The 248,680-nt window shown below is 43.6% G+C and overlaps 5 protein-coding genes and 2 long non-coding RNA genes across 13 annotated transcripts; 4 read left to right on the forward strand and 3 right to left on the reverse strand.

The window, feature by feature from the left end:
* Positions 1–29,484: 29,484 nt before the first annotated feature.
* RASSF7 (Ras association domain family member 7) lies at positions 29,485–100,100 on the forward strand. Of its 3 annotated transcripts, XM_044425655.1 has the most exons (6): positions 29,485–29,667; positions 81,536–81,689; positions 85,662–86,569; positions 91,969–92,137; positions 94,967–95,074; positions 97,116–100,100. In XM_044425655.1, the coding sequence occupies exons 2-6, from the start codon at positions 81,587–81,589 to the stop codon at positions 97,145–97,147; spliced, it is 1,320 nt and encodes a 439-aa protein (XP_044281590.1). In that variant the 5' UTR covers positions 29,485–29,667; positions 81,536–81,586; the 3' UTR covers positions 97,148–100,100. The 3 variants fall into 3 exon arrangements, with proteins under 3 accessions (XP_044281590.1, XP_044281593.1, XP_044281591.1); XM_044425658.1 differs by lacking the exon at positions 91,969–92,137; XM_044425656.1 differs by lacking the exon at positions 29,485–29,667 and having other exon boundaries at positions 57,400–81,689.
* Positions 100,101–115,099: 14,999 nt separating this feature from the next.
* Positions 115,100–119,511, reverse strand: LOC123021333. Its single transcript, XR_006414301.1, has 2 exons — positions 118,330–119,511; positions 115,100–118,197 (listed from the first exon to the last, which is right to left on the reverse strand). It is a non-coding gene; the product is annotated as an uncharacterized LOC123021333 (long non-coding RNA).
* Positions 119,512–134,475: 14,964 nt separating this feature from the next.
* On the forward strand, positions 134,476–169,889 carry PHRF1 (PHD and ring finger domains 1). Of its 2 annotated transcripts, none has more exons than XM_044425651.1 (18): positions 134,476–134,650; positions 142,186–142,300; positions 143,848–143,961; positions 144,653–144,906; positions 145,648–145,731; positions 146,918–147,039; positions 148,046–148,143; positions 148,672–148,844; positions 150,763–150,892; positions 152,287–152,411; positions 152,613–152,800; positions 153,612–153,734; positions 160,806–160,960; positions 162,816–165,515; positions 166,411–166,487; positions 167,050–167,310; positions 168,292–168,420; positions 168,899–169,889. In XM_044425651.1, the coding sequence occupies exons 2-18, from the start codon at positions 142,210–142,212 to the stop codon at positions 169,034–169,036; spliced, it is 4,962 nt and encodes a 1,653-aa protein (XP_044281586.1). In that variant the 5' UTR covers positions 134,476–134,650; positions 142,186–142,209; the 3' UTR covers positions 169,037–169,889. The 2 variants fall into 2 exon arrangements, with proteins under 2 accessions (XP_044281586.1, XP_044281587.1); XM_044425652.1 differs by having other exon boundaries at positions 148,678–148,844.
* A 3,674-nt stretch (positions 169,890–173,563) lies between these two features.
* Positions 173,564–180,168, forward strand: LOC123021361 (malignant fibrous histiocytoma-amplified sequence 1 homolog). The gene is made up of 4 exons (XM_044426073.1): positions 173,564–173,588; positions 175,198–176,077; positions 178,533–178,824; positions 179,971–180,168. The coding sequence occupies exons 1-4, from the start codon at positions 173,564–173,566 to the stop codon at positions 180,166–180,168; spliced, it is 1,395 nt and encodes a 464-aa protein (XP_044282008.1).
* Positions 180,169–181,311: 1,143 nt separating this feature from the next.
* LOC123021262 lies at positions 181,312–190,257 on the forward strand. Its single transcript, XM_044425896.1, has 7 exons — positions 181,312–181,608; positions 183,528–184,009; positions 185,108–185,265; positions 187,150–187,309; positions 188,324–188,394; positions 188,989–189,089; positions 190,104–190,257. Exons 1-7 carry the CDS (start codon positions 181,420–181,422, stop codon positions 190,119–190,121), a joined length of 1,179 nt encoding a protein of 392 aa, XP_044281831.1. The 5' UTR covers positions 181,312–181,419; the 3' UTR covers positions 190,122–190,257.
* Positions 190,055–213,686, reverse strand: IRF7 (interferon regulatory factor 7). 4 transcript variants are annotated; one of them, XM_044425895.1, is made up of 12 exons: positions 213,614–213,686; positions 209,586–209,687; positions 206,263–206,425; positions 205,161–205,356; positions 204,057–204,145; positions 202,473–202,524; positions 200,701–200,826; positions 200,340–200,567; positions 199,473–199,667; positions 197,313–197,696; positions 195,359–195,477; positions 190,055–194,600 (listed from the first exon to the last, which is right to left on the reverse strand). In XM_044425895.1, exons 2-12 carry the CDS (start codon positions 209,600–209,602, stop codon positions 194,442–194,444), a joined length of 1,728 nt encoding a protein of 575 aa, XP_044281830.1. In that variant the 5' UTR covers positions 209,603–209,687; positions 213,614–213,686; the 3' UTR covers positions 190,055–194,441. The 4 variants fall into 4 exon arrangements, with proteins under 4 accessions (XP_044281830.1, XP_044281826.1, XP_044281829.1 ...); XM_044425891.1 differs by having other exon boundaries at positions 197,313–197,699; XM_044425894.1 differs by lacking the exon at positions 213,614–213,686 and adding an exon at positions 213,494–213,512 and having other exon boundaries at positions 197,313–197,699.
* Positions 213,687–219,682: 5,996 nt separating this feature from the next.
* On the reverse strand, positions 219,683–225,490 carry LOC123021290. Its single transcript, XR_006414297.1, has 2 exons — positions 225,420–225,490; positions 219,683–219,947 (listed from the first exon to the last, which is right to left on the reverse strand). It is a non-coding gene; the product is annotated as an uncharacterized LOC123021290 (long non-coding RNA).
* Between the last annotated feature and the right edge of the window lie 23,190 nt (positions 225,491–248,680).

Below are 248,680 nucleotides of genomic sequence, written 5' to 3' on the forward strand. Positions count from 1 at the left end.
AGATATGAAGGGAACGTTTCATGCAAAGATGGGCATGATAAAGGACCAAAATGGCAGGGACCTAACAGAGGCAGAAGAGATTAAGAAGAGGTGGCAAGATTACACAGAAGAACTATACAAGAAAGAGCTTAACGTCCCTGATAACCACGATGGGGTGGTCACTGACCTCGAGCCAGACATCCTGGAATGTGAAGTCAAATGGGCCTTAGGAAGTCTGAGCAAGAACAAAGCTAGTGGAGGTTGACAGTATTCCAGCTGAGCTATTCAAAATCTTAAAAGACAATGCAGTAAAAGTGCTACACTCAATATGCCAGCAAATTTGGAAAACTCAGCAGTGGCCACAGGATTGGAAAAGGTCAGTTTACATTCCAATCCCAAAGAAGGGCAATGCCAAAGAATGTTTAAACTACCCCACCATTGCACTCATTTCACATGCTAGCAAAGTTATGCTCAAAACCCTACAAGCTAGACTCCAGCAGTATGTGGACCGAGAACTGCCAGTAGTACAGGCAGGATTTCGAAGAGGGAGAGGAACTAGAGATCAAATTCCCAACATATGCTGGATCATGGAGAAAGTTAGGGAGTTCCAGAAAAACATCTACTTCTGCTTCATTGACTATGCTAAAGCCTTTGATTGTGTGGATCACAAAAAATTGTGGCAAATTCTTAAAGAGATGGGAGTACCAGACCATCTTATTTGTCTCTTGAGAAAGCTATATGCAGGTCAAGAAGCAACAGTGAGAACTGGACACAGAACCACTGATTAGTTTAAAACTGAGAATGGAGTTTGGCAAGGCTGTATACTGTTGCCCTGCCTATTTAACTTATATGCAGAGCACATCATGAGAAAGGTGAGGCTAGATGAATCACCAGTTGGAATTAAGATTGCTGGGAGAAATATCAACAACCTCAGATATGCAGATGATACCACTCTAATGGCAGAAAGTGAAGAGGAACTAAAGAGCCTCTTGATGCGAGTGAAGGAGAGCACAAAAGTTGGCTTGAAACCCAACATTAAGAAAACTAAGATCATGGCATCTGGTCCTCTCACTTCCTGGCATATAGATGGGGAAGAAATGGAGGTAGTGACAGATTTTATCTTCCTGGGCTCCAAGATCACCGCAGTCGGTGACTGCATCCAAGAAATTAAAAGACGCTTGCTCCTGGGGAGGAAAGCTATGGCAAATCTAGACAGCATATTAAAAAGCAGAGACATCACCCTGCCAACAAAAGTGCGTATAGTCAAGGCTATGGTTTTCCCAGTGGCAATGTATGGCTGTGAGAATTGCACCATAAGAAAGGCTGAATGCCAAAGAACTGAGACCTTTGAATTGTGGTGCTGGAGAAGACTCCTGCGAGTCCCTTGGACTGCAAGGCGATCAAACCAGTCAGTTCTAGAGAAGATCAACCCTGACTGCTCTTTAGAAGGCCAGATATTGAAGATGAAACTCAAATACTTTGGCCACCTAATGAGAAGGAAGGACTCACTGGAGAAGAGCCTAATGCTGGGAACAATTGATGGCAAAAGAAGAAGGGGACGGCAGAGAACGAGGTAGCTAGATGGAGTCACTGAAGCAGTCGGCATGAGCTTAAGTGGATTCCGGGGATGGTGAAGGACAGGAAGGCCTGGAGGAATGTTGTCCATGGGGTCGCGATGGGTCGGACACGACTTCGCGACTAACAACAACAACATATTGTCTTAATCCTTTATCGTTTAAGTTAAAGTACAGCATCTTGTACAACACAACTACATTCTATATTCCAAGACAAAGCCAATCATGTTTACTAACAATCAAAAGGTATTGTACAACTATTCAGTCTTTAATTCATTCATGATTTTCACTTGGTAAGAAAAAAAGATGGAAGAAGGAGATAAGAAAGGACTGAAGGGCTAGATTGACAATCACATCTGGATTCTCTGTAAATTCCATGAACAAGACAATATGACTACATAATAAAATCTCCCTCACCCACCACCACCAATTTTAGAAGGGATAAACAACAAAGGCCTATGTATGTATTGTTATCCTCAGGTGGCGTGCACCAAACATATACAAAGGGAGAAAAATGTAAACTAAGAGGGCAAACAAGTACAGATGAATAAAGTACTATCTATAACAATTTTATGCATACCTTAAGTAAGTATTCTTAGCAACCCTAACAACCGTTCTAGTATTGCTAAGTTAATTGACTGACAGGAGACATCAAAGATCCCTTCAGAATTAGTTTCTCATCGGTAGACCAAATATTATCCTTATGACATTAATCTACACCTAATAATTACTAGAAGAAATCCGCTTAATACAAATATGCTTGATAGCTAGCAGACATCAGGCAAGGATGAGAACCTGACTGCTTTGGCCAGCACAGGCATGGCTGTTAGGGCTAAAATTATGATGGTTCTGACCCCCATAATTAAGCAATATATACACCTGCTACACTGTTCAGAGAACTTGCATCATCATGCATGCCCATGCTTGTGTGCCTGTGTGCGAGTGTGTGTGCACGCGTTTCAAACAGGCTTAGTCTTTTGCAGGCATGTCAAGAGCAGTTTTTATCGCACTGGCTGGGATGGGAGAATAGGGGCTACAGTTGCTCAGAGAACCACTTAGTATGTGTGGCAGAAGGCCTTGGATAAACCCAACAAGCCTTCCAATTGTTGCTGTAGTGTTTCAGCCACCCTATTTTTCTGATTATACATGCACAAATGATGCTGATAATATGATTAAAAGAAAGAAGTAATGGCATCTTGTGGGTGTTCCTTCTCTCTTAATTGCTCATCCAAATGTGACAGGGAGACAAACGCCAGCTCTTTATGAGCAGAACATTGTCCTATGCCCTGGGGAATTGCTCATGAATGCTCTGTATTTATTGCATCCTTTCTGTCATATTATGCATTCAGCAAGGCTAAGAAATAATTGTCCCAAGCCACTCTGCCTGTCAAACAGATGCTTAAGTCAGTGATAGATTGAGCTGTTTTTGGATGAGAATGCTGTTAAAATGGATTCCAAGCAGCTCCACCTCCACTTTTTTCCAGTTCTTTAAATCTTATCTCCTTCCCTTCTCTCCAACCTCTGGTTTAGCTAGTTTTTGCTTGTCTGTAGAGCTGCAAATTTGTTTTCCAAAGCACCACTGCTTTATTGACTTATGCTATGTGCCCCAAAGGGAGATTCTATCAGTGACAGGGGAAGAAACCGGGTCCATAGGGAAGTGGTTTGAACACTCTTATTTATTCTTTCTGAATGAACAAGCACCCCTTGAAGACTGTGAAGGGAACCATATTTTCAGTGCTGCTCTTGTTTGGCCGGGTATTCTCAGACAATGCCTGCAAGTGTTGATGCAATAAGGCCTAGTGAAGCCAGTAGGATTTAATTCTGAGTAAACATGCTTAAATCAGGCTGCACAACTGGAGGATCAAGTCACTTTGGAACATACAAAAGTCATGTGAGGGCATTCTAATTGAGTCCTTTCCCATACTGGGTGCTGGGACAAATAGGACCCATCCACTTGTATGACATTATTAATTTATTTTATAGCTATTTTTTTCTGTTCACAAGAGCTGAACTTCTGTGTTGCTATGTGGATCTGTGCATGCCCACTCTTCTGCTTTACAGGGATGATCTCAAAGTTAACTGTTTCCCTTTTCTGTAGAATGAGTTGCTGCTGTGGATAACCCTTTGGGTCTACTCAGTGTTACTGACCGGTTTTTTACCCCACCAATCTCAGTGAGCATCAGGTACTACTGATATGGCCCTTGGGGTCAAAAAAAACGTTGCGCATGTCCATCACAAAGTCATGCATAATGAATTTGTTATGAGAACTGCTCCAGGAATACAGAAGCTGTCTCATACGTCACACTATCTTAAACTTGGGTTTTCTGCTGAAACCCAAATGCCATATGATGGCAGACCCACATCTTTAAATGCACATGTTCACTGTTCATACTCAAAGCAGGTAGCTGGGTATGACTTAAATGGTCAAAGGGACATGCAGGTGGAAGGTTTTGAACTGTGATCTGCCCCTGAGATCCTTTTTTCCACCAGTGGAAAAGCACCTGGGTGGGGGACCTATGCCAGGAAAAGCCATGAGAAGCCAGTCCACCTGTGTACACTTTAACTTGCACCCTGACTCTAATTTTCACATAAAAGGGCACACTCACCTTTGAAAGGAAAGGTCTGCTGCTGTCTCTTGTGCAATTTAGTCCTGCGTTGACAGGGCACCATGGCCAGTTATGGATCTCTGACATGCCCCTGGATAATAGGTTTGCGAACACATGTTAGTTGCCTTTACTTCTTACATGTTTTACGAGTAGACAAAGAACATTCCATATCTACCCCCCCCCCACCAAATGCAGGTGGCATTTTACAGTGGTTTCATAGAGCAAGACAGCTTTATTAGATTTAGGAGAATTACAGTACTGAACCGGTGCAGTTCTATCACAGAAAGGTCAAGCCTACCTAATGGCTTTGCTTCTTCCTTTGCTTCTTCCACTCATAAGGAGGTACATCCCTTGAGCAAAGTATACAAATTATATGGGATCATTAAAAGGATACACCTTTTTATTGCTTTTAGCATCTTCAGTTAACTCACTCTCAGAAATAAGGATTATTTTATGTTGTTGAAGGGCGCTATAGAAGGATACCCATTGTCAGAAAGGGTTTGCCCCTGTGGTTCCAGAGAAATGGAAACAATAGAGCATATCATGCTTTATTGCTATCTTTACCAGGAAGTCTGTGGCAAGTTCATCCTCTCTTTGATTAGAAAATTTACTGGTCACTTGGATGTAGAGGAGGGCAACATTTTTCTTATTTATTTATTTATTTAAAATATTTATATGCCGTCCTGTCGCGAAAGCCTCAGGATGGCTTACATAAATGAAATCACATAAAATATAACATGAATAAATTATCGACCCACACTGGCTGCAGTTAAAAACATATAGGAGACAATATTAAAACTTATTAAAATATTGCTGAAATAAAAAGGTCTTAACCTGGCACCGAAAAACAAATAACGATGGCGCCAGGCGGACCTCTCTTGGGGAGTGCATTCCATAGGCGGGGCGCCACCGCAGAGAAGGCCCGCCTCTGGGTACTTTGCTTCCTAATATCTTTCACGGAAGGTTCCCAGAGGAGGGCCTCGGCTGCTGATCTCAGGGGACAGGAGGGCAAATACGGAAGAAGGCGTTCCTTTAGGTACCCAGGTCCCAAGCCGTTAAGGGCTTTATAGGTAATAACCAGCACCTTGAATTGAGCCCGGACTTCGATGGGAAGCTGATAGAGGACTGGGGTTATATGAGAATAACGCCCAGTCCCTGTCAGCAACCTGGCTGCTCTATTTTGCACCATCTGAAGTATCCAGACTGTCTTCAAGGGCAGCCCCACATAGAGCGCGTTGCAGAAATCCAACCGGGAAGTAACCAATGCACGTGTCACTGTCGCGAGGCAATCTTCCTCCAGGTAGGGACACAGCTGATGGATTAGCCGAAGCTGAAGGAAAATGCTCCTCGCCACTGCAGTCACTTGAGCTTCCAAGGACAGCTCTGGGTCGAGGAGCAACTCCCAAGCTGCGGACCCTGTCCTTTAGAGGGAGTGCAACCCCATCCAGAGCAAGGTCCAAGTCACCTACCCAGGAGCTCGGTCTACCCACCAACAGGACCTCCGTCTTTCTGGATTAAGTTTCAGTTTATTGGCCCTCATCCAGCTGATTACCTCGGCCAGGCACCGGTTCAGTACAACCACTTATGGAATTAACCCACAGATCACAGTCCAGAGTGCAAGTTTTTTGGTAGCCAGTTGTGAAATTTGACAGGGTATTGCCTGCAATGAGTATTAATTATAATGCCTTCCCTCCCTCCCTCTCCCTCTCTCAATATGATGCGTATTATTATCTGTTCAGAGTTTGGATTTTAAACTTAAATGTGCAGTACTCAGATTCTGTTTATCTGTTTTTCTTTCTTTGATTATGCTGGTCTTTGACTGTTTTAATAAACTGACTGAAGACTAACTATATATCAAGCTGTCTTGATATCAAGAAGTCCTAGTATACAGTCTCCTTCCTCACTGCACCCTCTCTGACCTTATCAATGCCCAGCAGGGATGGGCAGAATTGCCACACTGTGCTCAGACTTTGGCAGAATCTGATTTTAAAATTCTGATTCTAGAGACGCTCCCACATTTGATTGTGAGTCTAGCAAGGTTCTAGAATGACTGTTTCAGATTCTGAAATGACTGCTAGGCCTCAGTACAGATTATGGAGGCTTTTCTGATGAGAAGTCAATGATGATACCAACCAATGGTGCCATATGATGCATCTGTCAGATTCTACATATGCATGGTGAGCCTGAAGATGACCCAGGTGATGTCTAGATTGGCACCTGTACCATAAAGCAGGGAAGGAAGTCTTTTTCAACCAGATAGCCAAAATCCATTATAGAGAAGCTCTTGGGCGCTGCGCTCCAGTGCTGCGCTCAAAGGCAAAAGATGCAGGACCAAAACTCTGACAATGTGGAGGTATGTTCACATAAATCTAATGACTAAGCCTTAGGATTGGCATTTCAACCTTTTGGAATGGTGTGTGTGGTAGGAGGGAAGCATGCTGAAGCTGGCAAACCATCAAGTGACTAGTGGTCAGGGTAAAGGGATGTGGTCACCTGAGCAACCCCCAGTGGGATGGACTGAAACCTCGGAGTGGCCAGATTTGTCCTGTGACCTAAGGTTCTTCACCTGTGCTGTACAAAAACCTCCCTGTACCCTTGTAGCAATATCTAGCATGGTGTGGAACTCTTTTGAACTGTGATGGAGCAGCACTGAATTGCGGTAAGTTCCAGTTTGTTTGTTTTTGCCATTACTCCATGAATAGAACTGTTGTTTTACTGCCAAATTCCATCTGGAGCAGAATTCAGTATCAACTCAATGACAAATATTTGTCATCAGTTTCTCTCCTCATCTCTGGAGTAGCTGTTCATTTGTTTAAAACACTCTTATGATTCATCTCAAATTTCAGGGCACCACAGAGCATAAATTAGGAGGAAAGCTTACAATATTTGGGGGTTTTAGCTTAGAAAAAAGGCAAGTAAGGGGGAGGCTTGACAGAGGTATTTATAATTATGCATAGCATAGAGAAAGTTGATACAGAGACACTTTTCTTCCTTGCTCATAATACTAAACCCAGAGTTACCCAGTAAAAGCTGAATAGTGGAGCAATCGCATAACCAAGCCAATTCTGAAATTTCAAAGGACTTACAAGGTATGTTGTCATTTTAAAACGCAAGCACTCTTGAGCAGATCCTGGGCCCACAGCAAGGACCTCCAGTACTGATTCCCCTTTGGATCCTGCACAGCAGGCATCCTAATTTGCAAGTTGTCCCACAATGCCTTGGCATAGAGTTGTTCCAGCAGGCAAGTGCAGACATTTATGATGATGGCTTGTGGCTATGTGCAGCTGGGGCCCCACTACCATCAAAGGGGCCCCACAGGTGCATACCTCCCCAAGGAAGCCTTCAAACTGGGAGTCTGCCCTAAACCAGGCTGTTGCATTATAACACCATATTATTTCTTTTATTGCTAACCGGGAGAAAATGAAACAGATTTCAAACTAGCATTTTGGAGGATCTTTCAATTATAAAGCAGTTGTGCAAAATCAATTCCCATGCAAATAACTTTATTATTGAAATATTTTTATTTGTGATGATTTGATGATAAATACTTACCATTATTAGGGACTGCAGGTGGCGCAGTGGTTTAAACTGCTGTGCTGCTGGGCTGGTCGATCGAAAGGTCTCCGGTTCGAATCTGCACAACGAGGTGAATTCCCGTTGCTCCGTCCCAGCTCCTGCCAACCTTGCAGTTTGAAAGCATGCAAATGCAAGTAGATGAAAAGGTACCACTTCGGTGGGCAGGTAACAGCGTTCCGTGCACTTCGGTGTTTAGTCAGGCCGGCCACATGACCACGGAGACTGTCTGCGGACAAACGCTGGCTCCCTTGGCTAGGAAACGGAGATGAGCACCGCCCCCTAGAGTCAGGCATGACTGGACTTAATGTCAAGGGGAAACCTTTACCTTTTATCTTTATTTACCATTACAATCAATTTAAAGTACATATACTATTCCTTAAAAATGATCATAATTTGGGGTACAAAAGGCTTTTAAGAATTTTTACTGCTTTTAGCATTCTGTTGCTGGTTTTAATTTGCTTTTATGATGTTGTAGTGGCTTATTTTTTCCTGGTGGTTTTATTTCAGTTTAAAATGCATTGTTTTTCTTATTGTTGTTGTTTTATTCTTTGTACTGTATGCTTTTAATGTATTGCATGCTGTCCAGAGAGCATTCATTATTGGCAGTTTTAAAAGTACAGTAAATTTTAAAAAGTTAAAATAATCCTAAAAATGTTCTGTTTCTATATAGCTGTTACCACAAAGTTGTAAAATTGCTAATATCAGGTACATGATATTCCTTTTCACATTGTAGGGGGATCTTTAATTTTAAACAACAGTGCACAATTTGAGATGTCTCTTATTAAACAATTTGTTTTCAAATAGCAGGATGACTGTTTCTTATTAGTGTCCTTCAAAGCTCTCCAAGAGAGAGCTGCAGAGACGTTGGCATCTCACAGCAGCCTATTCCCAGTTCTCACTGTAAAACTGAGCTTGTGCTCTGTTGAATCGTCCCCGGCCCTTGCCTGCTCCCTTTGTGCCCCTGTTACCTTTCCTGGGTCTGTTCTCTGCCTGTAGAAACATCTGGATTCTGTCCACAGTGTATGCTGGAACTGCAGAAAGGCCTTGCTAAGCTTGGCACATGAGAAGAAGAGATCAGAATGAGAATGTGTCATCTTGTGATTAACTTCAGTAAATTAGCAGCCAGTCTGAAATGGACAGATTTCCCAATGACACTGAAGACCACTCCCTTTTCCACACTCCTATCTGTAATACTGCTAAGTTCAATCAAGTATTTCCTATTCTTCAGCTAGATCTCTTCTTGCTGGATAGTGTGGGATGTTACCAGTTGTAATCAAGCCAGTCATGCTTGTTTAAAAAACAAGGGGTACTTCATAATCACCCTCCTCAAGGAGTGATAGTGGGTTGGTGTAGAATTCACCTTTCTTAGAGAAAGAGGAAGAATGGGAAGAGGTAGTTAATAAATAGAGGATTAGAAATCAGATACACTGAAATAATTATTGGACTGTTTTGCAATGTAATAACAAGAAGAAGCCTTTCCCTTTGCCTCATAACTCTTCACTGTTACACTGCACCTTTAATTAAAGAACAGTAATCTGTGCAATAAACACTGGCTCTCTATAAACTTCCAAGCAAGTAAGATTAATATCATATCAATTTTATAGATAAGGAAACTGACCTCACATATCCATATAATCTTTGAGATGAACCTGTTTCACACTACCTATCTTTTGTGAGAGAACACCCTCCAACTCAGAAAGTTTGCACCCCATCCAGAAAGAAAACTAGATCTTGCAGAACTCCATAGGTTTCCAGTGATCTTCCAAAGTAAATCACATCTATGTAAGTACAGCACACCAGAATTTCTCACTAGGAGAAATAGGATGACCATATAAATATTATGAATCATCTCCTAGTAGACATCACAGTTTTTCTTAATCTAGCATCAGAGGATGAGAATTTAAATATTAAGGAAGGTGAGCAAGCTCAGGAGTTGCACAGAATTCAGCAATAGCCAGCCACGGTGTCCCAGAAGTTCCCCATATCTCACCTAAGTACCTTGTCTAGTACATAAATGCTTAGCCTTTTCAGATACCAAAGATCATAGCAACAAACCATCCAGACCTTAAAGAGGTCTACCTAAAGAGAGTGTAGCAGCTTCCTCATCAGAACTGCTATGTTCAGCATGCCTATTTAGAGGCCTCACAAAGATACCAAAGTACTCAACTGCTGTTTGGCATTGGTACTTGAAGAGAATCCAGCAAAGAAAAGGGTGGGTACAAGAATGCTTACTTCTGCTTGCTAATATTATTTGCTTTTGTCAGCCTTGCACAGAGCTGACAAGATCGCCGCTGTGGTTAGAGCCCACATTTGGCCCTTTCCTGCCTATGAGGAGCTCACTGATGTGGTGTCCAGACAGATTTTCAGCCTTGGGCTTTGCCTGCTGGTGCCTGGTGGCGGACTGGCTTCCAGCTCCCAGAGCATTAATGAGTACCTGTTGGTCTTTCCTGCTGTGGCACGACAGTACTGCCACTGCCCAAACCTGAGCCTTGTGTGGCCCAGTGGAAGACAGACAGATCTGAAACAGGACAGCTGTGCAGGGGATCTCCCTGTGCCAGCTGCTTCTGCTTCTTTGTCATTGCAATTCATGGAAGAGTACGCACAGTTTACAGTTTTGTGAATCAGTAGGCAAGAATGGTCTTTCTGAGGGCAGGCATGCTGGCAATTCCAGTGCTGCTGAGATCTTCTAATGTGACTCAGTCTGCTGTCAAGTTTTCTAAAAAATATACCGCTGGAATTGAAAAAATGCAACCTTAGGGGCGTATATTATGTCCTCTAGGCTTTGGTTGTGCAATAAAAGTTATAACCTTTGGATTTATTTATTTATTAGTTTTTACTCCATGGGCAGCCTTTCAGAGAAATGCTCTGACAGCAGTTTCAAGATAAGCCCTTTCCAGGGGCCCGACCCAGCTCTGAGAGGGAAATGAGCTTATCTCTGATCAGTTGCAGATTGGAGATAACTCCTTTCCCCTCTCTCAGTGCTGGGGCAGGGGAAAGGTGAAGGGCCTAAAGAATAATTGTGCCCTCCCGGTAATGCTTGGGAACCATATTTGGCCTGTGGTTGGAAGGTTCCCCATGGCTCTGCTGGGTGGAGGAAGGCACAGAGAACAAAGGGTTAAAAGCAGCTTTCACAGGCAGCTCTTCTGTGGGACAACACTGGCAAGCAAAGTGCTCCAACAACTCCACACTTAACGGGGCAATAAACCATTGCTGGATTGTTTAGCCCTTAAACAATGCAGCATTCTGAGTTATGCTGAATACTTATGACCGACTGATCTTGTGATTAAAAGCAGAAGTGAGGAACATGCAGGAGGCAGTGCACTCTCTCATTTCGACTTATGCAAGGCAAATCATGGTTAATTAACCTATGATTTGCTATAACCTCAGAATTGGGACATTTTGTTAATATGTTATTCCTAAAGCAGAGCTAGTCCAGATGTGGATACAGGAATTGAACACCAATGCACTAAGCTAAGTAGTTCAATAGACTAATAAACCACTAACCTAGCTAATAACCTAGCTAATATTACTATTTACTGGAACAGAAAATGCAACTCTTCCTTAGTTTTAAAGTAAGTTTGAATTGGCTATTTAGAAGGCAAGACTCCTTAGAGAAGACAATTGTGCTAGGAATAGTTGAAAGGAGAAGAGGAAAAGAAAGACCAAGTAAGAGATGAATTGACTCCATAAAGGAAGCCACAGCCTCAAAACTAGAGCAGATAAGCAGGGATGTCATGGATAGGACATTTTGGAGAGCTTTCAGTCATAGGGTTGCCATAAGTTGGAGATGATGGCACAGAACAACAACAAACTAAAGTAGCTTTGGGGTTCTACATCAGAGTAGCCAGTAAAGACCCTGCTGAGAAGATAAGAGATACTAGTGAAGAGGAGGAAAGGATGGTAAAGGTTTTCCCACATGTGCATGCTCACAGCTACTGGCTCTTCTTGCTGCTGCTGCTGCTGCTAACAGTGAAAAACTAGTCCATCTTTAATGTAAATTGCCAAGTTCAATTGATCAGAGACAGGCTGCATTTTCATGAAATGCCCAGCGTTTGAAAAAAGTGCAAACTGGATAACTAAAAGGCATGCAAATATGTCTCACTGTGTAGGTCAGCTTAGATTTGAGAATAAAAACTGTTGTAGATTTTGTGGGGGACTTTAGGCAACTTGTTTACCTTCCCCTTCTGTTTCCTCATGAAAAATAATGATACTCTCCTTCATGCAATAATTGGAAAGGTTGAATCAAACATAAATACAGGGTGTAGGCTGCCATTCCACATATTATTAAATTGACCAGTAAGACTCTGTAAAGTATGACATCACTATTGCATCCAAAGCACAGACAAAAGTTAAACAAATGCCATGAGGAAAAAAAAAAAAACAGAAAACGCTAGTAAGGTGTAGCTAGCTTCAGAGAAATCAACAGAGCTGAGTATTTGGAAACTCTCTTTTTATAATTTACCATACTGCCATCGGATATCTGTTTTCATCCCCTCAATCTGGAATTATTTTTTCCACCTGTATTTCATGCCAAATTTTACAGAGGATGCTGTCTGCAAGTTTCATTTCTATATTCTCCCATCAAAGTTGTTGTTTCATTTAATTTTCATAAAATTATGGATGCTTTTGGAGTTACCAATATCATTTATTTAACCATTTGTATTCCATGCTTTGGTTTGAAAAGAGGTGTGCCCAAATGAAAATACAGTGAACTAATAAGAGACCACAACAGAAAAATGTTAATTCAGCTTCAAGATACAACCGATAGAAACAGCAAACCTCCCTCATAGTTGACCTCCCTCCTCTTCTCCCTTCAACTTTCCCTAGCATTATTGTCTTCTTCAGTGAGTCTTGCCTTCTCATGATGTGCTTGAAGTATGAGAGCTTCAGTTTTGTCATGTTTGCTTCTAGGGAAAGTTCTGCCTTGCTTTGCCCTAGGACTGACTTGTTCATCTTTCTGTCCGTCCAGGGTATTCACAAAGCTGCCCTCCAGAATCATGTTTCAAATGCATCAATTTTATGCCTGTCATCTTTCTTCATTGTCTTGCTTTCACAGCCATATACAATGATTGGGAATGCAATAGTATGAATGATTGTGACCTTAATCCACAATGAAACATCCTCACACTTGATGATATTTTCTAGTTCCTTCGTTGCTGCCCAAGTCTCAGTATTTTAATTTCTTGGCTACAATATCCCTCTGAATTGATGACCTAGCCAAGAGTCTTCCATATACCATTTCTGCCTTCTCTTTATTTTATCCCAGTCAGATAGTGTGTTCCCCCATCCCATTAGGGGAACATTAAGTTTTTCCCCATTAAGGTCTTTCAGTATTCCTAATCTATGTTTTAATTTCCCTTTGATTTCTTGGTTCTTCTTGGAAAAGTTCTCTTGTTCTTGTTCTTTTTTGTTTTATTTCCCTGTTTCTTGGCATATTCTTGCAGGGATTTGGACCAATTCAGTCTCTGCAGCCTGGAATAGTTCTTTTGAAATAGTTCAGTTTGAAATATTTCAAACTACAGAGACTGAAACAGTCTAAATCCTACCAGAAATAGAGAGCCAAGGAATGGGGAAAATAAACCAATGGCCTACAGACTAGAAACATTCAATATACATTCCAGTCCTTAAGACAGGAGGTGTTAAGGAGTGCAACAGCTGTAAGCAAAGTGATGCTCAAGGTGTTATAAGAAAGATTTTGGCCCTATAGAGGGTGAAAGATCCAAGCTGGATTCCAAAAAGGAAAAGGCACTTGAGAGCATATTGCAAATCTACACTGGCTACTGGAGTGTACCAAAGAATTTCAGAAGAAAGATGGCACTGTTGGCACCATGTGGGCCTCAGTGGGGAGATCATTCCATAAGTGGGGAGCAACCACTGAGAAAGCCCTACTCCTTACTTCCTTATGCTATATGCATTATATCTTTCCCACTGCAGCATATTGCTGACATCCCCTTCCATCCACAGTCTAATCCGATGGCACAGACGGGGTCTGGGAAGACAGCTCCCATGTTAATCTCCCATAGTATCTGACAATGACACTATTTGGGGTGTTGTGGAACATTGTGGGACATGAAACTTGGCAGGCAGCTTTCCAACCACAGTCACCTGATAGAATATACAGCTGTGGGGGCAAAAACAAGTATCAGCACCATTTAGGGCAAAGTAGGGCGGCGTGAGAAATTCATTTCAGTTCATTTTTTAAACAGGATTTTTTCCAATTTGCACCTTTTGGACCAGACACAGACTCAAATACAATCTGTGCTTTAAGTCTATACATTGCTGAGCATGTATACATTTGAAAAATGTGTGCTCAAATCTACTTTAATCAATGGGAACTCACACTCTGATAAAGAGTCAAGTTGGAACAAGCTTCCAAATAGAATTTGGAGAACCTGGTGAGCTGAAGGTTTGTTGAGGCCAGCATCAGCTCTGATCAGCCTTGCCGAGATGCTTGAGCATTAGCAACTTTCCAAGCATGCTGCCACCAGGACCAGCCCTACTTACTCCAACCCTGAAAGCAAAGTCAGTATATACCTCTTAGTTACAAATGGGGTTGGACTTAATCTGCGAGAGAGGTTTAACTAAGACCCCCTAGTGAGTTCATGGCAGAGGTGAGACTCCCTGGGTCACCACTTGCTTCTTACCCCTTAACACTTGCTGCTTACTTAACTCTTAGGAGCAAGATGCTAGCTATCCAGTTTTGTCAGCCCAGGATAGGAGACAAACAAAGTTGGATGGTGAGTGATGCCAGATCTGTGGAGTCATTTTGTCTTCAAAGTGGACAGCTTTTTCTCCTGCTCCTGACCCAACCTCTAGGATATACTTAGGATCTGAGTCTCTGGGTTCTGTCTTCAAGCAGGGCCTGAGACTGAAATAACAGCAAATGTTTGATGACTGGGGAAGGCGAGTGCCAAGGCAGAAGCGTTTGCTGCACCATAGTGAAGCAGCATCTTCATGTTTAGAGAAGAGAGGTCAGTGCTAGATAAACAGTTATGCTGTTCCAGTAGCTTCAGTGCTCCCAGAACATTGTCATTGGAGATGGAAGAAAAACGCTTAACAGCTGCACTTTTTGCTTTTGAACCTAACCATAAAGGAAAGGGTCAGCAGGTCACCACTGTCAGTGCCCCTGGGAAGAAGGAAGCTTCTCCCGGAAAGTCTTTAAAAATCTTAACTAAATTAGTGTGACTGCATTGCTCACTACTTGAGAGATCCAGATGGCTAAGGTCAGCAGCTTTCTTACAATCAGAGGCATTAAAAGCTGTTTGCATTCCCATACAGAGTAACAATAAATTTTGTTATATCCTAGAAAGGGAGGGGGGAGCTATTATGCTAGCTTGTACCTGTGGGAAAAAAAAACACATGTTGGTAGGCTTGGAAGAGGAGGAATAATACTAGCTGTGTTGCTTCGTCTTTGTTTTTCTTCATAATCTGGCTTTATGACATAGCTTGCAATCCTAAAGCCATCTAAGTAGAAACAAGCATCCCTAAACACAGTGGGCTTTGCATCCATTACTTATAATAACCAAAGCGCTTCCTGACAGTTCAAAACTACCCATGCTATCTCAGAAGTAAAACCCTCTATCTAATGCCACTTGTTCCCTGGCAGATTGTTTAGGATCTGCAGCCTTGGCATTCAGGTAGGAACTGGGTGGCTCTTCAGAAATAAGTAGACTACAACTCCCATCAATTCCAAACAGCATGGCCAATAGGGACCATGGAGCTTGTAGTCCAATACCACCTGGAAGGAGACAAGTTTTTTCTTCCCATGCAGAGAATGCTGCATTGTATTAGGTATGCAAACTTTCTGTAGCCTCTTGATCTGCAAATAGGCTTCCAGGGTAGGTTTTTAATGCTCGACCAAATCTCTCTCTCTTGCTCTTTCTCACACACATGCACAGACACACATGTTGCTGAAAACAACCAAACAATAGTAGGATTACCTTTTCATACTTGATGTTTTGCTACTTAGGTACCAAACCTCATGTTACAAAATGCATGTGCAACATTTGGGAAAGGCACTTTTTTGGATTATCAGGCTATATCCCTTTAAAATCTTCTGATATGGAGGACTGTGGGTTCCTGTATAATGGAGAATGTTCAGTAAAATTCATTCTTTTTAAAAGTCTCACAAACGTCACAAACCCTGTAATTGTATATCAAATTGTATATCAGTAGTAAGACCCATTCACTTCAGTGGGGCTTACTTCCAGGATATTTATAGGATTGAAGTCCTATACTTTCTTTCAACATATTATTTTTTCCTTATAGGTTAATTTTTAAAATTACTCCCATGAATCTTATTTATTATCCCTATTTTCCCCATAACCCTTTTTAACAATCAAACTACATAAACAGGAGTGAACAAAAAAAAAAAAAATCTTCGGGTCCTATTACAGTTTCTATACAGCATCTTGTTGTTTCAATACTGAGATCAAACCACCAAACAAATATGTGATCTGAAAATGTCCACAGCATGGCTTTATTGGGACTGCTGCTGTGAAGTTCACACAGTACTGGTTGTGAAATAGCATAAGAAGAACTTTAAATAGTCCACACATTCCAAGAATGAGTGAGTGAAATAAAAAAAGGTATAATGCTATGTATGTTTTGACAGAAGAGATGGCCTACAGCTCCCACCATGCCCAAGTTATAGGCCTCTGTTCTATGTAAACATCCAAGGGATTTTGTTGTTATTGTTCACATAGCATCATCTATTTCTATGGTGCTTTACAGAGTTCAGCAAGAAACCACCCCTGAGTGGAGATTGGATTAAAGAAAATCTCTGTGACATTGTGTTTATCTAGTTTTTACTTCCAGGATTTCATCTATTTGACGGTCACAAAGTGAGTGCATGGTGCATAGTTCATTTATTGTGAGACTCAAGGTCACGATTCTCACTCCTGGCATTGGGCATTGGGCTACTCATGGGGCTTCTGCTGGTAGGAAAAAGTAAATCCTAGCATGCTACATAAATTTTGACAACTGTCCATTCGTGCAAACCTTATCCAGAGATGGGAACCTCCTCTTGAGAATGTATCCTCTTAAGTACTCAGCCAGAGTTGAATATGCAAGGTAATGTATGTGCTATACATGAAGTGTACCTGCTGGATCAGGAAAATACTGTAGTGGCTTGCTCACAACACCCCAAAGCTTAAACAAGCCAAGCACCATATTTTCAATCTCAAGACTGCTTCCATACTTTTAGGGACATTGTTAAAAATCTGAATATTTCCCCATTGCCTGCTGCCCACCCATGAAATCTGCACACACACACACCCTTGTTCTTCTACTGCAAAAAATTGCAAATTTCCCAGGGAATTAAAAAAAAAAAAAAACCTCTTAGAGGAAGGCAAAATAGTATGAATAACATGGCATATTCCATCTCAATGTGACTCTATTCACTTTTCAGTTTGTTTGGTTCTTTATTTGGACAGCTTTTAGGGAACCACAGTAACAGGTCCCAAAAGAAGCTATGAAAAAGGGGGTGGCCTTATGATCCCCCACTTTCTGGACTAGCTGGAAACTGAAGAAAGTGTTGAAAAAGTGGAGGGTGCTGAGAAGTGTCCATTCAACACCAGAAATTAAGAGGCTTACATTGCAAAGGGGGAAATCTTAAGGCTACCCCATGTTGGTGTTCCTATGCTTCTGCTTTTTACCCTTTTGACTGTGCATTCCAGTTGACAGCTAGGCAACTGACAGCTGTCAGCTGTTTACAATTTAGCGCATAGGCAATCTAACCTCCTCAAACTGTTGCTGCTTGACAGCAGAGACTGACAAGGATATTGACCAGGTGAGACTCTATTTTTGACAGTCCCACCACCCATACATGCACCCACCCACAGAGAGTGAGAGAGAGATTTGCACAGATTTCTGAGGCCATTTTTTCCCAATCAAGGTGGTAAACCAATGACAGTTACTCCCAAATGCAACTTGGGAATCAGAGGAGGGGCTGTCACTGGCAGCAGCAACACAGGTGAGATCACAAAGATGGCAAAGAACTTGTGTCACTCTTGCCAAGTGGATCACTAATTCCTGTAACCCACGATGAAATCTGTTCTGCTGGGTTCAGACAGTATAGCAACCCATTGTAGGTCAAACAACCCCCAGAACAAGCCAAGAGTTATTTCCCAAAAGAAGACACAATCTGGAAAGTGGTTAAACTTCAGACAACGCAAAATCCTACTATGGCTTTTTCCCCGCAATTAGGAAAGGAAAAGACACCATGGTGGCTTCTTTTTTCTATCCTGAGAATGCAGGTCATCGATGACTTCATTTCAGTAATTAGTTGTGACATGCATGGGTTGCTGTGATATTTACTCCCAGCCAAAGCAAACAAGGGAAGTTTTACAGGGTACTTTGGAAACAACCCCTACCGCCCATCTTGCTGGATTCAGCAACCCATGCAGGGCAAGGGTAATTACAGAAATATGACAGTGCACAACCAGAATGTGCAAAGCAGGGAAAATAAGTAATTGTGGCTTCTATTCCTACTGCCATTGTGCAAATCCAGTCTTGTGTTGTCTGAACCCATTTTGATTGCAGGTGTAAAGTAATCGACTTTTCGCAAGTGCTGAGTAAACACTTCTCTGCTGAATTCAATGGGAGCTGCAATTTCTTCCTATCTCTGAAAAGTATATATGGTTTTCTGAACTGCACTTTTAACTGTTACAATTCCTGCACTAGGCAAGGCCTACTTTGCTAAGATGATTTGTTTACTCAGTTATCAGGTCAAGGAGGTGTAAAGGAAGGCCAAGTGGGTGTGGAACCAAGGTGATCCATCAGGTCATGAGAGTCATGGAATAAGAGAAAAATGTGATGTGTGACGGGGAATCACACAACATTCAAAAAAAGTCCTGAGAGGTTTTGAGGTTTGTAGACATCTGAGCAGGCCATTCACAGGGCTGTTTTGACAGATCAGATTCAGCAAGGCTTAATTTAAAGCAGGACTCAAATCTGTTTTGAATCCTTTGACTCAATGCTGAAATGTGTACTGCTTTTCAGCCTGGGCAGTACATGAATGTGAGTGAGAGAATTTCTGCATTGTTTCCCATTTACAAAACCACCATTCCTGAGTTGCTTGTTGCAACTTCTGTACCAATGCTCAGCATTCTTGAAGGGAAAACAACACTGAGTTTGAACCCATGATTCACTATTAGGTCAAAACTCCAGGTTGTTTCTCCTTCAACAATCCAGAGTTCCAGGTTTGCACAGCATGGAGCATAATGCAAAACAGGTTTGTAAACCAGAAACAAAGCAGTGAGTGCTTGGGAGGGAGCAGATTTGGTTGTTCCTGTGCAGCCCAGCTAACCATGCACTGAACGATCCATACCTGGTTGTCATATACAAATTGGGTTGCTTTTATTCTAGAAAGGAAATTGTTTCCTGTTTTGTAGCATTCTTTGAATTTGTACCAAATTAGTAAAAACAAACAAACAAAAAAGCTTGTTGAGTGTCATTGTAGGCAAGTTCCTACATCATGGTAAATCTACCTAGGCAGTAAGCCATGGTGGATTGGTTGTCATACAAACAACCCGCAGTGAGCCCAACAGATGATAGGACTCACTGTGGGTTTGGTCCCTGCCTCCCTTCTCTACACTCGCTACTTGTCGCTACTTTCTCCTCATTTTGGGCTCAGTGTGGATTTCCCCCCCTTTAAACTATCTTTTGACAGCTATGGGCAGGCCCTTCAAATTGTCCTAGCAAAGAGGGGTACTTGAAGGGACTGTCTGTAGCTGTTAAGATGGGAATAGTGAAGGGTGGCTTGATCCAAGATCCAGGAGGGGAAAAAATAAAGGGAAATACTTGCAGTGAGCTAAAAATGGCTCACAATTGCAGCAGTGTATGTGGGAAGCCAGTGGCAGCTGCCTCAAAGTGCCACTTGGGTACTTTTGGCTTGGCTGACACTGTCAGTCACCATGGAGCTGCTTGACCAGAGCAGCAATGTGATTTTTTGACACTCTTGCCACTCTTGTGATTTCCCAGTACTTATGATAGGATTAGTCATCTTGGTTCAGATGATATGACAATCCATTGTGAGTACAATAACCTCACAGCCCATGGGATGTTGAGATAGCCTCTCGCCCACAAACAAAAAATGCTGGGGCAATCAAGCCTAGATTTATACAACGTGGCTACCCACTATGAGTAACAACTTGCAATGATTTGTCATGTCATGCAAACCAAGTCTGTATATACACTTTGCAATGCAAGCATTTAAAATAACAAAAGAAACTTTCTAAAACATAGTTTAAACCTAGCAGTCTCCATACACCAAGTGCATTTATTTTAATAAAATGTAAACGCCGCATTACTTCACTAGGGTGCCAAACTAGGGTGCATGGTGAAGGGGTTTAAGAGTGTCAAAGAAGCCAAAAGCAATGCCACCGGGAGACCATACTCTTGCTAGTCTGGTCTTCTAGCAGGATAACCCAAGTGGAATGGTCAAAGGTGAGACACCCAACTGTGATGCATCCCCCTTTTTCAGAAGTAATGGTCACATTAGCACAAGATCATAGTTATCTCTAATGGAGATCAGGCAGAGAAACTCCTAAATGGCAACTGCTGGGCAACAGCAGTAGTTAAAGGTGACAATGGCAGAGGTTCTTTCACAGACAATGGCAGTGAAGCTCAGGCTAACTCTGGGTATTGTGCAGAAGAAGGCAATGGTAAACCACATCTGAATTTCCTTACCTTGAAAACCCTATGATAAAATTATCCAAAATGGAAGAGGAGATAGTAACAAAAGATGAAACTCCCAAGTCAGAAGGCACTCAACTTACTACTGGGTAAGAGCAAAGGTCAAGTATGAATAGTGCTGTCGCTAGAGATGCAGTTAGATCAAAGCAGAAAGGAAGTCAAGTGGCTGACATGCAGAGGTGAAAGGAAAGTCCAGTGCTGCACAACACATACCGTTGGAACATGGAACGTGAGAAGTATGACTCAAGGCAAACTGGAAGCCATGGAGCAAGAAATTGCACGGTTACACATCACAGCACTTGGTGTGAGTGAACTAAAGTGGACTGGAATGGGACATTTTCAGTCAGACAGACACACTGTTATACTCTGGAAATGACAATCTCAAAAGAAAGAGAGTGGCTCTGATGCGGAGGCAAGTTGTAGCATAGGCAGTCAGGAGCTTTAATGCAAAGTTCAATGGAGCATCACTCAGCATTTATGAAAAAATTATCAACATGACTACCATTAGTCTATGCCCCAACGAAAGATCCTGAACAAAGAGAACTCAGTTAGTAGATGATGGAAAAATTACTCACATTTGCTAAGGACAGGAAGTAACAGAAATAAGGTCAGAATCTTGATTGCAACTTTTCAGTAACTATAACATAAGGGACAAAAAACACCCACTATTACATTCAAAGAGATAGAAGATAACAACAAAAAAGGAAAACAAGTTATCTCTTTCAGAAGATTCAAGAAATCCAAAGAAAATTCAAACCTAGATGATGAATGCTGTAAGACCAATAGGGGAACAGACTGTCTGACAAGAATAAAGAGGAAGTAGAAAAATTAACTGAAGATCCATGGCTCAGTCCCCATTTCAAATGGAGACTATAGTCATGAAATTAGAAAACTGAGACTTGGAAGGGCAGCAATTAAGGAACTAGAAAAGGCAAACATATTTTATTCCCAATCACTATGTATGACTATGAAACAGGACAGTGAAGAAAGGTGACTGGAAGAAAATTAATGCATTTGAAAAATGGTTCTGGAGAAGAACAAAAAGGTGAACAAGTGGCTCTTAAATCAAGCCAGAAAATTTCCTGGAAACAAAAATGATGAAACTGACGCTGGTGTACTTTGGGTACAGCACAAGTAGGCAAGACTCACTGGAGGAGAAAATAATGCTAGGAAAATCTGATGGCAGGAGAAGAGGAGGAAGGCCAGATATGAGATGCATCCACTCCATAAAGGAAGCCACAGCCTGGAGTTTAACAAGAGATGAGCAGGGCTGTCAAGGACGGCATTTTGCGGGGGATTCATTCATAGGGTTACCATAAATCTGAGACTGCAATCCAAAACATCTGGAGGGTGTGGAAGGCTGGAGCAGATGGCAGTACTACTTTTGGTCCATTTCCCCAAACTGTGAGGGTTCTTTCCGTATCTTGATAGCCCAAGAGTCCAGTGCCAACCGACTTTCACCCAATCCGTGATCCAGCCAATGTAATGATTACCTGTACTGGGGATCAGTGGGCCAGTCCTCAACTTTTCACACCCTTTAAAGTTTTCTAGAGTCACTCTTCCCAGACACAGTAAGGCATGGATTATCAAGACCTGCACCTCCCACTTTTCTGTGGAGGGCATAAGGTAGAAACACACGATTAAGTACGTCATTTTTCCTTTCACCTTATAGCTTCATCCTTTCAACCTGGCTCAGTATCTCATAAGAGAGAGATGGGCAACTTGTACCCTTCATATGTTTCAACCTACATCTAACATGAACTCCAGCCAGCACAGCAAACAGTCAAAAATGGTGGCAGATAAAGCATAATGCTCTCAAATAAGGACCTATTTGATGTGGTGGTGCTGGGACAAAGCCTTCCCCTGATTCCACCATTGCCACCCAGGTCCAGCCCTACCATTAGACAGAGCAAGGTTGCCAGCTTCAGTTGGCAGATTTTGGGGTAACACTAAAAGGCAGCAACTCGTCAGTTTATTTGATTTACCATAGTATTTTTACCACAGTGGGTACAATTTTGATTTTCTGCCTCAGGCATCAACATATCCTGGGCATAAGGAGTGGATCCACTATCTGAACTCCTAGTGATTCGGGAGATTTCTAACACATAGTGCAGTCATCTTTTTGCTATGACGGGGAAGCTGTTTTGGTCCTTTGCTATAATGGGTGAGTCTGCTTTGTCCTGAAACCTGTGCATCTGCTTTTTTTTGGTTCTGATTTTCATTAGTGTACAGGATTGGATTCTAGAGTACCTGAAATTAAGGACCAGCCGCCCCCCCCCCTTTTTGAGTCAGAACTCAGCTGCTTTAACATCCTAATCCTTAAAGACTTTAGCAAGTAACTGGAGTTTAGAAAATATTAAGTAGACACATTTCATTCCTGGCAGTTCTCTAAATAGAGATTATTTTTTCAAGCCCCCATGTTGATTCCTGCCAAGAAAGGTGACAGTTTTATGGCATGGCCTTATCGTCAGAGGAACACAGGCTTTTAATTATTTTTATGAAGCAGGTTTATCTTGCTGTGTTGAACAGAAAGTCTCTGTTGACTTTTCCTTTCGATTATAATCCAAATCAATGTACAGCAGGGATTTTCCCTTTTAAAAAGAAAAGGTTATGACTTGTAATTAAGCAATCTACAATTGTATAAGCTAAAATGATTTAATCATTCAGACATTTTCTTGTTTAAATGGCTTTTTCTGAACCATGTTGGTAAAACCGTCTTATATTTCACCTCCATAAAAGTAAATGACATGGTTTTAAAAACCCCAACAACTCTTGGCCCAGAGCTAACAAGCACATATGTGCTTATAATGCTTTATAGTATTAGCATCGTAGTTGTAGAAGTTGCTGAACTAAGCTAAGTACTAAGCTAAATAGTACTAAGCTAACAGTGTTTATTTATTTAGATGACCTAAGGATTGCATTTCCTCAATGTGTGCTCTCTCACATGATAACCTGTGAATTCTAAAATTCTGGGAATTTTAGGAAAAAGTACACATATTATACACAAGCTCAAATGTGAGGGTGCACATAGAAGAAACCAGTAATTGATGAGTGCTTCCATATTTCCAAGTTTCTAGACACAGTGTAGGAGATCCATGAACAGAATCTCCTGAAACCTGTTTTTTTTTTTTTTTTAAATTCTAAGATCAAAGCAGGTGGGAAGAGGAATGAATCAGAGTGGAGTTTTAGATTTCTACTGAATCAGGATTTCACCATAAAATAAAAGTAATATTAGTGTAATACAAAGAAGTTTAAAACTAACAATGAAACAACAACTTGTTGTGTGGCTCTTCTTCCTTCCTCTAACCTGCCAATTTGCTGCATGAGGGAAATATGCATGTATCATTGATGTTCCTGCACACCCTGCCCCCTCCCCCCCCCCCGCAAAGACAGGAAGCTCTAAAATGTTCAACAATCAAACAGTATGGCCATAATTCGATTCTTCCCAACTCCCTCAAGGCCTTGGTTAGACAGAGATGATTCGGCTACAGCCATGGTTGGTCCCAATCATGCATTTTCTGTGCTACATCTAGGTTCTCCCTAAGAGTGGCAGGGAATCGTGATATTGCCCATGACACCTTTCCTGATACCTACAATACCAGTGTAATAATTTGCCAGAGAATGGTTTTGGAAAAGCCATCTGATTGGAGACATCCAGTCACTTACTGTGTTTTGCTGCTAGGTTAGATAGAAATAGGATCAACCTCAACCAGTGTACCTGTGCCTTGAGTGAACATAAAGATGCTGTTTCATCTAGCACAACATTCAGTTTCTTTGCAAATGCTGCTTGGATAAGGGCAGATCAAATCCAGCTTTAGTATCATCTAGTTGCCAGGGGAATCCTTAGCTATACTTGTATGTGGAGCTTAACATTATTCTACAGCTGCTCTGTTTAATGCAAAGTTAAGGAATCAAGGGTTGCCATCTTTTTTTTTAATGAACAGGGGCTCCATGTTCTAAAATTGTGGCAAGACAGGCAGAAATCAGCAGAGACAGCTTTCCTGATTACTGCATGCATCTCCTTGCTGAGCAAAGAAAGCTACACTTGTTAATTAATTTTTGCATGCAACTGTTAAGGCACAGAACATCTGTTAGGAAAACTACTTTATCCACAGTCAGAGTGCTTCAGCAACTGGGCAGTATAGAAAATAAATAAATATAGAAGGCAAAATAATCTTACCTGGACCAGGTACACATCATCTGAATCATTCTGAACCCGTGTACCTTTCTTTGAAGAGTATGCCAAGCAATTTCAATAATGTAAGCTTTTGTGATACTCAAGGGCCTGTGCACTTGCTTTTGTTCTTAGTAATATTAGTAATATTAAGCAAAACTGAAAAAGCTCTTAGTAATATTAAGCAAAACTGAAAACAAGCAATATTTGTGCCATTAAAAAAAGACACAGGCAAGTGTTTACCCCAAGAAGAAAAAAAACAAGAAGGAAATTCTTTACACTGAACTACTAACAGGTTACATCCAAAACTTGCCACATCATAGATGCTAATATGAACATGGTTTAAGATAAAAGAGGAAGATAAAACCTGCAATTATAAGCAGTTGTACTTATAACTGAGGCTGCTTCAATCCCATTGGAGTGAGATGGGTTTAAGCCATCTAGTTATGTGTAGAATAAAAGTTGGAATGATTATGTTTGTTCTAACAAAATACCTGTGAAATAAGTGAGCATGAAAATGTTGCTGGGAAGGGAGAGGAGGACATGAATGTGGGTCATGCCTTGACATTAATTCTTGAACCCTGGGTCCAGTTCAAAAGTAACAGCAAAATACCATTTGGCATAATGTGCACACAACTTGGGCTAGCACACTCCTCCTCCCTTCCTCCTGTTGCACAGCTGTGAGGAAGAGACTGCAAGCATCCAGTTCCACTTGTAAACTAACCAGAGCTCTCCATCATCTCTGAATGTTATACAAGCACAAAGGGATCATAAGCCATGGTTTCATTCCATCTTGTTTCAATTAACCTGGATCAAATGATCCAGGCTTCCCTTGAGTTTAGATATAATAGGGAATTTGTAAATTTCAACATGGAAGCAAATGAAAGTTTTCCACCCACTCTTTGTGGTCATTCTGGAGGTGATGGGGATGCATAATTCAGAAGCTTCTATAAATAATATTTAATCATAGTTAAATACTCTGTCTGAAAAGGCCATAGTACCAGGGTCCACAATATAGAGCAATTGCCTTTCATTTGCTAGGCGTGCATGTATGTGCAAGATGAGAATGGGGTTTGATATGCCAACTGCTAATATCAGAAGGACGTTTATGTCTCCCTGAAGCAGTGATATCCCCATTAACCAAGGCCAGGCAAACTATTTGGGCCTCTGGGCACATTTGATAACTTGAGAAACTGTCCTGGGCACCACCACAAAATGGCTGTCATGAGAGGTGTGATTAGTCACAACTTTAACAGTGCTTAAAACTGAGTACAAAGTGTGGGTGGGGGGTGGGCCAAGCCTTGATGCATTAAATAAATCATTTGAATCCAGTTTTCAGCACCAACAGAAAGCAAGTTTTTTTCCCCTTTGCCCACTTCTCTGCCAGTCAACCAATTCCACACTATGGCATTTTGTCTCTAACGCTACATCATCATGCATAGACAGTCTCTCTCTCTCTCCCCCTCTCTCTCAACACACACATGCCCACGCAAGCACCCAGGTATTCAATATGGTAGGTTCCAAGAAGGTGCATTGGTGCCCAGGGGCACCAGGTCTCCTGTCTCCTCCCACATGCAGTTTTAAGAGTGAGAGTGTCTGCGATCTCGTTCCAGTTGAAAGGACTGAGGTTTCCTAAACACAGTCTACTATAATCCCATCCCCTTCAGTTTTCCAGAGGTTCTTCTAACAAACCAAGAGACTCAGAAGGAGAAGGTGGAGACAGGCAAGAACATCACATTATTTTGTTCTTGCCTGTATACTGCACAGAGTCAGTGAGGTATAGTGGTTCGAGGGAGAGACTGGGACCTAGGAGATCTGATTTCTAGTTCCCAATCAGTCATGAAACTCACTGGGTGACTTTGGGCCAGTCACTGCCTCTCAGCCTAACCTACCTTGCAGGGTTCTTGTGAAGATAATATGAAGAGGAAGAGGAGGAGGACCATGTAAGTTGTCCTGGGCTCCTTGCAAGGAAAAAAAAGCAGGGCATAAACATAATAATAAATAACTATTGATGGATAAAAAGCCTATCTTGAAATGCATATTTGCTTGGACAATATGTCCCATACCGATGAAAAAAAACCCTATTTTGTAAGACTGTAATTGTATATACACACACTATGAAGAAAACCTGATTGACATCTAGGTGATTTTCTTCAGAGAAAGGATACACAGGATTACATTATACACCTGTCAGGAGATACGCAACAGTACTTCTAGATATGCTGTTGTTATTATCATATAAGATCATGACTTCATAGATTAGTCAGTGTGTGTTTGCAGTTCTGCACTAGACATTTATCACTAACCAGAACTAAATTAATCAATTAATTAATTTTGTCTCATTTTTCTAAACAAATGTGAATTTGCCCTAGTTTTGTAAAGCTGTGATCTATTTATTTATGCATGCATGCATGCATGCCTTTTTTATACTGTCCACTACCAAGGTCTCAGGACAGTAAATGATAAATGTACTACTTCTGTTTTGTCTAGCAATAAGAAAAGGGTGAAAAATGGGCTTGACCCAACTCTAAACTGATGCAAATGAAAAGATTTACAATGTATTCTGGGTGACAAGCTAAATCTGATGCTTCTTTCTGAGATGGAGAGAAAACATGCGTCCTGGAAATAAAGTCCAATGGATTTTAGTGGAACATCCTGTCAGAGGTGTTTAGATTGTAGACCTCTTGTTGCCATTAGTTGTGGGCTAAGCTTGCACAGCATAATAAGATGAATTAGCTTTAAAGTGCTCAAAAACATTATCTTGAGGTTGGTTCTCATGTCGGTTTCTCTATGATGGCATTTTTTTAGCAGTGAGAAAGGAAGCAGTCAGAACGAAATGGTCACCTTTGTAACCCATGGGTAATCAAGCTGTTGCTTCCCACATTGTATTCAAGGAAAACTCTTAGAAGTTGTCTCTTCAAACAGTTTTGTGAGACTTTCTGTCTGCTTGGAGGCTACTAGACATGCATGCTTTGAGTGCATTTCCCCCACAACTGTATTTAGACCATGTCTAGCAAAAAGTAGTATGAGATGTGGCTTCAGACAGACTGGATGTCCTGTTTTTATGCAGATCCTACTATTGCCCACCACTGCTACCAATACCACTACCACACTAGATCTCTGCATGAACCCAGTGGGAGACAGTCCATGTCAAATTGTAGCCCTCATGGAGCAGATGGGTCATGCTACATTTATTGAGACAGTTTCAAATCTGATCATTGATCCCCACATCAATTCTCTCCCAAAAAAAAACCCTTGAGAACTGTAAGGGTTGTACCATCCTTCTCTGTGGATGAACTGGTGCAAGACATGGGTAGCAGGACAGTGCCTGCTTCAGCAGCAACAGCTGAAAAAGGCAGATGATCCAGGGGATCATACTACTAAAGCTGATGCCATGATAAACTAGTCCATCTCTAAGGGCTTCTCCAGATATAGTCACAAACTGGAAGCGAAACAGGAAGAACCTTGATGGACCTGATATCATCAGAGATTGCTGCTACACTGGTCCTTTCTGCAAGAGGTGCTAACCCTCGCTGTACGGATCCGCCTAACATTGCACTAGCTGTGATCTTCACAGGGACTGGCACAGTGGACACTTGGCTTGCAGGTATCTGGGACACAAGTCAACAGGCCCTTGCAAATACACACAAAGCACTAGAAAAGTTGACACGAATACTATACGGTATGATGGAAGTGGTGCTTTTTCGTTTTGGCTTGTTGCTACAGACTAACAGTAGTTACCATTCGTCAACTTTCTGCTGACTCAGTTATTAAAATAATTGTCAAACCTCCGAATGTAGCTGGGCCACCCAACCCTGGCCAGTGCTGTAGTTGGGATTTCTGCTGTGTTTACTACAGAAAACCTTTGGTCTTCCACTGACATACCAGGCTCTGAGGTTTCACTCCTAACACACTGCTGGTGGATTAGCTAACTACCAGCTTGGTGTGTGTTTGGCTTCAAAGGCTGAGGCAAAAGAACAAGGAAAACCTGTCAACGCTCTGACATAAATGTCATCAGAGAAATGGTATTGTCTTATTATTGCTGCCTTAAAAACAAAACAAACAAGCAAACCAAAACCCTTTTGAAGACACATTTTTTCCAACCTGTGCTTGTTTGAATTTGTGGCGTACTTGTAAAACTCTGTAGCAGCTGCTGAGGCTGTTTAAAAAATATTGTGGTTTACGTGTTGCAGTTGCGAGTTGCATCCAGTGTTAGTCTTAGTTAGGGTAGACCTGTAGAAATGAATGGAACGTAAATTAAAGGAAGGTTGGCTACAATTTTGTTAACTTTTGCGTGCTGCAGAGTCTAGTAAGAGAGCGACTGAGTCCAGAAAGGTGGCTAAAAACCCTTTACAGTCGAATAGGAGGGGTGGAAGGAATTCTTCAAAGAAATAATTAAAATGCGATGGGCTGGAGTGGAACACTCCTAAACCGCGCCTTCCGCTCCTGATCTCCATTTCGGAAGCAAGCCGAAGATCCCTTCCTCCAAACTTTGGGAATCCGCTGGTTGGCGGAGCGGCGGGAGCAAACGGTGGTTGGCCGATCCGGCAGCCGGTCTGCCGGCGCTCCTCCTCGTTGGAGCTTCGCTCTGCCCCATTACCTGCTGGCACAGCCCGGCTCGGGGCGGAGCCTGGCGCGGGGCGGAGAGGCGGGGCTGGCCAATGGGAGCCGAGGGCTGCGCGCTCGGGGCCGGTGTGCCGAGGCGAGGCTGCAGGTTGCACACAGGCTCAGCGGCCGCGGGAGAGGAAGGGCGGGACGGGGCGAGTTGCTTCCAGGAGCGCACAGCCCAGCCCAGCGCGAGCGAGCACAGCCAGCAACTTGCTGCTGCGGCCGGCTGGAGGGAAGAGCCAGGCACCCGGGGCGAAGTACTGGCTCGCCCGCCGGCGGGGAGCGGTGACCTTGGGCAGCGGCGGGCGGCCACAGTTCTGCGATCGCGGACGGAAGGCGGCGAAGAAACCCGCGCGGGAGCTGCAGGAGGGGCCGGGCTGGGCTGGGCGCGCTCCGCAGAGAGGATTTCTTTTCCTGTTTCTGCCTCGGCTTATGGGAGTGGAGACTGAGCCAGGTGAGGAAGTGCGCGCAGTAGACTCCGCGGTGGCTTTCCTTCCTCGCCCCCCCCCTCCCCCGCGTCTCCTGTGGGTCACGCGTCCTCTGGCTTTGCAGTCCCAGTTCTAAGAAACTGGTCTTCTCTGCCCTCTTACTTCCGAGGAGACATGCGCAGGACGGTGCCGCTGTTACTCGCTTCTGCTTCTCTCTGGTTCCAGCACCGCTTAACCCAGGCTCTCGCCCGCCCCACCCCACCCCAGCGTTTCCCTCAGGTGACCCGCCAAGTGCCGCCTGAACTCCCCGTTGTCGTCTTCGCTGCCGCTTTTTTCCTTGCTCCACAGTGCGCAGGGTGCGTCGCACGGGGTTGTCGCTAACGGTACCGGCGCCTCGGATCGCCTCCTGCGACGGGCTCGCCGGCGACTCTCCCACTTCGCAGACGAGGGCTCGGGCAGGTGGGTGGGACCGCTCGGTGTTCCTCCTGCTGCTTGCCCTTCCTTGGGGAAAATTCGCTCGCTCCACTGAGCCTCTGTGGAGTGGCTTAGCCTGTTCTCCTTGACTGTGTCCCTCCCTTTAGCCCTTCCGAGAGTCGCATTTTATGGCGACTCTTTTGAACCGAGCTCCTTAATCTGTCTGCTGGATATCGGCTGCCGAGTCCCCAGATGATGCCCAGCCCGTTATAAAATCTGGAGCTCCTGGGGTTTGGTTTGTGTGTTTTAGCTGGGGGGGTGTGGGTCAGCTGTCTTCTCCAGAGTTGAAGCTATTTAGGAAGAGAGAGAGAGAGAGAAGAACCCCGAGAAGATCCTAGCATAGTGCTGAAAGTGAAGCTTTAATTGCAAGCACCCACCCACATTCTCTGTAATGAATCCTGATTTCTGTGTGGCCCTGTCACCTGAGACTTGGATATGCATACATGTTCCTTGTTGCATTTGATTTATGTACATGTAGCCCCATTCTTGAACTCTTCCATTTAACTGTTTGACCCACCCTATTCCTGAAGGCTCAGAGCATGGGATCAACAACTATGAAACAGTTCTTTAAAACATGTATTAGAAACATACTTAGCGGTATTTAACATTTAGCATTGTACCTAATTATAAGACTGCAATCCTGTGTATTTATTTGGAAGTAAAGTGTTTAGAACTAGGCTGTAAGAATTTCTTCTCATTTTGAAAATGTCAGTGGGATAATTTTACAGGCAGAAAATGAACTTTTTGCATAAGAAAACTTTTGGTGTTGGCACACAGTATCCACAGTTATCAAGAGGAATGGTGGTTGGTGTCAGTGAGTAGGTGCAGGTGGCATTAACAGTACACCGGGCTTAGTTTTCATTGCACATGTTGTATTTGCACTCAGTCTGGCAATGGGATTTCAGTCCTCCCACGGCTCCATCTAAAGTTAAGGAGATGAAATAAACAGGCTTTTTATTATGTAACTTCATACACTTCTCTGCATTATCAAATCCCCTTCCAGCCAGTGCAGAAGTACCAGTTGTTTTCTCTTTGTTCTGATTCTTTGGCATGATAAACTCTCGGTAGGAAGAATGCCTCTTATATGACTAGGCTGGTGCTAAAAGATTTGACTGTTCAGTCAGGGGCCAGCTGACATGTGATTTCCCCTGCACTTTTCCTGAGGTAGCAGTCATCAGCTTTCCACTGAGTCTGAAAGGCTGAATAAGTACACAGGCTTCAGTTCAGAAGTGGCTGTTCTGTACAGTACTTACAAAGAAGTTATCTGCATGACGAAACCTCTGTAAAGCAGCTACATTACTATTCTACCTGTTGCGCAAATCGAACTGCTCCCCTGCGTTTCAGTCTTGTGCTCACCCTCTTCCCCTGTGACTTCCTGTATTCACTGACATTGTTGGAGCATATGACTGAGGGCTGGAGCCCTCTAGATTCCTGTTCGCAGACCTGTAATTGGCATGGGTTGTGACCTTAGGCAAGTTGCTCTTCTTGTGTTGACAAAGGCAAGGTAAAGTACATCAAAAGGATTAGTGTGAGTTACTCATACACTTTATTGGGTTCTAATTATAATCATCCAGGAGGAAGAAGCAATAGCTGTTGCTATGGAAGGTTCAGTTAGCGAAAGCATCCATAGAACTTGCAGTAGACATTAAAAAAAAAAAAAGAGGAGGAAAAAAATAAAAATCTTGCAGGTACTTTTTTTGATACTGTGGACATGAGAAAGGTGAGAGCTGCCAGATGGCTAATGCACTGGAATGTTTTCCAGACAATAACTCTGTGCTGAATTTCACATTCAAGGCTACCAGACAACTTCCTGTTACCTTGGCTGCAAATGAGTACTGAATTTATTTGGATATAGAAATCAAAGAGGCTCAGTTGTAGGGGTCTCAGTATTTATTTATTTATTTAGGAGACTTCTATGCAATAATATCACAATAGTATCACAATAATCTACCATAGTTGCAGAAACAGGTACATTAATACTTCCTTAGTTCCATATATGTTGTGAAGTACAGTAGTTAAAATCAGTGGTACCACACCAGTTTACTAGTCAGATTTCTGGTTCCAGTAAGAATTCTGGTCTCAGCTTTTAGATAATAACAGGGTTGAAATACATACTACAACTGGAGTAAAATGCATAGAGTAAAATGCAGCTCCAGAATTTTAACTTTCTAGCATGTAGGAGACATCCAATGCAAAAAGTTAAATTAGGGATTTAAAATACTTTACTGTTTTTGTCTAATGATAATAGCAGTTCTAACGCAGTAGAGCAACTATGTAATTGCCATACCTGATAAAGGAGTTAACCTTTAGGAGGTTATACTAGAAATCTAAACTGTATTTATGTACAGAGTGATTACACGGCATGCTGCTGCTTCTTAGTTCTGATTAAGGTACCAAGCCACAACATGTATCCAAATGTGTAAGTGCAATGTAATTTATATGACATTAAAGATCATCTCATATGGAATTGCTACTTATATTATAAATCTTTAAGCTGATGAATTAATTGTTAATTGTTGAAGTAAATGAATTAAACTGTTAATTGTTTTAGATATGACACCCAAATGCTCAGAAAGCTAAGAAAAACATACCAATCAGAATATAACAATATTAAACCATTTTTTAAAAATTTCACCAGATTTGTCCAAACATCTTTTGAAATCTGTTGACTGATTTTCCTCACCTGCCATAAACTAACCTACATTTTCAGACTATAAACCAACAAAGCAACTCATTTATTGTATTCTACAAAGATAAATATTGTGTCACCTACCTGTGTTGTTTAACATCAGTGTGTAGCTGTTGTGTGTGAGTGTAGTCTAAAGGCCTGAGCAATGTCATTTAATGTGTTGATGACATCCTGTTCTGCTTCTTCATCTAAGCATCCATTGGCATGTCTTGCAACACCATGTTGAGTTTGTGGTTGAATTGTTGAGGGTGAATGGGCTGAAACTGAATCCTGACAAAATGGAGCTATGGGCCAGTTCAACTGCACTTGCTCTCTTGCAGTTGCCATTGGAAAGCCCTTACTCTCTGTTTATGATCCATATACAGGGAATAAAGTTTACATACGTCTTTCCTGTTTGTTGGTTAGAGTTATCATGCTGGTGCATGAAATGGACTCATGCATGTGAAAATTTTTACAAGGGAGCAACAGAATGGCGTAAAAGCTTTTCAATAACCATAAAGAGGAGTATATTTGGCATAACCTGGCTTTGTCTGGGTGGATCCTCAGATTTAAGTAGCAGCAAAGCTGTACAGAGCATGAAGAGTCTTGAATGCTAATGTTCATGCCTATTTTGTTAGAAGTGTTCTGCCTTTTTTATTTTTTGGTCTTGGTTACTTGTGTATGCCCACTTTTTTATTATTACTGTTTCTGAATAGCATGTTTAGTGGGACTCCAAATGGAATAAGTGTTCATTTTTCCAGAATAAGTCCATGTGGTGGTCTTATCATACCAGGTACTCTGCAAGAATTACCAGAATACTTAGTATTTAAAGACCAGTTCCTTGCTGTTGTAGAATATAGACAACAAGGAAAAGGCAGTATTGTAGAAGATCTGAATTTCCTTACATCATTGAGTAAGAAAGTTGTTGTTGCTATAATGTGGTGTTGCGTCCTCTCTGACTTATGATGACTGTATGAATGAAAGCCCTCCAAAAAGTCCTGTCCCTGACAGCTCTGCTCAGCTTGTATACGCTCAAGGCTGTGGCTTCCTGTATGGATTCCAGCCATCTCATATTTGGTGGTTATGGCCTTCTTCTGCCTTCACCTTGCCCCAGCATCACTATCAGTATTAACACATCTGGGGATGCTGAGGCTTCCCGTCTCATTGAACTGTTTAGACTGTTACTTTTCTGAGTTATGGAGTGCCTTACTGTATTACTGCCTGCTTATTGTTGGGATCTTTATGTTTCTATAGTAACAGTCAGATCCTGTGCATGTTTGCTTGGGAAAAAAATCCATGGAATTTAGTAGGACAGTCCCAAGTAAGTGTGCATAAAACTGCTGCTGAAGCCATGTCTATTATTGGACCCTAGCTGAAAGTTTTATGTTATGAAGTCAGGCTGTTTTGCCCACCTGTTCTTCATATTAAGTAGCTTAATTGGTTATACATCTCCACAGAGCTATTTTTACAGGCATCCTGTGCAGCCACAGTGGCATAAGCAAGAATTCGCTTTGTGCCGGACACTGTACAAATCTACAGACTAGCCTCCCTGTATGACAGAGCTTTTAGTATAATATCATACAGATCTGGCTAACTTGTACAAGTGAATCAGGTAAAGGAATTTTGCTACCTTTGGGCAGGTGTAAGTCTGTTTGGGCACAGCTGTGACATGATTAGGGCATCATTATTGGTTGCTCCCCAGTTCAGTAAACAAGAGACAAAAGCATGTAAAAGTCAAGACTATGCATGCTGTCAACTTTGCTTTTGGCGTGCTTATCAAAAGGATCAACTTGTTTGACTGACAGTGCCATCCTATACATGTTCAAACAGAAAAAAATATCCCAGTCAGCTTTGTTTCTTTTTTCTGTCTAAGCATGTGTAGGATGGCATCCGAGGATGATAAATGGATGAGATGTTATTCAAGCTGTATTGAACAGAAAGGAGAGAGAATTGCTAGCATTTACTCAAAGCACTTAGAAATACACTGGGGTAAGTTAATGCACTCCAGTTGAGCTCTGCTTAACTGTAGCAAACAAGTATACATTATACACGCTTGAAGCCCAATATCTTAATTTTCTGAAGGAGACAGAACTATTAATTATTCTGACCGCATCAACCCTTGAAAGACCCTGACTTGTTGCTTGTTTTCAAGAACAATGAAGTTGTTCTGATACAAAATTACACTTAAATTAAAAATCATAAAATTTATTTGAGTGGCTTTTGCTAGTTCAAAGATGTCCGAGTTGTTCTAGTCAATGGACTATCAATACTATCCAAGTCTATCTATTAAATAAATGGCAGCAACAAAAGCTGACACTGACGTGCTTAATGGTGATGGTTTTCTTGAGAAAGGTGTGTCACTATAATGCATGGAAAAAGTAAAACATTGAATGGTAATTGGGTAGATTTTAAACTCTGTAGAATGACGGTCCAGTCCAGGACAGTCCAGTCTATGGAGACTCCACTATGGCTGCTCACACAATAAGCAACCCTGCATGGTTATCATGGCTTATGGTTTGCTTTTTAAAAAAACAGCAATGAGCTACCTGACAGACAATCAAGTGGTTTCTATGTTATCATGGTTTCAATTCTCTCTGCTCAGTTCTCTCACTGTTGGCATGTATCCCATCAACCACTGTGCCTGAAATTCAATGCAAAGGCACATCACTCCCTCCCTACATTGCCTGTCTCTTTCTCATTGGTCCACACATAAAGTCCAGATGGCTGGAGCAGCTCCTGCAGTTGCCACTCTTTTCTAGGGTGAAGTGTGGTAGTTAGTTGCATATTGGGATTGTGGAAACTATGACCCTGGATTCAGACATCACAACAAGCCATGGCAGTATGGCTATACCATAGAATAAACCATTGTTTCTTACTGTCCAAACTTACCATGGTGAAATACCAGAAGTAGGTTGAAACGATAGATCATCAGTGGTAGAAAGCCACCATGGATTGTTGTGTTGTTTGAATGTGTGTGTGTCACTCAGACTTTTTGGAATTTGCAGGACTTAAGTGCAATGAAATAGTTTAGTTCAGACTATCCATGTCTAATTTTCATTGGACCAAACAATGCCTCTGCAATATTGCATGTCATTTTCAAAGTATTGCTGGATTTTTCATGTTAAATGGGATTTAATTATCATTGAAACTGTCACTGGATGTGTGTTTCTAGAAAGTTGTAAGAGCACTTTCATGATTACTTCTGGCAGTACAGTGATTTGGGGAAAGCAGTTTGAGAGCTAAGTTTCCACTGAAATCAAATTGGACCAGACCAGTTATTCTTGCCATGTTCTATTTCATTCCATACATTGTTAGAATGTACCTTGAGAAAGGTTACTTTATTTGTTTTTCCTCTTAAGCAAAACAGAAATCCAAATAAAGTCACTTGACTCAAGGCAAGTAGACAGAACTGCTTTCTGTCAGCCTTCTTCTAAAGTGAAACTCTGCATGACCTGGCAAAACCAAAGCAAATAATGAAGGGAAGCAGTTGTAGCCTGAGACAGTTAGAATGATAGAATGGAGGCACCTATCTACTCTAAATAGGAGCAGATGAATTGCATCTTAGGAACTAAAATAACTTTCATATGAAATTCCAGAACTACTTATAGTTTTGCAAGAATGAATAAGGTTCCAGAAAACTGAAGGTGGGTAATGTTCCCATCCTCAGAAAAGAGAAATAAGAGGATCCAGGCAATTATTAACTAGGTAGCTTGATATCAATGCCAGGTTAACTGAATAAAATTTGTGGAAGAGGTAACTAAAGCAGTTTTCTTATGAGCACTTAGAAAATAATGTGATTACAAGAATGCCAGCATCAACTTCAGAAGAACAAATCATGCTAGACTAATGTTTTTTTGATAAGAGAATTGCATCATAGATCAGGGAGTGCTGTGGATGCAGCATGTCTTGATTTCAGCAAGGCTTTTGACAATACTCTCCCCCACACACACACAACATTCTTGCGGATAAGCTCTCAAAATGTGATCTAAAATTAAATGGATTCGTAACTGGATGATGGACCATGCCCAAAGAGCCATGCGTGTCTCTTCAAGAACCTAGGGAGAAAAGAAGTGACGTACTGCTGGGTTCTTTCTTGGGTCTGTTTGTTTGTTTAATTTATATCCCACCTTCCCATCAAAATGCTTCTAAAGGTAACATTGCTTAACATGTTTTATAAATAATATACATAAAGGAAGGATTGCTCATAAAATATGTAGGTTGCACCAAAGTAAGTGGGATGGCTCATAACTAAGGCAGAACAGAGGATTCATAATGATTTTGACAGGATGATGATCTGAGCCAAAATGAATAAAATTTAAGCACAGATAAATATAAATGTAGATTAATCAGATTGGGAATGCTATACGTGAAGATTTCCATTGGCAGGAGGTTGGGACTAGGTGTCCCTTTGTAATCCCTGCCAGGTTTATGCTTCTATAAATCTCAATAGCCTATCTTATTCCTCTACCTCAGCTAAATTTCTTCAGTGCCAACTTATACCTAACTATTAAATGCATGTTCATAGAAAAAGCCTTTTGGGCATAATTTCAAAAATATTCAGAAGATTCCAGCTGAACAAATTAGAATCGTGGGCAGAAGAAAATAACATTTTCCTTGATGATCAAGAAATGTTGACCAGTGTTTAGGGCTATCTGAACTAATTCATAAAAATCTGAGCAGCCCTAGAAGCCTGTATGTGGCCTCTGTGGATTTTACTTCTGCATTTGATTGAATAAACTGAAACCATTTATGGGAACAACTGTCATTGATAAGTCTTTTTGGTTCAAAGAATCCACTCTCATAAAAACTTGAAGGTACACACCAGTTTATCTGGAGTGCTTTCTGGTAGGGCCAACACCAGAAGAGGCATTAGACAGGGTGGCATACTGCCTCGTCTTTTGTTTAACTTTTATGTGAGTAGTTTAGTGTCAGATTAGAGTTCCTTGAATTATGTTCCTCCATCCTTGGTGCAGATGTTATTATATATAAATGGTATAAACCTCCTTTCAACCACTCTAGTAGGCTGAAGGATACTCTTAAACAAACATAGCTTGGTTTGCAGACAGGAGAAGCTGGTTAAAAATTACTCCAAAATGAAGGCTGTGTTTTGTTTTTCCTAAAAAGAACCACCTACATAAATGGCATCTGGATGAGCATACAGTTGAGCAAAAGGTCAGGCTTCAATTATTTGAGGGAAACATTGTCCTCAAATACTGTTTTCCTCAAATTGCACTTGGAAATACCTCAAAGTGGCAGTAAAAAGATTGCTGCCTGAAAGACTGCCAAAGTGATCATATCTTCTGGGTAGAACAACGGTGATTGCCTGGAAGGTCCAACTTTGGAAATCTGTTTAGCTGAAGTGCTTCGTCCACGTCTGTACGATGAAATTATGGGGTAAGGGTCATGCACCAGCAGCTGAGACCTCTCAAAATTAATTTCTGAGAGAGCTACTGGCACTTATCTTCTCTGCTAAGACTGGAAGTTAGAGTCTAGTGTCTGAATCTAATAAATCAAGTATAAACAAAGCTTTCGTCCTTTATGACAGAAGACTGTTGAGCTCTGGTGACTGGAATTTGGCACAACAAAGGTTTCTTGGGCAAATTGATAAGGGGAATTGGGCTTAGCATTTGCTAGTGCTCTCTCAGGTTTATTTTGATGATGCCTGCAATTCTCTAACTAACTTGGATAAGCAAAACATTTTTCACAGTAGATTGTTATGAATCTATGCTTGTTACCTAAGGTCACCATGGTATGGTTTGTTGAAGAGAGAACAATATTTACTATAATACTTCTAGGTTTTACTTTTGTGGCTCTCGGTTTCCAAACTATGCTGACAGCTTATTTGGGTGGGAGGTACAATGGCTCTCTCTGGCTTAGTGGATCTGCCTATGCAGCTTTGGAGCAGTTGAAGACATAGTACCCTGCCTTCTTCATTGTCCCAGGCCTCCTGCAGAAATTATTTGTGATTTATTGGCAAACCATAGTAATGCATTACAATGATGATTACATCTTTTGCAGTAGCAGCTCAAATAATTTGCTGAAACTTTTTATTGACATCTGCTGTGAATTACCAAGGAGATCATTTACTATAACAGAAAGTTGCATGAGCTTGTCCAGCTTGCTTGGTATATTTCTGTTACATGATAGTACTTCTCAGTGTTAGTTTTTAATTAATGAATTAATCTCAACATTTGTGTGGTTATTATGTCCTATTGATGTTTGGCCTTTGCAAGCTTTTTTTACAGCCTGCCAGATTCTGTTTTAGGTTTTTGTTGTCTTTGTTTTGGTTTGATGCTACATAGTGCTATATTGTAACTTGCATTTGTGCTATGGAAAAATAAATAAGCAAACAGAAAAATGTTATGTCTTTTGGTATCTGGAAACCTTTTGTTGAGCACTGGAAAATAATTGTGGTGCAGAAAGTCATATAAATATTTGTTTTCTTAGCAAATTATTGGTTTGATGATATAGAAAACTGGATGTTTTGTGTTGGAGGGCATGGTTTGGATGAGTACCTAATATAGAGAAATGTGTATATTATATAGAAAATGGTCATTTGAGTTACATTTTTAAGTGTTTGGCACCTGATATCAAAGCCTAATAAGCTAAAATTGTATTGATGAGCTAAATTTTTTATCTATTTTTGAAAGATCATTGTGGCCTAAACTAGTGCAGTTTTCTCATCTCAGAAACAGCCTGATAAGTAATATTAAAATAGGATTCAAGATAATGAACAGATGCTTCATATGGTTCTCACTATGGAGCTCTCCATAAAGTAAAGCTATGCAAAGTTATTCTGTTTCTGAAAGGAAAATGAATTCTGAAGCAGAGTAAGGCCTGTACTACTCTTTTTGGGAAGTGAGCAAGTGTTGAAAGATTTACTGGTAGTGTATTAATTCTTCCTTGTTAACCTGGCAAATATTTCTTAGTAATTAAATAAAACGTGTATGGTTCTCCCATGAGGTATGGGCTAGACTGAGGCAATATGGTACCAGCAGAATGCAAGGATGAAATTTTACATGGGGAAGTCTTCTGACTGCTGGAATTCTAGGAATTCTGTTCTGCTGTGCTGCCCTGCTGTGATCTATGTCTTAAAATTATCCTCCTTTTTCATGATAATGTTGACGTTTTGTTGACTTTTCAAATCAGGTTTTGCAGAACTTTCTCATTCTGAACACACTGGAACTGCCTTAGTGACTAATTCTGAAGTCATATGAATATGGCATAAATATGCAACAGGGTGGATTTAAATCTAGACAGTAAGACTAGATTTAAATCATGGTTTTCTATATAATTTGCATGCATGCATGCCTTACCTGTAAGTAAAGGAATTTCATTAAAATATTCCCAAACTGGGTCTCTTTTACAGCCTGCTTACCATCATAGGTTTTTTCCTCCAGGGAAAAATAATATGCTGATCTTCAGGCTACACACAAAAAGATTCAAAGACTTGTGCCTTCTCACACTTAGCTTCTTCTGCAGCTCTATTCCACTCCCAACAATTTTCATCTATTCATTTAATTGATTCTGTCTACATAGATTTACAAAGGAACCATGGGATTAAGGTCTCAAATCTGTATGTTTATTTTATAACATTTTTGGCTTGAAGAAGAGGCATGTAATCTCTGTTGACACAAATTTATAGTTTTGAGAACTGTAAAACCAAGCATTTGTCATAATATCTTCTAGATGGGAAATTTGCCCAATAATCTTACATAAACTTCTGGAAGAGCATGGCATTGTGAATGTATGAATGGAGTTCATTTACCAAAAAAATTAAACATTGTATGACTATACAGCCTCATGCTACATAATTAAAAACGAACCCTTATTTCATGATGAATAACCTTTGGACTATAATGTATCTTAAACAGGACACTATCTTTAGATAGATTTTTCCTCAAAAACATTTTATTTTTAAAAATCCAATTTAAATAAAAAATCCAGTTTTTAATTAAAAATCATTGATTTTTATCTGCCCTGATAAGAAGCTCTACATGTAAATGCAACAAAAATACACTTTTGTGCCCTCATAGGAGTTGTATTCCCATATAGTAGCAAGTATTGACTGGCTCTGTAAAATCATCACTGGGTCTCTTTTCCTGGCATGACAGGCCACCATGGGTTAATTTATCTGTGGGGCTTGTCTTTGCAACGGTTTAACATGGGTTGTAGGTGTTTGTTAACCATTCAACTATCCATCCTGGCCAGGTTCACACAACACAACAGGTTGCAGTGCCCTCTCTGTGAAGACTTGCATATTTAAAATGACAGCTAATATGCAGGGAGAAGCCCTGTGGGTAAAATCCAGATGCACTCCAGTGCACTGTGCAGCCTTGCTGCATTACAGCATTATTTGGAATGCACAAAGGTGTGGGATAGAATTGCATGGCCCTTCTGTTTCTGTACTGAACACTGTTATACATGTTCTTATATAGGAAAAGATTGAAGACTGACATACATTCCTGAAATGACTACCAAATTGCTTTTGGGGTCTCTGGGAAACAGTTGTTAATGTTTTTCCTCAGCAGAACATGCATGCTGATAGTTCAGTCAGATTCATTCATTTTGAGCACAAACACATTTGAGCTAAATTATCTAAGCAGTAACCTTTGCTATGTTTAATTGGGATGGAATCTATAAAAAGCTGGTGATCATTACCTGTCCTTTCTCAGTGTATCTAGTTTTGTCACCATTTTTTGACTGCAGGTTTGTCAAGAATGAAGCAGAACCTACAAAGGAAAGAGACTCGTACACACTGGGGGGAGAGAGTAACTCGGTTCACCATGGCTACTAAGTCACAGTGACATAGTGTGTTGTCTGAACCCAGTGTGCTGCCTTTCTGTGGCTTGTAGGGTTTCCTTAGCCCAACATGGCTGGTTGTGACATCCAACCTCAAGCAGCAAAAGAAACCATGGCCAGCCCCCTGCAGAGCCACTTGGCCAGAGTGCCAGAAAACATTGCTGCTTTGGTTAAATGACTAATGGGCAACCTCTGTTGCTGGCCACTCCAAAGCACTTGGTGAGATCTGGCAAAAGCATTCCCCTCTTCCCTTCTGTTCTCATGAGCAATTTTCTGCTTGCTGTAGCTTTACTTATTTAGAGTATTTCTTTTAAATTGTGGAAGTGGGCTGCCATGCCCTCTTTTGTGGACTCAATGGGTGCATTCATGAAGTGCTTCTCCGAGGACCTCTGAGAATACTTAGTGTGCGCTGGGGGGGGGTTGCCGTTCATAGTTCTATATTATTTATTTGTTTCATTTATATACCACCCCAATAGCCTAGAGGGCTCTCTTAGTGGTTAACAAACATTAAAACCCCACCAATCCTAAACAAATAAATAAATTGGCTACACCACGACTGAGTATAAAATAACATGGTTAAAATGAATTAAATGTACCGTTAAAATTAATTAACTTTAAAATATTGGTTAAATAAAAAGTTCTTGACCTGGCGCCGAAAAGCATATAATGATGGCGCCATATATATATGCATGCTCAGAAATGGTTATCCGATAGTTTTCTGCTGAAATGCCCATTTGTACAAAGGGTTAAAAACAGAGGAGTCTGGGATAGACATTGTCAGGGGGGTGCCTGTTACCCAAATCTAACAGTCCTCTGCTCTCAACAATACCTAGCACAGGCCAAAGGTTAATATTCCCCCACCTCCCCATGTTTTGCCAGGACCTGTCAAATTTTACTTTTTGGGTCTGTGAGATTTCTTACAAACCAGATCACTTTTGTGGGATGGGGTTCCTTCTGTCCCGTTGACTTTGCAATCTCCTGGTCTTGTGGAATGGGGTGTGGGGAGAGATTGGGGTTTCTAGTTTCTTCCCAGTTTTACAAGTTTTCCCCTGCTACTAGCATGGGGAAAACCTGAAAAACTGGGAGGTAATCCCAGTGACAGGAAGAAGGGCCTCCTTGACATGTGTCAAAGTGCTCATACCCCCACTGGGATTCTCTCCAAGTTTTGCCCCTTCCCAAGGTTCTAGGAACTCAAGGCCTATGGCAAAATGGGGAGGGGGGACACTTGGGACATGATATGTGCCCCCAAAGCCCTGGAGAGCCCTTTGGAAAGGGGATAATTAAGGGGGTATCTCCTTGCACACCCTTTTTTGCAGGATCTCTGTTTAAGGAGTGCCACTGTGCCTGTAGGTTGTCCACACTTGAAAAGTGTAGGGGCACAAAACACCCCCAAATCCCCCTGAAGTTTCCTTTGCTAAGGGTACTTTCCACCCCCATCTTGATCAAACTCTCCCCAAAGTGGGTTTTGCAAGGTGCTATAGTTTGCTTTTTGGCACATACAGTGGTAGCTCAGCTCACAGATGCCTCAGTTAAATACAAAATTGGGTCGCAAATGGAAATTTCATAAAAATTTTGCCGCAGGTCGTGAACTCTGCATTGGGTGACGATTGCGAGTGCGCCCACCTTCCCTGCACAGGCATGTGTGTGTGTGGGGGGAAATAGCTGCAATCATGCTGGGGGCGGAGAGGGCCGCAATTGCGCCTGTGTTCCCTGCCCAAACGCGCATGCCTCCCCCCAGCGCGCCTGTGCCCCTCTGCCCCCTGAGTATGCCTGTGATTGTGCCCGCCTCCCCCCCCCCCGTGCACCTGCGCCCGCCTCCTGCCACCCCTGTGCACGATCAGTGGGGGGGATGCTCGCAATTTGGGTCACAAGCAGAGTCCTGGAACAGATTAAATTTGTGAGCCAAGGTACCACTGTATACAGTACTTGCTGGGAAAAAAATGTGGATATGACCAAGTACCTTTCATTTACTACAAAGTAACTGCAGCCAGCAAGCTGCTAGAGGAAGGGATCACAAGTCATGTGTTCTGTTGAGAAAAGAATTCCCAGCATGCAGCTCTTAATACAATGGCAATAAGCACAACCCTGGACCTTTGCATCATCTAATAGAATTTCGCCCCCTTGTTGAATAGCTAGTTGCAGTATTGCCATTGGAGAAATGTGTCACAGAACTTTTATTGTGTGGAGAAGTCTAAGCTGTCTAAGCCTGTCTAAGAGGTCTAAGCCTGTCCAAGAAATACATTTTTTTTCAAGAAGTTACTGAGAACAGTTAGGGATCCCTGGCTTCCTTTCCCACTTGACAGTGGATAGCTATTTCTGCCTCTAAGGGGAAATCAATAGTTTCATTCGGTTCCAGAATTAAGTCACCATTTTCTCTGAGCATCCTATATTAGTTTTGAAGAGTGTTCTTGCTCTCAAGTTAGCACCATACTAGCTGAGGGAAATATTGATAAGTTTTCATAGTTGGATGAGGTAGCTATGTAAAGAGTAAAAGCGGAAATGGAGGCAGTGAGGAAAACATTGTCTTAAAGGTCACAAAACAGGTGAATGGAAAGAGTACTGAAAATTAGTTCAGTACTGAATAAAGATACTATTGTTCTTTATCAAAGACTGTATAAGGAAGTAAACTTCCTTTATTAATTCAACTGTAGCAACAGACAAGCAAACAAATACCATCTTAGATCATATCTCTAAGTTTTTATTTTTAAATGGCAACAGATTGTTTTCCACCAAGTTCACCTTTGGCTCTTTTCTAGGATTTTTAAAAATGTTTATATTGCATTGTAACCTGGAAACCAAATAGTGTCTCTCTCCTGCAGTTGGTTCTAATAACCTTTCTGAAGAGGAAAGCATCCCTAATAAATTATTATGAATATTGTATCTATTCAGTTGACTGCCTTCAGCAGCATATTAAAAGTATGCATGATTGGCTAGTATTCTGACAGGATGCAGGATTCTGGTTTAACATCCTTCGTTTTTACACCTGCAAAGGAATTACTTTTGATACACACTGTATACTTTCAGCATTCAAATATATGCTATATTGTGACATCAAGAGGCTTGAATATCAATATACATCAACCTTCTGCCTGATCCTTAACTTATTTATGATCCTTTCCTAGGACATTGTTGCACTAGAAAATATTTGGATTGAGTGAATCATTGCAGCGTCCTTATGTAAAGCTGGTTAATCAGGCGTGGGTAGATGAAGTCATGTAGACATCTTTGAATTGGAATGCCAGGGGGCGGTTCACTGGCTGATTACTATGCTGTGAAAGTGGTCAGCCAACCTCTTTCAGATTTTAATATCTGCAGTGTCAATTTTTATGTGCATAGCCATTTAAGTCTCTGGCGGTCATGATTTTTCCTCATCTGGCAAGCTGAGCTGGTCATCTTATCCCTGCTGACTATCATACACTAATGAAGTCTGGATTGGCCTTTGACGCCTGATGGCAACTGCTGCCTCTCCTCAGCGTGCCCTGGACAGTTGTGGTAGGGTGTCAAAAGCAAATTCTGCATGTGAGAGTCCATATTTATGGAGCTATGTTTGTGCTAGTGTAGCTGGAAGACATTATGGCCTGATGAAAAACATACCTGCTCAAAGGATGTTGTGAACAGTCCCTCTGTAGTGAGGACATGTTTGTGCCTATCATCTCTTCAAATTAAACTATTTAAATTTGATCTGTGTATAAGCTCCCACTGTGTTGCAGGGCAATGATGCAGTCACAGTTGAGAATCTATCCCTGACCACTTAATGTGATAGACACTGACCAGAACTGGGCTGTTTGTTTCTGGAAAGGGAGCTGCTAAAGATAAAACATGTACTCACAAATCTTTGGAGATGGGAGACATGAAATGCACTCTACTTGATGCTTTTTCTTTCTCTGTTGCTGTTGTGCGTAATTCTGAAGCGCAAGAATGAAAATGTGCCTGATAAGGCATTGACACATAAGAGCTATTCTGTGATACCTTTTCCCTCTGTTCAATTTAAAAAGACCACCCTGCTGTGAAGCAGTGATTTGTACTTTGCCCGTTGGATGCTGGCTTGTTAGCTGAGATGCTGATTCTTTTGTAGAGGGTGAGATAAAGCTGTGAGTTTTTCTAAAAGATAAGAGGCTGGATTGTTTAACTACAAGGGTGGTTGAGTTTGAGCTGTAGAAAAGACCCATTATGTGTCTGTGTTTTTGTGGACAGGATTTATAGTGCTCTTGACTAATTAATAACATGTGAGGCTCCTCAATGTGGGTACTAGCAAAACGTGCCATTCTTATCAAATGTTTCAGCCTGAGCTGATAATTGGCTGCATGTTCAATTGATTGGTATAGGCATGAGGTCAATTTCAGGTTTCAGTAAGGTGGGCTGGATGTTTTGTGTGGGTGAGTGGGGAGATTTACCACTGCTTTTAAGGTCAGTTATATATATCAAAGTTGTTAATAAGCCAGTGGTTTTGTTGGGTTGATGGGAGGTCTGAAATAAAACTGATTTCCCTTAATATTGACTCAGTGAGGCACTTGCTGTGCACACTTCTGCCTGCCATCTGTATTTACACACACACAAAAACCCCAGCAATGCCTTAGTGCTTCGTCTCAGGAAGAAGTTCAGCAGCAGTCGATAGACCTGTCTGCGGCCAGTTGCTCAGATAGCCATGCTTCCATGGGCAGAAAATGCTTGAAAGTGATGTTTCTTCCTACATTTCACCCCATCCCGACCTCTGTGTAGTGTCTTACAGCAATAAATCATCAGTCACCACTTGTTTATGGTCATTGGACCAGAAATAAACACACAAAACAGCCATCAGTGAAGTAACTAATGGATGCTGGTGCAGCACAAATGCTCGCTGTTGTGATTTGAGTCCTGGACTGCGCCATGGGTGGCCCTGAGTGGACATAGTTTGCACTGCCCCTAGAGAGAGTATGCCATGGCACCCCGTGGCATTAGTCACTCTGCAAAACTGCTAATGTTACCTTACTGTAGAGTCAACCATGAGTGTGTGTTTGAGAAATACTTGGTAGGAGGAAAGCCCTTCAGCATTAAGTTGATTTATTTGCTTCTAGCAACAACATTGCTGATACTGAGCCCTAATCAAATCAGTAACTCTGCTTGGGGATATACTGCAGACTGTACTTGCTTGCCCAAGAGTTATTCCACAGTGCCTCTAGTGCAGACATGTCTGTGACATTGTCTTCTGCTTTTCTGCAATCTTTGGGGAGGTTGGAGAAAAGCACTATTGCTCATTAATGGGGTTCTTAGGGGTTTCCCTGCAACTTCCCAAACAACTTCACTGCTGCCTGTAATATTTATCTATTTATTACATTCTATACCACTCAGTCTCTAAGCAAAGCTTAGATCAGCTTATGCAGATCTAGGAAGGCATCCATTCAAATTTAGTACATGCTTATTTGCCCTTTAACTCTTGGGAACTGTATGATCCATGTAAAAATTCCATGTGAAAAATCCATGGAAAAATTCCAGCAGTTACTAAGAGATGGGTGGCCTATAAAGGTAAAAAGGTGGTTAATCATTTCCTTTCTGTGTATGGGCACATAAGACTGCTTATTTGGTTGTAGGTCCTCTTAAAACTTCTTAAAATGTGGGTGAGGATAAGCATGCTCCTCCACCCCCCCCCCCGCAATAGCTATATATGGCTACTAATATAGATAAGGAGTCCTCACTTAATTTTAAGAAGTCCCTGTAAAAGCTAGAATTGCCTGCTGTTAATCCAGTGTGGTCAGTCTGGTAAGGCACAAGTGCATTGCTGTTTTTTTCAGGCAGCAGGGCATGCCTGCTGATTCTGTAGTAATACATTATTGGATATCCTCCCCCTCCCACTCTGAGTCCCAAGCTACATTTAATGAGAATCAAATCATCAGAGTGTTATAAATAAGATTTGGGACTCCTATTTTCTTTGCTTATCCCTGGTTTAATAGCAACAGTGAATCAAATATTGAGAAGTTTTTGCAAAAGGATGGTGGTGGTAGGGGAAGTGCTGAATGGAATATTTAATTTCTCTTGGTTTTTTTCTGGTGTCATAAATCACTGTAAAAAGAAAAATGTGGACTAACTGTTGGATCCGAGAAGCATTCATTTGTAGAGGCAGGAGTATTCCTTAGTGAGTTGTAACTTTCAGAGTCCTCAAATGTGAAATCTTAAACTTCATTGAAACCTTAACAGAGTTTTTATCTTTAACCAAGCAGGAAACAGCTAATCATTTATTTGCCCAATGCTTAAAATGACAAGGGCATCATGATTCGTAGAATTGCTTCAAGCATTAGTCATACACAGAAGGATAAAACTACTTTCTTGACTTCTCAACTTCGCCAGGGAAGTTGTGATTCATGGTATTGATATGCCCTTCTTACAAAATATAATGGGATCTTTTCTTTCTGCCCATAATGCACATTTGTTTGAAGCTGAAAATAAGAGAGAATCAAGGGTGATACAGAGTGAGGTAGAGGTGTTTTGTTCCCTCTGCAAGACTTCATGTCAACGGAACCTGCCTTGCACAGCACCATGGAGATGGAGGGAATGGAATTGGAGCGTGCAGTGCAGCTTCCATTCGTATCACTGACCACACCCCATGCATCTTTGGGGGAAGCTGGAGCCCCTGCCTTTGGCACACACAGACTTGGTTGCATGTCATGCTAAATCATGGTGGATTGTTACCATGGTTGGTTGCAAGGTCATTTGGTGTGGCATCAAAACCAGGCACAGCGTTTCCATTATGGATTTTTGTTTGTTTTATTTTGGCAAGCAAGCCACCCTGAGAACCCATGGCTTGTAATAGGGTTGTTTAGGGTGGCTTGTTCTCAGGGTATGTTCTTACCACATCCAGACCAATCATCATTACATCAAGGTGCATTGTTTAAAATGGTTAGAGAGCCACCTGGCAATAGTAGTTTGCAATCACCTTGAAATGTACTCCACTTTGTCACCACCCTAGACACTAACATCTTCAGTAACTTTTTTTTTTTTTTTTTTTGTCTTTGGAGATTTGAACATATTTAGCTTACCTTTTTCCATCTCCAGGGAGATTTGTGGAAATTTAACTTTATTTAAATGTTCTGTGAGATTTGTGCAAATCTGTGAGGCACAAAAATGAAATCCTCTTACTGTGCTAAAGCAAAGTAGTTACTGAGCATTAACAGATTTCTTCACAGATCTCGTGAGAAAGTTTAAAGAAATAAATGAAATGAAATTAGCTCAAATCTCCCTGCAGGTGAAAAAATAATGCTTCAAAACCTCATGTACTCTGCTAATGAGCACAGATACACTTGTTAGTGAAGTAAGATGATGAGGTTGTGTTGCAGGGGCCCATGGGATATATTAGGGATGTGTGAGGAATCTGCCCAGTAGGTGGGATCCATTGTATACCCTGAACTTGGTTCCTTCCATTTTTCTTCAGGAGCATTTGCAAGGAGTTGAGCTCCACCTGCAGCAGAAGCAGCACCATTCTTGCATGTGAGGAGAGGTTTCTGAAATGGTGGCAGCTGCTGATGCCAAAGAAGGTGGGTCATGGAGTGCTCGGTCATGAGGGGCTCACTAGGGAAGCAGCCACCCGGCACATGCAGAGTCCCCTTTCTGCACCATCTGCAGCTTCTTTGGGCTGATGCCAAAGAAGGTTGCTGGTTGTGCAGCCAGGGATCCACAAGCATTCACAGATGTCCTCTCTGCTCTGCTCACTTTGGAAGACCAGGCTGAACACAAGAGGAAACCCATGAAAGCCTGGAGGGAGGGATCCTGGCAGGGTTTGTCCCAACCCTAGGATGTATGTGGGGAGCAAGAGAGAAACCTAAGGGGAGAACAAGGCACAGCAAACCACAGATCATTTGTTGGGAGTAACATGGTTTGGCAAGCAAACAACCGAGCCACCATGACTTATTTCCAGGATGACTTGTCATGACCTGCAAACCAGCCTATAGTGAAAGAGCGGCGATGGATGCCAGCAAAGCTTGTCCTTCAAACTGGATAAGGGGGAGGAGGGGCATTATTATATAATGTAGAAAGCATCTGCAATGAGGTACTGGACATTGATCTCGCTGCACAGTGAGCAAAGTTCTTTTGCCTCTGGCTGTTGTTCTTTTAGATTTGAAGAGGTGGACTGAATTGATATTATCAGACAAGATAACTGACAGGAAGAGACTTGCATGACTGGTATATAACCATCAATTTAAAGGAAACATTGAAAGGCCTTTACTTTTGTTAACAATGTTAATGGATTTATTTGCAATGCAAGAGGTCAATCCAGTGTATACCTGCCTATAAATTGGTCATATGAATCATCTGGATAATTTAGCATTGTTTTTCTAGAATCATCTGGAAAATTTAAATTGCCTTTTTATATTATTTGATGAATTATCCCCCAGATTCTTATTTGAACTGAGATAAAAGAAGCCATCCTTGAATTTTATGGTTATCTATTGATTAAATATAGATGAGTGGTTTTTTTAAAAAAGGTAACTGTTCACTTTTTGTACGCCATTCCAAGACGTCTGTTGTGGATAGGTTAGAAAAGCTTTTAATAAATAGATAGATAGATAGGGATTTACACTGACAGGATATTTGGGTAATAATTCATTCATGAATTGTTCTTGCTAATTGTCCAATTTGACAGTGATTATGAAAATTATATTGATTTAAAACATAATACCTATTGATGGATAGAGAATGACTGATTGAATGACTGATATAATAACTTAAGTGTTTCATGCCTGAATGCCTTATAAATGTTTCAGACTTTTAATGCAAGAAAAGAATTTTCTTTTCTGTTTGAGCAAGGCATACACTTAAAATGTGTGCGTGGAATACTCACTAGGTTTTATTAATTGAATTTGGATTTATTTAATTACATAAGAAGAGCATGGAAACTGAAATCACAGTGAGGGGAAGCACAGAATGAAAATAAAAACATAACCTTAAATTCACATTTATAGCAGCAAAATGATTTTTCAAAATTAATTTATCATATGGATCAAGCTCTTGAAATTATTAGTTTAAAGATACAAGGATGATAAGAGTGGAAGCTACATGGAAGAAATTGATGACAGAGACGAGATCCTGATACTGAAAGATTTATATCTCAAACTTTAGTCAAATTTTAAATGTCACTAGCCTGTTAAGAATTTAATTCTTAAGAATATCCTTAAGAATGTTAAGGATAATTACAACAGGAAAGAATAGATATACTTGAGGCATTCCATTTGAAAAGAATGTTTTTAGAAAGGCAGAGTGGATAATAATTAAGATAGTCCAGGAAGCAAAGGCAGGAGCCACCATTGTTTTGTCCATAGTAAAGGACATTAAATGAGCTAGAAAGTTGTTTTCTTTCTACGTTACCTGATAATGTAAAATCTTTCAACAGTGTCAAAGGATGTACAAAGCATCTAAATCAACTTTCCCTGTCATAGTGGAGTCCAAGTATTTTGGACTACAGATCCTATCACACATGACAACTGCTCATACTGATTGTGATGACTCTGATCTAAATGGAAGAATGAAAATACCTTCACTCTGCCTGAATGTATTAGTAAAATTTGCATAGTTGCTTATTTATGTAAAGTAGCTTACAATAAATTCAAGTACCATGATACGCAGTTTTGTAAAATAAAAATGACTTCCTCAACTACTGGAATATTAAGACAGTATATGCAATATTCTTTATTTTTATTCATTTCCAATTGTATAGATAATGCATGGTGAATCCTTAAATGAGTTAATTTTTCCTTTTATTATTATGAAATTGCATTTCTCTATGTTCAATATTTTTAAAAAGCAATAATTACATAATGTGCTTAAAAATTACTGTTCAAATGCTATCAAACTCTTCTGTATGTTGGAAGCAAAATTGTGCCATTCCTCACTTACAAAAAACGGGGAGAGTGGGAGAAGCATGGCTTCCTATACAGTAACTTTTGTTCCATGGATCTTGTTTTTGGTTTGAATTTAATTATGATTAAACTTAGTTTTCATAAGTCAAGAAACGAGGGCAAAACTGTTTAAGATAAGTTATAAAAAAAATAAGCTTTCAGTTTGATAGAATATCTAATGTTAGTGTCCCATTCCCCTACTCCTGGCCCTGCCCCCCAAACCTGGAAGGAGCAAAACAAAATGCAAATTCAAACTCAAAGTAGGCTTACTCGTGTGCCTGCAATTGTACTTTCTCACATAAGGCCAGTTTCAATTGAATGAAATTTCTAACCCCTGTTTCTCCTTCCCAGCATGGAGTTACTAGACTTGCCTTGGTTCAAAGGATTCTTCTTGTTTGTAGAGCAATAGGATCCCATAGGCATCCCTTACACTCAGTAGCATATTTAGTGGCAACTTTGCACAAGCATAGAGGAATAATCTTCCCAAGATCACCAACAGTCTGCACTCTATTTTTAAATATATATTTTATTGATCCTAAACTTTCATGAACGTACAAACATACCCAGTATCTGATCAGATGGAAGGCTCCGAGAAGGCTAAGAAATGGAAAGCTAATGGAAATGGTCTTGGGTTTCACTCTCTACTTTGTTGTCGTCATCATCATAATCATCATCATAATTATTAGTATTACATAATTGCCATCTAAGAGCAGCTTCTATTATCTGAGGCATAGTTTCCAGCTTGTAAGAGCATGGGAAGGTGCCTTTGCAGAATTATGCCTCAAATCATGGAAACTGTTGTGGCCGATGACTGTGTGGTTATCCTGTTCATGTTCTTTGCTTACGCACGGCTTGCAAACACTCAGGCATAGGCAGGAGCATGTGGGCAAGTAGAAATAAGTATAATTTGAGTTAGTCCTGTGAGTTTTCCACCGCTAAAATAAGCTTGCTTCCTGCCTGAAGAGCGAAAACTGGCGAAGCTCTCATAGCTGCTGTCATTCAGGGGGAGAGGCCACTGCTCAGTGTGCGTGCGCTCGCTTTGCATGAAGAAGGCCCCAGTTCATTCCTCAGCATGTCCAGGTTGGGCTGGGAAACTTTCCTGCCTGAAACCCTGGAGAATGCCTGTTGTTCGTTTCTGAGCTAAATGGACCTATGGGCTGACTCTGATCTGGTTCATAGGATCAAGCCAAGCCAAGGCTGACATGGCCACAACTTGTCAGGTTGCCTTGAACAACTCGAACTATTGTGGAATTATTTCAAGGTTGTTTAACTTGGCTTTCGGTGACATAGTAAGCTGCAGCTGGCCCATGGTTATGCAAATCATGCCTGGCAAGTGTCAGTGCTCACAACAGGCCACTGACTAGGTTTGCATGGCAACCCATTGTGGGTGAAAAGTCTCAAGGCACTCTTGTGTTTTGGACTTACTCCTGCAGGGAGGCTTGTTAATGGGCAACAAGCCACCCCAACAAAAATGGCTTGTTGTGTTGTTTGAACCTGGATGAATGACCCCATCATGGATTCTGAAAAGTGGCTGGCTACTGAACCGCTTGGCAAGACAGGCAGAAACCTCTTGCTGAGTTAGCATGGCCCACAGCCAGTGATGGCCACCAAGCAATGCCCAAGCAGCACAGTGGAGTAACTGGCCCCGCCTGGTGTCCCCTCTTGCAATTATGAGCCCTTTTGTGCTCACATGGCTTCTTCCCGCTTCTCCGTCTCTTTTTTTTTTAAATATGCACTGTTTGTGATCTCCAGTTTGACAGCTGATGACAACGTCAAGCTTCCCAAGTGGTACATTGGAAAGGCTGCTACTGGATCATCCTGTGTATTGGTTTGCTTGTTTTGCTTAACATTATTTTAAGTTGGAAAAGTAATGAGAAGGTTTGTGGAGTCTCAGACACCAGCTAATCAGTTCTGTGCACAGTTGATTTCTGGCAGAACTGGAGCACAGACTGTACATATGAATCAAATGTGGAAAGTGCATATCCACATCAGCCCTACTATTGTACGAATTGTGTACGTAGCCACAGAGGCTTTTATATAAGGGCTTGTGAAGGTGTTAAGTAACTCCCATGTGCATCACTACAAAGAGATGAAATCAGACTTACGAGTCATAATCTTGTCCATGCACATCAGGGATTTTGTTACATGGGCTTTCTTGTGTTCAGCGCATGTTCTCTGTTTTTCATTATTGTATGAAGACCATCTGACAGTATCAAAGCTTCAAAGTGTCACGGAATGCTCTGTGCCTCTGAATCTTATCTTTGTCATCTCATTGACTCCGCTGATTCTGTCAAAATAATATGAGAGATACCTAGTAGATTGTTTTTGTCTCAGTGGGTTCTTCTATTATGATTGCCATAAAACTCCCTAGAGTAATAGCTATGGCCAGAATTACTTGCCTTCTGGCAAGTTATTTCCTAGTTATGGCAAAGCTTATTTCTCTTTTTCTCCTGCTATCTTTTTCCGTTATGATAGAGGCAAAGAAGAAATGTTGAGCATTTTGGCTGATTTTGGCATCTGTTGCTATTAGCATGTGGTTGGGAACATATAATACAAGCCAGTATTGTTAGTATCTTTTACCTGAATAGATGATGGTTATATTTATTCTATCCCTTTTCATTGATGTATATTTTGTCATGCCTTATATTTTGTTATAGCTTGTTGTACCTGTTCTCACATAGTCCTTCAAAGGTCTTTCTGCAGAAATGGGGCTTATTAAACTGGAATGCTAGTACCTACTTAGGATTCTAAAGTTATTTATTGTATATAACATGCATGTTTGGCTTTTTGCCTAATTCGCACCAAAAATATTATCTTGTTAATGTTCAGAATATTAACATAGCTGTTGAGTGGTTAGGCTCAAAAAATTGTCAACATTGCTGCAAAAAGTTATGTCTAAACCAGCCTTCCCCTACCTGCTGCTCTTCAGATGGGTTAGATAGCAATTCCCATAATCCTCCATGGGTTTCTCCACTGTGGCTGTGTTAACTTTCATTGTGCAGTTGAATGAAATGGTACTTTAGTATGTTAACTTCTTATAGGAACTGTAGCACAGCCATAACATAACCAGCTAGTTAAAGAGGGGTCAGGAAGGCATCTTGGCAAACTGTCAGGACTGAAAGAATATGGTTTTCTCCTCTCCCAGTCAAAACCTGTCTCAGAAGACAACTATATAAGCTTTGAACTTTCCCAGAATCTGTTGCTGAAGAACTCTTTTGTGTTCACAGAAAAAGGCACTGTGTGGGGAAGAGAATGGCCAGATAGAATAACCTTCACTAGATAAACTGGAAAGTGAATATGAGCTGGATCAGTGACCACCTTATATCTGAAAGGGGAACATGCTGACCTCCCAGCAAAACTATGCATGCAAACAAACAAACAAACAAACAAACAGGGTATTTAGAAACATTTTGCTGCCCACTTTGTTTTCTGTGCATGTAACATTGCTACAGCAGATCTAGAATTTGTGAGAACCTATTCACACCTCTTCCTGAGTTGTCTTTTGTTTTAAAACGTAGCCAATTTGATCGGGTAATATAAGTTAAACATATTTTGGATGAGGAAGTTGGTCTACTCAGTCACTACTGTGCCTCATTGGACATTGCCTAGTGTTACAGCCTATGCATTTGCTGTCTCGACTTTAAAAGGCAAGGGCTGCTTTAAAATGGGACCCACGCATGAGAAAGAATGTAGATGTAAGTCCTGGCACACTTATGCACTGGAATGTCTCTGCTTATGTCGCTGCTACCATCGAGGGTGAAATGGCACCTTGGATTTTAATTTTCTCTTTTAGCTTTGATCACTCATGCCCAAAGAAGATGTCCCATATAACATAACAACCACTCATTTTGCAGAACTTTCAGCTTGATTTGGTTCGATGAAAGCTATAGACCCTTGCTGTGAAAGCACAAGAAGGAAAACTATTTTGGCATTATGTTAACATAGTCTTATCCATGAGACACACTCTAAATAACTGCTTCTGGTGCCACTTCATATTACAAATGTGTTTCCATCCTTAAGTAGATATAATTGGTAACTTAGATTGTTCTCATGTTTACCCTTGCCTCGGCCACTCTTCCCTTTCCGTTTTCTTCTGTGTTGAATTTTAGATTGTAAGACCCTGTAGGCAGAGACCTGTTCTTTCATACTCTGAAAAGTGCCGTCAACCGAGTTGTACTATGTATATAATAATGCACTGTGTGAATAGTAATTATAACCGTGACCAATGTTTTTATTATCATGAAATAAAATCAATATTGCTTTAATGACATTGAAACAAACTACACTGAAATTATACATTTTAGGCTAATAAAATAAGTAAAAACTCAGATTTGTGTTATGTAAAAAATTGTGACAGTATGTCATACTTGTATAAAGCACAACAAATAATTAAGAAATTTTACATTTGCTTACTTTTGTTTGGCATGTTTTGCACCTGCATGTAATTATTAGTTCCTCTGGTAAGGCATACAGCACGTAGGTGGCTGTACAACACCAACCCCTCCCTCTTGGTTGCAGGCCAGCAGATTCAACATTGAGCCTGTTTGCAAGTAATGATAAAGTTACCATGGGTGAATTTTTCCATGGAGCTTCTTGCCATGGCTTGTTGTTATGTGCGGAGCTGGTGAGGATTGGCTTGATGGTTCACAAGCTGCCTGCAGCCCTGAAACAGGCCATGGGTTCTGGGTGGCTTGTTAGCTACCTCAGCAACCCACCCTAAGCAAGTTTGCATGGGATAAGCCAAGCCCCCATCCCCTCACAGCTTGAATTGTCAACAATGCCAAGCAGCAAGCCCCACAAGAAAATCCACCAGTCATGACTTGTATTATGTGCAAGCCAGATGATAATATAGTAATCATGATCCAAGAGGGTTAATGACTCTGAGAGCATGGAAAGCTTTGGGATGCATTTTGTGATGGAACTGGGGGTTGGTGGCATATCAGCAAGAGACTTAGCCAACTTTCTGCACAGATCAGTCTTCAGCTCTTAACAATGTTTCCTTTTGCAGATACTGCCCACATTCTGAATAGATACTTTTCAACATTTCTAATGTCTTTTTATGACTGGGCATCTGTCTCCTGATTACACCATATTTTAAAAAGTTTATCAGTTTTAGTTATAATTTCATTGCTATATTTGAGGTTATATTAACATGGCATCACCAAACTTCTAATTCACATCTTTGTTCCATGTTAAACAAAATTAAACTCCACCCCCACACACACACTTAGATGGCCATGTGTATTACTTCAGCTGTGAAGCACATGACTAATATTTCTCTCTCCCCATTCCACCATCATATTGCTTCATAACTGCTTTTACATTCCTGATCTGTTAGAGGAAAAAAGGTTGGTCAAGACTGATAACAAAAAAACAGCAACTCTGAACATGCGCAGTTCTGCATTTTAAAGCCAAATCATAGCACCATCATGCTGCACTGATGGAAAGCACATAGACTGTAGTTGGTGTTGTGCGAATCCACTCAAGGTTCCCAACAATTGGGTCTTATTGTGGTTGGCAACCACAGTGACAGCAATGCTCTCTTGCAGGGTTTCTTTCACCCATGATGTGTTACTGTGTTGTCTGAACCTGGACAACCTGATCCATCCCAAGTGAAGCCCAACTCTGCACAAGCAAGCTATTTGGCAAGAGGAGTAACCCCCCCCCCTTTCCTCACTGCTGTTGCTACACGGGGATGCTGTTGCCGGCAGCAGGGGTGCCCAAGTGGTACTTGGGGGCAGCTGACAAAGGCTTCCCCTCCTCCCTGCTGGGAAAGCAAGGCATTTTTTGTTTGTTGCAGGTACTTGTACCTTTTTGGTGGGGGAGAGGGAATCATGACAGCCAGCTGTCCAACCACCTTTCATAATCTCCATCTGAGCACCTGTCAGCTGCATCCTAAGGCACCCCAGCAATACCTCATGCCTGCAGCCACATTCCTTTTTTTGTGGGGGCGGGGGAGGGGAGAAAAAGATCTGTGCAAATAATTGCACTCATTTCCCCTTTCACAAATGGATCATACAGTCTTTTGGGGGGAATGAATTCAGAGGACCTTAGGAACAACTGCATCCACCCCCCAAAAATGGATAATCCATTTGCAAACAGGGAGCATTTTTCCCAATTGCCCCCAGCTTTGCTAGTGTCTGGGGGACATTGAAAACTGAAGGGGTTTCCCACTTAAAAGATGGACCTCTCAACTTAACAGCCAGAAGCTCCAGAGCTCTGTTTTTGACCTGTGCTTCTAAAAGGGTTAAAATTGGGGGAGGGGTCAAGAAAGGGTACAAATATACACAAGTCAATGTGACTGTGCACTTTCCCTCCAGACAAAAATCATTAACCCTTTTCAAAGCAACCTTGAATTTTGACAGCTGAGGAGTACCTACTGTCATAATCCTGGGAAAGGGAATCCCTGTGACTTTTGCAACACCCAAATTGCTATCATTTTGAGATTAATTGAAAAATCAAGGGGACCCTTGGGACATGTGGCTGCCAGAGAATCACACACCATGTGCCCAATCACATTTTGGGATCATCATGGGCATTTCATGGAAGAACCAACCCCCTGTGGGCTATCACTACAATGGGCTGTTGTGATGTACAAATTCTCCCATAGGAATATGCACCATTTTGCTGTAGAAAAGAATAATTTTTGAAAGTTAAAATAATAAAATGTGCTTCTATCACCATGCACACGCTTGGACACCTACCCCAAATATAAATCACAATATAAATAAAAATAAAATAAAATAAGATGTTGTTAAGGATAAGAAGAAACGATGCTGTGGTGATCCCAGGTGAAGACTGCAGGTGTGGTGTACCTGCCACTGTCCCCATCCCTCTCACTTTCTTGGGTTGCAGGACCCTGAACTTCAGTTTTGAGCTGCAGACCTAGCTGTGCCACTGATGTTTGTTTCTCTCACACTCTTCGTATGTGCTCTGCATATGCATGCATTCCCTTTCCCACCAGTCAAAAAATTCTTAGTCCAAGGATATGATATGCTATGATATGATCACCCCAGCTGTCCTAGCCTTCCTTATCTTCGGCATCTGTACCTGAGATTTTTTTTAAATGTGTTGCATTTCTCTTAAAACAACATGCTTTTTGGTACAGTTGGCTTCCAAAAACCAAGTGCAGCCAAAACCAATATTCACTACTTTACTTCTGGAACCAGAATCGAATAGAGATATTTTGGGCAAGGTTTGATTTTGCTTGGAATCTGAATGCACATGCATTAATGCCTTCAGGTGTACACACTTTCCTCATATACTAGAAGGCTCCACTGTGAACCTCAAAGAATTCTTAATTTAAAATGCAACCACAAGCAAAATGGAACTTGCTTTGTCCTATTATTCACAGACTTGACTACCTTCCACTGCCAGGCACTGCACTTCAGCAGAATGAAATCAAGCAGCTAAAGCCTCTCCCTCCATTTTTATCCCACACGTCAACAAGTTGGAATGTTGCTTGTATGGGAAACTGAGCCAAAATTAGCTGTTTCTGACTAAGTTAAGTGCACCCTGTTTCAAAGTAGTTTTACTTGACACCAAATGATTGTAGCCTAAGCCTCACGGCTCTTAATCTTGGGTCCCCATTTTCATGCCCTTTGTCCTGAGTCTGGAGTCTCAAGAAAGTGCAAGTGTGCGACTGCTTTTTTTCTTGGGAACATGAATTTTCATGGCTAGCTGGCAAAACGCTGGGTCCTTTTAAAATGGGGTTCTGACTAGGCAGTGCAGGCTTCTTGACCGTGAAAACATAGCTATGTGTCATAGTCACAACTTCCCATTTTTCTCTCAACATCCTTTTTAAAGTGATCAAGTGACCAAAATCGAGTGTGCACATTTGCACTTTCCTGAGCACCTAGAGGCTTGGGACAAACTGCAAAGTGTGCTGCAGGAAGAGGACTAACTGAAGAGCAAGGAGTCTTTGTACAAAAGAAGTGTAAATTCCTTCAACTCTTGTTTGTTTTTGGTGCAATGATCCCTCATGCTTTTGGTGTATCTTGACAGCTCATCTTTTGACAGGTGTCCAAAGAAACCGGCAGAGGGGGGAAAACAATTTGAAGCCCTTTCTGGGCAGTGCATTTGGGCAACAGACAATCCCCTGGAGATCACCTCAGTCACACAACTGTGCCTACAATTTAAAAAATGCTATGTTTCTGCACATTTTTGAGCAAATAAAATAAAAGATTTGGCTACCACAGGCAGCCCCTGGAAGGTGCTACTGGGACTTTTTGAAGGGATGGCCTACAGCTGTCAAAATGGGATCACAAAAGCTGGCTTGACAGTTGGCTTTCATGACCTACACCCCCAGAAAAAAAGTTTAAAGAGAGAAAGGGCTTTGGCAAACTTGAAATCATCCATAGTCATGGTGGGAAGAGGGGGAAAGAACCCATTCCTCTTCCAGGGTCTTCTGGGAAACCTGCAGGAAATTTGAGGGCAGAAAGGAGAACCAGCAACCCACTGTGAGCCCCATCATCTGTCAGGATCACTGTGGGTTGTTTCACATATGTCCAGCCCACTGCAGCTTATTTGTATTTTTTTGTATTTTTATATTTAATGGTAATTTATTATGTACTATTGTATTTCAATGTATTTTATCATGTTGTAAGCCGCTCCGAGGTTTCGGCAAGGGGCGGCATAGAAATGTTATAATAATAATAACAATAACAACAATAATAATAATAATTATTATTATTATTTCCAGGGTGGATTATTGTGATGTCCACCCTCCCTGACGGTCAACTTTCTCCCAGTGTAGAGGAAGATTTCCTTTGCTTGAGGTGAACAAGTTAGGCTTTTAGATTATATCTTTGGATTTCTGTGTGGACCGTTACCCTGAAATTTCCTAGAGAGTCACAGATGCAGAATTGGGACTAAATGATGACTTTCATGGGAGACAGTTCAAATCTCAGGTGACCATCATGATTAAGTTCTTCTCACTCGACATTTCACTTCTGAGACTCAATCAGGAGGTCGCCCCACTGTTCTCTCATAAATCTGCAGTGCCCAGACAACTCTTTGTTGTATATGTTAAACATGGGATATGTAATAATTAACTGGGACCACCATGGAGAATGAAATAGGAACGGGGAAAAGAATTCATCACTATGAGAAGACAAATCACCAGCTTCCATTTACTTTTAAGTGTGCCTTTTTATAGAGGGTGCGGGAGAGAGCATGAGTACCTTGTATAATGAAAAGCTCTTTGGGGATTTGGGATTACGCAAGAAGAAAGCTGGGTGAGATAAAGAGGTCTGCATTGCTTGCGATCTGGTCTTTTTGAAAAGGGAGCCGCTATCTGAGACAACTTGATCTTTCCCAGCAACCTGAAATACCTGTTCTCTGAAGCAGGGGTTGCTGCCTTTTATCTGTTTAAGAACCTGCTTAAATGTAAACACACTAGCTCATCTGGTTTCAGTAATACCACCCCATATCCAGCTGTTGATGTGACCTGCTCCTAAGAATCACAACACAGTGTACATGTGGGGAATGTTGGCATGGCTTTCCTTGCCTTTTGGGACTCTTTTAATTAAGCCCCTGTGATAGAAACATTGAAATAAGCCCTGCGCATGCCTGGAAAGGGATTATTGGGCCTTGTATTCTAATTGTTCTGCTGATTTTGGTTCCAAGGGGAAAAAACTCTCATGCAATAGCTTGTAGAAGATGTTTGAAAACAACCAGATCAACCAGACAAGGCAAAAAGGAAGAGTGCCATTTTGTGGTCTGTGGTGGAATAGGTTAGTTTCCTGTAATTTCCTTCATGGTTTAACACTTAAAGATAGATATCATGTTAGGCTTTTATAACTTTAACAGTTTCCTGGGTAGGGGAAAGATAAGGTGAAATAGAAGTCATAGGTACTGATCATTAGCTTTACCTTACAGGATCTAGCTGTAAGTACTGCACATTGATGGAAGACAAAAAGTAAGCTATTGTTACTCACTGTATTTAGTTAGCAATATCAGCTTTAGTCACTGTGTATATGTGAGGTATTCACATTTGTCACTACAAACTTATTCCAATCTGCAATTCAAAGAAAACAGTTAATTTAATGTTTAATTCTCCTTAATTGCAACTTTTGTGCCCTTCCTCACTCACTAGGGCCTCTGTAATTTTAAGAACTGTATGTCAGACAGAAATAAAACAAGAACAACTTGTTCCAAGGATGATCAGTCAATTATAAAAAGCATCTGTCCAAAAAAGCAGCAATTTTAATGAAAGCTATAGTTTAGGAAATCATGTCCCAGGGCTTGCTTGCTTTTAAATATTCTGTTACCACATGTGTATTCTTAAAGCCAATATAGCTACGATTGTCCTTAAGGGGAAACATTCACAGTTCGGTAAGACCTTTATTTGGACTAACCAGCATTCCAAATGCAGTTGCGATTACATACCTGCTGCACCTATCACTGACTGCTTCATGGAGGAAATAATCCTCTGGATCCTGCAGTGTTTGGCAGGGCCACAGGATAATTCAGATTCCCAGAGCTGAGGTCAGAGACCATGCTGTAACCTTGAGCAGGGAACTGGAACTTGGATTCCCCTCCCTTTTGCAGCTGGCACAAACAGAACTGCTTTGCCAGCTGCTGTTTGAGGTCAGGCAAGCAATCTTGCAGAGGGGGGAAGGGTGGATGGGGGCAGGGAGGGGATTGAAGATGCTAGGATCTGATTTATCCTGATGCCTCTCCAGCTTCTTTCCTTTCCAAGATGCTCCAGCTGGAGAGAAAAACAGTCTGTCTAGTGGAGCATGCAGGGCGGAAGGATGAAGTTTCCCTCTACCACTCTTCCCAGTCTGCATTGGATGCCTGTAAGCCTCTGAGCTGAAGGGGTTATGGTCATCAGCATAGGATTGCACACCATCTGCAGTATCTGTTTTGAGACTGGGGCTCTCTTAACTATAGATTTAAAAGCCATTACATGCAGCCACAGTTTTGGACTTTCTAGTTTCTCCCTGCACACTCTTGCTTTTAGTACCATCTAGCATGATTAAGAGTTCTGGAGAGTTCATAATAGAATTGTGGCTGGATCTAATCAAGATATTAACCAACATTGTATTCTTAAATGCACACTGCTTCATCACATGGTTATTCTTCTTAGTTCTTAATTTCTTCAGGCATTGTTCTCCTGACACAAGTCATAGGGGACATGACTCATTCAGCCTTCTTGCCATTCATTTGGAGACACAGGAAAAGATGGAAGACTGAAACTGCTGGAGAAAATTCTGAGCTACAAGCTTTTCTGAGCTTAGCAAGAATGGCTCCCCCTTTGGAAACACAAACAAGGGAAACACTCTCTTGAAAGAGAAAATTAAAATTCCTATATTACAAAAGATAAATGATTAGGCCAAAAGAATCCAGTCAGTGACAAACTTGTAGTTGGGGCATTCAGTTTCTTGACATAAGTGCTACTGGTATTTCTGTTAGAACATTTTCACCTGCTAACTTGCAGAGGTGCACAAAATGCACCTTGCGAAACAGCATACCGAGTCATATTTGGAATTTTTTTCTACTCTGTTACTGTACGGACAGCACTGCTTTTGCAGCATCCTTTCAGCCAATGTTTTAAAATGCTTTGTTTTACAGCAAACTGAGAACTAAACTAGATCCATGATTGGATTTTCCCAAGTTGTTTTTGTAAGCTTGAAAGCAGTCTTGGGGGATGGGGTTGAAGGTTGGATTAGGAAAGCAACACTGGAGAAAGTTAACCCTTCTCCCACAGCATTTTAGCAGTTTCAGATAAGAGTGATTGTTTTTAGATCTAGTTCATTCTGTTTTTAAACATAGCTGTGGGATAAAACTAGCTTTGGATGAAAGTAGCATATGCAGAAGAAACACCCTAGTGGGAGACTTACATTAAAGGGTGGATTGGAGGGGAGGCAACCCTGTTGGTTCACCTGGACCTTTCAGTGGTTCTTGGTACCTTCAACTCTGGTATCCATTTGGAGTACTTACCTGGTCTGGGCATAGGAGGCAGTTTTCTGGTGCTTCAGTCCTTCCTGGATAAGCAGTCTCCGAGGATGGTGCTGAGGGGCTTCTGCCCCTCACCATGTCCTGGTCCTCACCATGCCCATTGGCCTATGCTTTTTGACATCTGCATGAAACCACTAAGGGACATCTTTCAGAGATTTGGACTTATATATCATTAGGATGTCCCAGAGAGGCTGTGGAACATTTGAACTAGATCTGGAGGTGGTTTTGGGATGCATGTTGGGGGTGCTGTGGTTTGGGAAACCAGCTATTCTGGATGGAGGGCCATCACTGAACTTTGATTCAAACTTCCACACACAGCCATGCACACACATTTTTGGTCTGTAGGAGAAAACACACACACACACACACACACACGTGTGTGTGTGTGTATGTGTTACCTCTCTTCTCAGCATTTGCTTCAGCTCCCAACTCTTCAAAATCTGAAAAACCAACACTGCCTATGAACTGTTGTGCAGTCTGAGAAGGATGTTGTTATACAAGATTATGTGCAGCTCTAAGTTTTCCTTGAAAATACAGCTAGCTGGTAAAAAAAAGAGAGAGAGAATTAGAAGCAGGGCCACTGCCCAGTAATGGACAATCTGTGATTAGGAAGACGCAACATGGTCACTAAGAGGCAGTTAAAATTATCATTAATACTTTTCAGAAAACAGTTTCATCTATTGAGATGGGAAGGAGAACTGCATGTGGTCTATTTCATTTTTATTCTTACGGCCACACAGTGAGGAAGTTAGGCTGGAAGATGGTGATTGGCCAAAGTTATCCTCCAAACACCAGTGGGGATTTCTCTAGTGCAAGGCAGACATTCTGTCCACTTCTCTACACTGACCTTGATGATTTAAATGTAAGGGCAAATTTTACAAATGATCAAAGAAGTTCCATTCCAAGTACACTGTAATAAATGCCCAGAGACTTCTGGTTGTTGGATGGTATAGAAATCAATTAATATAATATAATATAATATAAATAAGGAAAAGGGTCCTTGTCTGAATACATTGTTCTTGCTTTGGTTTACACAGTATCATTTGGTTCAAAGTAATATGCATGGAAGGGAGAGGCAAATATTTTATTTGAATTCCCACCCTTCCTCCAATAAACTCAGAGTAGTATTGTAATATTATAATCCTGGGAGGCTGATTAGGCCAAGAGATAGTGACTTGGCCAAGGCTGCTAAGTGCAGATTTGAACTTTGGTTTTCCCACACCCAAAGCTAATGCTTAAAAAATTAAAAACCTGTACTCCTCAGCTTGACAGTTTGCAGTTGATGTGGCCAGGTCCCCAAAACATTTGTACATCTCCAGCTAAAAGTTAAAAAATATTGAACAATTGAGAACAATACAGAGGACAATGTTACACCTTTCTATAAATAAGAAGTCAGCTGAAGTACAAGTGTTTACATTTAAGAATGTAAAGTCTGCTGAATCAGACCAGAGGCCTATCTAGTCAAAGAGTTTGTGCCTACAATGGCCAACGAGAAGCAGAAAAACCACAAGTGGGACTTGAATGCACTACTACCGTCTCACTCATATTCCTTAGCAGTTGGCATACACAGGGATACTACTGCTCATATAGGTGATAACATAGCTGTCTCAACTGGTAGCCATTTATGACTTTATTCCCCATGAATTATTCCCCAGGTTTGCCTGGCACCATCACTTTATTCTTTTCAGCTCCAGGCTAAAACCTTTTTATTTCCCCAATGTTTTAAGGTCTGAACTGTTTTTAATATGGGTTTTAGTGTTGATTTGTTAAGAATTTGATTAGGATGCTGTGTTTTATTCTGTTTTGTCCTATTGTTAAACCGTCCTGAGATTACGGTAAGGGATGGTCTAAAAAAGTTTAAATAAATATGAATTTTTCTGAGCCGCTTTTAAGCCCATTTAAGTTGGCAGCCTTCATGCCATGTTAGGTTGTGGTAGTTGTAACATGAACTGGCCTAACACCCAATCTGCAGGGGAAAGGTAATTGACACCTTTCAAGGAAAGGTACAAGGAAAGGCTGCAAGGAAACCCAGGCTCCCAGGCCACGGGAGGGCTGGATAGGGCTTGGGAATGAATGCACAATGAAAATTATAGCCAAGGACGGGGGAATTTGCACCCCCCCCATGAGGGCAGGAGATTGGGGGCAACAGGAGCAAATGATCCTCACCTGGAATATGTCATACGGACAAAGAGAGATAAAAGAAGGGAGCTGGGAAGGCTTGGGGTTCCCCTTCAGGAGGTTCCCTTCTTGCTGCCAGAGGCTTTGCCGAAGATCTCTGTGCTATCTTGCCTTGAGAAGACTATGTCTGATACTGTATTCTGTGTTTAGAGCTAGGCTAGGGAAGCTTGGTTATTTTGTGTCTGAGGAGGCCAACAGAGCCTGGTGTCTTGGGGGCTTTGATCGGTTGCAAATTGTGTCCGTGCTGCTTTCCAATTCCAATTCCCCTTTCCTTTCCCATCCTTCCTTGTGTGTGATTGCGCCTTGTGAGTCTTAGTGGTTGTAGACCCTCCACTCCTACTTTGTTAGCCTTTCAAATAGAATCCTTTCCCCACAACACATGTGTCGCTGTGTGCTGAATCCAGTGTCTGGTCTGGGATCAGGGACCGAGGAGTCTCTGGGCGGAGGTTACAGCCCGCTGGGCTGCAGGGAGGTGGGAATTCCAAGGCATCTGGGCAGTGAATTCCATAGTTTAATTATGAATGGTGTTCAACGCTTTTATCTGTCTGAATATTCCACTCTTCAGTTGTGTTGGATGATCTTGGGATCTCAGTATTATGAGAGAGTTTCTCCAAACCATGGATAATTATATACTGTACTTCTATAATTCATGGTCTCCTCCTCATTCACCTTTTTTCCGAACTAATGAGCACAAAATGTTGCAACTTTTCTTCACAGTGGACCTGCTTCAACCCCTTGATCATTTTCTGCACCTTTTTCAGCTGTACAATATTGTTTTTGATGTATAGTGACTAGAACTCTGCCCAGCATTCCAAGTAGAGTCACACAATAGATTTGTATAAAAACACCATGATATTATCAGTTTTATTTTTTATTTCTTTTGTAAAGATCCCTAAATGGAACATGCCTTTTTCACAGCAGCTGCACTCTGGGTCAACCTTTTCACTGCACTGTCTGCTACATCCCTAGAATCCTTTTCCTGGTCAGTCAGTGACAGCTTGTTCGTGTATCTCTGAAGTTAGGATTCTTCTTTCACTTACTTAAATTGAACTGGCTTTGCCATTTTAATGTTCATATCCTCATCTTGGAGCTCTTTGCTGTCTCTCTTTTTGTTCTAACTGCCCTAAATAATTTGGTGGTATTGCTGGCAAGCTTGGCCACCTCACTGCTCACATCCAGCTCAAGTTCATTTATGAACAAGCCGAGAAGCACCAGCCCCAGTACAGAGCCTTTCAACAGTTGTACAGAAGGTGTACCTTGAACAGATATCTGTAAGGCAAAAAATTATCAGACGCATGGGATGCTTTCCTTATGTGGACATACCAAAAGCAGAGAGATTGTTTTTACAAAGGAGTCCTGTCAAAATTACTGGTAATTTTAAGGGAACCCTGTCGTTCACAATGATAGAGTACATGCCTTGCATTCAAAAGCTCTGGGGAACAGTCCCTAACATATCCTGGTAAGGCTGGGAAAGACTGAAACCCTGAACAGCTGTAAATACAAACAGTACACAGCCAGACCAGTCTTCCCCAGTCTGTACCCCCATCCCCAGTTCTCCCAGCAGCCAGAACATGGTCAATGGTAGGAATGCTAGGAGTTGTAGTCCAAAAATTCTGAGGCACACCAGGTTGATGAAGACTGGGCTGGGTGAAGCAATGGACTGACATAGTATGGATCAGTGTCCTGTAGTCTAATTGGACTCACAGTATGGCCGTCTGTGGCCTATTCTCTGCTAAGGAAGCCAGGACAAGAGAAGCCTTGGAAAACCACAGCACAGGGGGCTTTGCAAAAAGAGGACAATTCACTGGTATGTGGCTTCCAACTCCTGAATCCTAGACTGATATCTCTTTAGGTGTAGCAGGACTCTAGTTCTGGCTCTCCTGTGAGGTTTCTGCATAAACTGAAGCTACACTGATTTCTTAGTTGGTTCTGTTCTCTCCTCACTTTGGACTTGTTTCAGAAGAAGGGCTGATCAACTGCCCAAGCCTCTTGCTGTTGTCCACTTGCTGAGTAGGGAGTCCAGCAAGTCAGGATGAGTGAATTGAAAACATAAAAAGGGGAAATACTTTTCAACACTGTAAAACTTGCTGCTGAGGTGCCCCAAGAGAAGAATGTGCAAGATGGGTTTTTCTTCTTCTTTCAACAAATAATGCTGATTTTTTACCAGTAAAAGAAAGCTTCTGATTACTAAGAATATTGCACAAGAAAGCTGTTAATGTTGTATAATAACGGCCAGCAACCAAGGAGACATCGGGGTACCTGCTTGCTTTTCTCACTCTTCTACCTTTCTCGATTGGGTCTTACTTGTAGTCTTTGTGCAGTTTCAAATGTGGGTTCTGCACCTGCCCAGAGCCTATTGCAAGAAATATATCTATAAGGTAGAGTTTCAGCAGGCAGCTGGCCTTCACCGTCCAAGTGCATACTCAGGGGACATGGCTCTCATTTTCCTGACAAGCGCCAAGGGCACATCTAGGAAATGCTGGTCAGGGTAGAAAAAACAATCAAAACTTTGTTTTATTGCCTTTCCCAGTCTTTCAGTTTTAGTGTTCATTCTTTTACAACCCACAATTGGTTTTCTTCTCAGTTTTCTTGTCAGCACCCAGGGTGCTTATTATCTTTGGCATCTTCATTGGGACACCTGTGGCCCAGAAGGTTGCATTCCTCCTCAAGAGCTTGTCTTGCAGTAATAAATTGCTGCCAATGGACAGCCACTCCCTTTGCCTTCTGTGCTTGGAAGAGAATCACCTTGTCAAGTAATGCAGCCACTCTCCGGCTCTTATACCTCAGGAGAGGAAAAAAGGCTTTCCCTCCACTGTCCCACCACCTTCCATATTGGTTAGTTGGATCAGCAGGACCACAGGCGCTCTTATGCAGGCACAGTGATCGGAATCCTACTTGCTCTCTGCATCACTATTGCTTTCCATCCTGTTTTCTCAAGGTGTCTTGGGGGCTGCACATCCCAGAAATGGACGCAGGAGCAGTATCCATCTTTGGCATGGTTCTTAGACGCTCATTGGTACTCGAGTAGGTCACCTTCACCTCACTATCAAGGGCACTGCTGTCCTGCCTCAGCTACTGTCTCCAAGTCTCCCTTTAAACCATCGGAATGCACAGGCTTGAGAAATCCTGTTCACGCGGCTTCTGCGGTAGCTTCGTCATAGGCAGTACTGGGCAAATGGTCATCTCTGTAGTTGCACAGTGCCTTGCCACCTCACTGCTCGGGCCATTCTGTATCGATTGCTGCTTGGTTACAATTTCATAGTACTGTGTTGGGTGGAAGTTTGAGCTGGACAGGGGGACGGAAGCTGGTGCAAGCGATGGGAGGTTGGGATGCAGCAGAGCTTGGAACCTGCCAGCTATCCAGTTTCACCCTGGAAGCTTCCTGAGAGATTCAGTGCTAGCGCAGAACTCACAGTTGTACAGATGGCCACTGAAAGAGCTGCAGGTGCAGGTAGGCAACCTATCTTTATTGCTTCATCTGAAAACATCTCTTGCACTGTGCATGTGCAGAGGGCAAGGAGCTAATTGTGAAGCAAGAGGCTTCATTAGTACCTATAAACAAAACAACTTCTAGCCACTGAAGTTGCAGGGTTGTTTCTTCTGCTACTCATTAGTAGTGAAAGCATTGTGTTGCATGCACACTGCTTAAAGCAGCTATAGTTCAATCCTCTTCCAAAATCGTGCTTGGGGAAAGTACTAGAGAGGAATGTTGGTTAATGATTGTTAAGGGTGCATGACTGGCTGGGGCAAAGCACTGGAAAACAGCAGTCAAGTGAATTTCTCCCCCTTCAAAGTGCTCAAAACAAACTTTGCAATCTAAATACACAAAAATGTTGAGTTGTGAAGCCCAGTTGTACTTTGCAACAGTGTTGTTTCCTGTTTAATGGAGGCTTTCCTAAGCCATTTACACCATTGACTTTCTTCTCCCTTAAAAACAGGAAAAGGTGATAGCTCATTTTTAAATTCTAAACGATCTCTTACATTTACTATTTTGCTTTGAGGAAATGCAGGTGTTCTTGACTTGGGTGTGCCACAAATTGTGTAAAAACATGATGTGCATCTTAGATTAGATCGATTAAAAGCTGGATTAGTTGGTGACAGACTGGAGGAAACAAAAATCTGTCTGGCTGCATTGTTCTCTGCAAGTTGCATTTAGTTTGAGGAATTACATCATCCTCAGAATATGAAATCCTCTGACACTGACCAAAATTTCTCTTTTCCTCTTATTATGGGACAATAATGCCTGGTCTATTTAAGAAAGTGACAAGGAATAGGAATAATAATTCTTTTTAAATGTTTTAGCTAACCATGTTATATCACGACCACAAAGAACAGGACAGCATGCCTCTTAATGGCAGTGGTGGTTTCTGTGGATTTAATAGCAAGCTTGTTGAGCCTTGCGAGCATTAGTTTCATGGGATCCACAAATAAATTATAAGGACTTTGCGATGTGTTGCATTTAAGAGTACATATTGTCCTTACGTGCTAAGTTGCTGTGGTTCAATTTGTATAAACTTGTGACTAACATATTAACAAGCCCTCTGAAAAGCAGCATGGTGTAGGTGAGAAAAGGATAGGAAAGGACAGTGTTTTCACACTTGGAAATCACACTGTGCCTTATATAGGAGCTCAGTAAGAATGTGAGGAGTTCTATTTCTCTACACTGCAAACATTAAAATGTTACCCTCCTTTCTCCTACTGGTCTTGCTGATATCTGGTTATACATTTCTTGGAATTCATGCATTCATAGACTCCCTTCTCATGATATTTTTCTCCAGCATGCCTATAAATCACCTGGTGTAGGATTTGGCTTTATGAAAGAGTCTAGCAGGAAAAATTACCACTTAGCAGGAGAGAGCAGTGATCACGTGACTCAACTCTGGTGTGCTCACTAGGTGTCCCCAATCAAGTAACTATTTCTCATCTTCAGTCCTCTGTCTGGAACACAGAGGTGTTAATGACAGCTTGCCTTGCAAGGTGGTTGCAAATAATGCTAGGAAAATGTGTGTGAAGTTCTTTGTACAACTCAGGAAGCACGGTATTAAAATGCGAAGCATCACTACTCTAGATGTGTGCTCAGATCCACTTCTTGCCATGGCTATGTTGTTAAGCTCTTTTCAGACTCAACTGAAGTGCATATAATAAGTTAATGCAGAGAAGCAGGATCGTTTCTGCTCTCCCTGCCTCCAGGCTCCATGCATAGAGCATCTTTTCATTTCAGGGCCTTTGGATGTGCAACCTTCAAAAGGCAGATTCCCCAAAGGCATGAAAAGAAGGATTTGTTGAAGAGAAGTAGCTGAGCATTCAGAGGATGAGAGTTAGGATGATGGGTGCAATTCCACTCCACCGGATATAAATGTTTGTAAAAGGACTTCAGCTTCAAGCAATCCTGATTCAGTTTTAGGTCCCATTCAGAAACTTCTTTCTCAGAGCCTGATTTGGAGCTTAGGGTCATGTAATGAGCTCGTACACTGCTTCCCCTTTCCTTCCAGTATTTGCTGCAACCATAGGACATTGTGTTTGGTCCAAATTGGGGTGAACTGTGGTTAGAGCTAACTGGGATTGCCATGGAACCATACTTTCAACCACACATAGTGTTATAAATATGAGCCATGGCAAACCATGGAAAGGAAGGAAAACTTGCAGGAGATAATAGGCAAGGCTGTCATACAGAGGGAATGCTGCTTCTGAACTGGACCAAAAATTTTTGAAAATGGCTTTTTGTGCTTTCCAGCTAACTGCACAACTCTGTAGCATGGATAGCACAGCAGAATGTCCAGCAACAAAAATGAGAGCTAGGTTGCTAATGCTGAGCTGGAGGAAACTGCCAGATCTTAGGATGAGGTGAATACTATGTATTTTTAAACTTTATTTGGCTTGTAGTGATGTGCTAGGGGCCTGGGTTCCTGGCTGGCATCCTTGTGTGCTTACGTGTTGCTTTTCCGAAAAGTCTGCATTCTTTTTAAAAGCCCCATGAAAATGAAGGAACATAGTCTAAACACAGTGCAGCTTCATTTGTCTGAGTAGCCCCACAGAATTACAACTGCACAAAAGTGCTATATCTCTAGGTCTGTGTGCCGGCATGGGATTACTTCAAGTCCTGTTTACTTCCAGTCCTGTTAACCTAAGAGCATACAGCGTTTAGATTGACTCTTGCTGCAGGTTCTGTTTCTGGGTGAAGAAACAACTGGCTATACAGTTTTTCAATTCATGCTCACACGGTTGCAATTAAGTCTGCCTAGCATGAATTGGACTGTTTAAATTTGTGGTCCCAGAGCAGAGTGCCATTATGGATGTCAAAGGCTGCTGTGTCTGACAACTGCCGTTCACCGTCTGGACATAGTGCCCAGCCTGAGGGCTGGTCTGGAATGCGGCTGCATCAGCTTTATGGAGAAGCAGGTGATATACACACAGTTCATGAAATTCTCTCCCACTGTGGAGGGGGAAAACCCCCACACGTCTTTGTGTTGTGGCAAAAGGAGTCTTGGTGCCTACTGCCAGGCTGTGGAGTTGAAGACCATTCTGTATTTTGACTGTGGGCCCCCAAAAGAGAGCTGCCCTTACTCACACCTACATGCTTCTTCAGCTGGTGCCTTATAAAAGCTGGGCGTTTAACAAGTGTACAAGTGGATGTTTTCTTGGCATCCTTGATGCAAGATATTCTGCCTTGCAACATGAAGGAAACCATGGTAATTGTGCTGACCTGAACACATTAGATTATTCATACCTGTGTATCTGAAAATATCACATCCTTGGGAGATCTCGATTACCCAGGCAAAGAAAGAATTAGTACCATTGGCTTTGTAACTGGCTATTTTTCAGTGGGTGCTCCCGTTTTGAATTAGCAGGGAACATATATCTCCATGCCTTCCTTTGGATGCTAGACCTGAATCTTGTTGCCTGTGGGTAGTTTTCTCCTCCTCCTCCTCTTCTTGCTCTTTCTTCTTCTTGAAATAGGACTAATTTCATTTGAGATGGATTCAACTTTTTACTTTGAGATGGAATTGCAATTTTCTTTACCCGACAAGTTTCTCCTTATTTCTGGAGCATCATGTGCAGCTTTTAAAAGCTTTTTGTATGCTTTACTTCGATCATAAAGTAAGGCAGATAGGATTGGCGCATAGTATAAAATTCATCAAAAAGGTCTGTTTTGACAGTGAAACAGAAGATAGAGATTATTATTGCTTACTAGTTGATGCCCACCTCCTCCTTTCTACCCACTGTGGAGGTGGGCTGGATGCAGACTTGGGGAGATCCACCAAGTGGTTGTGTGGTCTCCTAGATAAGGCTGGATTTTGCCTGCTCCAGGCTAAGCTGGGGGTTCATGGAAGGGGATATAAGACATTGGTGTATGGAATGAGAAAGTACCATCAGGTATTTGAGGGGCATGGAAGCAAAAGGAGCTCTTAATAGCATTTTATGCATTTGTTTAATGATATCACTCAAGTGGGAAACCTGTTTTTGTTGGACTCCAACTCTCATCAGTCTCAGTCAGTGGTCAGGTATGATGGGAGTTATAGTCCAACATCATCTGAAAGGCCACAGGTTTCCTTCCCAGCCCTTATAAATGAAAGCTAGGTTTCTTTAAAATATCTGAAGCAAGGGTGCAGCAAAATCTCATGCCTTGCCAATCATGTTTCATTGTGTTCCCTTTGCTTGTCAAACATTTTGAAGTTACTGTGAAGAATGGCTCTGCTCCTACTATGGAATCCATAACAATATGTTGTTAGAGCACCAGTGCGTTGCTCTAATGCTGTACTTTCACATTTAAAAAAGCAGGAAATAATTGGTTGGAGAGTACCACATTATGTAGTTTGACACACATTATATTTCAGGGGGACCCTTAATTTGGATTCTTCTTCACTATTACCTTCAGAGAGAAAGGACCCTTTCTGGAGAATGGCATGGCTGGTTTGCAACTAGGAGAAAAAGTATTTACTTTTTACCTGCTGTCATTTCTCTCCTCCCTTCCCATCTATGGAGGTAGAGCTATACATTGAGTTACTACAGTGCCTGAATCCTGATACGAAGCAGGGCCAAAAAGGGGACAGTGTACAAAGAAATTGGAGACTGTAGCTGATGAGTGTGGTTAAAGACTGAAAGTTTCCTCTGCTTGTGTGATGTTCATACAGTGAAATGACAACCACTCCCTCCAACACACGCTTTCTAGTGACTGCAGTTTAGAAACTAATAGGTAGGAAAATGCAAAATGGCTTAATTGAATTGCAGTATTTATTACTGACACTTAGTTGAGCTACTGCCAATACCACTTTCCTCTTCATATTTATTAATGTACGGTTGGATCCTGAAAACTTTTGCAGAATCTTGGTACATGTTTGTCCACTCCTCCAGTTGCCTATTAATTTATTTCTCTAAGGAAGTGGCTCTTTTCATCTATGCATTTAGACCTCATCTGCAAACAAAAATAAGCAGAATCACCAAGTTAGGCATGTCAGGATTTACAGCCAAATCTAAATTACAGCACCTGAAAGCCTCCACTTAGTATAATGTCACCCTTATAACAACTGGCGCCAGTGATGCCAATCCCTAATGCAACAAGAGGCAGCTTTTAAGTCTCCTTCAGGAAGTCTTAAACTTTGAGTGGTGTGATTTTGGCACATTCCTCATTCTTCCTATAGGAATAGGTTTTAGGCTGGGCCATTTTGCTAACAATGCTAGCTTTTCTCAACAATCACAAGTTGTCTATCTTGCTTAGGAAGTCTGCAAGTGAATAAGTTGGGTGCCTTTTCCTCTAATTTCACATGTTGTTTGCTAATTCCCATGAATTAAAGAGTATGCAAAGCCAACATTTTCAAGGATCTAGCAGTTTTTTCTACACAGCCTTCTGGAGGGCCTTACCTGTGCTTTGGGATAATCAAGAGTTAGTTTTCTACCTGTGAAGCAGGAGCCATCTAGTCCAGTCCAATGAGAACTGGTGCACTTCCACCATAAATCCTAAAACTCATTCTGGAAAGGGTACGGAAAATGGCAACCTGATTATCAATGACCTAAAACTCCTTCAGTATTGGAGGAGCCTAAAAACAAAAATCAGAAACAAAAAATAAGAGTAGGACTTGAGTTTTACAAAAAGCAAACTGCCATGACACATGCTGATTCAAACGTGAATCACCAATTTTTGTAGCACATTGGTTAATACAATAACTAGACATCACAACTGAAAAACTTTTAAGACTGTAGGAAAAAAATCATCTCTATCCACCATAATCTATCTCCTTCTCATCTTTGCCAAGGGAAAAAGCAGTTGCAAATATTATATTTTTAAACAACTAGGCTAGTTTTTTAAAAGTTTGTTGACTGGGATTCTTTACCAGGCTGTCTCTCACCAGCCTTTGGGAGGTGTGAAAAGTCCCCTTCAGTCTCCTCCATCCATGCTGAATCAGTTGTGTGTATCCCACCCACACACACAGGACAAGCTTTTGACACACCATCATGAATGATGCAGTACGTGAATGTACTGTACATATACTTTCACTTTATCAGTTTGATATTTGATTCTAGAATGCAAGCACTTAATATTAGCTGAATTTACTTCCAATGGGTTGGGTCCAGATTTAAGCAGAATGGACTGCATTGGCATTAGGCTTTCCTGTCTCTGTCTGCACAGCAGCCCCTCCAGAGCCCTCTGAATAGGCTACATGGAAAATTAGAAGGAAAAGAGATCCCCAAAATTTTGCAGAGGGACCTTCCATGAGAGCAGCCTATCCTCTCACAGGAGGACTTTTCCTCTGACAGAAATTGGGCCCTGTGTTCAACCCAATATTTAAAGCAGAGCATATAGCAAGACCGGACAATATCTATTCAGTATAACTAACTGAAATCTTTCTCAGTTAACATCTGTTTGTGGAACAGACTCAATTGTAACAGCATTTGTATTGCTTCCTAGTTTCAATTTCAAGGAAGAAATTGTCTTCTTCCAAAATACAAATGTAGATTGCTTGCCCTTCCTAAAGTTCAATTCAGTTGGATAGAAATTTCCTTTAGTGGCTAAAATGTTCTTGTTGAAAAAATATAATTAATCTCTCCACTTCCTTTTTGAAGTTCTCATGGATGCAAGTGAATAAAGAGGTTTAGAATATAACGTTAAATGCAAATGTCAATCCATCTTTCCTTCCAAAATCAGAGTGCTAAATGCAATAGGATGTACATTGTTATTTACTAGTACTTTATGCTTCCCCTGGCCTACTGAGACTGGGAAATGTGGACACATAGAAGAGGTGAGAGTATAGGAGACAGTATTGAAAGTTAAATGACAGAGAAGTAGTTAGAACAGGCTCTGAAGTTTCCAGGGATGGACTGTGGGGGGTGATGGGGAAGGCAGGAAGGGTTTGGCCAAAAATATGGCTCAGCCCTCCACCCCATTCCCTTAATCTATTGGGAGATCCCACTTCAGCTCAAAAGGTTAAGTTTAACTATGTCAACATGTAATAAAAAGTAGATAAACTGGATCTTTCAAGGATTAGCATTAAACAATGAAACAGTGTCCTCTTCACCTCTGCTGGTAAAGTCTTGGTTGATTTGGCTTTAAAGAGATTTATTTTGTGAATTGGACTGCTAGAATTATGGAAATTGGAAGGGATGGGGGAACACAAGACACTGGGATCGCATGCATGCATGCACACACGCATGCACATGGAAAGGACTCCATTCAGTCCTCCTGCTGAAAACCTTTGCAAAATTGCTTGACATCAACCCATTTTTGTGTTCTTAGTGTTTAGGGGGAGGGGAGGGAAAGCTCTCAGTGGATGCTCAGAGACTCTTCCCTTCCCATATTCTAGGACTAAGCCCTGGAATCAAAAGCACTCCTTTCCTGAGTCCGGTGGAAGCGAAGCACAAATTAAGGGAGGTTGGAAAGTTTTCCATAATGATAAGCAATGGTACAGAGGGTGTGGAAGAGGCTACAGCTGCTCCGATGAAGGCATCCCCACTGGCGTTGCTTCTCTCGCTGCTTACTGGGCCGAGGAACACTCTGCCATGGAGTCAGTGACTGATCTTCAGGGAGTCACTTGCTCATCTCAGCTAAAATGGGCCATGAAGTGGCATGTAAGCAGCAGAGTGCATCTTGATGCATGATTGGTGTTTTTCCTTGTCTTGCATGCTTGCCTCACCCATCTTGTCACCCAGAGCGCCTTGCCTGTGTCACATCGGCATCTTGCTTATAGGGTCTGCTCCCACCATTTGCCTGCCGGGCTGCTGGACTTTGCTCGTAGGCCTGCCCTCTACTATACAGGTGTGTCCCTGTTCTTATCTAAAAAATGCTAGGAGGTGTGGTGCTATGTGCCCTACGTTACACTGGACAAGCCTCTTATATGAAGGGTTATTCAAGCCAAGTCTGGTTTGAAGAATCATGAGAAGGGGGAGGGCCTTGAAGTGGCCATGGAAAGTTAACCGAATGAACGGGCCTGCAGACTCGTACCCCTTGCTATGGTGAGATGTAACTGTATTTGTCTTTACATTGTAAGAACTATTTCCTAAATGTATAGCTAGACATATGAATTAGTATTTGCAAATCTGTCTGCTTTTGTCCTCTATTTGGCGATGCTTGAGAGATTGCTGTAATTGAAAGAGATTGGTTTACCAAGGAGATTCTTTCAATAACATTATATTTTAACAGTACTGCAGCTTTTTCTGTCCATAGCTACTTAGTCTAAGCAGTACATCCTCCCTCCCTCTCCCTCTCCCTCACACACACACACGTGTACATGTGCCTGAAATATTTAGCTGACATATCTGTAGAAAATGCACTGAGGCATGTCTGCCTTGCTTCATGCATTGCTTGAAATTCTTAAGCAATGTTTTTGCCAATTTGAATGTGGGCAAATTTAAGTTTTCATTCTTTTTTGAGAAGCCATAACTTTCACTCACTGCATTAAACTGTTGCTGAAGGAAAACAAATCTGGTTCTCTTCCTTCCCAACAGGTGGCTGTAACAGTGGCAAATTACCAGCACTTAAGCAAGTAATCTTGGCATTTGTTTGTTTGTTTACAATGTTTATATCCTGCCCTATATCCAATCAGGATCTCTATATGGCATTACATACATACCGTTGCAACATTTTTTCAACTCTGTGAGTACCATAAGACATTTGCTCTACTTACTATGGGTTGAGAATTGTCCAGACTAGTAGGATTTACATGGTATTAAACTGAGTTATTAAAAGTGCTTAGAGAGTCATTCTGAACTAGATGAAGTTCAATTCTAAATCCAGTTGAGTGAGGGACTGTCTGGTTCATAAGGTAGTTTTCTGCTAGTCTTACTCATTTTTACTGGACAGTCAAAATAATGATTTTGAAAGTAGACCTTTAGTTGATTAAGGATGCAATCCTATCAGTTGTTCCCAGATGATCAAAAGCCCCCAAATTCTCAGGCTTCTGACCATCCAGAATGGGGAGGAAGTGGTAGCAGCTCCTTGTCCTCCCACCCTGCATTTTGCTAGGTGGGTTTTTTGTCCATCTAGCAGCAGCCCTTCAAAAAAGGATTATGAGGCCTCAGGATTGCTCATCCCTTGGCCTCTGATTTTCCAACCTCAGAGATCTGCCCTCTTAGAAGTCTTACTAGAGCCTGTTTACCCCCTTCCTTCTGAAGATGGATCACTGTTTCCAACCTTGAAAGGCTGTTGCAAGCAATCCTGTTGTCCCTGGAATGCTCTCTCGGGGACCATATGATTGCCCCCTAAATGAGCATGGAATCTTCTAAAATGGGCAGACAAAGGATGTGTTAGCAGCTTAAAACATTTCCTCAATTGTCATTTAGTAGTAATTCTTAGCCAGATGTGTTTCTGGCATGGGGAAGGGGAATTTTGATAATTTCCCATACACTAAGTATCACATGCTTCCTTGGTACCTAGAGTCCAGATCAGAAATCTCCAAACTTTTGGCCAGGGGACATGTGTGAAATGTTGAGAATATGTCATAGGTACTCATAAAATGCCTTGGTTGGTGTGGCCAGTCATAGGTACCATGTGCCTGAAAGCAGCTCTATTTCAATGAAAGCAAACAGATAAAGCTCAGAGACAAGTCTCTTGGCTGAGAAAATTAATATAAGGAAGGGACCACATCTGCACCCCAAATGTGAATTCACTCTTTTGCCCCCATGAAGCACAACAAAATAGTCATTTCATGTACGGAGCCTAGAGAAGTGTTTTGTGCTTTGGGGCTCATTCTGCCTTGTATTACCTTGTATTTTTTGGGAAAGTTTCTTATTCGTTTAGTTCTTGGAAATGAAGATAGCACTGAGAGCTGTAATTTCCTTTGCCTTTCAGTTATTTTTATTATAATGCTTTTTCTTTTTTAGATCAGGAGGAGCAGTTAGCCTGGCAAACGATTGGAGGAACTAAGCTGAGGGACTTCAGGTCAAAGAAACTTCTTGCTTCCTAAGTCAGTACAAACAAGTTTCTGCTTGTCTGTTTCTGGGAATCAGGACTCTGACCTCAGCTCTTCTGGGCTGCAGGCAAGTCCTCTGCAACCTTCTCAGTCAGGTCTTAATGCCCTGGGCAATTGCACCAGTGGTACATTTCAAATCCAGATCCTTTAGAAACAGGGTGCTTCCTCTGAGCTGATCCACCTCCCACTCAATACTCATGCAACACTTGTGCTCCTCAGAACAAATCCAGGCATACACTTGTTCAGATGGAATGTGGAATAAGAGTTTTTCCTCTTCAGTGTCTCTTTATTTGACTTCTGTGGTGGCTAGCTGCCATAGTGGAGCGTCGACATGGCACCAGCAACCATACGGGGCTAGATGGCCCAAGGGGCTGACTCAGGCTAAGGTTGTTTCCTCTGTTCCCGCATTTCCTAGCTTAATCTTCTTGGTCTTTGTACAGTATAGGAAATGAAACCTTCTTGGAGGAACAAGGATACCTAGGAAACAGCCTGTATTATTACTATGATGTATTACTATTAAGTAGTGCTGTATTGACTATCAAACCAGTGCAGAACAATGTAAAACAATACAAGAAAGTGAGAACCTTAGAAACCGTAAAAACATGAACTGCATAAATTAAAAGGCTAAGTTTTTGAATGTATGCATCCCGCATGTGCCCTTTCACACATGTTCAACAAATAACCCTCTACAACTAATGACTCCCTCAAAAGAACTTCCTGCAAATTCTAATACCTGGGCAGGTTCATAATGAGTCTGGGTTTTTTCTCTCTTCTAACAAATTAGAAAAGTGTATGTACTTAATTGGTCTTGTCAGGATCTTACCATGTTCCTGAAAAAAATTGATGGAAAAATTATTTCAGTACATTGCTTCTTTTATCACAGCAGAAAGCAGTCTGTTGTATACATACACCAGTGTTTTCTTAGTACATATTTCTAACTATGCTTGTGCTCTTCTATTTTCTTGTGCAACAGCTTTAAGTGGTTAATGTTTGTCTGTTTACATTATATAGAGACCAGAGACCAGAGCCCAAATCTTGGGTGTGGAAGTAAAAATCTGGAATGCACAACAAACAATGTCAAAGCCAACATACTCTTTGGCATGATAAAGCTTGTGTGTGTTGTACATTCATTTTCCTTTTTTGGGGGGTGATGTTCTTTTGCACTTTACTCTGGCTGGAAGGAAAGAACATTTTTCAGGTGTGGCATGGTCTGTCAAAGGGGGGTGTGATTCCAACAGTCTGAAATCCAGGCAGGAAGTCTCAACATGGTTTTGATAGGTGGCTGATTCACACCAGATTAACATTATTCAATATTTGACCTTCAGAATTCTTGAACTGTTGAAGTATTGCCAGTGGTGTTCTTAAAGCTGGTAGTGTGCAATTAAGCATCGGGAGAAAGAGACCAGGGAGACTTGGAGATACATTTCCACCCACCAATAATTTTTAAATCAAGTCTGAAAAGGAATGTGCTATTGTTGACCATGTAATGTAGGAAAAAAGCAAAAGCTGTTTATCGTGTCTGTAGCATACCATTTCAATCAGACAACTTTTGGAAGAAAACTGAAAAGAGCCCAACAATTTTCACTAATCACTTAGCTAGTTAATCATTCAGCCTCTGCCCAGGAACCTGTTTTTAACCATGTGTGGCATGTAGCCTAATGCAAATATTTATTTATTGTCTGTATGATTCACTTCCTATGACATCAGTGTTTTATATGCTGCACATTTGATGACTTGCCATCACTGGGCCGCAGCATTTGCCATGCGATTGCAAACTTTGTCGACCTGCATATCCACCAACAGCAAATAGAAATTAAATTTGCTAGATGCATTTTTGGTTCTTTGCAAGTTCTCAGACAGGTCCACCTTTTTTCTGGCCAGTAGAGTCTCTTAAATAAAGCACCGTCTCTGATCTCATTGGAGCTCTCTCATGCTGGTTGGCTATACTGCACCAGTGCATTGTGCTCATTACCGCAGTGGGTGAGTGGTTATGAAACAGAACTATGCCTTAAAACTCCCGTGACTCTTATTTGATTTATGCTACCCAGTTCAATCTGTCTTTCAGAAATAAAGCGAAAACAGAGACAGGATCATTATATTTGGTTGCATCCAGTAAATACACTGGTAGGCATGCCATAAGCAGAGCCGGCTGGAGCCAGGGGTCAGACTTGATGACTCGGGGGACCCCTTCTGACTTGCTCTGTTTCTATGTTTTTGAAATTCCTGGCCAGTGGGACACAATTACAAGCCATTTCAGAGTAGTGAACTGTTCTGTGTACATTCTATAATTTATGAAACTGAAGGGGCAAAGGGGATATATGATGTTCATTCCCATTTGAGCATGATGCTTCAGCTAAAAGTAAACCTTGAACTCCATGTTGGAGCAAATGGAGTGGAAATTGGAGGGGTAGGAAGAGGAAGGTAGAAGTTCCCTCAATTTTAGTCCATTGACATTTTTCCCCTTGTCATAGTCGGAGGCAAGAAAACCTATGTGAGAATGAAATCAGCACACTTCAATGTATGTTTCTTTAAAACACCTCTGCAGGCAAGACTCCCGGCGATGATCTGGAGAGCCTAATCTGCTGCTGCTTTGGTGATGGAGCTGAAGGTCTGGGTGGATGGTGTTCAGCGGGTTGTATGTGGCGTCTCGGATCAGACCACCTGCCAGGAGGTTGTCATAGCATTGGCACGTGCCATTGGTAAGGAATCAATCACTACGCAATTTATCAGCATTTGCCAGGTGTTCAGTATAGAAATTTAATGAATGAAATGAAATGAATATTTCTTCAGAAGCAAGCTTCACTGAGGTAAATGTGATTTTTTCCCAAGTAAGCATATGGTATATTGCAGGGAAATTGCCCATATTTCAGACTTAAAAATGTATTGTCGGGGTGGTGCTTGATTCACAGTTGTGAATTTTATATCCCTGTTCCGTGTAAGCAAGGAGGGATCGAGGTTGTATTTGTGGGGTGAACTAAATGAGAAGGGAAGATGCCACTGTTCGCCTACTGAGCCTTCCCTTCCAATCCTTCCTAAACAGCTTAAGGGGAAAACAGCCAAACAGGGCCCAGTTGGCACTTGCAGGAGGGCATGACGCAGGGATTCTTCTGTGCAGATGCTTTCCCTGCCCCAAACATGCTGTAAATGGGAAACAAGGGGTTGGAAAGCTAGTGCTTTTTTGTAACAAGCAGTCTAATCCGAACTCAAAATGTTCAGTCTACAATTCTCTCCCCTACTCTGTACTGCCTCTCCTCCACACACAACATTGCCTTCTGCTGCATGTAAATAATAAATTATGAAATTTAATTCTTCACTGTGAGACAGGCCCAGCCGGTAACCAAAGGCAGATTCAGAGGTTACAGGTAAGTGCAAACAAAAATCTTGTTTGCCAGGTACAAGTGCCACCAGTGATAAACACCCCAACAGTAGCTCTCTTTTGCTGCGGTTTGGAGAAGGTGAGGAACAACATCAGAAATCTACTCTTTCTTATCTTCTCCATACTGCAATCCATTGCCAGCTCCAGGTTTTTCAGGGTCAGTCAGCAAGACATCCTGCATGCCCCCATCCAGGAGTCTGCCTGCCCACTGCCCTGATCACCAGCTGCTGTTGCCCCTCATCCGCTTACTCATCATTGCTATTGCTGCTTGCTTGGCAGAGAGCCAAGTAAGTTGTTGGGAGCTAGGTTTCTGTCTTCTCGCTTTCAAAATGACAGGCCATTCTTTGGCAAAACCTCTTTATTTCCAGTGGACATCCAGCAAACTGTAGTCAGCAAAGAAAGAGTCTCTGAGCATGCACAGAGCAGTTCATTGAGCCCCTACTAGAAACTACTTCCGAGAACCCTCCCTTTGAGTAATCCTGAGCTCCCTGGGAACATCCCTCTGGAGACAGGCAAGCCTCCAGGCTGTACACAGCCCTTCTAGTTGCCTAGCCCTTTTTTCTGGTGCCACATCATGTGGTCAAGGTTCATACCAGGCTCACCTGGCTCCTGCGGCTCCTCTCCCAGCAATTGCAGACTGGCAGTTCTCAGGAGACAGTGGCCTGGAAATAAGCTCTTCTGCCTCTTCCATCTCTCTGTCAGGAGGCCTCCTTTTCCAGGCCTCATCCTCCTCACCTGATGGCACCCTGGCCCTGAAATACATGCCAAGAACAGCTGCCTCTTTCCTTCCCAACATAGGCAGTGTTATGAGCCCATCTCTCCCTTTTTCCTTTTCCAGCAAATCAAAGCAAAAGCCTTCTAAAATACAGACCTCTGTTGCTTTAGATAGTCAGTTGGTATGGCTTTGTGTTACATATCAAGTAATAATAAAGTTATTAATAAGTAGCCTCTATCAAAGTAGTGGTGGAGTTAGCTTGTGCTCATGTCAGAAGTTGCCTCCAAACCAAATCCTCCCCCTCCCTTCTCTTCCACAAAGGACTGATTCCTCCCTCAGGGAGGTCCATGCTGCTTGTCGGCCACCCAGTGGACTTTACGTAATTGTTCCTCTGATTTGGCTTGATGTTGAATCACTGAGTTGATGAACTCCCTGACCTTCCTTGTTCTACAATGTCTCCCTCTGAACCAGAGAAAGACTGATTCTCACCCACTGCTTGGCTATCTTGCTGCTTAACCTCACCATTTCAGTAATGCATTCCAACCCCTCCTCCTCTTCTTCTAGCTTACCTTCAAAATCTGAGCTTTCTAGTGTGGAATGCTATATTTTGGGGGAAGTAGGCCCAATCCCTACAGGAGCTTCCTGCTCCTTCTTTTCACCGCCACCTTGTCTGGGCCAGAGTGAGAGGCAGGTGAATAAGCAGGTTCCCATGTTGAAGAGAACTCCGGGGGGCTCTTGCCAGTGTGCCCCTGCTGGGTGTAGACCTGTGGTGGGTTCCCAGCCACACATATCCTCGACAGCGTGCAAACGAGAGAAATTTCCATCTTTTCCTGAAGTTTTCTGCACATGCAGAAGCGGAGGTGGGGAGCATAGTGCCTCCAGCAAGAAGACATATTGGCTAGCTAATAAGATAGGCTAGAAGTTGTGGTCCTCTGTCCTATTCCCTGCCTTCCTCATTATTGATGGCTTTCTCCTTGTGAAAAGGAGAATATTCTCTTTTATCTTCTTTGAGGTCCCCTACGGTCTAGGGGGAAAGAAGCAGCTTAAAATACACATAACCTGCTGGCCTGAGTTGAACACAAGTAATGCACTAATATGGTTGTTCGGCGGATTTGCTATTTGCTCATTAAGCCCAAGTACACTGTTCTGCACAACAGCCTTGAGTATTGCTCGCCACCTCCCTGTTGCAAAGAGCATGCTGCTTTCCTGTGCTCAGAGCCCCACATCTGCAGCAAACAAGCATGAGTCATAAATTCTATGTGCGTGCGCTTTTCTGCATTTAACTATTATATGGCACATCAGTGCCAATCGCGTCGCTTGAGGCTAACAGAGAAGGGTTATTCTGTCTTGTGATTCAGAAATACTCTGTGATGGCAAGCAAACCTTGCTTTAACATCTGCTTCTGCCCTCTAACTGGATTTAGGGGTACTTCTGTCCTGACTGAGCAAGAAAGGGCTTCTGTTACTGCTTACATGAATACTCTGAGTTGGTAAGGGATCATCGGGACTTCTAAGGCAAAAAGCCTTGTGGGCTGGAAGCTTACTGACTCACTGCTAGAAGTTATTGGGGCTGCTAGCTCACACAAATCTTGCTAATGATAATTTTGCCTAAAAGGGTTTGGGTTCCTACATCAAAATGGTCCTGATAACTGCAGGCAGAAAATACATTAATGAAATCTGAAATGTGTTTTTGTTAGACATTCTTGATACTGTGTTTTGTGTGTATTTGTGTAGCGTTGGAAATGTTTTAGTTGGGAATTTTGTTGTGAAGTGGAGAGGGGTGCAATATTCCAGTGTACAAAGATGAGTATTTCTAGTTTGGGGTTTTTTAAGCAGATGTGACTGCCCCTCGGTGGTGGATTCCCATCCCACAAAAAGAGAGGATTAATGAAGTTCCTCATGTTCCACTAGATCTTTGGCCACAGGAACAGTTTGCACATGTTGTGGTACATGGCTGTGTCTGTCGACATTTCCACCATGTCCAAAAGGATCTGTTGTTTCAGCAACCCAATGCTTGCACAAGCACACTGATAGCCTGTGTCATGTGCAAATTCTAGCTTAGGATACAAGTGAAAATGAGAATCTTCAGTTGCGTTTGCATGGAAATGCTTCCCATGTACTTTCCTGGCAGTAGTAATTGAGGCATATGTGTAAGAAGGAACCATGGAAGGTCACATTCAGGCTTGAGATAAGTAGAGATGCTGCCACAAATGCCCAAGCACACCTTCCAAATTGCACCTGCTTCTGAGGGTCAGCGTTTCCAGCCTAAATCCTGGTTCTCCGTGAGGGTGATGGCCACGTTGCTCAATGCAGCATAGAAGTCTGTGTCCCAAGTAAGGAAGGAACTGGGGTTACGTGGAGGGTCATTGGCCAGACTGCCTTGTCCTTAACTGTTGACAGGCTGATCTGTTTCTTTTCAGGAGTGACTCATAGCTCCAAAAAGTGTTCTGTTTTAAATGTAATTGCTTGTGCGTGTGAGAGGGATATTGCTGTGTGGTAGAACTTAGGTGCAGCCTGCAGGGGGAATTAGGTAGAGATGGAATCCTTTCTGCACTAATGTCTGTCTGCTCCTCCTTTTCAGGTCAAACAGGTCGGTATGTTCTCATCCAAAGACTCCGTGAGAAGGAGAGGCAGCTTCTCCCACATGAATGCCCTGTGGAGTCACTGGCCAAGTGTGGACAGTACGCCAACGATGTGCAGTTTATATTGCAGCGCACGGGCCCCAGCCTCACAGAGAGGCCTTCCTCGGATAATGCCCTGCAGGTGCCTGAGAGGACGTTTGTCAGGGCTAGCCTGCCCATCAAGCCTCGGCCAGTCAGCACGGAAGTGCCCAGACCGAGGCAGCCCAAAAAATCCTTAACCTTCAACTTGGGTGCTACGGGCTCCAAGGAGCTGCTTGCAAAGAACAAGCTGAGGCAACACAGAAAGGATGCTGTGGGCTTGTGGGACGGGGCTAGTGGGGGGTTGCTTTCCAAAGAGGATTTATTCAAGACTGTCCTGCACCAACAGGAGCATCTGCACTCCCTGGAGATGCAGGGGGATGCCTTGGAAATGGACATCAGGCACTGGGAATATGGCAGAGGTGTCTGCCAGGAGGATGAGGTCCTGTATCTGGAACAGCTGATCCGGCAAAATGAGAATGAGCTGAGTGAGGAAGAGTTTTGGCAGAATGAGCTGCGCTTGGAAAAGGAGTATGAAAAGGAGCGGCAGGAAAAGGTGTGCAGTCTGCGGGCCACCATGGAGGAGTACACACACAAAATCCATGAGCTTGCAGCAAAAACGGAGGCCTTGGAGAGAGAGATCCAGTGGGAAATTTCTGAGAGGGCCAAGAGGGCAAAGGAAGCCCCTGCCCAGAGCCCTGCTGAACTAGAGGAGATGGCAGTGAAAATGAGAAGAGATCTAGAAATAAAGGCCAAGCAGAGTGTCCAGCTGGAGAGCAGTCTGGAGACTGTGGGGAAGGCCTTGGAGGAAGCAGAGCAAAGCCTTCAGGTGTGTCCTGCTTAGGCCTAAATCCTCCTTTCTGAGGAGATCCATTGGGTCAGTTTCTGTTTAATCCACGTGGTTAGGGTTCTAAATGTTTTCAAATACAGTGAGTTTAACCCATCCAGGAAGGTGCATGTTTGTTTGTCTTTATTTCACCATTTGAAAGAGAATGCTTAGGCACAGAATGAAGGTTCAGGCATGCCTTTCTGTATAGGACTAGGTGCCCAAACAACCCATGCCAAACTCACAGCGTATTCCTGAAGGAAGGCTTTCCCTGACGTAGAACTGGAAGCGTTGGGATCACCTTTGAAGCCTGTTGCTTTCCCTCACACTTGGCAATAAATGAGGCAAGCTCTGGGAGCTTCTGGGCTAGAAACCTGGAAGGGCACTGCAGAATGTATAGCTGTTGCAACAGATGGAGCCGATCTTGTGTAATGCTGAATGGCCAGCCTGGCACATTCTTGGCACCAAGCTCTTGGTTGTTTCTGTTCAACTTCCTTGAGGGCACTGTCCATGAGGATTACACTGAGCTTTAGTGGAGCGAAGCTCAAGGAACCAAGGTTCAGTTTAAATGCCAGGAAGCACTTCCTGACAGTTAGGACCCTGAGGGTATGGAATGGGCTTCCATGGGAGGTGGCTGAGGCCCCATCAGTGACGGTGTTCAAGGATAAGCTAGACATGCACATGGTGTGCCTATCGTGTGCAGAGCCAGCTGGAGCCGGGGGTCAGACTAGATGGCCCAGGAGACCCCTTCTGACTCACTCTGTTTCTATGGATAGAACCAGGCTGATCAGCATCTTTCTGGGTTATTCCACCTAAAGCTGTTGATAGAATAGAACTAATAGACTAACCGTGTATCTCTTTGGAGTGATATGAAAATCGAATAATTAAAGGGTGGTAAATGCTACTTGTTTGCTAATGTCAGAGTGCACCTAATACCACCATGTTAGAAGAATATTTCCAAATATGCTAAAAGATGTAACTGAGTTCCATGAATTCAGAGCTATATCTCTGCATGATTCACTGCTCTGATTTTTGCCTCTTTCTAGTAAGACTCCATGGGGGGGCGGCGGGGGAGTGATTCTGTGGCTGGGCTTGTACAGCATGACACGTCATGTGTCAAATCATGTGAATTGGTACTGATTCCTGCAGGATGGCTATTCATGGACAACAAACTATGTCAAGAACCTTTTACTGCCCTTGCCAAGTAGCTCCAGGGAAAGTGCCAGTGCCACCTGCCCTAGGAGTGCCAAAACTCCAAAATGAAGTTCCGTTTTTAAAGTGGGATTTAGAAGGGGTTATTTTTTTTTTTTGTAGGAAACAAACTATACAGGTATATAGACTGGCTATACCTGTATCTGTTACTGCTAAGAATAGAAATGTTAAACTTTTAAAAACCCCACTAAAAACAGAGTTCTGATTTATTACTTATATTTATATCCTGTCTTTTTTCCTTCCAAGGAACTCAGGGTGGCTTACATGATTCTTCTCTCAAGCTCATCCTCACAACAACCCAGTGAGGTACGCTGGGCTGAGAGACTGTGGCTGAGCCAAAGCTACCCAGTGAGTTCCATGCCTGTGGGGGGGACTAGAATCCAGATTGCCGTATCCCCAGTCTTGCAGTCTTAGCCACTGCACCACACCAGCTTTCACACTGACAGCTGTCAAAAGTAACTATTCCCATAAATGCAGTCATTCACACTTTTGCATGTTCCTGAGCACAGAGAATCCACCACACTCATAGGACGCCAAAGTGGTTCCCAGTAGAAAAGAATAAGAATCGTGCTGCCAAGGGGATGAACAAGGCACCGCTCCCTGTTTGTCAACTAATATCCCTTGCACCTTGTGTACATTCGATAGCTCACCTTTAGACATCTGTCAGGTGGAATCAAAACGGGAAAATAAACTTACCTGTGGCCTCTCTGGGACAATGCCCAGGGTGGCTACCTGCTGCCATGTGGTAGTAGGGGATTGCCAAAAGGTAACCCCCTGCACATGGCCCACATGAGGTTTCCCATTCCTGCACCCTTGCAAATGCAGCTGTCCACATTTGTGCAAGTGGGCCAAAAAATGTATTAGCATTTGTAAATATTTGTGAACCTTGTGGGGTGCAAAAACATTTTTTTAGTAGTTGAGTAACTACTGACAGCCCTTCAAGGTGTCACTTACACACTTTAAAGGGAATGTCAGGATCTGTCAAAACAGGGATTGCAAAAGCTGGTTGTCATAATCTTCCAGAAAAGAAAAGATAAAGTGAAAAATGGCTGTGGTGAGCCCCAAATGGCTTGTGATAATGGCAGGGGGTGGGAAGCCACTTGGTCTTCCCATGGTCTCCTCACACAGAACACCGAGGTGATGGACTCACTCTAAAATATCCTTTTGTAGGACTGTGTGCTTCCAGTTTTAATTCAGCCCTAGCAGCAAAGGCAGCATTCTGCTTCCGTGTGTGTGTGTGTGTGTGTGTGTGTGTGTGTGTGTGTGTGTGTGTGTGTGAGAGAGAGAGAGAGAGAGAGAGAGAGAGAGAGAGAGAGAGAGAGAGAGAGAGAGAGAATGAGTGTGAATCTGCTCTGCTGCCAACTTAGGCCTTGCTTACTGTTTATTTGATGGTTTACTAGACACTGGTGCCCTCTTATGGTTTTGGAGAGGAAATGCCATATTCTTTTTTTATCTGTCCAACTCTGTTTATGAGGACAAGATTCCAAACTGCAAGCAACAGTGGCACTGTTTGGGCAAAATCGTTATCTTTGGTGGCAGTTTATGAGCTCATCAATGCTTGAGTTGTTGGGATGTTTACAAGCTGTTTTGATTTCTATCAGCAGTCCATGCACAGTGTATATGTAGGCTGTTTCCATAATACCTGAAATAGGCCAATTGGGGTTGTTGGTGGGTTAAACAACCCCAAGTTAACCCAGGAAAAAAATGTGGTTTAACTTGAGATAGTTTTGCCTGTGAATGATCCTAAAACCCTGGTTTTGGACTTCAAAGAAGCAACCTATGGATGCTGAGTTTGCAAGTTGTTGCTGGAAATGGCTTGTGTGAAGTCTCACAGTTCATGGTTTAATTAACCCATAATTGCCACTCAGTGTTGCCATTTCATCCAGACATGGTTAATTTTACCATGCAAAACCATTACCATTCAACTGATTTAAGGGAAATCCACACAGAAGTGTTCTCCAAATTTCACTTATAATTTAAGCTAGATATATCATAGAATCATATAGTTGGAATGGGCCTAACAGGTCGTCAGGTTCAACTGCCTGCTGAATGCAGGACTGCACCCATTCAGATTTTCACCAGGCTGGACCCTGTTTAGCTTCCAAGATTAGGCAGAATCAATCACTTCAGGCTATATGGAAGCAGACTTTTTTGTTTGTTTGTTTCCCCCCTCTTTCTACCATTTGTCTTAATCAAACTATTTCATTGTGAAATGTTTAATGCAGAATTTTAAAATACAAAGCTCAATTGCCTTACAAGAAGTGTTGTGAGGTTTGGAACTCCAGGCAGTGGTAAGGTAGACTATGTCAAATGGTGGAGCTCTTATCCTCAAACTGGCCTTACCTGCACCTTTTCTGTAAACATAACTTACTGGTAATTTATTGGAACATGAGGCATGCAAATGCAAGTATGCTAGGGTTGTAAGAAGTTAACACACCAATGCTAATGCATTTCATTTTCTTAGATTTTCTTTCAAATAACTGTTTTGGTTATATATATTCTGAATTGGTTAAGGTCTTGGTTATATATATATTCTGAATTGGCTAAGGGGTTGAGTTTGCAATTCTGTGATTAAAAAACCCCCTTGTCTCAATAGAAACTGCTTCTCTGTAAATAGCATTCAACAGACTTTATGAGACTTGAGGTGGTTTTCCCCCTCCAGATCTCTTTTTGATCAGTACAACTTATCCACAGTGTGGTCAGATGATATGTGATTTCTTCCAAGAAAACAGATTTTTTCTGAGTGGGACTTGGCTAATAACCCTGTACTTCCTATGCATATGTGCATGCACTTTTGATAGTACTGCTTTCCCATTCAATTTGACCAAGAAGGCTCATCAGAATGTGAAATTTGTATTAATTCACTGAGTTCATTTTCTGTATCTTAAATTTCACATGGCTGTTGGCCAAATGAAACAATTTTAAGACAACTGTAAGTAAAAACTGAAGTTATCTCAGCCTACAGCTCGACTTCTCCACTGGAAAGCTTGTTTTTCATGTCATTTACTCTGCATTATTAAGGGGAATACTGTGAGGTATGTGTAAGTGCTCACAGCCCATTGCATATAGAGATGTGAAATGGAGCAAGAGTGTTTGTGACCAGATGGCTCATTTATTTTTTCTGGGTCCTGGCCTAGTCCTACTGAGAAGCTGCTGGTTCTCACATGCCTTGGTTATTTTTTAACATTGTAATTGGAAGTGCAGAAGTATCCTTCTGTAAGGCATACCTTTATGTACTGGTTGGTGGCAGTGGTGGGAGTCGTGCAGCAACTGATCTTAGTAATGGGAAGCTTGCCCTTGGATCAACTCTCACAAGAAGATCCATGCTGGATCAAACCAAAGGCTTTATCCAGTCGGCGCAGTGTATCTGTATGGCCAGCCAGATGTCCATGGGAAGCCCAGAACAAGTCCAGGTGGGCAAATTGACACCTAGCCTTCCTCCCCATGGCAGAAAAAGCAAGCCTGGCCTGGTGGGTTAAGGGCTCAGTCTCTACTCCCAGCCATTTTTGAAAGGAAGTGGGCATTTCCACATTCCACCAGCAAGAAGGAAATTTATGAGTGTGTGACCAGGGGAGCTTGAGCTTGAGCAAGGGCTTTGGTAATTTGCATACTTGGGATCAAGGGATCCGGGGGGGTGCACTGGTGAGAGTGCTAAACTGGGGACCAGGTGATACATCCCTTATGAAGTCCACTGGGTGGCTTTGGGCCAGTCACTCACTCTCATCCTAACCTATCTCAAAGGGTTGTTGTTGTGAAGTCGAAATGGAGCTATGTAGCCACCTTGGGCTCCTCACCAGAGGAAAACAGGCAGGATATAAATGCAGTGCAACAATAATGATAGTGTTGGATGGCTCTTTAGTTCCATCTATAGTAGACATGCACAAAGACACGCAAAATTGTTGGACTGCCAGCAGATACTGATGCCATGATAAACTGAGGAGAGATACTCTTCCCCTTAGCTTCTGGAATGTTTAAATGCCCAAAAATGAATATGGAGCTACCATGTTAATCCTGCTGTTCTTTTACACTGTGATCACATATATTTTCTGGTAGATCTGTACTCAACAAAGGAATTAGTGGAACTTTGGGAGGAAGCTAGGTGGGAGCAGAAGTCTTTCTTCTGTAGCTTCTTCTCTTGCATGAAGATAAGATTTGGCGTTCACGCTGCCTATTCCCCCTCTGTCTTGCAGGCCCAGAACCAAGAGCTGGAGGAGCTAAATAAGGAGCTGAGGCAGTGTAACTTGCAGCAGTTCATCCAGCAGACGGGAGCCATGGTGACTGCTTCGCAGCCCAGATCAGAGGCGGAACCCCAGCTGGATCAAACTAATTATGAGCTGCCAGCTTACCAGAGAAACGGAGGTTGGAACACGAATCAAAGGATGGGCATGGGAGTGGGTGAGGGGACAGGAAACCCTCACTTAAGCATCTCTCCTACTGTGCTGTAATGCTGCCTTCCATTTAAGCTGATAGGAAATTGTACTAATGGCTATTAGCTCTTCCATCGGGATCCCAGAGCTATGAGGTGGTGGCCAAATAGTTGATTGTGCGTGACTTTCTCTGAAGCCTGGCTCGACAGGGTCCAGTGGGAGAGGAAAGTTGTGCAAAAGCAGGTGGCAGAACCATTTGGTGGACTACTGTTTGAATTTGTTGGGGTGGATTTGGAATGTAAGCAGTACTGATTAGAGCTGCCCACTGGGAAGCTGCCACTGGGAAGCTGCCACACTAAACATGAGATGAGAAGCAAAGCTGAAGGTTCTAAGTTGTTGAACGTACTGCTTAAGTATTTGAAAAATTAAAGTTCATTCTCCATTGTTACCTTGCGTTCAGATTGCTCCATGTTAAGTTTAGGATTCTCATCCATGTTGTGTTACAGTTCTGGCAAAAAGCGTAGCAGAAACATTTAAAAGCATCCATACAGGTTTTGAATTTGCCTTACATTCCAGGGGTGAGCTATTAAGCATCATGGAGGTGGATGGTCATAGCAATGACGGGGGCATTTGACATGTGATCATCTTCCCCTGCAAACAAGCGCTTTTCTTTTCCTTGCAGCTGTGCATGCAGTCTCTAGCGAACAGACTAGAGATTTGGCCTGCCAAATGCCCATCTCTGCTTTAGAAGAAACAAAAAAAGAGTCTTCTTGCAGCTTAAAGACTAACAGACTTGTTGTAACAAATGCAGCAAATGTAACCTTATTGTGACAAATGCAATATCCAGTGTTACTGAACACCTAGCATTGCCTGGTAGAATAGTTTGCCTGTGTCAGAGTTATTATTTTGGGGTGTGGGTAGTCCATGGAACCATGGCAAGCTCTCTTCCTTGGGTTTTTTTCTCAGAGGAATCTATCCAGTACAGCATATACGTAGCTCTGAGTTTTCTTCTAACTCTGAAAGAAATCTAAAAGCTGAGTACAGACATTTATGGCATGGGCTTGGTTTTTATCTTTTTTCATGTCTGCAAAGGATGTGTGGCCGGGGGAGAATGTCTCTGAACTAAAGGTCCAAGTGTGGCGTTATTATTTTTCTTCACACTGATGCTGCGTTGATATGAAAGCATGGCCTTCTGCAGAATCTGCCAAGTGCTGGTGTGACAGGCTGGGGCATGGAAGTGTATCCTCTGCTGCTCCACAGTTCAGGGATTATGAAGCTGGGGAGATAACTCTGCAATTTAGATGAAATTAGCTGCGCCTCTGAGTTAGGAGTGGCAGCAAAGGGCACACTCAGAAAGGTGCGTTAGAGAAATTCTATGCAGCTTCAAATGAATCTGGATTTCCATGAATCCCACCTGCAGGTTCTGCAGTAGACTGGCTTTTTCCAATTCATGAAAAGTCTGTGGACTGTTTTTTCACTGGGGGGGGGGTGGGGGGGGTCTGGCAATTCATATTAGTGCAAGTGCACAGTACTACCAATGTTCACTTGCACAAATGTTAGCATTAGTGTGGGAATATTAGTATTCCTTTGGATTAACTAATACAGACAAGTGCATTTGCACAAGTGAGCATTACTTCTAATGCATTAGCACAAGTAGAATGAATGATGGAGCAAAACATACTGGGCAGTCTTTGAAACACACATGGAGAAGATGTAACAAAATCCCTACACCCAGGAGAAGACTGTGCTGAAATGTTTGGGCACCTAAGCAGGAGGGTGGTAGCATACAAAATACTATCTTCACTGCTTACCAAATGGTGGCTCTGACTATGGAGTTAATGATTTGCCCCTTACAGCTGTTGGGCTGAAAGCCCCACCAGCTGTTATCATTGGCTATGCCAGCTAGGACTCAGTCCTGCATCTGGAGGGCCACATTGTTGGCATGCTTAATTTAAAGGGATAAAACAGGTATCTTCCCAAAGGAGTCTGTGATCTAAAATTCTGCTAGGGGACAGAGGAGAGGAAGTACAGAGAAAAGTTAAGCAGGAGGGCAGTATATGATTTTATATGTATGCAGAATCCATAACCGTTGAAAATCATGTGAAAAGTCCTGTTAACGGTCAGCATTAACTACAGCTAGTGGCCAGTGGAGGAATTTGGGCAGGAGAGGGAATAAACAAGCATGTGGCTAGATTATGACCCCCTTAACTGGGGTTGGGAGCGTTACATGGGCAGCTATTACCCTACTTTGTCGTCATGTGCTACAATGGGCAAAGGGCAGCAGCAAAACCAAAAGTGCCTGACCAATGAACTAAGTAAAATCCAATCATGGAAATACCACTTTGTATCCAGTCCGTGTGTCATCCCCACCCCCATCCACCCCAAATGGGAATGTTCTTTGATCCAGCAGAAGCTTCCTTTACAGAAATGATGGAGGAGGTGAATTTCAGTGATTTTTCCTCTCCTCAGGCCCTTGTGCAACACCCCATGCTGTTCTGAAAGTTTCGGAACACAAGCAAGTTTTGGAGGGTGCCGTGCAGAGGAGCTACAGGAAGCGTTGCTTAAAATGGTCACAAGAGCCAACTGTCAGTGGAGGAACACGAATTGCATACAACCCATCTGACAAGAGCCCTTTACTCACAGAAATCCCCAAATGCATGCTGAGGTGGTGCATCTTTCTTGGATGCAGAAAGGAACCCCAGAGTTCCTGATAAGCTGAGCTTAAACATGTATTGAGGTGCTGCTCCTGAAAATGCAGGCCACTGGGATCAAACAAATGGGCTTTCCGTGAACTGAACTGAAATGTGATTCTCTTTCCTAGATCCATCCAGTGGCAGTACAGATTCCCCTCCAAGAGCCACAGCCAAGCAGTTCCTCGGCAATCCACGGAACCTTCAGAACCCCCTGGTGTCCAGCTTGAACCCTGAGGGTGTGTATGTTTGAACAGGCCTAAGCTTCTTGTGTGCTTCAGTCATGCCTGATCTTGCCAAGCCGTCCTTCAAAAGTTCATATCTTGCTCTGGTAGGGGCAGCTTCTACCTGCAAAGAATCACAGGCCCTGCAACTTCCCAGGCTCTCTCTCCACCTATCCTCCCTCTTTTTTCTCCTTCCTTAGAACAGCAGTGGTTGGGTTGCCTTGGAATTTTTACTATAAGTTGCCAGACCCAGTAGTAACAAATGGCGCATGAAAGGAGGCTGAAGGCAGGGATAAGCAGAATCACTTGTAAGTGGCTTCTGGAGTTTGGAACAGCAGGCCAGGCCTTGCTGTGTGGTGGTGGCAGCAGCTGGTCTATTCATAGATGCTCAGCAGCGACATCCTGGTTACTTGCTGAATAGCATCTTTATTTTGGAACCTTTGCTTTACCTACTAGGTGCACAATTGCTTATTCAGCTGAGGGTGTTTGTTAGTATGACCCTGTGTAAAGCTTCACTAACGAAAGTGTTGTATTGCATGTAAACCTCAGCTTTTTCTGCCACATTCTTGAATCTATCACATTTGGGTTAACAGCTTGGACTCTCAAAATGTAGATGGCAATGGAATATTTTCTCTCTCTTGCTTTATAGTCAATATACAGAATGTGCTGGATATTTCTTAGAAACTTAATAGGTGTGCTTTCTTCATTCACTATTCTTCATTTGAAGCTTGTAAGTGTTGATCCAATCTGTACAAGCTCTGAAGTAACTTCAGAGCATACAAGAGTTGATCAGTAGAATGTTAAGGTGTAGTTCTATCTTTTTCAACTCTTCTGGAATAAAATTGGGTGTTAAGAAGCAGAGAGTTTTTACACCAGAGGAACAGATCCATGGTCCCTAGTAAACTGCCTGATTGGCTAAGGAATAGCATTCTCTTTATTTCAAAACAGGCTGTTCTAGCTCAGCCAAAAGGAGATGGTGGCAGCTTCACAGAGAGAAATCTCCTAGGTGCTGTACTGGGTCAGTCAAAGCAGTCACCCGTGCTCCTCCTCTATGGGATAAAGCATGCCATGCAATAAGTAGGGCTGTGTTATCTTTGCAGGTATTTTTTTCCAAAATCCTATTATGGTGAATCTGGTGTAATAATGCTATGCAGTTGAGTACAATGACCTCAAAAGAAATGGTTGGGCTTAGGATAAAACTCCAGTCTAATTGGTCCCAGTGGAGGAACCAGCCAGTGGTGATGGGCCAAACGTTCTGCTTTGAACAGAATGTACCTATACAAAGAAGGCATATCTCCAGGAATTTTTCCTGGGTACGTCCCATGCATTTAGCATTCCTGTGCAAATAGGAAAAGTTCCACCAGTATGTGGCCCTCCTCCCAACAACCTTCGCTGAAGCTCCTTTTGTATTCCCTTTTGACCTCCTTCATAGAAAAGATACCAAAAAGCTGTATTTGAAGATATTTTGGAGATAGTCCAGGTTTCATGTTTTAAGCATCAAATCTTGAGCACTTTAGTAAGTGACCTCAGACTGTGTTCATGAATATTCTGATAGATGTGGAATATCCAGCTTAAATCATCAGAACCAATTAGGAATTATTTAGTATACAGACACAGTACAGAATTATTTAGTATACAAATACAGTCCTCTCCCTCTGTTGTGTAGCTCCACTTTGTCAAATCCCGTTAGTTTCCTCAAGATGTATTTCCTTTGCTGGACTGGAATGTATTTAATTTTGAAGATCACGTCTGAGAATTTTCAACTGATACCTAAATTTCAGATACAGGAGCATGTGATGATGAAATATTGCCTTGACTTGGATTAGAGTCTTGTGCTTGTGGAAGAAGTCAAGTGGGGCTTTCAATGTTATACCTTCTGTATTCACATACACAAAATTTATGAGAGAGCTTTCCAGAATCTTGAGTCTGCTCATTTCAACTAGATCACTTGCATGGAATAGCATCTTTCCTTCCACTCTCTGTCATCACCTTCTCATTTGTCAAATGCTAATCCATCATAATGGGATCACTTCATTTATTTTTATGTGTCTTGCAGTCATCTCAACAAAGCAGAGCATCTGGAGGTAAAAAAGACAGCCAAGGAGGACTGATTGCCTTGCGAGTATAACTATATAGAAATAAAACACTATTTCATGTATGTATTTGACTTCTTTTTATCGCAGATGGATGGATGTAGTTGCTCGTGTAAAATATTTTTACAGGCTTTTTAAAAAATGAAAAAAGAAAACATCTGTTTGGAGGAAACAGACTGGCTGTATTTTTTTAAATCTCTACTGTTGTAATTTAAAGTGAAGATGCAGTTTGTGGGTTCTCTGAAATTGTATATAGCCATTCTATTTTTAAAATTCATCACGTAATCATGCTTCAGAATAAATAACAACTGCCTCGGAGGGCTGTGAAACTTGCTTGGGAAGAACTGTTCAAAGCATATAGTAGCAGGTCACCTCTCTCCATTCTGAAGATTATACTACAAGCTGCTGCCGTACAATGAAGGGGTAAATTATCAGCCAGACCTTTTTACTGGGCTGCATCAATGCACTGTAGTGCTCATTTGTGTGGATGTGTGTGTGTGTACATACACATTCATACATATACGTATATTTGTTGAACAGCAATTATTGTCTTACATGTTAGATATTTTGTGGAAATACACAGCTTTTTGTTAGTTGAAGTGGGAGAAATTTACTCTGTTCCTTTCCCGGTAAGAATATGAACACCAAGAAATGCTGCTTTGGGACAGAGTGTGTTCATGGCTATCGATGCATCCCATTCATGTTGCTGATCCTGAATGCCCTTTCAGGAAGGGACCTTTCAGATCTGGTAAAATGGGATTTAGGTGCTAGCACTGTCTTGCCACTTGTGCCTCGCGCCAAATATTATATCATTCAGTTTTATACGAAGAGAATGAAATTGCTTCAGCCTATAGAAATATTTATTCTCCGTATAGTTTTTAGGTGGAGTATGTAATAGTTATGAATGATAGACTGTTCCAAAGCTGAGATTGTAAAAGTAACTTTTCCAAGTAGATGGTGACTGATACGTAAGGGGCAGCCTTGCGTGTATGACGGGGGCGCTGGCTGCAAAAAGGACTGGCTTGGGTTTGCTCTTTTTCCTTGGCCAGAGTAGTTTCTACAGGGCTGCCTGTAATCACCTACAGTATGGCAAAGGCCTAAATGCTTGCTCGACAGGAACCAGCCCAGTAGAAGCCCTTGGTCTCCACCTTTTCCACCCAGCCCATTCCAGTCGACACCATCTTGAAGTGTGCCTAGTTAGGCGTGGAATCCAGGTCAAGCGGGAAAGTAGTGGAAGCAAACCATCTCTCTCATGTTCCCCATTCAGAACCAGAGGTTCTCTGCATAGTCGCGCTCCATGGTCCCATTCAGGCTGCTGTCGTACGTGATACGGGGAAAGGGTGTGCATGCGGGTATGTGTGCTTGGCATGCTGCCGTCCCCAGTGCAAAGCCGGTAATGTGGTTCCTGAGAGAGGAAACGTTCTTCCCACCCTTCCCTTCCATGCTTTTAGTCAGTAGCTTCTTGCATTATTCGTTATGATGCAACTTTGTAGCCAAGCCTGCAAGTAGACTGTGAAACTGAATGTGCCATTCCCAGTTTAATATGAATGTCAATAGAGGCATGCTGCATGTCGCTGCCATTTCCCTATTATCTTGGACAAAGCTGTCTTATCCCAGCTCGCTGTTCTCCCTTGAAGGCATGTCACCTGGTGGCAATAATGGGTACCATCCTCTGGGAAATGTCACTTACGAAGTGGTATATTCTGACCTGAGCACTGCAAAGTTGATGCTGCGTATTCACCAGCCTAAGGAAAAGCAGCGTTTAGTAGAACTGTTCTTCTGAAGTATCTGGATCTCATACCATGCATGAGACTGATGGTGCTTCTATGGATATATATTAGCAGGATGGTATGAAAGGTGTATGCCAGGAAAAGTGCTTTGTTAAATATCCTGTGTAGTAGCAGAACCACAGAAGCACTAATTATTATGCCAGGAAGTACAGAACTTCCAAGAATGTAATCAGCTCCTCTCTTTGGGCAAGCTGGCCTTCTATCTCAGACATTAATGGAGTGCCATCACCTCTCCTTTTTTTGAAACATGCTGCACTCAAAGCATTCTGTTATTCAGAAGTTCAAAGTTAAGAAGAAAAAAATGGTGAGACTTCCCCTGGGTTAAATGGCTGTTCTTTATTACAAATTAGTTATAACACATTTTCATTGTATTTTCCCCTTTTTAAATCCTTGGCTGCAGTTGTGTTTTTGGGGCCCATGTTTTAAAAAGAGAGCTCTTCTTCATTTTACCAGGTCTGAATAAACCCCACACATGATCCATTATTGGAAAAGGAATTGACAGTCAAAAAATGACTCTGATGCACTTGATTCAGTACAGTCACCATTACTTGCAAACCCAGCTTACTTTCAGATATGAAGCAGCGTGCTCCACTTCACTTAGGGCAGGCGTCCTGGAGTCTAATCCCTGGGGGGGGGGCAGCAGGGGGGGGGGGCTGACTGGGACCAGACTGAATCCTTTTCTGTTTTGCAAATGTGATTCTATTTAACCTGTATGAATTTGATCTACAATAATAGACGAGGATAAATTGTAACTCCACTTCTGTGGTAGAAGCTGCTTTTTAACAGCTGCATGTGGTTGGATTATGATAGGGGAATGAACAAAGTATTACTGGTGGCATTGCTTGCTGAAGCCTGGCCAGTAAAGTTTCATTTTTTGTGTATTTATATTGTTCAAAGCTGATGTTTGTTCTCATTGTGAAACCAAGAGAAGCAAATCTAGGCATGGGGAGGTTGAATGCATGTTTGAGTGGGAGTCGATGAATAGCATTGGAAGCCCTGACTTTGTTTTTATATGTTCTTTTGTGTATCATGTATATGAAATGAGACTCCTGTTGTTCTTTGATTAGGGGAAAAAGCATATTCCATGTATGAATGTATATATCTCATGCACTGGTGGCATTTTCTGGTTTCAAATTGTAATAAAACTCCTGAAAATAATTTGCATAAAGAGGTCTCCTAATTTATGACTAAACTTGCAGTATTCAAAGACATTACTGCCACCCTCTGGCATTCCTTTTCAATTGTATTGAACAATTCCTGATGGTGAAATATCACCTTCCGGGTTGGGAGAGCTTTCTTTTGGCCACCTTGAGTGGGAGCAGTGGAAATCGCAGACTGGGGCAGTAATACAGCAAACCTTGTTATGCATATGAGTCATAATGCTCTTCAAAAAGCATATCGTCACAAGGAGGTTTGCACTTCTGTAGCATCTGTCACCTCAGCCAGTCAAACACCATCATTCTGGCAATGAATGAAGAACTCAAGGAGCTGTATGACTGCCTGTTAATGGAGAGATCCATCTTTTCCATGTTTAAGGAAGATAGAATGACATGCCATGTAAGTTTTTGGGGAAGGCAGCAAGACGTTGTAGTCTGCTAGAAACATTGTTTGATTTTATAATATGGTATAACTCAAACAGAGCTTTCAGTACAAGTCACACTTCACACACAGGTATGTGTCTTTTCCATGCATATCTAACCCTTTACAGAATAAGGGAACAAGTGGGTTGACATAGGCACTGTTCAGCTAAAATGGATGCTCATTTTACCACTTCATGAAAGCTTTACCTGTAGTGTTTTGATTTCTAAAATATTGGGCATTTGCATTCTTGCACCTTAACTCTGAGGAATAGCTAAAGCTTTTCTGGGTGAGAAGACAAACATTATGTATCCTTAAAATTACTCATATTTCACACATTCCAGGCCTTCAGTTCTGTTCTAAAACCTACAACCCCATGAACTGTGGGGTTCTATCTTATTTCTAGTCTAGAAAGCTGGATCGAGAGGGCAAAGAGCTCTTGCCACAGATCTTTCTAGAATTCGAAATGTCAGTTGGCCTTCGAAAACAATACTGGTTCACCTGCTCAGACAGAGATGGTATTTTTAAGTGCATTAACATCACACTAATTCACTAGAACTGCCCTCCTCCTCCTCTATGTGCATTGTTAAAAGCAGAACTAATAAACCTCTGCATGCTGTTTTACAGTAATCTAATCAACTTGGCCTGTTTCTGCAAAAAGACCAACCATCATTTATGGGTTAAAGCATGTTTCTCTTCCTAAAGAGATTATACCCTCTGTCTCAACCCTGTCAATCAACAACAAAATGAGATCTGCTGCTAAAACTCCCGACAACACAGGGCTGATGAAGCAGATGACAAGAGCAAGGTCTCCACTCTTTCCTGCTGACCAGTTGCAGCACTTTGCGTCTTAATCACTGAAGAAACAATCGCCCTGATTTTGGGGTGTGTGGGGGGGGGGTGAAGGAGAGCTGATGCAGAAGCAGAATTTGCAACAAAATGTGACCACATATCCTCCCCCACAATGGAAGTGATCCCCCTCAGGGTTCCAGCCATGCCTTTCTGCATTATATTGTACGTTGTTAGAAGTCACTCCTGACTGATACTGCATGGCTGTTAGTGAGGATAGCTTATTGGGCTTTTCTGGGAAGACACCCTTTGGGTGTGTTTAACAGAATTAATTGCACTTCTGCAAGGTAGTTCCTCTGAATATGTGGATGCTTCCCTTAGTCAAGTTTTGGCTCCACTTTTGTCAGCATAGGAGCACTGAATTAGAGAAAGGGAATGACAGAGAGATGGGTACCACTTGCAAGCAAAAACTAACAAACTGCAGTGGTATCTCCCAAGGCTCAGGCACTATACATTATGTTGGTTAAGTGTTGAGAACAACCGACTGGATGTTTTATTTATTCTTTTATAGCCTGTACTTCCTCAAGGCATCTCAGCACATCATAGCGTTTGACAGGTGGTCTTCCATGGAAGAACTACTTGGGGTTATCTCCTCTCAACTTCCAGCAGAGAAACCTTATGTGCTTTCTGGTAATTTCTTGGAAGGGAGCACCTGAATCTGTGAAGAACTGCTTATAAAGCAAATAATCCATATCTTTCCAGAACTTGTTTTCTTATCAGATGTCTGTGCTGTCCACATAAATATATTCTGTAAATCAGTTATTATTCCACTTAATAGGTCACTGAGAACCAAATCACACAGTTGTGTGTTTTAGTTAACATTGCTGGATTTGTTTATAAAGTGGGAATGAGGAACTAATTTTTAACATTAAATGAGTGTATGGCATGGGCCAGGGAATATTTTTGGCTTGCACGCATTTTTGGCCATTTGGAAACTGTCCTGGGCGCCACCACAAAATGGCTGCCATGAAAGGTATGGCAAAGAACAAGCAACTTGCCCCAAACCCTAAATATAAAGCAGAGGTGGGGTCAGTCTGGGCCCCAACCCACTAAACAACTATGAAGCCACAGCTTTCAGCATCCACAAGAATGTATTTCACAGCAATCTTAACTCCCAGAAGCAAATGTGTTAATTTAAAAAACTAAGTTGGCTGGTACCAAGAAAGATACTGAGGTGGTGGGTGTACTGGTGCCTCTGATGTGGCGGATGGAACCCTGTCCCACACCAGGCTGTGCCACGCTCTGCTCTAATACATTTCCCCCATCCCAGTTTACTTCTGGTATCAGGGTTAGGCTAAGGCAGTGGTGGCAAACCTATGGTGCAGGTGCTGCAGCAGGCACACAGAGCCCTCTCTCGGCATGCAAGTCCAGTCACCCCAGCATCACCCCAGCAGCCGAGCATCAGATAACAGTGCACATAGGGGTCATGCGCATGCTCGGAAAGGAGCAGTGGCACCAGGCGATGATGTCATGAGCCGCAACTCATTTGCCATGACTCATCTGAGCTTTCACATGGCCAGTCAGTGCGCTGCCAAGGAGAGAATGAGAGGGAGAGGGGAAGAGAGAGGGAGAGATTGAGATTGAGATTTGCTTGGACTGGCTGTGAATTGTTTTTTCTAAACTAAAACCTCAGTATTCAGGTTTTATTACAGTGTTGGCCCTTTGTGTTTTGGATTGCAGCTTGGGCACTTGGTCTCTAAAAGGTTCGCCATCACTGGGCTAGGGGAACATAGGCTGAGCAAAGCACAGGGTTGTGAGGCAGGGGAGGGGTGGGTTTGCTTCCCTTCACACTACTCTTCTTACAAAAAGAAACTTCCTCTGTTTCTGGTAAAACCAGCCCGTAGATGCACAGATGAACAGTTTGGCTTTCTGAGGCTGGGAAGAAGGCTGCAGTTTCCCACCCAGCATATTGTGCATTGCTGGGGATAACAGAGGAGAATGCCCTCAAACAGCCTCCACATCCTGGTGTCCTCCAATGTTTTGGACTATCACTTCTCCCTGGACTCCTGACCATTGGGAATGCTGGTTGGGACTGGCAGGAGGTGGGATCCAGAGCATGGAAGGCGGATAAGCTGCCCTGGAAGAACTGCATCACAGCTCTGCATCAGCGCAAATTCTGCAATGAAAAGTGAACTCCAGGCAGGATTTTTTGCCATTCCTCATTGGGTAATTTAACAGAAGTTAAATTACATTGTTCAAAGTAAGAGACTGGACTCACATGACATGACAAGCCACTCTTGTTTGCTTTGTGTTGTCCAGTTGTGGTCTTTCACCAAGGTTTGTTTTGCCTATGAAGGCTGCAGTAAGCATAAGGGCAGTGGTAATACAAGAGACAGACGGGAAGGCTCCTCAGCACCTTTCATTCCTCTGGGCTGCAGCAAAGAAAGCACAGCAGCCTGCTCCAAAGTTAGGCAGCAGCTGCTCAGAGGCACAAACTTTCATCCACTTGCGTGCAAAGAGTGTTTCAACACCTGGGGCTAGAAACCAGGCAGATAGGAAAGCAGCCTTGCCAGTCAGACCGAAACAGGCTCCTATCCCATTTTGCACCCCTGAGTTTTGCTATATTTAATAGCAGTAGGAGCTGGCTCAGAAGGCCCAGTTCTCTTGAAGGTCTAATTAGAAAGAGGCTCCTGATGCGTGAAAACAACACACCTACTTTAGCCTTCCGATTTCATTCAGTCCAAGCAGAGCAGAGCAAGAGCAGAGCAGAGCAGAGCAGAGCTTCCTTTGGTAGCTCCCTGACCTGGATGTTCATATTGGTCTGAATAAAAATGTTCAGTACAAGCCTAGTCTCGAATTAACGATGGGTCTTCCAAATTCCTCCTTTGCACAGAGCTTGAATTTAGCCGGTAGTGTGGCCTGGCCAGCAGACGGTGTGCCATCTGGACCATGTTCAAAACCCTACTAGATGAGCCGTGTTGCTCTGAGTAAACCTGCAGTCTTGTGCTTTGAAAGTCTGAAAACTTACCTCTGAGCAGACATGCCCAAAACTGAGCTGTGCTTTGTATGCCTGGTGGGAAAATGTCCAAATGGGTCAGAATTATGTGCGCATGTGTTCGTGTATGGCCATGGGTGCCCCCCCCCCGCAGCATTTTCCAAACATGACTCATGAGGCTGAAAATGTTGTGCACTTCCTGACATGCACACTTACCTTCAAGTAAGCTCCATTTATCTTCTTGTGATGTACTTCCAAGTAAACACGCATAAGACAGCATCATAAATCTCTTCCAGCCTCTGAGATTTACAGCACAACCCCATTTGTAAAGAGAAAATAATGCTGTTTACTGGCAAGATGGCGTGTATCTTTAACACATTTAGGCACACAATGTGAATAATGAATTGAGTTCTGTCCCGTCCCCGCCACCCATCTCACTGGCTTGTATGCAGCCTTGAAGCAAAAAGCAAAGGGACCATAACTTGTTGGCAAAAGACAATGCTAATGAAAAAGTTTCTAGGTTGCATCCCTAACTTTACCAGATTTAATTATATTTTTAAAGAGTTGTCCCTAATCAAGGTTACAAGTATTATAACAAGTGGGGATTGAGGATGGCTGTGCACTTGTAGACACCCTGGCAGCCATGTCTGGGGTGACTAAGAAGAAAAAGACTTGGCTCTTTTCAGCAATTCCAGGTTGAACCTGATAAAACTGTGGAATTTAATGGGCCCTACTGAGAGTTCCGCACCTGCTAACTGCCCAGTCTACCCACTTCATTTGCCTATCTCGTTCCTGGACTCTTTCCAGACAAGGACAAGCTACTCAGACTCCACAGTGTCCTGCCATGTGCCTTTGAGCATCTCTCTGTGGTCTACATTGGGTTTCCAGTTTTAAACATGACTCAGGAATAGATTCTTTTGTGAGCACATCAGTGGATAGGATGCGCTGGAAGAACTGGACCACTGAGTCACCCCACTCTCAGTGGCATCAACTGAGGGGCATTGTTTGGCTTTTGAACACAAGACAGTTAAAATGCTTGAAATTCCCGAGTGACTATTGACTCAGCCCTTCAAACTGTTCTAGCAGTGAAAACCATCTTCTTTTACACGTCCCATTTTGCAGCTCATTTGCTGATGCAGTGAGAAACAAAGCTCAGTTCTTTGTACGGAGTGTCACAAATTCTTGAAAGTATATAAACACATACCTATATAAACACGCACGCACACACAGAGGCTTGTGTGGGGATCAATTTGCATGATACTTGGCATCTTCTTTGCTCTGTCTGCCAGAATGCATTCATTATATTTCCTCTGAATTGCTTTGATGATTGCATTTTTGTTGTTTTTAAACATATTTTGTGTTTATCTGATTATTTATAGCCATACTTATAGAACATCTTCCCCCATGCACACCCTGTATCCACAAGGATGAAGGGCAGGCTGTACATTCTTTTTGTTACAAGTGAATTATCTGTCCTCCATGGCACAACTGTTGGCTGTGCAGGTTTCCTGAGCCTCCCTGTAAAATATGGAACGCTCCATTTCCTTTGCCATGCATGTTTTGAAACGGCTATGGAGGGAATCATTTCTGTCAGAAAGTATTCTGCTAACCTGAGTTCATTCATGTGTCCACAATCCAGTCTTGATTATATTTATGTATCTTTTCATCCAAGGAACCCAGGATGGATCACTTCCTCTAGAAGGTTTTGGGTTGGTAGCTGTAATACATAGTCGGTAGTTGCAAAAAGAGTCCAGTTTAATATGCTAACAGAAGTCTTGGATTAATGGCTGCTGGTGCCCTAAGACCTGTGGGGCCAGAAATACAAGAGCAGGGCCAAGCAAGATATGTCCATTTTGGCTCTGTGGAAGCAATGTTTCCTTTAGGTTCTGAAAGCCAGTTGACCTCTAATACATCAAAAAAGTCAAAATGCCACTGCTTCGAATATACAACATGTTCATTATAGGCTTATATATTTCTTTGAGTGTATTCGTTAAATCTAGACTCAACGTTTCCACCAAATGGTGCTGAAGGCTACAGTTTTTAATTGCAGTATGGTACTGGAAGATTTCAACTACATGCTGTCAGGATTGTGAGGCCTGGTTTTCTATGCCATCCTCAGCAAAAGATACGTATTGAGGTAAACTCCTGGCCCAAGACTTTTAAGGACAACCTGTCAGCTTTCTGAAGTACAAGTTATAGGAAACCTGTTTGACCAGAACAATCTGGAAAAAAACTCTGTACAACTCAAAAGCTTACATTCTTACAGAACCCCCCCCCCCCAATTTATTTAGGGCATGACTGGTTCTTTTTATGGATCCTGCTAATCAATATCACCAGTGAGTATTTTCAAGACTTTTAATGTATACACTGACACAATATATGTAAAAATTCCTGTTTAATGGTGTCTTAAGTAAGCTAATTCTGTGGCCTTTTAAGCAGTTAATGTGGCCATATCCCAATTGTATCTGCATTGCAGGATCAGATATTCCATGAATGTAACAGTAGGAAAACTGAGTGAGTTCAATCCTGGTGTTCTGTAAGGGCTTACCAGAATTTAAAATATGGGTGGGACAGAATGGGTGAATTTAAGTGTAGAAGATTAATAATTAGTTTTGGGGGTGGTTTCAAAACCATCATGTCCTCCAAGCAACAACTTCCAGCCCAAAAGTTTCCTTCCTTATGTTTTTAGTGGTCAAGCTGGCTGTATTCTGCTTGCCTCAGGAAAATGCAGGCCCTCTTAGCATGTGAACTGTGGCAGTCGGGCCTGTGAGGAAGGAACAGGTCAAAGTCCCTGAAATGACAGAACTGTGTCCAGATATCTATGACATTTGGTAATCTTCCTTTTTATTATTTTTATTGTTATTTTTAAAGGATCCATCCTCTTTTATTCTGTAGTAACAAGTACAGGAACAACCTGGTAATGCGAATCATTTCTTAAATGCAGAATAGTTGTGCAGGTGTATAAAAGCAAGACACACACTTTATTCATGAAAAGTAAATAATAGAGAATTTTAGCTCCTGTCCTTCACCCACCTTTTAATTATTAGTTACATTAGATTAACAAAGGATACATCCATTAATAAAGGATACATATGGGACATAAACTGGTTAGGAGAAGATGCCAAATTTTAATCTGGTTCATTTTAGCAAAAATACTTGGGGCAAAATCCAAAATTGTGTGACTAGACAGCAAGCTTGTTGTGTCAGAGAGCCAGCATGGTGTGGTGGTTGGCCTGGGAGATCAAGGTTCTAGTCCCCACTAGGCAACAAAACATACAGGGTGACTGAGCCAGTCACTCTCTCTCAGCCCAACCTACCTCACAGGGTTGTTGTGAGGATAAAATGCAGCTATGCAAGCTACCTTGGATTTCTCACAAGAGGCAGACAGGATATAAATGCAATGTCATCTTCATAATAGCTTGTAGAGTGGATTCCTCACCCCCCGTATTCCTCAAGCCTCCTCAGGGGTTCAAGGAACCTAGAGAACCTTGTGAACTGTTTGTACAGGGCTGTAACAGGAGAGAGAATCACCAAAGTTGTGGGAATGGGGCAAAAATCCTCCAGCAACTTCAAGTGACCCCCCCCCATCCCACCACAGCCTAGTAAGACCCTGTCCCCCGTTCTGTCACTCCCCACCACCCCTTGGAGGGACTTTCATTTGGGGGTGGGGTACTGCATGCGACTACACTGGGGAGGAATGGGAGGGAATGGTCCCGCTTGCTTTCCCTGAGTGCATGGTCAGAGTTCATGCTTCATGCAGAACAGACTGTTGTCATTTGCCCAGCAAATGTAGCATTTAGGATGCAATCCTACACCTTGTGGCCTTGATGACTCTAAGCCAACAAACTGGGAGTTTGCATGCATCCAAGCCCAGAATAAGGCAGGAGGAACAAATACCTTGTTCCAGCTGATTTGGGCTATCTAGATGCAGCACCAGGAAGGGGAAAGGAAGGCTGCTGGGAGCTCAGCTAAGTGTCTGGCCCCAGCCTCCTTCCCTCTCTGTCCCTTCCACAGACACATCTTTGCCCTTCCTGCAGCCAGTTGCAACTGGGAGGAGGGACGGCTGGTGTGCCTCTTTCTATGCTGGGTGCCTTCAGAGTCCCACCTGCAAGATTGCAGGACCTCAGAGCTGGGGCTCCAAAGCACCTGTAAGCCTCCCAGAGGATGTCAGGGGGCCATTGGATTGCACCCTAAGAGTGCCAAAAGAAGGCTCACAGAAGAACCCACGTCGCTTCGCCTCCTAAAGTGGCATAGCACATTGCCCTGCGTGGCCACCTAAAGTCGAGGTGTCTAGTCATCGAATTGCTGTGGCACTCAAGCAAGAAAATCTCACAAGCACCTCTCCCCGTTCCTGACAGTAAAAATACAATCACAATAGATGAAATAACTATTTCTTGTCCTTTCATAACACTCCGATATGTTTCCTGACACGGTTGTCTCTTCCTGCCTAATGGCAGAACCTAAGAATACTGCTGAGATGTATTTTCTCTCTCTCACACACAAAACACGTCCACACTCATACGCACTAGCAATGGGAAAGACTAGGCTGACAGTGTGTGGTTGTTGCTGATTTCCCTTCTGCATGTTAATCCTCCAACCCTTTCCATGAAGGAAGCAAGCAGGCCTGGACAAATAAGCCTTTTCAAAAATTCTTTCCAGAACTGAGAATATTATCTTGCTTCTGATACTGTTTAGAAACATGAAGCTTCCTGCCTCTCAGAGAGAAATCACTGAGAGGGCCATGATTTTAGCCCAAGCAACCTGAAGCCACTGAGCAGAGCTGCTTATACAGCTATAAGCAACCTCCATCTTTCTTCTGACTTCTGGCTCAGGCTTGTTTATTTATCAAATTTGTTTGCCACACCCAATAGTCCCACACTAGACTCCTTGGACAGTGTACAACAACAAAAACAACTTATATAAATTATACAAAAATAATATTTAAAAGTCTAAAATAGATTAAAGAATACAGCTATGACTGCTACACAGTGCCTTAAAAGTTACTGCTCTGGGGAGCTGATTCCAACGATTGGGTGCAGCCACCAAGAAGGACCTCCTTCTATTTGCCATCCCCTTCACCTCGCCTGGGAAAGTTTCTTCAAGAAGAGCCTATCGACCAGATCTTAACACATGGGTGGGTATGCGCAAGAGGAGACAGTCCTTCAAATATCCTGGGCCCAAGCCATTTAGGGCTTTGTATGTTAAAGCAAGCACTTTAAATTGGGCTTGGACTTCAACCGGTAGCCAGTGAAAATTAAATTAAGATTATACTACATCCTACCTTTGTTCCTTTCAAGAACTGACAATGGCGTACACACTTCCCCTCCTCAAAATCTTATCCTCACAGCAACAACCCTGTGAGGTAAGTTGGTCTGAGAGCCCGTGACTGGGCCAGTCACCCAGTGAGCCCCGTGGCCGAGCAGGGAATGGAACCCAGATCGCCTGAGTCCCAGTCCTGCACTCCTAACCACTACACCACACTGTTATACTCCAAGAGCTGACAGTGCTAGTCTTGGCTGGTGGGCCTTACTAATGCGAAGCCCTTACAGTCACCACTGCCAGTAGTGCTGGACTAGAGGAACGGCCTCTTTGCCTGAATGCCCGTGTTGGTCATATACGTCTATTTAACAGCTTCTGTGGATCTATGACCAAACAGAGAGACTGCATCTCTGTCTGTATCTTTGGGCCATTTCAGAGCTAAATGCAGAGGCTGTGTCAGAAATGCACTCCTGTCATTGAATATTTTATTGATGATTTGTCTTCTGCTGCTCACTGTTCCCATTTGGAGGCTGCCTGATTGTTTCTGATTAAAATTGTATGTCCTGGAAGAACGCACTCACGACTGGGGAGCTGCTGCGGCGGTGGCGGCTATCCTTTTCTAGACCACTACAGAGCCCCAGGAAGGCTTTTCTGGCCACGGAACAACAATCTATTACTTAAGCATAGTGTGGAAAATGAAGAGGGGATCATGAGAGAGCAGGGTTGGAGAAAGATGCTGTGCTTGTCAGGGCCTCCACGGGCTCTCCCCACAAGCGGAGCAGTGGCAGCAAGCCCAGTTGCTCCATGTCCCGGCTTCTCCGCATGAGGAGAGCATTGCAGCTGCAGAAAGGCACTCTAGCGCAATTTGCTCATCCCAGAAGGGTTTTCCTTGCAGAGAGTCACGTACTAATCAATTACCAATTAATTATCAGAATCTTAGTCTGACTGCTTCCTTTGCAGCCATTCCTAACATGTATTGGAGTTGTCAGCTAGTCAGGAATTTTCTTGGCAAGGCCCTGGGCCAGCTCTTCTCTGGAATTCACAACTGTTCCAGGACCCCTGGATACAAAGAGGGCCCTAGCAGCTCCACACTGTCATAACAGTGAGCACCACTTTGTGAAATCAGCACCAGCCAAAGTCGTGCCAGTTTACAAAGCAGTCAGGACTGATAGGTGGTGCAGCAGAACCAGCCACTGTTGGTCCATTTGCTAGGGTGGCCACTTAGGCATCACCAAAAAGAGGATACCAATATGTGTAACATTTGCATATGGTGATTTATTTGTATAGATGCAAATTTTGAAGTGATACTTTCAATAGAAATGCATGTGGTTGGGCTGGGACTCCAGAGATCCCCCATTACCATTCAGCCATGAAGCTCACAGGGTGATTTTGGGCCAGGCACAGGCTCTCAGCCCAACCTAAATCACAGGGGTATTGCGAGGATAAAAATGGAGAGGAGAAAGATTATGTAAGCTGCATTGTGTTCCTTGCAAGAAATTGGTTGGAGATTTTTTCACGCATACACACAGAGCAAAGCTCACCGGATGATCATACGAGCCTGCAGGGTGCAGCTAGCGGACTTGCCTCTTGGCTGACAGGATTCAGGACTTGATCTTTTGGGCTTCCGTTAGTGGAAGGTAGTTTTGGGTTGAAGTTTTTGATGGTAAGCACCATTCATCAACGGGATTGATTATCCAGAGAGTTGTTGGACCTTCCCTCGCTAGAAGGGACAGAGCACTTAACTGATGGTGCTGTCCCTTGGATTTCCTGTATCAAACATGGGGTTGGAATCTCGGTCCTAAAAGACCTCCTCCAACTCTAGGATCCTATTGGCCTTTGCCTGTGGTGGGCAAGGCAAGAATTTTGCAGTGAGGTAGACTGTTCATTCTTGGTTCTGGGCTACACTAGGTGTTGGGTGTTTCTGAACAAGGCTTTTATTGTGTGATCCCTCTGCTGAATTCATAGTTTTATGGGGGCCAAAAATGACAGTGCCTTCTGATTTTAATTCTCCTGTGTCTTCCCACTGCTTCTTCTGTCTTTTTGTTCACCACAAATAACCCACAACATTCTCCACCCGCAAAAAAAAAAAAAAAAACTAAGGAAGGAAAGATTAAGCAAATTCGCAGTCCCTTTTGACTGGTAGCACCAGGAATCCTCCATCTGGAAGCCCTCTTACTTGGTCTGTTGGATGAAGAGTCATAGTCAGACTGTTACATTTTTCGTTCTTATATTCTTTAGAGAATATCAAGTGTTTGAAAAAAAGTGTTGACTGCTTAATTCTGAGTTATGTAATAACTGAATTGTTATGTACCTTCTGAACATTTAATAGAAGAAAATAGCCTGCTCTTCCTCCTTTTGAAAAATAGCCTTCCTTTCTTTTAAACATTAAGGAACTCATTTAGACAGGATTCATGGGTTTGATTACGGATTGTCGAGAGATTTGATTCATAGCGCTATATTGTGTGGGCATCCACACTAAAGTCTTGCCTAATGGGCGGCAGCAAAGTTTCAAGGCTTGTTGTAGAAGCGTATCTCAGTCTTAACTTTTGGTTTTCTACAGCTGTTCTTGTTCTGCGGATTCATAAAATTGCCACTATCTTACAGTCGTGTAATTAATGGGACCAGACCCTCACCCTGCCAAAGATTGCGTGGTTGGCCTTGAAAGTGAGGCCAACATAAACAGACTCAGGATTTAATGAATAGCATGAAAAGTGTGGTGAAATTTTCCTGAATGTTACCCACCCCCACTCAGTTCACAGTCCTGCCTGTTTTGGCCCAATCAAAAATGAAAACCACCAAAGAATCTGTCTTCTTTCCCTAAAAGTTTGAACTTGAAAACTGGGAGAGAAGCAGCACACTGTTTTAACTGGTATGGAGGCCCAAAGATCCCAAGGAGCATAATGCTGAAGGAAAGGACACAATTCTGCACACATGTGAAGAAGGGCGCCAGGTGCAGGAGTAAGAGATGAGGCATCAATGGCTGCAAGTCTTGAGGGATATTGTTTCTATCCAGTACTGGAGGCGGTAGACCTCTGAATAGTAGTTACCGGGGAACCAGAAGGAGGTGCTGTTGTACTCGTTTCCTGCACTGACATCTGGTCGGCCCTGGTGCCACAGGCTGCAGCTGTTGCTAGGCCACGGATCAGATCCAGCATGGCTTTTATGTTCTTGGCACATGGGAAACAGGAGCATCTTTTCCCTGACAGCCATCCTTTAACAATCAAGAAAAATGCCTAAGGAGCAACTTAAGTCTGCGCTTCTTTTGCAGGCATACCCAGGTAGAACTCAGCGCTCACTCCAGGATTAGAATCGCTCATTTCCTGGGCAGACATTGTCAGAGAACATCACTGCATGTGCCTTATCTGGCTAGATGGAGAACAGCAGCATTTGCTGGAGAAGCATGGATTGCACTGCAGTAGTCAGTAAAGACATTCCAAAAGGGGTAAGGCCACTGGGTGATATTTTGTGGGGTGTGTTGTGTTATAAATACTGCAAAATTTATTCCCTAGCAATAGCAGCAAGCTAAGCCCAGATATCATCAGGTTGGAGTCATGTCTTGTTGCATGTGCCACCAAGTAATAAAGTGGGCTGCACATTCACTGCCACAGCAAGTGGCCCATGGTGTCAGTATTACCTAACATAATGCAACTCTCCCCACACGAACACAATTCAAAGGAAATCTAGCAAGTGGGAAAGAAGCAGCTTGACAGAGAATCAAGATGCTGTAGAAGTTTCTTCACATGAGGGAAGAAACCAAGACTATAAGCATTCTCAATACTTTATCAGAAACCTAAAGTAAGTCTGGTTGCAAAAGCTAGAAATTCTTGAAAATGAAAGTTTGCCGCCGCCACCACCAAAGCTCGTTTTCCAGCCTGTCCAGCTTTACTGACCCTCTCCAACAAAGCAGACTTTGATGAATTATATCCTTTTCACATTGCTTTTATTTACACCTCAAAGAGAATCATCTGAAATTAGTAACACACTCATAACAGCTAAGCCAAGAATCATAGCCCCTGGGCTTTTGCTTTGCATATTCTGCCATCCCGTAACAGCAGTTGCTACAGAACTTGTGTCAATTCCTGTATGCTAGGTTCTTTTTTCCAAGCCTACTTCCTTTAGGAATTGCCCATTATATAAACATAAGGTGCTAAAGCACAGGAAGAGGCCTGCTGCTTTTAATGCTTTTCCAGATGATCTCTGAACAGTCTTTCTCATACATTCGAGGGCAACAAAGTGAGCTGCTTTAGCTAGCAAGAGAACTCATCTCAGGGCAGCTAACTTGCAGAGAAGTAAAGCAGAAATACTTCAATCTGGCAGGTAGACTCCACAATACAACTTAGTCCTATCTTCCCCTCCCTCGTGTCAACAGAATCTTACACATACCAGTCCACTAGAGCATCCAGAAAAGAGAAGCTTCTCTTAAGTATTTTCATGCTTGGTGTACTGTAAACGAGTTTAAATAGAATATTTTAAAAGCAAAATTTAATGTATTAAAGACACTCATCCCAATGCAGCAGCCACTTAATGGTAGGGAGACAGAGTGTAAAACTTGCCTTATCATTTTTTCAGTGGCTCTTGTTCTGTACCAGAAGATTCTAGCTGTTTCTGGATGAGTGAGTTCTCTGTCCCAGTGGAATTTCCTGCCAACTGATTTTAAGAAGGATTATATAAGCCTCTGCTTACATTTATGTGAAAGTAACATGTGCTTCTTTGGTACTGGAGAAAGATACTGCTCTCAGCCCAAAAAAGCTATTTAAATTCTTCAGGTTCTCATTGGCGTGCTCACCAGCTCTGGGGATCAGGAGAAGCAAGGTAGGATGTTTCTGTCATCCCTAGACAGATCTGCCCTGCCTTCCTCATAGGGATAAAAGGACTGCTATTGGAGTACTTACTTAAAAGCATCCATAAGAAGCTGAATAACCTTCATTGCCATTTTCTCCAATATCAATGCATCATTGTATCTGTTTTGCAGGTTTCATAACTCCATTCCCAACTCTTTGGCATTTGGTTAAGCAGCTTAATCCTGAATGCTTTGTTCTCATATCTACATATGCTGCTAGGAGTATCATATTTTACAAGGCATAACTATTGATAATCTCAGTTCTACATGCAAGAGATCATGTACAAAATCAAGGTTTATTGGGCTTTTAGTCTTTGATATTCTTGCCAATATGGAAATACCTGATCAGTCCCCCCGAGATTCAAGTCTAATGTTGTAAAACTTTAACATTCACAATGAATAGTGGATCTATTTTTCTCAGCAGAAACTTACACTCTTTAGAGCAACAAGGACCATTGCTTAGCATTAGAGAGCCTTCCAGAGAAGTCCACATTGCAGTTTGGATGAAGCTGTAACTGCAAACATTTCTTAATGTTCTAGTCTAACTGGTAAAGAAATACCCAAAAACTGCACATTCAACTAAGAAGAGAAAAGGTAAAATTAGGTATCCCTGTGACTGAGGATTAGCCGATAGCGCACGGACAAAGCGTACTAAGATCTGTTGATCTTGTATCTACAGAAGGAATATGTACACAGTTATGTTGCAAAAATATTTATTGGTTTAAGAATGTAACAAAACTGAAGTAACAACCCATTAAATTTATCTCTTCACAATTTTAAACACAATAGGAAAAATAAGACTGGTTTTCTTAGCTTTTCCAGATGCATCACGTAAGACTGCTGTATCTTTTGTTTAGTTCTGTAAGTTGTTTGAAACCAAGTTCAGCCAGTTCCTCACCACCTTCCAGAGGCCTTTTAGGAAGCATGCCTTACATCATGCCAGGTTTACACCTTCATTCAGCAAACCTGCATCAGTCATTTGGCACAAAAGCATGTAAGTCAATGAACCCCCAAAATGGGAAATGTACCAATGGAAGGTACTCTCAAAATGAGGATTTATTCACAGTAACTGTGATGCTGCACAAGGGCATTCTCCTTTCAAAAAACATCATTGAGTTAACTTGAACACAGATGATGCTAATCACAGTCACAGGCTACAGATCTGCTAGGCTGGACCACCAACACTCAATTTCTCTATCGCATTTGTTCAGAGAACTCACCCACCACTTCTGTCTCCAGAGTCACTGATTTCAAAATTAAACCTTTTCTACACAGCTAACCTACTTTGTTGGTTCAGACATTTGCATACATCACTTGGTTACTTGCAGCTGAATGTGGGCTAGCTCCTCTGGAAAACATGACTTCTGAGGCAGCATGAGAAGTCCTGTGTGCTCATTCACACCTTTGTGCTGCTCTTTGATCCTGAAGTAATCAAGTGATGACCCTGCATGAATGAGCCAGGCCTTGATACAGTAACATGGGAGCAGTTAAGGCACGCAGCTATCAGTAATAAATAACTCAAGTTGGGGAACATGAGCCTCAAAAGAAATGTCAACCAGATAGTTGGTACAGCACAAGACATCCCACGGTCTAGGAAGTTCCCCTTTGCGTGCTCAGCTCTTTGCTTCTTGGGAAAATGAGAAAACCACCCAGATGGACCGCAGGGATGTTTACAGATATTTTAAGGTGCACTAGAACACTGCTGGAGGGCTAAGGCATAAACACACACAGAAGACGACTCAAGACGAGTCATCTTCCAGCAGCTGTCAGCATTGCTTTCCTTTCTCAGCAGGCTTCTGCAGTAAACTAAAACAGCTGTGCTGATGACTTAGCCAACCAAGGCCAGACAGAGTGATGGCAGGATCAAAAGTTGGAAGACACATGTCAGAAAATTAGATGTAGACAGCATGCATCCTACAATGTTTTGAGAAGCTTAGTGCTACATACCTGCTCAGGCAAGTATACATTTCTATTCTTCTGCATGTATATAGCTGGGGGAGGCATATATGTAAAGAAATCTTCCATGTTTATATACTACTTTTCTTTGTCACTGTCTGCACTTTTAGCAGAATCTTCCCAAGTGTTCTTGAATTGTTAGCATTGCTGTGGAAATAAAGGTATTTAAACAATGAGCCAATGCAGTCCACTGGATGGAGCCACTACCTTGGGAAATTTCAAACTGAAGGTTAGCTAGGGATTCATTAAGTGTCTTGGGGTACCTCCCTGTCAGATTTGGTTGCCCATGTGTAAAGCAGAAATTTGCTACTACTTCACAAAGACAAACAGAATAATGGCTGTATGGCACAGTGCTCAACAGAACAAATGGATGTGATACAAAGCTATAAGAATCTCTTTTTTTTACTTCATGTATAACAATGAGCTAAAAGAAAAATTTCCTGGATCCCAGGATAAACCTATTTTAGTGCCAGAAAAAAACAATAAATTTTGAAAGTCAGCAAGGCATTATTTAAAACAATTGTTTCATCATCCCAGATTTCTGTTCCTTGGGTACAACCATGGAGTCATTTGTAGATCTTTTAAGACCAGGGCCAGGAATGTCTTTCAAAACACAAATTATCACTCAGGCATCTTTTCTTGCTTCAGTTAATGCACATGACCATTGCTCACAAGTTATGCTTTCCCACTTAAATAGTAGCATTCTTGCTGCAGCTACAGTGGGAGAGGGCCTTCCTGTGCCTACCTAATGTAGATGCCGACATACTCTGCTTTGTGTTAGGACCTGGAGGCACTCGCGAAGGTATACTTCTGATCTCCACCACCACTATGTCCTTCACTCTCCCGTTCTCTGCATTCTGGTGAAACTGACAAGATTGGGGAAAGCCTCATCCAATTCATTAAAGCATTACTGTGTGCAGATCCATGCCCTTGGAAAAGGAAAGGGCCCCTACTCCTTCCTGAAGCAGCAGCAATTGGGAAAAGAATGGATGACGTTTTCCCAGTGTTGGTGAAACTTTCTAGGTGCTTCCTCTTCAAAGCAACACAAGATTATAAGAAGAATAAATGTAGGTACAATCCTGTCTGGACATGTCAGTTTAAAAACTTGACCATGCATTACAAACTTTATTTCTCTCTTTTAGACATGTGTATCATGAGCACATGTGAAATCTGCCAAAGATCACAGGCCATTTCCCCCTTTAGCAGACCACTGCCCTGCTACAGGGAAGATTTGCTGAAGAAAGAGACCCCACAAACAGCTTAGATAAAGAAAAAAGAATGGTGATGATTGATACTCAAAAGACTAAAGACTATGGAATTCCCCTTCTCACTTGTAGTTTTTCCTGTTAACATACAGTATCTACTTTGTTCGCTCACTCACTGTGTAACAAGACAGGAGGCATGCTTGGATTCAGTACAATCTCAACTATGGACATTTTCAGAAATACTTCTTTTTCTTTTGGCAATGGCTGTCAGTTCCTCCTATCTACTGCTATATGTTTATGATCATCCCACACAAACCTTGGTCTTGTCATCATTCCATATCACTGAATTATTCTGCCAGAAGAACGTGAGATCCAAGCATGTCTTGCTAATTACATCCCCTTCCCTAGCGTAGATATCCCGGTGAAAACATAACGTACTTAAAACTGAAGCCAATGTGTTTTGTTTCAAGTCTTTCATACATCCTTGAGGGAAAGAGCAACTGAGATGTCAAGTCTGCTTTTCGGCAGTAGTCACAGACGTGCATGATTGTTAGTAGCTGATGTTCCGGTCTTATGGGAGTTCCTCCTCCTCCTACGGCACTTACACTGGAAGAGCGGTCTGCTGCGTCGCTGCTTCTTGGGGGGCAGTGACGGGGGGAGAGGGGTAACAGGACGAGACACAGTGATGTCCGAAAAGCAGGTTAGCCGCTGTCACACGCACAGTGGGGACACTAGCAGCACAATGTGCGTTAGTCAGTGGCTCACCTGCTTCTGGAGAGTAAACCCAACACAAACAGGCTTGAGCTTCTAAGATGCAAAAGACAGACAGCCCACCCCACCCCCAAGGACCTGAAACACATAAGAAAGAGATCAACAGTAGAGTCACAACTATCATTCATGGAGCTCCAAGACTTGTTTGTTCGTATCTTATTTCTCATATTTAGACCAACATGCTCCACTTTCAGCCCTCTTGAGCCATCACAACTTGGGCAACTCAGAGGTACAGCAATGCTTTCAGTGTTCATCAGATCTGGTAGCAGTGTGTGTAAAAATATTCAAATTATTTCCTCTCCACTCTGATACTGAAATTATCCCTAGGCCATCTTGCACTTAAGTTCTACAGCAACCGCCTCCCCAGTGCAAAAGAGCAGGCTAATTTGGGAGAAAGGCTCACGTAGAAGCTGCACCAGACCAATTCCATGATGTTCATACCACTGTTTCACAGAAAAATGGATGATGCGATAGGAATACTTGCAATAAGTCCTGTTCCCACCTGGAGCACGATCGCTATTTCCCCTCGAGACACTGAAAAATTCCTGCTCAATCGAGATGAGGGCACCCTTGGCCACCCACAGATTTCTTCCGTGTATGTTGCCCTCGAGGTATTTCGTTGCCCCCACGCACACCGTGCCGGACGTTTAAACCAGCGCTCATCACTACTTCAAAGGTGTAGCTTTTAATGGGCACCTTTTCCACACCACCAAGAGCATTAAAAGTACAAAACGCTCCATTCCTTGCCTTGAAGTTGAGAGAGCGTCCACAACACAACTCCGCGAACTGAGCAACTTTCCTAGTAACAAAAGTGAAACTATTCGGTGCTCTTCCATTTATCGGAAGCGGTTTTATTATGCAACAGATATTTTTTTAAAAAGTTAAATGGAAGAGCAGGGATTTTTCCAGTGGGGTCAATTGAGGACTGTCATTGACCTTGCACGAACTTCCTTCTGCTTCTCGGAGAACATCCTCGCCTTTTGCTTTACTTTTTGGGGGCTGGGGGGCCCGCGACTTTCGAATGAAGTTCTTTTCTTTGACACGGACGCGCTGTGCGGGCAGTCGCACTCACACGCCCGTATCTTTTTCAAAGATGCACTTTCCCAGAATTGCACCCTTGGGAAAGCGGGACCCGGGAGGAGACCCGACGCGTCCTCCGTCCCTCCCTCTGGAGGGATGACTACTCACCTGAACTTCGGCGGGGCTCAGCAGGCACCGCTTCCTCGGGCGGCTCCGGGACTTTTCTCCCTCTTCCTTCCTCGGGACATTCCGGCGCGCTTCCGAGGCTACAAGCCGGCGCTGAGCGCCTTCCGCAGGCCGGGACCCTTCCAGCCGCAGTCGCTCCGCGTCCTGCTTGCGCTGTGCCGCGCTGCCCAACCCATGCCGCGGCCACTGCCGCCGTGCAACCTGCCTTCTCTCTCGCATCCCCCCGCCCGCCCTGACCATGCAAATAGGGGCTTGTGACGCGCCGCGCCACGCCGCCCAATGGGAGATGCGCCCGGCTGCTCGGCCGCCACGCCCCCCGCCGCGCTCGCCAATCAACGGGAATCCCCTCCTCGCGGAGGGCCCGGCAACTCCCTCCTTTCCCTTCCCCGGGAGTTACAGTGCGGGGTGCGGCGCGTTCGGTTCTGCACGTCCTTACTTTAGGGAGGAACCAACTGTACTTGTCCAAGCGTCAGCGTCGCTCCCCCCTCCCTTTCCCGCAATGGTTGCCGCCAGCCCGGCTCCTTTCCAGGGACCCAGCTATTGGGGAAAGGAATTCACGCCAGGGCGAGCCTCGGGTCGAGTTCGTAGTCTTTGATTTGCGCGGCCTCTTCCTCTCCCCTTCCCGGGGGTACTCAGTGGTACAGCCCAGCTTGGGCTTTGCCATGAGGACAGTGTCAATGTGCACGTAGCAAGCGCAGAAGCAACAGCAGGACGGGTCCCAAGCGGCGCGCGGGACCGGCAGGGCGGGCGCGTGCCACTAGATGTCCCCCGCACGGCCGCCGATGCAGCTGTTGTTCGCAGCTGCCGCGCGCTGGGTGTCCTTAAAGGCTCCCTGAGGCCCGGCGCGGCACAGGCCCGCCCGACGCTCCCCGCCCCGCAAGGTAGCAGCAGAGCAAGGGATCGCGCCTTACTCTGTTACCTCATTTACTTCTGTCTGTATATCCGTGCCTGTACGTGTGCACGTGCCTGTGTGCGTGCAAAAACCCCGGGGGATCTGGTTATCTTTAGCTCTGGAACAGTACATCCGAGATTGCGCGGCAAAACCCTACGAATCTTGCATGCTGCCTGGTATAGTCCAAAACAGAGGCACCCGTGTGCACCTGAGCTTCATATTCCTTGTTGGTCGCTTCCTGGTCCACGAATTGCAAGAGACCTTCCGGACATAATTTTCAATTTGCAATTTGCAATTACATAATTGTAACAAAGTTATAGGAGAACGATCATGAAAGAGGTGAACTCGAAAACACCAGAGAAAAGTGAAACACAAAACAAAATCGAATGATTTTTCTTACCTGGTGATTGTTGCCTAGTGCAGGAACTTTTAAGTGCGATCTTTTGCAGGAATTATTGGAGTCTAATGTGCACTTTTAATTTAGTATGCAATTTAGGTTTTTTGCAGTTAGCTTGAGCAAAAAGTTACAATGAAGATTTCAGCTAATCCTCACATCTAAACTATTTGTTGAATTATCAACTGCCTTCCAGTTGCACTCTGCCACACAGCTGGTTGCATGGCAGGAAGAGTGCAGGTGGTTTGCATGTGTGTGCAGTTCGGGTTACACATGTTTTCATGTAATAGTGACCTATCATTTTATGCATATTAGCTGCTTCTCCCATGTGGTTCGCAGCACCTATCTTATGGTATCAAGCATAGGTGAATTGAATATGAGTGGAGAGGATAAAGTGCAGGGATCTCAATTTACAATCTACTGTAGCAGCCTTTCCAAACAATTTGTAACACCTCTGGGTATTTCTCCCCTCCCATTTTATGACGAGATTCTTAGAATCGGGGTCAACAAAGATCTATTGCATTTGTACTGCCTGTCCGTGCAGAAATGCAAAACCCTTGGGAGGAGTGTGGCGAGTGCCTGCAGCGCTTCCTCTCTCCGCTCATCCTCAAATGAACAGCGTGGCAAGCGCATTACATAAAAGCAGGCTTTCGGCACATCGTGGTGACAGTGGCGGCGGCTGCATTCCAGAGGACAGGACGCCTGGCAGGGAGCTTTCGGGCTAAAAGACCAATCATGCGTAAGGGATCTGTGTACAACACACAGGCATGGTATATAATGGCTACAGACTAGTGGCCCTTACCTCACTTCATAGGAATGGGGTGGGATAGCAGCACTTGAATAGGGCCTTGGGGAAATGCCAGCTTTAAATGGGCTACTTCTGCGTCCACTTCTGCTCTCTTCCCTTCACCATTCCATGCTCAATTGTCCCTGTCCTTTCTCCCCGTTTCACCTAATTTCGTTCTGCCTCTTCCTCACCTTCTATCCCCTCCACATTCTCCTTCTGCCATCTCTTCTGCCACCTCATCTTGCCATGCTGTGTTCCTTTTTGGATATTGGGCAGGGTAAAAATTTAATCAATACTCTGTTTTTGCAAACCCAAGAAGTCTGGTCCTACTTGCTAAAGATCAGCATTGGTGATGCAGTGGGATTAATGTTCTTTTGACAAGCAACCCAAATCCAGTTTTGGACATCATCGTGTCAGTCACGTAGCTTTTCAGGCTAAGTCATCTTATTACTACAGCTCTCCCCATCACTAGGAGGTAGCAGGCATGACTATTGCAGGAGGACCCCACCCTGCATTTGGCTGGAGGATTTACAAAGGGGGCAACAGGAAAATAGGAGTCAACAGAGACCAAACCTTTTCACACGAGTAGGAGATTTGCACCCCAGTAGATTTGGGCTGATTTCCCTGATATAACTATTGAGCTGAGCTAAACGGGAGATTGCTGAAGCAAGAGAAGCCCATGACTTCTTTGTTTGTTCCTATACAGAAAGATTACATTAGAGTTTTCTCTATGGCTTTGCCTTTGAAATGGATTTGATACAAACAAACAGGCCCAGGACTTGTTGGGGCTGCTGTAAAATTTCAGAGTGGCCCCATTACACTAGCTTCAGTTTCTGATTTCATGCTAGCAACAGTGGTGGGAAACGCCTTCTAAGCAACAGAAAGATACAGGATATTTTGGAGCTGGCAATTCTTACTTCGCTCACTTCACAAAATGAAGGGTGTGCTAAACTGTTTCTGTTTGCATTGTCTGTGCTCTCACTCTCTCCAGATTATTTAATTATTTCCTCCCTTGGTCACTGTAGACTTGTCCGTCTGATCCAGTTAATTAGCTGCTTCAAACATGTATCCTTTTCTCTTTCTACCGGCACATCTCCTTTAGATGCCATATGCTTGAGTGATTCTCATACACATGTGTTATAAACACTTTCCTTTCCGTCGGAAGAGAAAAATATTCCAGGCTTGCAGAGAGTTCTTTTTAAAACTTTATTGCAATGAAGGGAACAGAAAAGAATGGTTTCTTTCCCATTTTTCTGTTCACCTGAGCACATGTTCACACACCCCTTTTGAACACTGCTCCTGGCCGCTTGTTCCCTCCTCCTTTCCCCTAATTGGCTAATAGGGTACTGAGAGGTTACACTCTCTCCGACTGCCTACTCCTCGCTGCCCCAACACCAGCCCTTCTTCCCAATCCAGCTCTGCCCCCATGGGCTACAATAGGCTCATTGTTTATTGACAAGCTGGGCAGAACAAAATCAGGAAGTATTTGGCCCTCCTACCTACGCCTGTTTCCCCATACCTTGTGCTATCTGATTTTGGCCCCTCCCCTCCTTTGGGCTAAGTAATTTTCTTTGTTATCTTTTAAAATCTCTTTTACTCCCTTGTTTCAAACCATCCTTTCACACCTATCACATGCCAAGCAAAAGAAAGTGCTTCTGCAATCAGGATATGTTATGTACATTAATTTATCCTGCTTCCAAGAGGAAGTGTTTCAAAGAATTAAGATGCATTTATCTGTTAGCCCCTACCCTCTCTCTATATATAGCAATAAGAGTCATGCCCAAAAAAAAAAAAAAAAGTTGGCAACCCCAGATACTCACTTCATTTCTATTTTAAACCCTTTTGGGAAGGAATTTCCACCACTTCCCTGAGACATGTATTCTCTGTTGCCTATTTATTCTTGCAATTCAGACATGTTTCTTGATCTCCCATCTAAATTGGCTTTGTAAACACTGAAGCTACTATTCTTCCTATCCCATCACAACACTAGCTTCCTCTTACTTTCAGCATCTTGCTCACTTGTACATCTTCATGCAGCACTTTCACTGCAAGAAAACACTAGTGGGTCTTGGAATCTGAAAGTGGGGTGGAGGGCACAGGCCAATATTTTTGTACAGCACAACTACACCCCTTTGCAGGAGTGTAGTAAGCTTATTGGTTAATCCAGGGCTGCTGGCATACATGCTGAGTAATACCACTGAAGTCATGGAATTACAGTGCTTTAAAACCACTGTAAATGAGATTAGACTCGGGCTAATTGTCTTTTGCAAGGATTTTGCAATGACCAAGCCAAAAGTCTTAGATCTCTTGACATGCATTAAGAATACGCATACATTCAGCCCTTCCCTTGCATACCAGCAAAGAAGAGAACTCAGTTTTGACCATGAGCAATGGGGTAAACATTTGTCTGGTGGCCACTGCAGCTGTATTTCACTGCAGTGTGATAGGCAGATCTAGCAAGGAATGGCGTTCATCCAGGGAAAAGACTGCTGGCTTTGGGGAATCAAAACCTTGCTCAAGGTTGGAACACAAGCCATGCTGATGCCGTCCTGGACAGTTTATCTGTGTCTGCCTCTGCCTACTAATGGATATGAGAACAATGACGCACTTCCACCTGTGCTGAACCTACAACTATGTTGGGATATGGCATTGTTCACTGGTGTGAAGCTAATCTTGATACATCTGTAAGAAAGTGTATCTTGGTCATGGGACAGGCATCCCGACAGAGCAAATCCCCTCTCCTCCTGCAGACCGCCAGGTGTCCCCCAAATCTGTTCTGGAGGAGTAGGGATGTGTGTGTGCTGGAAGGGCTCTACAGGAGCAGGAGGGGAAGGGAAACCCCTCTATGCACTTGGAAGTCTTGACACATAATAATTGGAAATACTCATAGATCACTGAAGACTTTATCTCAGTTACAAAGAGCAAGAACCGTGGTATTTTTAGTTTTAATTGATGGGGTAGTCAGTGTCCATGTGGAAAGGAAGCACCTTGAAAAGAATGGAAGGGAGCTAACACCCATTTCATTCCACTAGGGTGCTGTCCTGGACATTGGTATCATAAAACCAGAATCTCACAAAGTGAAGTCTGTTGCCCCCTTCTCAAAGACAATCAAAAATAGTCCAATCTTGAAGCTTAGGATTTATATAAAAGATGCAGTGCTGGTAGCACTACTCAGTAAAATCATAGTCTTTTGCTCATTCAGCTTGACCCACAGCTTGAGAATAAACTGAACACACAAATCTAACTTAAAATGGACTACCATGACTGGGAGCAGCTCTCCAAATTGCAAGGCAGCAGGTGGGACTGGTTAAAATCCAAGACTAAAACTGGATTTCAACAAGCTGCCACTAGGAAAGTTGAAATGATTATATTTTCTCATTTGCCACAATCTTTTCATGGACTCTCCTGATACAAAATCTCGTGATCTTACACTGAGATTTTACTTTCTTGAAGCAAAAGTATTTCCTAACTAACCGTCTGGCATAATCATCACTCTCATGGTTTATGGGATTCCTCCCCTCGCCGCCTTTCTCCGCATTTACCCATGCAATGACCAACAGCAAGGTAGGTTAAAGGCTGAAGGATAGCAGGATGCACAGGACCACCCAGAGAGCTTTGTGGCCGAGCAAGGACTGACTCAGAAGGACAGCAGCCTGAGAGAGCAATGATGGGTTTCTAATGTTGCACCTTTTGCATTTGAAACAGACCTAATAGTGAGATCATGATTACAGTTTTAACTGGTGAAGCTTTTATTTGCATTTTTGAGACTCACAGAGAAATTTTGAAGCACAGAAATACAAATGAAAGGTCTATGACAGTTTACGTGGGAAATGTGTCTGTAGTTCTAATTATCCCAGTGTTTAGCTGTGCGTGACATATTCTGGGGAACACATTGGAGTTTGGAATTGATTCAGTTCTTCTGATTGAAGACAATGGGTTGGTTTTTAGTCAAAGCCAAAGTATATTTTGCAGTCCAGGATGACAAGACATCAATTGCTGTAATGTGCAGTAAATAAATTTCCACAATTCTCAGCAAAAGGTGCAAATACTATTACTGGTAGATTATGATATTTAATTGTTTCACAGTACAATCCTATATGTGTCTACTCAGAAGTAAGCTTATTTGAGTTCAATTGGATTTACTCCCTGGTAACAGGGTACAGGATTGTAGCCTTAACTAACAAAATCATATATTAATAAATTTATTTAGTGAGATATTCATGAACAGTTTCCTTATTTCAGTCATGTTTCCATCATTGCCCTTTAATCATAAAACAGATTTTTTCCTGGTCTAGAGGGCAACTGCAGAAAATGAACATGGGCATCTTGTTGGAAATATTTAGTAATGTATTTATAGCTAACTCAGTCATGTCTTATCTTTCAATGCCATTAACCTATTCTTATTTTTCCAGTTCGTAACACTATGCTTTGTAGCCTGTAGCTCCCTGTATTTCTTAATAGTGGAGTTTAGTCCACGTACAGTGCAATCCTATATATGTCTACTCAGAAGTAAACCCTGTTAAGTTCAATGGGATTTACTTTGTGATTGTCCTGAGTGAAGCCATGCCTGCTGGTACCCTGCCTTGGTGCACTCCCTATAGCCCTGGTGTTTGTCTATACCATTCTCCTGGGGGGCACCCCACAGCAGTAGAAAAGGGGAAACCATGTAACCCTGTCCTTCAACACCCCCTTAGTTTCACACTGTTGACTGCAAAGCTATATGCTAGTTAAGGAAGCCTGACATGACTAAAGATGGTGTTGTTGTTGTTATGTGCCATTAAGTCCTCCCCAGGTTATGCTGACTCTGTGAATGGATGCCTTCCAGGATCTCCTGTCCTGGATAGCCCTGCTAAGCTCTACTAAACTCAAGGATAGGGCTTCCTTTATGGAATTGATCCATGTCATAGTTGGTTTTCCTCTTCTTGGACCTTTGACTTTCCCTCGCAGTCTTGCCTTCTCCAATGAGTCTTTCTTTCTCATGATGTGTCTGAACTATGATAGCCTCAGTTTTGTGATTTTGCTTCCAGGGCAAGTTCTGGCTTGATTTGATCTAGGACCCACTTGCTTTTCTTTCTGTCAGTCCAGGGTATTTGCAAAGCTTTCCTATAGCACCATGCTTCTAATGCTTCAGTTTTCTTCCTGACAACTTTCACACCCACGCATAGTGATCAGGAATACAATAGTGTGCATCATTTTGACCTTGGTCTCCAGCGAAAGGTCCTTATACTTGATTATCTTTTCCACTTTCTTCATTGCTGCTTTTCCAAGTCCCAGTCTTTTTTGAATTTTTGGCTGCTGTCTCCATTTGAGTTGATTATTGAGCCAAGGTATGCAAAATATTTCACCATGTCAATTTCTTCACTGTGGATATTGAAGTTTCATAATGCTTCTGTAGCTGTGATTTTTTGATTTTTTATGTTCGGCTGCAGTCCTGCTTTTGCACTTCCTTCTTTCACTTTCATTAGGAGTCATTTCAAATCATTGCTGCTTTCTGCCAGTAATATGGTATCACCTACATATCTTAAATTATTGATGTACCTTCTCCCAATTTTCACTCCATCTGATCCTAATCAGTATTCCTTATGATATGTTATGTGTACAGACTGAACAAATATGGAGATAAAACATACCCTTGTGTGATGCCTATAGGAAACCCTTTTCTCCATATTCTGTCCTTATGGTAGCTTCTTGGCCATGATACAGGTTATGCAGCAGGCTTCAAAAACCATGGACATTTTAAAATTATCTAAAATTAATTAATGTGTTAGAAAAATAAATAACACACCCTAATATGCATGACAAGTTGCAGGTGTCTAGGTTTTAGAGAGCTAGTGCTAAGGTGCTGACATACCTTATTTTATTATTATGGAATTTTAAAATTTGTTATTCAGATTTATATTCTGCTCTTCGAATAGATTATCAGAATGGCTTACAATGGATTCTTAAAAACATGATAAAATAAGTCACAAAGACAACTCATCAACAGCAGCAACTATAAAACAGCGTAATATAAACATAATCTGAGTGAAATAGAACAAGCAACTTCTCAACAATTTGGGGTTTTTTTCAGTTCAGGAGGGGCTGTGAAGTATACATCAGACAAATATTTATACATTAGCTATTAGCACAAGGGCTACACATATGCAATACTTCAAAAGTGCTGTTTCACAATCTGCATATGGACATTTGTGTAGGAATCCCATAGAAGTGAATGGAAACTGAACAGTTGAACTACCTTAGGGATTACACCCTGCTGATTCTCTCTCACCTCTTTAGCTTCCAATAGTATTGATTAGCCTGCCTGGAAGGACACCGTAAGTTGGATGTTCTGGATACTGTGCTGTACTGGTTCTGCTCCTACCTGACAGGCTAATTCCAGTAAATGGGCTTCTATGGGACTCTCTTTTATTATGATGTGGTTCAACAACTGCATGAAACTACTGGGAGAGATAGTCTGGGGATGTGGGGTGAAGTGCAGAGGATGTACTCCATTTTTCAGATCAAGTGAGGCACTGGGTATTCTGAATCAGTGCAGGGACATGGTATTGGACTTGACAAGGACCAGTAAACTGGAACTCAATCCAGACAAATTCAAAGTACCATTAGTGGGCAGTTCAACTGCCTGGCTGAGCGGTGTTCAGCTTATTTTATAATGTGAGTTTTAATTAAGATTATTTTATATGGATTTTAACTTGTTTTATCTATGTTGTAAGCCGCCCCGAGGCTTCGGCGAATGGGGCGGCATAAAAATGTTTTAATAAATAATAAATAAATAAATAAATAAACTTGTTCTGGAGGGGTCTATAGCTTCATCAGAAGCTACAAAAAAATCAGGCTTGTAATCTGGGGGCTCTTGGGTCTGTCATTGTCACTGGTGATAATAAGGTGGCCTCAGCGGCATGGAGCATCTGTGGACCATATAGGTTGATAGGTCAACCTGGAGCCTATCTGGACAGAGATTGCCCAGCTACAATTATCCATGCTCTGGTAACCTCATCTGAATTGCGGCAATCCCCTTTGCAAATGGTCTGCAAATTTCAGCTAGTCCAAAACAGGGCATGAGATCATATTACACTGGTGCTCTGTGATCTGCTGCACTGGATTCTGCTCTGATTCCAGACTCAATCCAAAGTGTCAACCTCAAAAGTTGTCAAGGCTTGGCACAAGATTTCTGGAAGTATGGCCTTCTCCCATATAGACCTGCCTGGGCCCTGTGGCCATTTTCATGAGCCCTTCTCTGAACACCCCCACAGAGAGGGCCTTCATCAGTAATTATGTCCACTTGTGGAATTCCCTTCCTAGAAAAGCTCATCCAGTATCTTCATTGTGATCTTTTGGCTGCCAGGTGAAGACTCTCTTATCTCCTAGGATGTTTAGTCCTTGAAGTAAAAAAAATTAAGAAATCATCCAACACACACCTGTGTATTCTATTTCTTTGTAGTGCTGTTATCCACTGCTGCTGGTGCTCCTTTGCTCTTATTCTATATCAGTTTTATTTTACACACACACCTTTGTAACATTTTAGTATGCGCTTATATTTAACGGTTTGACCTCTGTTATTTTATTTATTTAAAGTATTTCTATACAGTTCCTATTTAGTCAATGACTCTCAGGATGATTTACAATGGATTAAAATCTAAAACACAATAAGCACTATCATACACAATTAAATAATCACATATAAAACCTGTAAGAATAAGAAATATATTTTAATAAGAAAAATATAAAAGCAGAGAAATGATCTAATAGAAATAATTACACAATTAATGGAATCAAAGCAGATTTAACAAAACAAATAACCTCAGTATCATAAAATAAGCTAACAATGTAAAAATTCAACAGTTTGAATATGGTGAAAATAAAAAGGTTTTGGCCTGGTGCCAAAAGGTGCATAGTGTTGGCACTGGGCACACCTCTCTGACAAGCTGGTTTCACAGCCAGGGTGCCATGGCCAAAAAGGCTCTTCTCTGGGCAGCCACCTTCCTTATATCCTTCACAGCAGGCACCCAGAGTAGGAACTCTATTAATGACTTTACAGTTTGGGCAGATATATATGGGAGGAGATGTTCCATTAGATATCCAGATCATAAATAACATAGGGCCTTATCGTTAGTACCTTAAAGCAGACCCAGGCTTCAACTGACAGCCAGTAAAGGTAGTATAACCCCGGCGTAATGTGCTCGTGCCTTGATGTCCTCTCGTTAGGAGGTAAATGATCTGTTCTGAACCAATTGCAATTTCCGGACCGTTTTTAAGGGCAGGCCCATGTAGAGTGTGTTGCAATAGTCCAAAGGAGAGGTTACCAGGGCATGAGTCATGGTTGCCAGGATGTGCCTGTCTAAATAGGCGTGTTGTTGGAAAATCAGCCAAAGCTGATGAAGGGCGGTCCTAGCCACAGAACTCACCTGATGTTCCAAGGTCAGCTCTGAGTCAAGAACTGGTCAAAAATGTCATCACCTGTCCAGAGAGCTTTGGCTATTGAGCAGAACTGTAATAATTAATTAATGTGGTCCAAATTGGGATTTCAATTCCATTCCAAAGTACTATATAGTATTTCAAAGGTGAAGCCTTTGGATTTCAACTGTTTTAGCAGAGATAGGCTATCTGTTGCTTCCAGATGTTTTGGACTATAACTTTTACCATTCCCAGCCACCATGGCTAACGATCAGGGATAATCGGATTTGTAGTCTCTTGGGGAGCACCAGGTTGCCCATCCTTTTAGAATTGGAGTGCCAGATGTTTATGATGCTTTTCATTTGCCTTTGATATTACTTCAGCAAGCTAGTTTTGAATTTTCCCACCCATAGAACTTTCTGTTCAGACTTCAGCAGTGTCACTTGGACAGTTTTTCATCAGACCTACTCCTGTGTTTTTAACGTCAGTCTCCCAGGCTGACATTTCACAGGTGGAGCTTTCTCGTCTCCCTGCCAGGAAAAGCAGCATATGCTCTATTTCTGCATTTCAAGATGCTATTGTACTTTTAAGAAGTGAGGATCTTAGAACAATCATGCAGGAGTTCTGTAGCGGTGAAGGCATGGTACTAGGGCCTTTTGATCTTCTTTTTCCCAGCCCTGGGCCCCTCTTCCTACAATTCCCTAATGAACTGTCTTCTTTACCAAGAACAACATCCTCAAAGTGCAACAAATACTGCTTTGTTTCAAAATGGGAGTGCTTAAAATTGCATAGCAGTAATTCACAGGGAGAGGGACCTTGTTTTTGTCTTAAACATTCAACCTCTCATGAATTATAGTTAGAAAGGCAGTTTCTTCTTTCCTCCTTTTGCTTTGATTCATTCTCAGAGATGCCAGAAAGGGAGAGCCGACACTGCTGTAGTTCATGCCTAGCTGTGTTTAGTATCTGGTAACAGCCTCCCTTTTTCTGAGTTTTATGACAAGGAACCATACTGAGGCAGGCAAGAACCATTCATGATTTATGAGCATGTGGATGTCAAAGGGAGAAAGTGCTCTGTATGTTTTCCAGATTTCTTCTGTGCCTGTTTTTAATCTTTGCTTTAGAAAATGAGCTTGTCTTACAAATAATTTCTAGGCAATGTGAAACACACAATCCATTTGAAAACTGATCCATTGTATGTTTTCTCAGATGGAATGCAATTCCCATCAGCCCTAGCCAGCATAATGCATGGCAAGGTATGATAGGAATTGCAGTCCAACAACACATTCCCCAATCCTGACATATAACATATAGCATTATATTACTAATGAGACACCAGAGGACATGTGACCCTTTAGAGGGACCACACTACAAATGTTTTGAAGAATGTGGCTTAATTATAGGTCAGAATATATCCTGGCCACTAGAGGGGTGGGCAGAAAGCGGAGCAGTGCCTACTATTAGATCTCTCAGCAGGTCTGTAAGGGGTTCCACCCTTTAACAACAGCACTAACAAAAAGTGCCCCCCCCCCAAATTAGGCTATAGAAGTGAAGAAAGCTGAGAGAAAAAGAAAGCCAGGAGTGGATTTGTGCATGAGCAGCTTGATTCTGATGCAACAATAAATTGCTTGGCGAGATGTGTGTTCTGAGACAGCCTGTTCCCTAATTCTAAGAACAGCTGAGAACAAATACCCTCTCAAAAGTCACCCTGTTTGTGGGCAGAGAAATTGCAGGGGTGGATCTTCTCAGCAAATTTCTCCAGGGGGTGGATAAATTATCCAGCAGTATCTCACAGGTAGGCCTCATCATTGGCAAGGATTGCAGCGAGACTTCCTCCCCCCCCCCCCGCACCCCAAGACTTAGGTGTACGTGCTTTGCTCTGTCCCTGCAAGAGGCAATCTGACCCCCATTTTGTACGCTTTGCAATGTCCCACACTTCCTGGTTTATTCTGACTGTGCAAATCTGCACTAACTGCAGATTTGCATTTCTGGAAAGGTTGTGATGTCCCTCTCTAAGCCACCTTTAGTAGCAATGGGTTAAGAGGACACCTTTAGGTGTCAGTGTGTAAGGAATAAGAGACATTTTAGAGTAAACAAACAGGCACAACAGAGAGAAGTTTAGAACCCAGGCTGCAAGAATCCTATACCTACTTAACTGGAAGTAAAGCTCACTGAACTCAATGGGACTTACTTCTGAATAACTTAGGTTATGATAGCCAATTAATGTTTTATTTATAACCTGCCTTTCTGCCAAAATTAACACTCAAGACTGCTAGCTATAATAAAATACACATTCAAAACAAGACATTCATGAAAGCATGACAGATCTATTAAAACACAGTTAAAAAGGCTTGTAAAATTCTGCAGTGGCTTGAGTGCCATTTTTGGGCAGAAAGGCAGGATGTAAGTTATCTAAACAACCCAGCGGAAAGGCTGGTACCCCTCATATTAATCGAACTACCCAATGAAATCGATTGGCAAGTCATTCAGTCGGTCCAAAAAATACAAAAACTTCATGCAGCACGCAGTCAATGTATGGAATAGGTTGTCACAAGATTAGGTGCGATGGACACACCATACAACATGATTCAGGGCGCAATCCTATGCATGTTTAGAAAGACAGTCCTGCAACTCCCAGGATGTCCCACCTAGGCTGGCTGGGGAATGCTGGGAGTTGTAGAGCTTTCCGCTGTTATGCATGGGTTTTTACCCTAAGGCCGATACCTTATACACACCTGCCCGTTAGTAAATGCCATTGAACGCAATGCAGCTTACTTCAGCGAAGACACGTGCAAATTGCACTGTAAAAAACATTTTTTCATTGCATCTCTATGTGGCGGATTCGTTGCTTTCCATTCTCCGTTAGCCTAACACCATGCAGCGAAAATGAGAGCATAACCTTCCCCATCAGTTCGGTTCTTGCTCGAACGTGTTTCGCTTTGGTCCACTGAGTGACTTGGGGCCGTAATAACCTGAGGCGCCCCGCTTGCGCTAGCAATAATCCTTCTAATCCCGAACTCCTTAGCAAGAGAGCAGCACTGGCATGCACCGCTGTCCCTCCGTTCCGCGGGGTTTAACACGCACGACTCGCTCTCGCTCGACTGCAGGGCGTGGTGTGGCGGGTGGGCAGTGCAGAGACTCCTGGTGGTGGAGCGAGGGCACGGCCGGCCGCTCGAAGAGGAAGGGCAGAAACCGGTCCGGAGAGGAAGGAACTGCACGATCCCCCCGCCGGCGGCCTTTGGCTTTACTCAAGGGATAGGATACTGGCTGCGCGGTCAAGCTTATCTAGAAAGGTTCCACTTAGTTTGCATGATTTGGTCCCTAGTGAGCGTGTAGAGGGTTGTAGCCTTAATTAATGTGCATAGTGCTTTCACTTTCGACAACGTGCAAGTCTGAATTCTTCTCTAAAGGAGCCCATTAGGTTAGCTTCGGGGCAGGAAAAACGGAGTTTGTGAAGTTTTGTAGGAGCTTAAACGTTCTCTCATGACTTAATTCTGCCAACTTAAAATGATGAGGATTTTGGAAAGAAAACAAGCCCGCAGATTTGTATTTTTTGTTTTCATAAAATACAAGTTGAAAAACTGGGCATAGCCCCATCATCTGTCAAACTCAGTGTACCTTTTCTCACCCCTGCACGAAAAGTTGGACTTGTCCAAACAAAATCCTTTCTTTGAACTCCTGTGCATAGTTACCTAGGAGTAAGTTTCATTTTAAGTCCGTCTCTAAATAAACTCACACAGGATCCCATGTACATGAACTGTTTGCCTTTGAACCTGGTCAGACCAGAAGCATATATAAATAAAATGTTCCTGAGCATGTGCAAAGTTCCTTCCGCTTATAGCCTCTCCTCCCACCCTATTCAATAGCTGAACATTAATTTATTAGATTTATATGCCACCTTTTTTCCTACAATGAACTCAGAGCAGCTTACATTATTTTCCTGCTGCTCTCATTCATATCCCCTCAACAACAACCCTGTAAGGTAGGTTGGGCTGAAAGTCTGTGACTGGTCCAGAGTCACCCAGTTCCCAAGGGCCCGCCCCGGCCCTAAAGGGTTTCAGATCCCATTTGAGAGCTTTCCTGTCAAAGCAGGCCGTTGCGGGCAGCTTCATAAATGTCACAGACCGCAATCTTATATGCTATCGTTTAAACATGCTTTAGGATGGTTTCCTTACTACCAATACTTATCGGAGCCCAAGCATGTCTTCTAGAGACAGTTGGGCTGGGAGTTTCGGTCCGGGCTAATCAATTCCATTTTAATGCACCTTTGCTTGAGAACTGGTATGACCGAAGCATGACCCACACGAGCAACATTCCCACTTTCGCATGCCCCACACATGGATTCGTTTGGAATTCTCGACGTCTCTTCTCCCCCTCTGTTGCGCAGAAATGGAACAGTCCAATACGTCTTCTCTCTTGTCAGCCGCCCATCCTGGCAAGCTAACCGGAAGGGGTGTCCGTTCTCTTCCGGGGTGGCTCCGGAGGCGGTTTCGGCCTGCTCTGGGGCTCGCGCTTGTCGGTGCGGCGTTGTCCAGTTTTCTTCCGCCCGCTCTGGTCGCCCGGCTTAGCAGGAAGCAGCTGTCGGAGCGCGTCCGGCTTCTTCGCCTGCTTTTTCGCGTCGGCTCGTGGGGTCTCCCCCTGGCAGGTGAGTGGAGGTCGCGGGAGCGGTTGCTCGGGAGCCTCTCGACGCGACCAACCAACCGGGACGGGGGAGGGGAGGGGACGACGGCGTGGGAGGCACTTGCTTGAAGGAGGCTGCGGCGGCGATGGCGTATATCGCCGAAGTAGCCCTAACCGATGCCCTGTTGCTGGGCGTCGAGGTTCTGGGGTGCAGAACGTTCCAACTCTAACTTGGGTTTCTCGTAGCAGAGTGTGAAGCGGCCCCGATCGCTCTGCTCTGTGCGCGCGGTGTGGTGCTGCGCTTGATTACTTGACTTCGTAGCTCTTCTGTTAGGAAGCCCGTCCCTGCGGGTGGTGTGCGTCTGTCCTAGCATTCAGAGCGAGCTGCCCATTTCTGTCAGGACTCCTTCTCCGGTGCATGCTCATGTTGCACGTCCGGGCCAGGGGCTGTTTTCTGTATGGGTTTTGCTTTATTGGTGTGGACTTGCATGCTGCTCCTGGAATGAAAATAATAACGTGGGAAGAATTGATGCTACTGCCAACTTACTAGTTAGGCATGTGAGATTTGTCGTTGATGATGTTTTATTTCAGAAAACGTTTCAGTGGTACGAAGGCTGCTTTCATGAATATTAATACAATAACACATCAGATCGGTAAAAAACCAAAAAGAAAAAAAGGTAGCAACAGTTGAACTAAAATGAAACTGCACACAATCTGGGGTTTTTTTTTTTTGGTGGGGGTAACCTTAGGTTAACATGACATTGTCTGATACTGAAGACACCAGCATGAGGCAAGTCTCCTTAAGGAGTGCATATCATAAATAGAGGCCACAACAGAAAGGGCCCTGAAGATGACCACAACTCAAAAGGACCTTACCAGATGACTTCAAACAGTCATAATCATGTGAGAATAGTTGGCCCTTTAGATACTTATGACTTATAGGGCATTAAAGGTAACCAGATTTGACCAAAAGTGCATCAGAGCATTCCTGGAGTTGAGTATACTTGTGCTTAACTGGTGAAGAGACTTCAGCATGTGTCCTGTTAGTCCTTTTTTGTTAACAAAAAGTGCTCTGCTTCTCATAAGAACAAAATAGATATTTGTTCTTGGTGACAAGAACCAGCAACAGTAGTTAATGCAGCATATATATACTCTCAGGAAGGCTTTGAAAGCTTTACCAAAAAGAACAATTTGGGAGTAAGATTTGGTATCATAATCCAAAGTTGGCAGAAGATAGTGCTCCAAATGATTTGGATTTGATTTCCAGAAGCACAAGTCAGCATGGCCAGCAGTCAGGTATGCTGGGAATTGGATGTCCAAAATCTCTGGAGATCTTATTTTGTGTTCACCCTTGTTTTACTCTAATCCATATACACACACTCAATGGATTTTGTGAGGTGCTTATGTTTTCTTTTTGGAATTTTTTTGTGTCTTCTTGACAGACATGTTTCATATTTAAAAGTCAACAAATGTTAGTGAGTTGCAGCCCCCCTCCCAAGTGCCATCTTTAAGCTAAATATATATCTGACAAAAGTTTTTGTGGACACTGTTCACCTCATTAGAGTCAAGGGATAATTTTCTCATGCTTTAAGACCACAATCTTATATTTACTTTTTGAAAGTAAGCCCCATTGAAATAACTCCTGAGTGGATATATAGTACTGAGCTATAAACATTCCTTATTGTAGGAAATACATAGTCATCTATAGGCCAGCTAGTCCATTCTCTTACTGATAAACTGTAGATGAATTATATAACCATACTGGGGACCTTACTTTAATATAGTATTATTCCATTCTCCTCTTTCTGATAGCTTCAGTATTATGAGTTCAAATATTTTTTTTCTTTTCCCTGCCCTACTCCAAATGTAGGGCAGGGACGAAGAGCCCTTTGTAGGGTAGGGCTCCTTTGCCATCTATTCATGTGACTTGTTTTCAAAGACTCTATAACCTCCATGCATGCCCCAGTTTGGCACCTTCTGGAACCATGGTACCCTGAAGTAGGAATCAAGGCCAAATAAGGCCTATCTTGCCCTGAGTAATTAACATTACTCCCAAAATTCTACTGTTGTGTTACTGTAGAAATGTTACCCTCAGGACAATTGTTTTTTTCATATCAGTAAGAAGCCACCAGGGAGTGGCACTCAAATAAAAGAAGCTATGCTTTACTAGTCACAAATGGTGTAAACTTAATATATTTAAGTGCCTAAACAAAAACATTTACTCCTTTTAAAATACTGAGCATCCATTTGTGCTGAGGGCCAACCTAGCTGCAGCACAATGTCAGTTAAGGACCAGATGTTTCCATATTATATCAGACTGGCTCAAAACATTACCATATAGCTGTTTTGAGTTTTGTTTTCAATATTTGAAGGCCTTAACAATTTCAACACAATGTTTTCTTTGTGCCATGACAGATGAGAACTCCCTCAACCTTCTAATGTGGCAGGAAGGGAACCTCATATGAGAAGAGGATGTTCAACTTACTGTTTAATTAAGAAAAGATGTTACAAATATTCAAATAAAAATGCAAGAGTACTACATGTTTTCATTGCACCATTTAATCACAGAAGCAAATTTCTAATACTTGTTAAGACGAGACAGTAGAATAAGTGAAGTTTAGCTAATTTCATGTAAAGCAAAATTTGCAAGTCTTTATATAACTTGTTGTCCTTCATTGGCATAAAGTCTGGGGAGAATGCTTGGCAAATGCATTCTTAATGTATTATCCTTCTGGAAGCCTCATATATATATAGAACAGAATAGTGTGTAATGGTAAACATTTTTAGTTGATTATATAACCAAATGAAATTTTCCTCTGAAGGCTCTTCTGGAAGTAAAGGCTATTCCTGATATTGGGAAAGTGACTCTTGCCAACACCCCCCCCTCAACCTGAAAAAAACAGTTTAATCTAATAGCTGTTATGGGGAAATACGTTAAATTTCTTATGCTGGGATGTATAAATATTGCTTCCTGGTTGGGACCTAAACAGCCATAACTAGACAATTGACATGTTGGGTGTGGCTGCGAGGAATTGTAGGTCAAAACATCTGAAATGCACTGGCTTGCCTATACTGTTGTAAGTGTTATCATAGCATTTCTGTGTCCTTTTGGGATTTTTCTTAACTCAACAAATACAGGCCTAACAATATAATCTAGTAATCTCTCTTTAGATACAAACTCATTGAATCTAGTGGGACTTACTCCTATGGGTCTGTAGTCTTAAAGATCCATTCTTAGTCTCATGGACTTTATCAATATACATTTATTTTGAAATCCAAGAAAATCTCCCCTTCAGGATTGACCATCAAACTGGGAAATACTCTTATTGCCTGACTTATTTTCCAGATCTCTACACGAAGTATGGCTTTCTTGCTACTTGTTCATAGCTGGCAAAAATACCCATTTTTTTAAAGTGTGGTTTATTATGCTCATTAAAATGATACCTGAATACATAGATGAGAGTGAGAATAAAATGCAGCATCTTAAGAAAATGTATATCTTTTTCCTAGCTCATTAATGTTGTTTATATAGGCTTATCAGATGGATGTTTTTAATAAAAGGCACTAAAGCTTCTACCAGAAACTAATGCCTTACACCTGTCAGATCATAATTTCTCAAAGCCTCAAAGATCCCTGCCACAAGGATAAAAAGGTATCATAACTTTCCATTGGCTATATTTTCTTTCAACAACCAGAGAATATGCAAAACTGCTTTATTTTTAGCTGGATCATTCACTGAGCATGAGATGTCCTGTGGACATGGTTTTTACAATAAAATATTGGAATGCAGACTTGAGAATTTCCCAGAGTGTAATTCTGGCTTGTAAGTTCTAAGAAAAGTAAACAAAAAGGCAAATTTGCTGCAGCACCAAATCATAATATTACATATAGTTTCTCCCAAGTATTTTCCTAAAATGCAATCAGACATTTACCCCTCAACATTGTGAAATTCAGGGAGATTACAGAAGCTGAGTTTGATAAGTAGAATAGTGTGATTTATGATGGAACCTCTCCTTGCAACTCATTTTAACTAAAAGGATGCTCCCATGCCCCTTTGGTATATGCACTAATCTAGCCCTCCACAACCTGGTTCCTCCAGAAGTTTGGATTTCAACTTGCAAAATTATTGACAATTGGCCATACTGGCTGGGGCTGATGGGAGGTGAAGTCTAAAACATCTGAAGGGTATCAGGTTGGGGAAAGTACCAAGTATTTATTATTAAATGGTTCTTAATATTTATTCTGGTCCCAAGAAAAAAGAAGCTATTAAATTTGATTATATGCCAGTCTTTGTAAATTAGCACTTGTGAATGCTTTTAGAATTCTTTAGTCTGCTACTTCCATTGTATAATCTCTGTTGGAGTGATTTTCCTCCCACTGTATTGTTTTTCTCAGTACATATAATAAATTAGTTTTATTATAATGTATGAAGTTTTTAAAATAACATCCAGCAGCCCTAATAAAAAACAGCAAATAAATATTTCGATTACAGAAGCAGAGTGAAGTTATCCCAATCAAAATGTCTGGGCAAATAGTTATGTCTGAAGTTTGCGCAAAGATGATGGTAAAGTAGATGTACCTCCGTAAGGAGGGCATTCCAGTGGTTTGCTGCTACTGCAAAGAAACCTTTTGCATTGTAATTCCATAGCAAACTTTTGATAAGGAAAAGTTGTTCTGAGTGGTTCAGGGGCTTTTACAAACTGGCCTGGGGAAAGAAACAGTGGAACCTTCAGTGACCTGCTGTTAGGAAATTGTGCAGCACTTTGACGTTAAAATCGTTCAGATCTGTCACTAGTTGGACTCCATGGTTTTTGAAGTTCCTTTGGCTGAGGTATCTAGCGCTTCAAGTTTATTAGATGAGTTTCAGTTCTTGACGCCTAAGGATGTGGACAAGGTGCTTCAATTGATCTTGTCCACTATCTGTTTGCTTGATCCTTGCCCATCTTGGCTGACCACGCAAGGTAAGAGGGGTGCACCTCTGGAGGCTCTGAACACCTTGTCAAGAGAGGGAGTTGTCCCAGCCCCATTAAAAGAGACTGTAATTGGACCACTCCTGAAGAACGCTAACTTGGACCTGAGGGACGTTAACAACTATAGAGCAGTTGCTAATATCCCCTTCTTGGTGGCTGGCCAGCTGCAGGCTCTCTTGGATGAAATGGACCATCTTGATTCATTTCAGTTGGAATTCAGACGTGGATTTGGACTGAAACTGCCTTGGTCATCCTGTTAGGAGGACAGGGAAGTGCGACCCTGTTGGTTGTCTTGGACCTCTCTACAGCTTTTGATGCCATTCACCATGGTATTGTTATGGACAGGTTGTTAGAGTTGGGAGTACTCTGCAGTGGCTCTGCTTCCACTTGACCAGCCACATCCAGAAGGTGGTACTGAGGGACTGCTGCTCTGAGACATGGCATTTATGCCGTGGGGTCCCACAGGGCTCTATTTACATAAAACTGCTGGGAGAGGTCATCAGAAGGTGTGGGCTGAGATGTCATCAGCATACATTCAGCTTCACCTTTCTTTTTCATCTGATGCAGGTGTGGCAGATGTTTTGAACTGGGGTCTGGCTTCAGTAATGGATTGGATGAGGGCCAGTAAACTGAACCTTAATCCAGACAAAACAGAGATACTGTTGGTGAGGGAATTGTCTGTTCAGATGTGTGACATCTTACCTGTCCTGGATGGGGTCGCAGTCCTTTTAAAGGGCAGAATTTATAGGTTGGGGTGTGCCTGGACCCTGAATTATTGTTAGAATTCAGCATGTATTTGTTGGCCAGAGGCACCATCTATCAACTTAGGCTTATATATCAGCTGCAATACTGTGTTTCTAAAGTTTTATGTTTTACATGCTAATATTGTCTGTTATTACAATAACAGACCCACCCAGCGATGGATCAATCGCTTTGACCCACCCAGTGATTAATTTTTAACCTGCTAATACAGCAGGCTAAAAATCAATCAATAAACTTGGAGTGGGGAAAAGTGGCACTTCTTCAAGTGTTTAGGTCCCAAGTAGATGAGCACTTTAAAGTACCAGCTCCTTGATTCTGACCCAGAAGCAGATAGGTTACCGATGTAGTTCTTTTAACATTGAAATGATGTGACATGCATGACTGTATCGGTTTAGATTCTGCTATTTGAATAACCTTCCAAATTATCTTTGAAGACATATAATGCTTTACAGTAATCCAACTGGGAGGTTATAAGCCTACCTTCAACAAAATTCATTTGCTAACAGACCAGGAGCAAGAAACTTTTGGATCTTGGTCAGCAAGAATGCTCAGCCAGGAAATTGCATCATAGTAGCTGCATTATGCTGCCAGAAAGCCAGAGGGAACAATTTTGGGAAGAAGTTTGTTATCTGATTCTGAAGGGCATTGGGAATAGTTTCTCTGCTTTCCCTTCTCTTTCCTTCCTGGGAATGCTACAGATCTGATGGGGGGGGGGGGCAGCATTCTGGCCATGTAATTTTCAATATCTGGTGGCACTCAGCATTGCCTGTGCAGTCTCCTTGCTTCCCAGAAGTATCAGCAGCTTCCAGAGTTGTTGCAGCCTCACCTGTCTCTCCCTATGCTCAGGTTGTATCCCTTTCAGCTATTTCCTAATCAGCAGACTCCTGTGACTTCTTTCTTTCTGCTGGTAGATCTTGTTTGTTGGTTCATTCAAGAACAGGAACTTACCTTTGTAAATTGGTCAAGGGACCAGGTGAAAGTTGGCCATGGGTGAGTTCAGATAGTGCTCTCCCTTTTTTAGAAAACTTTTGCTTCTTTTCCATTGTGTTTCCACCTCTGCAGCCTTTCCTTGTTCACTAGCACTGCTTGTAGCTGCCTTCTCTCTCTCCCTCACTCACCTTTTTCATGATCAAGGAAAAAAAAGACCCATCTATTTTGGCCTCTTGAGGCTGATTAAATATAAGAAATGAAACATAGCATCATGCTGTAAAGGAGATCAGCTGCAGAGAAGGAAGAGAAACATGAAATGGATTTTGTTGGCAGAGAAGGGAAGACTGTTCTAGCCTAGTCTTTTAAACTCTGATTTTGAGGACAGATGCTTGCTGTGGGATCAGGTAAGTGGAGGCAATATCTTATTTTCAGAAAGATACCTGCAGATAACTCATGCTTTTGAGAAACAAAACCATCTGCATTACTAGCCCATCTTAATACTGTGGCAGGCTACCATTTACTTGGTAGGGAGGGAAAGGTATTTGCATGTATACATAGGCATTTTCAGTATAGTCTTGGTGGCTGCTTAAAAAAAAAGACTACAAAATCCAAATGTTATTTGTGGATCTCCATTTTCAGACCATGGATCACTGCAGTCAAACCAATTCCTATCTAGAATGGTTGCAGCTGGCCAGCCACCTGAAGTTGCATGTCACTGGGACTTGCTGGGTGGTCAAAGCTGTACCTTAGTGTTTCCATTTTCAGTTTTTTGAAAGAAAACCTTGGCCAAATTGTTTGTATACTTGTCCAGGTTGAATCTATGGGGTAAAAAAACAATGTATTTGGAGGTAGATATTTTTGCAAATGTTTGTTTTCAGCTGAGACTTGTTTCTTCCAGGGAGCCAGTTCCAAATGCCCCGGAATGGATGATGACAGTCAGGATGAACTCATAAACAAGAATGCTGCAATAGGTAAAGCCAAAAGAGCAAACACACTGCTTATTAGTGATGCAGGTAAATAAAACTAGTTGAAAGCTCTTCTAAAAACTGCCAGTTCTTTGTAACTCTAAAGAAGCATTACAGTTTAAAAAATCTCCTTAAGAGTTTGAGCCTGGAAATGTCTCACTGGCTTCATAAGGGCTACCTCTAAATGCAAGCATAGTTTTAATTTGTGGTTTAATTCTTGTATGTGTGAGCTTGATCATTTTATGCCAAACAAAACTAAGGGTTAAATCCAGTGTCAGTCAGTATGACAGCACTTCGTTCCTCTCTCCTCCTCACCACTGTAAGTCCCTCATCCTTCAGCTCCCCAGCAGTCCTCTGTAAAATCTGCTTTGGGTGGTTTCTGAGCGCTCCAGAGCTGATTTTGAGTGAACGTGAGGTGGCAAATGGGGGAGGCTGACTTGCACGCCTCCCAGTTTCTGCTGGTGATGCTTCCACCAGCAGAGCAGCAGCATTGGCTGCAATCCTGACAATTCCCACAGGAAGAACCTCAGTGGGCTGTCTTTGCATCACGTGCAGACAGCTTGTGGCCTTGGTTCAATTTCATGGGTATTCTGTTATAGATATGAAAAGAATCATATGCAAGAGCAGGTTGTCCCTATCTTTGTAGCTTCCTGTGCCGGGATGGGGATTGAGGAGAGAGAGAAGGGGAATGTCAAACTTCTAGCTGTGGTCCTTCCCTACTGCTGGCAAGAGGCCTTAACACCTTTGTAGAAGTCCGGCCTTCGACAGAAAAGAGGTCCCCAATCTTTTCTTTAAATCATAATATTTCATGCATTTAGCCATCTGAGGGCTTCATATATGTAATGATTTTAATAGCTAACACTGGTAGCAGACAGTTTTCCTATCTGCAGTCATTAGCAGTTGCTCAAACACCTCTTTTGTAGAAGAGTATTATATTACTGGAAAGAGCCTAACACATAATGTCACAATTCCTTTCTTCTTCATTTTGACAAAAATAAATAAAGAAGTAGTCATTGGTTTTTTGTGCTAGAGAAAGCAAACTACTGTTACAGGAATAGCTATGTAAATTTGTCAACATCCCAAGTTTTTGCTTGTTTTATCTACTTCTGGCTAGTGAGCGGAGCCGGCTAGAGCCGAGTACAGACTAGATGGCCTGGGAGGTCCCTTCTAATTCACTCGGTTTCTATGTTTTATGTTTCAATGTTCCTAATTTATTTTTGCTTCTACTTTTCATAGAGGAGAACAAGAAGCAATTTATACCTGTGAAATATCGGTCTCTCTTCATGCAAAGTTCTGTTCAGCACTCTCCTTTTGGCTTCTGAGATTTTGCCAGTCACTGCTCACACATTTTCAGGATTGTCTTTGTAAACATAAGAACTAGCTACCTGTTACTTTCCCTTTCAGCATGGAGGAATAAAGACAGATCCCCAAGATGTGTTTGAACAGGCTGGTCACAGTTGTTGATTATACATGGTGGAAGTGTGCCTTTATCCTTTAGTAAAAATGTGCCTCCTTTTATTTGCTGTATACCCTAGTTGATGATGTGCACTCATAACCTTTTCTTCCCTGCCCTCTTTGTTCCTCTTGGTCAAAAGAAAGCAGTGATGGAAATAGCGGGGACTCAGATGACACAGGCAGTGAGGAAGAAGGTGTTACTGATGAAGATGGAGGTGAGGAGGATGAAGAAGGTGAAGATGAAGATCTAGAAGGTGATTATACTGGGTCTCTTGTGCACTCGTATTTAATGGAATAATGTTGACTCCAGCAACTCAAGAATTACCTGCTAAAATGTGGTGCAGACATGAGACAGAATTCTGCTGGTAATTTGTATATTTTGCATAGAATTTCCACAGTACTAGAACAGTCAAGGGAGACATCATTGCAATGATACTGTTAGCCATTTATCCCAACATTCTTCCAAAGATCACAGGGCAGTATATGTGATCCTTCTCATTTGAGATAAAAATGAACCCAGGCTCATCCAGTATTTTTGTGGTTGAACAGGGACATGAATTCTCAAGTATTATATCACCCTTGCCCTTGGTATGCAATTCCTTATAATGCTCTGACTTTACAAGAAGTCCTGATAGTTTCTTGCCTCAAGCGTGGTATACAATATATCCTTCAGATGGCTGTACATTAACAAAGATTTATTGTAGTTACAGGACATAGTCTGTTAGAGACCCATAAAAGTAGATGGGGCTGCTCAGGGTGTCCTGTGTAAATATTACAGCATTGCTTAGCCCTATGAATATAAGGCTATAGCACTGAAAGTGGGTATTCCTGGTCCAGAAATCTCTTCAGCTGTTGCTTCTCTTCAGAGTTGTACAGCACTCTAACATTCCAACCCAAAGTGCATTATGTAGAAAGAAGTACTAGGCTCTTTCCTTGTTCATTAAGATTCAGAGGATGATGATGAAGAGGAGGATGATGAAGAGGAGGAGGAGGAAGAAGAAGAAATGGAAATGACTGCTGAGCAACCAACATACTCAATTAAATCAAAGCAGCAATTTAATGGAGGAGCCAATTCTTCTTCTGATGAAGATGCTGAAAACTGCCCAATATGCCTCAACACATTCAGGGATCAGGCAGTTGGAACACCTGAAAACTGTGTACATTACTTCTGTTTGGATTGTATAGTCGAGTGGTCTAAAGTAAGGACTCTTTTCTTTCATTAAAAATGTTATTTTATGAGCATCCTCCAATTCAGTATTTTAGCCTTGTCTTGGTGGCCCAGCCTATGTGTCTCTCTGCTAGCTTCCCTTGTGGTTCTTAGGTAGAAGAAAGCAGATTCATCTTATATCCTCTAGACCTCCTAGCAGGAGTCTTGTGGCAGAAGGGAAGTCAAGGATTTCCTGTTTCCTAGTTCTTATAATAATTTCTTGCTTCATGCTCAAGTTGCCACTGTGGGAGTTTTGTAGCCTGTGTTTGGATAAAAGAACTGGGAAGCCCAATGTTGAAGCAGTGAAGCAAATTTTGACATCCAGTGCTTCTAAAGTTACTACAATGCCAGTTAGCAATGGGATTGCACAACATTCTTAGCCATTTTAGTGAAATTCATTATACAGGATCAAGTTATTAAGGTAAATATACAGTGTTCAGCTAGACTATGACACACTGTAGTGACTATCCTAAACTATTTGAGGCCAGTTTAAAGAGCTGCTGCATAACCTGAAGTGCCTGATCCTGCCTAATCTTGGAAGCTAAGCAGGATCAGGCCTGGTTAGAATTTGGATGGATAACTTGAGTGCATAGTTTTATGATTATTGTCATAAACCATCCAAAGAGCTTCTGCTGCAGACAGGCAGTATAGAAATGTAGAGATGATGATGATGATGAGAAGAAGTTGTTGTAACTTTTAAAATGATAATACTTTCTCATTTCCATTTTTGCAGAATGCCAACTCTTGTCCAGTGGATCGAATACTTTTTAAATCTATCTGTGTTCGAGCACGCTTCGGTGGAGAAATCTTGAAGAAAGTAGGTTTACAATTGAGCTAAAAATAGCAAATATCAGACTCTGTTTTTCATACAACTTAGGTGAAACTTGTTATCCCTTCTTTTTCCTTTGTAACCTTAGCTCATAATTTGTAGCATTCCTCTTATTTTGAAAGATTTGTTCAATGCTACTGTTGATAGGAAGTTCCCATGTGTATGAATGGATGAGTTTCTGGAATGCATAATTTTTCTAACTACCTCATTTTGTGAAGTAAAGTTTTATTTTTGGTAGGCTGTGGCTGTAATCTAGGCAGTCTGCTTTTATGTGTGCCTGCGAGAGATTTTTTTTGTACCCAGTGCAGTGATCATGTCAGCACATTGCATGTGCTGTTCCCTCACGGTTGCCTTTTGTGAGATAATTGGTCCCACCTGTATAGTACCTTAGACCATTGTGGCTTTTCCTGCAGTATAAATACTAATAAAGCATTTTTAATCATGTGTAGGCTGCATAGCTGATAGGAGTGTTGTCTCGCGTTGCACAAAAGGCAACAGTGAAGCAGATTTGCACTTGCATTTACAACCTATTTCTAAAGACTTAACGAATTAATTGTTACATGCATATCTGTTCATTGAAGTGGGCTGGCAGTTCTAGTGCTGTCATAGTGATCACTTGAGATTTCAGTCCTATATACTCTTGGGATTAATTTCCAAAAAAAACAATAGGATTTGCATTGTACTAAATATTAATTGAATCTAAGAGCAGCTGGCCTAATCCAGAGAATGAAAATATGATCCTATGACTTAAATTCTGCTTGTTTCATCTATTTCTAATCTTGCCATTTCTTTTTCAGTTCACTTAGTTCATTTCTGTGTCACTAAGTAGAAAAGGGTGCTGTCATAGAGAATGTGCAAAGCAGGCATGGTATGCTACAATATCAAAACTAGAAATGCCTTGGCATACGTTTTTCTCATTTTATATGATATCCTCCATGTTATGCTCAGTCTGGGAAACTACTGAATGAAATGTGCCACAGATGAAGGGGCACAGAACTGCTCTGCAGTGATGACATCTGTCTCTTTCAATCTTGTATCTCCTGTGAAGGAATGCGAAATGCAAAACTCAGACTTGCCCAGAATTGGCTTAAATAGGTGGTTGCTACAGTGGTTGTGCTTCTGTTGCTTTTAATATAAAAGTACAAAACTCCCTAAGGTTTGCAACTTTGTTCAGATTCCAGTTGAAAATACAAAATCTCAGGACGATGAACTGGAGGATGATCCAACCTTTTGTGAAGTCTGTGGCCGAAGTGACAGAGAAGATCGCCTGTTACTGTGTGACGGCTGTGATGCGGGGTAAGGAGAGCTTGCCTTTAAAAATTCTCCACGATGGCTTCATTTGCCAAATGCTTTGACTGATTCCTGAAACACCTTTTTGATCTTCAAAATAGGGCCCTACTTGAGAATTAGATCATCTCATCTGGAAGAACTGTTTTTTGCTTGGCAAAATGGATGGCATGACTGCAGGGGTGTACTTTGGATTTGGCCAGATCCCAAACCAAATTAATGAGCAAAGTGTTCAAATTGAAGGGCAGACCAAATCTGAAGCAAATCATTCAGAAACAACCAAATCTGAACACTTCCAAAGCTTCGTTAGCAATTTGGTGATGGTGTCTCTGAGCAGAATTAGACATTTTTATCAGCTCTCCATACTAGGAAAGCAACAGAGTAAGAAGGGGCACTTAGGGAAAACAGAGTGTGAGGAGGAGATATATGTTCAGACCAGCCATGGAGGCTGCACCTGAAACTATCTCTGTGCTTGATAGAATCTAATTTGCCATCTTGCCCAATGAAGCGTTCTAGAGAACTTGAAAACTTGCACAGTATTTTGTGACCTTTGAGTTCCCCTCATAAAGGTGTAACAGTGATTTGACATTTGTAAGTTTGTCTTTGGCTAACTCTATACATGGTTACCTTTTGCTTCTAATATTTGGAGTTTATTTATCTCCCTGTCCCCCTGCCACCTTATTTACATGTCCGATGGCTATGCTGCTTTTTAAGCTAATGTTACTTAATCATTTTTATTGGAAATTTTATTTTTCTTACTAAATTTATTTGCCTTTTTAAAACCTGCCTGCCTTAGTACTGGAAGCAAATGTATAACTGGGATTTGTGCCAGAGCTGTTGGAGTATCTGCTAATTCTATCAATACATGGCTCTTCTTTTTGCCAATTAAGACTGTCATTTTACAAGCATGCCAGCCTCCATAGTGAAGTATGGCTTTGCATATTAAGCAAGGAGAATGGCCTTTTCATCCACCTTCATTATTTGTAAGAATACACTGTGTATTCCTTTATTTGAGGTACCACATGGAGTGCCTGAATCCACCATTGAGTGAGGTACCCGTTGATGAATGGTTCTGTCCACCATGCACCCCAAATGTTGCAGCAGCTGATGCTGGCAAGTATTCTCTTGATAATGTATTTTGTAGGGTAAACCTGGATTGCAGTAAATTGTTCTTCAAAGAACAGGACTCTTCAACACTTTATATAAAGTATGTGCTTTTTAAACCCTATTTTTATTGAGACAAAGGCTTTTCCATATGAGTAAAATAACTTAATTGCAACGATAAAGATTAAGTACCAAAACTGAATTGTTTGCAATACTAGTTTGGATCATGTCTGTGCCACTGCTGCTCATTACACAAACCAGTTCAAACTGGGATAATCTATGTTGGGCCACAAGTGGCAAGTCCATTTTACCTTTCTTGTCTAAGCTGGTTTTTGGATCAAGCTGTTGCCATGGAAAAGGAAAAGTTGAGCTTATAGTAGGGAACCGTAATCCAAAAGGATTTAAGAAGCATTTTTAAAAGAACACTTGCCAGTGTTCTTCTAGAGGCTTTGTAGAATACCTGGATTTAGGTTGCTAGAGAGTTGTGCAGCTGCTGCCTGAAGCGCAAGTGACAACTGATACATAGATTGTTTTAAGAAACAGATCGTGTGAGCGAAGAGGAGGTCGCTTCCCTCATGGCCGACATCATCCCTACTACCAGCCGGCTGCGTTCTGGTGTCCGAACGCGAGCCATAGCCCGGACCCGTCAGAGCGAGCGTGTGCGTGCAACGGTGAACAGAAATCGGATAACAACTGCTCAGCGAATTCAGGTAGTATATACATTTTGGAGGAGATGAAACAAATATCAAGAGGTTGTCCAGTGAGTGGTCAAATCCTTTAAGTACGAACAATTCAGCTGTTTGCCCACATGAAAAGAATAAGTTATATAACTGCAAACATTGTGGTGCATAACCAGAAAAAAACAACAACAACCAACTGGGGGCCTAATCCATTGGGAAGAACTCACAAGCATATCCTGGTGAGCTGAAAGAGCTGTACAAGAGCACTGCTCTGCTGATGCTCAGTGCTCATTTCTGTGGAGAACGTCCATGAAGAGCTCTGCTTCTCAGCTGTAGGCAGTGTTCTTGGTCTGGTGGCACTTCTGGCGATTTAAGAAACTTTCTCGGGCATCAGCACAAAATAGCTTCCTTGGGAGGCATGGCAAAGCACAAGTAAGTTGCTCAAAAGCCTGAGTATCAGGCAGAGGTAGGATCTGCGCCCCAACAGGCTAAATAACACCAAAAGTGATTCACAGCTATTCCAGCTGCCAGTAAGAATATGTTAAGTTTTTAAAACAAACAAAATACATAGTGTGGAGCATCTTGGCAGATGCCGTGAAAGGTTCTAGGGCACATTGGTACCTATGGGCATCATGTTGCCTGCCCCTGCTATAGTTTAATGTAGATATACGTACATGATTTTAACACTGGATGGATTTTATGAGAATCCTTGGGGAATTAGTATAGAAATGAAATAACAACAACAGCAATAACGTAATACATTTCTGTATAATACTGTAACCTGCCCCCCCCCCCCATCCAGCACACTGTGAGTGTGCAGAACGGAGCTGTTTTATGCTCTGTAGCATTGCAGACATGCACCTGTTTTGCTGGAGTCAGCTATACATTCCCAAACTCCCAGGACACCCAGTGGACACAATCTGGTGGGTGGTGGCTGAACTCTTGCTGGGGAACAACAGTCGCTGGGAACGTGAGGACATGCCTCTCCCCTTTGCAACCCTTTGCAATTTTTATGCTTAACTGCTACGAACAGCAATGTATCTGCAATGCTACATAAAAGTTCTCACGTCCTAATTCATTATGTACTCAAGTTCACCATGTTAAGAGAGTCTTTGACCAACAAGGCTTTCATTTTGCCAGCTTTGGCTTCTTCCTATGTAGAAAGTTATACCAGGTGCTATTCTTCTCATAAACTCTGAAGATGGGAAAGGTTGCCTGCTGTTTTATGTGTATCTTGTACCATGAATAAATGCAGAGGGCCAGGGAGCAGATATCTATATAGATACTGTTTTCATATGCTACATAAATAGGCTACTTAGAGAGGAACTTCCATTCGCTTGTGTTTTCTGATGGGGTGAGGGAAACACTGATCTGGTTCACCATTTATTTGGAACCTCCTAAACTTGATACTAGGGATGCAGGTGGCGCAGCTGGTTGATCAAAAGGTCGCCAGTTTGAATCTGCACAACGGGGTGAGTTCCCATTGCTCCATCCCAGCTCCTGCCAACCTTGCAGTTCGAAAGCATGCAAATGCAAGTAGATAAAAAAGGTACCACTTTGGTGGGTAGGTAACAGCGTAGTGTGCACGTCGGTGTTTAGTCATGCCAGCCACATGACCATGGAGACTGTCTGCAGACAAACGCTGGCTCCCTCGGCTAGGAAACAGATGAGCACCGCCCCCTAGAGTCAGGCATGACTGGACTTAACATCAAGGGGAAACCTTTACCTTTAAACTTGATACTTTGGGAAGAGGAGGTAGCTTCCTGGATGGTGGATGAAAGGCTTTTGAGTGACTGATAAGCTCATCTTTAGTGAGGAAGAAAAATGTTGGTGGCCTGATCTGCGGGGGAAAGATGGCGGGGTACTTCTTTACTTCTGGCTTTAGTGCAACTCATGCCACTAATTTGGTAGTCTAAGCCAAAATTGTGACTGGCGGTCTTGATTTTAGCATGTACCAAGGTACCTCATGTCTTCACTCCTTGACGAAACCATTGAGGCAGTTGCAGCAGGACTGAGCACAGCAGTATACCAGAGACCGCTGGCTCCTCGAGGCACAACCAAGAAGAAGCGGAAAGGAGGTAATTTTCCAGAGTTATGGTAGTTATTGTTTGTTATATTTCTAGGGAGGCTTACATAGTTCTTCTCTCCATTCCGTCTATTCTTACAGTGACTGAGAGAGATTAGGAATCTGTTCACACATAACGGCAACTCACTGGCTTAAAAAAGGATAGGTTGTAAACATGCCCACCTCTTCCACTTTTAACCCCCAACCCACTATTACTACTGCTGCCATTGCTTCTACTACTGTTCCCAATATACCTGTTTTTCTTCTTTCTTGCAAGCAACCCAAGGCAGCTTACAGGTTTCTCCTCTTCTCTATGTTATCCTCATAACAACAGAACTGTGAGGGAGCTTAGGCTGAGAGACCATTACTAGCCCAAAGTCATCCAGTGATTTTTATATGTCAGCAGGGACTAGAACCCAGATCGCCCCACTCCAGCACTCTTACCACGGCAGAACACTGGCTCTCTGCTGACTCCTTCATAGGTTGGTGAGCAAGATGCCTGAACTCAGGCTGATGGGTTGTTCAGCCCCCATCAGGTTCAGACATCACGCTCCAGAACTTGCAAAACAGACCATCGTGAGTTGTGCAGTAAAAGCAGAAGTGGGCATGCTCATTCCCACTTGTGCATCACAACCCATTGGTCTGTGTATGACTGACCCCAGGTTGCCCAATAAAACCTAATCACAACGCTGACAATTACTACATTTTATTTTAACCGTTATACAACTTTTTGCCCCACTATTTTGCTCCACTCTGGATCCCACAAAGCAGTTAAACAGCTTCCATTTTAAAAGGGCTAACTTAAAGCAACTTTCAAAAGACATACTCATCCACAGCATTAATAGAATGTTTAAAGCAGTGGTAATCAAGACAGGCAGAAGTATTCGAGAAAGGAACTGCTCTGTGATGGCTTTACAATACCAGTGGGAAACTCTGTCCCTCCAAGTATTGCTGGACCACAACTCTTATAATCTCTGACCATTGGCCCTTTTGATGTGTATCAAACTGATGGAAGCTGTGGGCCCACATCTGGAACACCAAAGTTTTCGTACCTCTGATGTACATTGTTTGAAAGACTGAATCCCCTCAAAATTTTCAACCTACAGAGTTCCATAAAAAATAGAGTCACTTTAGTGTAATTCCCTTTTATTCTTTGCTGAAGGGCATGCATCTCAAATTTAGATGGGACACATCTGATGTTTTCCTTTTGTAAATGTTCTGTATTTAGTTTTCAAATTAAGATGAGGGTACAGGTCATAGAATAGTAGAGTTGGAAGGGGCCATGAAGGCCATTGAGTCCAACCCCATGCTGTTGCAGGACACCAAGTTACACCATCCCACTCAGATGGCAGATCTATGTTTGTTGATTTCTGAATCTCAACATCTTTTGTATTTTGCCTAATTTAGGGAGGAGAAAGAAAGGAGCAAGTAGAAAATTCCATACAAAATCATCTGCTGGAAAAAAGAGTACTGGAACTCGGATTAAGAGGCGCAAACATCGAGCAAAGCGGAAGAAAGGGAAAAAAACAAAAGTATGCTCCCAGTTTACTTTCCTTCATGCAAAGGTTTATATATCTAATACCTTGCCTGTAATGCAGTACTTTCTGCCCTGACCTGTATTGGGGGATGGAGTGTTCAGTTGCATAGTTCTATATAACACTTCATTTTGCATCTGTGGAAGGGTCAGTGAAAATCCTGCTTGTTTCCTCTAGTTAACGTGCTCTTCTGCCTAGGTGAAATTTGAGGTGACCGCTCGTTCCCGAATTGCAAAAACCCTTCGCCTTGGCAAGCCAGTACATGGCACTTCAATCCCTTCTGTGTACAAGTCTGTTGAACCCTCACTTGGCCTTATGAGAGCAGATATTGGAGCAGCCTCCCTCTCTGTCTTTGGAGATCCTTTTGAGCTGGACCCATATAACAGGTAAAAACATGGCAGACAGAAGAAAAAAGTGTACACTCTGCAAATATATGGAGAAGGTGTCAGTCACTTAGAATTTAGTACTTTGTGGGCATTTCCATTCATCTCATACCCGGATATGCTCTTAGTATTTTGTTTACATTGTTTAATGCTACTCGCGCTGAGTCCCTAATATTTCAGGTGTCAGAATCTTGCCTTAAAGAACAGCGAGCATTTTCCAGCTCTTAGCATTAAAATCTGAGTGTGGTTCTCTTTGGTTGTGCTTTGTTTTTTGATGTTATACTTAAGCATTTGTGCGTGCCCCCAAGCTGTTTAAGATTTATTCATATCAACAAGTCAAGCAGCATAATTTCTTTGGATTTTGCTCAGAACTAGAAAAACTGAACTGCAGATTTAAGAGAGCAATTTTGATGTGTCTTCAAAAGATTGTTTGCTTGAATTGTCTTTTTGAGTACCCATTGCTGATTCGACTCTGGTTACATCTTTGTGTATATCTGAAGTTCTTTTTCTCATTGTGAAAGAAAAATAATGGGACTCATATTGAACTTAGTTTGTGCCATTTATTCAAGCTAAAGCCTGTCTTTAGATGTAGCTGCTGCACAGATTTTCTTATGTACAGTTTTCCCAATTTATTTATTCATTTTCTTTGCCACCCAATTGCCACATCTCTCTGGGTGGTTTACAACTTCCTCAAACTATGAAAAATTGAAAGGCTGGATTTAGTTTTCTCCATTCAGATATTTCAGCTGCAATTAATAAATAGCACACTGGTAAGTTGGAGGTTGACAGCAGTCTTCCACACTTCTTTCTCTAGTAACGAAGAGCTTCCTGTTGTAAACTCAGCCTCGCCCGTGAGCACCAAAAGAAGAAGTCTTTCTCAATCAGCACTTAGATCTCATCGCCCTGTTGCTAGGCCTGTCGCTGTGGGGATTCCTGGGTAAGGCCAACCAGGTTGCTGTATAAAGCAGCAACTGGAGAAGTCGGAAACCTTCTAGCAAATTTTTCCTTGAATGTGTGGTCTCTTCTAATGTCTCCTTGCATAGCAACAGTGCTCTTCACTGCAAGAGTGGAGAGCCACAGGCTGTTTGTTCCCCATCACCTCAGGTGTGGCTGTCTGCCTCTTCTCTAGCTAAGCAGGGCCTTTCTAGCATTGCCAAGTTTGTTCTAATTATCTGGCCACCAGGGCTTAGGGTTAGGGAGTCAGGGTCCTGGGCCTTACAACTGCAAGTGTATCCCCATTCAGCACTGGTTGAACCCCTTTTACCTGATCTGCTTTTGAGATCAGGAGCACCTCTTGCTTGCTTGGATTGCACTTCAGTTTGGTGGCCCTCATTCAGTCCCTTCCTGCTACCAGGCACCACATTAAAACCAGAACAGTTTCCTTCATTTTAAATGGAAAGGAAAGATGGTGTTGGATGTCATCAGCATACTGATGGTGCCAAACTTGAAAGGCCCAGACAGTTTCTCCCAGTGGTTTTGTGCATAGGCTAAATAGGAAGGAGAGGGAAGATGACGGTGGGAGCAGCAGTGTGGTTGTTTGAATTTCCTGAGCTCCTTCTCCTGTGCCTTGGAGGTTCATCAGTCCTTAGAAGGTACCCAAAACATAGCCCTCCCCTCCGTTTGGAGTCCTCTTTTATGAAGAATTGCTTTTTGAGAGTGGTGTGTGTGTGTGTGGACTTAATTGCAGAAAGTGAGAATGCAAGGAGTGAAAACACACAGGTATTCAGAGAAGGACAGAGATTTGGAGCCAGTAACATTTCAAACATTCAGTAGCATATGTTAAATAGCAGGGAAGAAGGAGCCCTGAGCACCACCACAGGCCAGTGGCCATGGTGTTGAGCAGGACTCTCTCAGGACTGCCTTCTGAGATCATTATCAAAGGAGGACTGGAGCTGCTTTACAGCAGTACCTCCCGGTCCCATCTCAGATAGATGCTCTAGCAGGACAACATGGTTGATGATATTGAAAGGTCCAGCAGGCCCAACAGGGACACTTTCTCCATTTGGGTCTTGGCATAGATTATCCCCCAAGGTGACCAAGGCAACTGCTTTTGTTTTACTCATGGTGGGAAACAAAAGGGAATGGCTCCCTGTTCATCCCATGTGAAGAATACTTCACTGCATGCTTATTCCTTGTACTTTTGTATCAGTTTATTCAGGCTTGATTTGAAAAGGATGTTGAACCTGTCCTTAAAAAAACAAAAAGCTATTCAGTATTCCACCCTTGCAGCAATGTATTTATATGAACCCTTAGCACACCAGGGTTGTGTACACATGTATGCGTACTCATAAAAGTCCTTGGCTTGCTAGTTGTACAATTGTCTACACTCGTGAGTTTGTAGAACCCTGTCTGGATTTATATTTTGGAGAACACTTTCTGTTATATTTTTAAAACATGCCCCAGTATTGGGTTGAATTAGACCTTGGTCAGGTATAACTTGAGGGAAGGTTTGAGGCAGTATTTCTTTAAGGGTTAGGGTTTTAAATGGAAAGGAGATGGAGATGGAACGTTAAAGCTACAGGGTTCTGTTGCAGTTGGACTGGAGGGTGGAGTGTCCAAGGAAGACTGGTGAATAGTGTTGAGCAGGGAAGATTGCCTGTCTGGGTAAGAGGAAGGGGAGGAGACCCTGGAGCAGCAAGACAAACAAATATGGCATCAAAGGTCAAAGGAATTTGTTTGTGATATAGGTTCCCTTGAGTTTGGGGCGAGGTTGTACAGCCCATCTCTTCAACTAGAAAGCTGGTTCTTTCCCATTTTAAACAATATGAATAAATTTTATACTAGTGCCAGCCATGTAACTAGCACTTTATAAAGAATGGAAAGGCCGGGTCCCCAAGGGCTTACTATTTTATGGGCTAATAAATCACACAGAGGAGATGTTGGAAGTAGGCCTAAATGGGGAAATTGGTATGCTTGATTTGTTGGTACTGAAATTAATAACTTGACTGCTGAGGCAAGCAGCTTAGAGTTAGTTACACTTTGTGGTTGTGCCAAAGGCTTTGCAGAAAAGGTGGGGTTTGGAGAGGGACTGGGAAGAAATAAAATGTGGTATCACAGCAACTTGAGGCCTCATTCTGCTCCTGAAGCACAATGGCTCAGACTGCTATGAGGAAACAAATCAAATCTAAATTTTCATCCTCCCACCCAAGGTGTTCAATTCTAGCTGAAAAGATAGAGGATAAGCTCAGAGGCCACTCAGCAGTGCCAAAATGCCTGGCTCGAAACCATTCCTTTGTCTTCTTTCAATGCCTGCCAGTTCTCACCTGAAAACATAGACATGTACCACAGGAGAATCTGCCAAAATCTTAGATAGCCCTGGTATTCATGCAGGCCCGAGATAAGCTAAACATGATGGGGAGTAGCTATATTTGCTCATCATGTATCTGTTTATTTTTAAAAGCAACATGTGAGGGCTGGTTTGTTTCCCATGTCAAGAAGCTTGCTTGGGAGCCATATTTCAGGAATAACTGTCATGCATTTAATATTTTCCTCTCAGTTTTCCAGTAAAGACAGTTGTTTTACAAACTCTATGAGTCCCATAAATCAATCTTGTTTACACCTGTTGAGTTGGGGTATGTGTTTTTGCTTGTTAAATTTATATCCTGCTCACAGCTTCTTTTTTCCCCTGACCATTTTATTGTACAACACTCTCCCTTCATTTTATTCTCTCAACAACCCTGTGAGCTAAAAAGGTTAAGTCGAGAGGTAGTGATTGGCCCGGGGCTTTGGATAGTTGGTTTGTTTTAGAGCAAATGCAGTTTCCTTGCCTAGGGTTTGAACAGGGTCATTTGACTGGATTCCTGCTCTTCTCCCAAAGATTTGACCAGAAATAAAGCTTCTCTCATATGGGTCCATGTTTATGAAATAAAATAAAATGCTTTAAGTTTTAGGGAGCTTTCTGCTTCCTTTTTATTAGGAGCCAAAGTGTAAGCTGAATACACTGAGATGTTCCCTCTACAGCCAAAGAGGGCCAAAGCTCCTTGAGAATTAGGGGAGAGTCTACCAAAGAGCAGGAATGCAGCCAAATGCTAACCTCCAAAGAAGGCAAATTGCAGGTGAGTTATTACAGGTAAGGCAAAACCTACTAATGGCACCTAAAAACAATGCCATATTGGGATGGGAATGCCCCTAGAATGGGAAATAGTTCGATACTTTTAAAAGGCTTAATTGAACTTGGGTTAGAAACTGAGATTTTGTGTACACACACACAAATATGTATGTGTGCACACAAAATCACCAAGTTGTGCGACCAAGCTGGCACTTGGTGACTGATGTAGGTAATATTAGATGGGACTTACATGCTGTAATCTGCCTACTCCAAACAACTGTCTGGCCATTGCATTCAGGTTTCCAAACTCTCATCAAAAGTAGCTGTCTGAAAAAAAGTTACATCTGCCTTCCCCTGCAGCTATTGTGGATTTTAGCTCCTGTGAGCCCAATTGACACTGCTCAGGAATCCTGCAAGCTATAGTCCAAAGAAGTGGTATACTGAGGTATACCCACTCAGCAGATAGAAGGTCTCCAGAGTATGTAGGTTTCACCTGATAAAGCAGCACTGTATTATAGTCTATGGTTCCTTAGCTGTCTGATCCCAGCTTTCTTCCAATATTCTACCTTCTCTGATTTAAAGGAAAAGTTGAAGGTAATTGGGAGAATAGTTACTATGAAAACCTAGAGTGAGTATAAGGTTGTTGTTCTGTTTATGTTGCACTGTCGGTCCTTGCATGTCTGGGGTTGCAGGCAGAGTTACTTAAGTCTCCAGCAGGTGAAGCCTATTTGTTCATCTGCAAAGGAGGTGCAGAAAGAAAGGTGAAGAGGATCTTTTTCTGCTTGATGTCCTAAATGTGTCCTTCACTTCGATGAAAGTATTAGAGACATGAGTTGCTGTGTATGGTGGATATGTGCAGTGTCTATTGATTTTGGGCACACGGTGGAGGAGCCTATTAATTTGTTTGCAACTATAATTGAATGCAGATCACCTAGAATTGTTAAGATTCTCCAGCGTCTGCCCAAAAGTAGTAATTATAGGGCAGAGCCTAAGACTTCTGCCACTTGTAGAGCTTCACATTGCTAAAACTTCTCCAAGTGTTTGTTTAGATTTCTCTTCTGTTTCTAAGGCTGCTTTCTAATTATGTTTATTATATTTATTGTCCATCTTTTTTTTTTTTTTGCAAGCAGCTCAAGGCAGTTTGCATAATCCTTGCCTCATCTCCATTTTATCCTCACAACAGTGAGGTGGGCTAGGTTGAGAGGCAGCGACTGGCCCAAAGTCACCCAGCAAACTTCATGACCAAGCAGAGACTAGTACCCAGATCCCCCAAGTCCCAGTCCAGCATTCTAACCACAGCACACCACTGGTTCTTTGAGTTCAATCAACTGCTTGGGTGTAAAGAGGTTGATCACCGCAGTGCTTACAACTCTTTTGTGAGTAGAGTTGAAGAAATTTTTGGGACTGATATCTGAGGAAAGTTGGTTTAATAGTAGGAGAGATATGATTGAAAGGTCTATTTATATTTGTCAGAAGTTCACCAATTTCCTACAGTACTGAAGTTTGTGCACTGACCTGTCCATGCAGTCCAGGTATGACTACTTGGGAGTTCAGTGCCTGGTTAAGTGGGCATATTTTACTCCTAGAAAAGTGTATACCTTGCTTTTCTCCTCACAAGGATTGCTAAAAGTGGCTTAAGTACAAAAACATGACATAAAAAACCAACAATCCATCATTAAAATACAGTTGCCAATCTAAAAGGAACGTCAGAACAAAACTAGAAAGAGAAAACTAACAAACATTAAGGTGACAATGGAATCAAACACTTATTTAAATGGAATAGGAGCGAGAAATATAGGATTACAGCATTAACTCTTGATTGGCTTATCCCTCCCTCCCTCCTTCTCTTTATTTTATTTATTTATTTATTTATTTATATCCTGCCTTTTTCCTACGAAGGGCTCAAGGCAGCTTACATCATTCTCCTCCTCCATCTTATCCCCACAACAACCCTGTGAGGTAGGTTGGGCTGAGAGTCTGTGACTGGCCCAAAGTCACCCAGCTGGCTCCATGGCTGAGCGGGGACTAGAACCCAGGTCATCTGAGTCCCAGTCCCATGCTCTTAGCCACTACACCACACTGGCTCTCCCACATAGTTGGTAAGTTTGCCCCATTGGAGAGGAAAATAAGCGTTGTAGCTTATTTTCCCACCATACAGAGTGGAACTGCTGTAATTAGCTTTGCTAGGTATGGTTTGTTGTGTTGTCAGAACTCAGGGTGATTCACAAATTACTCCACAAGGGTCTAGGGTGGTTTGTAACCCACTCCCTCCCTGAGTTCAGATGACATGATGAATTGAGCCCAGCAAAGGTCATGATGGCAATTCAGTGGCATGCAGTCAGCATGTGCAGGGTGGGAACATCTGCTAGGGTGTATTTTCCTTCTCCAGTTAGGTAAATGCGGTTACTGGGTTGCTTTTTTCTCTCTTTCTCTTCATTTTTCTTTATTTTGTGTGGCGGGGGAGATAGGGTATCCTTTGTATTATATACATTTGTGTAAGTTAAAAGCAGTAACAATTCTCACAAGTTTTGAAAAGGTTGCTGCTTCAAAGCGGTGGAGAATATGCTAGAGAATATGTTAGGACCAGGAGAACATGGAAGGTAGGCAGCTTATCTCTGAGGTTCTGAGCAGGCTGCTTACTTAGCAAAAGGGCTGTCAAGATAGGATGACTATATCCGGATCACAAAATATAAAGCCTTAATTTATGATAGGGAGATTGTTACTGCAGCTATCTTTTTGCAGGTGGCAGCCAAAACAGTTTAAGCCCGATTCTCCTGATGAAATCATTATTACTTAAAAAGACTGGATTGTGCTCCATGTTTGATCTCTCTCTCCCTCCCCCCCACCCACTCTCTCTCAGACATAGGAATGGTATGGACAAGTATATTAGGCAGAAGGCCAAAGCATTTCTGCAAATGGTGCATTGTCCAGGAATCGTATTATGTAACATTTTTGTGTTTCAAAACTGCTTTGTTGAAACACTCAGAATCTCCTGGTCACAATAGATTGTTCAAATTTATAATGAAATAAAGTGTTTAAATTCCCCAAATCATACGTACCACCATACTGAAATCTGATCATTTCAGCCACTAGAAATATTGTGGATCCACTACTTTGGCTTTCAAGACATCATAAAATAATTCTCAAACAATTTCATCTATACCTTTTCTGAGTGAAAGCTGAGCTGGAAGGCAAACTCTGTTCCTCTTAGGGAAATATGGTGGCTTTTGGTATTCTGTTCAGCAGTATTCTATCCCAGCAGTTACCATATAAATGGGCATATGCCTGCTTTCATGGTCCTGTGATGGTCTGGTCTACTTATTGTTGGTCATTTTTTAACTGAAGGAGTTGTTTTATAGATATTTATTGATGCTTATGAATTTTGTATTTAAGTAAGTCTCCCTGCATTTCTGTGGTTTTATTTTTTAATGGTTTATTTTTGATACTATTGTATCTGCTTTGGCACAGTAGCTACTTTAGATTTTCTTCTGGAGTGAAGAATGAAGTACAGATATGAAATCAGATGAAGATAAGATTTCTGCCCCTGCCTGGACTTGTGGAATTCACACTTCTCTGGGTAGTACCATGTGCCTTGGCCTCCGGTAGCAGGTTAAACCTTCCCACACCCTTTTCAGAGCCTCTGTAGAGGAAATTGCACTGGACCATTTCTTTTGGTACCACCGTAGCTGTAGTTTGGTTGTTATTACATACATGCATACATACATACAGCACGGACCACTTTTCCTGAAAGCAGTGGCACCAATAGCCCCAAGTTTTCAGTCAGTCACTCCTTATGGCCTGCATTCAAGCACTGCAGCTGTGCTTGTTTACAGAGATGCAACTGCAGTCTTGACCTGTATAGATAGCTCTCTTATTAAACAGATCTAATAGGTCCCTTGTTCATTCTCATGTAAGCAGTATAGTACAATATGCAAATGGGACCACTTATGTAATTCGTAGGCGGAGTGTGCCTGCCTTGATCCCTGAGCAGGAAGCTGAGCCAGCCCCAGTGCCTGACCTGTTGGGGAGCATTCTGACTGGACAGAGCTTTCTTATGATGAGTGGTTCTGATGTTGTCATAAATCGAGATGGATCATTAACTGCAAAGAAAGCAGGTAAGGATTTTAGTTTTGCTAACCCTTCATTGTCAGTGTGATGCTTGCTTAGGCTGATCCAAATTCTGTAGGTTTTTTTTGTGTCAAGCCCTTGAACTCATTCTCTGGATTCTTGCAAGATCTCGATAAACAAATATGGAGTTACTTGGTTGTATCCTCACGGTGCTACTTTGTGGTGTCCTTCTACCAGTGGAACAAACTTTTGGTGCATCTTATTTCCCTTCCTCCTCCTCATTCTGTCCCTGTATTACCTCCAGATATGTGCTAGTTTGGTGGATCATCTGGAGCAGATTTGGGGGTGTGCAAGGAGAGGAGGAGAAGAGAAGCTACTTTTCTGTGAATGGAAATCTGCTTGTGGAACACTGGATTTATCCCACTCCATCCTGTAATGGTGGACCTTTTTGGATCTGTGGGTCCATGTGGGAATTTGAGAAACTGCTGTAGACATGACTACAGAATAGCTCTCATGGAGGATATGGCTGATGGTTGCTGCAATGACCTAGCTAATCAATGAACAAATAATTTACCCAGAGGAAGGGGCAGAAATCCAAAGCTAGCCCACATACTTAATCCCACAGAAGCAGAACAAAAGAAGGCTAAAATCCTATGTATGCTTATGTGGAATTCCATGGGAGTTACTTTTGAGTAGACCTATACAGACTTTTTCTGTGTATCCTACATGCACACACCTTTTTCTGTTCCCCTCCTCCCAAAAAGGGAAAATGCCCCAGCCCTCAAAGGAAAGAAGTCTTTTCTGTGTATCAGCCTGAGAAACTCCATTCCTCCTGGCACTCCTACCACCACCTCTTGTCCACAGAGCCTCTACTCAGGAAAGTGTTTTGTGTGTATCTGGAGGAGGAGGGCTAAGAAGGGGGATAAAAAGAGCAACCCTATGGGCTGGGAGTAGGGGAAGAATACCGAGTGGAAAATGTGGAGCTAGGAGTGGGGAGAAACAGTACAGAGGTTAAACACTGGGAATGTAAAGGAATGGCAGTATAAAGGGGTGTTAGGGAGAGAAACAGCAGGGCTAGGAAGGAAGAGAAAGAAGGACAGGAAAGAGAAAGAAACAGTGAGAAAAGAGGTTGTGTGGAGGAAAATAGTCAGGCCACAGGCTGGGAGTGGAGAGAGAAAAAGCAAAATAAAAAGGTCTTTGTGAACTGAAGAATATAGGGCAGTAAGCAAATCTTTCCTTCTCCCGGAAGAACTGATCAGCAGGTTCAGAGTAGAAAAGAGAAATTTGTAACCTAACAATTCTCAAGTTGACTATTAAAAACACATTTTTGAAGGGGGCACGGTATGGGGAGCATGGTGGACACTCCAGGAGGTCCCTCTGGGTCCCATGCTGCAGATCCCTACTGCAGTATTGAAACCTTGGTTTGATAGCTGGTTTGGAATTACTCATTTTCATTCATTTTTGGAGCACAGCCTCTACAGAAGGATACCATATAGAACTATTGCACTGTTGTTGGACTTTCTAGACTGTATTCCCATGAACCTCAATATAAAACAAGACCAAATGATACTTTGGAAGCAGGTGTTCATATGAGTATATCCAGGAAGATTTGAATCAGCTTAGGAGCCTGAGAACTTTTCATTAATGATAATAAGAAAGCATTTTGTGTATCTTGCACATACACCTGGGAGGATGATTTATCCATATCAGGAGCCTTGTTAACTGGGGGACTGCTGACTAAGATTGGGGTTACAGTCCCAATAGCAATTTGCTTGTATAGTGATACTGCTCAGTATGTCTCTGTCCCATGTTAACTTCATGCTAAATTGATGGAAGGTTGTTCTAGCTTGCATTTGTATGAGCAATGATTGAAATGCTTTATTTTCTCCTGTTATCTTTCAGTCCCATTGCTGCATGGCAATTCAAGAGTAGAGGAAGGCTTGGGGGACCTTGCCCAGCCAGGGGTACCACACTTGGAAACCACAATTAGTAGCTCTGGTGCTGACTCTTCAAATACTCGCTCTTCATCCCCATTGTCGCTCAACATAGCAAACAAGGCAGCAAGCTTAACACAAGCTACATCTGGAAGAACACCCATCAGATTTGAATACTCAATGACTCCGAGGTCTGTTCAGACTCAGAATCTAGCAAATATGAATAGATGTGCTTCCAGACTGGGTGAAGTATCCAGATTTAATGGGGGTTCTAAGTCTTCTGTGGTCCCTCTTTCTGGATCTTCTAAATTGCCATATAACAAGCCCAATTCAATCTCAAAACCAATTCTTGCTAGGCAGCCTCTAAAATCTTCTAAAAGGCTTGATATCTCTGAACTCCCCAGGATACCAAAGATTAAAAAAGAAAACAATAGTGGACATCTTGGATCTCAGTCTGCCAGCGACAGAAGTGGTGACATTCCCAGCTCCTGTATTACACAGTTGACTGGTAAAGGAAATGCAAACCAGCCAGTCAGAGGTAGTAAAATAGAAAGCAGCAAACCAAATACCACTCAGCGGCAAGCACATACAAGTGGAAGTTCTCCCTCAGCAAATGCCATTCCTCATAGCAGTTCCAGCAGTTCCATGCTTCCTCCAGCAAGAGGGAAAGTTGGAAGCTCTTCCTTTGAGGGCTTTAAAATCAACATCCCTGGAAATGTTGGGCATTCCAGCAGATTGTCTAATCCTGGATTTTGTAATACTTTCCGACCTGTGGACAGTAAAGTGGAACAGAAAGAGAATCCTTCACCCCTCTTTTCACTGAAAAAAACAAAACCAATCAAAAGTGAAATCTACGATCCTTTTGATCCAACAGGCTCAGATTCAAGTTCAGCAAGTAGCAGTCCTGAAAGGTTGCCCCTCACTAATATCACCAGAACAATATCCATAGCAAGTCCAAAAGTTCAGACGTTCCAAACAGTGCGCCGCATTACACCTTACACGCTGGAAAATGTATTTGGATCGGGGGCTGAATTGTCTGATGTGCCATCAAGTAACACAGAGTCACTTGGTGATCTGGTGGTAAAGGAAAGGCTTGTGGAACCAGTCTCAGACTCAGAGCAAGAAAAGGGTGATGAAGAGTTAAACATGCCCTGTACATCATCTGTCATCAAGGACATTACTGATGCCAAGCACTTAAATGCTGATAAGGATAGTCCAAGGATAGCTCTTGAAGATGACCTACCTGCAGTGAAAATGGAGTTGGACAGTCCCATCAGAGAAGGTGATCGGCAGAACATACTTATAAATGAGCAGGCAGAACAGCGATCCTTTTCAAGATCCCCATCAACTTCCAGTTCACAGAGTCAGAAGAAAAGAAAAAGAAAAAAGACACCAGTTAAGGAATACAAAAGCATCCGCTCAAGATCTAGATCAAGAACATCTTCAAGGGACAGAAGCTCCAGATCGACATCCCGCTCAGTTGAAGAAAAATACAGTAAAAGCCACAGAACTAAATCAAAGTCCCGGCAGTCATCGAGTGATCGCTCCAGTAGTCATGAGCGATCAAAAAAAAGGAAAACAAAGGATAAGACTAAAGACAAGAAAGCAAAAAGCTCTTGGCCAAAAGAACGTAAGAGAACTAGATCACGATCTGGTAGTCCCACCAACTCTTCTTCTGCATTACATGAAAGCAGGAAAAAGAAAAAACACTCTGCCTCTAGAGCAAAGGGACGAGAATGTTCCCGATCAAATAGTGCGGAGAGAACTAAAAAAAAGAAACACAGAAGAGAGAGAAGCTGTGACAGATATGAGAAGGAGAGAAGCTCAAGGTCACGAGAGAGAAAAAGATCAAGGTCTAGGTCTCGGGAAAAACGAAAAAGGAGATCAAGTTCACCCTCTGCCTCAAGATCCCGGGAGTTAAAGGGAACTAAAGCTAGGGAGAAACGGCCATGGCTCAGGCCACACTCAAAAGAAAGAAAACAGAAGCCAAAAGAGATGTCACCCCTGCCTCTTCAAGGGAAGGACCAGAGATCTTCAGAGGACAACATGGACAGTTCTCTTGAACATGCTCCCTCTTGGGCCCAAGCATTGGAAGATACAGCACAAGAAACTTTGAACATTCAGCCAGACCCGATGCCTGTACAGGAGAGTCCTTCAAAGAATGACGTAATGAAAGTTGACTTAGAAGAGGTTATTGCAGAGGAACTAGTCTGTGAGAAGCTTGTAAATGAAAGAATTCCTTCCCAGCCAGCATGCACAAGTTCTGGTGTCTTACTTGACAGTGCAGAGTCTTCCATTGAAAATGAATTGACAATGGGCTATGATTCACCAGGGTTTGGTGACTCAATTAGCCAGAGCAGTGTGAAAGTGGAGGAAGTTGAAATTAAAGATGATGATGTGTGCCCATTTTTATCAGATTCTCTCCCAGAAAGGGAGGAAATTGTACAGAGTCATGGTGAAGCAACACCCACTCAAGTTTTGTCTGAAATCAAAATATCAGCAGAGGGTGGAGATTCTCTGTTAGATGAAAATGCTGCTGATGTAAATAAACTTGACCTGGAGCCTGTCACTCAAGGTCCTGTGTTGAAGTCAAAAGCACTTGTGAAAAGGGTCACATGGAATCTTCAGGCTGAAGAAAGCAATATGTTGACTGCAGATGAAACTCCAAGTAAGTGCAAGCAGATTCTTTAAAATAGCCTAAAGCAACCAAGTGAAGCAAAGCTTAGTCACCTTTAGAGTAGAGCTGTTGAAATCCAGCCTCAGCCCCATTGATACCAAGCATGGCTAGGTCTGGATTCAACCCAGCAGTTTTGGGGTAGGAGCTATCTCTTTTTACTTACAATGTGAAGGAATATTTTTGCCTTTCCTTGTTCAAGGTTAGTTTGGTCCCACTAAATGGAAGTGTTTGGGTTTAGATGTAACACCATTTGCTGTGTTATTGGGCTCAGAGGGACTCTCCTTGCTTTGTGCCCCTTACACTGCCCTGTATAAGGCAAATGAGTTTGCTGTGTTCTGTCTGAACTGGCAAACTATTACTTTTGTTTGGATTCCACACCAGAATTGAATATGAAGGTTTGATCACAGTATAGCATTCTGGTTTGGAGGGCACATGCAAACTCATTTTTCTGGTTCAAATAAAATGGCAAACTGTTTTGCTGCAAGGGGAAACCTGAGGCTTACTCTTGTATACCAAGCAATGGCCAGGCTTTACTTGTTCTTCAGCAAAGTATGTAGCATCAGTGTGTTCTTCAGACTTCCCAAAGGGACTGCTTTTGGGGATTCCACTCCTCCCATTCTCATCCTAAAGTACACTGAATATGCTACATGTCTGGTCCGTTTTAAGGAGCTTTAAGCTAAGAATGCCACATTGTTAGGTATTTCTGAACTCTTTGAATAATTTTATGCTTGCAGACAAAAGAAGCTGTATTAGATAGTTTACCAGTCATTTAGAACATTTCTTAGCAGTTGTAAGGTTAGATGGAGTTAGGGTGCTTTGATTGGCCTGTATTATCTTGGAGGTATTGCTATGCTGACATGCTTTTCTTCTCTTGGGGAAATTTCAGGGGTGCCATTCTGTAAGCAGCAGAGAACGAAAGAAGGGGTCTGGAAAGCAGAGGATTTGACCCAAACATTAAATCAGGTGCAGTTAACTGAGCCTCCTCCAACCAATTATATGATTCCTGAGCCCATGTTTCCTGATCTAGATTCCTCTCAGGTTGGTTCCCCCTTCAAAGTCGAGCATCATGGAAGGCCATTCCACTCCCATCTGTGAACTTGTGCCCCACCTGATACCATTGTGGAATGCTTTGCTCCTCCCACATGCAGTGCATTTCATGCTGCCCATGCACCTTAGTCACCTCCCTGATGTCAGTATTTCCCCACCTACCACTTTACAATGGAAATCATCATCTGCTACTAGTGACTTCTAATTTTCAGCTGCTTCATTACAAAATAAAGACATTTTAAGAGCAGTTATTAACTAGATGATATTAAAGCATGTCTTTATTAGGTAACTCTCCTCCAGTGCCCATCAGTTGCAAAAAGTAAGGTTGTGGAGAGTGTAGTAGCTTTAGTCCTTTCAAATTTCTAGAAAATCTTGGGAACTTCTCAGGAATGGAGAGTGTCCTGGGAATCCCTGAGGCCCTCGTCCTCTGTATTGTGGCACGAGGAGTGGCTCCTAACTCTGTTCCTTTTCTTTCCAGGTTTATAACCAAAACCTGCCTTCGACAGCCCCGCTGCCCTCAAGTCTGCCGCCCTATGCCCCTGTTAGTCAGCCCACCGTTCAGTTCATCATGCAGGGGAGCCTTCCTCTGCTCAGCTGTGTGGCAGGGCAAAGCTTGACGCCCGAGCCCGGCAATCTGGCTACTGCTTCGGAGCCAAGCATTCAGGCTGCTTCCACAGGAGATCTGGAGGAGAAAGTCAAAGCACCTAAATCTCCAGTGGATAAAACAAAAAATGAAGAGGTGGGTGAATGCAGATGGCTAGTTTCTCTCATGAGCTTACTCTTTGTCTAATGATGTGTAAAACCTAAGAATTGACCTGCTGGATTAGAGCACCCAGTCCAGAATGATCAACCTCATGGAAGAATGCCCCCTACACATTTTTAGCACCACTAAATACTGCCCATTGCTTCATTTTCTGGTGAAAAATAAAGGTGCCACTTTTGTCTTGAACCTCCCAATGTTCTGTTTAGCTAGATGATCTAGAATGGGTAATTTTAGCATATGAATTCTATTTTTCCTCTGTTACCTTCCTAAGCCAGTTTCTCTAGCTTTTCTGCCCAAGGAAGGTGTTGCATCTCTGATGCCAAGATAGCAACCTAATGTTCCATTTGACATTCATGGGTCCCGTTTTTATCTTGCCTTCAAATCTGAACATCTAAATAGAGCATCTAAAGCTGTGCTGTGTTTGGAACATACATAATTCCCCTGAGCTCAATCAATATTTGGTTTTTGGTAGAACATAGCCCTGACAGACAGGGCAGTGGCTTAGCTAGGGATTGAAGATGGGGTCCCTACTCATCAGCACCTGCTGAAAAGGGAAGCCTTGATCGTATATGCACCTTGCACCATTCCATTTACTGTTTAATGTGTCTGCTTTTCGTACATCTTTGTGAAACTCTCCCACATCACTAGCCACCTGATTTGCATCTTTTGGGCCTTGCTTCCTAAGCCCTGTACTCTGCTTGTGCTGAGATCGTTCTGGAGTTTCAGAGTTGAGTTAAATTGAAAACTGCTGGCTGCTGTCAGGACTAAGGCCCAGCTCTTTGTTGCAGTTCCTGGGAGCCTGGACCGTAATCACACCTGAAAATTATTTCACCAGCTCTAAGGTGCCGGGGACTGTGTGGAATACAGCCACTGGGGGATGCGGCAACAGTGAGCCACTGCTCTGATGTTTTGTTAGACGTGCCCCTGGGCAGACGTTCTTTGTGGTTATTCTTGTAGTATATGAAGAAACTGCACATGCAAGAGAGGGCTGTGGAAGAAGTGAAACTTGCAATTAAGCCCTTTTACCAGAAGAGGGAGATCACCAAGGAAGAATACAAGGATATTCTTCGGAAGGCAGTGCAAAAGGTACTTGGAGGGGCAAAGCTTATTTTAAACTCAGGCAGACAGCTATAAAGGGCTCCATATATAACTTCATGTCCGGGGACCTCGATTTTAGCTGCTCGAGGCAGTTTTTGAACAGTGAATTTAAACTCGACAAATGCAGAGCAAATCTGACTTGCAGATTTGCACCAATTAGGGTGCAAAGATCAGGCCAGAATCCATCTCCTCTGCTTTTACCAAACTTCTTTCTCACTCTTGGCCCAGGCCAGGAGGAGAACTGAGCCATGAGCCATGAGCCAGCTTGTGAATACTCGGGAACACCAATGGCTTCTTTGTTCAAAGTACATGAAGTTCCTAATTCTTTGCACAAAGTATGCAAAGCTGACAAGGCACGTGTGGCAGAGCAGAACCCCACTTGCCCATCACTCATGGGGTTCCTCACCCATCACTCATGCCAACTGGGATGATTGCACCTGACTTGCTCTCCTTTTGCTCTTTATAGATCTGTCATAGCAAAAGTGGGGAGATCAACCCAGTGAAGGTGGCCAATCTTGTGAAGGCATACGTGGAGAAGTACAAACATATGAGGAAACACAAGAAGACGGACGCGGAAGATGAGCCTCGTGAAACAGGGAACTGAGAAGAGCCGAGCCCTCAGGGTGAAACAGGGAGAGGCTTTTCAAGATGAGGAGTGCTTTCCTTCCTCAAGAGGGAGACCGGGGTGTGCAGTTGCATGTTGCAGCTGCTCCCACGTCCTCAGAAGCAGAATGCAGTAGGACCTTTCCACCGGGAGACACATTTTCACATAAGAGTAGAATCTCCTCATGGATCTGACTGCAGTTTGAGAGCCAAATGTCAGCATATCCTGCGTAACTTGTGGAGAAACTCTGGACAGAGGAAATAGTGTGTGTCGTGCCAGGGGTGTGGGGTACCCTATCAGATGTCATGGTTTTACTTTGATCACTTTTTTGTCTGTGCATCTGTCCTCACAGTTTCAAGCAGACACTTTTATATGCAGTATACAGCAATGTGTGCTGCTTCGATTGTGTTATTTATCAGAAATACGGATTCTTTAGAGATTTCTCAGAAATTGGTTTAATACTTGAACTGTGGTATTTTTAGCCTGTTCTATGAGGGAAACGTTGGCTCTGTCATACAGGAGTTGCAGATGCGTGCTAACCTTTGTAAATCTTCTTCTGAACATACTATTTCAGAGATGGCATTTATTTACATTTTGTCAGTATATCTCAATGAGGAACTTCATTGGGGATTGTTGGAGTTTGGTGACAGGGGAACCAAACTATGTAACCCCTCTTTGTGAATAATGTGCCGAAGGTGGGTTTTGAGTTGGGTTTTGCATTCCACAAACTGCCTTTCACTACGAAGAGAAGGAAAAGAGCAAAGTTTGCAAACCTTCATTGCAACCTGAGGAATGTACCCAAAGTATGTACAAAGCAGAAATGTGACAATTTATAAAGTTATTTTGAATTGTTTCTTGTCTGTATTTGTTCTTTTAACATAGTTTATAAACTAAGTTAATACCATACCATACAATACAATAGTACATCAATAAAAACAAAGAATTTAAAAAAGGGAAAAAACTTAAAGTACAAATAAATTGAATCATATAAAGCAAAACAATTTATTTAATAATGAATACAGAGTGCACCCCCACACCAGGCTCTTCAGCTACATGATAATTACCTATTCACATCTATAGATACCCGTCTTCTTCTTTTCATCTATCCTTCCCTTCTCTCAGGAATATTTCTTCCCCATCCAAAATTGCATTGAATTATGAGTACTTAACCCCTTTTCCTTTTATTAATATTCAGTGAACAACCCCCAGATATCATTAAAATTGTTCTTATTTCTCAACCCCTTTTTCAACTTAATACTACACATTAACTTGTCATTAATAGGTATGTCACAGATTTCCTTATTCTATTCACTTAGTTGAAAAATAAAGATTTTCCTTCCAATTCTTTGCTATTATTAATCTTACTGCTGTTAATACATTTGTTAATTCTTTAATATTACATTTCCATTTCCTTTCATGAAATAATAATGCAATTCCAGAGTCTGCTTCAATATCTTGATTTAATATTTTGCTAATTTCCTTGAAAACTGCTTTCCAATCTTCCATAATACTTTCACATTCTCACCACATATGGAAAGTACCCACTTTCTGACCACATCTCCAACATATATTGAAATACTTATTGTCCGAATAATTTTTATATTATAAATGGTGTCAAATACCATTTCCTTATTAATTTATAGACATTTTTTATTCTAATCAACATACTTTTTAATCTTCTCTTATCCCATACTTTCCCCCATTCTTCCTTACTTATATCTCTTCTTAAATTTCTTAAGAGGGTCATATTGATTCTCCATGACTTATAAAATAACTTATTTGCTACTACCAAAACTAAAATATCTTTTGAATAATATACTGGAAGGAAGAAAGATACCATAATCCTGGAAATATCCCTCAGTAGTTTTAATTCCAAAACTTAATAAACATCTGACAGATCCTGGGGCAAAAAGACGCAAAAGATTTTACAGCAATATTTGCAAAGAGATTAAATAATTTTATTGGTAAATATAAATGAGTCAAAGTGGTTTAATAGTTGGGAGTTGGGTGGCAGACCTGACTAGAAGCGTACTAGATGTAATAGAACTTATATGCAAAGAACTAAATATTAGTTTGTATTTGTTCTATTGGCGCTTCTGGTATGATTCTACACTTGTCGTATTATTCTAGATAAATATATTCATCCTTTTTTATGAAGCCTGGAAAACACTTTGACAGTACAATTCCTAGGACTCGGGATCTGGAACAGACTGTAAGATTGCGTGAATGTTTATTCCTACCCCTTTCCATCTGAGTTTGGCTTTTCCTGCATCAGTCATTAGTCTGAGTTAAAATGAAGCTGGGCAAACTCCTAAATCCATTTAGTTTGATCATTCCTGATCAAACTTGGTGTTCCATGTCCATTTGGAAACATCCCCAAGATCCTTCCAATCTGGATTGGTGATAGCATTTGTATGTATGGAGCAGGAAAAGAGAGGTTAATTCACGGATGAGATGTGTGATCCCATGGGCTGCTTCAAGCAAGTCAGCCTGTGGGGTGGAGGGTCTGGGGGAGGGGAGACCCAGGGCTCACCAGGCTCTGAGCAATCCTGGCCCTTAGATGGCTGAACTTGGGCATTTAAGTGTTGGGGAGGGCTCCTCCAAAGCCGCTCCTGCTTTCCATGGGGTGCCCATAATCCTTCTAAGTTTAAAGAGTTATGGGCAGCTGCCTATGGGTCATATGGCAGAGTGCACAGGATGGTGCCATAAGCTGAAGAAATTAAGATGATCCATTTTTGGAGACAAGTTTGATGTAGACATAACTACTTCTACTTTGCCTTGAGGCCTCATGAAAAGACAGCATCAACTCTCCCTTTAACACTGACATTTTATCTAAAATGGGATTGAAGGTAACCAAAACATGAGCTCATGTCTTTGTGCCTTATCTGTGGAGAGGAAGGTCTGATGCTAACAGCCCTGTTGTCATTCTCTGCTGCCAACAAAGGCCAAGCTGAGATTATCAGTAAGTTCAGTATCTGTCTTTTTCATTTGCCTTTGACCTTTGGCAACAGATTTTTGGCTTGTAGTACAGCTAACAATGTCAATTCATCTCAAAACAAAAACAAAAAATCCAGCTATGGCATTTACAAAATACAATAAGTAATAAAATCATCAGATCTTGGACTGTCCTATAAACTATTAGATAAGACAATCTTCATAATATTTGAGAGAATTGGTACAGCAATTTTATTTTGACTTGTTTTGTGCTACCAATGCATACAAGACTTTCTTGGGAGGTGAATGTTTTATCCTTCCCATGAGAAAATAACAAATCTTCAGTTTCCTCTCAGGTACACTGCAACAAGGCCAGAAATTTTTGTCTAGGAGAGTGAGAGCCTGCAGCAGAAAATGAATGTGATCCCTTACCGCTTGAAGGTCACAAATGGCTATGGAGTGTATCCTCTCCTATATATATGGCAAATCACATTCCTTGAAAGTGGAGATCCATAGCTTAAAAGCAGCTTTGCAGACAAGATGAGTGGCACACCCAGAAATGTGCAGGAATCGCTTCTCCCCAACTTCATCTGCACACTTTGCTGTGACCATTTTCAGCTGCATGGAGATGTCAAATTCACTTGATGTGGCGCATTCAGCATTTTTTAGCTGGTGTTGTATGAGGCGGGTGCTGTGGCATTGTGGGAAGGAGGAGATGGAGTTAAAAGCTTTTCTCTAAGAATTGAGGAAATGAAAGCAGATGGGTGTAGCGGGAGGATACAACTGCCGCTCATTAAAGAGGGAACCCAGGGACAGAACATGGCCGGGCATGAATCTAGTGAGTACCAGTCTTTGATTCCTGTGGATTGCTGCTGCTTGAAAGGGGGATAAGGGGAGGGGGCGCTGGTGGGCCCTGGAACATGCCCAGGGTTGTCTGTGTTGCACCTGGCATTGTCACACTGTGCTGTAGGCCAAAGACACAATTCGGTGCTACAGATGGGCATGGGCTGTGTGTAGGAGCGGAGCTTTCTCTAAACTGCTGTTGCTTCTCTGGGCCAAAAGAGACATTTTAAACATGTGCCTAGTAACTATGTACACCCTGCTGTTTACTGTAGAGTAGGGACAGGGCTGCTATTTTGGATTGGACCCATAGTGTGGAGTTAAGGGAAGCCTTTAAGTTACAGCCAGGGGGCCCTGCAGCTACCCTAAAAATGAAAAGAAGCTACAAAGATGTTTAAAATAATGTCTCTTTTTTCTGAGCTGAAGAGTGGCTTTCCCCTTCAGCTACTGGAGCAGTTACAATTTTAAAAATCCAAAAAAAGTCCCAGCTGTGCATACAGTTCCTGTCTGTGTGTAGAATTCTTTTGAATTATGCTATTTAAGTTGCATAAAAATGCAGTCATCTTCTACATGATGTGTTTAGCTTATGATTGGCTTGCATTTGAGTAAGGGCAGGGTAGACAACCTGGTGCCCACTTGCTTTTGACTACAGCTCCCATGGTTCCTGACCATTGGCTATGCTGGTTGGCACTGATGGGGATTGTAGATCAGAACATCAGTGTGGGAAAGGCAGGTTTGTGATACCTGTCAAATATGCAAGATGAGCATGGGAGAGCAGGTAAGCACTTGGGCCCAGACTACATATCTCTGTAAAAATTCATTTGATGTGCTTTTTTTCAATGGCCTAAGACAATTTTGTTACTTAAAATGAAGCCCAAATGTTGTGAGCTCTGTAAAAATCCTTGCCAACACCATTCTGCCCCCAATTCCTTTAGCCTGAACCAAGCCACTTCAGCCGGTTGTCTGGCTTGGGGAGGGAGAGGGAGAGGGAGAAGGATTGAGTCCATAGAAAGCTGGGAAGAGTGTAAGAGTCCTGGAAGGAAATCTTCTTTAGGACTACTGGAAACTTCCGTCTTGGAGCTAGCTCACCCTAAATTTGGAATTGTAATCACAGCCATGACATGGGGAAGACAGTACACAGTTTCTTGTGTAGTCTTGTTGTAAACCGCCCAGAGAACTTCAACTATTGAGTGGTATAAAAATTACACACACACACACACACACACACACACAGTGGGCCCTAGTATGACCACAAACTACTAGTGGCTGTTATTTAGAAAATGGCAATGCACATTTAACAGCATACACCAGTTTAACACACACACACACACACACACACACACACACACACACACCCCGCCTCCCAAAAAGACCCCAACCCCAGAACAGCATTTCCTTGTTGGGGCATCAGCCTGCTTTTGGCCAGCTCTCTCCTTAACGGCAGAGATTCTCTCAACTGTGTTTCTCCAGCCCCACCTCGACAGGGTGTTGGGCCAAGAAACATGCTTAATTATACCAAAGACTAAAGGAAAGGCCGTTCCTGTATCACAGCGGAGGCTTATAACACTGTTTGACAGATTAAGGCTTGCTCCCTAGAAGTGTCTTTACAATTGCACTGAAAGGTTTGGGACTGTAACTTTTGTGCAAGTGGTGTGGAATTGTTTAAAAAATGTAAAGCTATATGAGCGGGGACCCAAAAAACCCAGGAATTTATTTATAAAAAATCAAATATTTATTTTTACATGTTCAGACTTCAGTCACCTTCCAAATACTCTCCTTTTGATGCAATACACCTGTTGAGACTTTTTTCCACTGCTCAAAACAGGTTTTGAACTCATTGATTTTGAGGCCTTTTAGTGCCTCTGCCATTTTTTGTTTCCATATCAACAAAATGTTTCCCTTTGAGGACTTTTTTTCATCCAGGGGAACAAAAAAAGACACACAGGGCGAGATCAGCTGAGTAGGAAGGTGGGACTCAAGGGTCATGCCGTTTTTGGTCACAAATTGCTGAACACTCAGCTGAAGAAAATTTTATCTCTGCATGATGTTTGTGTAAATCAGCCATCACGAAATAGACAAACACATCGAAAGAGTCTCAACATTTTTAAAAAATATTTAAAAGAAGCCTAACTGAAGCCGAACACAGCCTCTCACAACAACCCAGTTGGGTACACTGATGCAGGTGGGTTCCTAGAACACTTACCAAGCAGGGGAAGATAATTCCTGGTTTTTTGGGTCCCCCCTTGTAGGTGTGACAAGCTGCTTGCTTGGAAATGATGGTGATTTGTCTGAGCGAGTGACTATACAGAAGGTGGTTTTACCCTCACTGCTCAAGCAGAGTCCTCTTCCTTAATGCATGACAACAGCTTGTGCTTTCTGCTCACCAGGTCCAGGGCACAATGGCTACTCACGGGAAGTGACGCTCTCCAGACTTCGGCTCCGAGTGCTTCCGCTCAAAGTCTTGCTAAATAACAACATTGAGAGCTTGAATTTGGACCGGAACAAGCTGAAATACCTCAATGGAATTTCTAATCTCTGCAATTTGAAAAAGCTGATTTTGTCTAAAAACAATATTGCAGACTTCCCAGAGGAAATCAGGAACTTGGTCCATTTGGAGAGGCTGGATCTCAATCAGAACCAAATCCGGGTCATCCCAGAAGGAGTCTTTTCCTGTTTTCCAAAGTTGAAACACCTACGACTCAACAACAACCGCTTAGACAACCTTCCCAAGGACCTGGTAGCCTGCAGCAGTACTCTCCAGTACCTCAACCTGTCCAACAATTTGTTCCAAACCATCCCTTTGGTGGTCTTGGAGCTTACAAACCTGCAGGAGTTTTATGTGCAGAATAATGTACTGCAGCAGCTTCCCATGATGCTATTCCAAAAACTCCCTCTGAAAATGTTCAAAGTCAGTGGGAACCCACTGAGGCAGCCTCCATATGAAGTCTGTGCTGGTGGCATCAGGCAGATCATCAGCTATTTCAATCAGCTGCAGCAATGCCAAGGTAAAGAGGATAAGCGAGTCAAAACCATGTTCCTGGGGGCATCCTTGGCTGGGAAGTCGACCATTTGCAAAAGCTTGCAGCAAAGGCAGATTGTTCACATGTCAAAAGAAGAGCGGACCGTTGGGATCGAAATCAGTGAGTGCCATATCCAAGGCTTCACTTTCCTTTTTTGGGACTTTGCTGGACAGTTGGAATACTATATGACCCACCACATGTTCATCACCCCGCAAGCATTGGTCATCTTGGCCATTGATTTTCAGCAGTAAGTGGTATTGTGCTTACCTTGTGGGCTTGGGGAGGAGGTACAGTCCAGCCCATCTAGAGGTCCAAATCAGTCCGTGGGAGTTCCTTAGATGGCCAGATCCCCTCATCTTGCCTCTGATCCCTTTCCCTTGGCCACCAGTCAGCTCTGTCACAAACTGGTCCCTTCCCTCTGGCTCCAAAACTCAAGACAACCCTTTAAAAATGCAGTTCTTTTATTTAAAGGTAAAGGTTTCCCCTTGACGTTAGGTCCAGTCATGCCTGACTCTAGGGGGCAGTGCTCATCTCCGTTTCCTAGCTGAGGGAGCCAGCGTTTGTCCGCAGACAGTCTCTGTGGTCATGTGGCCGGCGTGACTAAACACCGAAGTGCACAGAACGCTGTTACCTGCCCACCAAAGTGGTACCTTTTCGTCTACTTGCATTTGCATGTTTTCAAACTGCAAGGTTGGCAGGAGCTGGGATGGAACAACGGGAATTCACCGGAGCAACGGGAATTCACCTCGTTGTGCAGATTTGAACCGGCGACCTTTTGATCAACCAGCCCAGCAGCACAGCAGTTTAAACCACTGCGCCACCTGCAGTCCCGTTCTTTTATATAACAGAATTGTTTGAGTTCTAAGTAGCCTTCTACCAAAGCGGAAAAGAGAAGCCTCTGCTCATGTAAAAAGCTGAATCCAAAGTGGAAACTCTTCCTTGATCCCTCCCTTTCCAGTGAAGCGGCCGGCTGCACACTCAGGGTGGCTCTTGCTGCTTGATGGCCAGATGGCACGAATGGCAAAGCCCCTCCAGCTGAGCAGCTTGCTTCTCCTGACGCCTCCCCACGGGGCCAAGGACTGGGTCTCGCACTTGCTCCCCCTCCCTTCTGGAAACCCTTCCTCCCTTTCCAAACAGGCTGATTCTCACGCTTGGCCTGAGAAACTTCATTAGGCTACCTCGGAGGAGCTTCGGAGGCTTTGCTCCTCTGCCTTTCAGGACTCTGCTCCAACTCCCACTGAATAGTCTTCTGGCAGGCTATTCCTCATTGCCCACTTTTCAAGTTATAAATATGCATTTGTGCATGTGCAGAGTGCCATTATATACCAAGTGAGACTAGAGTTCTTTTCTCCCTTTGGATATCCCACTACAATGACTCTTGCTGGGAGCATCATTTTATCAGGACCATCCCAAAATATTTCTCTGCCGGAGGTGAAGCACAAAAGACAAGGAGGTGGATCATGCACAAGGAAGACATTCCTACAAGAACCTCTCCCCCTTCTGGCAGTAAAAATGTATACATGAATATCTACGGGCCCAGCTTTGGGGCTGGCACAGGGGGCAGTGGCAATGATCCAGGGGCTGGAAAGGGTCCTGCCCACTGTCACTCTGGTCCTGCTAGGGCCCAATTATTACCAGCGCTGCAGCACCAGTGGCTCCTTCATCTCTCTCCATCCCCTCATCCATCTCCCCCACAGGAAGACCAGCTCACCACACCATTTAGAAACTGATCTTTTGGATTAGGCCGCAAGCAGCAGCGATAGGAACCAATCACATGCTGCCTTTTGGGGGGTACAGACAATGAGGGCACAGGAGTGGTGAAAGACCCCTTTCCTTTTTCTGTGACCTCATTAGCGGTCCCCCACATGGCAGCTTTTGATGGGGCCAGATAGCTGCTAGCTGAACCACAAAAGATTATTTTTAAAAGAGGGGGCAGGCGCTCTGAAGGCTCGGCTAGCGACCTGGCTGCTGTAGCATTTCACTTTGCTGGCAGGGCCAGCCAGGTGAGGAGGAGGAGAAGCTGCCACCTGCATTCTGCTGCTGTGGCCTCTTCCCTGTCACTGCCAGGTAAAGGTAACAAGGAATGCAGGGAGGACCGGCTGGCTGGCGCTGTGCGGAGGGCAGGAGTGCCCAGGCGCTGTGCGTGCAGGAGGCCCGTCGGCGACACTTTGCTGAGGGCATACTGAAGGCTGGTTGCCAGCCCTGGTTTTGCTAGCAGGGCACCTCAGCTGGCCCTCTGCAGATGTGGAAATCAGGTCTCAGTAGCTGTATGTCACTTTCATCTAGGTTAGTTTGTCTACCCTCACAGTGCCAGGGAAGGTTCCTGAGGCTCTAAGTCTAAGTGATCAAAAACAGGAGAGGAAAATCTCTTTCAGCCCAAGGACTGAATTTAAGTCTAGACATGTTCTCACAAGCTGCAGTCCAGTGCTGAGTGTGACTGAAGGCAAAAGGGATCAGGACAAAAATACCAGCCTGTCTTGTCTGAACGCTCTTACTGCTGCTAATTCAGCCTTGGAAAAGGATTTTGACCTTACCGAATGGCAAAAATGCTGCGTTAAAAGCCAAGAAATCACCAAATGATTCATGGCCAGGGAAAGGCCATGGGACCAGGGCCTCCTGAGGAACCCCAAAGTGAGCTGGATTTGGTCTCTGGGCAGGCTGATTAGGTTCCTCACCCTGATCTAGAGCGTCTATTCTTGTAGGTACCAATTGAACAATGACTCCTTCGAGGAACTTGTTGGATTTTGGATCAACAACCTCCTCATGCGAGTGCCAAACTCTGTGGTTCTTCCGGTTGGGACTCACATAGATGCCTGTGCTGTAGAAGAGGTTGAAGCAAAGAAAGAGGATATCACGTTCAAGATCCAGGCCTTGCTGGAGGAAAGAAAGACCAATGTAGCCCATCTCATTGCTAACTTGGAGGATAATGAAGAATCTGAATTCTTTGTGGACCAGTGGAATAGACTGAAGGAAATGGAGAATTGTACCCTCACGGTGAGGAATGTGGGGTTATATTTAGAGGTCCAAGGCAGTACTAAACAAGCCTGCAGTTTAGAGACCAAATGGCGCTGCTTAGAGGTCCAGTAAATTAAATTAAATTAAATTTAACTTACGGTAAATGGTATTTTTTTAAAAAAGTCAAACAAACCTGTCCTCTTAAGTAAATTAACTACAGCAGAAAGTAAATCTGTACAGAAAGTCTGGTGTTTTAGATTATTCTAGAGAGTGGGCACATATTTAGTATCTGCCGTAGTTGTTCTCAAGTATGTTGTTGTTTTACTGTTGTCTTACAGAAAGGGGAGAAAGCTAAAGAACATCTTCATTAGATTTGTTCAACAGGACTGGAATGTATTTCACCTAATGCACCTATATACACCTAATACACCTAATTTACCACTTATATTAGCAATCAGCCCCTGAGCCAAATCTGTCCCTCTGAGTGGCGACATCTCACCTTCAGATTGCCAGCTTTGTAGGTAAAACTGGGGCATGGATAAGCACCATCTTTGGCTGCAGTGCTCGGTCATTTTGTGGGGTGGAATGTGGAACTCAGGACAATAAGAGGAACCAGTGGAATCAGACCAAATGCCTATCTGGTGCATCCACCTGCTTCCAACAGTGGTCAGTCAGATGCTTCTGGAAAGCCCATCAAGAGGGCAATAAAGGCACTGTCCCCAGCAGCTGGTCTTCAGAGATGTACTTCCTCTAAACCAGGAGGTTGCCTGCAGCCGTCATGATGAATAATGATGATTCATCCTTCCTCCATACACCATGAATTTATCAAACTGCTGTCAAAGCTGTCTGAGCTAGCAATCATCACTGCAGTGTGTTCCATAAGTGAATGTGCCCACCATGTGAAAAAGTTTTTTTTTTTTTTTTGCCTTGACTCTCCTCCCATTCATTTTCCTGGGAGGAATCCAAGTTCTATGAGAAAGGGAGAAAAACTTTCCTCTCTCTCTTGTCCCCCTCTCCCCCCACTTTCTCCATGCCCTGTGCAACCTTGGCCTGCCCCCTCCCCTGTCCAAGTGGCCTCCGGAAAGGCCAGCTGCCCAGCAGAGTCATCAACTGTCTGCATCTCTTGTTTCCTTGTCAACTGTTCCAAGAGTTGTTCTTTTTGTTCATGTGCATTTTCTGCTTCAGATTTTAGACCTCGTTCCAATCAATTGCATGGACTACCAGGCTATTAAGAGCCTTGAAGGCACAATTCTGGAGCATGTCAAGAATGAAGAAATATTCCCGAATGTCATCCAAGTGCTTCCCCCTATTTATAAAGAAGTAGAAGCTGCAATTGTTGAGATTGTGCAAAAAAATGAAGAGGTGGCAGAGCATGGCAAGTAAAAGTTACCAATGGACCTGTAGTAGCCTTCTTGTTCCTTCCATTTTCAGATCTTAGCCCTTTAATTGGCCATGCAACAGAGCAGAGTCTTTCTGAATATGTGCATCTCACTAAAAGCAGTAAGTGTAGCCTGCTCATAATCATGCAGGGCAGGGGATGATGACTCCTAATTTGCTTGGGAGAATTGACATGCCTCTTTGACTCCCATTTTTGGGCTCTAGAGGTTGCTGTGGCACTAAGTGTAGGTTTGGCCTTGAGATGGGCTTGGATATCAAGCCGAGCGCAGATACCAATTTGATGAGCATCAATTAAAATCCACTTATAAGATATTTAGCCTAATTACAATGTATAGTAAATAAATTGTTCATGGGCTGCGCTCAAAGCATTAGAAATTCAGAGGAAATTATTCTTTTTCATATAGTTTCTGTTATGGAGAGGCTGTCCCCATTTTGGATGGCTGTAATATCATTTTATGCAACAGGGGGAAAAAAGGGTGAGTTCTCTCTCCCACTCACGGATAGTCTCAAATTTTTCACACTTGGTGCCCGACTACTGGGGGACTATCCCCTACTAACCCCAAACACAGAAAACCTCAAGTGCTACAAGAGTACAGTGAAAGCACTGTATCCTTCGTGGACAGCTTCTGGCCCTCTAGGTGTTCAGCCTACAGTTCCCATCATCCCTCACCATTGGCTATGTTGTCTAGGGTTGAAGGGAGTTATAGGCCAACCAGTGTGAAGGACCACAGGTTGCTCAATGCTATCCCAGGCCTTCTGCTTGTAAAATTGGAAGCATTTTCTTGTGTTTCACATTCCTATACCTATAATAGAATTCCAGAGACCAAGGCGGGTGTGTAGCCTGCCGAAGGAGGGAGCTAACACGTTTAGGGCAGGGGTGGGGTGGGAAAATTTGTGCCCCCTTTCCCCCGATTTTGTTGGGCCATGAGTTCCATTATTCCTGGCCATTGGCTATGTTGGCTGGGGCTGATGGGAGTTAGACTCCAACTTCTGGAAAGGTGCTAGTTTTCCACCCTGGTTTAGGATGTGATTGTCAATTAGTCTCATTATCACCTGCATCCATTTTTGATCTTCTGATTTGGCTCACATACAGGTGGTCTGATCTGAAACATGTTTACTTAGAAGAAAGTCATGCCATGTAGTACAGAATGCATTCTTAGAAAGGATGCTGAGTCCAACCGTTGAGGAGCATCTAAAGCAATTGCCATCAACAGATCTTGTTCTGATCTTTTAGGCATGATGGATCTCAGTCACTTACACAGAGAACTTTCCTGCCAAGATCACTTGATCCACTTGGACAGAGAACTTCTACAGGACATCCTGAGGTACCTTCACCGGATTGGACTAATCGTGTGGTATGACTCAGTCAGCCAGCTGGAGAACACCGTGTTTCTACGTCCAGCCATTCTGATAACCATATTCAAAGTAAGTGCCAACTCTCCTGGCAGACTTCTACACTTACAGCCCTCTTCCACAGTGTCTTTGGAAGTGCAGTTAAAGTGTAAGGGCCGCGGAAAATGCATATGTGTGTATTGCAGTATGGTATTCAGCCATTGCCAAAATTCCCCCGTCATGTTTCCTGACGAGTAAGCTCCGTTAAGTGAAGGCTTTCAACAGCATTCAAGAAAAGCTCCCATAGCTTGATGTATTGCTTCCTTATCAGCTGTGACGGGATCAAGGAGGAATAGTTTCTTAATTGCCTTTCAGAAGGGGAAGGGGCATTTTATTGACTGGCTTCCTTGCATTATTTTTTCCATTACGTTTCTTTAAAAAATGTAAAGGAAATGAATTTCAGGAATGGAGCTCACACAGTGACAGCTTGGCCCTGGTGGAAAGATGGGGACTCTCTCCCAGATGTTGCTGGTCTCAAAGGTCCTCCCTGACCCTCCCAGTTGGGGCTGATAGTTGCTGGTGCCCAACAGCATCAGGAGGATCAGAGATACCCCACTCCTGCACTAATGGAAAGAAAGTACCCAATTTTCACCTCAGTGCTGCTGGCTGAAAAGCTGCTCTTGAGAATTGGGGTCTCCTGCACAGAGTGGGAGTTGCTGTGGAAGGCTGTGCCGGACAGGAGAGATGGGTGGAAATCAAGGGTTTTCCAGTGGCACAAAGCCAGCAACAGATACAACCCAGTATCCTGCCCTTAGCAAGAGGAGGGAAGTTTGGTCCGATCATCTTTGCAGTTGAATGGAACTTCAGTGCAGCTTCTTGCCACTAGCAAGGCTGCACTTGAGCCTGAGTTGGGGAGTCATCAAAGGCCTTTGTCAGCCTTGATCACTTGCATTCCAGGCTGGGTATCCTTGAAATGGCCCACCCTCCCGCACTGCAGGCTGCAGAGTGCAGGGGCTGCAGAATCTGTGGCCCTCCTGATGTTGCTGAATTACAGTTCCCTTCCTTCCTCACTGTTGGCCAAGCTACTTGGGGCTGCCAGGAGCTGAGCCCAACATCTGGAGAGGCACAGGTTCCCTACCTCCACGACAGGAGACCACTCAGCTGGCTTCTGGAGCTGAGCACAGACATCTGGTTCCTTCTCCTGGCACCTTTGCATCCTGATTGCATTCCAGCACCATATGGGGTGGCATGAAGCTGCTGTCAAAATGAGACAGGCAGCTTTTTCCTGATGCATCTGATAATGCTGCATGAGCTGCAGAAAACCAAGGTGATGAATAGATAGTAGAAAACAGATTTTCTCACAGGCATATGCTCTTCCATGGCATGCTAATTCTGCAGAGCCCCACTGCGCCAGAACTCCAGAAATAATCATTTAGAAACTCACCATGAGGTAGCAGCTCATGCTGCAGAAAGGCTTAGAGGAGTGTTGGGTGCTGCTTCATCTACATACACACATCAGCTACTAAGGTGGAGAAGCTGTTTTAGAGGTCCCTGTCCCTGTTTCATCTCTGCTTGAGCCTACTAGCTTCATCCTGTGCTTGTTAAAAGGCAGCAGTCTTTTGGGGTAGATTTCTGGCTTAAACTCTAGGATAGATTTCAGACTTCTACTTTTCTTATTGAACATTGAATTACATAAGTGCAAAAGAAGAAGGCAAGAAATAAGAAACAACCTGGATTTCTTTTTCATGCCACTGTGGTACTCATGGTCATTTTATGCAGAAATGCGCTCCTGCTTTTCCTTTAAGCCTTCTTGAGGTGGAGGGAGGCATTTTGTTGTTGCTGCTGCTGCTTTTGTAATAAGTCAGAAATCAAGAATCCTTGCTGATCTACTGCAAACCAGCCAGAGATTTCAAGTAGATCCTAGTCTACTTCGGGTAACCCCTCCACTACAGGAAAACTGTGAACCTGTTTGCTGTGCTTACGAAGGTGTTTTTGTGCCGCTGCTTTTCTAGACTCTTGTCCGGTATGGTCTGACGCAGCAACTGGAGAGCATCTCGGTGGACATCTTGATAGGGGAACATGCCACCATCCGAGACCGAGCCACCTGGGTGTGGACCTTCAAATCGAAGGCCACACTTTGCCTGAAAGCCATGCGGGCTTTGCTCAAGCACCAGCTCTACTTGGAGGGCATGGGGGACATCTTTGAGGAAATGGTGGGCAGCAGATCCCAGAAGGGGAAGCTCTTCAGCTTGCTGGAGCACTTTGAGATCTGCCTGGAAGTCCGAAATGCAAAGGGACTAAATCCCAAAGCCAGAGAATTTGTACCTGGGCAGTCATGGGATACTATGCACAGCCAGGAGGATACGCACTACTTATTTCCCACTTATCTCAACTGGTCTGAGGAAGTTTCAGCAACTTGGGGAGGAGATCACATGGAGGACATTCATGTCCGCCTGTACTTTTCTCCTGAGATCCCAGAAGGCTTTTTCCAAAGGTATGAAGTGCAACTGACTGATAGCATGAAAGCCATAAAAGGTGATCTGTGGCTGATTTCTGCTCTTGCAATGATCTTTTAAATTGGGGTTACAGTCGTGAAAATGGCCGGATTTGCTTGAGCTGGGGGTATAGAACCAATTGCAACCAGAGGGCCAAATTCTATCCTTGAGAAGTTCTTGGGGGCAGCATTCCTGGGGGGTGGAGCCAAAGGCAAAAGGGGCTGGGCCAAAATACAAAGATATACCAGCATATGTTACCATGAAGCACGTACTGGCAGTAGTCTAAGCCTTAGGAGTGGCATTTCATCCTTTTAGAATGGGGTTTAAAACAACCTGCAAAATCTGGGAAACAACCCACTGACCAGTGGCTGGGGGGAAAGGGAGTGGGGTCAGGGCAGCCCTGGAGAATGTGACTGGGTCAGATTTGGCCCCCACACCTGAGACTTTGCACTTGTGCCTTAAGCAGTGATCTTGTGCTGCAATAAGCCAACCAGCATAATGGATTCCTGTATAATGGAGGTGGCTGCTGCCTGGCCTTCCAGGTGTTTTGACCTGCAGTTTGCCTCAGCCTTGGCTGACATTTCTCATGCTGAGGGATGATTGTAGGCCAAAACAGCTGGAAGGCTGCAATTTGCCTACCCCTGCCATGCAATCAAACAGGCACATGGGGGTCGTAAGGCACATGGGACTGTACCATACCACCCGGCTCATGCATGTGCAACTGCTGCTCCCTGTAGATACTAGACTTACATGCCTGCAAGAGGTGCTGACTTGTGTTCTCTCTGTGTGTAGGAGGTCCATGTATTTGTGCCTTGGGAAATGAGACAGAGGATTTTGTATGTGGGGGTATGATCATTCAGAACCTGCAAAATTAGGGACTCTTCAGTCCCATGATGGATCGATGAAGTTTATTATTATTATTATTATTATTATTATTATTATTATTATTATAACATTTCTATGCCGCCCCTTGCTGAAGTTTGCAAGCAGGTTGTCTTAGACAGAAATAGTAACAGTAGAAAAAGACAGAAGTAGTTGTATTGTCCAAACCTCATACCAAGATGGATCTGAAGGCTGATTTTCCTTTCTCTTTCTAGGCTCTTGGTAAAAGCTTGCTCCTTTTTCTCAACCTACTGGGTTGCAAAAGCAGTATGTCTGCTCATATGCAGTGGCAAACCTTTACTGATCAAAGCAAACAAACAAAAAGGATACAGCTATCTTGAACTCAGATGCAGGAAACCAACAGAGAGACAAGGTATTTATTTATTCGTTGCTTGATTTAGTTTAAAATACGTTTAGCTGCCTTTTTGGGCTGTGACTTCACAAAGTGACCTACAAAAGCAGCATGACCCGGTGCCACAGATATAAGAAATTTGAAACAGAAATGTAAGCAATACAGGAAAAGGCTGTTCAGAATATGCAAGCCATGTATAGTCTCAGTTAAGGGCACTGTGGAAAAGGAAGGCCTTCAAGCCCATCAAAAGGAGAAGACGCCACAGTGATTTCTTTGCTTGCCTTGCACACACATGCTGCTCATGCACTGCCCTATTTCCATAACTCCCCCACCCCTGGGCACAGCAAAGCACCCTAAACGAGCCATGGGTTGGAGGCAAGTTCGGAAGCCGTCCCTGCTGCCCACCTTCAGACAACACAGCAACCCACAGCCTGTGTGTTATTTATGGAAATGAGGTGGCATGTGACCAGTGTGCAGGGGCAGGCAGGAAAACTAACCATACCTTCTTTTCTTTCCCTGCTTGTGAGAGCCCAGTTATTGTCGTGCTCCACAGAGTATTAGAAATGGAGTACTACATTTTTCCCAGAGTTCTGTGTGCTGCTAACCAAATCACTCCTTCTGAAAGCCAGGGGAGTTTGGGCTTGCACCACACAGCAACCCATTTGGGATAGCAATATGTCCTGTGAACCCAGACTGATTTCCCCAGGGGGGCTGGTTCGTGGCAACAAGCCATCCCCACAACCTATGCACTGCTGCGGGGGTCCTTGTAAGTACAAGGAATTGACCTGTCACCTGGACTCAGGCAGCAAGCTGCGGGGCCCCAGGACAAGAAGGGCAAAAATCCATTGCTGCTCATGCCTTGGGACACCCGAGTGACTGCCACTGCTAACTGTCCCCCAAGTGACCAAGCGGCACCCGAGGGTGGCTGGTACTGGCTCCCTGCTGAAATTACAAGCAGTTTGGGGCCTGCTGTGGCTTTTTTTAACCCTCTCTTTTTGCAGTATGGTGGGTGGAGAACACAAAATCTCACAATCCTGTTGTGTCAGGTACAGCCGATTCCTTCAAAGTGGCCTGGTGATGCCTTGGAGAGGCTGGCTGCCCAGCCTTATATATTATTTGTTTGTGCAATACCTTCTGCACAAAAAGTTATGTTTATGTCTTCTAAAAATATTTAGGCACAGTTGTACAACTGGGGGGATTTGAAGCCTTGGCTGGGGCAGTGTCCAGGGACATTGTCCAGTAGACACTCCAAATGCATCTTCCCCTCTTTGGTGGAAGGTGGAAATGTGAACTGTCAAGGGAAATCAAAGGCACAAGGGATCATCTGTTATAGAAAGAACTTTTTTTCTGGTACCCCCTTCACAGCAAGCTCTTTATTTCTCTCTCCTCTCACCTTTAGTCCTATCATGGTGCACATCTTGCACTTTGTTCCATGATTCCAGGTGCACAGAAAAGTGCAAATGTGCACTCTCTGCCTCTTGTTCTAGGGAAAGGAGGTTTAACAGCTTGGATTGCTAGATGTCCAAACTCTGAGTTCCTTTAAAAAGAGCTTTTGACAGGGAAGTGGGAGGTTTTGGAAGCCATCCATTCATTTGCAATGGCCAAACTCTCATCAAAAGTGGCCCTCCAAAAAACTTCTTGCATTAAATCAACCTCCAGCAACCTGCTGCCCTCTAGAAATTGTGGGCCAGTTCCTGTGAGCCCTAGTCAGCATGGCCAATGGTCAGGAATCCTGTGAGCTGAAGTTCAGAACACCTGGAGACCTACTTCCTGCTCACTTCAGACCCACAGGTGGTAGGTGGATTCTAGAAATTTGGGGCTGATGCATCTGGATGGCAGCAGGTTTGGGAAGTCTGATCTAGACCTCTGCAAACCTCCATTTCCTCTCTCTGTTGCCTATTACAGGATTCCAGTTAGTGTGGGACTTCATCATGACAATAATCTCAATCAACAATAAACTGTTGGAGGAGTGGCCTGGCCTCCATCTTTGTGTGAAGGCACCTTGCCGGACAGCTGGATGTCCTGCAGAATTTGTCTGGCCAGATGTGGATGACAAAAGCACAGTGTGTGTATATCTCATTCCCTTGTCCCTCCTTAAAGCAGACCACCTCCTGCCATTTCAGCAGTGAAACAAGCCAGTTCCTTCAGCGTGACATTTCAGCATGGGACAACTGCACTAGCACTTGGCATAGCATACAAAGGCTATTGATCTACATCTCCAACAAAATTCTGACATTGCTTAAGGGTCCCTTTTATCTTAACTGGCAGGACTGATCTATAGCCTCTGAAGTCAATTTCAAAAAAATCTAATAGGCCAGGTGGGACCATTTCATTTCACTTTAGAATCTTCCCATACAAAGATGATGCAAATTTAATGAAAATGGTCCTCATCAGACCATCATCTCCTCTCATCTGCTGTCTGATTGGTATTAGTCTGATTCTTTCCTTCTGGGAATAAACAGTTCTGAATCATCCCGCTAAACCCAGGAACTGTAATTTGCACAATATATAAATAAGCTGAACTAGTTACCACGATTTAATTTTTCTGTCTGATTCTCATTTTATCTTCATAGTAACTTCTAAGGTAGTCTAGGTTGAAAAATAGTGAACTGTCCCAGGCAGTGTGCTTCATGGCTGGCTGGTGATTCACACCTTCTTCCCACTCCCATCCCAAAACTGAAGAGGTATGAGTGATTAGGACTCCTGTGCAGCATTTCTTATGAATTTCTGCCTTCCCTGCAGTGGCAACAGTCAGAAAGGATGTTGGATCATTGTTTAAATGGGAGCTTCCACTCCTTTTCCAACAGCATGGTAGTGTTGACAGAGATTTGACCAGGTTTCTGCTCTTCTAGCATTCTAGTTCTTTTCAAATTTGTCAAGTTAAGCGAGGCTCCCAAGATATTTTGGCCTACAGCTTCTATCATCTGTCCCCATGGGCCGTGCTGATGAGAGCTGTAGCCGTCCAAATGCTTCAGCCTACAAGTGACCCAGCTGTAAACCAAAGGATTACAGAAACATATTTTCAATCTTTAGTGATGCTGTGCCATGTTTTGTTTTACTCCCTTTTCCCCCAAAAAAGGACCAAAGAAGAAATAAAAACTTGTGGAATTTGTGCCCATCAGTTTAAAACGGAGCTGCTATTCCCAAAAGGTGAGGCCATTCATAATGCATTGTCTTTAAAGATGAAATATGTTAATGTTTTTATTTCCTAATGCATGTTTGTTCATTGATCATGCCATGAGTTGCCTTGGAAAGATAGATGCCTGAAATAAGGGCAAAAAAAAAAAAAACTCTCTATTTTTTACTGCCAGTCCTTATCCATGCTTGTGTTTAGATTTGTTGCCTGTCAAGTTTCTTGATTTCATTGGCTTTAAACAAAGTTACATCTGTTCTGAGATGGAAGATCCACCCAAGTGTTGGACGGGATAAAGTATGCATTGGGAAGTGAAAATGGGGATCACTGGTTCTTTTGGCTCTCTTTGCATACCTAATAGCCCTGCTTCTATTTCTGCTTGATCCTACAAGCACTTGTTACTGTTTCAAGGATACCATTTTAATGCTCTGCATGTGACTGCAGTGTTGTCCCTTTGATTATTTGCTGCTCTTGTTTGCAGGATATTAATTGGATATTGCACTACCAAACCTGAGAGCAAGAGAATAAAGTGAGGGGAGGTTGAGGAGAGGGCAGCTTGGATGTGTATTAACTGGTCTGATAACTGTGCATTGTTGCCATTGTTATTTCAGTCCCAAGTGAACCAAACGTCCTTCAGGCTCCTGCACAGTATTACATCACCAGCTATGGGAATGCTGCCTTTGGGTCCAGTACCGTGCATGTGGAGAGACAGGTTTGTGTTCCATTTATTGCTCTTGGGACTGTATGGGACAGTCATTTTGGCTGAGGGGAATTTTTCCTTTGATCAACCGCAGCAAAAGGACTAGAAATGCTTCTACCCAATCTGGCTGCTGCCTTCTTGGATGGCACCCTTCACACCAACTCTGTGAATGTCAGTATTACTCTGAAAGACTTGCCACACAATGGGAACACTCTGCATAGTGGTCTCAGTCCAGGAAAAGCTTCCCTTGCTAAGTCCCTTTGGAATAAATGTGTACCGCCAATAGTGACCCAGCTGTGCTAGCCTACTCCAAGGTTTTGCCTGCAACACAGCTAGTAGAGCTTCTGCTAGTCACTGCCAAAAGCTACTGCTGCTGGCAGCCGCACCCCTGAGATAACATAAACAATCATCCTCAGAACCTAATTTAGGGTAAGGTAGGACTACAAACAAGTAAGTTCTTGCTGTGCTAGTTCTGAGTGAGGCCTAAGGCAGGCCTAACTTTCCTATGGCCATTGCCTGGATTAGGTGGAGACAGAGAATAACATTTGTACCAAGAATTGCAACTAGTACTCAGAGGCAAGCTGAGGATTCACCATTTCAGCAAAATATCTGTGATGGCAATCTGGGTCTAAAAGGCTGAATCTGCACATTAAAGGGCCTTTTTAAAACCACTTGTTAAGCCAGCATTGTATATAGATTGTAGAGAACTGGGGCAATTTCCGGTTCAGCCAAATAGGGATCAGCCTGGCCCTAGTCACCCCTTCCATCCTGAAGCCAAGAAATAAATCATGGCAAACGCAAGCATCAGTTGGCTGAAGGCTGCATTCGGCCTTACCTCACTTAGAGCAATAGAGAGGCTGACTTCTGCTTCCACCCAGTTTCTAAATGGCTTTGTCCTGAAGAGTTTTGGCAGATGAATTAGCACTGAAATCTAATCTGCAAATGACATCCAGCAAATCTACAGTTTTAAATCCATCTGATTTCTTAATAAAATGGTAACTTTTATTCTCTCATATTTTGTTGTAGAATGTTATGGACGAATGATAATAGCCCCACATGACAAGTCACCAGCCAGAATAATTTCTGAAGACTTGTGTGTATACATGCTGAACAGTTCAGATGTTAAGTCCAAGCTATACTTTCATATTTACAGTGTCCAAATAAAAAAACTTTACACATTGTGGAATGCCTTTTAATTTATACAGCTATAAGTGCATGTATTATTCAGTGATCTCCCTGCCCTATACATTCCAAAGACCAGAAGAGATTTGTGTTAATGTTAAATGCGCGTTGCTATACAGAATGTATACTGTTAAAGGAAATGTGTAGGCCCAAAGGGAAACCACATACAGAAGTAATGCGCTAATGGTGTGTTTCAGGACTGTAAGACAGCAGGGCAATATTCAAATAGAAACAAGTTTTTCAGACATTCCTGCTTAGCAGAAAATATTCTAGAAAAACAAAAACCCGTTGGATAGTTTTTTGTGAACCAGGGCTAGTAGAAAGACTCTAAAATAAATATATGTACAAAACAATCTAGCTATTCCAGCAAGCTTTAGAAACAGGAAGCAGACAGAAGCAGTTGTAAGCAATCCAACTGAATTCATGACCTTCCCTACAGGAAATGCGCTGTTTCATGAGCACCAGTGTGACCAAGGGCTCAGTCCAATGCTTACATGCATCCAATAGCTTAGCAAGGTGAGGCAATCTTTGCTGCTGCCCCTGTTCCTTGTCCCACGCAAGTTATCTGTATAACCGTTCTTAGCACTTAAAGTACCAGGGAGGGAGGAATGTGTCCTGCACTGTGAATTGGCATATGTAGAGGCCCCAGCCTCATTCCTTCCCCCTGCATGTCCTTTTACCTTTTCCAAGGTACATGTGCTCCTGGAGAAAAAAACTAGTGTGGTTCTCTCCACACTGGCTGTGAGGGGGTGTGAGGCAAAAGGTTGGTGCAAGGTCTCTGAAGATCCTAGGTGGGGTCAGGAGCCCATACTATTGCACCCTAAAAAAAAACCTTTTAGACCAGGTTTGCACATAACCCTAAATTCATGGTTTGTCTTTGTTTTAATTTACTTTTAAGTACTGTATTTCAATACTAATATCAACTCAATACAGAGATCATGGTATGGTATAGCATGGGGTATGGTATTAGTTAGGCCCAGTTTTAATAGTAACTCTCAAGCAACAAGAAACTACATCCATCCAGCATCTACCAATCCCCATGGGTGCTGGTTATACAAGTAACATTCTTATGGATGGTTTATGAATTTAGCAAATTCATGGAACTGCACGGTAAAGGGGACACAGCTGATGAAACAGCACACTTCCTGTGGGAAGGGTCATAAATTCAATTGGACTCCTTCCAAGTACTACCCTGCCCTTTCTGTTCTGTCCTTTTCATACTGTACACTTTTGTCCTTGAAAGCTTAAATACACCTACTGAGTAGTATTCCACTGACTACAACTCTTACCTCTGCCTGCAAAGAAAATATTAGTCGTGAGAAATGGAGCAGTTGTGCCTGAGTTTATTAGTATGTTCTCCCCCTCCATTCAGTGAATACAATAAAGTGCTCTGCTTACTCCCCCCTGCTCCCCCTCCCACTCTTGAACTAAATACTTCAAGAGTCTTGTGTTAAACTATATGGTTTGCTGCTGTGGTTTGGAGCACTGTTCCGTCATTAGTGTTCTCATATGCCACTTCCTGGAGTAGAAGTCTAAGCTTAAGAATGAAAAAAGCTTTATAATCCCTTCATTTCTGTTGTCTGTAATCCTGATCCAGGAGAGCCTTGCTGTGTCTGAATGAATTGCTGCATCCAGCACAGACCCCAGATGCATGATATGTGCATATGTGCACTTTCAGTTCCAAAAGTGAAGCAGGACTAAGTTAGACTCCTATCCAGGATCAGGTAGAATGAATTTAATGAGCTGCCTTGCTTTGCAGTCTCAAGCAGACTGCATGGAGAGCCTGGGAATGCACCAAGTTTGGAGATTAACTTCAAATATAAAGCCTGCCTCTGTTTTCTTCTGCACCTTGAGGATTTTCAAGAAAGGGACCTGGCGCAGCTTACAAAGATTCCCAGGCAATCCCATAGGCAGGCACTGCTCAAGGCTTCAGCAGTTGAGGTGTATCAGAGGCCTTCAGCCCATTCCCTGAAAAGTTAGTATCAAAAACGTACTTTTGTAAAATAGGTGCTTAGCATCCCCAAAGTGAAATCAGGCCATACAGAACCAGAATACAGCCTATTTGTAAGAATTATTAAGCAACCCTAGCATACCAAATTTGGTGTGCGGGCGGGGGATGCCACCAAAATTTAGTTTTGAACTTTCGGCTCCTGTCCTCTTGTGTGGCTTTCTAAGGCAGCCTCTGGGTATTGGGAAAAGAGGGAAGAAAGGGACTTGGCTATAGCCTCTGATGCATTTTTATGCAGAAAACAGACAAAATATACTGTTGATTTTGGCTTCTACATAATGCAGGTTTATAGCCCCTGGGATCTCTACCTGACAGAAAATGCTGGCTTTGGATCTTGTGCCCCTACTGGAAACATCTGAATCATCTGTTGAGTGGCTTTCTAATGCAAACAGAAAAAAGCCCAGTGCACAAGACCTTATGAAAATTAACCTAATATGCATTGGAAAAAATTGCTAGAAAACCCATTTTACTTTGCGGCACTTTAACAAATAAGGCCACAGTCCAAAACACACCAAATAGGGAGTAACTCCCCCCCCCCATGGATGGAGCTTTCCTCAAAAATAAGGAACCAGCTACAGCCTCAATGCTTTCTCATGCCCTTCTGAGGAGAAGCTGTGCTGGCCTCCATCTGACAGGCTGTGCCCCTTGTACTGGGACAAACTGGCATGGCTTCTACTCAGGGCAAGGGGTGGCTAATTTATGGCCCACCAGATACTTTGGCCTACACTTCCCATCAACCCTGACTGCTGGTTGTGGCTGCTGAACATTGAGGGGCCACAAGTTGCCTCTTTCTGACCTGACGGAATTCGATGCATTTGCTAACTTTATCTGATTGTTGCAGTCCACAAGGCAGTGAAGCCACTATGATACCCAGGGAGCTTCCTGAGGGGCGTTTTGCCCAGGGATGCTGGCAGGCCCTTCGCTGGAGTTTATATTTCATCCAGACTGTGAAGATGGCTGGGAACACCTCAAGTCATGCACTGCACTAGTGCCGAGAGCACAACCTCCTGACTGCCTTGCTTTCCTTGGCAAAGGCTCCAGGCCCAGAAGCCTGACACCTTGTCACCTGAACTAGTGGCAAATATACCTGAACTAGTACCAATGACAAGAACATAATAGTGCCAGCCTTCAGGTACAGAGGCTAAAACCACTTCCATCCCTTTGGCCTCTGTGTAGAAGTCAAGGCCATGTAGGCCCATGACTGGTTCTTGCCAACTGCAGGCCCGAAGTAGCTCAACAGATGGCCCTGGACACCACAACTGCTGTATTACAGAAAGGAAAAACATTTGTGCAACCTACATAGAAAGCCTGCGTAGGTTGTGCACTTTTCACAAGGTGCCAAGGGGAAGGAGGAGAGAAAGAACATTTTGAAGAGGAAAAATGACAACAGAAGCCACTCAAATCCCTTGGTTGGGGGAAGAGATCAGCATAAAAGACTTGAAGAACTGTCATAACTTTGAGCATGCCAGAAGTCCCCTGGCAGGAAAAGAATTCGTCGTGGGCAAAGAACTCTGCTTCCGAAGAACAATGGCTTGCTTGCTTCCTTTTATGCAACTGAAGTTCAGGCTTGGCAAACCTGACTTTCCAGATGGTGTTGGATTCCAACTTCCATAAGCTCCAAGCTACATGACCAATGTCAGGATTGATGGGAACTGTGGCCCCATAGATGGCACACCTGTGACATAATGGAACTTGGGCCTGTCAACTGGAGGTAACAGAATCAAGGTCTTCAGGGGTCCAAAGCAGGGAGACAGACTCCTGGCTTCACCCACTCTATGCAACACCCGAACAAATTAGGCAACTTTGTCCTTGAAAGATCTGAGAAGTCAGACTAACCTGCAAGGAGAAGGGACAGCATCCCAAAAATTTCAATTTCCAAGTGGAATTCATGGTATGTAGACTATGGGAATCTGCCAAATGCATAAAACAAGACTATTCTACTTGAGGTTACCATTTCCTACCTTCATCATGTGGTGTAACAACTTGCAGTTCACACCTTACATTGCCCGTAGTTGGTCAGCACACGTGACTTAGGCTGCCTTTATGCCCAGACCTGACAGAGCAGTTTTTAATTACAGTCCCCTCAAGCAAGCAGCCAGGGAAAAGCCACCCCACCTGCTGCTGCGCAAAACACAGAGTCCAACCACTTGAGCTGTTGACAGGGAACATGGTGCTCAAGCTGCTTCCTCCATCTGCATAAGGATGTTATTTAGATAGTCCATCATATCATATAGGCTGTTTGAGATTTCTAAGCTCATGTTTTCACTGTCCAAGGATGAAACTCCTTCTCTTTGCACGCATTCATGCCAGTGTTTACACAGCTTTGGCACCAACTGAAAGAGAGACAGGAGCCAGTTAAATTTATCTACTTACAGATATAGATCACACACACAGTCCCTGAACACACCCACCAAAATATATGTGCATCACATCCATCATCAAAGCAAGGATGTTTGGGAAAGAGACGGGGCTGGCTACAGTTCTTTCAGAAAGTCAAAGATAAAGTCAAAGTAGTCTTTTTGCGAACCAATCTCACTTTGGACTCAACAGCAAGATTTTTGCAAAGTGGGCATCATGCCGGTGAATCTTACCATGAGCCAAATTTGGCTGTGGCTTGCTCTTGAGTAGATACTTGGCAGCAAGCCCAATTTCCTACCACATTTTTAATCTTGTTAAAAGATTAAATCTTCCTTTTTCCCTCCTGCAAGGAAACCAAGGAGGCTTACATGGCCTCTTTTTCTCCATCGTTAGCCCATAGACCACCCTATGAGGGAAGTTAGGCTGAGAGTTTGTGACGGGCTCAAAGTCATCTGTGTAGGGTCTTCTACTCCCTAGTCCAGTGTTCCAACCTCACCAGCAATGGTAGTTGGTGAAATGGCCTTTCATTTCACCAACAGATTCTGCTGGCACAAACAGACCAGCAAGTACTTCTGCCCGGGTGAAAGGACTTGGCGTATCAAGAGAGAAGTGGGCACCCTGCGCTTCCCCCAAAGGTTTACCATCATTTCTTATATGGTGGCTAGGGCTGCTTGGAACTGTAGGTTGAATCATCTGGGTCCCACCCCAACTTAAGTTGATCCTCTATGCTCACCTTCACCAGAATTAGCCTTGATTCCTTGGGTTTTGCAGCAGAAAAACATTGACCAAAACACAGGTAGATGGTGTAGTCTGGCGATGAATGCCTGAGACTGTCATGGAACTCTTTCAGTTCTGTTCAAAAGAAAGGTTCTGTAAGCCATTGTGTGTCCATAAAAACCAAAAAGAAGGGCAAATCAAAAGGTGTTTTCTCATGCATCACTAAAATGCCATTTGCCCCTCTTCCAGGCTCCTCCTCTTGTGTGTGAAGGCCGACACATAACAGCACATACATTCTAGCCAGTACAGCTTCACATATATTTGCACTATAAGCACAAGCAGACTGAAGCATCATGTGTGAAAACGCCACTGGAAGGGGATAGTTGGCACAAGCAACTGTCCAACATTAACAAGCTCTTAACCTGGTTTGTGCCCATTTGCAATCACTACAACACACGGGGCTTAAATTTCTCACACGAGGGCCTCCATATCAAAGCCTGTCAAGCAACATCTTAGAGTCCATACGGTGCTTGCTAGTCCAGCTGTGTCAGCAACGAAGGAGGCTAAACAAAGCAAACTCCCCAAGCCAGGATATTCATGCCAGCCACAGAATGCAGCAGATGGCCTGAGGAAACCCAGTTGAGCCTCAGTCCTCATGCCTGCACTACAACAACACTTCAAGGGTTGCTGTAAAGACTAACTACTGAAATAATGTCAGCTGCTTTTTACTCTTCAAAGCACTATGGCTTGGATCCAGGCTAAGTTAGGTGCACTCATTCTTACTGAAATCATCAGTACTTGTCTTATGACCAACTTGTCCCACTGATTTCAGGAGGACCTAAACGCAACTTTTAGCTGTTACACGGCATCAGGTCCAGACTAAGCAGCATTATTAGGGTTAGTCCTATACAAATTCTCACTTATCAGGGCAAGAAGGGAGTAATACAAGGAGCTACAACCAGAGCCATGTCTTCCCCCAGCACATGGAACCAAGAGTCTTATATACACCTGTATGAATTACGCATTTCAGTTTATTCTTCATATTTTACAACGCTTTGCTAGTGTAAAGACTGCAAGAGGCAGCTTCAGCTCAGCATGTTCCAGCATCACATCTGTCAGCTCTGACACACTGATACTTTATGGACTAGAACCTTTGTTTTCTTCATTAAAAGGTGGAGAGATGTAGAAATTATCCAAGCAATAGATACTGCAACTAATACCAGATTCTTCTGTTTCACCCATTTTGACCTCCCAATCAAATGGAGGCTAAGCAAGCAGTGAGTCTACAAAAGCTGGATTAGATGAAAATGAATGTCATCCCACTTAGTATGAAGAAGTTACTGGAGTGTGTCTAATGGCCCAACCACGTAACTATTTTTAAAAACTAATTATAATGTTAAAGCCCCAGGAGCGGCCTTTGATGGCCCGGTTACAGACCATCTGGCACAGCTACAGACTTTGGGGATGTTTGGACAGGTGTCCAAGTTTCAAAGCCTTCTGGCCTGACACTTTCTTTCCAGATAAAGGCATACTGCAATCAGCGTTACAAAGAGAGATAAAAGGCACTTCACAATGTAATTTTTTTTAAAGCAAACCGCTGTGAAAAATAAGCTCAAAATAGTTTAGTGCCCTCACAGTAGGGGGTGCAGTCCAAGGGCCAAATTCCATTTTGGATGAACACTTGAGGGCCAATGATGGCCAGCCAAAAGGAAAAGGGGTGGGACTAAAATATTTGGATACTTTAGCTCAAAGCTGTCACTCTAGTAACTTAAGTCTTAAGAGAAGTGTCTCAATCTTTCAGAATGGAGACAACACTGCACAAAAGCCAGGGGAAAAAACAATCCACCTCTTATGGTTGGAGGAAACTCAAACACCTACAATGGTTGGAGGAAAGAGAGCGCTTCCCCCTGGAAAACCTCAGGGGGACACTTCCCTGCCAGAGAAGCAGTACCATCTTTCTAGACAATCACCTTGGCAGAACTTTCCATAGTTGAAGATCTCCACATCTTCCTCCCGTGGCAACATCCTAGTTGGAGGAGGCTCAGCTATGTTGTCCAGCTGCTTGGAGAAGGCCCAGAAGACCTTGCATTTGCCTAGGCGCTTGGCACACAGTTTCTCATTCTTCTGATACAGCAACAGACCTGCCACCTGCAGAATAGTCAAGGTGTGCTGAACCTGCTTCTGATCAGGCAGGACCTCCAGGCTTGGAAACTGTATTATCCTCAGGTTATCAAAAGCACTATAGTTGTAGTGGTTGTTGTAGGTGAGCAGGCAGCTGCTTGTGTCCACTACTGTTTCGTACAGCAGCTTCCCTCGGTAGTAGATGAAGACATCTAGGTTGAGAGGGTTTGTTCCTGCCGCAAGAGACAAGGGTTGGGCTTAATCTAGTGGGAAATGCTCACTTCCTCCATAGCTGTTAAAGGCTGCAAGCTGACTAGGCACTTACAAAGAAGCATTTACATAAACACAGAGAAAAATAGTTATTGGAACAGAGCATTCACAGAACCATGATACCCAAAACAGAGGAAGTTACATTCTCAGCAACAGGGCTAAGAAAAGCAAGCTTTCAAGCATAAACAGCAAGAGAAATTTTATAAAGCACTTTGGAAGCCACACTGGACAAAGCTGAACACATTGCTACATGGGCCTTAAATACGGGATGGTTCATGTGACAAGAGAAAGAACCACCCGTTGTGGAGCCCTGATTTTGAAGCACCCTGGCCAAAGAGATGCAAATCCAGCAGCTTCCACAGGACGTGAGTAGCCACACCCTGCAGTTAGTAGCCAAGATAAAAATTTTAAGATGGCTGAGAGGTGCTTTTGTCTCAACAAAGTGAGGGTCACAGCAGCCAAGCCACGAAGAAACTGTTCTTGGCCCCAGGTGGACACCAGTGAATTGGAAATGGCAGAGATGGAACAGCAGCACAGTCCAGAACCAAAGAACCCATGATAAGAATGGACTCCTTCAAATTCTAATTTGCAATAGGGGAAATTTCCAGCTCAGTCTTTGGATGCTCAGAGACGACATGCACAAACAAGCAGCCCGTTGTGCTTGTACGCTCAGCTCAAAACCGTTCCTCAAGAAGAGTCTCTCCACAGCAAGTGGAGCAAATTACCAGTGAAGCCGTTTCCCATCATCATGCCCCACCCCACACAAGACACTTCTCTATACACCCCCTTAAAGTGACAGTGCTATTTACAAAAAATGCAGCTGCATTGGGCTTAAGAAAAACAAAAATCAAATCTGTCTTAGTGCATTATATTTATGAGGCCAGCTCAAATGTCACCTCCAGAAATAAGGAGACATTGAAGTTTCCCCGAGGAAGTAAAGCATTGCAAAACAGTGAATGGGGGAAAGGGGTAAGATAGATGGGGTTCGAGACGTGCACGAGCCCTTCCCCGCCCCTCCTGCTTTTTGAAACATCTCACCAGATGAAGAGATTGGAAGGTCTCAAAAGCTTGCACTTTTGGAGGGTGACCTCCAATTTGGCCTGAGAGATGCATGACCCTAATGTGGATTTTGGCATTGTATGCATTTTGCTACATATGCTTTGCTTATTCTTTCTCCAAGGAACTCAGGGTGAGACATATTTAATTTCTCCCACTGCCCCCTCCCCACATTATACTCACAGCTGTTCTGAGACAGGGTTACCAAGTGCACTTCACAACACTGTGTTCATTCTAACATCTATGTTATGGAATGCGCTCCCCAGAGAGGTCCGCCTGGCGCCGTCGTTATTTGTTTTTCGGCGCCAGACGAAGACCTTTTTATTCAAACGTCATTTTAACTGTTAATATTATTTATTTTATTCTTTGGCCAGGGCGACTTACTTTATATTGTTAACTTGTTTTATATTTTTATTGTATAATATTTTAATTGATATATTTGTGAGTCGCCCCGAGGCTTTGGCAAATGGGGCGGCATAGAAATTTTCTAAATAAAAATAATAATAAAAATAAAATTCTGTCATTGGGGCTTTTAAGGCAGACAGTGAGTACTCCTTGCTGAGTACTGAATACTGAGGAATGGCATAGGCTCCCTCACACCCACTCCAGCAAGTCAGGAAATACAAATACTTCTTTATCCCTTGCAGCCCACAGAGCTGAACCTGGAGATGCATCTTACAAACCTGCACCATTCTGTGCTGGAGCAGTATTGACAGGGGGTTGTTCTACTGGGGATCCAAAGAGGTTTGGTTCCATCATAATTTGCTGGCTTGCTGGCTGAAAGTCATTCACTGTTGCATGGTTCATCATTCCATTACCCAGAGGTTCTTCATTCATGATCAAGTTTTCAGTAAAGCAGTGATCTTTATAGAGGGCTTCTGTTAATATAGAACAGAAAAGGCTTGGATATTCTCATGCTTGTAGCTGCAAAAAATAGTTATCCATTTAGCCAGCCTCTCCTAAGCTGGTGCTCCTCAAGCTGTGCTGGGCACCAGCTACCACCATCCCTACCCACCATGACCATGACATAATGGATTTGCATTCCAGCACATACGGAGGACACCCACTTAGGATGAGGCTGCACTAGTTACTCTGGGTGAGCCGTGAAATATCCTCCTGTAGACACCTCCCTTTTTCTGATTCATTGGCTGCACGCCCAATCCTATGGCGAGCTAAACATCCAATCATTCAGCATTAGAAAACATATTCACACACCTCACATTAGTTAATCACCAGCTTCTCTTTACTGCTCGAATCAGGCTCTGAGGTTTCACTTGCCCATTTGGTATTTTGTCAGTAGCTAATTAAGTCCCATGGTTGTAGATAAAAGATGACCTAGTTTCAATCCAACCCACCATCTTCCTTAAGCATATACTGCTCTATTTTAAGTAAAAAAAATCAAGATAGTTTATTGTATACACTTTTGAGGAATTAAATGGAGACCTTCCTTTTCAACACTTACTACAGTTGAACCTCGCACACCAAAACTCTGCACGCTCCTTTTTGGCATGTCTTGCCACATGCAAAACGTTCAGACACACATTACTCACCCACATGGTTAATTTGATTTGTGACAGGAGAGATCTGCTGAGCAGGTTGCAGTGGCAGAGTGACAGTTGGCTGGGAAGTTGGTATGCTTGCAGCCAGCCACCCGGTGGTTTTCTCATAGCCATTACTTGCTCCTGGTTCATTCACCACTCCATTGCCTAGAGATAGGCAACCATTTTGGTTGACATGAGGGATCGCATAGACACTGCCTTGTTCATATGCAACTGCCCCTGGTGTATTGCACAAGGAGGAAAAACAAAGTCATGCACAGGAAAAGGTAACTCTTGGCCATACTGCCAACCCTTTGGAAAGCAGAGACCAAGGGACTGGCATGGAAAGACATCGTCAAATTGCTAGACCTACCTGGAGGATGAGCAACCGGAGCATTAGCCCATGAGAATGTCTCAGTCAGGTTGGCTTGCTGCAGAACCCACTGGAGTATATCCTCACTGTGTTGGTTAAGGTCTCCTGCTGAACTCCCATCTGACCCTGCGGCACACAAATATGTGCATCAGGACTGACTCTCGAGACCACTGACTCCACTGCAGAGGCCGCCTTTCCTCATTCCAAACAAAAATGTCTGTATGAAATGCAGCAGGCCAGCTGTGCACCAAACTACACACAGATGCTCCACTGCCCTTTACAAACTGCACCAAGTCACAGGGTGTTAGGTACAACAAGCACCAAGGAAAACATTGAAAGCAAACAGGCATGATCAGTGGCGCATTTGGATGAAAGAAATCTACCAAGCTTGGGGGTGGCCTTTGCATGGTGCTACATTAGAAGTGTAGCCCCCTTTTAATATTCTCTTCATTTTTGCCAGTTTTAGAGTCAGTTTCCAAGTATTGACCATGATGAAACTGGGGATGGGATGTGCGTGACAATGTCTGCCCCAGAATGTGTCTTGAATGCAGGAACTCCGCAAGCCCATCCCACAAAACACGCTTACAAGGCCCACATGGAAGCACAGAGATCCACAACATAGCTGGTGATGTTTGGGAATGAAGCCCTAATTTTGAAAGCATTCTTGGCTGAATACATTCTCTGCATCCTGACATTCTCTGCATCCTGATGAGAGTTTGCATCTAACAAGTAGAAGAGAGTTCCTCAGAAGAGCATCAGCTATTCAGTGGTATAGAAATATAAGAGGACTGTTCCAGTATGACTCAAAAGAAAGGATTCAGCAACCTGATTGTAAGTTGAAAGGATGTTGAATGAATTTTATAGGTTTGGTAACACCTGAAGCCGCAACCCTAATGTCTGACAACCTTTGCCTTAGGCAAAAAATTAAGGCCTCTTATTCTAATCTATTGGTCATAACTCATCTTTTCCTGCCTTGCAATCTGGTGTTTCAGAAGAATAGATTATTTTTGCCCCAAGCACCAGTAAGTCCACTGTGAACCTTAGGCACAATACCAATTATCAGCTGGGAGTTCTTGGACTTTCCCCATCTGAACATACATAGGACTGTGCACTAAGTCTTTGACAGCAGAGAAAAATCATCTTTCAAGCACTTGAGTGTTATTTAAACAGATTTCCTTTCTCAAACTAAGCAGCATACATTGAATTAAGAAATTCCCAGAAAGGAAATGCAACCCAACCCAAAAACCAACAACTGGTCAACTAGGTAAGCAGGTGGCAAAAAACAATATTTGTTAACAAAATTCAAACCAAAGTTAACAACTTTATAGAGACAAGCTAGGGCTTGCAATTATTATAAATCCAGTACACAGCCTCCGTCTCAAGTTCAGAGCAGGACTGAAAAGAGGCAGGAGGCGGCAGACAGCCACAGCACTGGGGCCTGACCTGGGCCACCTTCCCAAGTCCCCTTCGGGACTTGAGCGGGCATGTGTGGCAGGCATCAGCTTGCCCCCTGCCCTGGCCAGTGTGGCACGTGTGGCCATTGTGTTTGGCTGGGCCTCCTCCTGGGGAGATACAGCTGAACCTGCCCCCTCCCACAGCAGTGATGGCAGAACTGTTGGCACATTTGGACGCACCACTCCAACCTTCTGCTGCTACAACCAGGAGAAGAGGATTGCTCCTGTAGAAAGATGTCCCAAGCTTCCAGGATGTTCTAATTGGTATTTTTAACAATAAACAAGAGCAATGAGCACTCACAAGTTTTGCCAGCTTACCTTGGACTTGATTTTCTAATGACAAAGCTTTAAAAGCAGTATGAATTTCTTGCTGTGAACAAGACAAATAGAAAGCTTGGTCACACATGGAGGAGATGTCATGCATAAAGTTAGTTAGATGCTGTTTTCAGCATATTTTACAGAGAACAGTTGTAGGTTATCAACCTTTTTCTATGATCAACTTTTGGGGCATGGAATGGTCACAGTGTGTGTTATTTATGGAACAACTCAGTGCACACAGATTTGGGCTCACCATGCATTTTCCCCTTCTCCCCACTGCAGTATGTCCATGTCAAAAAATCATTTTGACAGTCAGACTCTGCACCCTTATAAATGGGATAAGTTCACCCTTTTCCACTATGCAAATCTATAGAATCTGAGGAAAGAGTGAAAGAGGTAAAGGTTCTAAAAAAAAAAAAAAATACAGGATTTCACTACAAAAGGGATGGATCTACTCACCACCCCCTTTCACAAGTAAAGATTCTTCAGCTTTGGCCTCTTTTGACAATTCTCTGACAGCAGTCAATGGAATATGAAACCCCATATGCCTCTTTATGTAGATTTGCCATTTTACCAAGTTAATAGGTATTCTGGCAAGGAAACCTAGAGACACACACACCTGGCCCATCTACTGTCACATGAGTGTACAATACCATTCCCACTTTCCTTGAGTTGCCAAAGAGCTCTGGCCCAGAATGTTATGAGAAAATGAATTTCATGAAGCATTTGCACATGCATGTTCCATGTACCATTTTGATACACTGCACTTCTATTGAAACAGCATAAATGTGCACCTGTTCCTTGAAGCTGTTGGATGACCTCTTTATTTCAATTTTTTAGGTTCAAACATTTGTGTATGTTTAAAAGAACCCCTTCCCCAACCTGGCACCCTTTAGAAGCATTTGGACAGTGACTTCCAGAATTCCTATCCAGCAGGTCCATGGACTGGAAATTCTGGGTGGTTTAAACAATTAATCAGAGGCAGTTCTCATTCATCCAGGAAGCATTGTAATTACTCTAACCCAGCACATTCCAAGCTGGTACTCTTTAGATGCATTGCTGCTCAACTACCATCATACCCAGCAGAATGGCCACACTGGTTGGGAACTGGAGTTGAAGCCAACACATCTGGAGGACATCAAATGGGGTCAACTCACTCTACCTTTTGATCTGCCCTTGGAGTAGCACCTGGCCAGGAAGCTTGTCTGGCCAGCTAGTTGCCAAGTTCTCATGGGCAATCTCTGCCATCGAGATAGCTGCCTTGGTCAGTTCTTCAGGAATGCATCCAAGATAGTGCTTCCAACCTCCCTTTCTAGAGTAAAAGAACTTACTCTTATTTATTAGATTTCTTTAAAAGCTGCCCATTAGCCTCATGCTCTCTTGAGCCACAAGACACCAAATAATCTTTATATTGATATGTCTTTTGAATGTTTACTAATGTGTTTTACTACAAGTCTCTGGACTGGTGTTTGTTAGATCAACTACACCTTTCAAGGTAATATATGAAACATCAACCAATCCCAATGTTCTGGAAGTTTGAACTGTTCTGTAGCTGTTCGCAATCATGCCCTGTGAGCCTTGTACCTGGCCTGAAGGTGTGGGCTGGGACAGAGCAGGAGCAGCCTCACTGTTCGGGCTGATATGCAGATCATCTTCGGGATCACTCAAATTGCCTTCAACAGAAAAGGAAACAAACAGTATGTCTAGGTGAAGATCTAATCAGGAAAGGTGCAGACTCACCTCCTGGTTATGAAAAACTACATTTGGGAGTATCACATCAAAGTCTATCCACGCTAGTTTTAGATGTTTAACATAAGCTGCACTGAGCCTTTTGCTGGCCGGATTCTGCTGACCCCCCCCCCCCCCCCGCCGACCAGCCTCATATTAAAGGATTGCGAGTTTTAGAGATGTAAGGCTTGTTGTTTGTTTTGTGATCTGGTTGCTCGAGTCTCAAAGGCCTGTCGCATTAGAGCAACAATTGGTTTGTCAACAGGCACTTCAGTTTGGCCTTCTTTACACTCTAAGTGGCACCTGGATATCTACAGAAGTGGCCGGTTCATTCTTCATTCTTGGTCAGCTCTAGAGGTAGCATCTGGTCAAGCTGCAGCGCACAATGTGCTGCTTGTGTCACTTCATGACACAGGACCTGAAATGAGTGCAACGCTTAGGAGATGTGGCATGTTCTGTGAACCTGGCCATTGCTTTAACATCCCTCTCACAAGTCCTTCCCACAAAATGAGTGCTAGCTATGCCCTTCAAACTGGGCGTTTGCAACCCACATGAACGAGGCTTTTGTATAGACAGATGTGTGCCCAGAGGGACTTTTAGGAGAAAGGCCCCACCCGCATGCATTTATGCAGAGCCTCTTCCTGCAGATATGAACTACCAGTTGTCCTGGGCAGGACGCAGCTGAAGGTGATTTATTTTGCCTGCCCACAGTGGATGCAAGAGATCCACCACTGCTGCCATTGATCCGTTGCCCTCAATTAACAAAGAATTCTTTGCAGAGTTAGCTTTGGACAATGGGAATGCATGTCAGAGTGTGCAGTTTTTAAAGGCTAGCCTTTTAAAATGCTAGACTTCCTTCTCACTGTTCAACAGGGAAAAACTACACTTTTTTCTGCTCTATTGAAACAGGCCATGAAATAACTCCTACAAACCCAAACCCAGCATCCCCTCTGTCCTTACTTGTATTGGCAGGATAGTTAGCAGGTGCTGCAGTACTGGATTTGGGGGAAATAATTCTGTACACATGATAGTTAGGGTTATTCAACTTGACTTCTTCAAATCTCTTTGTACTCATCATGGCACAACGGAAGTTGAGTTTCCATTTGGCTGGGTTCTGCAAATCTTCATTGTATTTGTTGCTGAACATGGCCCACGCCTTTCCACATGGAATTAAAGGAAAAAAGATGGAAATATGTCAAATGAGTCCTCTGCTTAAAGCCAGACTCTGTAGCACATGACCCCCCCCCACTTCCTGTTCCTCCCCAGCCACCAGGACTAAGCAAGCAACTGGTAGAAGGGCTAGATGAGCCTCGTTTGCATCTGTGTAACTGATTTCCTTTCGCAGAAAGCTGGCATGGGAGCGAGTCTTACTAGGATCATCACACCAGGGAAGGGGGCCTTAGTCCTTTGTTCCCACCATGGTCTCAATAGGAACGCTTCCCCATACCACACCTACTACTCCCAATGGGGAGAAAGTTCTCATTAGCAGGAGCTTACTTCTTACTAAGAATCACAGTGGGTAGGTGGGTTTGTAAGCACGTGGAACTGCAATCCAGACTAGGAGAAAGGTCTAAAGCCTTGACACAGGCCCTCCACACCGACTCTTTGTTACAGAAAGGTCAAGGAGGCTTGAGCAAGTGATGGGACATACAGCAGGTCTAGGTTCACCCTGAGGCACATTTACAATGGCAAAGTTTCCAAGCAGACATGCACAGGGCTGCAGCTGTCAGGGGCCCTCACGCTCCTTCACCAGGCCACCATCCAGACTCTCAGTGTGTGTGGCATTTTCCACTCTGCACAAAAGGGAAGTGCAAAGACTAATTCATCATCCAAAACAACTGCAGAATGCAGGTGCTTAGTTATTAGAAGCGAGGTCCTTGTATGCATACCAAAGAATTTTTAAACAGTTATCCATGTTAGTCTCTTGCAGCATATGATGAAGCTGACTCTAGATCATGAAAGCTTGTGCACTAATAAGCTGGTGAAGGGGCTATAGCTTGCTTATACCAAGGAGTGTGGCAGTTGGCCAGAAATGCCCATCCTTAGTGAAAGAGGCTCATACCTTGAAAATCTTATAATCAGTATCCACAAGGTCCTTCCTTGAATTGTGCTTCCAAGGAATACAAAAAGCTGTACGGCTCTCATCAGTCCAGGATAACCCTTCATAATTTCCACTATTGATCTCCTTGATCAGCCAGTCAAAAAAACCAACCTTCTGATAAGCCCTGAAATAGAGAGAGAAACTGGTAGCCTAAGAATGATTGTAACTTGCAACAGAACGGTTAATACATGTGCGGTTTAGGCCCAGAAACCACTTGTGGCAGACCCCCAGCAGAATAAAGGATCCTGCAGAACAGATGCCAATTTTCCATGGCATTTCTTTTTCAGAGATACTTTGCTCTGGAAGTTTGAAATCAAACTTTTTCTCTGCTGCCAAAAGTCACAAAAACAGAGTTCATGTTATAGCCTCATGGAAATTACAGAAGAGGCGGACCAGGAGTATGAGCAGCTCATCTGAAGGAACAAGTTTAAAAAGAGTCAATGGCAAACTGCAGAGACTGTAGCTGAGCTAGAAGAGTGTTTTGGTTGCATGTGGAATCATGAAAGTACAGGGAGAATTTGGCAAAAGCTTAATGGTAAGTATTTACTTTCATAACCCAAATTTAGAAATTTGCCTGAACACCTCTGGTAAGGGCCTGGAATCCCAATGCAAGTGAGTGAGCAGGCAGATTTCTGTCCATCATTTCCACACTCCCTGTGGAGGAAGACAAACCCTCTTCTCTCTGGCTAGCACAGAAACCAAATGGAGGTGTGACAAGAGCCACTCATTCTTTCTTTGCAGCCTGCTTGGTAAAAGCCTTAAAAAGCCTAGCCTGTTAAGTGGTAGTGGCCTCACATAGATTTGCAAGAATGATTTTTTTTTTTACACATGCGCGCACAGACACAAGATGAACCTTATTAAACATTTGTGAGAATATGCTCACATGACTCCAGTCCTCCGTCAGCTTCACTGGCTTCCCATTGAAGCCCGGGCTCAATTCAAGGTGTTGATTATGACCTATAAAGCCCTAAACGGCTTGGGTCCTGGTTACCTGAAGGAGCGCTTACATCCGTATATGCCCGACCGCCCCTTGAGATCTGCAGGAGAGGCCCTTCTCCGGGAGCCCTCCGTGAGAGAAATTAGGAGAGTAAGTACTCGGAGGAGGGCTTTCTCTGCGGTGGCACCCAACATATGGAATTCACTCCCCAAAGAGGTCCGCCTGGCACCATTGTTACTGGTTTTTCGGCGCCAGGTAAAGACCTTATTTAAACATCATTTTAATTGTTAAAATATATGATCTGGCCAGTGCAACTTCTTCTTCCTTCTCTTTTCTCCTCCTATATTCTTTATTTACTTATTTTATACTGTTAATTTTAATTTTATATCATTATGTTTGTATCTGTGTATTTTTTGTATTTTTGTATTTAGTGGTAATTTATTATGTTCTATTGTATTTCAATGTATTTTATTGTGTTGTAAGCTGCCCCGAGGCTTCGGCAAGGGGCGGCATAGAAATGTTTAATAATAATAATAATAAACGAACTCTTACTAACACACACTTGCATACACTTTCCAGCTAGCAAAGTGCCTCCATTCTGGAATTCTGCAAAGGCAGAAGCCCAGTTGCCACCAGGGGGATGAGGGATGGAGACGGGTGGCGTGGAAGGGAGGCACTGGTTGAGAGCGGAACTGCAGCCAGAGAAGAACTGCAGCATGAGGATGGGTCTCACTTTGTAACGTAGCCTGGTGGCTGTGGTTGCAACCACAAAGCAAACGGCTAGAGACTGCTGCTAGTTTGTGTTTTACACCGTGATGGCATTGGGTTTTCCTTTGAATACTGCACCTCTTTGGTCCCAAGAGAAGTTTCTTCAGCTGTTTGATGAATATAAAAATAACAACAGGAATGAGTAAGGGAAGCCACAGAGATGAAAGTGATTTCTACATGCTATTATGGCAGAAAGGGAACCTCTTCTATATCAACATACGGTGGACACATGCCTTGCGGGGGCCTTCATACTTTGGGATGCAGGGCTCCTCTGAAAGGTTGCATCCAGGCAAGGATCACTTCCTCACTTGTCCAAAACAACACACACGTTTCAGGCACAAACAACACGTTACGGAACACAGGCACTTTTAAGCAATCATTGATCCTTCTTTCAAAGGAGCAGATATGTGAGGCCTCAGAGAAGGAGTTACTAACGTGGATCAGTGGGCTAGTATTTGCCAATGCTTGTACACCATAACTTGCAAATCTAGCAATTCCGTGGTAAATTGCCACTTGCCCCAGCGGCCCTAGGGAATTCTGCTTATGTTGCAGGAACAGCAGTAAATGCTAATACCGTTAATGCCAATATTGGCATGTAGTTTAATAGTACCACCATCTGGATCAGGAAAAGCTTATGAGGCAAGAGGGTTTAACCTTTTCTGCCCCACACTGTTCCTCTGTTGGAGAGCAGTTCCCCCTACATTTTGCTATGTGCCATCAGAAGTGTTATTTGCTGGAAGCAGTGTTTTCAGGGGTACACAGAGTCCGGGCCCAGTGCTCATCAGGGAAACAGGACGGGGAAGAAAAGTCTCCCACTCCCCACCCTGAAATCAAGATTGGGAGGCCATGGCTTCTTTGTGAAAATGACATCCATGCATAAGCCCACATTGCAAAGCGGATACTTTGCTCTTATGGGTATTTTGACCCTCAGATGACTCTAAATTTGAACATGGTGACATATTAACTTGGCCAGAAGGGCAAAAAATAGATATGGTGGATCTACATTCTTCTGATTTTTACCTGTTGGTAACCACACTGCATGTATATGAGCAAGTAATTTTGCAGCATGTGCACTAGCTACTTCTTTAAAAACTGCAAGGTGACGTGCCCTTAGATAGGCTATACATGTCAAGCAGAACTGCTTGGCTTTGGCAAACCCACTATGCACTAGAGATGGAAAAGAAATTTGGTCAGGCCACAGTTTAATGCTAAATGTAATGCAAACCAGCACATGACCCACAATGAAGTTATCCAGCAACTTTCCTGAATTTTGCAATGCATTCACAAATCAAAATGTATATATGAGGCAAAAATATGAATTATGAGAAGTTTGTTCAAAATAGGTATGTTAGGAAAAACATCATGGAAGTGTATAAGTTCGTGATTTTTTAAAGAAGTCTACATAAAGCGAGGTGGGGACTGGATGGAACAACCTTAAATGAAGGAGAAATAAGAAAGCAGAATTGTTCTTGATAGATTCATTCATCTGCCCGTACTGTACACATTCTGACTGCTTAGAGATGTGCATATATGCTCGGTTCCTGCCTGCCACACACCTGTCTGTTACAGAAGCACTCACCAGCCATTCTCAGCCATTCTCCAGCGTCTTTTGTATTGAGCTTTTGCCTTTGTACTGCTTATTGTGGATTAATGGAAGATCAGGAAGATCCTGAAGAAGAATCTGTACATTCAACAAATCAGAAAAGATAAGCCATATCAGCAGGCATTACAAACATAGTAGCATTACCAGGCACCAGATATGTTCAATAGCTTGTGTACGTATAGGCCTAAAACAGCTTGTCTGGGGATTCAGCCAAAATAGCACCGTCTTGTCTGGGGATTCAAGTTCAGTACCAAACACGCCCATGTCTGAAGTAACCCCACATATTCCTGGAACTGCTCATCACAACCCCTTGGCTCTCCTTCAGTTCACTGCCTGTCCTCTGCCCTACCAGCCACCAGCAATTTGGGCAATTGGAAAAAAACCCTTTTTTCTTTTAAAAATGACATTTTAATCCTTTAAGTCTGGCTCCCTTTAACAAAAAACAAAACTTTTAGGATCCTGATCAGTATAAATTGAAAATTCTTCTGTTCTGTATGGCAGAAACCTATTATATTCCTACTCACTGTTGTGTAGGCCCAAAAGAACGATTAAGATTCAACAACTCTCTCTACCATCACACCCATGGTTTCTCCCATCCATGCCATCACTCCAAACTTGTCCAATGGCAAACAGTACAGGGATAGGCAGAAGGTGAATCGGGCTCTACAATGTTTGAGTCTTAAGCCTTTCACAGCAACAGTTCAAGATCTTCCCTTCCTTACATCAGGATGTTAAAAAGGAAAGCTCTGGGAAAAGCCAGAAGGGGGGGGGGTGTAAGCTAGGTTCTGATTCTGGCCTAAATTCCTGGACTGAGCATATGCTCAAAGGCATGCCCCTTGATCTTTGATATGTTAACCCTACTTTATTGCTAGAGGAATTTATTTATAATGTCCATGCTTGCAGAATGTTACCTCAAATACTCTTAGATCTTACCAATAGAAATCAAACCTCAGGATACCAGAGGAGAGAAAGATGGAACACTTTATGAATGACCCCAGTTCACACCTAGGAATACCAGGCCATGCTACTTCCAACACAAGTTGAGCCTGCCACTGCCACCACAATGGCTTCATGTGTTTTCTTCTTGTCTGTGCGATTTAAAACTCTTTGAGACAGGATTCGAGTAGGTACAAGCGGTTTATTCCAAAAAGCATTTGCAAAGGCTGGCTCAATGCCTCAGTAGTCTGAGAAACAAAGAGCAATCTTTTACTGTTTACAAGAGATTTTATACATTCCTTTCCCCGATGCTCAACACTATCCCCGCTTCACCATTGGCTGGTTACTAAGAAGTCACACTCTTCCCCATCCGCCTATACCATACTGTTCCTTAATATGTCCCCCCCTCCCGCTCATACATCCCATGTTCATGCTAATGAGCCTATTACCTATGAGAGGTGTGTCATTTACTATTCATAAGCCTATTGAGCATGCACAGTACCTTCCAAGAGGTCAACAGGCCGAAGTGGCCTTGAAAATTCTTACTTGAAGCCAAAATGTTTCTTAAATCTTGTGGGGAGGATGAGATAATGAGAACAGGCCTTTCTCCAGGCTCGTTATCGCCAGTTGTGAAGTAATCCATTGTCTGCTCTCCTCCACTGAAGGTGACAGTTTTACCACTGTCCCCCAATTTTACCCCTTCTGGTATTTTTCGGGACTTTTGATGTAAGAAACATTATTACTCTTAGAACAACCATTTACATGTTTTGATTTTCAGGCTTTTTTTGCCTTAAGAGACTTCAGTGATCCTGTCCTAGCCCTGTTTTTCACCCTTAACACTTAGTAACAGTAACGTTTCATTTCTCACACTGCCCAACCTCCTTCCCAGGACTTTGCCCGACTGCAGATGAATGGGCAAGAAAAGCAGAGCAGGAAATGCAGTAGCTGCATCTGCACGTGGTACCTGTGCCTTTAGAAGACACGGAGGCGTCATCTGAGAAAGCACCAGGCAGTGCTCTCTGCCAGTTGGCGAGATGAACCAAGCAGCCTTACAGCAGGCAACCCAATTCAAAGCAGAGCCGCATGAGCTACCTGAATGGCTACAAAAAAGATGTCCTCATATGAACTTTGGTTGTTGGGTAATACACTACAAGAGTAATGCATAATACCACTTCTTTGCCTAGTTCCCCAAGGATGGTTCCTTGCAAGCTCACCAAGTCCTGTGTCTTTAAGGTGTTTTCTTTGCAGCATCTAGTCTGGTCTGGATGCTGCAAAGGACAATCCTGAGTAATATGAAGACACTGAGAGCCAATGTGGTGTAGCGCTTAGTGCTAGACTGGGGATCTGGTTCTAGTCCCTGCTCAGCCATTGACTGAAAGTCTGTAACTGAGTGACCTTGGGCCAGTTACAGACTGTCAGCCCAACCTACCTTGCAGGGTTGTTGTGAGGATAAAACTGAAAGAATTGCATAATCATGATATAAATCTAATAAATACCAGCTAGTGAATGAGCTTCAACTGCAATGAACTTTTACTTGAAACAGAAGCAATTGCAAGGCTAATTGTATAGGACAGAAGACAGAAATTTCAGCAATTCAAGAAATAGCAAAAACCGGGTATCTATGCAAACACCCAGAATATTGTCCTGTGTGCAGCATCAATTAAAACTGACTGAAATCTCAGATGGGCTGTTTATGGATTAGTCTGAATCAGAGTTACTTATGCTTGGGATGTGAGCCATTGAAACTGAAGGAATTGAGGTAATTAGGGCTAACTTGAGTCCCACTGATTTAAACAGGTCTAATCAAAGTGTGACAATGCCTGCATTCTGTATTTAGCAACTGTTCATTGGTAAGCATGAGGTAAGCCATCCCAAGACAGTTGTAGGGGACGAGATTGATTTATTTAAAAGCTTTTCTATCTAGAGTTTAGATTTGCCTTTTTTGCATCAGAATTACCAGGTATTCTGTCTATCGAATCATCATGCATTTGGCTACTGAAAAGAACTATGAAGATCTACTGCTTTGCCAATTGGATTACATCACCCCTTGAATGTAACAGCACTTCAACACAGTAGTGCTTTCTTTCTTTATTTGACACAGCAATTCAGCGACTAGCCCTAAAAGACTCATCTATTAAAGTACAATCCCTGTTTAAAATATGCAGAAACCTCGCCAACTCACCTTCATGGAGAACCTTGGTCTGACGTTCTTTTCCCTAAGCATTAAACTACTGCTTCGACACGTATAAAACGCTTACACGTGTTCATGCGGATTAATAGCTTCCCCCCCCCCCGCGATCTCCTGCGCACCAAGGCGAAAACTGGAATAGGTGAATTCGCACGTGTGCACTTCGCGATACCGATTATACGATGCCCGTACTCATGAGGCCCCCTATTCCTTGCACATTGTGGGAATCGGGAGGAGAGACGCGTACTGCTTAAAACCGTATGTATAAACCATCTTGAGATTTTATTACACTCAAACGGTTTATAAGACATTTTAAATAAATATATTATAAAAAAAAATAAAGAGCTAGATAGCCAAACACATCTGCCCTTCCCATGTATACAATGAGCATCTGGCGTTTACATCTATTGGTCAGGTACACCGAAAGGGTGCACCATACCCCCCGCGGTGTCCCAGGCAACACGGCGGGACTTCCTAGGCAAGCCGCACGACATTCAGAAAACACAAAACTTTTGAGTCAATTAATGATATTTCTATATCTCCGAACAGCCGAAGCTCTCAAGCAACTACAAAGATCACAACATAGATATTTTAAAAATTCAAACCCACGAACAGGCGACACAGAGCGACATATCTAGAACATTTTTAGACAATCTGTAAAGAATTTCAAGAGCTAGGCGTGGTATGTACGCGATCAGCACAGCACATCAGAAGCAGATACACGTGCACACCGGCAACAAACAGGGAAGTCATTTGATACCAAAAAAAAGTCGCTATCAAATGCACCAGGAGACACAAACGATTCTCCGCCCCTCGGAGTTACTTCCGTTCAATAACCCTTTCTTTCGTCTCCTGTTAGTTCAAAACACTGAATACCAACCTTTTAAAGTACCGGATGATTTGCTATGGTACCCCAGGAGGGGAGTGAAAGAAACGTCAACGGAGACATGCCGCCTGCACTTTCTTATATCAACCGTCGGCGCACCTCATTGGTTAAGTCTGGCTCAAAGCCACTCCTGCCAGCCAATCAGAGACAACCACCTCTGGCAAGGGCGCGCGCCCGGGATTGTTTCCGCCTCTGTTCAGAAATCGCTAAGCTCGCGGAAGCGAATGAGTGGGCGCGCGCGCTGATGCAAGCGGCGTTTGTGCAGTAGCCAGTTGCAAGTGGTGTTCCGTTCTTGTAAATCACGTGACTACCCGGAAAATTTAGGTTTCATTTTCATCTCCTCTTCCTCGTTTAACTCTTGTCTCTGCCCAAAGACAAGTTTTCACTCGCCAGCTGGCGTTCCCTTGGAAAGTGGCCAGGCTTTTCGGGAACTGAGAACCTAGCTAGGATGCATTTTACAGTACTAGGGTAAAAAGACAGGGACAGAAGGCATGGTGTTTAAAAGTAAGCCCCATGGAGTTCGGTGGAACTTACTCTTTCTTCGGTAAGTGAATAGGATTGCAACCTCAATTCATTAGAACCTTTTATGCATAAGATGCATAACTTGGTGGTGCAAGGTTGAAATCTTAATGCAGGAATACTTGGGATCGAATGGGATTTGATTCTGAGTAAATATAGGATGTATGGCCTGATACTATAATTGCTCAGAAAAAAGTGCTATTGTAATCAGTGGAGTTTACTCCCTGCAAAGTGTGTATGATTACCTAGGTTTCCTCCGAGAAGCAGGCTTAACTTCATCATAAGAGCGTGACAACTCCCCCTCCCCCCAAGAGGTACGCTGGCAATGTACAATCAAAAGAACATTTATATTCTGTAAATACATGCAGCATGTAGTTAGCCACTGAATGAACTACAAAGATGGAGTCTGTACAAGACACTTTTGCAGCCTATTATATACACAGTTTGGGGAGCGGTACGTAGTTTGGTAGAGACACAGCAGGGTAAAAAATAGGATTAAACGTGCTGAAGACACCTTACAAGACACATGAGCAAGACTTGCAACATGGATTCCTGCAGAGGTCAGGAATCCCACCTAAAGCCTAAACTGTTCTTACAGTGTAGGGTTTTAGCAGCCATAAGAGCTTTTGTTCATTTTGTCCTGATAAGGGAAGCACAGAGAACTTGACTTTTATTGATGTTTACTTGGAAGCAAGACCCTATTGAATGCAGTGGGGCATGTTCCTAAAAATGTGTGCATAGAACTTCAAGTGACTATTGTCACACCGATCTGCAATTCAGAGGCTCGGAAATCAGTTTCTTGTCAGGGCAAATAGGTTTATTTACAATTGAATGCATGGATCCATGGGTGCCTAAGAAGGAACACCCCATGTTATTTTCCTTAGAGTTATATAGAATACACAAACGGGGGAGTGAATACAATACACAGGAAGGTGATTGGATACTTTGATATGGATAGGAAAGTGATTGGATACAGGTCACAGCACCATAAAGAAAAGTTACATTTCACTCTAATTAGATGCCTTTGACAGGCCTTCTAAACTAAAGTTACCTTGAACAGGCTGGCCAAGTCAAGTCAACAAAAAGGTTACATGTGTGAACTTACAGAGTTAGGGAGGCACTTTAGCAAGCCTATAAAACACAGAGATTACACTTTGACAGTTACCCACTAATCGAGTGGGGTCATCTGGTCTTCACCACCAGACACCAAGGCATCTTCTGATGTGTTTATGGCAAGGCAGTGTGGTGGGATGGTAAGAATTGTTTCTCTGAGTACACTACAGTGTTTTACTCATTCTTCTGTAAATCCCACTGAATACAGTGTAAGCTAAATATGAATAAATTACGCACGCAGAGTGAAACTACTAAAGTGATTTGATAAGGCAGCCAGCTTTTTTCCTGGACCTACTCCTATTCTCTCAAAACCATACATTGACCTAGTGAAGCTTTCCTCAGTATTTTACTTTTTCCAAGCTGGAAAAGTTCCATCCCCTACATTTCTGCAGAGTAGGGTAAAACTACATATGAGAGTAGCAGCCCCATAGCTTTAAAAGTAGAGGCTTTCCCTCAAACCAGGGCTAACCATAGAACAGGCTTCCCCAATTTGCCATCCTTCAGACCTGTGTCACTTCATTTTTAAGTTTTTAAATTTAAATTCTAAACAAATGCAAACATCACTCAATAAAAAAGCACACGATACACAAAATCAAGTAAAAAAAAAAAAAACAGAAAGATAGAAACAGTAAGTCAGAAGGGGTCTCCCGGACCATCTAGTCTGACCCCTGGCTCCAGCTGGCCCTCCTCATGGCATGCTCAGGACAAATCACCCTTAGTGCACCCCTCCACTGGGACCATGACTGCTCCCCCCCCCCTTTTTCTGCACTTTCTGAGATACCCTCTTCCAATTAAAATTGCAATACATCCTTTGAGGATCTATTTTTGTTTGTTTAGTTGCAAAGTCGTGTCTGACCCATCACTACCCCATGGACAACATTCCTCCAGGTTCTACTGTCCTCCACCATCCCCTGAAGTCCACCCAAGTCCCCAGTGACACCATCTAGCCACCTCAACCTCGGCCGTCCCCTTCTCCTTTTGCCCTCAATTGTTCCCAGCATTAGGCTCTTCTCCAGGGAGTCCTTCCTTCTCATTAGGTGGCCAAAGTATTTGAGTTTCATCTTCAGGATCTGGCCTTCTACAGAGCAGTCAGGGCTGATCTCTTCTAGGACTGACCGGTTTGATCACTTTGCTGTCCAAGGGCCTCGCAGGAGTCTCCGCCAGCACCACAATTCAAAGGCCTCAATTCTTCGGCGCTCAGCTTTCCTTATGGTCCAGCTTTCACAGCCATACATTGCAACTGGGAAAACCATAGCCTTGACTGTACGCACTTTTGTCGGCAGGGTGATGTCTCTGCTTTTTAGTATGCTGTCTAGATTTGCCATAGCTTTCCTCCCAAGGAGCGTCTTTTAATTTCTTGGCTGCAGTGCCCCTCTGCAGTGATCTTGGAGCCCAGGAAAATAAAATCTGTCACTACCTCCATGGGAATTGTAGGATGCATACTCTAGCACACAGCTATCTTTACTGGGGATGATGGGAGTTGGGCTCCAAGACAACTAGAAGGCTAAGCTATAGCCAGAACTCTAGTGTCCAAGATGAAGCGAACTTTTCTTTCCCATTGCATGTGGGAGGATGGCGGGATAGCTAATATTTACTCAGAAGTAGGTCTCACTGATTTCAGGGTGGTTTACTCAGAGGCAAGCATGTGTAAGAGTTCAACCTTAATGGCTCATGATTAATATTGGTCCTCTCCTTTTCTGTCCCTCCCACTTGCACACACAGACATGCATACAGAGCCAGAGCAAAACTGGTACTTTGGGGTTTTCTTTTAATTCATGCAGGGGGAAAGTTATTGTCCAGCATATATTGCTGTGGCAGATCAGTCCGTTAAAATCAAATTTGTCACTAAATCTATGTAAATCCACTTCTTGAATGTTTGTTCTTTTTCATTTGCTTGGAACAGTCAGGCAATTCTTTGTATTTGAACTTTGCCAAGCCTGTAATCAGCATCTACCATATACTACTTCTTGGGAATAAAGAAGTCTAGGACTTCCTGTGTATTTTTTGATAAGGCAATTAGTACACATTCTTGAGAAGCCTCAGGATGCAGTAAATCACACCTCTCCGTGATAACCCATGAAGCAGTCTGTGCTGGTTGCATTTCACATTTGTTCTGACACAAGGAGGGGCTATGTCTGCTGTAAATTAACTCCAGAGATAAGATAACTGTTGTTAATTGGAGCATCTGTGATAGTTGTAGTTTGCGTTCCATAAAAATTGCACTGATTTCTACTTCTAACTTGTATTAAGCCCCTTGGTGTTTGGGCAGTATAACAATGAAATAAATAAATACTTCTCTCTGTATGACCAAACAATACAGGATAAGCAGGGGTCATTTTGTTTTGGGGCTGAGATACTTGTTGCTGTTAGAGGTTAGGCCGACAGCTTCGACTGTCTCTCCTGCTACTGCTGATGCAGTGCTTTGGTAAACCCGCTTGCATGGATCAAACAACGCGCAGAATAAAGTTCTTTTCCCCTTTCCACATTCCAGGTGTATATCACAGGTAGTCAGTTTACGGGGTTACAGCACAGGTAGATGTGCATACCTGCAACTCTGGCTTGTTTCTGGGAGAAACAAACCAGAATTAACCCATGGTTTGTTGTTTGGTCACAAATCTGGGCTGCTTGTTTTGTAATCTGGATGCAAAGTGGCAGAAGGACCACTTAGTCACTCCTGCTCAGCCCCAACAATTCATGCGCCGAACAACTCATGTGCAGGCAAAGTCATAGGGCATTATGGCCGAGAGTGATGAACCATTGAGAAAAGCATACCTTGTTTCTCTTGCTAATATCTATTGTTATTATTTATTTATTTTTTATTTATATCCTACCTTTTTCCTACAAAGGGCTCAAGGCAACTTACATCATTCTCCTCCTCCATCTTATCCCCACAACAACAACCCTGTGAGGTAGGTTGGGCTGAGAGCCTGTGACTGGCCCAAAGTCACCCAGTTGGCTCCATGGCTGAGTGGGGACTTGAACCCAGATCGCCTGAGTCCCAGTCCCATGCTCTTAACCACTACGCCACACTGGCTGTCTATGCATGCACTCTATTTCTAAACTGTACTGATGCTTCCTTTTCCAGCCACATTTTTGCTTTCTATCTCATGTTGACTCATGTCTGACTCATGGCTTCCCCTCTGTTTGATTTCTAAAAAGCTATCTGTTGAATGAAGGGTGCTATTTTTGTTATGACCGGAAATGTGTGTTCCACCACCATGAGCTCTGAAGGGAATGTGCAGATTCTACAGCAAGGCTATGCATGTTTCCAGATGCCAGTGTTCGGCTAGTGGCTCATTTCCTCCTTCTACGTGCATTCCTAAGGCAAGAAGTCGTTACTGAAACAACATACTGTGGGCATGACCAAATTTACAGTAGTAGTATTGAGAGGAAGTCACAATGAAACAATCCAGGTGGGTGTCTGATCTGGTTTCTTTTCTGAATGCAGGCAAAATTCTGCCTTCCTAGTTGTGGATATCTGATTTTTTTTTCCATATCACCAACTTGGAGATTTAGGCTGGATAAGCTGGGCTAGCAGAAGTAGCCTTCCCTGCCCCTTCTTTCCCATGGAAGTTCTTTGAGTCCCCTTAAAAAGTGAGGGAGCCAGAAGACAGAGCAGCATGGAGAGAGATGTGAGAAGGAGAGAGCATTCCAAAAGCAGGCAAAAGGCCCTTTTGCAAGCAGAGCCCACCTTCTTGCGGAAGGTCCCCCTCTCTCCTGCAAGACAGGTCCTAGACCCAGCCCTGAGAGCCAGTGTGGTGTAGTGGTCTGACTCTGGGCCAGTCACAGACTCTCAGCCCAACCTACCTCACAGGGTTGTTGTTGTGGGGATAAGATGGAGGAGGAGAATGATGTAAGCTGCCTTGAGCCCTTTGAAGGAAAAAGGCAGGCTATAAATCGAAAAATAAATAAATAAATAAATAAATAAATACACCCTGAGTATTTCACCTTTGCAGTTCAGGTTGCAGAGTAAGACAGGTAATCCTTGAGAGCGCGTGCACACACACTGAGGGTAGACATTCAGAACTAAAATATTTGGACCATCTACTCTCTGGTGGTGGTGTTTTTCCCCCATATGGACTAGCTGACAGCAGCCATTTCTTTTCTTTGCTCTTGCCATTGTAAAAACTCTTTCTATTCCCTAATTAACCACAAAGGAACTCCACTCTCTCCAAAAGCAACTGCTAACCTTTTGACTGGCCTGGCTCTTTTACCTTCAACAGCAGCTGGATCTATAGAAATCACAACACTGAAGCTTTCCCTGTACCTTGTTACATGCCAAGGAAATCTCCACCTACTGTATTTCCTCATGGTTAATGGCTGCTAAAAATAGAAGATAAGGAATGAACACACACATGGCATTTTCCAGAAAATTAAGGTTCATGCATTAAGGGCACTATTCTATGCAAGTTCAGAGAAAGAAAAGGCTTGTGACTCCCAGAATGATCCAATCAAGCTGGGACGCTGTCAGAGTGTATTTGATTGCTCCTTTCGTACACACTTTGCTACCACGCAGTCATAGCAGAAGGAGGAGTAAGTGAAACTTTAACAAGGCTGAGTTTTCTGATATCAAATGATTTGTTGTGTTAAGGACATGGGATCACACATTCCCGCTTCAGGTTTCCTCTGGTCTCCTTCCCCTGGCCGACACGTGACATCAGTCATACAGATGATACTAACACTCTCTCTAACATTTCTGAAAAAGAAGAAATAGATTATTTCCATGTTTGTAGCACACAGAAGTCATTGGTTGAGCCTTGTGGATTCTAAGAACTGAACGCATTTCTGCATAGTTCAACTTGGACATGACCTTAATTCCCATGAGAATTGCTGAAAGCTTGTATTTGCAAAAAAAAAAAAAAAAAAACCAAAACAACCCTCTGATGTTTTATTTTTAAGCTGCCCTGTCCACTGTTATTGGCAGTGCAGTGAAAAATGTGTCCAAACTTTTCAGCTCCCTCAACTGAAACACGTCCTCTTTAATAAAATACTATTCACTTTCCCAACAGACATGCAACCAGTATCCAGCACAAGTACAGGATCCCTGTACACTGAAGCACATAAACATGAATGAAAAGAAGATTTATTTGCAGAAGCAGGAATGATGCATTTACTCTGGTCCAAGACCTTCAGCTTCAAAACTAGGTTTGCTGCCTTCTGATGGGTGAAGTAACCCTTGTAAAAGCGTGGGCAGGTTTGTACTCATTTCCGCTCCATCTGCCATAGCTTATTGTATTGTCTAAACCCAGACAACAAAATAAGCCATGGAGTGGCAGAAAAGCTTGACCCTCAAGCTGAGGGACTAGCAAGTTATCATCTTTCCCAGGTGCTTCCAACTACCAAAGTTCTTCTTCCCTCCCTGATCACAGAGGAAAACTTGGAGAAACCCCTCTGTGGGCGGCAGGCCCGAGCCTTTTGATTACAGGCTTCATGCCCTCTCCCTAGGTTTTTCTCACTTCTTGAGGTGCTACCCACTTGTGGCAAAACTAAGGGGACAATTGGGTCTTCCTAGTACCCCCAAAATCCTTGGAGATGCTGTTCAGAGGGGGAAGAGAATTTAGGGGATACCCCTAAACCATTCCTCGTTTTACAGGTTCTTGGGTTTTCTCCAGGAGTCCCTTATGCCCCTGCACTATCTACACTTGAAGCGAGGGCAGCCCAGGGCTACCCAAGCACCTCCAAGAACTCTGAGGATTTAGCAGCAAATAATGCTTTTCACACCCCACCTTTAAAAGAAGTTACAAAATAATTAGCGGTGGGCTACAATTTCGAATTCTGGCCAAGGCACTGTGTCCATGCGGTTAAGTGTGCATGCCAAATTGCAGCCTTGTAATCCATCGCTAACTATTTTTCCAGATTTTTTTTGAAGTTGGCACGTATGGAAAGCACCATTTGCGGGAGACTCGGTGGGGTTTGCGTGGTCCGAGGCTGCCTTCATTTGCCCCAAAGGCACCTTTTCAACAGTCCAGTGCGAAAAGGCTTGCTGCAGCTCAGGGGACATCTCAGTGCTGCTGCAGCATCCCCTGGGTACTGCAGGAGGACGAAGGGAGGCAAAGGAGGGAGAAGGCTCACAAGCCCTGCTGTGGCTGGCCGGCCGCAAGCCGCAGAGGAACTTCATCCACATTGTAAGGTTAAAGTTCCCAAGGTGTTCAGCATGTTGTGCAAACCCAGCCATATTCCCCAAGCTGTGCATCCAGTGCACTTTGAGCAGGGCCTTCAAAGCTTGTTGAATAAAAGATACATATAAAAACAAGTCCAGGAATAAGATGTATCTACTTGTTTGGAGTTTGGTTCCATTCCCCCTGAAATGGGTGCAGAACCTCAGGTCCAAGACCAAATTCAGCCTTCTCGCGGGTTCAGTCCCAGAGAGTCACCCCCAGCCCAAGAGCTGGGTGGCTTCCTAGCCTTTGCACCATATTTCACTTTTTCAAAGGTTGAAATGCCTCCTATGGCTTAGTTAGAGGCAGGAAATGCTTTAAGCAAAAGCTGGCTTGTGTGTGTGTGTGTTAGCCCCACCCCTCTGGTTTTAACCTCCCTCTATAGCTTCTCTGAAAAGGAATCAGGCCCTCCTCGGGCTGCAAGAATTTCAACACCTCTGCCTTAGTGATTGCAGGGCTAAAGCAACCAGTTCCTGGAGGTTATGTCAGATTGAATGAACAAGCTGCCAGACACTTATGAAACCATCTGGCTTGCAGATGGACTATGTCACCGGGTGCCATCAGGACACGATTTGGGCACAAAAGTCTAGGGCCTTGCCCAGCAGAATGAGTAGGAGGGTGCCAAATAAGGCAGAGCTGCCATGTCACTCTTTGAAGCAAGCGAAGTGATGTGCATTGCCAGCTAAACAGGGGCATAAAAACCATTAAGACCAAATTACAACACTGTGCTATTGACAGGGATTTGCAAGGAATCGGTATTGTGTGGGGAATCCACAGGATTCCCTGGTTTTGGCTTTCCAGATTCTAGTCCGCTTTGCAGCAGCCCAGAACCTAAGTTCCTGGCATGCGAGCCCAGGGTCTGTGGGGGACTCCGCAGGAGCTGGACCCATGTGGCGTTCTTCTCTGCTCGCCACTGCTGCTGGCAGCAGTGGATGGGGAAGAAGGTTGCCTGGTCACTGCACCCCTTTCCTGCTTGCATGCCACCACTGGTGGCCACAACAAGCCGGGAAGAAGGTTGGCTGCTGGGAATGGTGGCTGGGGAAGGTTGTCAGCTGCGCCATCAGGGGTCTGCAAGCATTCACAGACTCTTGGATCACTTTGTAGGACCAGGCTGAGCACGAGAGGAAATCCACTGATTCTGGAATGACCAGTTCCAACAGGGCCCATTCCAACCCTAGCTAGAGGCCCTGCATATGAGATAGTGTGACCACTACCAGATCAAGATGTGGGGAAGGTCGGGGTGGGCTACTTGTAGCTCTCCAGATGTCTTCATTTATTTTCTCTAAATCCTGGCTTATTTTCCTGCAAGGAACCCAAGGCATCTTACATAATCCCACTCTCCATTTGATCCACACAACATTTCTGTGAGGTAGATTAGGCAAGGTTAGGCTGAGGGTCAGTAACTGGCCCAAAGTCACCCAGTGGGTTTCTTGGATGAATGAAGATGAGAACCCAGATCTCCTGAGTTCCAGTCCAGCCCTCTAACCACGATGCAATGCATGTTTTTGGTTTTGAATGATGGCTCTCCTCATCCCTTGCCACTGTCTAGCCAGATGTTCCGGCCCACAAGTTGCCCAACCCCAGGTGTAGCTAATATTGGTGGGGGGGGGGTTGAAAAAAGAGTGTGGGGGATTTTTTTGTTTTGTTTTGAAGAAGGCATAATTTTGTAGCTGGAAATTCTAAGCAGATAAATGGAGTGAAACCTATGCAAATGGAAACTGCTGCCAGGTAACTCAAGAAGCCTCACTAGTTTTGGCTAACAGTGACAGAGATAGAACAAGCCGGTGTTGTCCCACCTATCAGTCCAGGCTAGGAAAACATCAGGAGGGCGAGCAGATCTGCAGGGCAGTGAGTGTCATTTGGCCACAAGCCAGCAGTGGATTGAATCATCGTATCACAGATATTACAAAGCAGAAGCCGGTAGCCTCCTCTTACCACTCTCAGCCTAAAAGCAAAAAGTGCATAGGCGAAGGAAGGAGCCACGATCTTCCTTTTTTATAGACCTCTCAAGGGTACTAGGAAGGAGTAGGATTTCTAGCGCCCATCAAGGCTTACGTGCATGTGTGGTGGGGGCATTTTCTTCAATCACTTTTTCACTGTGTCCTCATCACCAAATCATTTCTAGCGATGTCTGAAACAAGTAAAAACTAAGAGCGACGCTCACGCAAGTTCCTCTTTCAATGGGAAGTCTCTTGTGCTCCTCCTAACATCTGAAACTCATGCAACAGCAGGCCAGACTAGGCATGAGTCAATGGCGGCAGCGGCGGCAGCAAATTTGGGTGCCCAGACTGAATAACTACTGAATCCCTACCAAGCAGCATTAGGGGAAAAAAACTTAAACTGCAATGTGGAACTTGCTGAGTTTCACCACCAGCATCCATTTGAACCCTGTTTTTCTCCCCGTTGGTATCATGACCAAATGTTACTCATCATATGATGGAAAAATGGCTTTTAAATAGCTGTTTTGGGGGTGAGATTCCACACAGGGGAAAGGTTCTTGGATGCCCAACCTACTTTTAAAATCTTACACATGTTTCCAGTTGGGTTATGCTAGGGTTCCTGCCAGATGGGTCAGACTACAACTCCTAGCATGTCCAGGTTAAAGCATGCTAGGAATTATGGTCTACTGTGGAAGGCACCAGGTTGAGGAAGACTGCGCTGTGCTATATCACATCTCTCTCTGCCATGAGTTAGCTAATTTCTAAGGGCTATTTCACATCCTACATTTTTAGGAGTACGTCTAAGATATTGTAAGTTTACACTCAAAATGAGAAGTCACAAATGGGACAAACACATGTTTGCCAAACCAGGTGCCAGGAAGGTACACTCACCCCAGAAGTGTGATTGGCTGCCACTCGCTGTGACATCCCTCCCAGGGCAGGACTTTGTGGTCAAGGACTAGGTCCTACTCTGGAGCAGGAGGGCCCCCAAATCCAGAAGGGCTTATGTATTACTCTTTTAAATGAGTGGAAGAATATTCCTTATACCCTAAAGAGTACCACTCCCACCATAAAAGCCTTAAGTCCAGAGTCTAAAATTACCTACATGCGCCTCTGGGTGTACATTTAATGGCAAATCTGAGCTTGTCTCTGACTCATATGCTAAATTATCCTTAAGCTGTTTGTCAGAGATATGATAATCATGTACAAAGGTGAGCAAGTTCTTTTAACTTTATATTATATTGCATTTATATTGCACCTTTTTTCTCGTGAGAAACCCAAGGTGATTACATAATCCATTTAGCTTTACAACAACCCTGTGAGGTAGGCTGGGCTGAGAGTCTGTGACGGGCTCAGAGTCATCCAGTGCACTTCATGACTGAGTGGGGATTAGAACCCAGATCTCCTGGGTCCCTAGTCCAGCACTCTAACCACCCCACCCCACCGCACCGCACCACACCTGCTCTCCCCTTACATGACTTTGGTAGCCACGTAAGGAATCGTGGCAGCTACAGCTGGCCCTTCTGAGGAAGCGGAAGCAGCTGCCAAAATTCTGCCTAACTCCAACCCTGTATTAAAGGCACCTGGCAGAGCCTCCTCTTCCTTCATATCTGGTTATGCCACCTTGGTCAGACACGTTAAATGCCATTGTGTATCCCTTGGGGGAGGAAAAGCCATTCTTGCAATGGACTGTTTGAGGTTTTTCTTTTTGCAATGGACTGATGAGCCACTTGGAAATGCATAGAATGTAACTGTGTTTAGGGCCATCTGGCATGTTACATTTTGTACCGGGGAACCTTTTTCTGATGGATAGTGTTGCGTGTCAAAAATACATGTGTGCAATCCTACACGTGCAATAGTATGAATGCCATAGTATGATTGTGTGCAATTTATGGCTTTAGCCAACAAAACTCCTCTGGCAGAGTGATATTCCTTTTGGGGTTCTTTAGGTCTCCCCTATTCAATGCCAAGGATCTACACAGGTACACAGTGCAGAAAGTTGTCTCACAGGCACCACTGTATGCTGGGCTGGAGACTGATGAGAGTCATCAGAAAGGAAGTTAAACTTACCTGCACTCTTGTGCCTTTGCCAAGACCTCCAGCAGGGTTAAAAAGACAGGGAGTTTCCACATTCCTAGTCTCTAGCAAGACATGTGTGGGTGGCAAGGCAGGCCTCTGATATGAGCTGTTCATTCAGGGATGGGCATGTGAGCGAGCTGATAAGATGCAGAGGGAGGGAGGATCGGCACAAATCTTCACGTGTTTACAAAGAATTTCAGCCCAGTGAGCTCAATGGATCTAATGTTAAATGTGCGACTCACTTTCATATCCCAGAGGTTTTTCCCCCCTCAAGCCACTATGAGGGCTCCAGTTCTGGACTGGGCCTGTGGTAGAAGAATTAATCTTTTTCTTAACACAGCATTTTACCAAAAAGAATGCCAACCAGGTCCCCTTATTGCCATGGGGAAAACTTGAACATGGGCACAAGTTCTTTTCATGAGGAAACAGCAGCTTTAAACAGATATTTTTGCTGGGGGAAAAAATGGTACAGGAGAAAGATAAAAAGAAAATGCTCACCTCTACCTGGGCATTCAGACTTTTCCCACAGAGCTGATTTTTGTCTGGGGAAACAAAAGATATTCAAATAGGATCACACATGTAACATCTTATGTAATCCAGCTCCTCTTTATTTTAGTAAGCTGACATCACTTTGAAGCCTCAGACTGCCTCTGCAGTCTAGCAGGGACAGGTGCCTGCTTTTAAACCAGCTCTGCTGTATCATCCTTTTTAAATCACTGCAAGCTCCTGTGCCTTTACAGCAGCCAAAGGTATACAGGCAAGGCAAGGCACCTCCATCCCAAGAAAACCTTCCCCTACTTACAGTGTAATCCTATAGTGCAGCCCACTCAGAAGGAAGTTCCATTCTGCTCTGCAGCGTTAATTCCCAGCGCAGCATGTATAAGCATTGCAGCCTTGATTCTGAATGCTGGGATGCTGCTCAGACCATAGAAGCAAGACCAAGAACAACCACCTCCACAAGTGCCATTTACCTTGTCAACATTGTTACCTTGTCATTTGATGACAACAAGGCTCATGGACACACCTGACCAGCTGATCAAGCTCCTGCTCTTCTTAGGCTGAAGCTGGTTCCTATCAGGAACTGACTAGGTCAAATATCATAAAAAAGAGTCGGTTTTGCCTCTATAGTTGGGTATGCCTGATTCAGGATGTATCACCAGTTTCCCAACATGCTGTGAAATTCAGTGGGATGGATCCAGACCTTAGACCTGCTGACATAGATGGGACTTATTTGACCAGCTGAAAAGTCTCTGGTTAAGAAATCTAAGCAAATTTAGAACGACTTTGCAAAGAAGCAGGAAAAAAGAAGCATTGACAGTCCACATAGGAAAATGCCTCCTGAGAGCAAAGAAGAAAGCACATTGAAGGCCCTTTATGGAATGTTTGAGTTTGTTACACAATACAAATGATTTTCCAACTGACCAGAAAAATATGGGGTGACCTGCTCTGAAAGGCATATTAACTGCAAGCAGTGGAAAGGAGGATGCCAAAAATCCATCATTAAAATGGATTTGGAGAAATCTGCTGTAATAGGTCAGCAGTCAAGCTGACTGGTTGTGCTTTCAAAATTCTCCTCCACTTTAGGAGTAGAAAGCTGTAAAAGTACTTTTAAAAAAAGAGTCAAACAGTTCATACAACACCCTTCCCTAATACGGTATCCTGTAGGTATGCTGGACTGCAGCTTCCATATCCCCAGCCAGCATGGCCAAGGTGGCATGGACTTGATCCGACTGCTTAACAACCACCCGATATGGAGTAATCGGCAGGCAGCTTCTAGATGTGGAGGTCAATCTGTCTTGCCATCTAATTGCCCTGCCTCAAGTCTCTGAGGCACCATTGCGAGGGATGGATCGAAAGCAGGGCTCTCAAATCATTTAGCAGCTGCTTCTCACCAAACCCTTTCAATAACGCTCAGAGATGTGGGTTTTGGTGCCACCTGCCCTTGCTCTTCTGGTTGGTGACTCACTGGGGAATGGGAGGCACTGCCACAAGCGGCAACCCCTTGCTTTCAAATGAAGTCCAAAAATATCTGGCGGGATGCTGAGCAGCTGCATTGCAACTGGAGGACTTCTACGTATATGCTGGCAAGCTCCACCTTATAGCAAGGTCAGCCTTCACCAGCCCAACACCTCCAGATGTGTTGGGCTGCAATTCCAAACCACCCCAACCAGTGCTGTTTAGGGGAAATGGGAGTCGCAGTGTAACACATCTCGAGGGGCACTGGGCTGGGGCTGGGGAAGAAGATGGCATTTTTGTATTTTGACCCTGTCCCTTTGCATTGCATCCCCTCTCCAGTACAACCCCCTGAAGTGTCTCTGAAATTGAATTTGGCCTTTGGGTGGAAAGAGGTTCCTGACCCCTGATGACACTCTGCTTGCAGGCCTGCAATAAAGCAAGATTTTCAAAGATGCTGCAAGACTTCGGCGCTTCCCAGTCCAAAGACCTGAGTTCTGCAGGGCAGCTTCAACCTCACTGCTTAAAATTGGGAACTGATGATACAGTTAAGCAGGGAGAAAACTACCAGCTGCCATTTCCCTACTTGGCCTTCAGAAAATATATTTGAAACTTGCACTGAAGTCTTTATTACTCAGATGAAACATAAGGCTATAGTGACGCCTGGATGAGCTGACACTGGCTGCATGCATACACCCTGGTCTGTAGCAATAAGCAGAGAGATTAGTGAAACCAGTAACATCTAATTTCTAACTTCAAAGAGAGAGAGAGTGAGCATGGATGATTGCTTTGATAACAGGAGTTGTTTCTTTAGAAACTAGACTTTGGCCTCCTGCCTTTCCCTTGGTTTGTAAACAAAGACATTCCTATGGCTCCCTCTCAAACAATTACTCCCTTTCTTTAGAGTGGAAAGGAGGAGACCAGTACTGAAAGAGAAGCCAAGCAATTTCTGCCTTGCCCCTGTAGGAATACAGTATGTGAATACTACCATGGAGAGTAAGACAACCATCGCTAGTATGCTGCAGCTCATGAAAGATCGGTAGGAGCCCATTTTAAGGCCTATTCCCTGGTACTGATCCAGTGCAGTAGGTGTTATTTTCTGCCACTGCTGCATTGGTGCAGCATCACCCACCTGAACTGCTTCCACCTAAAAAGGAGCTGCTACAATCTGCCCCCAGGAACGAGGGCTCTGCAAACTTCTGCTGTGAGTGCCTTTCTGACTCTGGCTCCGCATGCGATGGTGTTTGACGCAGCTGCTTGTCCAGCTTCAGCAGACACGTTTTGCCTCGTTCAGCCAGAGCGTTGGGGCAGCCCCCTTGTTTGTCGGTCCCTGGCCGTACTGGCTTGTCAAAGCCCTGTCCTGTGATCCATGATCCAGTAACCTTTCGCCGGGATTCCTGTAATGTGCTCTACATGAGGCTGCCTTGAAAGTGGCCAGAAACTCCAGCTGGCTCAGAACAGGGCAGCACCGCTGATAAGGAGGGCTGGCCCACGAAATTACATCATTGTTTTCTTTTCAGCACCAGGTGAAAACCTTTTTATTTACAAGATGTTTTGAAGGACCACTTGTTTTAATATGGTTTTTAGCTGAACAGCTGTGCTGTATATTAACTTTATTCAATCACTATGAGTTGAGAAATTTTGTGTGTTTGATTTTTTGTTGATTTAATGGTAGAAAGTGAAGAGGAACTAAAGAGCCTCTTGATGCGGGTGAAAGAGGAGAGCGCAAAAGTTGGCTTGAAATTCAACATCAAGAAAACTAAGATCATGACATCCGGTCCTATCACTTCCTGGCAAATAGAAGGGGAAGAAAAGGAGGTAGTGACAGATTTTATTTTCCTGGACTCCAACATCACCGCAGATGGGGACTGCAGTCAAGAAATTAAAAGATGCTTGCTCCTTGGGAGGAAAGCTATGGCTAACCTAGACAGCATACTAAAAAGCAGGGATATCACCCTGCCGACAAAAGTGCATATAGTCAAGGCTATGGTTTCCCAGTTGCAATGTATGGCTGTGAAAGCTGGAACATAAGGAAGGTTGAGCACTGAAGAAGTGAGGCCTTTGAATTGTGGTGCTGGAGAAGACTCCTGCAAGTCCCTTGGACCGCAAGGCAATCAAACCGGTCAGTGCTAGAGATCAACCCTGACTGCTCTTTAGAAGACCAGATCCTGAAGATGAAACTCAAATACTTTGGCCACCTAATGAGAAGGAAGGACTCCCTGGAGAAGAGCCTAATGCTGGGAATAATTGAGGGCAAAAGGAGAAGGGGACGGCAGAGGGTGGCTAGATGGAGTCACTGAAGCAGTCGGTGGGGGATGGTGGAGCATAGGAGAGCCTGGAGCCGCGGTCTCAAACTTGTGGCTCGGGGCCACTTGCCGGGATGGGCGGGGCCTGGGGGAGGGGCCCTGCGGCCTTCGAAGCACCGGCAGTGCCGGGCCGGCCTCCGGGAGCGACTGACGCGGGATGAGCAGCCCACCCCCACCGTGGTGGGTGGTGGAATGCTTGATGCGGCCCAGCCTCACCCAGACTCTACTTCCGGCGGCCCCCAGGTAAGTTGAGTTTGAGACCCCTGGCCTGGAGGAATGCTGTCCATGGGGTCGCAATGGGTTGGGCACAACTTCAGGAATAACCTAAGGTAAGATAAGGGAAAGAAAAGGAAGGGCTTACAGGAGGGGAGGTGGTCCTCTTTGTTAAGGAGGGCATCGAGTCCAACATAGTTGATGAAGTGGGAGGAGGGGAGGAACAACACCTGGCAGGAGACCGCGCCCGCGCCCGAGAACCACACCGCGCCCAAAGACCGCGCCGCGCACGCGCCCAAAGACCGCGCCGCGCACGCGCCCGAAGACCGCGTGAAGACTGCGCCGCGCCGCCGGCTCCGCCGCTACCTGACTGCCCTGCCACGCCCCTGCACACGTGGCAGGTGTGCCCGGACGGGGTGGGGCGTCGGGTGGCCGGCGGCTACAAAGTGCTGCAGGGGGGAGCGCCGGCAGGAGGAACAACACCTGGCAGGAGACCGCGCCCGCGCCCGAGAACCGCACCGCGCCCAAAGACCGCGCCGCGCACGCGCCCGAAGACCGCGCGAAGACTGCGCCGCGCCGCCGACTCCGCCGCTACCTGACTGCCCTGCCACGCCCCTGCACACGTGGCAGGTGTGCCCGGACGGGGTGGGGCGTCGGGTGGCCGGCGGCTACAAAGTGCTGCAGGGGGGAGCGCCGGCAGGAGGAACAACACCTGGCAGGAGACCGCGCCCGCGCCCGAGAACCGCACCGCGCCCAAAGACCGCGCCGCGCACGCGCCCAAAGACCGCGCCGCGCACGCGCCCGAAGACCACGCCGCGCACGCGCCCGAAGACCCCCCGAAGACCGCGCCGCGCCGCCGACTCCGCCGCTACCTGACTGCCCTGCCACGCCCCTGCACACGTGGCAGGCGTGCCCGGACGGGGTGGGGCGTCGGGCGGCCGGCGGCTACAAAGCACCAGCAGCGGCCAGGGCTGGCGGCCAAAGGGCGTCGGCCAAAGGGCGGTTTGCCGCCGTTTGGGGGGGCTGTTCGGGGGGGGCTAGGCTGGCCAGGGGACTTGCTCTTTTGTTGTGGCAGTCCCTTCTGTTGAACGGCCAATTTTAAATGTTTTATAATTTTAAAGTGTTTTAACTTGTTTTTATGGAGTCGTCCCTGGCCATGTTGCCGCCTGAGTTTCCTGGGGAGCGCACTGGCGCCGCCATTGGTGTGGTGATGGGCAATGGACGTAATAGCGGTGGGGGCTTAACGTGTCCGCATAGAAGAAGGAGGGACAGATGGCTGACACCTGTCCCTACTTCTGGTTTTGCTCCCAGCCAGAAGGTGCCAGGGAGTCTTGTCAGTCGCCCCTCGGGCCTGACGGTGCTGTTGTTTAATGCCAGGTCGGCCAATAACAAATCTGCCCTCATCCATGACTTGATTGTGGATGAGGGGGCCGACCTGGCCTGTATAACGGAGACCTGGGCGGGAGAGGGGGGGGATGTTGCCCTCTCTCAATTGTGCCCGCCCGGGTATATGGTCCAGCACTGTTCACGGCCGGAGGGGAGGGGAGGGGGGGTCGCTTTGGTTTACCGGGCCTCCATCACTCTCACGGGACTTCCTGTCCCTTCGAGACCAGGGCTGGAGTGTCTCTACTTGGTGTTGGGCGACCGAGACAGATTGGGGATTCTGTTGGTGTACCGTGCACCCTTCTGCCCAACAGTCTCCCTGCCTGAGCTGACGGAAACGGTCTCGGACCTGGTGTTGAGGACCCCCAGGATGCTGGTCCTGGGGGACTTCAATATCCATGCCGAGGCTAGTTTGACCGGGGCGGCTCAGGACTTCATGGCTTCCATGACGGCCATGGGGCTGTCTCAACATGTCACCGGCCCGACCCATGAACGTGGACACACTCTGGACCTGGTTTTCTCGACGGGGCAGGAAGAGGGTGGTCTGAGGGTGAGGAATTTATGCTTGACTCCCCTGTCATGGTCAGATCACTTCCTAGTGAGGTTTGTGCTCGAGAGCGACATCTCCCTCTGTAAGGGTGCAGACCCGATTGTGTGGGTCCGCCCCCGGAGCCGGATGGATCCGGAAGGATTCCTGAAGGCTCTGGGGGAGTTTCCGGCTGACAAGACGGGTGCTCCTGTCGAGGCTCTGGTTGAACTGTGGAATGGGGAGATGACCAGGGCTGTAGACACGATCGCTCCTAAGCGTCCTCTCCCACCGGGCAGAGCCCGCTCTTCCCCTTGGTACACTCCAGAATTGAGGGCAATGAAGCAGGTTGGGAGACGGCTAGAGCGTAGGTGGAGGAAATCACGTGATGAATCTGACCGAACACACTTAAGAGCCCACTATCGGGCCTATGCTGTGGCGGTGAGGGCGGCGAAAAAGAGACACTTCTCCGCTTCCATTGCCTCCTCACAATGCCGTCCGGCGGAGCTCTTTCGAGTGGTGCAAGGCCTGGTTCACCCAGGGCCAAAGGAAGAGCTGACTCCACCCTCAAAGGCCCGCTGTGACGACTTTGCCGAGCATTTTAGGGAGAAAATCGCTCAGATTCGTCACGAGCTGGATTCCACTATTGATTCAGAGGTTTTAAGGGAGACACCAACGCTGCCGTCTGGTCCAGAATTATTGGATGAATTTCAGTTATTGCGGCCCGATGATGTGGACAAGGTGCTTGGACGAGTACGTCCTACCACTTGCCTTCTGGACCCTTGCCCGTCTTGGTTAATAAAGGATTCCAAGCACGGGATTGGAACCTGGATCTTGGAAGTGGTTAACGCTTCTCTGAGGGAGGGTCGGGTGCCTGCCCCTTTAAAGGAGGCGGTAGTCCGACCGGTCCTGAAGAAGGCGTCACTGGATCCAGGGATGGCCGCTAACTATAGACCAGTGGCCAACATCCCGTTTCTGGGCAAGGTGTTAGAGCGAGTGGTGGCGGGACAACTCCAAGCACTCTTGGATGAAACTGATTATCTGGACCCATTTCAGTCCGGCTTCAGACCCGGGTACGGTACTGAATCTGCCTTGGTCGCCCTGTACGATGACCTGTGCAGGGAGAAGGACAGGGGGAGTGCGTCCCTGTTGGTTCTCCTGGACCTCTCAGCGGCTTTCGATACCATCGACCATGGTATCCTTCTGGATAGGCTGGCGGGATTGGGGGTCGGAGGCACCGCTTTGCGGTGGTTCCGCTCCTATCTCAACGACCGATTCCAGAAGGTGGTGTTGGGGGACTATGGCTCTGCGCCATGGCAGCTTTGCCATGGGGTACCGCAGGGTTCCATTTTGTCCCCTTTACTGTTCAATATCTACATGAAACCGCTGGGAGAGGTCATCAGGAGGTGTGGGCTGCGGACCCATCAGTATGCTGATGATACCCAGCTCTACCTCTCGTTTTCCACCAATCCAGGTGAGGCAGTGGCTGTACTGAACCGGTGCCTGGCCGAGGTAATGGGCTGGATGAGGGCCAATAAACTGAAGCTCAATCCAGATAAGACGGAGGTCCTGTTGGTTGGCGGTTCGGGCTTCAGAGAAGGTGACCTGAACCTTGTCCTGAATGGGGTTGCACTCCCTCCTAGGGACAAGGTCCGCAGCTTGGGAGTGCTCCTCGACCCGGAGCTTTCACTTGAAGCTCAGGTGACAACAGCGGCGAGGAGCGCTTTCCTCCAGCTTCGGCTGATTCATCAGCTGCGCCCCTACCTGGAGTACGACTGCCTTGCAACAGTGACTCATGCGCTGGTGACTTCCCGTCTTGACTTCTGTAACGCGCTCTACGTGGGGCTACCCTTGAAGACGGTCCGGATACTTCAATTGGTTCAGAATAGAGCTGCCAGGCTGCTGACGGGGACTGGACGTTATGTTCACATGACGCCAGTTCTCCGTCAGCTTCACTGGCTCCCCATTGAAGTCCGGGCCCAATTCAAGGTGTTGGTAATGACCTATAAAGCCCTAAACGGCTTGGGTCCTGGTTACCTGAAGGAGCGCTTACATCCATATTTGCCCAGTCGCCCCCTGAGATCGGCGGGAGAGGCCCTTCTCCGGGAGCCCTCCGTGAGAGAAATTAGGAGGGTGGTTACTCGGAGAAGGGCTTTCTCAGCGGTGGCGCCTAAGTTATGGAATGCGCTCCCCAGAGAGGTCCGCCTGGCGCCGTCGTTATTTGTTTTTCGGCGCCAGGCTAAGACCTTTTTATTTAAGCAACATTTTAAATGCTAAATACAATTGAATTTTATCTGGCCAGGGCGGCTTATTTTATAATGTGAGTTTTAATTAAGATTATTTTATATGGATTTTAACTTGTTTTATCTATGTTGTAAGCCGCCCCGAGGCTTCGGCGAATGGGGCGGCATAAAAATGTTTTAATAAATAAATAAATAAATAAATAAATAAATAAATAAATAAGTGTGTAGAGCTTTCAAGAGAGGTCTGTCTCATTTCTCAGTTAATGATCTCCTGGAAGCTGTGAAGACCTTCCTTTCTGGGAAGGCACTGAGACCTTCAATTGACTTCTAAGACTCTCTCCCTATTTTTGGAATATTCGTAATAGTCGGTGCTGTTGTTGCATTTCTGTTGCTGGTTTTGTTGTAATGGAAATAATTCTTTGAACTGCTAATCTGTGTGCTTTGTTGTAAGCCACTTTGAACTAAATGTTTTCAAACACATAAAAAAATAAATAGGGAAAAAGTAATGGAATAGTGCTAGGTATCTGGATTGCCCCCTGATAATTCTAGGGCTGAGGCAGGGCTTCTGCATCGGATGAAGTTCAATTAGGCCTGTGTGCAGTGCTAGCTTCAGGATTTGGAGGGTCACTGGGAAAGACCCCCAATGTGTGTGCGTGGGAGGGGGTCTCTCCCCTCACTGCCACTGCCAGCAGCACCTGCACTTGCCCCTCCACCTCTTTCTCAGCATTGAGGCCATGGGTGGCAGGCAGCCAGGGAGCAAGCACCACCTCTTACCACCCCCACTGTGGCCAGAGCAAAAGGGGGGGGGGGCACCAAGCAGGCTGCAGAAGTGAAGAAGAGGAGCCATGCCTGGGCACTGCCATCCATGGGCCCCGCCTGGGTGTGAGGTGCTTTCCCCTGCCTGCTCCTGATGCCAGCTCTGCACTGGGACCTCAGCACCCAGCACCGTTCACTCAGATTGCACAATAACCCGCAACTAGCAAATAAAAAGTAGTGATGGCAGAGGGGCCTGAGCATGCCCACTTTTTTTTGCCTGAATTGTATTCTGCAAAAATGGTGCAGGGGGGCTGAATTGCTGTGCATTCGGGTACATATACACAGGCTTCTGTGCAAACAAAACCTGGAATTCATGGAAGGCGGGGCTGATTCCCAGTTAAACATACATCAGAATCACAACAGTGAATCATAACAATCAAGTCAGAAAGCAGTGGACAGCACAAAATAATGCAAGAGTGGATCAGTTAAAAAATAGTGAATAAAATCATGCAAAAGAGCAACAGAAGTGTAAGATTCATTGTACAGTTACAGGCATACAAATTAATGTTACTGTTCAAAAAAGAGCCTGAGCAATTAGAGGCAGTGGCTCTGTTGGGGGGTTTTGCTGGAAACACCCTGCTCTGTGATTGTCATGGGGTAGGTTAAATTTATTTCAAGCTTTTCTTTGAGATTCTTTGAATTGTCCTTGTAGCACAGAGTTTCTGTTTTCCATAAATAACAAAATGCAGAAGCAAGCTGCTCAATCAACTGTACCACTTTCAATTATCCTCTTAAACCATTTCCCCCTTTTTTTTCCTTTTGGGTGAGGAAAAATAACAAGGAAGAGAAACAAGAGGAGAAATGCAATAAAAGGATTGAGTTGGCATTCTATGAAGTAAAGCCATAGAGATCCTGATCCATGGAGATCCTGGATCAAACGATTGCATGGCTGAGGCTGCTGTTGTGCAGGAGGAGGCCATGATCCAAATGTAGTCATAGAGGAGACTGATTGAAATCAGCTGGACTTTAGTACTACTTCATAACTACTTCATGTCATTGATTTCAGTGGATCTGTGCCTGGTATGTCTACATCTGGACCCAACCCAGAATGTTTAAATCAGGTTTTGGATTTCCCTTCTTGCTTGCTATAGCTGAATCTCTTTTTTAAAAAAGAGGAAGAATGCTGTTCCCCACCCCAATCCCAAGGGTAAAGAAGGGTGTTACACCAACCATCTCTGTGCCCTTCTGATGCATTGGACGTGCCTGGGGATCCTTGTCTGAAGGGCAACAGGTTGGAGAAGGCTGATTGAACAGGGATGAAATGGCAAAATTTAACTCCTGTGATGCTTTCTCAGATGGGAGGATTTTTGAAATGTCTTTTATCCCTAACATCAGAACATTTGCCACATGCTGTTGATAAGAGATCTATGGAAAATAGCAGAATTATGCGAATCCAGTCTCTAGAATATCACGTCACATGTTTGCTCCAAACATTGGACTGCAGGTCAACACACTGAATGCAAAAATGCATGCTTTGCTTGGCATTTAACGTGTGTCACATGAATTCCCTCAATGCCCAGGTGTTGCAATAGCTGTTGGGCTGGAGATAGTCCCAAACATCAGGGGAATTTCATGGAAAGAGGAGAAAGTAACTCACCCAGCGGAAAACATCACCTCCTCCTACATCCTGGGCTTCCCCCACCTAAAGTAAACACCACTCCACAGATGGCTTTGCAGCTCGGTCATACCTGCAGTTCTCTTGGTCTTGCTGTAATTCTTTCTGGCATGGATCAGTGGTTACTAATATTAGTGATGGAAGAGGTGGAGGATGGGGCCTCTGCTAGCTTTGCCCATTTTAGGAATGTTTTTCTGCTTTATCTGCTTTCATAGAGCTTGGCATAGCGAAGTCCTTGACTGGTGTTTAAATTAGCAGAGCTCTTCAAACAGAGAATCAGCTCCTCAAATTCTTTAAGAACTCAAAGCAGCTGACATCATTCTCCTCCTTGCGCTCTCCATCTTATCCCCACAACAACCCTGTGAGGGAGGTTGGGCTGACAGTCTGTGCCTGGCTCAGAGTCATCTGTTGAGCTCCACAGCTGAGTGGGGACTGGAACCCAGATCACCGGAGTCCCAATCCCACACTCTGAACCACTGCACCACACTGGCTCTCTCTTATTTCTGTGCTCTGGGGCTTGGAGCCAGACTGTCTGCAGCACAGTCCTGCAGTCAGAAGCAAGTTCAACTGTTTTTTCTCAGTGCTTACAGTTTCAACCCTGGTTGTTCTTGTTATGTCATCCAAAGCATGCCTAATCAGGAGGAAGTCCTGTGGGTTCCACTGAACTTACTCCCAGGCAAGTGTGGCTTGGGCCACAACCATAGTTCCCACTGGAAGGAAGGGCACTTAAGTCATGGCCAACTTGCCCCATTGATTTCAAGGGGACCTAGGCGCAACCAATTCAGTCTGAATCCAATCCTGAGGTGTAAAGTCCACGTTTTGTGAACCGCTCTTTTCCTTTCCCCTCCAGATCTCCTGTGTCCCCACAGCCATGCCTCAGGGAGCTGTAGGAGACCTACCAAATATGTGGGTTGCACATTATGGCTTTGCAGAGGAGACTTGCATGCAGTCTCGGGGGGAGGGGGGCATCACATGTAGGACACAGGGGTTCTGCAGCATTCACTCGCTCCCCCACACCCTGTTCTGGGGCTGACGGGGGCTCCAGGGGGCGGGGAGGCAGCTCCTGGGGGCTTCCAGCATGCCTCCTTCTGGTCCACCTGGAATGATAGGGACTGAACTGGGGAACTTCTGCAAGTAAAGCAGGTCTTGCTGTCCCATCATGGGCTTCTGTACACAAGTCTTGCAACATGCAACTCTTCAGAGGCTTCTCCTTCTGGATTCTTTCTGGGGTTAAGACTGGCTCCTTTACTTAGCCCCCGCTCCCCGGAGGGGGTTCTCTCTTTCTGCTTCTCCATATGTTCCATTGCACAGCTGCGAGTTCCTGAAAAGCACAGGGGCAAACGCTTTGGACAGAAAAACAAGAGCAGCACTTTTTAAAGACCGCTGCAGACAAGGCAGCCTTGTGCAGGCAGGGAGCAAGGGGTCTGCACTGCCCCCCCCCCACAATTAGAACAAAGCTTTCATGGTTTACATAATCACTCGACAGCTTTCTCTTGGGCCCCCTCCCTCCTTTCATACCTTAGCTAAGGAGGATCCTTTCAAGATACAGCTCAGAGACTCATCCTTGACCTGATTACTTTTTCTTCCTTTTTATCTATGGGCAGCTCTGCTACAGCTGCATAAACATAAGCTTTCTCTTTAAACCTGTGTTTGCCAGAGTGAATGAGACATTGTTTTCTGCAACTCAAGCAATGCAGTGGAGCTGTGAAAATACAGGAGCTATTCATAATATGATTTCCAGGTAAATATGGGATTTTCTTCCATCTAAAAAAGCTCCCGAAATGGTTACAAAACACAGGAAAGGCCCTGGAGAGAAATGATGCCATGTAAAGTATCTGCAAAATACTGCAAACGAGGGATCACAAATGCACATTGCCTTTGATCACTAATGCCTCAGGGCAGAGAAGCTCCGATAGAGCAGCATGTGTATTTTGAAAGCAGACTAAGAAACATTCAAGTCAACCCATCCTGTAGGATTCCCTGAGATTGGCACAATTGCAGGCCTAGCCTTCAGCCAGAGGTCCGGTGCTGTCCTTTCTGATAAACCAAACAGAAGAGTTTGGCAGAATACTTTGCTGCACACCTGAAGAAAGAAGGTGGTGTTGGCTGAGGGCTGGAAATGTTTCTGCCTCCTCTTAACCTATAAGGAGAAGCATCTCGCTCCTAGATCAGGAACGACACATTGCCCCTGTGGAAGACTGCCTGCGGTTGCATGCTCTAGGACCATAGCCCTGCTTTACCTGCAGAGTCCCGGGTTCAGATCCCTGGCATCTAGGTGGACTAAATTTTTAGTAGTATTTTAAATCTTTTTATGGAGTCGTCCCTGGCCATGCTGCCGCTAATGTTTCCTGGGGAGCGCACGGGTGCCGCCATTGAGGTGGTTATGGGCAGGGGACGTAACAGCGTTGGGAGCTTAACGTGTCCGCATAGAAGAAGGAGGGACAGATGGCTGACACCTGTCCCTACTTCTGGTTTTGCTCCCAGCCAGAGGGTGCCAGGGAGTCTCGTCAGTCGCCCCTCGGGCCTGACAGTGCTGTTGCTTAATGCCAGGTCGGTCAATAAAAAATCTGCCCTCATCCAGGACCTGATTGTGGATGAGGGGGCCGACCTGGTCTGCATAACGGAGACCTGGGCGGGAGAGGGGGGGGATGTTGCCCTCTCGCAAGTGTGCCCGCCCGGGTATCTGGTCCAGCACTGCTCACGGCCGGAGGGGAGGGGAGGGGGGGTCGCTTTGGTTTACCGAGCTTCCATCTATCTCACAGGACTTCCGGTCCCTTCGAGACCAGGGCTGGAGTGTCTCTACTTGGTGTTGGGCGACCGAGACAGACTGGGGATTCTGTTGGTGTACCGTGCACCCTTCTGCCCAACAGTCTCCCTGCCTGAGCTGACGGAGACTGTCTCGGACCTGGTGTTGAGGACCCCCAGGATGTTGGTCCTGGGGGACTTCAATCTCCATGCCGAGGCTAGTCTGACCGGGGCGGCTCAGGACTTCATGGCCTCCATGACAGCCATGGGGCTGTCTCAACATGTCACCGGCCCGACCCATGAACGGGGACACACTCTGGACCTGGTTTTCTCGACGGGGCAAGAAGAGGGTGATCTGAGGGTGAGTAATTTATGCTTGACTCCCCTGTCATGGTCAGATCACTTCCTGGTGAGGTTTATGCTCGAGAGTGACTTCTCCCTCTGTAAGGGTGCGGACCCGATTATGTGGGTCCGCCCCCGGAGCCGGATGGATCCAGAAGGATTCCTGAAGGCCCTGGGGGAGTTTCCGGCTGACAAGACGGGTGCTCCTGTCGAGGCTCTGGTCGAACTGTGGAATGGGGAGATGACCAGGGCTGTAGACACGATCGCTCCTAAGCGTCCTCTCCCATCGGGCAGAGCCTGCTCTTCCCCTTGGTATACTCCTGAATTGAGTGCGATGAAGCAGGTTGGGAGACGACTAGAGCGTAGGTGGAGGAAATCACGAGAGGAATCTGACCGAACACACTTAAGAGCCCACTATCGGGCCTATGCTGTGGCGGTGAGGGCGGCAAAAAAGAGATTCTTTCCGCTTCCGTTACCTCCTCACAATGCCGTCCGGCGGAGCTTTTTCGAGTGGTGCAAGGCCTGGTACGTCCAGGTCCAAAGGAAGACCTGATTCCACCCTCAAAGGCCCGCTGTGACGACTTTGCCAGGCATTTCAGGGAGAAAATCGCTCAGATTCGTCACGAGCTGGACACCACTATTGATTCAGAGGTTTCAAAGGAGACACCAACGCTGCCGTCTGGTCCAGATTTATTGGATGAATTTCAGTTACTGCGGCCCGATGATGTGGACAAGGTGCTTGGGCGAGTACGTCCAACCACTTGCCTTTTGGACCCTTGCCCGTCTTGGTTAATAAATGATTCCAAGCACGGGATTGGAACCTGGATCTTGGAAGTGGTTAACGCTTCTCTGAGGGAGGGTCGGGTGCCTGCCCCTTTGAAGGAGGCGGTAGTCCGACCGGTCCTGAAGAAGGCGTCACTGGATCCAGAGATGGCCACTAATTATAGACCAGTGGCCAACATCCCGTTTCTGGGCAAGGTGTTAGAACGAGTGGTGGCGGGACAACTCCAAGCACTCTTGGATGAAACTGATTATCTGGACCCATTGCAGTCCGGCTTCAGACCCGGGTACGGTCCTGAATCTGCCTTGGTCGCCCTGTATGATGACCTGTGCAGGGAGAAGGACAGGGGGAGTGCGTCCCTGTTGGTTCTTCTGGACCTCTCAGCGGCTTTCGATACCATCGACCATGGTATCCTCCTGGATAGGCTTGCGGGATTGGGGGTTGGAGGCACTGCTTTGCAGTGGTTCCGCTCCTATCTCAATGGCCGGTTCCAGAAGGTGGTGCTGGGGGACTATGGCTCTGCGCCATGGCAGCTATGCCATGGAGTACCGCAGGGGTCCATTTTGTCCCCTTGCTGTTCAACATATACATGAAACCGCTGGGAGAGGTCATCAGGAGGTGTGGGCTGCGGAACCATCAGTACGCTGATGATACCCAGCTCTACCTCTCGTTTTCCACCAATCCAGGTGAGGCAGTGGCTGTGCTGAACCGGTGCCTGGCCGAGGTAATGGGCTGGATGAGGGCCAATAAACTGAAGCTCAATCCAGACAAGACGGAGGTCCTGTTGGTTGGTGGATCGGGCTTCGGAGAGGGTGAATTGAACCTTGTCCTGAACGGGCTTGCACTCCCTCTTAGGGACAAGGTCCACAGCTTGGGAGTGCTCCTCGACCCAGAGCTTTCACTGGAAGCTCAGGTAACAGCAGTGGCGAGGAGCGCTTTCCTCCAGCTTCGGCTAATTCATCAGCTGCGCCCCTATCTGGAGAATGACTGCCTTGCGACAGTGACACATGCGTTGGTGACTTCCCGTCTGGACTTCTGTAACGCGCTCTATGTGGGGCTACCCTTGAAGACGGTCCGGATACTTCAATTGGTCCAAAATAGAGCTGCCAGGCTGCTGACGGGGACTGGACGTTATGTTCACATGACTCCAGTTCTCCGTCAGCTTCACTGGCTTCCCATTGAAGTCCGGGCCCAATTCAAGGTGTTGGTAATGACCTATAAAGCCCTAAACGGCTTGGGTCCTGGTTACCTGAAGGAGTGCTTACATCCTTATATGCCCAGCTGCCCTCTGAGATCGGCGGGAGAGGCCCTTCTCCGGGAGCCCTCCATGGAAGAAGTTAGGAGGGTGGTTACTCGGAGGAGGGCTTTCTTAGCGGTGGCGCCTAAGTTATGGAATGCGCTCCCCAGAGAGGTCCGCCTGGCGCCGTTGTTATTTGTTTTTCGGCGCCAGGCAAAGACCTTTTTATTTAAGCAGTATTTTAAATGTTAATATTATTGAATTTTATTTGGCCAGGGTGGCTTGTTTTATAGTGTATGTTTTATATTATATATTTGTATTTTATTGTATATATTTTAAAATGTTATTTTAATTTTTTGTTGTAAGCCGCCCCGAGGCTTCGGCGAATGGGGCGGCATAAAAATGTTTTAATAAATAAATAAATAAATAAATAAATAAATAAATAAATAAATGTCTGACTCAGTAGAAGGCAGTTCCCCATGTTCGTCATGGTGGGCGGGACCAAAGTGGGAGGACATGAAGCAGTATTCCTGTCCTGAGTTCTAGGGAGGGCATGCATTCAGAAATCAGCTTATGAGATGCACTGACCTCTTTCTTATGCCATTCTTTTCCTAGAAGATTTCATGAAGGAGCATCACAAGTGGGTTATATGGCACCCAGAATCAGGTTACTTAAATGTGCTGATTTCTGATGAGGAGCATTCTTCATTTTTGTCCTCAGAAATGGTGTTAATGTGAGAGCAACATTGCTGGTACTGAAGAACAACCTGTTCATCAAGGCCATTGTTTTGGAGAAGAAACAGAGAGATGATGCCTGCCAACTGGCTTTCCTGGCCAAGTGGAAAAGGCACACTTGATAGCTAGAGGACAGAAGCTCTCCCAGTACAGCAATTTCTTCTTAGAAAAGGAAACCCCCAGGAGGGTTTTCACATCTTATGAGAGATGTGTGGGCATGGCGTCTTTTAATCACACCATGTTTGGTCCAGCCCTTGGGCCAGTTCAAATAGGCCTTGTACATCATGCTTGGTTCTCCAAGACTTGGTGACTTCTTGCAACTGAATGTATGGACCAGCTATATTGAAACCAACTGTAGGTGAAATGATAGGCCTGTCCTTGGCAGAAGTTTGCTCTGGGATGGCCATTCACCCATGTATCATACTCACTCGATGCTGAAATCAAGAGTCTAGAGTGGAGAGCACTTCAAAGGCAGGGACCTGAGATGACATCATGGGCAGGTCTGGCTGGAACAGCCTGTTTTGCACAAAGATTGCTGCCTCTTTGAGGGAGGTCCCTCTGGTACAGGAAACAAAGTCTGGGACGGATGATGCCATCCTGCACTCACCTAGTTCTACTTTCAGTTTCAGCCTAGTTGCAACACAGCCCTAAAATAGACACTGCCTTTTGACAATAGCTGCTGCTCCAATCAGTGTACATTTGTTAGGCAATCCACAGGTCATGCAGCATTGCTAACGAGCTGTGGAGGCTTCATTCTCCTTTTTCGTTCTTGCATCATGCTGTGGCTTTGGTAATATCTATGTGCTCACTAATTCCTGCTCTTGTTCTGCCTTTCCTGCCTTGAGTTATCCATATGGATTGGATGCCTTAAAAAGCACTAGTGCCACCTATTGGCCCAAGACATGCAACGGTAAGATGCGAAGAGCACACACAAATCTCCATGAGGTTCTTTCCCCCCATTGTTTGTGTACTTAAATCCCAGTAGTGCAATAGAAAGCCAGCACTCCTCATTTCCTCAGAATGGTGCCAGTTTTCAGCTTCAATATATGAACACTAGGATTTTAAAATTATTATTAAGGTGCCACTGGGAAATATTCTTTGGAACATCTATAGCCATACCTGGTATAATGGAAATAAAGCTTCCATAGACAGGAGTTCCTTAAAATGGATTGAGCTTCCTACCTGATGCAGGAAAACATTCTTACTTTATAGAGAGGAATAGTCCTTTGCAGCACAACTTGCTCTTCTCAACCATTTAAAGCCAAGATTAAAAAGTCAGCTGCATGAATTTATTGTTCCCAACATGATTTGAGATGCAAAGTTATGCTAGGAGCTGTGGGGCTTTTTCCTGCTTAACAGGCAGAGGAGGGTGCCCACAAGACATCTGGGACACAAACGTTCATATCCAAAAAAATTAGGAAGTGTACATTTGTGACTTTTCAGGTTTGCCAGTATCTCTGTGATATGTTATATTTATAGCCTGTCTTCTTTCCTGTGTGGAAACCAAGGCCGCTTCCATAATTCTCCATTTTATCCCCACAACAACCCTGTGAGGTAGCTTAGGTTCAGAATCAGCAACTCACTGAAAGTCACCCTGTGAGCTTCATGGCTAAGCGGAGACTAGAACACTGGTCTTTCTAGTCCTAGTCCAGCACTCTGACTACCATGTCACACTGTCTCAGTTCTTAATTCTAGTTCCCCGCCCCCAAATTTCCCTTGATAAGGAGACATAACTCAAAACACATCAGGAAAAAATATATATGCAGCTGTCTTCTTTTGTCTGGCCTTTGGCTTTACCTACCAAACTGTCAGCCCAACCTGCCTCACACCGAAACCTTGAGTTTGTGATAAAAAAAAGTGGGATATAAATCTAATAAACAAATTTACTGTGTTTCTTGTTCTACTACTACTTCTTTATCCTTCTTGTTGCTGTTACCATTTTAAAACAACCTGCTTTCTTGTCCAGTACTACAGTCAGACATGTTTGTGCTTTACCTCCAAGGATCAATATCATTTTGAAATGTAACCTCTGAGAAATCTATTTCTCTTCTGTTTCATTGGATAAGCTATGAAACCCAGCATGCAATTGTTGACTTACCAAAAGATGCACAGGGAGCTGGTAGTTAGACAATAAAGTTAAGAATTTTGCTTAAGAATTACAGTTTTCAAATGAATAGATCTAACGGTTAAGCCATCTCCTTGTTACATAAGGATCTTGAGACTCAAGCAAACCTTTGCTTCAACCACTAGAGGCTGCTCCTGTTTTTATAAAGCCCCCTTTTTAAATTACTGGTGCAGAATAAGCGGGCTTGCATTGAACTTTTGCCCTAATGCTTAATAAATTTGGTAGAAACCCAAACATATGGTTCAACTTAAATAATTTTGGAATAAAGTGTTGGATACATGATCCTCTTCCCAAAATATCCGTGCAGGCTGTTTCAATTTGAATCTTTAAACACTAGCCCATGATATAAAAAGAAAAAAAGCAGCCCTGTGGCATCATAAAGGTTAGTGCTGTAATCCTATGCATTTACTTGAATGTATACCCCATTGAATTTGGTGGGGTTTACTTCTGAATAAACAGCTGTATGATTTGGATGTGACACTCGTATGCTGTGGCATCAACTTTTGTGGATCAGAGCCTTTGCTGGTGTATGATATGTTATCCTCAGTTGCCAGATGCACACATGCACAGGTGATGGGGGAATATAAATTGTTGACAGCAGGCCCGATGCCCATGAATGGAAATGGAAGGGGCACCAGTTCGCCTCTGGCGTTTCTGTGCAGGGCCAAAATGAATCCGAAATGCTGTATCACTGAAAGTCTCCTATGCAGAAAACACAGTTTGAAAACACAGATTTCAGAGCACTTTGTATGTTCGTAAAGCAGCGGGATGGGGAATGTGGGGCCTAGCAAGACTAGCTGTGCCAAAATGCACAGCTAGTCAAAATGCAAGACCAGCTGTACCCGTCTGATTTAACTGTATGAACTGCAGCAGCATCACTTGGGTCTTGGGGCATGAAAGCAGTAGAAGGAGAAATCATGATCAAAGGGAAGCATTTGTGTATTTGAGTGCATTCACAAAAGGCCTAAGTTCTCTTGGAGTTCATGCTGTGAAGCAGACATGCATATTACATCAAAATTACAAACCTACCTGGAAGCATCAAAAGGCAAAGATTCAGCTGTGCGTGCAAACATCATACATTCTCAAGGCAAATGGTATGAGAAGTGGTCCTAGTTGCCGTTCAAAAAGCAGCATTGCACAACACGCTGAGCCAGAGTGCTGTCGTTGCTTTTAGAAGCTGCCTTTCCCCAGGGTGCCCTGCAGATGGGTACCTAGCAGGGAGGGTGCTCTGCGCCCTGCTCCCCCCAGCCCCCCGCAGGTATCCCATGAGGCCCCACAGAAGCACCGAGGCCTCCCCTCTCCCTGCCATCCCTTTCCAGCAGCAGTGGGATGGGGGGAGCAGGGATTGCTGACAGCCCTCACCCTAACCTGTGAGTATCTGGGATTATAAACCACCCCAAATAAACCATGGAGGTTTACACAACATCGTCTGTTTCCCCCGCCCCACTCCCAGTTTATGCTATGACTGGGTAGACTGCAGAAAGTCTGGGTAGACTTTCCATGGATGCAAAGTCATGTCCATCAGGCATGTGTAACTCTTCTGATCTATTTCCACATATTTTTATAGGGCATGAACCGTGAGTTTTGAGAGTCCGACACAAATGCCAGACAGACTGTGGCAGTATTTTCCAAAGCTGCAGGACAGAATTGCTGCTGTCCTTTCACGTGCCCAGCTTGTGTGCTGTCAGTTCTCACAAGCCTTAACCTGGATGCAACATGGTGTTCATATCCAAAAGAACCAGGAGCTCTCTCACTTTGACTGATGGGCTCTCAGAAATTTGATGGTTTCCCCAGGATGGTGACAGCACAGCCATCACAAATCTGTCCAGAAAATATTGCCCCAGGAAATAGTGTTCCTGATCAAGGAATTACCTCTTACTGATACTAAACTGCCAAGTGGCAGTTCTAATGTTTTCGTTATGGTAACAACATTTGTGCCACTGTTGTAGTTCTCTGCTAGACAGTTTCTGTCCCAAGCCATTCCCCCCCCCCCCCCTCGGCCTCCACATCTTCACTGACTGTGAGCACACTATTCTGGCAATATAAAGCTGACCTTCAACTGCTGTCCTCTTCCAGGGAAAGTATTATGTTGCTTGCATTACAAAAGAGAGACATTCTTTTCCCTATCCTAAGAAAAGGACCCCTTCAAGAAAATCTCTTAAATCAGGGGTGTCCAAACTTTTTGCAAGGAGGGCCAGATTTGGTGAGGTGAAAATGTGTGGGGGCCGACCATTCAGCCTGACATTCTTTGAACCATTACCATTAAATGCAAATGAACTATTTTATGAAAGACTAAACAAATAACTGCACTAATGTGAAGGGTGATCCTGAGATCTCGACTGCATTGTATCGGCCAGGTCTGGCTCAAAAACAGTGGTTTTGATGCGCAAGATGTCACGCAGGTGAAAGTCATTTAGTCTCGTCCTCATGCGGTTCTTGTTAATGTTCATAACCGAGAATGTCTTCTCACACAAGTATGTCGAACCAAACAAGCTCAGCTTTTTCTTAGTAAATGTTCGAATCTCTTGGAACCTGTCTTTATCCAGCTGGCGGTAAAAGTTGACAAGAGGGAGCTGTTGGTGCCGACTGCGACACTCGGCATCACACTGCAGCTCAATGAGCTCCAGCTGCAGGTGGTCTGGAGCGTCATCAGGGTCCACAGAGAAAGGAAATGAAAAAAGCGTGATCTCCTTTTCAATAGCTGCAAAATCTTGAAAGTGCTGTTGAAACTCTTCAGCCAGAGATGAGATGTCTGCTTCATACCTCCTTATTTGTGCACTCATATTGTTCTGTGGAAAACTGGTCATTATTTCCTGCAGCGATGGAAAATGTGTGGTATTGGGCTGCGTTTGTGACAGGTGCCTTTGGAAAAGTAGCAGCTTGGTCCCAAAGGCTTTGATATGTGAATACAGTTGGCTTACCACTGCATTTTGCCCCTGAAGGCTCGTGTTCAGCATGTTCAGATGTTGTGTTATGTCAACTAAAAATCCAAAATCAGCCAGCCAAACAGGATCAGATAGCTCTGGCATCGGTTGTCCCTTTTTGCCAAGAATTGTCCGATTTCCTCCCTAAGAGAGTAGAAGCGCTGCAGTGCAGACCCCCGACTGAGCCATCTTACCTCGTTGTGATACACAACATCTCCGTATTCAGCCTGGATGTCGGGTAGAAACTGTTGAAACTGGACACAGGGCTTTGGAGTGAATATAATTAATAGCCTTCATCACCGGTTTCATAACATGATCATATTTCAGATGTTTGGCACAGAGAACTTGTTGGTGAATAATACAGTGGAGTTTTATAGCTTTGCTTCCTTCTTCTCCTGCCTCCTTTGTTACAGACTAAGGTTGATAATCCACTTTGCTCGCCAGCCATGGCAGGTGCACCATCCGTAATAATCCCAGTGACTTTATTCCATGGTAGTTTCATGTCATCTCCGGCGGAACAAACAGAAACAAAGAAATCTGTTCCTCTTGTTTGGTCCTTAAGGCTCTGGAGGTCAAGTAGCTCTTCACTCACGTTCATGTCATTGTCCACTCCTCTCAAAAAAATCAATAACTGAGCGGTGTCAGATGCATCTGTGCTTTCGTCACAGCCTAACGAAAAAGAGTCAAACTCCACTCCTTTTGCCTCTAACTGTCTCTTAATATCAGATGAAACGTCTTCAATTCTCCGTACCACAGTGTTACGAGCCAGGCAAACATTGGCAAACTCTTGCTTCTTCTCAGGACACATTTTCTCCACCATTTTCATCACGCAGTCTTTAATAAATTCACCCTCAGTAAAAGGTTTGCAGTGCTTGGCAATCAGTGTTGCCACCTCGTAGCTCGCCTTTGTGGCATTTTCATTTGACTCACGGGCTCTTGTGAAAAAGCGCTGCTATGCCATTAAAGCAGCTTCCAGTTCCTTCAATTTTTCACCGCGTTCGTTCCCAGTTAGCTTGTTGTAGTTAGCATGTTTCGTCTGGTAGTGTCTCTTGATATTGAATTCCTTGAAAACAGTCAAAGTCTCTTGGCAAATTAGGCAGACACAGTTGTTTCGTATTTCAGTGAAAAATACTCCAATTTCCACTTGTCCTGGAAGCGGCGGCCCTCGCTGTCAACTTTCCTTTTTTTAGTTACAGTCGCCATTTTAGAAATGGGCACACAAGCCTTGTGTCACAAGGGTCACGCGGCGAGAGTGCTGACTCAGGTCAACTGCCATCTTCTGGTGAAATATGACCACCAGCCTTGAAGG

This window comes from Varanus komodoensis, unplaced genomic scaffold (assembly GCF_004798865.1).
Source record: "Varanus komodoensis strain SLA01 unplaced genomic scaffold, ASM479886v1 scaffold16, whole genome shotgun sequence".
Classification (NCBI taxonomy): domain Eukaryota; kingdom Metazoa; phylum Chordata; class Lepidosauria; order Squamata; family Varanidae; genus Varanus; species Varanus komodoensis.

Bases quoted from the DNA above. Each gene is read 5' to 3' on its own strand.
- PHRF1 (XM_044425651.1), top strand. From the start codon at position 142,210: ATGGATGATGACAGTCAGGATGAACTCATAAACAAGAATGCTGCAATA. The intron at 147,040-148,045 runs GTAAGGAGAGCT...CCTTTATTTGAG, and splicing joins TGTGACGGCTGTGATGCGGG to GTACCACATGGAGTGCCTGA. The intron at 168,421-168,898 runs GTACTTGGAGGG...TGCTCTTTATAG, and splicing joins TTCGGAAGGCAGTGCAAAAG to ATCTGTCATAGCAAAAGTGG.
- IRF7 (XM_044425891.1), bottom strand. The intron at 200,827-202,472 runs GTAAGCTGGCAA...TGTGTGCCGCAG, and splicing joins ATTAGAAAATCAAGTCCAAG to GGTCAGATGGGAGTTCAGCA. The intron at 195,478-197,312 runs GTGATTGTCTAG...TCTTTTGAACAG, and splicing joins CTATGGAAAGTTCTGCCAAG to AACTGAAAGAGTTCCATGAC.
- LOC123021262 (XM_044425896.1), top strand. From the start codon at position 181,420: ATGATGGATCTCAGTCACTTACACAGAGAACTTTCCTGCCAAGATCAC. The intron at 181,609-183,527 runs GTAAGTGCCAAC...CTGCTTTTCTAG, and splicing joins TTCTGATAACCATATTCAAA to ACTCTTGTCCGGTATGGTCT. The intron at 188,395-188,988 runs GTGAGGCCATTC...TTGTTATTTCAG, and splicing joins GGAGCTGCTATTCCCAAAAG to TCCCAAGTGAACCAAACGTC.
- LOC123021361 (XM_044426073.1), top strand. From the start codon at position 173,564: ATGCAAGATGAGCATGGGAGAGCAG. The intron at 173,589-175,197 runs GTAAGCACTTGG...TCTGCTCACCAG, and splicing joins AGATGAGCATGGGAGAGCAG to GTCCAGGGCACAATGGCTAC. The intron at 176,078-178,532 runs GTAAGTGGTATT...CTATTCTTGTAG, and splicing joins TTGGCCATTGATTTTCAGCA to GTACCAATTGAACAATGACT.
- RASSF7 (XM_044425655.1), top strand. From the start codon at position 81,587: ATGGAGCTGAAGGTCTGGGTGGATGGTGTTCAGCGGGTTGTATGTGGC. The intron at 81,690-85,661 runs GTAAGGAATCAA...CCTCCTTTTCAG, and splicing joins AGCATTGGCACGTGCCATTG to GTCAAACAGGTCGGTATGTT. The intron at 86,570-91,968 runs GTGTGTCCTGCT...TCTGTCTTGCAG, and splicing joins AAGCAGAGCAAAGCCTTCAG to GCCCAGAACCAAGAGCTGGA.